Source organism: Podarcis gaigeae (genome assembly GCF_964106915.1).
Source record: "Podarcis gaigeae genome assembly, chromosome: 13".
NCBI lineage: Eukaryota > Metazoa > Chordata > Lepidosauria > Squamata > Lacertidae > Podarcis > Podarcis gaigeae.
The window spans coordinates 33,714,621-34,001,911 of NC_139689.1; the positions used below are offsets into that span (position 1 = coordinate 33,714,621).

Here is a 287,291-nt window from a genome sequence, read left to right on the forward strand (position 1 = left end):
CAAAATGAGAATGCAAAATACATAATAAAACAAAAACAAACCAATAGCACACACCCCCTCCCACAAGCACAGCTTGATTGTAATTTCATTTCAAGATCAAATCCATATTATTTTGGTTTGATCCATTGTCACAAGGACCCTAAAAGGCTAGTGCCTATTCTGCCTATGTATTAAGTAATCCGGTGCTGAACCCATTGTGATCTTGCACACCGAAGACGCCCAGCTTCAAGAAGGATAAGGCTCCTGGGCCTTTAATCGTTGTGTACAAGAGGGAGTTTCAGCAGGTGTAGCTTGCCATCCCTGGAGCCAGGCCAGGAAGGCAAGCTACATCTGCTGAAATTCCCCTGCTGGGAGGCCCTCTTTTCCACAACTACTAAATATACAGGAGGCCGGCCTTACTATTATTTTTATTTAATTTAAATATTCTCCCCCCCCCCCCCCATTCTTTGCTTGCAGAGACAAATAAAAACAACACCATCTCTTCCCTCAGGCTTACAGTCCAGAAGGTCAGGGCACAAAAGAAAAAAGGGATGGGGAGGGTAGAGGAAAAGAAGCAAACAGAAACCACATCCTTTACATTACAAGGTACATAATATGAGCAGCTTGGATGAAAACAGGCTGCTCACAGTTGAGAAACAGGCCTTGGTGAGCCCCTGAGAAATTGCCTGGCAATCCAGCTTTCGTAGCTCTGACTATAATGCAGCCAGAAGTTGTTGACCTTGGAGGTCGGGGGCCTCACCCTTCTGGAAACTGGAGTCTGCCAGCTTCAGATACCATCAAGCCCACATAAGATGGTCTTTGGTGGCTCTTCATCTCCAGGCTGTTGGTTCTAAATTCACTGGCAGACTTTGGTCTTTCAAATTGGTGCCTTGGGGAAGCTGCATCTGCCGAATGTCTGTTTTAGTAGGGAGAAGGGACCTAATCCAGCTGGTCAAGTGTTCAAAGTTCCTTCTTGTCTACTACTGCTTTCCTATCTTTAGCCTCTGTCCGCCCTCTTGTGCCTTCCCATTCATTTTGATGGGGCAGAATTTCCCAGCAGTTTGTGCTCCATGTCCGGCAAGCCCACACACTTCATTGAGGGTTGGCACTACCATTAGGCAGAGGGAGGTGGCTGTCTCAGCCAGCAGAGGATGGAGTACAGTGGCATGAGTTTTTGTGTTTGCCACATGGCTTGTCTGCTGTCATGAAGTGTGCCAGCCCGTCGCCAGTGTTGGAGTTTGGTCAACTTCCAGAATGGAAGGGGGATGCCACCTTGAGATGAACCTGACATTCAGAAGACATCTTAAGGGAAGTTTTTAATGTGTGACATCTTAGTGTATTTTTTGTTTTTGTGGAAGCCGCCCAGAGTGGCTGGGGAAACCCAGCCAGATGGGCGGGGTACAAATAATAACTTATTATTATTGTTGTTGTTGTTATGTGCATCAGACAGGAAAATATCTCGGTCCAAGCTCTGCCTCAGGCCCCTTCCAGTTTCTTGCTGTTTTTGGGTGGGATTCAATCACATACCAACAAATTTGGACCGCAGAACTAAAGTTGCTGGCTTTTTGTGATAAGAAGAGTGATGAACTGGAAAGTGTGTGGGATCACAATTGCTTGACACCATGTTGTATACACAACACAAGCAAATAAGACTGGACACTCAGTTAATAGTCAGCACCATCTAAGCTCCCCACAAACTTTGTGCAAAAAATCAGGATGAGTGCTGAATAAACAGGTCATTTTAGTTCATGACATGCTTCTCTAAACTCTTGAGGCTTGCTTCTCCTTTCTAACCTTGACCCTCCCAAATCTCCGCTGTTCCATCCCTAGGACTCTTCAACAGGGCAGCAACAAGACCTTTTGATGCTCAAGGTGCAAAATCCAAGGGTGCCTGTTTATTCCATGTTTATCCTGATTTGCTTGCACAGAGCTTATGCAGTGGTTAGACTAGGTCCAGTCCTTATTCAGCAATTGTTCTGGTTTGTTTACAGGGCAGTTCTACAACAAAGTGCATTCATCCTGATTTGCCTGTGTGGTATTTATGCACTTTTCCATTCATTTTTAATTCATCCCAAAATATTCAGTGGATTTCCTTGTGACTTTTCTAACCTGCCCCCCTCCCCCAAGTCTGTGGCTGTTATTTAATGTTTTGTTATGTTTTTTCAAAGCATTACAAAGAACAACAACAGAAATATGCCATCAGTAACAGCAACTCACAGATAGAGCAATTTTATCAAGCAGTCTTACCAGCTTTCATACAAAAGGGGATTACTGAGTAATTCTCAAATTAATACTACCATTAAAATCATTTTATAAAAGTCACACTAAAAGACTAAAAAAGTCAGTGACATTCTGCAATTACTTTTTAAAAAGCAGAATGTTGGGGGTGGGGTTATTTGAAAAATGGAGGTGTTTGGAAAGACTGGATATGTAGCATTTTAAAATCAATTAAAAAATTTGTGTGAAGCACTTTTTCATTTAAGTACTACTGCATAAATATTTTTTTTTTAAAAAATAGGCAAACGGGGCAATTAAAAGGCAGATTTTTAAAATGTTATTGTCAAGAAAGGCAGTAGTGAGGTTGTGCCAAACTGTACATGCGTGGCAATAGGCCAACCGACCCAAAACATCTTTGCACACCTGAAAACTATGCCTTTTTTAAAAGGATGGAAGAGAAGCACTACGGCAATCTACAATTGGGGAGACTGAACTACTGTTCTATTCTTTAAAAAGAATATGGATTTACTGTAGCCTTAAAGAAAAAAGTTGCAAGAAGCCCAGGTAAAACCCAGGAAGAAGATGATTTGACAGATGTCTTGTAAAAACCATTAAGAGTGCAAGTACTCAGGGATGATAACCAGGCCTTTGATTCCAAGGCCTACCTTGCTGCTGGGCATCTTAAGTCCCATGTTTACGCTTCACACACTCTCTGAGCACTGCCAGGTGGGTGCAAGTGATTCTCCCTTTTTGGGTACACACCCATTTCCCAATTGGCCTGTGACTGTGACACCCTCCTTTAGATCCGGCTCCAATTTTTGCACCCACTTAAATCAAGCCTGAGCAAGTTCTTTGGAGTAAGCGAAAGTGTCCACTTGACTTAAAAACAAACAATCAACAACAACAATAAAAAGAGGACAAGGGTGGAGAAAGTAAGATACAGATAACAAGATACACTCCCTTACAGAGTTGGAGTTGCTGGTCCGGTGGCCTCCTCCGATTTGTACCCCAGGCATTATTTATATAGATGTTACACCCTCTTGCGTCACCCATAGGTTTTCCTCCTCTGCAACCGGTTGGTTCAGGCTGGATCTCAATCCAGTCTGAGCTTTCTGAGCTATGCCCCAGAGACTCCACCTTCTTCAGCTCCAGGAGTTGGAACCTCACCCTTCAAGAAAGTTCTGCCCTTCATGTTGAATTCCAAAGTGATGTGTGATACTTTGGAAAGGCCTTTTTACATACCCTCCGACATTTCTCTGGTGAAAAGAGGGACGTCCTATTCCATAATGATCATTTGCTATTTATACCCTACACACCTGACTGGGTTGCCCCAGTTACTCTGGGCATCTTCCAGCATAGATAAAAACATAATAAAACATTAAACTTTAAAAAAACCCAACCCTTTCTTACACAGGGGGGGCAGATAACTCCATACCCTCCAACATTTCTCCAATGAAAATAGGGACATACTAAGGAAAAGTGGGACATTCTGGGATCAAATCAGAAACCGTGATGGGTTCTCTAAATCAGGGATGTCCCTGGAAAATAGGGATACTTGGAGGGTCTTCTTTTATATCTCTATCCAGATCTTGTATTAAGATTAAGAGGGATTTTCCCAGCAAAAGCAGTGGGACAAAAAATAAACACCTCTTGGGCACGTGACCGTGGCAGCTGTAGTTCGTTAAATGGTCCTGAGAATTGTTAAGAGACTCCTATTTCTCCCCCTACCCCAGCCACAGAGTTATAATTTTCAGAGTTGCATAGGAAGAGGGATTGACTGCAAACAGGTGTAGATGAGCCTTCATTTGGCATCATTTAGCTGAAATTTGTGGGGAATCGAGCTTGTAGATTTTATTAAGGGCCACTCTACCTTTCCCTCCATAATTTAAGAACGTATGGATCAATTATTTTATTTTAAAAAGCGCACATTTTTAATGCAATCAAGCTTTACATGCATTAAAGTTTGCAAAGTTTGCATCATTTATTCTGGAGGAGAACGGTTTGATTTGGGAGTGGGTGTTTCAAAGAATGTTGGGTGGGGATGGGAGATCCTTTTCATTTCATTTTTAGATACTTTTTTTTTTAACACTCTCTCCCTCCCCCGCCCTGTACCCCCTTTCCCACCATGGAGGTGACAGAAAACCTGAGATGAAAAATGCAGGTCGACCGTAGGTTCTGGATTGGTCGGAAGTGCTTTGGTCCTGTCCGACCGGCTGATCAAGGGAGTAACTCCCATCCCTCCCCACTTATGTTTTGAAATAATAAGCTGAGGTGAGGTGGGGGGGAGGGAGGGAGGGAGAAGAGAATATCTTCCACAAATATATTGGGTAATGGAGATTCTATCTCCAGGTGCTCTTCAAACAGTGTGTGTGACACATTGCTCGGAAAGGGACTGGGAGTGGATAATTCCCAAGGGAGGTTAGCAACAAGTCTCCCCATGTGGTAATGTTATGCCTGAAATGTGTTACAAAGCGGCTTTTAATGGGCAGATCCACACTAGACATTGAAAGGATATTCAGCACACATTTAAAGGCCATGACTTCCCCCAAAGGATCCTGGGGCCTTAACAGACTCCCCTCCCCCCCAAGTGCCGCTATTTTCCAGAGACAGTCCCAGATTTACAGAAGCTGTCCGTCCCAGTTTCTGATCTGACCCCAGAATGTCCTGCTATTCTACCCAATGTTTATCCCATCCTTCTTCCAAGGAGTTCAGGTCAGGCTTAGCTACCTCTTGTTTAATCCTCACCACAGCACTGAGAAGCACATTAGCCTGAGATCACCCAGTAAAACGAGTGGGGATGTGAACTCAAAAGTCTCTCCAAAGCCTAATTCCACTACCAATTAACCCATAAGAGGCTGCTGCCTGACAAATAACCAGTTCAAAATATCATGGGGGGGGGGGGGAGAACTAGAAGTTGAAACAGCATGGACCAAATCACACTGTTTTCAAATTTAGGGTTGTATTCAACTAAGTAGGTAAAAAGGTAAGGGACTCCAGGATGGTTAAGTCCAGCCAAAGGCGACTATGGGGTTGCAGCGCTCATCTCGCTTTCAGGCTGAGGGAGCCAGCGTTTGTCCACAGACAGCTATCTGGGTCATGTGGCCAGCAGAACTAAACGGCTTCTGGTGCAACGGGACACCGTGATGGAAACCAGAGCGCAAAGAAATGCCATTTATCTTCCTGCTGCAGCAGTACCTATTTATCTACAGTGGTACCTCAGGTTACATACGTTTCAGGTTACAGACTCCACTAACCCAGAAATAGTGCTTCAGGTTATGAACTTTGCTTCAGGATGAGAACAGAAATCATGCTCCGGCGGTGTGGTGGCAGCAGGAGGCCCCATTCAGTGGCGTAGCGTGGGTTGTCAGCACCCAGGGCAAGGCAAGTAATTTGCACCCCCTAACCCATGGATTTGCGCCCCCTAACCCTAACCCCCAGATGTTGCGCCCGGTGCAGCCGGCCCCGCCTGCACCCCCCACGCTACGCCACTGGCCCCATTAGCTAACGTGGTGCTTCAGGTTAAGAACAGTTTCAGGTTAAGAACGGATCTCTGGAACGAATTAAGTACTTAACCAGAGGTACCACTGTACTTGCACTGGCGTGCTTTCGAACTGCTAGGTTGGCAGGAGCTGGGACAGAGCAATGGGAGCTCACCCCGTCACAGGGATCCGAAACGCCGGCCTTCTCATTGGCAAGCCGAAGAGGCTTATAAGTAGACCCACTGAAATGAATGAAGCAAAGTTAGTCGCATTCATTGACTTCAGTGGGTCTATTCTGAGCGGGACGGAACATCACACTTAGTTTGGTCTTCAAGGCAGTCACTGGGGTCTGGGATCAGAACTAGGAGCATCATGGGCCGCAGGAGGGGAGAGGGCTGTTGAGGTTGAGGCCTGCTTGCGGGCTTCCCACAGAGGTCTGGCTGGCCCTTGTGAGAACAGGGCGCCAAATGATACGATCCATCGCCCTGATCTACTGGTGAAGCCCAACAAGGCTGGCAGTTCTGAGCTATAGCCAAGAAATCCTTGCAAGCGTGATCAAATTAATTTCTTTTGAGAAGATTGATTTTGGAAAACTGTTAAAATGATATACAATGAAATTCAACCAGGCGGATTTGAGGAAGTCACTTAACAATGATGTTGTTGTTGTTTAGTCATTTAGTCATGTCCGACTCTTCGTGACCCCATGGACCAGAGCACACCAGGCACTTCTGTCTTCCACTGCCTCCCGCAGTTTGGTCAAAAACCTGACCTTCATGGATCACTGCCTTGCTGTGGCGAAGGGGCTTGAATAACTCAGAGAAGCTATGAACTATGCTGAGCAGGGCACCCAAGATGAACAGGTCATAGTGGAGAGTTTAGACCAAACGTGATCCACCTGGAGGAGGAACCGGCAAGCCACTCCAGTATCCCTGCCAAGAAAACTCCATGGACAAAGACAACAATGATATTAAGATTGGTTTAATTGCAATTAGGATGTTTGGTTTTTTGTTTGTTCGTCTTAAAAATTTTGTGGAAAATTAATAGAAAAAATTGAAAAAGAAAGAAAAGAAATCCTTGCAAGTGACAGCAACGTCATGCAGGGTTATCTGTTTGTTTTTGTTCTTGTTTTTATTATGTATTTTTTGCTTTTATCTTGTATTTTTATGCTGTGAACCGCCCTGGCCTCTACAAATGAAGAGTGGTATACAAAGAAGAAGAAGAAGAAGAAGAAGAAGAAGAAGAAGAAGAAGAAGAAGAAGAAGAAGAAGAAGAAGAAGAAGAAGAAGAATTTATAAGCACTTCCCACCCCCCAAAAAAGACACCCACACAAACATTTCTAAAAAAAACTTCTGTGAAGGAAGTAGGATTCCTAGCGCCACCCCCCTTCCACACCATTTCAAGATTAATAGAGGGTCAGGGTCAATCCCATAACTTTTCTTGCTAGACCCCAAGCACCATCCACCATCAGTCTCCAGGGGCACGGGGTGGGGGTCTGAGCTAGATTCAGTTTTCCCAGCACTGATTCTCCTTCCAGCTATGAAAGAGTTTTCTTCTGTATCAATTAACTTAAAAAAAAAAGTTTTTGATTCAGAGCATCCCATACATCAGAAGCTCTGCCTTGTCATGCGCTGCCACGGTGGTATGAAACCAGACCAGTTCCACATGGCTGAGCGATTCCCTCCCTCCTGTCAACATGGATGATAAATCACGTAAAAGGTGGCCACGGGAAAATGGCCGGGAGCTGTTCTGCCATGTCTGCTCTTGCAAAGGGATGCGAGGCAGCAGATCTTGGAGTGGCCCGTAGCTCCCGAGATCCTCAAAGCAATAAGAAGGCAGGCAAACAAGCAGCTTTTGAGGGAGGCAGCCGAGTGACACAGAAACAACCCTTCCATTTCCCCCACTGGATCCAGATGAGAACATTTTTCTCATGTGCAGAATGCTCTCTGTTTACCCACCCACTGAATAACAGCTCCAAAGGCCCATGTAGTCCAGCACGCTCTGTCCAAAGGATAGCTCAGTTGGTAGAGCATGAGACTCTTAATCTCAGGGTTGTGGGTTTGAGCCCCACGTTGGGCAAAATATTCCTGAATTGCAGGGGGTTGGACTAGATGACCCTCGTGGTCCCTTCCGACTCTACAATTCTATGATGGGCAACCAGATGGCCGTGGGAAGCCCACAACGACAGCAATAAACGACAGCCGCCATTGTCTCCTAGTAACTGATATTCCAACGCATGGTGCCTCTAAAACCAGGAGATGGCTATAATATTCTATATGACAGCCTTCCCCGGCCTGATGCCTTCCTGACTACAACTCCCATCATCCTTTGACCATTGGCCAGGATGGCTGGGGCTCATGGGAGTTGGAGTCGAAGAACATCTGGAAGGCACCAGGTTGGAGGAGGCTGCTATAAATTTGACCAAACCCCACTTTAAAGCCGTATAAGCTAGAGGCCGCTATCGCCATTTGTGGCAGCACTTCCATAAATTAGTTATGCACTATATTAGGAGTAAACTGATACTGGTCACTAGACACCTGAGACTTAGTGTCATGGGACACGCGTTAGGGCCAAAGAATCTGTGGCCCTTCCAATGTGGTTGGACTCCAACTCCCAACAGCCCCAGCCAGCATGACAGATGATTGAGGGATGATGGGAATTGTCACCCAACAATATCTGGGCAACAATCAGTTCCTGGCATATGTCTTCTGCATCCTTATTAGGGATGGGCGAACCTGTTTCTCCGCCCCCCCCCCGCCCCAGTTTCTGATTTTTCCAATATTTTATTCACATCAATTTGCTTTTCTTTTTTATATACAGTGGTGCCTCAGGTTAAGATCTTAATTCGTTCTGGAGGTCCGTTCTTAACCTGAAACTGTTCTTTAGCTAATGGGGCCTCCCATTGCCACTGCGCGATTTCTGTTCTCAACCTGAAGCAAAGTTCTTAACCCGAGGTACTATTTCTGGGTTAGCGGAGTCTGTAACCTGAAGCGTCTGTAACCTGAGGTACCACTGTATACAAAAAAGTAGACATGGGGGGGGGGACTGCCAGCATTTTAGCGCAAATTTCTCCTAAGGCACACATTTTTGTATGCACATCTCCCAGATATAATGTATTTTGTATGCTATTTTTATGAATATATGCATTTCTCTGCACACTTTATCCTATAGTGTACATTTTTGTACACATTGCTCAGCTGAAGAATAGCACAGCAAAATTCGTAGTAGTGCAAATACAAAGGATGGCTGTGTTTCAGATTGTGTATTGTTTGTAAATTGAAAATTTGATAGATTTGTCTCCAAATCTGAACTAATTTTTATTCCTCCCCCTCCCCCCCGCTCCCTAATCCAGGCTTCCCTTTTTAATTCACAAAGCACTGCTTCCCTTCTCTCAAGTGCCTAATACCTTGTGGGTTGCCTTTTAATGCAGCGTGTTGTAAAACCACTGTATGTCTTCATTGTGGTTTCTTTAACAACGTTATTAGCAAATTAGGATAAAAATCAAGCAAGGTTTTGTAAGAACCAAAGTTTCCAAGCAGAGCTCCTTGCATGTACTCTACTCTTGTGCAAGTAAATTAACTTATGTTTGTTAATAATGTCAGCAAGCAGCAATGGTTTCAGCAGTTTACAACGCATGCACTGAGTTTCAAGGTTTCTACACCTTTTTGGTTTTATATGTTATATTTTAAAGGTAAAGCTAAAGGGACCCCCGACCATTAGGTCCAGTCATGGCCGACTCTGGGGTTGCAGCGCTCATCTCGCTTTATTGGCCGAGGGAGCAGGCATACAGCTTCCGGGTCATGAGGCCAGCATGACTAAGCCGCTTCTGGCAAACAAGAGCAGCGCACGGAAACGCCGTTTACCTTCCCGCCGGAGCGGTACCTATTTATCTACTTGAACTTTGATGTGCTTTTGAACTGCTAGGTTGGCAGGAGCAGGGACCGAGCAATGGGAGCTCACCCCATCACGGGGATTCGAACCACTGACCTTCTGATCAGCAAGCCCTAGGCTCTGTGGTTTAACCCACAGCACCACCTGTATCCCTATGTTATATTTTAGAGATATATTATTTTGGAGATGGTTTCAGGGTAGCAATAAGTGGTGTTGGTTTTAGGTATCAAAGTTTTAGGGACTTGGTGAGCTGTTATCCATCGTTGTTTGAGCCCTGTGATTTCCATCTAAAGGAATGATAAAAGGCAGGTGTGTTAGGTACTCTTTTCCACAGAGTAACCCTAGACAGACCATTCACACTGGGTATTAGGAAAGTAACACTACCAATTCAGAGGGCGTGATATTGAGCTTAGCTTGCTTGCCTCCCAGTACCTCTTTTTAGGCATGAAACATTTGCCTTGGAAAAGGCTAAATTCACCGCTGCCTGTTCCCCCTTTGCCCACATACTCTCAGTTTGCTGCCCTTCTGCTGAAGCAGACAGACAGAAGCAGGGTAGAAAACACACTCTTTTATTAGGGTACAAAATGCAGAACCCCACAAGTCTTCACCCCAATTTACTTCACAGCTAGGCAAATCCTAGTGCATACCCCCCAATGTGTAAGAAACCGTACTGGAAGAGGAATGAAGGAATGGGAGCGGGGTGTTGAAGGAGAAGAGAGAAATCAAACAGAGGGGCAGATCATGTGTTGCTTTTTGCCATTACCAGGAATAATAGTACACCCAGGTGAAAGTAAGCCAACATCTCACATCTTTCAACCCCAGCATCAGGCAACCATCGATACTGAAATTAGTCATTTTTCATTATTATTACTATTAAAGCTGCAGAACATTACTTTTGCTGTGCCAGATAACAAACCAACGAACTCCATCAAGACAGAGAGGTCCTTGCTTCCTGTAGCTATCTGGGGGTAATTCTCCCAAATAAATCCATCTCTGTATGTCGCAGTATTCATAGCAAAACACACATGCACACACACAGTAAGGATATTGCGAGTCCAAAGTTTTAAAAATGGGGTATTTGAGTTTCAAGGCTGCAATTCTATGCACCTACCCAAAAATAAGCCTCACTGAGCATAGTGGGACTTAGTGTGTGTCACTGTATGTGTGCGCGTACACACACACACACACACACACACGTGCCTGCCAGAAATCCCTTTTCTGCTTTCAGCTTTCCAAAAGCAAGCACGTTACCCCATTGCGCACACAGCAAGTTAGCAAGCCCCCTTCTCTCTCTGGTTCCTAAATTTCTGATTTCTCCCCCAGTTAGCTGCATGCTTAGCATGGTAAGTTACCTCTTGGGAAATTATCTGTATTTTCCAAGTGTCTAGTTGAAAGAGCCAATGCCCACTTTTTGGTGATTTGAACTTGTGGCCAAAACCTGAGAAAGATACGTTTTTTGAAACTATTTGGTTTCCCAAATAGCAAAATATTATAAGAAGAAGCTTTGCTAGTTTTCCCTTCATGGAAAATACAGATATGCTGATGATTGGGTGTGTGTGTGTGTGTGTGTGTGTGTGTGTGTGTGTGAGAGAGAGATTTATTAAGCAACGCTAGTAATGTATTCCATTATTTGCATAGGACGGGGCCAAAATGTCCATTCCAATGCTCAGATTTTGAACTTGCTGTATACAGAAACTTCCATCACCCAAACAGGAACCTGCATTTAGAAATATATGCGAAGTATTGAACTGGTGTGAAACTCCATTTAAATTCTACATGTATTTGCTACTGAGAGGAGGAAGATCAACTATCCCAAGTCATATTGGTGCCTGAGACAAAGCCACCACAATCCAGCATTCTGTACCCGTTAATGAATAGGAAGCACAATCTACCAGAAAGTTCTCCTGCAGAAACCTAATTGAAATGAATGAGATACACTACCAAAGGTCAGCTCTGTCTGTATTTTCTCTCTGCTACCCTTAATGGCATCCAGAATCTACCAACAGAATATTCTTTTTGCCCTGTTTAAATTAATACTCTATCAGCCTACATAATGTGAAAATAATTAAGGTTGTTAAGCTAAGGATGGATTAATGGAGGGGGGAGAGGTCCACTGCCCCTCTACTCTTCACCTCAGTTACAAGCTACAGAGATGTTTGGGAGGGACTAGGTGTCTAAAAAGGCCTTTAAAAGGATGGAATATTTCATGGATGGTCTCCAGCACTCCAAACTTATTCCTAAAAAAACAATGTACAGTAATTCACTTCCAACTTTTCCTCTCGGTCTTTAAGTAGCACATCCCACCCCACTCCCTGGGGAGCAGCTACGAACCCCTAGAAAGTAATAAGTCCCATTTTTTAAAGTACCCCTCCCAACCATGAATTCCAAGTCCATTATTAAACTCACAGGAACCAGCTGAAAGGCTCCTGATTTACTGGGGATATCCCATTAACGAGAAAAGCAGCAGTTCTATGCAGTTCTAACACGCATCCACACACACATTTGCCAAGATTTATTAATATTACATTTTTCTGCTGCACTCCTCTTCCTGGTTCAGTCAAGTCAAGACATACAAGAGGCCTGGGATGCCTGGGACAGGTGAGGGAGGATTTGGTGGTTGCTATAGCAACCGTCACAGAGCTGTACATCCTGAGATTTTACAGCTTTTGATATTATTTTTTTAAAGGCAATCGCTAGCCCTCATTAAAAAGACATCCTCTAATTATGACTTAATGGCACAGCTTGATTACCTGATGTTACATACCTCTCTCTCCTCTGCCTCCTCACGGGACACATGCCTTCTGCCTCCTGGCCAAGTCAAGAAAGAAACAAAAGCTGGGCTGGAACAGGTCAGGGAGGGGATCGTTGTTACCAAAGCAACGGCTGTAGTTTTCTGCTAACCCAGAGACTTTTAGACTTTTAAGCCATGTACACACCATTTAGTTAAAGCACACAACTCTCCATCCTGGGAACTGTAGCTTATCCCTCAAAAAGCTGCAATGCCCCCCCGCACCCTTAACAAACTGCATTTCCCAATGTTCTTTGCGGGGTGAGACAGGGCGCAGTCATGCGTTTTCAATGTTCGGTGTGTGCTCAGCCTTTATTTTTCATTTGAAACAGCAACTAACCCTCAATAATATTTCCAGACGTAAAAACAGAATATTCTGATGCCATAGCTGTTTTCTGCATCCCTAGGACTGCTCTACTTTAGCACACTTGGGGATGAGGGGAAGAGAACGAGGTCCTACAAAACAGTTTGCTCCACTACTGATCCCATAATGTAGCAGGTCGTATGGGTGCTGCTAAGCTGCTCAGCTCTCTAGTAACTTGCCCACTCGACCCAGAATGTGGCAAAAGGCATTAGAACAAATTTGGGGCATTCTGGTCTACCTAGGGCTCTCATCCAGACTTCCTTTTGTGTCGTGTTTGTTTGTTTCTTGTCCCTGCGTTTTCCCCATTGATAAATAATTGCCACACACATCTCAAACCAATCAACTGTAATATGTACCGTACTTAGCCCTACATTAACAGTCTAGGTCATGGGTAGGCAAACTAAGGCCTGGGGGCCAGATCCGGCCCAATCACCTTCTAAATCCAGTCCGCGGACGGTCCAGGAATCACCATGTTTTCACATGAGTAGAATGTGCCATTTTATTTAAAATGCATCTCCGGGTTATTTGTGGGGCCTGCCTGGTTTTTTTACATGAGTAGAATGTGTGCTTTTATTTAAAATGCATCTCTGGCTGATTTGTGGGGCATAATAATTTGTTCATTTCCTCCCTCCCCAAAAATATAGTCTGGCCCCCCACAAGGTCTGAGGGACAGTGGACCAGCCCACTGCTGAAAAAGTTTGCTGACCCCTGGTCTAGGTGAAAAGGGAGATTTCAGGATTTTTCTAACAAAGCCATTCGTTCTCCTCAGTCAATAGAGGGGTTTTCAGATCTCCCCCCGCAGCTTCCTTTTGCCCCTCAGCTACAATTTCTCACAGAGTCATGGTGGAAGGGGGAGACTGAAGGGTTCTGTGGCTACCTACAAAAGTTACTCAATAGCCTTTGGAAATGAGCCATTCTATATGTTCCCTTCTGGGATCATAAGGATAAGAAGCCACCAAGGAGTCTCGAATTGTCATGTAAACTTCTAACTGATGGGCAAATTTGAGACAGATAGCTCAATCATTGTAAGCACTGTATCATTGTAACAACTGTTATTTATTTCACTAGGAATGACTTCCTAGCAGGGATTGCCGTCTGAATTTGTTAATCTTTCTCTTTTCCCCACCTTTTAAATTGAAACAAGTTTCCAGTCCTCATGGCTGTGAAGAAAAATGTGAAAACTGCATGGGAATGTTTCTACTAAAGGAAATTGACCAGCAAAAAAGCAGAGTGAGATTTATTGCTTCCTTTAGTACCGCTCCTGGCAGGGGGTTCAAGGAAAAGGTACTAGGCCGGCTCCTGAAAAATATTTTATTGTAGAATTTCCAGACCTCTGCTCTTCCCACAAACTGTGGGAAATGATGTGAGAGGGTAAGCTTCCCAGAGTCACAAGATTTTCACATGGCTTGGCTGATTTTTGTTTGTTTGTCAAATAGAAAAAGCAAAGGAAACAGAACTTTGTAAATTTTAAAGTGTCAGGCTTTGAGTCTCTCTGCAAGCAAAAGCAGCTGACGGATTGTCTCCTTGTCTCACTGGCAAAATCCTGAATGAAAAAGCAGGAGGAGGTGGAAGGCAGAAAACCCTAATATAGCTGATGGGTTGGCCGGTGTGGAGTTCTTCTTGGGGAATAGAAAGGGCTTCACTTGTGTCAAGGCTGAGCCCTGGAATCTACTTTCAGCACCAGTACCCAAAATGAGGAATGCCAGTTATAAGAAAAACGCCTCTGAGCATGCACAAAGTACCTTTCCTTTCATCACCAAGTAACCACATACTGACCTTACACATTTAGGATTAAGAAACAGGATTTGTGAGGCAGACAAGGTGGATTTTCCTTTTAAAAAAGTCCTAGCATAAGAAACTGAAGCATGTGAGGAAATTTAACCCAGCTGTCTGTTTCTGTCCAATAAAGCCAGGGAGGGCACCTTGAATGCCCTTGGCTGTAACCACATACTATGCCAAGGCAATAGCAGCAGCTCAGTAATCTGGGCTAGAAGCAGGGGCGGATCTGCTATGAAACTAATGAAGTTTACACTTCAGGGTCCCTAATCCCGGAGGGACCCCAGAAGCGACTGAGGGTCTCGAGCAGTCAGCAAAAGTCAGCAAAAGTTGGCAACAAGACCACCAGTACCTCCAGCTATGAACAGAAACCTGAGTTTTGAGGTTTCAAGACTCCAGGCTGAGATATATAACCCTTTCACCCTGCTTGTTTCGTATTTACTTCCCTCCCTAAAAATCCCTTCCTTTTAATTTCATTACACTTCAGCTAGCGGGGAAATCCAGTTCTTGTTATTATTTGCTCAAGGGCTTCACCGATCTCGGGCTAGGGTGGGGTAGGAAAGTAATTGCAATAATCCTTAATACAAAACACAAGCCGTTTCATTTTTAAAATAGGGTTTTCGGATGGGGGAGGGTGGAGATAGCAAGAAAACAACCTGCTTCCTCGGCCACCAAACCCTTGGCTCCATACATTCAGATCTGCCTCCTCCACCAGAGGAGAGACAGCTGGGAAAGTTCAGTAAGTAGGGAATGAGACGCTTAATCTTAGGGTTGTGAATTTGAGCCCCATGTTGGGCAAAAGATTCCTGCATTGCAGGGGATTGGACTAGGTTGTGTTCCCTTCCAACTCTGATTAACACCCTAAAAATACCACGGGGAGAAATTGAGAGATTTTCCTGACAAGCGATGACAGTTCTGTATTTAAAAAAAAAATGTTACGATTTCAGTTAAAATCACAGGCAACAGCAGCCGGAATGCACAACACGAGAGAAGTGCAAATCCAATCAAATCGAAATGTATAAGGCCCGGGTTGCAAAGGAGACAGGTGTACAACACACCCTCTTCTCTGCCCCACACAATTGGGCCATCTCTTTGGAATCCTGGCTCGGCCTGCTTCTCTGGCTTCTGGGAACTGCTCCCGCCTCCCCCTGCCTGAGCTTTCCCCCGAGGCGAAGAGAGTGGCGGGCGAGAGAGAGAGAGAGAAGTGGGTGTGGGAAAGCAGCAGGTGTCTTCGGCATTTGGCAATCGCTCAATGGACAGCGTGTTGCACGAAACGCACACGGCAGATCCAGCCACGAGCCAGCTGCTTTGTGGCATCTCCTCCTTCGCGCCCAGAAGGGAAATGTCGGCCTACTAATTTGGGGCTGGCTAAGTTGCCTTCTCCCGCTCGGGTACGCCGACGCCACCCGCGTTCACATTTAATCCTCAGCTTTTCCGGAAGGTTTGGGCTACCAAGCTTATCCACATCGCTAAGTTTGTCGAGATTTACTTGCACACACACACACGTACCTCGTCTTGGACAATTTGGGTCAGGGCTGTTTTCAGGGGCCTGAGGCTATTTTGACACCGTACTTTTGGCCTTGTGCTGTTCTCCTACAGCGAAAGCAGTTCCTCAGCAAAGGTCACAACTAATAGGAAAAGGAGAGAAAGGGAGTCTGCACATGGGGACTGGCTACTGTTGTTAGCCAGCGGTGACTCTGGATGCTGCTGTTTCCATGTGGATTGCGAGTGTCCAGTGCACTAGTTCAGTTTCGAAGGCATGCTGAATACCCATGGGCAGGAGAGTGACTGCATGAGCATCGCCAAAAAAGAGGACAAGAAAGGGTGCAGATTTGCATTAAAATGACTCATGTTCCTTTATGTGTATACACACAAATTTAGAAATGACAACTATAATTTACCGTATTTTTCGCTCCATAAGACGCACCTAGTTTTAATTCTTTAAAGGGAGCGCTGAGCAGATCCTGTATGCATCCCAGGCTCTGCTCAGTGCTCCCTTTCACGAGCTGCGTGGAGCGTGTGGCTTTTCCCCAAGGAAGGAGAAGGGCAGCCTATCACTGAGGGGTTGCCCTTCTCCCTCCTCAGGGAAAAGCCCCCAAGAGCTGCACACACGCTCCACACGGCTCTTTAAAGGGAATGCGGCTTTTGCTGGCTTTTGTGGGAGGTGGGGGAAGGGGCAGAGTGTGGCTAAGCCAGAAGCTAGAACAGCAAGAGGGAGCGTTGCGCAGCGATCCCTCTCGCTGTTCTGGCTTCTGGGTTAGATGTGCAGCCTGCATTTGCTCCATAAGACGCACACACATTTTACTTTTTAGGAGGGAAAAGGTGTGTCTTATAGAGCGAAAAATACGGTGAATAGAAATACAATACTTCTCACCATAGTGGAGGATCCTGGGATTACATGCCATGTGTGTGCGCCTGGAAGGGACCACAAGGATAATCTAGTCCCACACCCTGCAGCGCGGGACTATTTTGCCCAACCTGGGGCTCAAACCCACAACCCTGAGATTAAGAGTCTCCTGCTCTACTGACTGAGCTATTCCTCTTTTCTTAGGGTTCTTTATCTTTAAACTGTACTTGGGATGGACAGCCCTTCAAAGAGAGGACTTTCCCCTATAAAACAGGGCATTCGGCCACCCTCACGGGCAGGAAAGCACCAAGAACTGGACTTAATAATATCTGGGTAAATTGTCCTGGAAATCATGCTGCGAACTCAAGTCATGGCTCAGCTCACCAGGGCTTCGCTTTCTTCAAATGCCTCAGAATGTAAAAGGTGATAGGAAAGATAACAACACTCATGGTGTTTTTCCCCCCTCTCACCATGACTAAGCATAACCTGCCTAAAAACATTTTTATCACCACTGAGTTACCACAGCCTGGTTACCAGCATTTAGAACAGGGAGCAACAGGGACTGTAAAGTCCTCAAACTTGTTTTCAGCCAACTCACTGATTCTCAAATCATGCATTCTTCTATGCTAGCTGAGGGATGCCTCTGAGCATGAGCCTTTTCCTCACTAGACAACCTCCACAAATAAACATGATCCGAGGGAAGGATTTCCAGGTGAAAGCATGGTAGGTTCCATATAGATTTTAACCCCTAGTTGTTCACCCTGTTTTCAGAATGAAAATAAAGCTTTGAATAAGTACAGAAACACTGTACTTCACTACAGCCCATCTCCTGCACCCAGCACCCTGAATTTGGGGATCTGTTGCCACCTCTGAGTTTCCCAAACTTGAGACGCCAGCAGTTTTTTTTTACTACAATTCCCATCATCCCTGACCACTGGTCCTGCTACCTAGGGAAGATGGGAGTTGCAATGTTAGAAAAATGTTGGAATGAAGTTATATGGCTCTAGCAGAAATGTTATAAGGAACTAAGTACAAATAGATTATTAATGTATTGAAGGGAAAAAATAAGGTTAGAACATGTTAAGATAAATTACAGGACAGAAAACAGAGGAAGATGGAAAGGAATTGCTGACACAGTTAATTGAAGTGGAACACAAAAAGGGAGGTGTGAGGAGGTCGTTGAAACAAGTGAATGAAAGATAAGATATTGAAATTATTGGATGTGTTTTAAATTGTTTTTGTTTTGTTTTGTTAATTCAATGTTTTAGTGTTAGTGTTATGTAGTGTTTTTGTTTTTGTATTGTATTGTATTGTTTTGTTTAATCCTTTTTCTTTCTTTTGTAGTCTTTAAACTGTTAATAAATATTATTTTTACAAAAAAAAATAATTTAAAAAAGGGATGATGGGAGTTGCAGTCCAAAAGCAGCTGAAGACCCAAGTTTGGGAAACCCAGGCCTAACTAATGAGAAGAATAAGGGTTTTCAGAAGAAGAACCCAATGCCAAAAATAAAAACAAAAAATCAGGATCCATAGCCTAGTCCATACCATGCCCAGATTTAGTTTAAAACTGAAGCCAATCCAAACTTGTAAAAAGACATAATCACTGGAAGGGCCTTTGTTGCTCTGCTAGGGGGCAGGGAGAGCACATTAAGAGAGCAGAGCCATTAGTTATTCCCTTCCCCTTAGTGTGTGTGTGTGTGTGTGTGTGTGTGTGTGTGTGTGTGTGTGTAAAAAGGATTCTTCCTTCGGGCAGAGTTATGTTTTTAACAAGCGTTTCCCAAGCAATTGTTGTTATATATTCTTTTCCTCTCTCCTTTTCTGGCCTGGACATGTCTGGACACCTTCTTGCTGTGAGGCTGCACGAGATCCCACACAATTTCTCTCTCTCCAAACATCCTCCCTCATGCCATTCTAGAGCAACGTTCATGCTGCGTGTTGGGGAAAAGGGCAGGTGGAGCCAAGGATATTGCCACAAGACAAAAAGAGCAAGGGAGAAACCCCTACTGGGCAGGAGGCAACATGGTTGAACTTTCCAGGTGGGGTCATTAATGAGGAAGAAAAATGCTAAGATTGTGGGGTGTGGGAAGAGGCTTTGAAGAGCTGGAACAAATTGGGGATTGGGTGGGAAAGAGTCTCCAGTCCATTCTCCTAAATCTGATTGGCCTGCAAAACTGAATTCTGCTATTTGGAATATAGTTAGCAGAATACTGTATTATTATACTGGGATCCTGTTGGACTTGTGGGGGGGGGGCATACAAAGGGTTGTAGCCAGATAAGTTGTACTCAAAGTAGACACAATGACATTAAACTGATTGACTTCAATGGGTCTACTCTATGACTAAGATTACATACAACCAAAAGACTGAATTTTGGCAACGCGATAGTTTACATGACTGTCTCCAAATATATATCAAGAAAACTCTATACGGAGCTTTGTGTGTGTGTGTTTTTAAAGACCACCCTTTCGAAATTGGGTTTTAAAAATCCCATCCATCAAATTTAATGTTTTTGCAAAACTGCATTTCATTGAAATCTGTGTGGTGCCTGAGAGATTAGTGTAGCAGGTGCCTCAGTGGGCTAAGGATGTAGACAAAGAACGCAATACATTTTGTGCTGCAGAAAAAAGAATCTTGGAACACCTCCCATTTGGTACAAATACAAATACAATTAATTGTGTATTTTGAATTTGAACCCTTTCCTTCAAATTCAGTTCCTTGTGAGTAGGAACCCTACATACTGCTATTTTAACAAACAAAGCGGAAATGCATACAATTGCTTCACTGTGCAACATTTTAGGTCTGGTGTGTGGTATTTTTTTTAACAGGGATTACAAATGCAGTAATATGATGAACTGATGAAATACAACTAAAAATGTGGTGTCTGAAACATCAACAGAGAGAGCTCACCTATAGTCAGATCCATTTGCTTCAGTACAGGGATAATTTTAAGACATGGGTTTTTATCACAGGTAAGTTCTGTGCATCAGTGATTGAGGCATAATTTCTTACCCCAAACTTCTGTTTTCAAACCACTTGAGAATTTTGAGCTGAGTGAAGGGAAAGATCCATGCCACTAATCCACCCAATGTGATCCATGTATGTACAGCAAGTACACAATATCAGTGTAGTAATATGCTCATTGGCCTGGTTTTCACATCACAGTAGGACAAACTATGGCTTAGCATGAATGAGCTTTTCTCCCCTCCTCTCCAAACAAATCACAAGCTGTAACCAACGTTTACTGTGTGTGGTTTGTTTAGGGAGACAAACCATGTACTTGTGTTCGCATGTAACAACTAGCCAAACCATGCCTTAACTCCCAGTGGCACAGCAGGAGCAGGGGAGGAGCACAACATTGTGATTTTCTAACTGTGCACCAGCACAACTGCTCATCTGTTCTTAGCCCTTGTTTAGCTTAGCATTACATGTAAACAAGGCCATTATGTGTGTTCTCCCTACACCTTCCCTCCCACCTAAGGACGACTCCTCCGCACAAACAACAATGTGGGTATAGTTTAGCTTTTCAGTACTCCCATAGTGCTTTTGGTATGCGCCACTGAGATGCTTTTAAGCTCTGCTTTACAACAATGAGGGCTAGAAACTTCCTTACTGTTGAACAGGACAGCAATGTAGCTCCATAGAATTAACTGTGTGACTGCCTAGCACTAATAAGTCCTTGCTCTTCCACTGTAAGCTACAAGCAGAATTGCAATAGATTTTCCATGGTCCTGAGGACATTTAACTTTTTCTGTATGCTAATCAGGGAAGCCACTTTTCTAAAATGGCAATGACCAGAAAGGTTTCCCCCCTCTTTTTAAAAATTTGCATTATAGTGTTATAGCACTGCAGTACAATAATTTAAGCAGTATTTCACTAATATTTTAATATTTTTAAAAAACTGGACAGAAATGTAGCTTGGAAGCATTTAATTAGGAGGGAGGATATGCACTTCTAAAATGGCAGTGACTTGAAACAGCTTTCTTCTTAGTATTTTTTTATTAGCATGAGAGTCTTATAGTGCTATGGCACTTTAATTTAAGCAGCATTTGGCTCATTTTTTAAAAGTTAAATAATATATATATATAGCCAGAAAAGTGTATTTTCACTAATTAACAGCTCAATTAAAAAGGGTTGTAAAACCCGGACTCATTCACCTGCTGGATACATCACTGTCCATGTTGACACAACACTTCTAAAAAAGATGGAAGGGTAATGCTAAGGGCATCTACAGTCTTCTGTCCTTCTAAGAAAATGATAGATTTTCTATGGTAAGAAAAGACAGAAGAAACACAGGGAAGATTATAAATGGATAACAATGCTGTATTGGACACACATACACACACACACCCCAAATGTGAATGAACAGGGCATTATTCCACACTAAACACCTAGTCTGGAAGCAGCTGATATGTCTGCGTTCAATTTGGATTTTGCAACTCCTTAAGAGTTGAAAATCATCAATGGTTTTTAAATATTTGTCACACTCCTGTGATGTTACAAACACGTTACGAAGATTCACATTACAGGAGCAGTCTCCTGCTCCTATCGTTTTAAGATCAGGAATGTCTATTGGGAGAGAGCCTGGAAGCTAGTTAAGGGTATAAACACAGTTTTGGAGATTGTATCCTTTCACAGGTGACTTAAAGAAAATGCTGAATATGTGTATAAACTCACATTTCAGCCTGGTCCTTAAGAAAAATTTAAAATAAATCTGTAGTGCATGATTTATTAGGTTACAAGGGCTATAAAGTACCACAAGGGGAACTAAAATGTACTTTCAGAGCCACTTGTGAAAACATCCATAGTTAAGGATAAGGTTGAGGGCCTTAGAGGCTTTGGGAACAGAGCAAGGTAGCAATCTAAGACACAAGCCAAGAATTCTGCCCATTATCCTTCCCAAAAAAAATTAAAAAAAATCCAATGGAGGTGTGGTAGCTATTTTGCCTACAAAACTAGGGTAGCCTCATTACCTACTAAATCAGAGACCTGGGGTGGGTGGGAGTTGAATAGCAGATCCAACCCCCTAAATCTCTACAAGCTTAAACTGAAGAATGTTGTTCCACCATAACTGTTAACACACTTGTGTGTTCTCTGTGTATATTAGCGACAAGAAACCCATCATTCAAGATGGAGACAGGTAAGGCCCATATCCCTCCATTTGTATCTGCCCAGAAGATTCCACTTAGCCCAACCCACCTCAAAGACCATCCTTCAAAAATATCCCTCCCATACTCCCCAAACACACACTCAACACACCCAGCCGAAAGCTGCTCAAGGGCGTGGCCCTTCCCAGTGTGTCCCAACAACATCGTCCTTTCCTCCTAGGGAATAAATAACTTCTCCTTCCAAGGACAGGATAAGGTTCAGGCTTAGAGGGTGTCGTGTCATCCCAGAGCCTTGAGCAAGGAGGACAAGTCAGTAGGCCAGGAGGCACCATGATGGAGAGATGGCGAGGAAGAAAGGCTCAGTTGGGTTGGGAAGCCGCACTCGAAGAGCTTCCGTCAGGTTCCCGTTTGACTTTTGCGGGAGGCTCTGTCCCAGCTTTGGCTTCTCCTTCTCCTTCCTCCTTAGCACCTTCATGTGTCTTCATGTGCTTGCTCAAGTGGTCACTTCTCATGAAGACCCGGTTGCAAACAGGGCAGGTGAACTTTTTGGTTCCTGTGTGGGTCTGAAGGTGCCTCTGCAGCTCATCAGAGCGGGTGAAGCGCTTCCCACAAAACAGCCAATTGCAGACAAAGGGGCGGTCGCCGCTATGCCACCTCAGGTGGGCCTTCAGGTGCGATGTCTTGGCATAGGCCTTGCCACAGCCCGGGATGTGGCAGTTGTGGAGGTGCTTCTTCTTGGAGTTGTCAGGGCACTGGCCCACCCTTTCGGCCTCCTGGCAATTAGGGCACCGGCAGGCGGTTTGGCCAGAACTCCGGGTCACGGAGCGCCTCGAGCTCTTTGGCCTACCACTACCATCCCCAGCCTGCTCCATTGGGTGGGGCTCCTGAGTAGAATCCAGGGACTTGATCACTTCCTGGCCCATGAGGTGTGGCCCTGAAGGCAATAGGTGGTGAGGCGGGCCACAGAGCTGATGTTCTGCAGCGCCATAGCCACCCAGCCCTGGCTGAAGTCCGCCTGTGTGGCCCGGCGGCTGGAGACCACTCTGAAGCTCCATCCAGCTGGATCCGGCATGGAGATCCCACCATGGATTGATGCCGCCATCGTCAGTGCCGCTGCTCGGATGGGTAGGCCTGAACCAAGGTTCATAGTGGTGAGCCATATCTGGTGCTGCCTGTAGGAGCTTAGAGTACGGGCCAGGGGCCAGCTGGCTTTCGCCGTCCAGGTCTAACCTTGAAGCCCCATGCAGCTCGTAACCAGCATTGCCCGAATACTCCGTGTCGGGCCCAGCCAAAGGCAGGTGCTGGAGCTCCGTGGGTTGCAGAGGGGACGGGAAATCTCCCCCGCTATCCGGGCTGGTGTGGGGCTGGAAGGTCTGCAGCGGCTGCAGCTCTACGTGGGTTGGAGAGGAACGGGGTGTCTCCGAACACTGGTTGCCAAGAGAACCACAGACGGCTGTGAGCATTGCAGAACTCCTCGGTGGGCAGGTTCTCAGACACACCTGGACGGGAAAGAAGGAGGAAGAGAGAGAAATGGTTGTGAGACAATAGCAAACAACAGCACAGAAAACGTAACCCTCCCTCTAAGGGACAGGCAATCTGTCAATTTTGGTTTCTTAGTTTCTCATTTTCCCCATCTTCAGTTCTCCACATTTCCACACTTTTTTCAAGTTCTCATGAGAATTCGCCAGCATTTTAGTGTGGATTTATCCCAATATACTCATTTTTTTTTTAAAGCTTTTATTTTCAATACAAAATCGTAACAAAAATTACAAACATTTAATCCAAAATAGTACTATACAGACAAAAATCCCCGGCACATAAAAAACAAAACAAAACAAACAAACAAACAAACAAAAGAAAAAAAAAACAGAAAAAGAAAAAAAAGGGGGGCAAAGGAAACAAGACTAAACAAAAATGAAAAAACACACATCTACAAAGCAAAACCATATCATAACATACATAAACATAAATTGACTTCCTTCCTTTGTTCTAAGACCTCCAAAGATATTTACTCTTACTGTATTGTTGTGTCTAATTAGATTACTTCCATCTTTATGCTTTTTTACATCATTTTTCTTGTTCTTTAACCCTGTAAAGCATCATTCATTACATACCAATATACTGACTCCAGAACAATGTTTTTTCATATACTCTTTAGCACAACCCCATTCTTTTAATAGTTTCTGGTCCGATTGTCCCCTTATGTAAGCTGTAAGTCTTGCCAGATTTATGTATTCACAAAATTTAATTTGCCAATCTTTCACTGATGGAATTTTTCTGCTTTTCCAGTTTTTAGCTATAAGCATCCTGGCAGCTGTTGTTGCATAAAGGAATATTTTCCTTTGATTTTCGGGGATATCATTTGTAATTAAACCTAAAAGGAATGCCTCCGGTTTTTTACTAAAAGATATTTTAAACATCCTTTTGAGTTCTTCATAGATTTCATTCCAGAATTGTTTAATGGGTCGGCATTCCCACCACATGTGGAACATTGTTCCTATTTCTTTTTTACATCTCCATTTTTCTATGCAGTTCTGTCTAACGTACTGTCGTGGACTGGCTGGATGCAGAAGAATGGTGGGAAGCACAAGCGGGAGAACCACCAAGGGAAGGAAGAAGGCTCAAAGCTCGGGGACGACAACGAGCGGTAAGAAGGAGAAGACTGGGAGGAGGAGGTGTCAGAAGTTGAAGAGGTAACAGGGTTTAGTGAGCAGAGAGAGTCTGTGGCAGAGAGAAGTCCAGAATTGGAGGCAGAAGCTGAAGCAGGAAAGTGGGATGAGGGAGGCCAAGAGGCAGAGATGAATCAGGCGGGGGAAGCTGCTGGCTGTGGCATGCTCCCCTCCCCCCACGTCTCCCAGGACCAGAAGAAGTATGAAGCAAGAGGAGCAAGTAAACGGATGCACCAGCATAGTCTCAGATTGCTTAGGAAGGACCCAGGGGAGAAGGAGACTTAGGGAGCTGTGGGAAGGCGTGAACCTTCAGACTCTGTAACTGCCTCATAGGGGCAAGACCTAGTGAAGAAGAGCTGCCCATTAGGCCTGGCACTCCTGAGCAGATCCTGTTTCATCTAACAAAAAATTAACTTCACTTACTCCATGTGATTTATTGCTGGCACATACACATTTTTGTGCAAACTAGTTTTCCCCAATACACTGCATTTTTTAGGTTATCTTCACTAATACAGTGGTACCTCAGGTTAAGTACTTTATTCGTTCCAGAGGTCGGAAACTGTTCTTAACCTGAAGCACCATTTTAGCTAATGGGGCCTCCTGCTGCCACCACGCCGCCGGAGCACGATTTCTGTTCTCATCCTGAAGCAAAGTTCTTAACCTGAAGCAGTATTTCTGGGTTAGCGGAGTGTGTAACCTGAAGCATATGTAACCTGAAGCGTATGTAACCCAAGGTACCACTGTATAGGTATCTTCACTTTACCCAAGTGTACTCTGTGTTTTGGTTTGCACATTGTTTTAAAAAAAAAGTCTGAGTTAGGAAGGTTCACACTTACATGCAAACTGAATCGAAATTCTCCCCAACGCCTACTCCTTCTGAGGACTTTATCCACACTTACGCTTCGACCTGCTCCTTCCAGGCAGAGGTCTGTGCTTTGACGCTCTGTGTCCAAGCGTGTCCCCACCCCCAAGTTTCCCTAGCAAAAACGTGCTCTTTAAAGCTGAATCAGAAGAAACATCAATTCAGGTTTTTTGTGGATTGACATTTGCTCCGACTGAGCATTCAAGAATGAGTTTTCACAGGGAAAGCTCTGGAGCAAAAGAAAATTGTGCAGGTGCTCGGATACAGAGCTTTAAATCACAGCCCGTGCCCGGAAAGAGTGTAGGAAAGTTAAGTGTAGATAAGCCCCAAGTCCCGCCCCCCATTTCATACTGGTTAGCTGGTGCTGGGTAAAACCAAGGAGGCGGGATGCAAACCAGTATTTATTGGGAAATCCCTCCCAAATCCCAGAGGAACAATTTTTTGACAACAAAGCTATGGTAAATTTTCTTGTGAAAGATGACTTCTCTAAAATGCTTTAGAACATTGTTCCCTGCAGGTGGGATCTCAAATGGATCGCATGATCCTTTCACTGAGAACCCCCTGACCCTTTTCTGAGAAACCACAGAGATCCCAGAAGCCTAGTTTGAAAGCCACTGTTTGCTAGTTCGTTTTGCAATGTGTCATTGACACAATAATAGTGCATTTGTGGTGGATTAATACTGCGCCTTCCACACACCATCCTGCTTTGTTAGTTGTTATGTGACGCTTCCCCACGTTCTTGCTGCCTGGAGGGGACACTTGCAACAAAAGTGGGACAACCTACCCCTCAATGCAACCTGGGAACATTTGTGGTTTGAAAAGTTATAGGATTTCAGCAGAAAGCTATGGGGCATGCATCAATCGGAAACAAAGCGTCATAGCTGCCCTGAAACATTTGCATGCGCAAACACTATTGAAAACTAGATAGTATATTACTGCTACCATCATGAGTGCAAATCATTATGAATGTACAATAAAAAGGACGTCTGGAGTGTAGACACGTTAGGTTCTTTTTTAAAAAACAACACTGTGGTAGAGGTTGTTGTGGTGAGGGTATGGGGTGGGGAAGAGATTTAAATATAGCTTATTCTCTTTTTCTTCAAAAGCCTTTCTTAGAGGCAGACCCTCTAATCGTCGGCTTCTGCAAGGCAGATAACAGTAATTATACCATCTGATCTTCAGCCGACTTAGCTGTGATGGCACAACTCTTGCCTTGTGCCATCGAAGGGAAGAGGGCTTGCTGAGTACTTTACAAAGCATAAAAACGCACCGTCTGTTTCCTCCCACTCTGATGGGGAAGAAAATAAAGATTTGAGGCCTGCCAAGCGAAGCTAAGAAAAACTAAGAGGTGCTTGAAGAGTCCACAAACCATTGTGATACTCAACACACTAAGGGTGAAACAGCTATAGACAAGCCAAGCTATCTTTTTATTTATGGGTCTTTATGGATGGGACGCAGGTGGCGCTGTGGGTTAAAGCCTCAGCGCCTAGGATTGCCGATCGAACGGTCGGCGGTTCGAATCCCTGCGGCGGGGTGCGCTCCCGCTGCTCGGTCCCAGTGCCTGCCAACCTAGCAGTTCGAAAGCACCTCCGGGTGCAAGTAGATAAATAGGGACCGCTTACCAGCGGGAAGGTAAATGGCGTTTCCGTGTGCGGCTCTGGCTCGCCAGAGCAGCGATGTCACGCTGGCCACGTGACCCGGAAGTGTCTCCGGACAGCGCTGGCCCCTGGCCTCTTGAGTGAGATGGGCGCACAACCCCAGAGTCTGTCAAGACTGGCCCGTACGGGCAGGGGTACCTTTACCTTTACCTTTATGGATGTCAGGAAATACATATTGTTTCTGGACATTGTTTTCTCCGTAGAAAAGAGCTGATTAGTTCTATAAAGAAACATGGAACATTTGTTTACCCCCTCCCCATTTTTTCCAGAGGCCCTCCACCCGTTCCCGTTTCGAGATCGGCAGCTCTCCATAAAACCGAACTTTATTTCATATTTATTGCCTGTTCCTCGGGTTTCCACAAGTGAAGGTTTTGCCATCACTGCATTGTCATGCTAGGAAAAACTTCAATTGCTGAATTTCTGTGTGGCATAAAGCAGCCCTGCCAGAAAATAATAATTCTAACAGTGCAATCATAGATCCAAGTTCACCTTCCCTTATAGCTAGACCACTTTATATTCCAGGAGTGAGGAACCTAATCTTTCTTAACTACAACTTCAGCAAGCAGTGTCTGGTCAGAAATCAGTGAAATATCTGGGGAAATCCAGCCGCATGGCAGCCCTTGTCAGCAGTGTCATTTTTGCTTATTTTCCTCACTTAAAAATAGCTCAACATCCAACTTCTTTCTATGCACAAGAGAAAGGTATCAGTTGGTGTAGGGAAAGCCCAAGGTTTGTGAAAAACAAACAAATCTTTAGGGAAAATAGCTTCCAAAACAGTCCAATGACTCAGCAGCCACAGAATGCTGTCCAACAGTTGGAAGGAATACCCAAAAAACCCAGGGCAGGGGATATTGAATAGAACATCCTGGAAGTGGTCATGGCTGGCTACAATCCTGGATGAAATGCTCCACGCTGCAACACTTAGTTGCAGGCCTCACTTGTTTATTATACAGCAACAAATCCATATTTGCCACCAAGTGTAATTTCAGCAGGGAAGCCCAGTCAGTTCCAGATCCCTACTAAGAATATCTGTTTTCCCAAGCAATGTTTGCCGTATTCACATTAGTGTTCCATTTTTTTAAAAAATGTAATGTAAAATGTGAACAAAAAGCACCTTCTGTCAGGGCCCTGTGACCAGTAGGGCTTCGCAGGACTGGGGCCTCCTTCCTAAGTTTGTTCTGGAGAGGCAAGGCGTGGCCGCACAGGTGAGGCCGCTTGGTAATTCACTGCACCTGGTGGCAAGAGCCGGGAAGGGATATAAGGTCAGCATTTCCCTTTGGCTCTTTGCCACAGCAACACATTTCCTGCCTCACTGTGTTTGGCTTCTTGCTTCCTGAACCTCAGACCTCGGCTTCTTGACTCCTTGCTTCACGACTCTTGGCTTTGGGCCTCCTTGCTTCTCGACCCTCAGACCCTTGACTTCACGACTCCCTGCTTCCTGACCCTCGGATCCCTGGCTTCTGGTCTCTCGTTCCTACTCCCACCCCACCATCTTGCCCCCGGTCCCAATGTCCTCAGCTGGGACTTTGATCGCCTGTAGACTGGACTGTGACACCTTCACTATGTAGGCTTGCTCAAATCACTATCTCAGTAGTGTCAAACTAGACAAGACTATTAAGCACATTTAGACTGACCATATACCTTGATCTGCAAAAAGCAGCTGGATTCTAGCACGGATTGGGACCGTAGGATGCTGGAGGGGGAGCTTTAATAATCCCTCTCTGCCATTTCCCACTGCAACTGCTCCTCTGAATGGGCTCAAGTAGGGGGAGGGGAATAGGGGCAAATAGGGGCAAATAGGAGGGGAATAGGGGCAAATAGCAAATTCTGGGGAGATTTTCAGTGGAAAAACAAAATGCAAAGGGTTAAAGCCCTTCCTGATACAGGCTAGGAGCTCAGGGCTGCTTTTTATAAAGAAAGAATGCTTCTAGTCTAAGTGCATTCTTAAATCATTTCTTAAAAGTCACTTCGAGGCTATGGACGCATTAGCAGCATAAATCACAAGGAGGTCATTCCACCACCCGCATGCTGTGTTTCAAGTCATATTTGCAACCCTATGTACACACCAGAGAGAAGGTGGAAATGTCTTCACCAGGTACTAATTGCCTGTTTGGTTTCCCTGTGCCTGCAGCCCCACTCAAACTCCTGTTCATGAAGCTGTCATCCGCCGATGGGCTGCCATTGGCGCATGCGCAACAGCTGCCTCAGATGCACACACCTCGGCTTAACCGCAAAGTGAGCACGGCTTACGTTTTCAAACAGGACAGAAGCTGCTTTGAGGGGAACTGCATCAAAGAGCAGCATTTCTCAAGAAACTGCAGGATAGATATGGATCGTAGGCCAAGGTTATTCTCCACACATGATTTCAAATACCAGCGGTGAGAGTGTACTTGAGCCAGAGTGAATTGTAATGCCATGTGAATAGTAACAAACCTAAATTAAAAAGATGAGTGACGGGGGAACTACAATTCAAAGTGGGGGAAGCTAGGAGATTTCCTGGGCTCTCTCACACGAGGACCATTTTGCTCTGCAGACACATCCGTTCAGGCCATTACTTGTGGTGAACAAGGAGAAGGCCACAGTCATTTCCATTTCCGGTAATTACCTGCCCTGGGAGAGCTTACGTTCCTTTTGAAGGACAGGTTCATGTTCTGGGAGTATACTCTGGTGGCTTATGTGTACTGTACAGTAAGTGCTTATGCCCAGCTTAGGCTGGTTCACTAGCAATGGCCACACTCCTATTGGGATAGCCTGGCTTCAGCTGCCCATGCTTTGGTGACCTCCCATCTGGACTACTGCAATGCACTGTATGTGGGGCTGCCCTTGTAGCTGCCAGTGCGGTCTGTCAGATTGGACCATGTGTCACTGGTCTTGAAAACACTCCACTGGCAGCCAGTGAGCTGTCAGGCCCAACTCAAGGTGTTGGTACTAGCATGTTGTTGTTTAGTCATGTCCTACTCTTTGTGACCCCAAGGTCCAGAGCATGCTATGAGCTATGCCATGCCATGCAGGGCCACCCAAGACGGACAGGTCATAGTGGAGAGTTTTGACCAAACGTGATCCACCTGGAGTAGGAACCAGCAAGCCACTCCAGTATCCCTGCCAAGAAAACTCCATGGACAAAGACAACAGTACTAGCATATTAACTCTAAATGACACCTAAAATAGCATCTTCCCCAGTAACAACCATCTTGGACCCTATGATAGGCAAGTGAAGTCTTGTTAATAGTCAGCCACTGGGGGCTGCCTGGTTGCTGGTTATATTTTCAGCGGCTTCTCCCCATTTGTGGTCTGCTGTCCCTAATGAGGTATATCTGTCTCCCTCATTGCTCATTTTCAGGAGAAATTAAAAAATATTCCTGTTTCCCCAGCCATTTGATGGCTGAAAGACACTGCTCCTGGCAACCCTGAAATCACGGGTTGAAAATGTTTTTAATTGTTTTACAGGTGGAATAAAACTTTTAAAACAACAACCTTTAAAAATGCTTTTAGTTGCTGTGTTTTTAATGTTTCATCATTGCTGTGTCTGATGCCTTGGGCTGCTTGGGGAGGAAGGACGAGGAAATACAACTCAAATAAATAACGCTTTATGACGTTTAGGAGTAACCAGTCAAGTAACATGAACGCCACCATACTAAAGGTGACTACCATATGCAGCTAAGTGGGTCGTGTTTGAGGAATTCCCTGTGCCAAATCTGCAATTGCACTTAACATAGAGCACCAACAACACATGCTAGCTAGAGGTCTAAGAGGCTAACCACATTTGTATCGCTTACCAACATAATACAGCTAACTTAGGCAGAAGATTTTAAGAGCCATTAATGGGAGGCGGGATGTATAGAAAGGGGGCCTGGTTCACTGGGCACCTTCCCCCAAGATGTCCCCTTCTGCAAAATTACCACTGAAATGTGCAAGATCTTGAGGGGATCCTACTACACATAAACCTGCCAAGTTCAGTCCTTTTGTATCCTGTGCACTTAAATGTACAGTGGTACCTCAGGGTAAGTACTTAATTCATTCCGGAGGTTCATACTTTACCTGAAACTGTTCTTAACCTGAAGCACCATTTTAGCTAATGGGGCCTCCTGCTGCTGCTGCTGCGGCACCACTGGAGCACGATTTCTGTTCTCAACCTGAAGCAAAGTTCTTAAGCTGAAGCACTATTTATGGGTTAGCAGAGTCTGTAACCTGAAGCGTATGTAACCTGAAGTGTATGTAACCTGAGGTACCACTGCATACAGAATGGGAAATGTGGTAGAGTCAAAAAATGAGAGACTGTCAATCTGCAAATATCAGTTAGAATTCCCCCTTCCCCAGTTTGGGTCGAAGCTTCTCTAGAGGAAGAAGTTTAAAGAGGGCAAGGATGCAGTCGGGGAAAATAAAAATAAAAGGAGGAGATGAGGAAAGTAGTGGGCTCACAGTTGTAGATTTTAATCACTCCATGGGAGGCCCCATTAGCTAAAATGGTGCTTCAGGTTAAGAACAGTTTCAGGTAAAGTATGAACCTCCGGAATGAATTAAGCATGGCTTCGAAGAGACAGATAGCATCAAAGTTGATGGAGTATCCCAGAATTCCATGTTGTGCTGTGTGGCGGTGTGACTCACTCCCCAGTTCTATGGAAATGGTGCAATGGGAGAAGGGAAAACCCCACCCTGGGCAGGGGCGGACTTTGGTCTTTCAAATTGCGGCAGCACCCTGCGCAAGGTCTAAATTTGGCACTCCCTGGCACTCAACTTCTGTTCTGCATGCACACAACATCAAAGTTGTGGTGCCCTGAGGTGCCCTCCGCAGCTTGGTGCCTAGTGCAGGGGAACTGGTCACACTGCCCTAAATGTGCTTCTGCCCTGGGCTGTGAAACTAACCTGTCTCAGCCCCCTGTATACCCAAAGGAGCATTTCCACCTCCATTGTTCAGCCTGATACTGAGGTCCAGCTCCGAGGGGCAGTTCTGGCGGTTTTCCTCACTGAAAGACATGAAGTTACAAGGAACCAGGCAGAGGGCCTTCTCGGTAGGGGCATCTGCCCTGTGGAATGCCCTCCCATCAGATGCCAAGGAGATATACAGCTACTGTATATACTGGAGTATAAGCCGACATTTCCAGCGCAATTTTTATGCTGAAAAAGCCTCCCTCGGCTTATACTTGAGTGAGGGTCCTTTCGGGCTGCTTCTTCCTCCTCCTCCACCTTTGCCGCTGTGGGTGGCAGTGGCGGAGGAACGAGCAGCCCGAAAGCAGCCCTTTTGGGCTGCTTGTTCTTCCTCCGCCGTGGCCGCCACCACCAGGTTTGTGGTGTGGTGAACTGGCTTATACTCAAGTCAATAAGTTTTCCCAGTTTTTTGTGCTGAAATTAGGTGACTCGTCTTATATTTGGGTCAGCTTATACTCGAGTATATACGGTATATGACATTTAGAAGATATCTGAATATAATAATAATAATAATAATAATAATAATAATAATAATTTATTTATACCCCACCCATCTGGCTGGGCTTCCCCAGCCACTCTGGGCGGCTTCCCAAAAAATATTAAAATACTGTAATACATCAAACATTAAAAGCTTCCCTAAACAGGGCTGCCTTCAGATGTCTTCTAAAAGTCTGGTAGTTGTTGTTCTCTTTAACATCTGGTGGGAGGGCGTTCCACAGGGAGGGCACCACTACCGAGAAGGCCCTCTGGCTGGTTCCCTGTAACTTGGCTTCTCGCAGTGAGGGAACTGCCAGAAGACCCTCGGTGCTGGACCTCAGCGTCTGGGCTTGAACGATGGGGGTGGAGACGCTCCTTCAGGTATACTGGACAGAGGTCGTTTAGGGCTTTAAAGGTCAGCACCTTTAAATGATGATGTTGACGATGACATGGCCTTAGCCACCCTTCCAAGGTCATATGGTGCCCTGCTCAGTCTATTGCGACAAATGCGGAGCGTGGCTCAAGCCTGTGAGACAGAAATAATGATCCATCCTAGATCTTTAAGCCCCAGCCAATTACTCATGTATACAACTGGATGCATCAAGTTCCCAGTCAAACAAAAGGAGAAATCATTTTAGTCCCTCTTCACTCTCTCTCACTATGAGGCACTGCAGATGTTATCACAGTTGGCTCAGGTAACACCCTGCCTCCCACTAAATAACGGCTTGTGCAAGTTCTGCAAGCGGTGTAACATCTGAACTGTGGAGATGCAGGGAAGATTGCCGAAACAAATTCCTAGTCGTGATGAAAGCAGCCGTTTGGTTAGCCTTAGGCCACAATCCAAAACACACTTACACAGGAGTAAGACCTACTGAACATATAGCCACATAACCTCCCTGAAAAAGGTTTGCGCAAATCAGTCATTAAGAATGATTTGTTTGCACAAGGTTTGGAAAAAGATCATCTGGAAGCAACACTGGTATTTGGCTTTGTTCGCTCGGAGAACCTCATGGGTCACATGCAGATCACACAATCCTTTTAAAAGGCTCCTTTGGTCTAGGATCTGCCGTTTTAATGCTTTAAAAAATAAATAAATAATGCAACATATCATTTCTCTCTCTTATTTACTTAATAAACTACTTATATTGGGTTTCTGTAGTGATCTGGTGCATGCTCTGAATTGCCTCACTTACCCCTCTAAACAGCTTTTGATTGGTGTGTTGAGGTGCATGGAAATCGCAGGATTAAGCCCAGCTGGTGGCAATTAGTGGATTTGTGGAATGTACTTCCCATTCGTAAGAAAGTACACTTGGCATCAAAACTTATGTGACTGATATTACAGTGGCACAACTTCCCTAAGAATGCACACTGTTTCTCGCATATACAGAATGGAAGTTTTTTTAAAAAACAAAACAAAACTTGAAAGCGTATCCACTGTTTAATCTTCCTACTGCAGACATGACTATGGTACTGAAGTTTGGAAGCCACACAGTAGCAATTATCTGGCTCAGTACCTCTTGCTAGCAAGAGACATACAGGATCTATGCATAATACCCAAATTCAAAAGCCTACTCTAGAAGCATAACCACAACAGAGGCTGACAGAAGGTAGATCGGGATCCAATGGCAGATCTCTGGGGGATAATCAGTAGTACCATAGAGCTGGCAGGAGCCCGGTAGGTAGGAATGGATGGATCTACCAATTTAGCTTCTCCCAGACTTTCATTTTTCCAATCTAAAATTACCGTAAGTTCTCCCTTTTTGACAGCAACTTGCCAAAACACACACACACCTCTACAAAATCCTCATAAATTCACAGCATTTTAGTGCATTTTTTTCATACTGCCTCTGACAGCATAACCATCGAAACCTTGACACCTCCCTCTCCCTCCCTCCCCATTCCTCACATACAAGGCCTGCTTTCAACTGCTATCACCTTAGGACACCTAGCAATGAAGAAAGATGATGGGCAAATGCTAAACCTATTAAGCAGGTATGGCTGTGCAGTATTAAAATCATGTGAACCATCTGTGATTGCCATCTCCTTTAGATTCAGATACACACGCCCTTTGGCTGATGGCCCCTGTTCCTCTAGGGCTCTCTTGCCCTGTTTTCACGGGACTCAGAGCTCCTGAAAATATGCTGCACTGTGTCTAAGGTTATGTACACATTAGCAGCTTGAAATACAGGAAGGTTGTGTGTCCCCCCCCCCCCCTTTGCTGCGTTTCAAGTCAATGCACACACCAGAGAGGGAGTGGGGATGTCGAGTAAACCCATTACCCGATTTGTTTCCAAACTCTGCTTTGCTGACATGGTCATCTGTGCATCCAGAATGGCTACCTGAAATGTACACACCTCAACTTTACCCTAAGCTCCCGTTTTCTAATGGGATGCAAGCTGGTTTGAGGAATCAAACAGGAGTATTTCTCAATAAGCTACAGCCTACAGGACACCTACGAATTGTGGCTGATGTCATGCGTACTTGGCTTCAAACACCAGCAGTGGGAGCATGCTGGAGCCAGATTACATGGCAATGTATACACAGCCTGAGACGGTGGTAGTGGTGGCATTTTGGTGGTAGCGCCTGTGCTGGTAGAGTATGGCTTGAGGCACTGGAACAGGGACTAATACCAAAATGGGGAGTGTGGGCCAGAAAGCCAGGATCAACAGGAGAGGTTAGGTTGTTCTAGTAACTACATGGAGTTCTCAGTCCGATTTGTGACTCTGTGGGTCCATTCTCATTTATAGTACAGCTGTGGTCTAAACCAGTGAGCCTCTTGGGCTTGCTGATCAGAAGGTTGGCGGTTCGAATCCACACAACGGGGTGAGCTCCTGTTGCTCTGCCCCAGCTCCTGCCAACCTAGCAGTTCGAAAGCACGCCAGTGCAAGTAGATAAATAGGTACCGCTGTGGGGGAAAAGTTAACGGCGTTTCTGTGCGCTCTGGTTTCCGTCACGGTGCTCTGTTGCGCCAGAAGCGGTTTAGTCCTGCTGGCCACATGACCCGGAAAGCTGTCTGTGGACAAGCGCCAGCTCCCTTGGCCTGAAAGCGAGATGAGCGCCGCAACCCCATAGTCGCCTTTGACTGGACCTAACCATCCAGGAGTCCTTTACCTTTACGGTTTTTACCTAAAGAACGGTTTTTACCTTTAAAAGAATATATTAAACAACATAAAATAAATACATAAAAATAACCTCCCTGTCCTTATGCTCAGAGCCAGATCAACTATAGAAACCATCCAAGTTCTTGGACAGAAATACTTTTAGGGGCATGGGCAAAAAGCCTCTTAAAACAAAAGGGGGTTCTATTTAAAACCAGGTCATCCAACATTTTGACAAAGGAGAAGTAGTAGCTTGTATTTCTGCATAAACTAAATGAGTAGGCCACAGTAGGCATTTTGAACCCCACTTATTCAATGGTTTATCCTGAAACAATGGCTCATTCCCTCTACCACATGTATACCCATGTCCATACAAATATTACACATTATGGGTACTTCCAGATGAGAATTTACTCTGGGATTTTTGCTGCTCAAAGCCATAGGGTTTTGTTTCGTTGGATTGTGGTTTTTTTTTGCAGCATCCACACCACGTGGCATAATCAAAATGCCAGCCTTACCATGGAAAATCTGATAAATAAAAACTCATTGGTCAAGTGAGAAACTGTGAAAAACTGAAATGAACCAATTTGCACATCCCTAGCATGCACAATAAATCACAGAGTAGCAATTAATATTATGACTGAAAAATGAGAATGGGTAGAAGTTAACTTGCTAGATGTGCAAATGGAACCATTTGCAGTACATGTTTCGCATCTAGAAGCAATAAAGACTGCTCCCTGCCTGCCCTTTTCATCTGTCGTGCAACAGCTTGCCTTCCCGTTCTTGATTTTTGAAGATGTGAATTCGTAAGTGGACCTTATCAGTGCTCTGTGATAAGAAATAAGGAATGTTTAAGTAAATGCTTAATTCCATAATGGATCTGGTTCTACTAGCTGCGGTTGAAACGTGTTCAGTAACATCTACTATCAGCATTTATTTGATCAGGGGATGTTATTTGATCAAGAGATTGTTCCTAGTGGAACAGCTGGACAGCTAGAATATATGCATGATGTTGTCCAATCACATGTAATGGCAAAATGCTTTTGTGGGGTTAGACCTGTTTATGCTATAATCTGACCAGAGGATTCAAATAATCTTAGTAATAGTCTGAAGCTCATATTAGGGCTGCCATATTTCAAGAGGTAAAAGTCTGGACACAAAAAATTGTTGAGCTTTTGCCACTGCCGAGCCTAAACTGCCCATGCCAGAGCCCAAGCCTGAACCAAAACTACCCGCGCACACACAATTTTTTAAAACCCCAAATCCAGGAGATGTGCTTTAAAATGTAAAATTCCCCCTGGATGTGCATGTGCCACTGCCGAGCCTAAACTGCCCATGCCAGAGCCCAAGCCTGAACCAAAACTACCCGCGCACACACAATTTTTTAAAACCCCAAATCCAGGAGATGTGCTTTAAAATGTAAAATTCCCCCTGGATGTGCATGTGGGACTGCCAAAAGAGGACATGTCTGGGAATTCCCGGAAATGTGGCAACCCTAGATATGCCAATAATTATTAGGGGATTCTTTGCCTCAGATTCTAAGAAGCGACTTTCTCATTTGGCTTGTTCCAAAAGAAGCGTACACCCTCCTTCATCAGATATAGGGTGGTTTATATTTAGAGAAACACCTTCTTTGTTTTAAGGTATCTCCCCCCCCCCCCCAATATCTTTAACTACCAGGATTTATAGTTTTTAGTCATTTGTGAGATCACCCTCAACTTAGACTATGATCTTTTCTTTTAATTGTTGTGCAGAAGAATGTTCGGTGCAACCACAAAGAGCCTTCATCTCTCATCTTGTAGGCAATTCCCTTTGATTCACACGCACAAGCCAGTGAAGGGAAAGCATAACTCATCTTTGATCTTCCAATAGCACTATAAAGAGTGCTTAGCCATTCTTCTCAGCTTCCACAAGTGAGTCAACTGGGAATTGCTATTAGGCAATATGCAAGGGTGTTTCATAGCTGAGGTTTACACTGCCTCTGATCACCTTTCATGCTGTTTCTGCAAATGTCTGATTGATGTCGAAGCGGGAGAGAAAGTATGAGGAAGGTATTGGAGATGCAGACGAGAACTCTGACCAATGGAGATGTTGCTAGGCTTTAAGTCTTGTGTGAAAAGGCTATGAATGTGAATTGGTACACATCCCAGATGTGGGACAGTTGTGATCTCAGCCATTATATATGACAGATACACCAGGAGTGAGTGCTCTAGACCAGAAGGATTGCAGTCTGCAAGTTCTCCACCTCTTTCTACTGTGACAGTTGAATTTGCAGCTGCAAACTTCCGAAAGTCGAAGCTTTGATTTTTATGTTGGGCTGGTTCTTGGTTGCTTTTATTAATTTTTTCAGTTTTACAGCTGCCTTGATTCTGTTTGATGTGGGCTTTTCTTATAAAGTTTTTTTTTTTGGCGTGTATTTTTGTTTCTAAGCTCTTTTATTCACAGATAGGCACTTTGGGCACCTTCATTTGAAGGAGAAAAGGGGGGTGTAAAAGACTGCTTTAAAACAAGTACAAAGCGGACTGATCACCACCAGCAGATAAATGTACACATGACGGATTGCCATTTGCAAAACTGTGGTGCCCGGCTGGTGGGAAAATGCAATCCACTGATGTATAAACACCAATGCAGTAATAACTGAGTTTCACTCAAGATGTATATGAGTCTTACCCCGCTGTGATCATTAAATAAATTTTAAATTGCTGTAGCCACATCATATAGTTAAAATATATTACCCATCAAAACCCTAAAGTTTAGCATGGGTTATAATGTACTTTATTTTTCTTTCCTTTTTGTTTAAGATCAAAGAGATTCTACATAAGACATGATTAGGGCTGGCTTGTTGGGCTATTTAAATCTTGTATTTTGTAGGCTTTTATTGCCGTGTTTCATGTGTTCTATTTTGGGAGTTTATGTTTGTTTCGAATCTATGTTGCAACCTGCCCAGAGCCTCCAAGCCAGGGTGCGATAAAATTCCCCAAATCCTCGTCTATATCCCATTGCGACCTTAAGGTGAGTCTAAAATGATGAAGACCTCTGGAGAGGTTTTCTTGGTGGCTGCTCCATTAGCATAAAATTCCTACCATCAGCAACATAGGACCATCAAGGTATTCCAGGCAGCATGCAAGATTTAGGCTGCAATCCCATTCACATTTACCTGTGAGTAAGCCCCACTTAACTCAACGGGACTTACTCTTCAAGATTGCACCATTAAACTATTACCCAGATAAGAGTAATATTTTTAAAACAAACAAACCACCCAACATTTTTAGTCAATTAAAAATGTGACTCAATTAACCAGGGTAGTAGCTTTAAAAAAAGAAATATATGTATAAAAAGTGCAGATGGCAAGCATCATCAGAAGGCAGGTATCCAGATTTTTTTATTCACACTAGAATGTTTCCCTTTCAAAGCTGAATCTTGATTTGAAATATCTACACGCCCTCTAAAAATTATGGGGAATCCATGGCCCTCCAGATTTTATTGGACTACAACTCCCATCATCCCTGTCCATAGCCCATGCTGGTGGTTCCTGCTGGAAACTGGAGTCCAGCAATATCTGAAGGGCCACAGGCTTCCCAGCCTCTGCTCAAAAAACAAAAGATTGTTTACTCCTCGCAAAATTACAATTCCCAATATCCCTTACCAAACTACTGTGCCCAGAATTATTTGAGGAAAATAATGCTATTCAAATGTGCTGTGTTAAAGGTTTAGCATATACAAGCGCTGGATTTTGGAGGTTTCGGCCGTTCCCCCCCACAGGACGCCAAACTTGGGGGCAGGGAGCAAACAACAACAACAACACCTATGTTTATAAGGTACCTACTAAGAAAATTCATTTTAAAAAGCATCAGTACCAGAAGGAATTTTTGTGAAAATAAGAAATATTTAAGGGGGGCAACAAATATTGTCCTTGCTCAGGGGGCCATATTACCAAAGTCTGCCCCCATGTGTAACACAGTCTGTGTGCCTGTTTAGTCTGCTGTTTGAGTTCTAACTGTTGGCAAGCGACTTCAAAAGCCTGCAGGTCTCGGAACTTGGGGTTCTTTGTTCTTAAATTGGATTTGGACATCTATTCAAATGCCTTCACGCAGAGATGTGATGGCTGTCCTCTGTAAAGCAGACTTTCTGACCATTCTCCAGCAAAGGGAAGCCAAGTTTCTCCAGGTCTCTGACACACTCCATAAGAGATTCCAGGGACATATCCACACCATTCATTTGAAGCACCTGGCTTCCACCAGAGAATCCTGGGAACTGTAGTTTGTTAAGGGTACCGGGAATTGTAGCACAGCTCCCAGAATTCTTTAGTGGAAGCTGTGCACTTTAAATGTATGGGTGTGGATGTTACCTAGGTTCAACATTCCCTGCTTGAAATCTTACCAAAGAGGTACTGGTCAGTATAGACAATATTGAGTTAGATGGACCAATGTTCTAGGGTGTTTCTTATGCTCCTAAAACACTGGAAAGGTAAAAACGCAAGTATTATTTAATTGTCTTGCATAGTAATTGGTTGCACTTAAACAGTGTGATTACTTGCTCTGAGCATTCAGGATGAAGAGATGATAAAAATCTAAAAAGCACATTCATCCTAAATGTAGTTAAACCTCATGTGCAGGCCACAAAACACTCAGTTCAATTTGAGCTCCACAGCAGAGATTAAAGTGTAGTCGTGATGGTATCTTTAATTGGATTAAATTATTTTGTGGTGAAGTGTACATGCTTTGGATTCACGGCTTCCACTTGAAGATTTATACATTTTGAAAGTCCAAAGGGAGAGGAAGGGACGTCATTTGCCTCCTTTCATATTACAAGGCAATGGGTGCCCGTAACTCTTGCACAACCGCATAGCACTCTAATCCAGCAATGTTCTCAGAACTGAAGCACCGCCTTTCTCCAGAGGGACCCACATGCACCCAAAGAAGCAAATAACACTTATGACACTTATTAATACATTTGTGCATTTCTTAAAGAATAAAATGTGTGGCAGCAAAAAAAACAACAACTCCTTTTCAAATGGCCACTTTACGTTGCCAGAAGTGTGAAGTAGCAGAAATTGAGATGTCTCATTAAGGCATATGGATAGCACAGACTGGAACGGGATTAACAATTATCCTTCTCCCCAATGAACTCTGGAGACTGCTGTTTTGCAATGGAGGCTAGGGGTCACTTAACACAGAATTTTAATCATCTTCACCAAACTACAATTCCCAGAATTCTTGGGTGGAAGTCATGATAATTAAATTGGTATAGAAGCACAAAATTTGTTGCATCTGATAGACAGGGATGGTGATGATATGGATTTAAACTAGAATTAAAGATCAACAAATGTCATGAATCATTTTGCATCTTTGGTTGTTTATGCTTTTATTAAGTGCAAAAAAAGAGAGTGCAGGTGAGGTTTCTCAGCATCTTAAAAGGGTTCTTGAACTGTAATAACAATTTTAAATGATTATTGTGGCTCAGCTCTATTAAATTTTAAAATGGGTTGCTCAGGGTACACCTGAAGGACACAAGTGTTTAACCTCTGAAATATAAAGTGAGGTTCATACAGGAACACATATTTGCAAAGAAAGACTATTTGTTCTAAATAGCCACATAGCTAATGTGACTAACAGGTTTTATGTTTTGGTTATTTGGATCATTGCGTTTTACAAGCACAGTCCACTGTAAAAGTTTATGGCTTGAATCTACACATTTTTTGTCACATTTGTACTCCACTTTCTTGGTATTCTTCTTTTACTTTCGTTAAATAGGTACATGCTTGAGTATAACAGGGCAAGCCAGTGATACGGAACCTGTGGCCCTCTAGATGTTAATGGACTTCTACTTCCATCATCCGTGATCCTTGACTGTGCTGCCTGGGGCTGATGGGAATTGTAGTCCAACAACATCTGAGGGGCCAACGGTTGGACACTTATGTCCTAAGCCATACATGGACTACAGCTCCCAGCATCCCTAACCATTCGTCATCTGGCTGGGGCTACTGGGAGTTGAAGTTGACCATATCTGGAGAGCATCAGCCCAGGAAAGGCTGTACTAGGTTTGCAATACCATTTATAGTCTAACAGAGCCAAAGTATATTTAATGGTAAACATGTGATTTACTTATGTGTCTGTTACTAAAAAAGTAAATAACAACTAGGGGTGACCGGATCAGGCTGAGGATGGAGGGGATTTCACTTTACCCGCACCACAGTTCTGACACACCGAAACCATCAAAGTTGCTATTTCCCTTGGGAGAGAAGCTTCCATTGGTACCAATAGGTTCAATGCAAATAACAGCTCTCTCTCTCTCTCTCTCTCTCTCTCTCTCTCTCTGTGTGTGTGTGTGTGTGTGTGTTTCATTGGAAACACAGTATGGAAGGAAAGGGTTAACACCCTTCTTGTACACCATGGTTCTGATCCCAGATCTCACCCCTTGCAGCTGCTGCTTCAGCTATGTCTGTCTACCCAGGTGTAACTTCCTCCCTCTCTCCCCTCCATCTTCCTTTCTGATATTTTATCCTTGATGTCTTATCATAGGAAAACACGAAGCTGCCTTAGACCAAGACAGACTGTTGGCCCATCTAGGTCAGTACTCAGTACGGTCTTTTCTCACTGACAATGATTTCAGACACGGTTCTCTCCCAACCCCAACCCAGAGATGCCAAGGACTGAACATGGGATCTTCTGCATGTGAATCAGATAGTCTACCGCTGAGCTACGGGCCTTCCCCACAACCTCAGGCTCAAATTAAACATGTTTACAGCTAAAATATTCACCTGTGTAAGCATTTCACGCCACTCCCATCTCCTTAGCATGCATCTCTCACTTGCGCTAGTCCATATGCATTCAGTGTTGGCATGCCAGACATTCGTGGCCTGGGTGGATGTGCATCTGGTGTGCTTGCTGACACTGTGCACATGGCAGGCATGAAAGCACATTTAAACAAGGAGTGGCATGAAACACATTCATATGTAAGTAGTTTAGGCATGGTCCTTAACGAATTGCAATGATCCAGACTTAGGGTGCTTCCAGATTAAGGCTGAATATCATAAATGGGTTATTGAGATAGTGCAAATGGGCACCTGGCCATAGGTGTTTTGTTTTGTTTTAACTTAGTGGATTTCCTCCAGATGAGATAAATCTGAATTAAATTGGGGGCAGAGATAGGGGCCGGCATTTCGATGACAATGACTTATGTGGACTCTTAGGGGTGGGAAACTTGCATGTGTTAGGAGACCAACCCTACAAGAAACACTCATTGGGAAGGACCCTACACTAGCTGCATTCATTTCCACTAAAATCAATGGGAGCAATTTGTCTTGACAAACTTTACAAATCCCATGGATTTTGATGGAAACGAAATACAGCCAACTTAGCCTGGGTCCAACCCAATATGAAGTTCTCATCTTTCTTCCCAAGCCTTCCACTTCTCTTTATTTTTCTACTGACAGAATATCACTATCTACCTCTTCCTTTATATTAATGCAAGCACAGGGCCTCTTATAGGCACCTCCTCAATGCCCATCTTGGTTACTACAATTTCCTTCTTCCTGGCTGCTTCTTGCAATTCTTCAGTTTTTGCCTCAGCCTAGAATTCTCCTGGCCCAACAATTCACCCCTCTCTCTGTCTATAACAGAGATGGGGAAGCTCTGGCCTACCAGGTGTTGTTGGACTACAGTTCCCATCAGCTGGGCCATTGTCCATGCTATCTGGGGCTAGTGTGAGATGATGGTCCAACAACGTCTCTTCCTTCACCTGCATGATGGCCTCTTCAAAACCCTGCTATGGGCTTCCCACCCCCTCTTGCCTTTAGCACAAATCCATATCCTTACCTCTAAAGGTGTTTATGGCCTGCCCTGTCTTTCTAACCTTATTCCCAATATATCCCTGCTCATGACCTCCATTTCTCCAGATCTACCACCCTCAGCTGTCATGTGCTCTCTTTAGTAGCTCTGCCCATTCACTATTCCTGCCCTTCAGTCCAAGAATTTTCTCCCAGAACACTTATATCAGGGCTTGGGAACTGTGGACCTCAAGTATTTGCTCAACTACAACTCCCATCATCCCTGAACAGTGGCCATGCTGGCTGGGGCTGACGGCAGTTAGAGTCCAATGACCTCTGGAGCGCTCTCTGTCCCTGAGTAGAATGGTGACACCTCTCTCCTTCTTTCACATTACCCCTCAAAGTCAATCTCTTAAGCAAAACCTTTACTTAAGCTTGCTTCCTCTCCCATCTTCATACCCAACAACAACAGAATTTAAGTTCTTTTAACTTATTTTGCTCCCATTCATCATTATTTGTTACCTAGCCTCTCTGAAACCTCACCACTGTCAAACTTCTATGGGACTAATATATATTATTAAACAAAACAGGCTTTGTTTTATTTTTTCAGTCAGGGCTAGGCTAGAATCAAACTGATCAGTGCGACTGTCTGAAAGCTTTAATGGCAGGTTAAATTTTGCACTCTCAATTAATTAGTAGGGATGACAATAAGTAAATAGTGGTAGGTTTTGCTCATTAAGTTGTTACAGTAGCATATTTAAAAGAGAAAGTGTCCCATCATCAGGATCCTTTAAGACTGCACCTGTGGTTTTGCAACTTTCATGTATATTTCATCAATTAATTAAGTACATGAAAGTCTTGTTCTAGTAGTCTGTTAAAACAAACCTCAGACTAAATCTGTTCACAACGCTAATTGAAAAAATGTGCTTGAATTTTGAAACTGAGCCACAGTCTCTAACTGAAAGATAAATTGTCCGTAGACACTTGCAGAAGCACATCTAACATGCACCTACCGTATCATTTGACAATGGTGACCAAGGGTGCTTCCGGACGACTTGTTTACTAAGCACTCATTGAGAGGTTTGATGATGTTGCATCAAAGCAAGCGTTATCCTACACTTTCTAGTGCATTTCCCTGTCACTTCCCTAACTACAAACGTTCTGATCTTTTGAGGAAGTGCATTTGCAAGACTAACCCAATTAGCTATAATTGTGCAACATGAAATTGCTGGCATATGATTTCATCCCACCCAAAATTAATGACTAGCCAGAGAAAACATGGCAACCATAAAAAAAAATAAAAATCAGGGTTTGGGTACTAATGGGAATAGAATCTGTGCCCTGTGTTAGAGAAAGGTTGATGCCATTTGGATTTTGTAGCTCTGGCACCAAAGCACTGCCAGATTTACGTATAAGCCTAAGCTAAACAAGCTATAGCTTAGCCCCCCAAAAAAATTTAAAGGGAAAAACCTGGATGTACATTTCCAAAATATAAGATAATAAACAAAGAAATAAAACCTATATACAGCAACAGTGTTTTGTGTTGTGTATGGATCTATTAGGTCCATTAATTACTGTATAGCATATATTCAACACAAAAAACAGCAACAATTTGTTGTTGACAAAGGACAGCTGGACATATAAAGAAAGGGCCCCATTACCTTCAGTAGCTTAGGGCCTCATCAAACCTAAACCCGGCCCTGCACCAAAGTGTCTTAGACCAGTCTTGGGAACTAGATTAGGTTTCTAGTAGAGAAAGTATAGCTATGTAGAGTCTGTTCTTATGATCATCCAACACAGATCATTAGATTGCTCAACTATTTTTAATTGGGGAAATATGGGTTGAGTGATAATGCTTTTATGTCCTTCCCACACACTCCTACTCTGGCCGCGTGGCAAACTATATATGTGATTGCTTCAGCATATACCTAGTTCCTTTCCGCTCATTGGATGGCCACATTTAATTCTGCCTGGCAAAGAAACACCAAGTCCCTTCACCATGTGCCCACAGGAGGGGTAGTTATGGTCTTCCATTAACTTCCCCATGTCTCACCACAACCAGCATCGCCATAATAATAATGGATTGGATCTAGAAAAAGCTTCTTGATGTTGAAATCAAGGTAGGCACTGCCTTCACTTAGGTCACTTCCAGATGACCTGCTTGCTAAACATTCATCCATGTTGGTTTGCAGAGCGGTTAGACAACATCGGCCATTTATTGACAAGTCTGTGGAGAGGACAGATGATGTTATGTCAAGGCAAGTGTTATCTCACTCTTTCCGATGCATTTCCCGTCTCTCTCTTTATCTCAAAAAGTCAAATCTTTTGTGGAAGCCGGATTGTCGGGCAATATTTTGCAATCACCTGCAATGGCATAACCTGAATTTGTTGAATCCCACCCAAAATTAGCAGCAACCAGGAAGAGTCTTTAGCTTCAGTGGGAATGTAATCTGGTTTCAAACTGTAATATCTTCAACTGAAGCAAAGCCTGTGTGTGCTCAGCTGTGTTTTGCTTATTTTTGTGAGCCATGGCATTGTGGGAGGAAAAGGTATATTAGAGGAAGGGGGATAAAAATGGCTAAACTTAATGAAAGTATCTGTTTGAGGAAGTGGCTCAACAAGTGAGGCAGAGCCACAATGGTAGCTTCCCAGCAGTTACGTCAGTGTGCTGCAAATGCACAAGCTTTTGTAAAGTTATTTTGTAAAGTTAGGTTATTGTATTTTAGTGTTTTGTTGGAAGCCGCCCAGAGTGGCTGGGGGGACCCAGCCAGATGGGTGGGGTATAAATAATAAATTATTATTATTATTATTATTATTATTATTATTATTATTATTAAGTGCCAATCACCCCACAATCTAGAATCATAGAATTGTGGAGTTGGAAGGGACCCCAAGGCTCATCAAGTCCAGCCCCCTCCAATGCAGGAATCTCTCCCAGCAAGCAACACTGCCCCACCTCCTGGGAAGCTAGCATAGTGGTCCTGCGCCATCCAGCTTCTACTTGTTTACTCTTGCCTCTACCTCCATGTTTCTCCTGCTGTTGTCACCCTGCACCAGACTGTAAGCTTTTCGGGGGCAGGAACCATTTCCTGCTACTTTTTCTACAACAGCTACTATGTTTTACCTCCCCTGTTAAAGGCAGCATGCCTCCGAATGTCAGTTTCTGGGAATCGCAGGTGTTGCGCTCATGTCCTGCTTGTGGGCTTTCCACAGGCATCTGACTGATCACTGTGAGAACAGGATGCTGGACTAGACGGGCTATTGGCATGGTTCAGCAGGCTCATCTTATGTTCTCACGTTGCTTAAAACACCACCTGCACTGATGGTTTGTATGGGCATCCAAGGAACCAGTTACATTATCACCGTAGCACGTTGAGGATACGCCCTGAAAGGACCTGTGCAGAACTCAACATACAACTCTGCACACTGAGTCTTTCACTCAACCAGCATACTAAAGTGGTACCTCGGGTTAAGAACTTAATTCGTTCTGGAGGTCCGTTCTTAACCTGAAACTGTTCTTAACCTGAGGTACCACTTTAGCTAATGGGGCTTCCCGCTGCCGCCACGCCGCTGCCGCACAATTTCTGTTCTCATCCTGAGGTAAAGTTCTTAACCCAAGGTACTACAGTGGTACCTCGGGTTACATACACTTCAGGTTACACACGCTTCAGGTTACAGACTCCGCTAACCCAGAAATATTACCTCAGGTTAAGAACTTTGCTTCACGATGAGAACAGAAATCGTGCAGCGGCGGCGCAGTGGCAGCGGGAGGCCCCACTAGCTAAAGTGGTGCTTCAGGTTAAAGAACAGTTTCATGTTAAGAACAGACCTCCAGAACGAATTAAGTTCTTAACCCGAGGTACCACTGTACTTCTGGGTTAGCAGAATCTGTAACTTGAAGCATCTGTAACCTGAAGCGTCTGTAACCTGAGGTACCACTGTACTGAAATATGGTAGTGATGTGCCCTACTTTCCAGTCCTGTATTTGAAGGGTTTGCCCAGCTGAAACTAAATTCCCCTAAGAAGGGAGAGTAGCTGCCTCGATAGTTGCTTATCATTGGTTAGTACCAACCAGGGCAGCAGACTGAGCAGGCAGGCACACAGGTCACCAGGCTACAGTCTCCTCATTATGATGAGAAATATAAATATTGCTAAACGTGTGGAAATATATTGTGGAAATCTGTGCTGCCCACTTTTAGGATGATTTGTAGCTTGTTTTCTCCTGCTCCAGAGGGTAGGACCCGAAGCAATGGCTTCAAGTTATAAGAAAGGAGATTCTGACTCAACCTCAGGAAAAACTTTCTGGCAGCAAGAGCTCTTTGACGGCGAATTGTGGAAGGTGGTGGCTCTCCTTTCTTGGAGGTTTATAAGCAGAGGTTGGACAGCCATCTGTCATAGATGCTTTAGCTAAGGTCGCTGCATTGCAGATGGTTGGATTAGATGACTGCCAAGGTCCCTTCCAACTTTACAAATCTATGATTCTCTGTCCTTATAGAATCATGGGGAACAACCTAAACTGAACCAACATCCATTACATCAGTGCTCAAGCAGTTTTAGGCTTAGTTCTGCGTACAGCAAAGCAGTTGCATGGTAGATCACACACACTGTATGGGCCAAGCTTTCCATGTCCTGTTTTCCTAGTATGTTTGTTTGGCTGTGAACTGGTCCTGAATGAATCCTATTGCACCCACCCATGGGCCTCTTTATCCAGCTCTCGGCTCAGGACTGTCTCCCCAGGCTCACTGCTCACTGGCCTACCTAAGTGAAGGCCTTCAGTGTTTTTGCCTTGCTGGAATATGTCCTTTCAACTGTGATACTGCCTCTTGTTTGCCTGTATGGAGACATACGTGTGTGGAAATGTATGGGTGTTATGTCAAAGAAATCTTTTTACTTCTGCTTGGCACAAAGGTAGCCCATTGCACAAAGACCACATTTTGTTAGGACCCGAGACGGAAGCTTGGCAGATGACAAACCTACAGATATTTAGTCCCTCTGTATTATATTGCTTCCTATAGTACTTCTTCTGGAAAATGCAGGTCTTTTCTGTTACACAGGGGGGCAACATGGGCGTGCTTTTTGCATTCAGTGCAGTGGGCAGTCTGAGTAGCTACCACACTCAGCACCTCTAAACTTATTATAAGTATACGTTTCAAGAAACACATTCATACATTTTGGAGTTGGTGTGGTCCAACAATCTAGTTCAGATGGGACTTAGGCGGCCTTTCACAAGTCACTGTTCCCTCAGCCTCTTGCAAGGGATAGAGGAATCTGGCCATTTTTGTTTCTCGCAGTTTCTAATTTTTCCAGTCCAGAATTCAGGTTGCCATATTTCTGCATCAATTTGAGGTGGGGGTTTTTAAGTCCCCACGAAAATTTGTCAGCACTTTAGTGCCCACTTCTCCTAATGAATTATTTATGTATGCTATTTTGCAAAATAGACACATTCTTGCAAGCAATTTACCATAACATAAATTGCATTCATGTTATTTTCATTAAGTTTGCTTAGGGGAAAGTATGCAAAAAATATATGCTTTTTTTGCATACTTTCCCTTAATGCACACTATTCTGTACAAATGTTTTTGGTTGATGTGGTGCACTACAAAATCCCGAGAAGCGCAAATGTCTGAGAAAAACTGTGTTTTAGATTGCATATTATTTCAGAAAGCACAAATAAGGTAGGTTCGCATTGAAAGGCAAACCAAACTGAATTTCTCCCACATCACATTTGTGAAGACACACACACCCCAACTGCAATAGTGGTGAACACTTCTGGCCTCCTTTACAGGTTATGTTATACAGTCTATTGGGGTTGATGTGAACAATGAACCTTGAACCCTACTGTAATTTATTAATTCTTATTAAAGCTTATTGCAAATGGTAGCCTTTCGTATGCATGGAGATTTACCTCTGTGTAAGTAGGACAAAACTAGCACATGTATTGGTTCTGTATGTGAGAACTGGAGTAAATTAAAAAGAGAGGGAGAGGGAGAGGGAGAGGGAGAGGGAGAGGAGAAAAACGAAAAGGGGTAGGCCATCATCCAAAATACATCCGACAAATCTTCCCCATCACATGGGAGCAATTCTGTGCTTGTGGCTACCAGTCAGGTATCCAGGAATTAGATAGCCATAGCCAGTCTCACCTCCCCAGAAATAGCTGACTAGAGAATTGCAGATGCGCATTGGTCATGTTCATGAAGCACAAAACCTATTTTACAGGCATTCTTTCGTAACCTAAAAATTGAAACAACTCTCTGGTTACAACACAGCAGTCCTGGTTCCCTTGTTCACACAGGCGGCCCTAACACGAGTCAGAGTGATGTGAGTGCTTCAGGCGGCAGATGATGTTCTCTATTAAGGGCAGCAGGGTGGAACACAGACAGATCTGATATTAGCTATGGGATAAAGTTCACTGGAAAAAGGTTCTCCAGTGCCAGCATCACTGAGATAAATGAGAGCAGCGTATGAGCACAGGAGTAAGAACGAGCAAAAGTTAACTGTGCCTAATTTGGTTTGTGGGCAACGTGAAGGCATTCAATCAACAGACAGCTGGCACCACCTTGATCCAGCCATCGCTGAGAACACAAGATCTATGACTGAGTTGGGCTGGCCCCTGAGACCGAACCCTCAATGGTAGGATACACCTTTGTGTTTCTCATCTTTCTCCCAATTCTCACCTGCATGTCTTCTTCTCTACAGTGACGGGGTCCCACGAGAAAAGCATGGAGCTGCCACAAGTTACGTTGGGAATTGTGGGATCAGGAGAACTCTGTGCATACACTGCCGTGCTTAAGACAAGGCATTTGGTGCCCATGCTTGAGGAGCTTTTCACAGAGGACACAATAGGCAACCCAGGTTTGCCACTGTGTGCATACTCAACAGAGCACTGCAGCCAATCCCCACACTCTGAATGTACCTGTATGAGACATGTGTTTTCAGAAATATGTCACGTTCACATTTTCTGGTATACCCTTTAATACATATACCTAAAAATGTAGCGTGTAAAGAGGCCTTGAGATTCTTGTAAGATATACCAGCCTTTACTGACCAGGTGCCCTTCAGATCTTTTGGATTACCACTCTCATCAGCACCAGCCACCACACTTGCTGGACCTCAAGGCTGAAGTCTAGGGCCCTGAAGCCCAGCCCACAAACAGCCCACATGACTACTCAGAGAATGGTAGATGAAGGCGATAGTGGCAAACCATTCCAGAGGCAGCACCCTTTCACCTTCTTCCTTTTAAATTATAGCCGGGGGACAGATGGCTGTGGATGTACATGGTTACCGATGCCCATTTTTTTGTTTTTACTTTAAAATTTTATTAACCCATTGGTGCAACAAACTGGTGCTTGTTCCCAAACAAATGTGTTTATGATCAGGGCAGCAGCAGAAAACTCCATACAAGTTGTAGGCGACAATATATGGGTGGCTCAAGGCTGGGGTAAACCATGACATTACTATCTATCTATCTATCTATCTATCTATCTATCTATCTATCTATTACTTAATTCCATTTATAGGTTGCTTCCTATGAAACATCTTGAAATGATTTAACCATGCCATGGACTTAAATCAAGACTTCAGTAAAACCCCAAATTCCTATCTGATTTTAAATGTTGACTCCTGATTGCAAGGAAAGAAGCCACTCTCAATAGGACTGCATTCAGTCCTTTCATTTATAATATTTTTGCAAAGTATTTAAAATGCACTTCTGGGCGGCGGGGGTGCGGGGGGGAGAGGCTGTGCTCATCTTGGACTGACTTCCTAATGTCTTTGCAGATATACATTCCACTACCCCACAATATAATGAGAAAATTAATTTTGAAATGTGATCATTCTCTTTCAAGGCTATGGTTTTTGTTTTGTTTCTCCAGGAGACACCCAGTTGGGTTGATCCTGTTTTTCCACATTAAAGATACTTCTTAAAATGGGATTAATTTCAAAATACGAGAGCTGCATCTTTTGATATCCAGATCAAACCAACACAAATGAGACATACCACCCAGGCCTTTTCTGGGTTTGAAGTGTGAGAAATCTTAACTTTTTATAAAATGTTGATTTTTTAAACATAAAAACCAGCTTCCTATATCATTTATATATCCTTCTTTTCATCTGCATTGGTTCTATTCATATAGATACACACACATACCCCCCATATAATTTCTTTAAACTGGCATTCTTTTTTTTAAAAAAAAAATCTCATTTTGAAATGTGTCAAAAATGTGATTGTATTCTATTCATTTCCTAAACTTGTGTAATTGCACTAAACCAGCTTTTCATCAGTCTTTCGGTCCATTATTTTAAAAAGGTATTTCTGCAACTTTATATTTTGCATGCTTACTTGGAAATATGTTCTCCCTGAGTTCAACTTTTCCCTAAGTGCGCACAGGGTCGCAAGCTCAGCTACATTGCTTTGAATGCCTCACTAAACAAAAAGTACAGCTAACTAAATTATAAACTGCTTTAAAAAATGGTTTCAAGGGTCTGCATAATTCAGAGCGGTGCTAGCAGGAGGGCTTCCTTAGTGCAGAATTAAATGACAGGATATGGACCACCAAGTTGGACGTTTAAGTATGTGGCAGATCTTATTACAATGCTTCAATGAATTATGTCTCCCAGCCTTTGACTGGACTTAACCATCCAGGGGTCCTTTACCTTTACCTTTTTTATGGGGTGGATGGCGGTGGTTAGAGAATATTTCTTTACAATTTTATCCACCTGTCATTATCGGCAGAAGGTGACCCAAGTTTTGGGTCACTTTATGGCACCCTTGGTCCACCTGTGACTTTAGCATCTGCCTGGGAAGAGCTGTCTTCCAAAACAAAACACAGAAAGAGAGAGAGAAAGAAGAGACAGAGAGAAAATTTAAAAAAGTTTAGTTACATACTTGTTTAGAGTGACTGGTAGGAGCAGCGATCCTCCAGCAGGTCTTTCCACATTGGCTTGTCAGGCAAATTGTGTTGCTGTCTGCAAAGCAAAATCCAGAATCCAATGCAGTGAGGCAGTCCCGGTAGAGCACTGAGAGAGAATGTGTCAGAGGCAAGTTAGGCAGGTATATGCAAGTGCCACTCCAGGAGTGACTGGTTCAAGCACTCACAGCAGGGAAGGAGCCAGGATAGAGCCAAAACCCCACCTCTCAGCCCCACCCACTACCTGCTGACTTTAACCCTTTCAGTCACGGACAAGTGCCTTGGCAGTGGGTCTCCTTTGTAAAAGACAGGATGTGCACACATAAAGAGATATGTATTACATATGTAAGATGGGAATATACACATCAACATGTTACCTGTTGCAACTTGAGTGGGTTAGAGCCCACTTTTTTCAGATGCACAAACAGGATAATTAGAGGCAGAAAGCTGTGCTCTCTTTCCTCTGCTTCCTTCGAAACTTCGGTTCATTAACTGCAGTGACATGTTTGGTTGCTGTTGTTTTCGTTCTGCGGTACAGAATGAGAAGTTCACACTGGAGTGCTTGGATTGGCTCCACTTTCTTTAAAACAGTGGTTAAAAAACCAGAGATACTGAGAATAATAATGCGCACCTAGAAGCCAACCGCTTTCAGCAGCTCTGCTCCCAAAACTCAGGTGTGTATGGACTGGGTGCAGACCCAGTTATCTAGAGCTTGCACTCTGCACGTGATTAATGGCTCTCTCTTACAGAATCAAAGAATTGTAAAGTTGGGACCCTGAGGCTCATCTAGCCCAATCCCTTGCAATACTGGAATCTCAGCTAAAATACATGACAGATGGCCACCCAACCTCTTATTAAAAATCCCCAAGGAAGGAGAGTCTACTGCTTCTTGTGGAAGTGTGTTCCACTGTTGAACAGCTCTTACGGCCAGAAAGTTCTTCCTGATCTTTAGTCGAAATCTCTTTTCATGTGGCTTGAATCAATTGGTTCAAGTCCTTGCCTCCAAAGCAGGTGCTGAAACACAATAGCTAACAGATTAGGACTGGATATAAAGAAACCCAGTTTTGAGCCCTGATTCCAAATAGGAGACCGTTTCAGTGTATCAGCAGCACACTGCTACTGATTTACTGTGGCTATATTTGCACAAACATAAAAGGAAGGCTCTTAACAGGAAAGTAAGGTAAAGGTAAAGGGACCCCTGACCATTAGGTCCAGTCGCGGACGACTCTGGGGTTGTGACGCTCATCTCACTTTACTGGCCAAAGGAGCCGGTGTTTGTCCGCAGACAGCTTCCAGGTCATGTGACCAGCATGACTAAGCCGCTTCTGGCGAACCAGAGCAGCACATGGAAGCGAAATTTACCTTCCTGCCGGAGCCGTACCTATTTATCTACTTGCACTCTGACGTGCTAAGTGGGCAGGAGCAGGGACCGAGCAACGGGAGCTCACCCCGATGTGGGGATTCGAACCGCCGACCTTCTGATTGGCAAGCCCTAGGCTCTGTGGTTTAGACCACAGCGCCAGAATTTCAATTCATCAAAAAAGTTCAGTTTTAATCATTTAGGGCTGAATAAATACAATGGCTTCCTGACTGCTCCAGCCCACTGAGAGGGGAAGCTATTAAGCTCCCCTCCTGACACCACGTCTCAACTCACTACAACCTTGCCCTAACCAAGCATCATGCCACTTCTGCTCCCCACAATATGGGCTGCTACTGTTTCCTGTACCATTACAGATCTTCATTAACTCATGTTGCTAAGCTGATAGATTTATCACCTGTCACTGCTCTTATAGAAGGCACTGTACTTATGTTGCATACATCTCATTGTAACTGAATTGTAACTGACTCTTATTTCTTGCATTTCATTTCCCTCTGATGTCTGCGCTAACAAATTCCCCCTTCCCGTGTGCATGTACCTGCAATTGAGGATTTTACTTTGTGCTTCCACAAAAGCTTATGCCGTAATAAATACGTTCGTCTTCCAGGCACAAGACTCTTCAATGTTTTCCCCGCAACACACAAACTTAACCCAGCAACCTTTCTGGTACTGTATGTCATGCACTGATGGGAATTAGATAAATGATAAATAGTAATAATAGCAACAATACCAAATTATACATGGATTTTTGTTCTTTATTTCAGGAGTTGGGGACTGAACAAAATAAGTCTTGGAAATGCTGAAGCTGAAGTAGAAAGAAATGGCGACATTAATTCAGGCAGTTTCTATTGAAGACAGGTTGGCTGGTTACATTAAAAGGATTAGAGAGCAATCAGCATTCCACAATGACCAAAGAGGAAAAAAAACCCCGAAGCAAAATAAACATTTAAAAAGCCACCCAACCAACTGACCCTCTCCTGAAGGTCACAAAAAGGTTACATGGGAATCAACTCATGGTGAAGGAATGTTTTCCCCCTTCTCCTCTCAACCCAGAGCTTTGCTTATTCATGTGCATTAAATGGCATTGTCGGCTGTGCTGAGCAAGAAATGGATGCTACTTTATTGGGCCATAGATTACAACGGAGAATGCTGGGGGTGTAAGCTTTTAGGTTACACAGAGTTCATCTTCGGGTGTAGGCATTCAGTTTTATTTATTTTTTAAGGATAGTTTTGCACGCCCAGCTGGAAGTTAGCCCAATAAATCATTTTGCTACTCCTGGTTTGGATCCAGATGGGAGTTAGTTTGACTAATCTTTTCACATAGATTTAAAAGGGCCCCGAGTCTGGATTAGGGATCAAACGGGATCCAGACCATCCATTTGGTCTGGATTAGGGATCAAACGATCTATCAGCGTTGGTTCTCTGTTTCTCATTTTTCAATCTTAAATTTAGTTTACAGCAATTTGCAATTAAAAACAAAATCACCAGCATGTTAGTGTGATTTTCTCCTAATAAAACGTATTTTGCACGCAGCTGTGACTGGTGTACAACTTAATCTAAGGCATTTTGTATGCTATTCTCACTAATAAATGCATCATTTTATGCTCACTTTCTCATAATATATGCATTTTTGTAAACATTTTTGTTGGCTGCAGAACTACACCACAAACTTTGCATGATTGCAAAATTCAAAGCCTGGCTGTGTTTCAATTCTCATATTGTTTCAGAAAGCGTGTGTTTGACAGATTTGCCTGTAAAAGCAAACTGAATGAAATTCTTCCCCCATCCCTAGGCTGGATAACCCATTTTTCTTATTTTTTTTCTAATGCACTCCTGAAGTTTATCTCAACTGATGGGGTGATTTTATTCTATTGTCATTTGCCAATATTATATTATTTCATAATGTTATATGTGAAATTCATTATTTAATTGTGTCACATATTATTAGTTATATTCTGGATTTTGCTTGTATTTTGAATTTGAATATTGCTCAAGTTGTTCGAGGATGACCATGTTACTTTGCTGCATATTTTGCCCTAAGAATGGTAAAGTGGAAAGGTGGTATGCAAATTAAAAATGAAATAAAATGTGAGCAGCAAGGAGGTGTGAATGAGGAGAGCATTTTTGAGGTCAAGCATTTGATTTGCTCCTTTGTTCTGCCAATGTCACGCTGTAATCTGAATTTTGCGATTTAATCTGTGGGGGAATTTGGTGGTAGGTGGTCTGGTTTTGCTCTGGTGCCCTTCCTGTCCCTTCAGTTGCATATTTATGCATTTGTTTATTCCAATTCATACCCAGTCTCCTAATTTGGGGCAGATTACTATTTTGAAATGACATGTCAATATATTATACACCAGGGAATCTTTGGAGCGGCAGGCGTTGCTGAATGTATAACTTTCACCACCTTGACTTTTGGCCATGCTGATTTGTATCACAGTACCCCAACCACGTTATAGACCAATAAACTTAGATTTAAACACACACAAACACAAACATACAACCCAGCAGAATATACACCGAGGCTGCAATCCCATGTACACTTACATGGAAGTAAGTCTCGCAGAACCAAGCAGGATTTCCTCCTGAATAAGCATGCAAAGGATAGGGCTGCAAATTTCAGACCCTCGCCCAAAGCTTACATTATCCCATATTATATATTTAATTTAAATGATGGGTGTTTTTCATCAGCGAGTTGAAAAATCATTCTAATTACCACCTGTGAAGCTTTGATGCTGCCACTGCCGCGCCACCTGGGTCACGTGATCTCTGTTTGCAAGGTATTTCCTGTAGCAAATAAATGATAGCCACAAACCCCTTTGTCTGGAATATATAGGGACATGTGGTTAACAGTGGAAACTGGAAGACCAGTTGGGAACTTAATGCTCACAGGTGACATAAAAAGTGAATGGTGGTTCAGATATTAATGTACAGTGGCACCTCTGGTTACGTACTTAATTTGTTCTGGAGGTCCATTCTTAACCTGAAACTGTTGTTAACCTGAGGTACCACTTTAGCTAATGGGGCCTCCTGTTGCCGCCGCGCCGCTGCCACACGATTTCTGTTCTCATCCTGAGGTAAAGTTCTTAACCTGAGGTACTACTTCCGGGTTAGCAGAGTCTGTAACCTGAAGCGTCTGTAACCTGAGGTACCACTGTAAATCTCTCTTACTGCATGAACTTCAGTATATATATATATATATATATATATATATATAGCCTTCAGCACTATATTCACCCATGCACACAGATAGCTGAAGAGTGAAGGAAAAGTGCCTTTAGTCAGGGATGTGGATTCCACGTACACATGCTGCACCAAGAAAACAGAATCCTAACAGAATCCTATAGACAAATTAACTACATTTGCATCCACATCCACTGTGTGTCTGTTATCCTGCTTCAGTTTATTATAGCTAAAGAGTTATGCAACTTGTGGTCAGCCCTTTCCCACTTCAAAGGCGTTGCCCCCATGATTACATTCACTAGAAACCTTTTTCACAATGGAAGCTGAAAATATTGGATTTGACCTAATTCCAAATGTGTAGCATTTGACCTAATTCCCTTGTGTAGCTAGATTGCCTGAATTTGCACAGCGCTGTTTTGGCCTTTTGCGTAACTTGTGAAACTGCTCTTCGTTGCATTGGCAAGAGCGCCACCTGGTGACCACCAACACCACTTGCTGCAAAGACGGTGAGGTTGAGGAGATTTGAGGTTGGCTTTGTGTGTTCTCCATGCTGAAATCTCTGGGCTTTGGCATCCATACAAGAAAGAACACTTTTGGTTTCTTGAAACACATTCTAAAGCAGTCTGCCTCTTAACAGTAGCCAGAGGGAACATCACACATACCAAAACTATGGACATTTGATGCACACCCAAAGGTCTTCTCGGAGTACAACCGGTTTTTCCTTTAATTGGGGAAGTTGGACTGTCAGCACAAGAGCTACACACACACATCCAACTGGTCTTTGGTTGCCTGAAGGGCCCAACTTTCAATGGATTAAACAGGAACAGAGAAAGTTGCCTGATATTGAGTCAGCTCAGCATTGTCTACACCAGGGATAGAGGAGGAGGAGGAGGAGGAGGAGGAGGAGGAGAAGAAGAAGAAGAAGAAGAAGAAGAAGAAGAAGAAGAAGAAGAAGAAGAGTAGTAGTAGTAGTAGTAGTAGTAGTAGTAGTAGTAGTTTGGATTTGATATCCCGCTTTATCACTACCCGAAGGAGTCTCAAAGCGGCTAACATTCTCCTTTCCCTTCCTCCCCCACAACAAACACTCTGTGAGGTGAGTGGGGCTGAGAGACTTCAAAGAAGTGTGACTGGCCCAAGGTCACCCAGTAGCTGCATGTGGAAGAGCGGGGAAGCAAACCTGGTTCACCAGATTACGAGTCCACCGCTCTTAACCACTACACCACACTGGCTCTCTAGTGAACCTGCATCCTCCAGATGTTGTTGGAATCCAGCTCCAGCCAGTATGTCCAGTGGCCAAGGATGATGGGAACTGTAGTCCAGCAATTTCTGGAGGGCCATGGATTCTCCACCCCAGGTCTGCACTGACTGGCAGCAGTATTCTGATGTTTTTCAGGCAGGACAACTCTTCCCTGCACACAACAGGGAGTGAATCTGGGACCCTCTGCAGGCAAAGCCACATAATCTGCTGCCAAAGCTGTGTCCCTGTTCCACTGAGTCCGCTCTGCTGAGATTAAGCTTGCTGAAGGTGTTGCAAGGATAGTCTCCAGACTCCTTCAGAAAAGCGAATTCCATCAGTATTCCACCAGCCAAATATCCAGCTTTCCACAATCTACCCTCTAGAGAGCATGATGCAAAATCAGCTTCTATCCCATCTTCAAAGATGCAGTATTGAGCAGAGATTGTCCTCAACTGCTCCTCACATCCAAAGCGTTGGGACTCAGACATCAGAAACTCTAACTTAAAAGTCATGCCTTGGCTAGGAGTAATAGAATTGTAGAGTTGGAAGTGATTGAGGTCCTGTCTGGGTGGCCTTGGGTAAGTCACTCACTTCAGCTGACCATCAACGAAATGGGACTAATAGTGACCTATTCCAGAGGGTGATTATGAAGATCAGGTTGAAAATAGTAATACAAGGACTGCAAAACAGTACAGTGGTACCTTGGATTACAGACATTTCAGGTTACAGACGCTTCAGGTTACAGACTCCGCTAACCCAGAAATAGTACCTCGGGTTAAGAACTTTGCTTCAGGATGAGAACAGAAATCGTGCTCCTGCGGTGCGGTGGCAGCAGGAGGCCCCACTAGCTAAAGTGGTGCTTCAGGTTAAGAACAGTTCAGGTTAAGAACGGACCTCCGGAACAAATTAAGTACTTAACTCAAGGTACCACTGTATTCTGAATGCAGCTTGCTGAAATTCCAGAGTTCCTGGTTCCCCCTGCAGTGGAATTTAAGCAGATGTGCATGAGCTGCACAGATTTTTTAATAAACCTCTGCATAGCAGCACCCTAGCTGGATACAAAACTGCACCAAAACCCCACCATGGCTAGGTTTGTCCTTCGCATTGGAGAACCACTCACAAAGAGTGCATTCTGTCCTTTCAGGCTGCAACATTCCAGTGCTTCTAAGTGCACACAAGAAATTATTATTATTTATATGCATTGCATTTTTACCACACCTTTCGTCCAAATACTTTAAAGTTGCATACATGGTTCTTACACATACAGACAACATTTTATCCTCACAATCATCTTGTGCTGCAGGTTTGTGTTCAGAATGGTCAGACAGTAAGCTTCATAACTCATCTGGGTCTCCCTGGGTCTTGAAGCACAACTGCACCACACTGAGATTGAGGTCATGTTCATACCATACATGGAAGCACTTTATGACATCCCCCAAAGGATCATGGGGCAGTTCCCAGGATTCACTACAACTGTTGAAGACTGTTTTGAAGATATGGTGTGGATACAACCTGATGAACTCTTTAGGCTGCAGATTTACATTTTTTAAGCTGAGTACAGCCAGATATTTTAAGAACTGGTGCTGAAAAAACAGCTGCACTTGATGGGAGTCTGTGGCTGTGTACGCAGGCTGTGTAAGCAGGCTGTGTACGCATAACAGGCTGTTCTTTTCTCAGTTTGGTTCAAAGCCCATTTGAGGAAAAACACATCAAAATACAGTATTTCATAATAAGTGACAGGACATATATGGACTGAGGTTTACAACATGAGTACAGGGGTACCTCAGGTTACAGACACTTCAGGTTACAGACTCCACTAATCCAGAAATAGTACCTCGGGTTAAGAACTTTGCTTCAAGATGAGAACAGAAATCGTGCGGTGGCGGTGCGGCGGCAGGAGGCCCCATTAGTGAAAGTGGTACCTCAGGTTAAGAACAGTTTCAGGTTAAGAACGGACCTCCAGAACGAATTATGTTCTTAACCCGAGGTACCACTGTACACCACTTCCCAAACCAGCCATGGGAGAACACTGGATGCAGAGTAAACAGGAGTGTGTACCCAGTCTCTCTCTCTCTCTCTCTTGCTTTGCACAGTGAATGTGAGGATACTCTCCATTTGATTGAGGGCCATTAGTGCTTCCACAGATGGCGGCTGTTATGTTAATGGACTGCCTTGTTGTTGCAAATATATATTGCTCTTGCTTTCATTTGAAGTTTGAATTACATATGTGCAGTTGAAACAAAATATTGCACCCATTCAAAATCGGTCAAAACTTCAGAATTCAGAGCTAGAATTATAAACTTATGCACCATTTTTAAACTTTTGGAATTAAACTTCCCCTGGCCGCCCAATTAATTTCAATGCCATTATTATCCGCGAGACATCTGTTATGCTACCATGGTCTTGATTCAATAAAAGTCACTTGAAAACTTCTATACTTCCTAAATCCAATGGACTAGTCACCAGCTGCTGGGGTTCTGCCCAATTTTGTTGAGCTTCTTCGGGAAAAAAATCGCAAAAAATGCCGTTTTGGAGCTATTTTTAAGGGAAATCGCCAAAAACTGCACTGCCAACATGAGTGGGCTACCATACGTCTGGATTTTCCCAGACATTTCCTAAAACTGATTTTCGCCCGGACACTGCTGCCGACTGCTGTATTCCAGATCTGTCCGGGAATTCCCCGACGTATAGCAACCCTGTATTAGCCCCAGCCAGCATGTCCAATGGCCAGGGATATAGCGAGTATACAGGATCAATCCCTGAGAGTATGATCAATATTAAATAGCTACAGATTGAAAAATAGGTTCCACAGGAAGCATCGTTCAGAGGTGGTGGGAAGTGAGGACGACGCTTTATCCCGTAAATCTACAGATCCCATCCCAAATATTATTTTTTTACCCTGAGGCCCTACTGTGAAACTCATGGAACTTTTTTTAACAGGAGCATGTGCCTGCAATGCCCCCCCCCCTTTCCCAAGGCCATGGTTCCCTGGGGACAGGTAGGGGCTTGCCCCCAGCTCAGGATCATCTCCCGGAAGAGAACGGGTATCGTATCTTTGCTCACAGGCCTAGCTAGTGCCGAGACCACACAGGTGGAGTAAATAAAGTTAATGCCGTAGAATTACCGTTGGGGCATTTCCTCGCTGAGGAGCGTCTGAAGCACCGAGCTGTGCCTTGAAATTACTGCTAATTATAGAGGCCATTTGCATAAATTACAAGGAGAGAGGCAGTTGCCGCCAATCCTTTCCATACACTTAGGAAGAGAGTTCCGCTTGTTGGATGGCGACAAAGAGGGAAAGGGCGGTGGGGTGGAAAGGAAGATAGCCTGATGAGGAGGATGGATTCGGGAGGAAGAGGGGAGAGTGGGGGGGGGTAGGGGGAGAGAGAGATGTTAGAGAGATGAAAGATCCTAGATTTGCACTAGAGGCTAAATAGATGTTGGAAAGAGGCCTGACATTTTGCAGAATTAGCTGGGGAAACCCCACTTTGTGCATCCAAAAGTTGGATTTTCATAATCTGAAATACGAGTTTTAAATTAAGAGCCAGCTTTTCAAGGAGCTGCATGGGGGTGGGGGGAATTTCTGTTGCTGTGTGTTCAGTTTTGCCTGTGAATACTCAAATGACAGTGGCCTACCTTACGGAAATGTTGAAAGCATTCCTAAGAGAATGCACACAGGAGGCTGTGAGCAGTTGCGACTACTAGAAATTCTTATGCTCAGAGACAGCTCCCTCTTTTATGCTCCTTTTCGCCATGGGACCTGCACTGCCCAAGAGCAGGTTAAAATTGGTGGTGGCTCTTGAATTGGCTGTAATTCCATGTTCTCACTGCTCAAATAGACTGCCCCTGCTCAGAAGCTACCGTGCCACAATTCTTCTGGCTGCTGCAGTCTAGATTCCCTTCTCCAGTTCTGTTCTCCGTCAGCAATATTCAGATATTGTATGTGTTTTCCTGAGTGAGGCTCTGGCGAGGAAACAATGATGCCACTCTGCCTGGCCTGCTGCCCTCACTAAGCTTCTGAGTGAGCTGAGATCTCACTTTACATTTGCTTATGTACATAATAAAACTAAAACAAGTGCCTCTGAGAGAATTAATAAAAATGGTGGCTAGCTGGGGTTTCACCAGCACTGCGCTTTGTAGTATGACCATTCACCCTATAGGCAAAGTTGTTGTTGTTGTTCAGTTGTTTAAAAGCGGGGAAAGGGCAGATCTGGGGCCTGGTCCAAAAGCTTATAGGAACAGGCCCCTGGCCCCTGGGACATACCTCACAACACCCCAGGGGGATATCCTCTAACTACAGCTAAAGAAATGTTATCATTGCCAATATGTTAAGGTGATTTCCTTTTTCTTCACCTGGCTTCGGGAGTTTTATCAGTTGCTATTTTTGTTGATTCTGGATTATTATTTATGAGGCTGGTATTTTTGGTAGCTGTTTAATGTATTTAGTGGGTTTGGTTTTATTGTATGTATGTTTTTATTGTTCCAAGTAGTATGTAAGGTTTTATAAATAAATAAGCAAGCAAGTAAGTAAATGTTGGCCCAATTATTCTTTGTCTCAAAAATGCTACATGAGGAAAACTGCCATGGGGTTATTTGTAACAGGACAGTTGCATGTGGGAAAAGGAGTAAGGGCATCCACTCACCCCAATTACTTCTGCATTCTCTGTTGTTTATTAAAAAGCAAATTTACAATCTGAAAAAGACCTACTGGGTCTATAGTTATATAATCTGTACCGTTCGGCCCCTAAGCAAGGCTGGTCCAAGTTATTTTGACACCCAAAGTAGAAAATCCTCACAACAGCTTTCACTTCCCTCTTATTAACATGGGAATTCTGTTCAGAAAGGGTACCTCACATAAGACTTTATCTCTAGGCTATAGGAGGGAATGCCATCGTTAGAAATAGTATTCATGGTGGCATGCACTTGGAAACAGCCCATAGCAAATATTCTTTTAGGATAACCTGGTGCAATTTGTACCTCAGAGTTTGCGTGATGCCTAAATTTGGGAGGGAATTTCCTCCTCATCCGATTAGTCAGGCAAATGGGACTACAGCCGAGTGACATGGCGCGAACTATGAATAACCAAAGTCGTCTCCAGTTTTGTTCCTGGCATACCCAGTTTAAAGGCGTAGATCTTGAAGAGACTCAACTGCTACCCGGCAAGAGTAGACAGTTTTGGACTGGGAAAACCAGTGGTACGATGCAGTATAATATCACTTCATAACACTTGAATGTTTCCTACCTGACTCATGAAGTGCGTGATTTGGTTCACTCACTTTCCTGAGTCACCTGGAGCTATTCTGTTCTGCAGGCACTTTTCTTACAGAGCACCTGCTCTCTCTGCTTGTGGCGCAGAGTGGCCTGGATTGCATGGGCAAATCTGGGCAGAGCAGTTCTTAATTTATTAAGGAAGAGTGATGCCAGGGCTCACATCTGCAGAGAAACCCCTCATAAGCCAACTGACTGTCCTTGAAGCCCTTTCCCCTAATGCGCTATCTGTGAGGGCTCTCTGTAGTTACTTATGGGTGGGGGGTGGGGAATCTACACACGAAAGATTTAATTATTTCATTTGTCCCTGGAACGCATGCTTGGAGGTGACTCCAGGTGATTTGGCTGGTAGATGGGTGCTGGTGGTCAGATGGTTTCAAATTGTTGTAAGCTGCCATGGGATCTTGGGGTGAAGGGCAGGCAATACAGTGGTAAAGGTAAAGGTACCCCTGCCCGTACGGGCCAGTCGTGTCCGACTCTAGGGTTGCGTGCTCATCTCGCTTTAGAGGTCGTGAGCCGGCGCCGTCCGAGGACACTTCCGGGTCACGTGGCCAGCGTGAAGAAGCTGCAGCTGGCGAGCCAGCACCAGCGCAGCACACGGAAACACCGTTTACCTTCCCGCTATAAAATGGTACCTATTTATCTACTTGCACTTAAGAGTGCTTTCGAACTGCTAGGTGGGCAGGAGCTGGGACCGAACGACGGGAGCTCACCCCGCCGCGGGGATTCGAACCACCAACCATACGATCGGCAAGTCCTAGGCACTGAGGTTTTACCCACAGCGCCACCCGCGTCCCTCAATACAGTGGTACCTCGGGTTAAGTACTTAATTCGTTCCGGAGGTCCGTACTTAACCTGAAACTGTTCTTAACCTGAAGCACCACTTTAGCTAATGGGGCCTCCTGCTGCTGTACCACTGTAAACTGAAATTAAACAACAACAACATCAGTTTATTCTCTTCTCTCACATGAATCTGCTGGGACACTAAAATGATTCTCACAAGTCCTTCTTTGGGGTCCCCACCACCACTGCCTTTAAAACAGGGCTTTTCCAGTTGTGGTACCCCAATTCTGAAATGTCTTCCATGGAGACAGGGGATTATGGAGGGCTCCACTGGCTGAGGGAACCCTAGGCATAAATGTCCTTTAGCAGTCCCCTTCTTAAGTGGGTGGGTTTACTTGGCAGTGATGGTGAGAGCAGCCGTTGGCCACTTGAGTTTCACACAATGCCCTGTTATCAGCAGTATTGTGGGGAATTAAAATGGCGGCCTACAGACCCAGATACCAGGGCAGGTGTTAGTACCACTGGGTCCTACCCAAGGGTGCTGGAGTCTTTTTCATGCCAAGGTAAGGCCTTATTACAGTGGTACCTCGGGTTACATACGCTTCAGGTTACATACGCTTCAGGTTACAGACTCCGCTAACCCAGAAATAGTACCTCAGGTTAAGAACTTTGCTTCAGGATGAGAACAGAAATCGCGTGGCAGCAGCGGGAGGCCCCATTAGCTAAAGTGGTACCTCAGGTTAAGAACAGTTTCAGGTTAAGTACAGACCTCCGGAATGAATTAAGTACGTAATCTGAGGTACCACTGTACATGCCAAAGCTTTTTAAATGTTGACTTTTTATACAGTTTTAAACCTGGCATTGTCTTCTCCTGCTGCTTCTGTTTTACGTGGGGTTTGTGTCCAGTTATTTATTTTTACCTGTTAGCCGCTCTGCAGTATTTTAACCTGGGTGTGTATGAGTAAACAGAGGCTGTGTGCAAGTGGGTTTTACAGGCCCAATTTTCCTGTACATCTTTTGTCCACACTTAGAATCATAAAATTGTAGAGTTGGAAGGGACCCAGAGAATCATGTAGTCCAACCCCCTTCAATGAAGGAATATGCAGCTGAACCATACGGGGATTAAACCTGCAACCTTGGCATTATCAGCCTCATGCTTTAACCAACTGAAAGTGCTTTCAGTTTAAAACTATCTCAATGTTTCCTGTCTATGCCAGCAAGCAGTGCTTGATGGAATGTAGTTGCACTATGTGGCGTTGTCTCCTCCATTAATACTTCCCCATCTGTCTGACATTCCAGACACCTGAGATCCACTGTGGGCTTGTGCCCAGGTGTCTACCTATCCACATACACCTTTAAAAAAATATCAATGCATTAGTGCAATAATGAAACTTTACCAAAGCCCAAGCTTCAGGCATGTTTCACAGTGGGCAAAATGGCCAGTTTTTACTTTTTGCAATAGATTTTTTTTTTTACCAAATTCGCGCAAAACAGCAGTTTCAAAACCGAAAACATATTTGTGCATTGTGCTTGGCCCCATCAGCTAAACAGCTAGCAGCCCACAAAGGAGTGCCTTGCCAGAGCAAAGAACAGCTGGGCAGGTGGAGACACAGGCTCCTCTGATCTCCATGCATCCGCCCAACACAGAAAGCCACAGTGATTTTGGAGAAGGACCTAAACAGTACATTTCAAATGCACACACACAAGCACACATGGCCAAGGCAGGATGGGGCAAGCAATCTGGAGGAGAGGGGTGTGGAGACAGTTTGTCTTCTTTTGGTTCCCCCCACTACCCCCATACCTGCTTTGGCCTATTTAATATTTATTTTTGATACAGCCATTGTGTGCAACAGAAGTTCCGCACCAAACAGCTATTTTAAAAAATTACAAAAACCATACAAATGTGCCTTCAGCAACCACTGGTGGAAATAGGCAATCTGTATCTTTACCTATGGGTAACAAAATTGTTAGTTTGCATTCAGGTGATGAGCAAATGGAAGTAGGGTGTGTTGCGATGGACAGCACACAGCAAAGCACCACCTTTGGGGGGAAATAGCCCCCCTACCCAATGCGCTCTAGTGCATCCATACCTAGGTAATGTGCGATTTTAGGTCACATTCCTCCCCATACTGTGTTATCTGTGGATTGCGCAAATCAGAATTAAATGGGAATAAAGTGTGCGCTGCCACTTGGACGATGTTGTGCGGACACAGTGAAAAAACATGCTCACATGAAGACGCATCAAATCCACCTTAAACTGGTGTTGTGTACACCCCCAGAAGTCACTTAAATAAATACATCCATGTTATGAGTCTATAAAGAAACAAAAAATAACTTTTCGGTAGGTCAGAACAGGCCAGAAAAAAGCGCAGAGGTCTTTCCTCTCTCCGTTTTTTTTTGGGGGTGGGTGGGTGTCAGGGTATCTGCTATCAGGGACAGTTCACTTTTCTTACAACAAAAATTGTTCCTCAGCTAGGAAAGTCACCATCACTCGCTTGAAACAAATCCTCCACTTTGATTCTGACTCCATCTAATTTTCGTAGCATGTTTAAAGAAATGCCGTGTGAGGCCTGGACTTTCTGGTCCACTCACTTCCTTACTTTCCTTGATCTCTGCAGGCCTTGTTTCAAAATAAAATAAAATAAAATATCCAAACTCCCTCCCCCTGCAAGCTTTTCTGCCTGACAGCAGGAAAGACCTACACTCAGCACCCGGCTAAGGCTTTCGGTCCCGGAGACAGTGCGTCCGTCGGTGGGTTTTTGATGTCTGCAGTTCAGAATCCGCCCTTCCAGGTGGCTCAAAAGCATCTCTGTGGCTCAGACACATAGACTCGCGTCTGCATCTCCCACCCCTACCTCAAATCCCTTCTTCCTCCTCCTCCTCCGCTGCCTTAAGACTTTGCTTCCTTCCTCCCAGGGATCTGTAATTTGTTCTCTCTTCCCTCTCCCCCCGCCCTCTTTTTTCCCTTCACTAGGTAACAGTGCTGCAAAAGGCAAATCTGCCAAATCGTTAAATCACCAGTTTATAAATCCAGATCTACTTCTCTGTCACCCTTGGTTCCTACTTTCTATCATCTAGCTTCCTTCTGCTCCACTCTACTTTTTTAAAAAAACTGAAATGGTTGCTGTGTTAACTGAGGTTTCCTAAACACAGCACCGGCTCTGCCATTAAGGAAGGTGAGGCAGCTGCCCAGTAAGCAGGGTGCACCATGCAGCCGGCCCTGTGTCCCCAGTCTAGCTTGCAGGAGACACAGTTTCATTGCTAGTATTCAGTTGCCTGACTGGTCGTCTTTAGGTGTGGAATGGGAGAGGCACCATCTTGTCCTTTGCCTCAGGCAGCAAAATGTCTTGGGACAGCCCTGCCAAAACACTGCTACTGATGATTCATAAGAACATAAGAACCAGGCCAACGGCCCACCTAGTCAAGCCTCCTGTTCTCGCTGAGGCCAACCAGATGAATCTGGCAAGCAGGATCTGAGCACAAAAGCAGTTTCCAGCAATTGGCATTCTGAAGGATACTGCCTCTGACCTTGGAGGCAGACATTCAGATAGCCTTTGCAACAGCTGAGCTACAAAGCAGAGTGCTTCTTGCAATGCTGTGGCTCAGGAACGGGGAACCTGTGGGCCTTTGAATGTTGCTGAACTACAGCTCCCACAATTCCTGTCCATTGATCATGCTGAATGGGGTTGATGGGAGCTGGAGTCCTATGGAGGGCCATAGGCTCCCGGCCACTGCTGTGGCATGATTGCAAATTCCTTGAGATATGCATTGTGGGAACTGAGCTGCTAGATCTCAGCACAGGTCTCTGAGCTTTTCTTAGTACAAGCTAGGCAAGGTCCGGAGCTTCTGGCAATACTTCAACTCTTCTCCTAGCTAATTAACATTAGCTGAAGGATGGTGTCAGGAATCGCAGGTGCTCTTTCAAAAACATTTCCCGCAACTCCACACATCTGAGGAGGGAAATAGCAGGGCTTCGTGAATCACGGGAAATTGTGAAACAATCACTGTAGATTAATATCTGGATTTTAAAAGTGTTTAAACCTGCATGTGGTTTTGATTAAAAAAATAATAAGCCCTGCCTCCATCTCTCTTCAGTTTCCAGCCCAGCGAACAGTGGTCCATTAAACCTGGCCAGTAAGGAGCTAGAAAGCCCAGGCACACACTCTCACACAGGTGTCTGTCTGGCCAGAGGCAGGAAGGTCCAGAGGGTTCCCTTTTATAGATTGATTGGGAGGGTGCAAGAATCTTTTCCACATTATATCCCCCATGCAGACTTGGCTGGTCTCTTTATTGTGAGTGGACCCAGGGCCAAAACTGAGCTGGCAAATTAGACATGAAGTGATTCACACAATTTGTAATTGCCTGAATGTTTCTTAAAAGTGAACAGCAGCTGCATTGGCTCCTGACAGCATGGAGAGTTTAAACCAGGAAAGGGGAACTCTGCCCAGATGCTGAGGTCCAGTGCCAAGGGCCTTCTGGTGGTTCTCTCACTGAGAGAAGCAAAGCTACAGGGAACCAGGCAGAGGGCCTTCTCGGTAGTGGTGCCCGCCCTGTGGAACGCCCTCCCATCAGATGCCAAAGAGATAAACAACTAGAAAACATCTGAAGGCAGCCCTGTTCAGGGTAGTTTTTAATGTGTGACATTTTGATGTATTTTTAATCTTTGTTGGAAGCAGCCCAGAGTGGCTGGGGAAACCCATCCAGATGGGCGGGGTATAAATAATAAGTTATTATTATTATTATTATTATTTGGGCCAGGGGGTGAATGTGGCTCTGTTTGGTCCTTGGGACTCTCCTGAGATCACACATCCTGCCCAGGCCTCACACCCTTTTCTTAGGCCACACCCCTCACTAGCCCTGCTCCACACCCTGTTCAAGAGCTTGTGCCAGACTGGAAAGTATTATTGAACTGTGATAATGCCTCTTACATGCCTGGAAGGAGGGCAGACTTCACAGTAGGCTGGAATGCAGCTTTCCAAACAAAGGGAACAGTCAGATCTGCTGCTCCGCTTGTGGCATATGTTGTGGTTAGTCTGTGGCAGGGGTGGGTAACCTGTGACCCTCCAGATGTTCTTGACCACATCTCCCATCATCCCTAATCTCTGCTGCCTGGGGCTGATGGGAATCCAGCTCTGTCTGTAAGACCACAGATTACCTTTCCCTGGTCTGTGAGGAGCTGATGGGTGGATCATAGCTTTCCCTTTGGTGGTACAGATAGGTGGATTAATCAGAGCTCTGTGTATGTCACAATTCTGAAGGTGTACAGGCGAACTTGTGGCACTGAGTGCAGAATTCTGCTTTCTAGCCGTCTCCATTTTGATTTGAAAACAATTAAAAGCAAGTTTCTAGGCCTTATGGCTGCAAAGAAATGATTGAAAGTGAGCTCGGAGGTGTGGTTGGGGGTGGAGCTTCAGTGTCCTACATAGCTCTTTGATCCTTGCCGCCATGACTATTAAATGGAGAATTACTTACGCAAAATAGTTTTAAGTTGTTGAATAAAGTATGTAGACGGCCAACAGCATGTGAAGGTTCTGCCAAAACTTCAGCACCAGCTGCCTATAAGTTACCTGACCAGTTTCAAAGTTCTTGTATTAATATGCAAAGCTCTGAACAACTTTGGCTTACCCATATCAGTGTTTAGGTTATCCAGACGAGTGCTGTTAGTTGTCAACTGTGTGACAGAGGTCTGGCAGGCCTTAACTAGAAGTAGACTTAATGTTGCTGGTCAGATCCTGTGGAATTCTCTTCCAGCAGAGATTTGGCATATATCGTAGCGGCCAGTGCTTTTTTTCCTTAAAAAATGTTTAGGGGTACTCTCATTTTCCTACTCATATTGAAATACTGCCTCTCAATAAGCCAAACTGAGATTCACAAAATGTTTAAGGGTATGTGTCGCCCTGCGTACCCCCAGAAAAAAGCACTTCTCGCAGCTAACTTTCATTTGTCTCTTGAAGAGATTTTTATGCCATGCCATAGGCCTATTCACTTGTGTAATCCCCTTGCCCCTGCAAGAAAAGCTGGCCATTTTAATGATTATTTCGATGACATTTTCACGTCTCATTCTATTTGTATACATTGCTGCACACTGATATTTTCTTTGAGTCGGCGGTTTGTAAATATCTGCTATAAGTTAGTAAATAAAATACAATAAATTATGCCCATCTCAGAAAGATAGCCGAACTTAGCTTTCCTTGGTACTGGACTTAGATCACAGGGATTCAGAATTTTAATTATTTTAGTGTGGAAAATGCACAGCTTGCTGACTGAAATTCAATGGTGAGGCCACCACTACTAGCTCGAATATGGGTGTCTAGCTGTTAGATACCAAACAGGGCTCAATTCATTGCTTTTTTGCTTGTATGTGTGTATATTTTAGTTAAGCCAAGCCCATCTATAAATCACTCATTTATGGAGTTCCTCACCCACAGAACAGGGTGGAGCGGTGTAAAAGAGATGGCTGCGGAGACGAGCTGGTTTGCTCATGCCTTGTTCCTTTTGGAGCCGGGCACGCTTGTGTGACAGAGCAAAAATGGCAATGAGTTCAGGTCAAGGTCAAAGGGATTCCAGAATGAGATGGTTCTGCAAAGGGTTTTGTTGCCATAGCAATTTCTCTCTCCAAACAAAGGACCCATTTCAGTGATCCTACACAGCCCTGTATGCTTCACCCAGCAAGGCAGAAAGGCTACGTCACAAAATACAGTGTAGAAACCGGGAGATGCTTCCATTTGACCCTTCTGCACTGCCACACAGTGTGCAAAGTTAAAGTAGAGCCATTAACCCTTGACAAAAGGCATTAATAAACTGAATACACTTTATTAATAATCTTAATCAGCAAATAAATTAGCCAATGCTTTAATTGATGGTTAAAGTATCACTATCTGGACAGGGATAGCCTAACTTCTGTTGTCTGTGCTCTGGTAACCTGTAGGTTAGATTACTGCACGTCCTCTCACCCCTTTTGGTGCCACTGTACTGCAAGATGGCAAAGGCTTCACCGGGGCCCTGACAAGGGACTGACCCAGTGGTTTTGCCTACATCATAGCAATTGTCACAACTGGTTAGGCATTGGGGCAATCCTCGTTTTTTGGATGGAGGCAAGGTTGTAGTCTCTGCCTGCCCCTCCAAATGCTGGGGTATCCCGTTAAATGTATCCAGGGGGGAGTGGCCATGTCCGTGTGCCCAGGGGGGGGGTGTCCCCAAATGGTGGTCCCTGCGGAGTCACCCTATTTTATATAAGTCTTGGGAACCCCCATCTGGGTTGACCATGCGTCACTTCCAGAGGACTGGCTGGAAGTATTTTGATTGCCCCATGCCCAAGCTAAACCTCTTTCATCTGTATTCAATACCGTTGTGGCATGTTTGACCCAAAAACCAGCCTCATTGGTCTCTTATTTGCATGGGGTGGGGTAGAGGAACCCAATGCCTGGTCTTGCAATGCTTTAGAAAAACAACTGCCTCTGAAGATGGTTCGGAAGTTGGTGCAGAATTCAGCAGCCAGGTTGCTCACCAGGGCAAGACAGTTTGAACTTATAACACCAATTCTAGCCTGTTTGCACTGGCTGCCAGTTAGTTTTCTAGCCCAATTCAAATTCCTGGTTTTCACCTAAAAAGCCTTAAACAGCTCAGGACCACAATACCTCAAGGTTTCACCAGATGTACCAACCCGGACTCTGTGATCATCATCTGAGACCCTTGTTTGTGTGCCGCCTCCACAAGAGGTCTGGAGGGTGGCAACACAAGAATGGGACTTTTCTGCAGTGGCTCCCCACTTGTTCTCCCCAGGGAGGCTCACCTGGCACCTTCATTACGTATCTTGAGACATCAGGCAAAAACATTTCTCCCAGACCTTTGGCTTATTAAACAATCTACAGTATAGCCTTTTAAACTGTGTGTGTGCTGGTGGAGTTATTGTTTTTGTTTTTTATCATGCTATATATTCTTGTGTTTTTATATTGTAAACTGCCCTGTGAACTTCAGATGGAAGACAGTATAGAAATGTGAAGAAGAAGAAGAAGAAGAAGAAGAAGAAGAAGAAGAAGAAGAAGAAGAAGAAGAAGAAGAAGGGTAGAGTGAAGGGCACAACGCCAAGCAGGTTACACAGATGTGGCATCCATTCCTCTCTGTGTTGCATTTTCTGGGGACGAAATGGGGAAATGGCTTCTGTGTCTACTACTTTGCATCCAAAGTGGCAGACTTTTTGCATTTTACTGCAAATTTATCCTAATAAACAAATTTCTTTATGAAGTTTTGACTGACGTGTGAATTTTTGCAAGCAATTTCTCCTAATATAGTGCATTTTTGTACACTATTTTAACTGCCCTTTGAACCACCCTAAGACCTTCAGGTATAGGGCAGTATATAAATGCAACCAACCAACCAACCAACCAACCAACCAACCAACCAATCAATCAATCAATCAGGCTATCTAGATTTTTATCTAGATAGTAAACTCTCCCGTAATATATGCATTTTTTGTAAACAGTGGTTGAAGAACTGCATTGCAATATTCTAATATGTGCGAATTTCAAAGGATAGCTGTGCTTGGTTTACAATATTGTTTTGGAAAGCATGAATTCCATAGATTCAGCTACTTTATAGCAAAAAAAAATGCTTACTAATGGTCACATACAGTTTTCCATGACATTTACGGCTTTTTCAAAGTGTAGCTGTGGAGACTGTAATATAGACAGGAAAACTGGATGAGGGAGGGGCTTCTCAGTGCTTCCCGTTCCAGTATTTCTCTGTTAAAAATCTCTCAGTTTCTCTCCCGCACCCCTTTTACATGTACCCTGAAAGGGATACAACTCTTAGCAGAAAATGATCTGTACTTTTGCTGCTACTGGTGGTGGTGAAGTGGTACAGTTAGATCATTTTACATTCTGGACTTAATGGTCTGAAAACCTCCCTCCTCTTTAAATGGCTATGTACTTACTTCAAAATACAGCTAGACAACCCTGCTGCATTTTTAGGATCCTCCAGCTCATTCTGATAAGTGGCACCCTGGACATCTGTCCCCCAAACTATGTACCAAAAGTCCTACTGCTTCTTCAAAAGGAAGGAGAGGTTGTTTTTCCTCTGAAAGGAAATGAGTGTGTGCCAGCAGAAGAGTACAGTAACGCATTGATTCCTTTTTTTTTTAAACTACTTTGTGGATGGTCTCTAAGTCCTCCCTCCGACTTAAACAGCTCTCCCACACCACACCAGCATCATATCCTCTTCAGCATCACCCTGTTCTCACCTGTCCCCTGCTACTACCATTGATGATGCATCAAAGAGAAACTGACCAAGCAGGAGAAAATCTGCAGAACAGAAGCAGCAGGCTGGCAAACCATTAGGCATCCCATCTCATGGGCTTGCGGCTGCTCCCTTGCAAACATCTTCTTTATGTTAGAAGCCGTGCTATAGTGGAGCAGGAAGACTAGGAGAGCAAAGCTCTGGGGCTTTTTTCATAGCAAGGAGCGATTACAACATCTGCTGAAGCCGGTTTATGGCAGCATTGTAAGCTTGGGGTGGGGGTAGAGGACAGGTCTGGTCTGGCTCATGATCCCTTTGACAGATAGGTTAGGTTCGGGAAGTGACTGGCCTGAAGTCACCCTGTGAATTGCATGGCTGATCAGGAGATCTGTACCCAGGTTTCCCCAACCAGAGTCCAGCATGCTTGCTGTTCTATGACCGTCAGCTGATCCGAATAAAACAGGTATTCTGCTGTGTACTGTAGATGTGTATATCTGAATCTCCTTGGGGGCATGGCTATTGTGACTGTCATTATGATCTCCTGCACTTCAAATCTGACAGCAGCACCTCTGGTTACAAGGAGAACACATGGCTGGGAACACCATGTTTCTTGTGTAACATGTAATTCCACCCTGAGATATAGGTCACAAGTAAATGTATTCAATCTAGTTCCTAATACCACCTACTGCAGAAGCAAGATTATCCAACCACAAGACACAGACACACAGATTTCAGCCTCTGCTATCCAGCTCATGCCAATACACTGCAGAAATATACTTTCACAGTAAGTTGCACCAGCAGAGCATAGAGGCTCTGTATATACTCCTATTTACACTCTGCATCCAATGTGCTCCCACTGCTAGTTTGGGAAGCAACATTAGCCACAATCCAGCCTGTTGTTTCTTATGAAATACTGGGTTTAGATGCATTTCTCCTCAAACCAGCTTTGATCTGAATTGAGAAGAATAATACCCTGTGTTTTAAAGCTGGTAATACAGTATGTATACAGCCAAGGACTAGTGGGCTTGAAAAGATTAAATTCTAGGGGTCCTGGATTGGCCACTTTGTTAATGGGATGAAATATAACATATGTGTTGGTTTATTTAGATCTACCCTTTGCCCTGTTTCGTTGGAATTCAAAGTCTAGATATCCTTCTTTCCCTCATGTTTATCCTCCCCAAAATGCTATGAGTTAGACTTGGTTGAGCAGTACGGTGGGTTTTATGACTCAGTAGGGATTTAAACCAGGGTAAAGGTAAAGGTAAAGGTACCCCTGCCCGTACGGGCCAGTCTTGACAGACTCTGGGGTTGTGCGCCCATCTCACTTAAGAGGCCAGGGGCCAGCGCTGTCCGGAGACACTTCCGGGTCACATGGCCAGCGTGACAAAGCTGCATCTGGTGAGCCAGAGCTGCACACGGAAACACCGTTTACTTTCCCGCTGGTAAGCGGTCCCTATTTATCTACTTGCACCCAGAGGTGCTTTCGAACTGCTAGGTTGGCAGGCGCTGGGACCGAGCAGCGGGAGCGCACCCCGCCGCAGGGATTTGAACCGCCGACCTTTCAATCGGCAAGTCCTAGGCGCTGAGGCTTTAACCCACAGCGCCACCTGCGTCCCTTAAACCAGGGTACCATATATTTAAACCTGATACCTTTTCTATAGCACCACTCTGGCCAAAGCGGTTTGAGCAAAGAGTCACTGAGCTAAGAGCAGTGGAAGACAATGGATTCCAGTGCCTAGAACAAAAGGCAATGTACCTTAACCACCCATCTATTCAAAATAAATTTAAAACAGCCCGGAATGCATGTCACTGTTGAGGCCTCCCATCCTATCATTGGCTGCAGTGGCTGTTTTGGAATGATCCTGAACAGTCAAACTACCCAGCGGGAAATGGTTAGCTGTATTAACGGAACACTGACAAACATTGCAGTTTCATCTAGGTGACTGGAAGGCTTTAAGGTGGGTGCAGAGCAGGGGCAGGGGCCTAGAGACAAAAGCAGCTCTATGCTGTAGGGAAAAAGAGGACAGTAAAAACAGTGGCGTAGCGTGGGGGGTGAGGGGCGGCCGGCCGCACCGGGCGCAACATCTGGGGGTTAGGGTTAGGGGGCGCAATCCACGGGTTAGGGGGCGCAAATTACTTGCCTTGCCCCGGGTGCTGACAACCCACGCTACGCCACTGAGTAAAAGTAGTTCTAAGCAAGCAAGATGAATGTAAAGTGGGTGGGTGGAAGGCTTCCTGTCATGACATCACAGGCGAAGGAAGAAACCGTGTTGGGTAATCAGCTGAAAAGCAGGTGCATGAGAAACAGGGTAAAGGAATCAAGAATCTGAGGTGAAGAGGCTTGGGGAAAACCTCCAACGGGACCCAGGAACAGGAGAGGCCATATGTTATGACTTGGGAGGACTTTGGACCAACGAGGCACAGCAACAAACCAAAGAAGACAAGATGTATGCCCAAATGCACATAATAATTTGAACTTATCATCTCAGCTTGAGCATTTTAACTGCCAAATTGCCAGCATTTCCCCCACTTAAGAGTTCAGATGGCAATGCTGACAGCAGGATATTCCCTGGCAGTGTTTTTTGCGAACACTGACAAGAAAGGCCATCCACAAAACTGGTAAGCTTAAAAACCAGTAGCAGCCAAAACAATGAGGAAGCAGATCATCTCTAAAGAGAACAGATCTGCCACACAAAGCAGTTGATGGAGTCAGGCTTGTTCTTGAAATCTAATTCTTCCTAAACACACGCATATGCACACACACACACTTCCAGTCAGAGCCACCACAACTGTTTTTACTGCCTGCTTGGAAATAGTTTAAGGTCTGTAAGTGAAACTTCTCAGCAAACATGGGTGCCAGTCTGGCTTGCTTTCCCTTCTTCAGCCACCGCTGCTCCTCCTCTCCCAGAACTGCTTCCATGCAGCTGCTTCTCAAACAGTAATTAGAAAAAAAGGGGGGCAGAGAAGAAGGAAAGGGAGGGAAAGAGAGAGGGAGAGGGAGAGGGAGATCTCCTATTCCCGCAGGGCAGAGCACATCAAACAAACTCGAGCTGGCTCTTGTGAAACTGACGGCAATTTCCTCTTCTGTCATAAAACAAATTGTTGTTTGTCAGGAAAGCAGGTCAGCCATGGAGCGCCATGTGTGTGTGTTTGCCCTGCAGCCTGGATGTACTGTGAAGGGGCTCCATGCAGGAGGGAGACATGGAGGTTGACCAGCAAAGGCTCGACAGAAGCTAAAAGGGTCTGACTCTCACCGTTTGGTTCAATTGTCCATTATGAGCACTTTTGGGTATGCTAAAACAGCCAGGTTGGTTTGGGGGCCTAGAGAACCCTGCTGAGGCTGTGTATACGCTACATAATTAAGGTACATTTGAAGCACATTATTTTTCTCAAATAATTCTGGGCACTGTAGTTTATCCTTCACAGAGTTACAATTCTCAGCAATCCTTAATAAACTACAGTGCCCAGAATTCTTTGAAGGAGCAGATGTGCCTTAAAGGTAGTCTAAGACTTAAAGCAGTTTTGGTGCCTGAGGAGGAAAATATATTTCTAGCACATGAACATGTGGTTACACACACACACACCCCTTCTGCACAAGCTTCTTTTAAATAAACAGAAGCTGTGCAAGAGCATCACCACAGGAAGACAAACCATTGGGCAGGTGAACATTCTCTTTAGTTATATTCCATTTGTCTGTGCCCAACTCTCCCAGCCTTATCTTCATTCTCAAAAAAGCCACAACACCCAGCCAGACTGCTGTGAAGACAAAGTGAGGCAACAGGTAAATGCAAGCTAAGCTTCAATAATAACACCAGGTATTTATCTAACATTCATATCACTTCACACTTATTGTCTCAGTAATCCTTACAACTCTGTAAGTTATTATTATTTTTAGACCCATGTTGCAGATTGGATTGGGGAGGGTGGTGTCTTGCCTAAGGTCACACAGTGAATTTGTGACACGGGTGGCATTTCAATCATCAAGGACATTAAAAATAAAAAAGGTCTTGCCAATGTAGCAAACATGCCTCCTCATTTGCCCTTGTTGTTACGCTGCCATGGTCTTTAACTGAAGCCTACATATGATTTTGTATCCTATTCTTTAATAACTTCAGAGTTGGTTTGTGTGCTTTCCCACTCCATCCTGCCCTGTTTTATTATGGCTTTTGCCAGTTCATCTCTGCCAAAATTGTATAGCATTTATAATCGCTGAGGCTCCAAAAAGGCTCTGGGATCTGACCTTTAAGAAAAAACCCAGCCTCTCCTAACATTTTTTAAAGTAGTTGACAGCCCTGAATAATTCATGTCTGATTTTTAATTATACCCGCTTCCTTTCCCTCCCTATCTTAATCAGAAAGCATGTATTGTCATCTAGGGAGGGGAGAACCTGTTTGACCAAATTTAGAACCTATTGAGGGGAAATTTCCATGATTTTGAAGACAAATAAAAAAAATTGTGATAGTTTAACAGAAACGTGAGTTTCTAGCTAGCACATGCCCCAAGTTTCATCTTTTGTGGGACATTATTTCAGTGCACTAACGTGAAACAGTCACACAATATTTTGCAAACAAAGCCTTCATGTCCAAAAATGCGTCATGTAAGGCCACTCCTGAACTTGACTTTTGAGAGGGGCATGTTTAGTATGCCCAAACCCTGCACTCTGTTCTGGTCTGTCACTTATATAGCTGGCAAATGCGGAAGAAAGTGGGATCAACAAGGACTGCTCTGTGCACACATGACTCAAGGTGCAAATGTTGCATCAGAAAAGGTTAAGAGATATTTGGAAACCATTGAAGGTAGCAGAGAGATCTGACCTTTGAGACACAAGTCACCTGCAACTTCTATAGAAGCCCCACCAAAATCAACGGATGCCACACAATTGTACAGTCATACCTTCGTGTCGCTCTCTTTTATTTTAATGAGGCTTGTGCAGGAGAATTTCACAACGGATTATCGCACGGATTAACTGGTGAGAGAGGGTGCCGTTTGTATTTTCCAAAAGGTCTTGGGCCAGGCTGGCAGATTTGGCACAGGTGACTGACTCTCCAGTGTAAATTTGTACTTTTCCCCCAGGTGATTCCTCCTAGTGTCCTCCATTGCTATTTGATAACTGTCGTCTGTTGTGCCAGTAGCAGTGTACGCAACCAGACCCATAGTCTCTTCCATTAAACTCGCTAACACACACACAGGAAGTGAGAAAGAGAGGGAACGAGTATGGGGATGGCAGAAAGAGAGCAGGGAGAAGGGGGTGGCAAGAGAGAGAGAGAGAGAGAGAGAGAGAGAGAGAGATTGAAGATGTAAGGGGGGGAAGGCAGATAGAGAATGTTCCCACCCATTGTTGGCATGCAGCCCTCCCACCACTGCCATTACTCCTTAAGGATCGTGCCCCTTGACAGAAAAAGTTCCCTTCCTGTATTAAAGCAACAGCTCTTTAACTGAGCTAGCCATTGGCCACAGGGATGTGGCTGGCTTTTTTTTCCCTGTCTGAACACACACACACACACAAATATGTCGTTCACTGAACACAAAAATTAATGTACCAGTGTTCTCCCATCTTAAGTGTTTGGAGGGTATGATACAGACATATTTAAAACAAATCTTCTGCACATCCATCCTGGTTTGCCTGGGTGCATTGGCCTCTTACATATTTATATATGTAAGATGCAAAGGGAAACATGGGGCCTTGCCCTCCTAAAAATAAATGGCAAAACAGGTTTGTTTCATGGGCAGGATCAAAGGGAGCAGAATTTGTGAATGAGCCAACTGAAGCAACGTCACAACCACCTGGGGGGAGAATGACACCACCAGAGTAGGATTAGTTCTGCGAAAATTACACCTCCAGTAGGTTATGAGGCCTTAAAAATGAGGCTTGGAAGCCACTTTCTAATTCTTCGAAGAAACCATTAGCAGTGCCTGATGTGGTTGTTTTTTTTACAACTCAGATAAGGAGATCAGCTTTCCCCTTAGAATGGCAGTGTAATGAGACCCATTAAAAGTGGGCTTTGAGCATGTTTATTTGCTCCTCCCACAGTTATATTTTTTTCAGCTGTGCAGAGTTAATGTAAGGATGGCTAGCTCATTTCCACTTAGAAGCTCACCCCTGTGCCATATGATAGGCAGAAATTTAGCCAGGATGTGGCGGTTTTTTTACATCAGCTGCAGTAATGCTCACTGTTAGGTCCAATTTTTGGCTCTGGGTAGCTGTGCCAACCTAGCAGTTCGAAAGCACATCAAAGTGCAAGTAGATAAATAGGTACCACTCCAGCGGGAAGGTAAACGGCGTTTCCGTGCACTGCTCTAGTTCGCCAGAAGTGGCTGAGTCATGTTGGCCACATGACCCGGAAGCTGTACGCCGGCTCCCTCGGCCAATAAAGCGAGATGAGCGCCGCAACCCCAGAGTCAGCCACGACTGGACCTAATGGTCAGGGGTCCCTTTACCTTTACTAGCTGTGCCTGAATCTAAGCTGAGTGAATGAGTTGTCCAGCCCAAGGTCCTTGAAACTTGCTGAGAGCTAAAGTGACGCACAAAGTGTAGCCACTGATCCTACTTTACAGAAGAGGGTCCTGGGGGGCAGGCGCAATATTCACATGGCCACACTAAACACAGGTCCAGATTCCCAGTGTTTATACCAGAAATAGCTCACCAATCACAAGGGCTAATATTGCACAGACCTATTCCTAAGGAGGCTTAAAGGCTTGAGCGCAGACACCTCACTAGGCTAAGTCCCAATCTAATTCCACAAGGTTCTTAATTAAAGTCCTAGAGTCCCTGACACTCTCTCTTATCAATATCACACCTATTCCATGGCCAGTTCCTAGCTTCGAGTGCTAAGCCTTTATAAGCTAAAATAGTATTCCACTCTGCAGGTATGTGGTTGTAGCCTCTTGGTGGCCAGGCAAACACACACTGCACATGATCAAAGGGCTGTTGTTGCGGGCCCTGGAGGTCTAAGCTGGCTGAGGGGGTGGTCTGTCAGGGGGCTGCCGGACTTACATTGTCATGCCAAGTACACTATGCGGCTCCCAACTGACTGGGGACTCCCGCCCTGGGCCTCAGACAAGCTTTGTATGGGCCTGCCTTGGACTCTCTGGCCAGGGCTAGGTCAATGAATCATTCTGATGACATACAGTGCTTGTAGTCTACCACCCCCCTCCACATTTCCCCTCCCAGTGGAGTCAGACAGTGAGAAACACACACATACTCAGATCAGATTCACTCTACACAGTCTGTTCTATTCCCAACTCTCCTTTCTCCCCAAACCTGTCAGGCCTGCTGTCCTTCCTCCAGAACTTGCCAGGCCACCTAACAGCTGCAACACTTGAAGTCATCATTTACTCAGAGTGGAAGGAAGAGCTCTATAAACGAGACAGGAAGGTGTCCCCTTTGCTACTATGATGCTGATGGTGATTTTAAGTTGCTTTACTCACAAAAGTGACACAAAGACTTACAACGCTGTAGAAACACTAAAACCAACAAAAAAAACCATAAAACCTTAGACCCGGGGACCGGATACAATCCAATCGCCTTCTAAATCCGGCCCGCGGACGGTCCGGGAATCAGCGTGTTTTTACATGAGTAGAATGTGTCCTTTTATTTAAAATGCATCTCTGGATTATTTATGGGGCATGGGAATTCGTTCCTTTCCCCCCAAAAAATATAGTCTGGCCCACCACATGATCTGAGGGACAGTGGACCGGCCCACAGCTGAAAAACTTGCTGACCCCTGATTTATACAATGAGAGCCAATAAACTGAAGTTTAGTTCAGACAAAGCTAGCATCAATTCCTGATGCAAGACACAGCCACATCTGACAATGTAAAGTTGGTTCCATGCTTTTGGAAACAGATAGCAGGAGACCTCGAGCATGCTATTCCAAAGGATCTAAAAAGGCATACTTTGCCATTTTGCCTCCTGTCACATGCAGCACCATTTCCATTCTGCTACAATTCAGGTGCTCCAAAAGCAATGTTATTTGGATTGCTGTTTGCTGTGGCCTAATTTAACAATGTAATTAATTACATTATTGTTGAGTGATTCCACACCATTCATTTCAATAGAGGGAGGCGGTCATCAATCATGTAATGAGAAAAAATAATGACAATGAATTGAGGCTTGGGATGCGGGGGAATGGCACCAGCGAATACTGATCATACTTGCCTGCCTGATTTCCGATGATGCTTGTGAATGAACACATAAACTGATGCAGTTTCTGGAACTGTTTCTCATTTCAACAGAATTCTCTGCTATCGCTTGCATAGGGCAGCCAGCCACTTGGCTCACTCAATCCATCTAGGGATTAATTTGCATCTGGACACCGTAAAGGAGGAAGGGGAGGCATGTGCGGGGGGACTGAAGCAGAGAAGTGATGGGCAAGGAGAGGGTTAAGTACCAGCCTGTAGCCATTTTTCTGTTGAACATCATTCCCTCCATAAATGACTTTTCATCTTTTCTCACATGTAATTACATGCAATATGTACTTTGTCAAGAACTGGACAGTAAAATAGGCTGTAAAATAAGATGAGCAGAGAGCAAAGGCAAACTTCACTGAAAGGCATATCACTAAAATCCCCACCAATTACGTATTTTTGTTTGTTCTTTTGCCATTTTGCACTCACCTTCTCCAGTGCTTGAATGTATGTGTCACCCACCAAAAAAAGAGAGAAGAAAATGAAATAAAACTCAAAGCCAGCCATCCCCTTCATTTTCAAAGCAAAGCTAACCCCCAGCAAGATGGCTGTTGCACTGCCTTCCGTTTCACAGGAGCTGAGACGTTCCTCCATTCTAATGAAGAGACAACTGATATTTAACAGAGACAAAGAGAGTGATCCCACAAACCAAAGTCATATAAAAATTGAATTGCACTGTGTCCCAGGTGGGAGCCTTTGTTTGCGCCAGAGTGGAGCCCCCAAATCTATTGTCTGTGCCAGGGTTCCTCCTTGGAACAAATGAAGGAACAAAAAGTAAAATAAAATAAAATATGCAAACATTTAGTCAACATTTAAGAATCTCAGTTCCTCTTTTTTTTTTAAGAATAAGCTTCTAGCTCTCTTGGTGACCGCAGTAACCAGGGAATGTTATGGGAGGGTGAAAAAGAATGCTGGAAGCAAAGAAGAAAATGAAAGGAACCCCAAATTCACAAAAGGGTTAGGGAGGACCAAAGACAAGCATGGAAACCATGTGATGTCCATTCATCCTTTAGGAATCCTACTTATCACACTCATTTATTATTACATTTATACTCCACTTTTCCCCCAAGGAACGGCATACATAGTTCTCTCAGTCCCCACCTTATCCTCACAACAAGGGTGTTTGGTAGATTAGGTGGAGTGACTGGCCGAAGGTGGGGTTGCCATATGTCTGGAATTTGCCAGAACCACATGGAATACCGCGGTCGGAAGCAGCGGAAATTGGCAATATGTCCAGCAAAACCCGGACATATGGCAACCCATGTAGGCAGTGCCGTTTTTGACGATTTTACTTTGGTTCAACAGCTATTTCGTCCAGATTTTCACTTTTTGCAATATGGCATCCCTAGGTCACCCAGCGAACTTAATGTTAGAGTGGGGACTGAACCCTGGTTGCTAGTCCCACACGAACTACTAGATGTATCTTGCCACTCCTCCAATGAGCTTAGGGGAGCATACATGAGACTTGTCTCTTTTAGATTTCCATCAGTGCTGTAGTAGGGTTTAGGCACCAGTGGGAGCTTTTCTCTTTTTTTGCCAGTAATTGCAGCAAGGAGGGGTACAAATTTTGTTACTCTTATGGCAGGGGAGGAACATTTACTGAGAAATACTGTTGCTTCCATCTGATTTGAAAACTTAAGCCACAGGAAAGCTGAGGTGTGTACATGCAAGATAACTGTTACACATGCATAGATTTCATCTTTTCCACCGTGCTAGTAAAGATAGGCAAGTTCAGCCTTTTGTTTATTTTTCTTTTGATCCCTTAGATTTGCAAAAACTGCAGAAGCTGTTTTGCACACTTTTGGGGAGGGTTTTTTTTTTTTAAGGGTGCATGGGCAGCTATCTGCAAACATGCCCTGTCAGTACTGCTATTGGCAGAATAGTAGGCGAGCATAAATGCAAAAGGGAACGTGGGAAAGACCAAAGTTGCTTCTCAGATACAAATTCGAATTCGTGAGGGTGTGAACTCCTCCAATCTAATTCAAATTGTGGGTGGGGAAAATATGGATTAATTGCTAAATAATGCTCAAATGTGGACAAGTCCCTTGTTCAAGCCCTTCTGAGATTCTCTCAAGTCATTTTTGCCACATGTGGGTATTGTTTATTAAGAGTACGTATAAAGTTATATTTTAGGGTGAGTATGCAGTCTAAGATAGGATTTCTATTAAGCTGTAGACCCATTTATGCAAAGATTGATAGAGATGAGGGCACCACTACCCATCACTTTGGGGTAGCTGTTCAGGGTCCCACACAGCAGAATGAGCAGGAGGGCTCCCAAATGCAACAGGGGTTTTACCACTTTTTGAAGTTGTTGTTGTTGTTGTTTAGTCATTTAGTCGTGTCCAACTCTTTGTGACCCCATGGACCAGAGCACGCCAGGCACTCCTGTCTTCTACTGCCTCCCGCAGTTTGGTCAAACTCATGCTGGTAGCTTTGAGAACACTGTCCAACCATCTCATCCTCTGTCGTCCCCTTCTCCTTGTGCCCTCCATCTTTCCCAACATCAGGGTCTTTTCCAGGGAGTCTTCTCTTCTCATGAAGGTAGCCAAAGTATTGGAGCCTGAGCTTCAGGATCTGCTTTTTGAAGTAGGTGAGGTAAATAGCATTACCATCTGAAGAGGCTCCTGTTTGCATCCGTGGGAGACTTTACACTCTCAAATTTCAGTGGCACCCTGTGCAATGCTAACATCCATCACCCCTTTGCCTCCTGAACTCCGATCTACAACAACACTGTTGTGGTGCTCCCTGCAGTGTGGCACCCAGTGTGACCGAACCAGTCGCACAACCCTAAAACCACCTCATACTGTAAGACCACTCAATCCAGAGTCTAATTTTAGGATGCTTACAGATAGATGCTATGCCAGCTTGCTAAGTTGGATACACACCCGAGATCAACTGTCAGGTAGACTTCTGGTACTATAGTACAACTCACACACAGGAACTGACTTTCACACGCAAACACACCATGAGAAATGGTTCTCAAGCAGCTGCCTGTGTTTGTAGGACCAGTTGATACTGAAGAGAGCTTTCTTCACTTGTATTCTGTTTAGCTCCAAGGAAATGGGGCTTTAGGTGCCCAGCAGTGAAATTCCAGACAGCAGAATCAATGCCATACCTGCCAATGTTAAAAATTCTAAGAGAGGTAAGGCTGGAGCTACTTTTGCTAACCCAGGAGATTCTAACCTATGAACCATGTTGTAAATCATGGGTAGGCAAACTAAGGCCCGGGGGCCAGATCCGGCCCAATCGCCTTCTCAATCCAGCCCGCAGATGGTCCGAGAACCAGCGTTTTTTTTACATGAGTAGAATGTGTCCTTTTATTTAAAATTAATCTCTGGATTATTTGCAGGGCATAGGAATTCATTCTTTCTTTCTTTTTCAAAATATAGTCTGCCCCCCCACAAGGTCTAAGGGACAGTGGACCGGCCCCCTACTGAAAAAGTTTGCTGACCCCAGTATTTGCATTTACTCAGATTTAATCCCTGAATCATGGGACGCGGGTGGCGCTGTGGGTAAAAGCCTCAGCGCCTAGGGCTTGCCTATCGAAAGGTCGGCGGTTCGAATCCCCGCGGCGGGGTGCGCTCCCGTTGCTCGGTCCCAGCGCCTGCCAACCTAGCAGTTCGAAAGCACCCTCGGGTGCAAGTAGATAAATAGGGACCGCTTTCTAGCAGGAAGGTAAACGGCGTTTCCGTGTGCAGCTCTGGCGCGCCAGAGCAGCGATGTCACACTGGCCACGTGACCCGGAAGTGTCTTCGGACAGCGCTGGCCCCTGGCCTCTTGAGTGAGATGGGCGCACAACCCCAGAGTCTGGCAAGACTGGCCCGTACGGGCAGGGGTACCTTTACCTTTACCTTTAATCCCTGAATCATGTAAAGGCAAAGTAAAAAAGACTTCCTTCATTATCACATTTTAAGGCTGAAAAATAGTTTGAGATGTATTTATGTCTGCTCAGTTTGTCAGTTCTAACATTTGCTGCTTACTTCCTGAGTGGTGGAAATATAAAAGTAGCAGAATGAACTGCGATTAAATGCTGATCAGCAATAAAAGCAGCTAATTTCCCCCAATAGGTTCTCAACAATTTTGAGCTTTTTTAAAGGAAACCACTGAAATTATTAAGCTGCTTTTTTAAAAAACAAAAATGCTAAAAAAAACGTGATTTTTCAATTGATATTTGCCTATGATCCAGGACAAAGTGCTGCCTTTCAGAAATTTCCCCTCAACGTGAATTCCGCCTTTGAAATCCCGATAATGTCTCTAAAAATTCGGATGTATGGCAGCCCTAACTTAGTAAAGAGTTTGATCTAGCAGCTCAGCTCTTGAAAACTTCCTGGTTACCTTTGATACTTAGCTTTTGCAAAACTTATGTTGGATTTAAGAGGAGTCAAGAGACGCTGCCATTTCCATTTTTAAAAGACAAAACATAAACCATCTTACAGTTTTTTGCATTATTCCATCTGTAAAACTCTCTTACAAAGAACCCTACAATACCAGTGTCACTGTTAGAACAATTCTTGCAAGCATATCTTGCGCATCGTAATTGTTAGGAGCATCCTTTAGAAAACCTTAGCAAGGGAATAAATAATTTGTAGTCCATTAGATGAAACCAGTGAAAAGAAATGTAAATTACAGACGGAGGAGGTGGTGGTGAATGGAATTCAAAAGCTTCAGGGAGCAACCTCAGCTCTAATCTACAGTAGTTTACTGCCTGAAGGGATGAAAGATGGTAGGTAATGCAATGAAGACAAAGATTATTCATAAAGCATCAGAAGAAAAAACTCATGTGTATCACATTGCCGCAGCAGCAGGTGGCTGAAAATGGCTTCTGTATATGGCTGAAATGCAACAGTGGTTCAAGGGAATTGGTAATGCTTCATATTGACATCACTGGACCCTTAACAGCAGTGCTTTAAAATATCCTTGGAGAAAAGGAAAAAACATTTGAGACTGGAGTGCAGGGATTTCCTGGGCCTGATGCACTGTCTGGATTGGACCCCCTGCATCCACTTGCCCCTGCAATCTGTTGACAAGAACTGCAACGTGAATACATATATTAACTCAGCCAAATCAACCTCACAGGACTGTTGTACATATAAAAGGGGGGAGGTGGGTAAATGTACACAGATTTGGTGGAAAGGCAACATACAAATATATGCCACTCAGAACACTGTTAAACTATTAAATACACTCCCACAGGAAGTAGGCAGAAACAGAAATACTGAGCTGGGAAGCTGGACACCAGGTTTCCATTCCCACATCTGGGAGATTAAGTCTGACAGTGGCTGCATATCTACATGCGTATCTACTCAGAAGTTAGCTCTATGGGTAACGATGTTTAGGATTCCAGTTTAATTGTTGCAGCGGGGAAGACGAGGAGTCTTGAGACACAAAGATGGCTCTTTAGGCAACTCACTTACTGCCTCCCCCCCCATAACACAGTTTCCTCATCTGTAAAGGCCCATTGTACTAAATTAAAATAGCTTGAGAGTCCTTTGAACTCCTCCCATACCAGGTGGCATTTATACTAAAAGCATTAATAGAAAGCACCGTCTTTAGTTCTTAGTATAAGCACAGAGTAAGCAGAAGACCCTCGTCTTTCCTGTTTCGTGTGCATATAAAAATACATTTGGCTTCAATATATCTCATAGTTAGCTCTCAATTGTGAAGAATGTTATGGAAGGCAGAAGAATCCGCAGCATGCCAAATGATAAACATTGCTTGCTGCCAGCATAGGGCTTGAGATGGTACTCTGCGCAGACCAGTGTCATCACTGGGCAGCAGGAGTAGTAGGGTGCCTAAATGTCTCAACTTGGATACCAATGCCAAAAAACACCCTCTAAAGCATGGGTAGGCAACCTGAGGCCCAGGGGCTGGATGCGGCCCAATCGCCTTCTAAATCCAGCCTGCAGACGGTCCGGGAATCAGCGTGTTTTTACATGAGTAGAATGTGTGCTTTTATTTAAAATGCATCTCTGGGTTATTTGTGGGGCATAGGAATTCGTTCTTTCCCCCCAAAAAATATAGTTCGGCCCACCACATGGTGAAAAAAGTTGCTGACCCCTGCTCAAAAGTATGCTGAATGAAATCCACAAATCCTCGGTGTGATTTAGCAACTTGACTTCTGTGCTATCTAGCATGCACTTTTGGAAAAAGATGAGGAACAGAGAGAGCACTAACTTACGTTTTGCCCAGAGGTCAAAATTACGGAATGAGTGTTCTTAAAGTTGCCTTAAAAGGTAAAGGTAAAGGATCCCTGACAGTTAAGTCCATTTGCAGACGACTCTAGGGTTGTGCCGCTCATCTCGCTTTACAGGCCAAGGGAGCAGGCGTTTGTCCCCAGACAGTTTTTGTGGGTCATGTGGCCAGCATGACTAAGCTGCCTCTGGCGCAACGGAACACCGAAACCAGAGAAGCATACGGAAATGCTGTTTAACATTCCGCAGGAGCGGTACCTATTTATCTACTTGCACTTTTTGACGTGCGTTCGAACTGATAGGCTGGCAGGAGCTGGGACTGAGCTACAGGAGCTCACCCCATTGTGGGGATTCAAACCACCAATCTTCTGATCGGCAAGCCCAAGAGGCTCAGTAGTTTAGACCACAGTGCCACCCGCATCCCTTAAAGTTGCCTAGCAATCACCAAAAATGGGTTGGGGGATGGGGATGGACCAGACTACCACTACAGTATGGCCTGCTGCACACATGCATGATTTCCTTACATTAGATAACTGTGCCAGCTGACTCCACTGAAAAACCGTGCAGCAGGTGAAAAGGTTGTTCTTGACAGCACATTTGCACATGAAAGTTATCACCAAATGTGGCAGTTATCAAGTCCTGAACATGCATACCATTGTGTGAACTAGGCCTGTGGCTTCTGTATTACTTACCAGAAAAGGCACTAAATGAGAGAGAACTCCAATACTGTGTTGCAACCACAAGTAAACATGGCACAGCATGCACATCAGAGCACCACTGTGGCCCAGTAATCACCACTGAGCACAAGTACTGGTGCAGAGAGCTTCTATGACTGCTTCCAGACTTCTACTGTTTTGTGGATATGCTTCAATACTATACCAGCACATTCGGACAGCATGATTAAAGCGGATTTAATGCTCTTGGCTGCCTCCCCAAAAGACAAGCCATAGAATGACTACAAGTGATAACATCAAATAACCTCCATGCAGATAAATCAGAACAAATGTTCAGTACATGGTAATTTTCTCACTCTGCACACAATGTTTTTCAATGGAGTCAGCTGGCAGGTATAACCTGCGCCCAAATTGTGTGCTAACAAATGAGGATGAATGCTCAGTAAACAGGTCATTCAGAATCACCCTCTGTTGTCTGGCAAGCCTGCACTGACAATGAGAACTGCAAGACACTGTCACAAAGCATATTAGAAGCCTGTCCGCTGCAGTGGGGAGTGTAGGGAGAAGACAGAATACTCAAATCATTTGTGTTGCCTACATTGGAAAGAGGGATTGGGTGCCACAAAATCTTGGTGTGGATTGGCAGCCACCACTGGAAATCATATGATAGTCCTCATCTGTGCTTTAAAATGACACTAGATCTAATATCAGATCACTGAACAAGCAAACAAACTTAAATTTTGTGAATCATTCAAATCCTCAGTTATTATATGTTCTGTCCCTAGCTCTCTGTATCCCAAGAAAGTATCTGCTTAGATCCCATGAGTAACTTTGGAGTTGCGGTTTTAGATTTTTCATTCACACTTTTGAAGTCAAACTTAATGCATCTTCCAATATTTTTATTGGCATTTCCGGTACCTGTTTGTGGGTTTTAATAACAGATCTCATAAGGGCTTTACCATCTCCCTGATGGAAGGGTATAATCTTTTAGCTGTTGGTCAAAGGCTAGGTGAAGCTGGAAATGGAATTTTGCCAAAGCAATGCAAGAGCGTTTGGGAATCATTCATGGAACTCAGTGCAAGTTTTAGAAGCAATAAGAATTATCTGAGCTAGAAAAGGATTAAAGGAATTAGGCAAATTTGTCTCAGCAATCACTAACAGAGGCTGGGAACCGAAGTCTGTTGACCAAGTATTTTAGATCCAATCTTCCCTGGCTCAGCCATTCTGGACCCTGACAATCCTAGTGGGAATATAACCAAAACCTAATTCATTTAATGAGGATAGCTGCTGAAAAACACCCTTTAACTAGTCCTTTTGTGTACATACATACACTTTTTTAAAAATGTCCATCCGTCCCCACCCCCCAGCTCTTCAAGTGCACGTATATTAATATTTATGTATGTGTTAGCAAATCCAGAATATAAAGGATTGGAATCGCTCCATAATGCAATAAATAAAACTTTAAAAGAAAAGAAATCAGCCTTCATGTGGCATTTCTTTTTCCATCTAGTCCCAGTTCCTAAATCAGGAAGCAAAGGTCATAACAACCATGTCCCTTTGGTCTTGTGGTGGCGGCGGCCCAAAGGGCCACAATAAATGTGGTAATGTGTACCCCTGTAAATCCTTGAGTGTGCTTCTAATACGGAAGTTATGGTAACCTGTTCCTTTATGAAACTGGTGTTTTTGCAAGTTGCCGCCCCCATTGGGTCAGAAATACAGCTAATGTGTGAATCACAAAGATACAGCTCAAAGCTAGAACATAAGTTGCTACATGGTGCAAATGGCTACACGTAACACAGGTTCCCAACACGCACACTAACACAATGTAACAGAACATGGTGGGAATCAAAACTTAATCAGCAGAAATTGCCAGTGCTTATTGCGCATGTGTATTAAAATGAAATGAGGTAATGATGTATATGTTTGGTGAAAATTGAAATGCTTTGTTTGAAACTTTATAAATACCACTGCCTGGACCACTGGGCGGGGTGGCAGTTTTGCAGAATGATCTGACTGTAACATATTGCTTTGCAACAAACAACTTGGACTCACGTTTCCGAGTTTTTATTGGCTTAAACTCAGGAGATAAGCTATTTTTGACTTACAACTTTCTCACTGGGGTTCTATCTTAGATCTGGCAAGTCAAACCCAAGGGTGGGGCAACTGTACACACAAGATTGTACCCTTGTATTCGGTGTTAATTTTTTCTAAAACATTTCAGCGCTCCTTGTTGCACATGAACCATAACTAACACAAATTGTGTTCAAATTCATGTACATGCACATTCTGAAAAGCCACTGTTGTACTACCCTGATAGTGATTGTAAGAGGTTTGGTGAAAAAAAAGTTAAGAAGGTAACTCATATTTTATAACCTTGAACGTCTGTCCTATGATTTCAGAGGCCCCTCCCCCATTCCCGTCTTAACCACTAGGCACTACCACTTTAAACTGTTCATAAAGGATATGGATTCAGGGGATGAGCACTGAGGTAGCCAAGTTTGAAGGTGGTATCAAATTTAAAAATCTGAAACATTTCTGCAGATTTATGTTTCTTCCAATTCAAAAGAAAAACCTATCAGACCTGTGCCTAGAAATCATAGGACAGATTAAATTGCAGTAGAAATGGAAGTTTGGATGAGCTCCCAAGGTGCATTTTTATGTTGCTGTACACACCACAGAAAGGGTGGGGATGTCTTCACCTGATGCACATTATCTGATTTGTTTGCCTACACTTGCTTGCAAACTCCTATTCAATGTGCTGTCAACTGTTGTTTGCTTTGTTTATATGCCACTGTGATTGCTATTATAGAGTTTGCAATGTTTCTTGTTTTTTTTTTAAAAAAAATGCTATTGTGATTTTTATGAGCCGCTTTGAGCTCAACATTTGTTGCTGGAAAAGCGGAATATAAATATTAATCAAATCAAATTAATGTGAAAGACACAGAAAAGAGCAACCAGAATAATCAAGGGGTCGCAATACCTCCCCTTTAAAGCTTAAGAAGAAACAGAAGGGGGAAAGTATATAAAGATATAGAAAGGCCGCCGGGACCACATAACACCGGTTCTGAGAGATCTGCATTGGCTCCCAGTACATTTCCGAGCACAATTCAAAGTGTTGGTGCTGACCTTTAAAGCCCTAAATGGCCTCGGCCCTGTATACCTGAAGAAGCATCTCCACCCCCATCGTTCAGCCCGGACACTGAGGTCCAGCGCCGAGGGCCTTCTGGCGGTTCCCTCATTGCGAGAAGTGAGGTTAAAGGGAACCAGACAGAGGGTGCCCGCCCTGTGGAACACCCTCCCTTCAGATGTGAAGGAAATAAGCAGCTATCCTATCTTTAAAAGACATCTGAAGTTCAGGGAAGTTTTTAATATTTAACGCTGTACTGTTTTTAACACTTGATTGGGACCCGCCCAGAGTGGCTGGAGAAATTCAGCCAGATGGGCGGGGTATAAATAAATTATTATTATTATTATTAATAATAATAATAATAACAGGCACTTTATGGAATTTGAGATCCCCTCTCTTCTTGTAATGCTAAAACTTGGGCTCATGCAATGAAATTGAGACACAGTAGGGATGCCGTCAGTCTGTCACTATTTTTCAGGAGGGATTCAAGCACATACCATCACTTTAGGTTTTTATAATTGAAGTGGATTAAAGGGTTCTGTTGCTCTAGCACCACAAATCTAGTTTTTAAAAGAATACGAGGTTTTTTTGCAGTTTGGAAAATGCATTGAAAAAAAGTGGGGTGAAGTACTAACAGGAATTTATATAAAGAACCTACAAGTAAATAGGGGTGACTGCAGGACAAGTGCTTTTCAAGCAAATCAATATGTATGCTCAATAAACAAGTTGCTTGGAGTGGCCCTAAGTTCAGAACAGAGAAAAAGAATTTCTATGTTACACATAATAGATAGAAATTAGTGGCCATCACCACATTCTCTAATAGTGAATTCTATCACTTTTTAAAGAGAGAGACGCATGAAATATAGGTCTATCAGCAGCTATTAGTCATAGTAGGGACGCGGGTGGCGCTGTGAATTAAACCACAGACTAGGTACCGCTCCGGCGGGAAGGTAAACGGTGCTGCTCTGGTTCGCCAGAAGCAGCTTAGTCATGCTGGCCGCATGACCCGGAAGCCGTACGCCAGCTCCCTTGGCTAATAAAGCGAGATAAGCGCCGCAACCCCAGAGTCGGCCACGACTAGACCTAATGGTCAGGGGTCCCTTTACCTTTACCTATTAGTCATAGTAGCAAAATGGAGCCTTCATGTTCAAAGCTCATGTACCACTAAATAACAAAGGGCTCAAGAGATACAACAGTAATGGCTGTTGCCCTTTTCATAGGATTCCTTGAGGTTGGTCTCTGTTGATAACAGGATGCTGAACTGTCTCATCCCTGTTCTAATCCAGCAGAGCTCTGCTTATGTTGTTGCAAAGCCACAATTGAAACCTACTCGGAGGATGTAACTGCAAGGTTCTCGCACGCCACTTCTGTTAAGTGCTTTGATACAAAATCCTTGTGGCTGCTGTGGGGTGGATAGAGGGAGAGTATGCAGGGAAGGGAGGAGGGACAGCTGCCAAGGCCCAATTTAAAGGACCAACGTTTTTGGAGAGTCGCGCCCGGCTGCCGGGGAGTGAGTAAGCCAAGGGAGCGGGTGCATGAGCAGGAGGAGAAGGTAATTAAAGAGGGAGGCACTAGCCACAGCAAGTTCCCACAAATGAAGGCCCCGGGGCTGTAGACACCAAACAACAAAGGACCAAGCAATTATTTGGCTCCAGTGGAAGGTGCTGGTCCCAGCGAGGAGCTGGTTTTAGCTGGTCACCCTGGGGCAATCCTGAGGTTTGGCGGTGTGTGTGCGTGTGTGCGTGCTTGGCTACGCAGCAGGGCCGTACACAGGTACCCTGTCTACTGTGGGTCCCTCTGCAGCAGCAACCCAATTAGAGTAAGGAGGTGCCCCAAACTCCACACCATACGAAGGGCATTCTGAAGGCCTCCAGGGTGTTTGCAAATCCACTGCAAGCTCCCAGTCAAATAGATTTGGTGTTTTTAATTGTACAAACTTGCGTGCGGCAGCGGTACCTCGGGGGGGGGGGGGATGGGGACGGGACAGCAACTTTAGCACCTGTTTTATACACGTTCTGTTTTTACCTTAGATCTCACCCTATATTTTAAATTATCTGCATCACCATATACTTAAAACCCTTCTGCCAAATGCATGTAGCTTGGCCTAAGTGGCCTAATGGGCAAGATGGGGAGACCTGGCAGGACTAATTAGCCCCCCACCTGCTGTAAATATACGCAAGGAGACCTTCTCCAATACCAGCCATTTTGATGGGGGGGGGAATCTGCCCATAGTACTGGCGAGGAATCCTGATGAGGGGATATATAGAAGATTATTCTCTTCATAGGGCCCTGACTTTGGAATGATCTCCATCTGGAGTTACATCTCCCTCACGTGTTACTAGTTTTCAGATGTCAATTTAGGATGTTTTTTATTTACCTAGGCTTCTGCGGTTTGATGATGAAGAATTGTATTCATTTTCATATTGAGACGTTTAATCCTTAGCAGCAAAACGGGGGCCTGGGTTTTAATGGTTTCGTTCTTTAATGTTTAGCCTGCATGTGTTTTTATTGAGGTTTGGTGTAATTTGGTTTTGTTCTTCTTGTACATTACTCTGGTTTCCTTTTTGAGGAAGGGCGATTTATGACTATCCTAAATGAGTAAAAAAAAAATGTACATGAACCGCCTCCCCCTCTGCAATTGCTTTGGATGATACATTCCAAAAATTAATTCTTAGAACCAAGTCTCATTTTTCTGCAGGTTTTTTTGGCCTCACACACACACTCACATATTTATATAGGCCTGGAAAAATATAACATGGAAGCAGCGATGTATGATAATACAAATGGGCAGGTGCATAAAATGAGAAATCTCAGTACAAGTTGGAAAACCCTGTGTCATCCCCCACCCTTAATTGCTGGTGTGTGGGTAAACTCTAATAGCTACTGGCACAGAGGTTATGTAACGCCACAACTGCAACACTGCCTCAATTCCCCACATGTACATAGCAAACTGTTTTTACCCCAAAAGCCTTCAGGCAGAGCAACCATTCCTAGGATCCATCTACACTATACATTTAAAGCAGAATGGTTTGACGAGCAATCCCTTTCCCCAGGAAACTCTGAGAATTGCAGCTCTGTGAGGGGAATAGGCGTCTCCTCTAACAACCCTTAACAAACTACAGTTCCCAGGATTCCTTGGGCAAAGAAATGACTGACTGAAATGTTTCAAACGTATAGTACAAATGAAGCCCTAAACACAGCTAGGCCATGATAGCAGCATGCCTGTGATATTGTTATTCATAAAATTATTGTAGCTTTTCATATGCGATAGATTTGAACCTGACTTAATTATAATGGCTTACTTAATGCTGGTCATTGACCATAATAATAAAGATTTGATTTGATAATGGCTTCCTCCAAGGAACTCGTGGGTATCTGGTGGCGGGAGATTCAGGATGGATGGAAGGAAATGTTTCTTTATGCAGCTCATCGTTGAACTGTGGAACTCCCTCACACAAGAGACAGCGATGGCCACCAACTTGGACAGCTTTCAAAGAGGACTGGACAGATTCATGGAGGAAGAGAGGGCTATTGATGGCTGCTAGTCAGTTGCTGGAAACTGCAGGAGGAGATCACGTGCTTGTGGTCAAATCCCTCTTGGGCAGGCTGGTCTTCCTGTTATATACCTGATTACTGGGAACAAACAAGATTGTACAAAAAACAATCCTGGCCAGGACATAGGCATCCTGTGACAAAAGTGACCTGTGCGCTTGCTTGCTTGCTTGCTTGCTTGCTTGCTTGCTTGATTAACAGCTGTTGGGAACTTCAAGGTCCCTGCTCTCCCTTCTTATGGTCTTTATATTGGACCTGGAGACTCTAATAGAGAGCATTCCATGTCAAGAAGGAGGGCAAGTGGGCATCCTATCAAATGACAGGACAGGAGCTACACGGAGCAGGGCCTTTTCGCTGGTGGTGCCCATTGTATGGCTCGCTCTTCCCAAACCTGCTCTCTTTTGGTCTGTATTTCAGAGTTTTATAATTTAGGAAGACTTTGGAAGAACTTATCAGCCGCTGACATATGAGCAGATTTTATTTGCTGCTATTCTGGGCTCCTGGTGCACCAGGGTTTACACCGGCATAATAGAGTTGGCCAGGACACCAGAAGGGATACAATTTACAAGCTTTCTCCATTATCTGCACAGCAGGGGGTGTTCAGTCAACAGTGCAAAGGCTGAGCTGAAGCATTTCCTGCTGGTTACCTGCTTTCAGCAATAGGGGTCACTATTTCAGCAATATTGGGGTAGTACCCGATTGGTTAGCTGTCAGATTCTAGAGCTCCCTGTTGGTGGCTCTTAGGTAATTCCAAAAATACAAAGTCCATTAATAAAATACAGTGTTCATTCATAAAGCAGTAACATAAATCTTCATTGCTACATATTGGATCTGTATTTCAGCTGTTGAACATACAGGTTTATGGCCATGCTGTAGTGTAGTGCTTATGCAACTGTGAATAAAAGGTGGCTGGGCTCATCGTCCCAGGGTTTGGGGGGGGAGGTGACAAAACTGATTCCTAATAACTGCCCCTCCTTTATTTCCATAACAAGTCCTTGAGTCTGTAGTCTGAATAGTGACACCAGGGACCTAGAAGGTGCAGGGCTTGTCAGTCCAACCCCTGCACAGTCTCATCAGGGCTGACCTTAAGGCAACTGGAGCAATTGGGCCAAATTGGGCCCCGTGGGCTGCTCCTAAGGGACCCTCTGCACCAGGGCAATCTAGATGGATTCTATTTATATCTCTAAGATTTTGCAGACTTTGACTGTGAACTGGGGCCTTACAAAAAAAAAAAAAACTAAAGTTGGGCCCCACTTATTCAAATTGGGCCCCACTGGCTAGCCCTGAGTCTCATAGTTGCTGGGCCTGAGTTGCCCTGCCCTTGCATGAAGTCTTGGGTTTGCAATTTTGGGAGAGGGGAGACTGCGGCACTGGAGAGATGGCAGGCTGGCGAGCCCCCCTAGATTTAGAGGCCCTAGGCTTCAGCCTACTTAGCCTATACATAAATCCGGCACTGGACACCCTTTCCCCATTCCATGTACGGAAGCTGACTGGCCCGACAGTCAAATTTTACTTCCAACACTGGCAATGAGATAGTGTCCTACTGTGCATCAGAGGGATGCAGCCGAGTTTATAGGGTGCCAGAGATGTGTGGCACACACAGCTTTGCTCCCCCAAAGTGAGGAATGCTCCCCAAAAGTGAGGGAGCTCAGAAAAAACAACTGCGGGTGGGGGGGACGGGGTTGCTGCCACCACTAGCCTCTGGCATCTGTCACCTGAGATGATTGCTTCATTTTGCCTAATGGTAGGGGTGGCCCTGTACTGTAGATATAACCCTAGATACCCTCACCACAGCTGAGCAACCTGGCTGAGGCCAATGCTTGACTGCAAGAGAACCTATTGAGGTTTTTACAAAAATATGAAACAAAGCATTAAAAAAAAACAGGTGTTTTTTTTAAAACATTCAAAAATTATTCAAATTAACAGTAGCTAAAATGAGATAAAATGTCTGGACAGGCTTGCCTAAAAAAAAGTGGTTTTAAGTAGGTCAACAGGCTGCGAGTTCCAAAGTGTAGACGATGCCACATAAAAAATATTAATTTATTACAAATGTGGAATAAGTATCACAGGCCACCTGCACTAGTTCCGCAAATCAAAGCGGTCAAGTGAGTGTCTGTGTGTGTCTATGTGTGTGTGTATATACAGTGGTACCTCAGGTTACATACGCTTCAGGTTACAGACTCCACTAACCCAGAAATAGTGCTTCAGGTTAAGAACTTTGCTTCAGGATGAGAACAGAAATCGTGCTCTGGCGGCATGGCGGCAGCAAGAGGCCCCATTAGCGAAAGTGGGGCTTCAGGTTAAGAACAGTTTCAGGTTAAGAACGGACCTCCGGAACAAAACCTATTGCAAATAAATTTCCCAATCTTTCCAATATCTGTCATGGCAAACATGCTATAGAAATTATCCCTATAGCCACCATAAAGTTCAGCTGCCCTCACAACAGCCTCAAGTGCTAATGGCCTAACCAAGATAGGCTACACTTGTTGCCATAGCAACTTGGCCTAGTCTTACCTCTGCTCCTTAAAAAGCTTGCCTTCATTACTCCCATCAGCAGCCTTAAGCTCCTTCCATTGTTTGTTATAGCAAACCATAGGAAATGGTACCGTGTTATAGTTTATACTGTCCTCCCCTCAACCCCCACCCCACTTGGCTACTCCTTATTTCTCTCTGTTTGCCCCCCTGGTTCCCGCCCCCCCCCCCCCGCGCCCTGCACAAGTCTGCTCAAGCAATTGAATATATTCCCTTTCCTCCCTCCATACCCCCTCCTTCTCCCTCCCGGCTGAATGGAAGCCGAGACACAGACAGATAAACACAGGTGCAGGACAGAGTGAGCACTGGTTTATTTATGGTATGGAATCCACCCATGGCGACGGGATTCCTACATTACAGTCCCTAATCTGTCCAGTCGGAAGCCAAGTATCCCTTCATTCCATCTTAACTTTTGAGCCAAACAGGACAAAGAGGAGGGACAGCAGCATCCGCTGCCACCCCCAACGCAACTGATGGGTTTCTTCCTCTTCTAAATCTCTCCCCAGCAAATCTCTTCTTGTCTGTGCGGACTATTTATGTATAAGACATTTGGAAACATGGAACTCTGTTTGGAAAGAACTCTGTTTTGAAAGGCAGAATTGAAATTCCTAAATAGGTAAATGTGTCAAATGTTTATTAATGTCATTGACAACAAGGGCACTTGCAATAGGACACCATGAGGACATCCCCACACCCTCTTGTGTGGCTTTGTAGAAGTTAAGAATATAAAAAGCTACTTTGAACCGAGGCAGACCACTAGTCTGGCAGCCGCTCTTCAGTGTTTCAGACAAAGGCGGGGACTGAACCTAGGAACTTCTGTATTAAAAGCAGTTGCTCTATCACTTTGCTATAACCCTTCCTCCAATGTTATTCTGCTGAGTTGGAAAGAATGGGTTAAAAGGCATCTAAACAAATCCTCTGCCCAAAGGTGCTCATATGATTAAAAAACTATGTGTGGAAACAGTGCACAGAAACACAGTGCTTTCACCCGAGGAGGCTGAGGCCAAGCCAATAACTCTCTCTCATTCACAGATAGGTAGCCGTGTTGGTCTGCCATAGTCAAAACAAAAAAAATTCCTTCCAGTAGCACCTTAAAGACCAACTAAGTCAGTTCTTGGTATGAGGGATATTACTCAGAAGGCACCCATTCCCACCAGCCTTCTGAGTAATACCCCTCCCCACCGTCTCACTATATAGAAGGGTCTGGAAACTTCTGTTTCAGTGTATCTGAAGAAGTGTGCATGCACACGAAAGCTCATACCAAGAACTGACTTAGTTGGTCTTTAACGTGCTACTGGAAGGATTATTTTTGTTCTCTCTCATTCATTGGTTAATTTCTATACAGTGGTACCTCGGTTTTTGAATATCTCGGAAGTCAAACGTTTTGGTTTTTGAACGCCCCAAACCCGGAAGTAAATGCTTCCGTTTTCGAACGCGCCTCGGAAGTTGAACGGCTTTTGCTGAGTTTTTTTTCCAATTTTCTCTACTGAATTTGCAGACCGCCCTTTGCGCCTCAGTTTTCGAACGTTTCAGGTCAAACGATCTTCTGGAACGGATTACATTCGAAAACCAAGGTACCACTGTACTGCTTTTGGGACTTCACTCCAGAAGTGGATAACATCAGACCCTGGGAGCCAAATGTGGCCCTTCAAGCCTCTCTGTCTGCTTCTCTGCTCTCTCCCAAGCCATACTCCTCGCCCACCCAACTCCCTATTTTAATCAGAGAAACGATGGAGGGTGTGTATGCCCCACCACCTTGAGCACTTTGGACAGGCTGGAATGTGTCCCAGAGATGGGACAATGCCTCTTGCTTACATGAATGGATGACAGAGAGATGTGTGGGTGTGATGAAGCCTCTGATGTTTTTGCACCTGACTGTACAGGTGCATCATTCCTTGGCCCTGTCCACTCTAGCCTCTGGCTCTGCCCACTAATGGTATGCATCCCTTGGAAAGTTGCCCACAAGGGAAGGTGGTCCACAGGCTTTAAAGGTTTCCCCACCTGTACTTCACACCTTGCTTGTCCTCCTACAGGCAAGCAACTCATGAAGGTATAGAACAGGTTGTACCTGAGGGGGAAAGGTGAAGCTCAGGTAGCCTTCCCATCAGCATGAAGGAGCAGCATCCTTTCTGCATTACACACTGAAGAACTGTTGCCTTCAGCAGCCCCCCCCCCCATTCTGTCTCTACAGTGGCCTTTTGGCAAATAGGAGGCCCTACCTTGTTTCCAATTGAGCACTTTATTCCCCGCTTTATTCCTGAGATAGATCTTCACCCACCCCTTCTTCTATGGCAGAAACGTGGGCTGTTATGTGGTTTGCTTCAGGCACCAAATGTCTTGGGCCAATCCTGCCTAAAACTCAAATGTGGGTGCATAACGGAGCTTATGACAGTTAGTACGTAATAAGGCTTAATACTTGGCATCTGCACAAAGTCACTCGCATGTGCCTGGCTGGTTACTTGCAGGTTCTGAGGCTGAGCTCTTGCAGTGAAGCTGAGCTCAAATACTTGGTTAGAAGACTTTTAGGCATGCTTAAATCGTTCCCAGTTTGAGAAATAAAAGTGTGTTGGCCATGGAAGAAGTCACAGGAGCTACGTGTGCAACCTCTTCCCCTACCCATCCATGATCTACTGTCAGAGGACCAACCATTGCCCCCTGCTGGTAATTTTCAACCTTGAGTTACTTTTTCTAATCAAGGTAAACAGGAGGTACAGATTCTTAATTATAAATTTGCCACTGGCTTTTCATTATGGGGCATTATGGGGCTACTCTAGTCCTTTGCAAAACCAAGCCAGACTTAAGGCATGCCTGGAGGAAGACACAGCAATATCCTTTGAAAGGACTCACGCCTAGCTTGATCTTATGGGTCAACTCCCCAACATGCAAGGTCAGAATTAGGGGGTAGTTGCTACTTTTCTTCTGACAGGGCCTCTGCATCTTTAAAAACTGCATGAAATGCTAGTTTAGAGTGCTGCAACCAAAGTAATGACTAGTGCTGGGTACAGGGAGAATGTGAGGAACCCCCCCCCCCAAAAAAAAACCAGTGCAATTCTAACCATGCATACTCAGACAAAAGCCCAACTGAATTCAGTGGGACTCACTCTCAGGGGTTAGCCAACTGCTTCACTAGCTACCAGTCTATTTCCAGGCTGGTTATGTTTTCACAGTTCAAAGTGCTGCTCATGTCCTACAACACCCTACAGGTGAGAATTGGTTTTAGCTAGCTACTTTTATTGTTTTATCTGTGTTGATTTTTGTTTGTTTTATTTTATTGCTTTATAGCATTTAATTAAATTGATTTGTATTATTGTTGTCATCTGCCTTGAACACCATGTGGTTAAAAAGTAGGATACAAGATTCCCAAATCAATTAAAACAAAAACAAAAACCAGAAGGTGTGTGGGGTTTGGCACACATATACAGGAAAGAGGGGCAGAGAAAGGGTGTCCGATTTAGAATTTATTGCCTGAAGCATAAAACAGAATAAATTCTGTTATCACCTGGCTCCACTGGTCTATGGATTCTATGTGTTCTAGAAATGGTTGCAGCTGTGGTGGAGCCATTCGTGGCAAAACCTGGCCTACATCACTGAATCCTAGAAGCCAGGGCTGTGTACACACTATACCTTCAAAGGGCATTCAAAGCACATTCTTTCCCTCAAAGAATTCTGGGCTCTGTAGTTTATCCCTCACAGAGTTACTATTCCCAACAACCCTTAAGAAACTACAGTGCCCAGAATTCTTTGAGGGAAACAATGTGTTTTGAATGTGGTTTAAAGGTATGTCTCTATTTGATCAGCCTTAGCACTCCAGGGCCCCATCCACAGGTAGGTTATAATATTATAGATCAACCTAACAGGACTGTTGTAAGGTTCACTGAGATAACTGGTGTGAAATGCTTTGAAAATGCCAGTCCTGCAACCACCTTGGCTTTGTCCAATCTCCTCCGTGTCTTCTGGCCTCTGCTTGCTTTGTCTCTTTCCAATGGTTACTGGGCTCGAGCATGACAGAGTGCCTATGCAAGAAGAGATGACTCAATCGTTTTGTTTTACATGACAAAGGGAAGTGGAGACAAGGCAGCGGAATACTAAAGGGAACTCGGGGTGTCTTAAAATTTAGACAAACACCAATAGACAACGCTTACTGCTTATGCGTATGATTTACTGTTTCAATAAACACCGAGAGACAACACTTGTTGCTTATGCATATGATTAGTTGCTTTAATAAAAGTATAATCTTACTTGCTCTGTAAGATAAACACAGCTGCTAAGAACTAAGGCTCCGATCTCCATGGAACCTAGTCAGGAGAAGTCTGAGAATTCCTTCCTGCTTTTCATTCTCTGATCCTCTCTTTTCCTGAACAAGTTTCTAGCCCTTAGGGTGGGAGAGGAAACCCCAAAACCATGTGAGCAATTTGAACAGAAAGCCGAGAAACCACAAGCGTCCCCTGCCGGCAGTTGCTTGGTCTGGAAGGTTTAATCCACTGCCAAATCATCATTTCCCTGGAATATTAAGTGAATTATTCCAAGATTGCTCCTTACCCAATCCTTTTATTTTAGTGGTTAGCAAGGGAGCTAGCTCTAGGCCTTGGAAGATCCCGGTGAAGTTCCACATTCTGCCTCCCATTTCCAAATGCAGCTGTGTATGCGCTGTCTTTAGTTGTTTTCCCCCAGAACAACCACCACCCTAGTTTCAAGGGTTAAACGCAACAGATGCCATCTCTTGAATATGAAAATAGCAACCGGGATCTGCTGCATGAGGGTGGAGTGGGATTTAAGCTAGGGGTGGGAAGACTTCATACTTGCAAGAAATAATTCCCCCACTCCCTAGAACTCCAATTCCAACTAGCTGGAGCCAATGCGAAATTGTTGCTTTGAAGGGCAGATATTGAAGGAGCAGGGCACTTCTGAGAATATAGCAGCCTAGGAATTTTTTGTTAGTGCCAGACCTGAGTTCACAGTCCCATCAGCCAAGAATACACTCCTGATTTTCCTTCTAGCTTTCTTTTGTTGGTGCTATTGTTAAACAACCGAGTCCTGCATGCAGTATTTTTCCTAGGATGGCCAGATGCAAGAAAGGACAGAGCTACTGCATCTTTTAACATGTGAGAAGAAGACGAAGGATCCTTCCAGTTGTCCTTTTTATTGTGCATTCATGATGTGTTGTGCTTATCAAAGTATCAGGATGGCCACATGGTTTGTGCCTGCAAAGTTTTCGAGGTGGTTGCACTGCTTAATTTCTAACCAGTGCATACCTTGTAGACTCTTGTTGAAATCCTGTAACTTTTTACACCACAAATGTGCAGAGGAGGCCAACCAAGATGATCAAGGGTCTGGAAACAAAGACTTATGAGGAACAGTTGAAGGAGCTGGGTACATTTAGCCAGGAAATGAGGAGACTGAGAGGAGATACAATACCATCTTCAAATATCTCAAGGGCTGTCCCGTGGAGATTGGAGCAAGCTTGTTTCCTCTTGCTCTGGAGGGTAGGACTCAAGCCAGTGGCTTCAAGTCACAAGAAATGAGATTCCGACTAAACATTGGGAATAACTTTCTGACAGTAAGAGCTGTTCGACAGTGGAACGGACTCTCTTGGTAGGTTGTGGACTCTCCTTCTTTGAAGGTTTTTAAGCAGAGGTTGGATGGCCATCTGCCACAGATGTTTTAGTTGAGATTCCTGCATTGCAGTGGCTTCAACTCGATGACCCTCGTGATCCCTTCCAATTCTATGATTCTGTCTTCTGGTTTGTTTTTGTTCTGCGATTTGTTGTGCCACAGCTCCTCTGGACAGCAAGAATGAGGTAGCATTGGGGGAGTACCACAGAGCAAACTAAAGCAGAACAAGTCTGCCACTAATGCACTGTTATCGTGTCAAGAAGATGTTACGGAATACACACAACAGTACAATGCCAGTCTGAAGGTGCCCAGAATTCCAGTTGGTTCAGCAAGCTACACCTGCTGAAATTCTCTTTTCTACACAACAATAAAAGGTTCAGGAGCCCCACCCTCTCTTGCATCTGACCACCTTAATTACATCCATTTATTCAAATTAAACAGCTGCCACCTTCCTATGCTATGATGGATGAGTGTGAAGGCACTGCAATAACTGACAAGCACTTGGGAAAGAAAGACAAGTACATTTTCATTCATTAAAATAACTTGGGATAAGTTAACAACCCGGCCCTATACATAGCCACCTGGAAGTAAGTGCCCTTGTGTTATCTGAAGCCTTCTCTCATGTAACAGGATGGGAATCTTAGGCTATAATAGGTGATGCCAATTGAGACTGGAATTCTGGAAGCCTACTACCATTTTGCATGACCACCACATATGATAAAATGTACCCATTTTATCTTTACGCTTCCAGCACACATTAGATAAATTCTTACACATTTTTGCTAGCTTTACTAGAGATAAATACTATCGGCTTCTGGGAAATGATTTAGAATGAATTGAAGAAAATGTTTTAAAATGTTATAAAAACCGGAGGCCTTTTTATTAGGAGTAACAGGTGAAGACTATTTATGCATGCAACTACTGTACAGCAGCAAGGATGCTACTTGCCCAGAAATGAAAAGAAGAAAAAGTTCCAACGAAGGAGGAATGGATAACTAAGACGATAAACTATGCCGAAATGGCAAAGATGACCAGGAAGATCCAGGATCAAGATGAAAAAAAGTTTATACAAGACTGGACAAAATTTATAGAGTACCTTAAGGTTCACTGTAAATATTTAAAAACATTAGCAGGATTGATATAACATTTATGAAGTAATGTGAATGAAGGTTATAAATGAATTTGAATTTGAATGGAAAAGTTAAGATGTGTAAGGAAACAAAGGAGAGAAATTGGAATCCAGGGGTGGGGAGAGTCCAGAAGGGATAAATAACTAATTAGCTCTTAATTTGTGTTATGTTGAAAACTTAAAAAAAAAAAAGAGAGAGAGAGAGAGACTGGAATCCTGGAGTAGCTACAGCCAAAACCAAAGACAGTTGGAGCTAATTTCTATTTTCGTCCCATCCTCCTGTCTGGTGAGTTCTCTAAAGGCAAAACTGAGGCTAAGAAGCCAGAAGGAGCCAGAAGGACCTGACAGCCAGAACGACCTGTAGGATAAGGTTACCAGACTTTTTTTCAAAGAATCCGAGGACAGAGGAAAAAAAAGTTATTTTAAAAAGTTGGGTGTGTGTGTTTTTTTAAAAAAGAAGTAATATATTCTCTTCTGTGGTTTCCTCTGCCACATGGCCTTCCTCTTGGAGCACTAGCTGCTGTGGAGTAGGCTCGGGTTGGGCCTGGGCTCGGCTATGTGTCCTTGCCCTCCCGGTGCTCTTCTACTTCTCTTCCTCAGTGGCGGCAGCGGCAGCAGTGCAGCAAGATCAGAGCCCCCCTCTTTTTTCTCCTTCCTCTTTCTTTCCCTTCCTTCTCCTCTCCTCCTTCTCTCTGCGTCAGCTCTGGGGTTTTCCTGGCCCCAGAGCACTGCTGGGCAGTTGGCCAGGCATTCTTGCTCCCAGCTCGATTTGGGTTGGGGGGGTCAGCGGTTCCCCCAGTTGATGCGCCAGGCGTCCCTGGTTCCCCCTTGGCGGTTCCCCCTTGGCAGTGGCTGCAGCAGCGGCAGTCTCAGCACCCCAAGGCCAGCCTGGTATCGCAGTTGATCCTGGCTGGCTTCAGGAGCTGCTCACTGCCTTGGTGCCATTTTGCCATGCCGAAAGTCCCCATATGATGTGTCTTGTGCTGTTAAACCAATCACACAACATTCATTCCCTACTAATAAATCTACAACACTTAAAATATAAATCTGGGGACATTAAATGAAATCCGGGGACATTCCGGGGACGGATTTTGTCTGGGGACAGATTTGTAAATCCAGGGACTGTCCCCGGGAAATGGGGACATCTGGCAACCATACTGTAGGAAGGCAGGTGGGGTCTGGCTGAGGGCAGACTGAGGTTGATGGAGCAGTGTTCCATTTGCTCTAATAGACCAGCTTCCGCTAGTTAGCAGCACTTACAATTTTCACATTTTGCACTGGCGATACAATTCTCTCCCTGCAGTGAACACTGGGCTTCTCCCTCGCAACATTTCTGCCTGGGGTACACCTTGGATAGAGCAAAAAGATCACCATTTCAGGTGTGTACGCAGCCACACAGTAGGCTGCGTGTCCCACTCCCCGACAATTATTTCAGAGATGCAATGACTCTCGTCTGGCCTGAGAGCCAGCTGAGTCTCCCATGTAATTTGATAATTTACTGCAATTAAATATTTATAGCCAGCCCGAGATTTGCAGGGCCAGCCCTGTTCAGCCAAGCACACACCGCACTGCCCGGTAAGGAGAGAGCTTAATAATAAGAGACGCCATGTACAAAATGCAAATGGGCAGGGTGCATGAGGTTGCCTGGCTTTTTATGGGTGAGCCCATGGAAAGCAGGGTGGGGAGAGATGACAGAACAGCAGCAGTTTGGTTCCAAAGATACTCATCTGATGGTATGGGACTGTGTTCATTATGGACTCAATGGGACAGCTTGAGTATAGTGAATCTCTCAAGCTTAGTTTCAATAACGCAAAGTAGGCCTGCATGCACATCGTACGTTCAAAGCACACCCACCCAAATCCTGGGAACTGCAGTTTGCACCTCACTGAACTACAATTCTCAGCACCCTTAATAAATTATTTGGGGGTGGGGAACGTGCTTTAAATGAGTGTGTGAAAAGCCTTAGTTTCAATGAAGCAAAGTAAGGCTTTAAAATTGTTCTCATTGAGGCGGGAAAACTAATCTCTCAATAGTTTTCAGTGCAAAGAAAAGTGGGGGTGGGAATCCCAGGCTGGCCCTATTGGCTCTAAAGGGGTGAGATTTCAATTTCCTGTGACGGCTCAGTGGCTAATCTGTGCTTAATCATGGGAAGAATGAGCTGGCAAGAGGGTTTGATCATGCCACACTGAAATTCCTCTTAAACCATATGTACAACTGGTGACCATCTAAGAGACCACCAGTACCCAGAAGGGCTAACAGCGGCCTCTGCTGGCTGTTCTTTGTTCTCTTTTGCAGGCAAAATTTGTTGTTGTTGTTTAGTCGTTTAGTCGTGTCCGACTCTTCGTGACCCCATGGACCAGAGAACGCCAGGCACCTCTGTCCTCCACTGCCTCCCGCAGTTTGGTCAAACTCATGCTGGTAACCTCGAAAACACTATCCAACCATCTCGTCCTCTGTCGCCCCCTTCTCCTTGTGCCCTCCATCTTTCCCAACATCAGGGTCTTCTCCAGGGAGTCTTCTCTTCTCATGAGGTGGCCAAAGTACTGGAGCCTCAGCTTCACAATCTGTCCTTCCAGTGAGCACTCAGGGTTGATTTCCTTCAGTATGGAGAGGTTTGATCTTCTTGCAGTCCATGGGACTCTCAAGAGTCTCCTCCAGCACCATAATTCAAAAGCATCAATTCTTCGGCGATCAGCCTTCTTTATGGTCCAGCTCTCACTTCCATACATCACTACTGGGAAAACCATAGCTTTAACTATACGAACCTTTGTTGGCAAGGTGATGTCTCAAGATGCTGTCTAGGCCTGTCATTGCCCTTCTCCCAAGAAGCAGGCGTCTTTTAATTTCGTGGCTGCTGTCACCATCAGCAGTGATCATTGAGCCCAAGAAAGTAAAATCTCTCTCTACCTCCATTTCTTCCCCTTCTATTTGCCAGGAGGTGATGGGACCGGTGGCCATGATCTTCGTTTTTTTGATGTTGAGCTTCAGACCATATTTTGCGCTCTCCTCTTTCACCCTCATTAAAAGGTTCTTTAATTCCTCCTCACTTTCTGCCATCAAGGTTGTGTCATCTGCATATCTGAGGTTGTTGATATTTCTTCTGGCAATCTTAATTCCGGCTAGGGATTCATCCAGCCCAGCCTTTCGCATGAATTCTGAGAGCCAGTGTGGTGTAGTGGTTAAGAGCGGTAGTCTCGTAATCCTGGGTAACCGGGTTCGCGTCTCCGCTCCTCCACATGCAGCTGCTGGGTGACCTTGGGCCAGTCACACTTCCTTGAAGTCTCTCAGCCCCACTCACCTCACAGAGTGTTTGTTGTGGGGGAGGAAGGGAAAGGAGAATGTTAGCCGCTTTGAGACTCCTTAAAGGGAGTGAAAGGCGGGATATCAAATCCAAAGTCTTCTTCTTCTTCTTCTGCATATAAGTTAAATAAGCAGGGAGACAAAATACAGCCTTGTCGTACTCCTTTCCCAATTTTGAACCAATCAGTTGTTCCATATCCAGTTCTAACTGTAGCTTCTTGTCCCACATAGAGATTTCTCAGGAGACAGATGAGGTGATCTGGCACTCCCATTTCTTTAAGAACTTGCCATAGTTTGCCGTGGTCGACACAGTCAAAGGCTTTTGCATAGTCAATGAAGCAGAAGTAGATGTCTTTCTGGAACTCTCTAGCTTTCTCCATAATCCAGCGCATGTTTGCAAGTTGGTCTCTGGTTCCTCTGCCTCTTCTAAATCCAGCTTGCAGGCAAAATTAAGAGCCCCCAAATGGCCAGGGATCTGTTCTCTCCAAGACTTTGTACGCAATCCTAGTTCTTCTTCAAATTTTCTCGTTCTGTTGTTTGAAGGAATACCCAGCTTTTAACAACAGCACTGTACTGAACGGTGTATTTTGTGTGTTGATTTCCCTCCCCCTGCCCCCTTCAGAATTACATGTACTGTATCCGAAATGATGGCTATCTCTGGCTATTTGCTTGGGCAACTTGCGCCTTTGAGAGGAGAGGGACACCTTTAACCCTAGATGCTGTGGCCAGTTACTCAATGGTAAAAGAAATGCAGTCTGTGCAGGGATGGTGACAGGATTTCCTGGGCTATGTACAATGTGTGAGGATTGACACCCGCTGCCCTGCAATCTATTGGCAAGAACTTCTGCATATATTAATTTAGCCGAGCCTACCTTACAGGGCTGTTGCAAATATAAAAAGGGGGAGGGTAACATACACAGCCTTGATCTCTCTGGAGGAAAAACAGAATGCAAATCTATAATGCCACCCATCTAAAGAATGCCAGATAATCAGCTCCTCTTGGTTTAACTGCAACATTTTTTAGCCCCGATTCTTACAGCAAAATACCCCCCCCCAAAAAAAAGGGTTTGACAACCCTGATAAATGAAAACAAACAACAACAAAATATGTGCAGTTTTACAGTATTTGCTCTATCATCTCTCAGCCGAGCACACTTCACTGGGCTGTCGTTGGGAGAAGGGAAACCCATTTGCACAGCCTTCAGGTCCTGGTGGGAGAGGCAAGATACAAATATATACTGCAGTGCCACTCATGTAAAGAAAAGTAAAAGTGCACAAGCTAGAAATGTAGCTCCCTCTATTCTGATAATTTACAGCAAAATAGCAAAAGAAAACGAAAAGCTATCTAACACTCTGTATAGTAATTCATTATCAAAACCAGTTGGTTAGTGCAGAACTATTTTTAAAAAAATAAATATTAGTTTCCTTCCAAATAACAGCAGTAACATCTAAGTAAGCCCTACCTAATTGTTTTTAAAATCAGGATTGGGGGGAGAGAGGGAGAGGGAATTAACAATATAATCATATATCTACTTAAAACAGCATAATCCTAACCATGTTTACTAAGAAGTAAGTCCCATTGAATTCAATGAGGTTCACTCCAAGGTATATGGGATTAGGACTGCAGCCCTTCTGCCAGAAAAGCACTGGATGCTGGGAAGGCCAGATTCAATATTTAATATGAATCCCTGTTCAGCAATCCAGGACAAATTAAACTTGCATAACTCTTTATGTTTAGAAAATGACCATCAACACTCCAGTCTGAAATCCTGGATACAATACTGAGCTAATATCTGTATGTCGGGAACTGTAGTTTGCTCCTCACAGAGCTAAAATTCCATTCACCCAAACCAAACTACAGTTCCCAGGGTTCTTGTGTGGGGATGGGAAATATGCTTTAAATGTAGATTGACCAAATGAGCTGATGGTATAAGCAGGCTTTGCTAATTACTTAAGGTCTTGAGACAAATTTGCACACAATTTGCAAATGCTTTTTCATATGTATTAGCCTCTTGGCTAATTAAATGATGGGTAGCTGGGGTTTCGCCAGCACTGCGTTTTGCAGTTCACCCATCTGTCCTGTAAGCGAACTAATTAAAAAATTAATTATTATTTTTTAGGAGAGGGAAAGGGGCAGGAGAGCCAGGGCCCGTTCCCAAAGATCTGAGGCTTGGGTCCCCTGGGCAAGCCTTTAATAATGCCCACAGATATAAGACAGTTTCACATGTATATAAAACATGTACAGCACTGTATATAAAACAAGTTCTGGAGCTAAGCTCTGGTGAGCCTCCTGGCTCAGATCAAGGCAATGTGCGCATCATATATTTAGAGTACATTTAAAGTGCATGGCTTCTCCCCCCACCCCAAAAGAACCCTGGGAACTCTAGTTTATCCATCACAGTTACCATTTCCAGCAAACTACAGTTCCCACGATTCTTTAGGTGGAAGCCTTGTTTTAATGTGTTTTGTTGTTTCTGTTTTAAGTATTTATTTGTGCTTTTTTATATTGTGTTTTTAATCTCGTGATGAAGGATGGTATATAAATTTTAATAAACAATAAATTTAAGGTGCAATACCTGAATTTAGGTCTACACACTTTCTATGCTGCTCATCTCAAGGCATATAATATATACACCACAAACTTATTGGGAATTGTATATTGTGAAAGTTCTGAACCTCGTTTCGGATATCTGTTGGGCCCCCCCTTGAAGGATATACAGCCCCTGAATTCCCCAGAAAGAAGGGGAGACAGTTAAACTGGCTTCAGCCTGTAGCATATTCTCTGCTCTGCGATTCCAACGAACCTCTGCTTTGCCTTCCAGAAGAGCTTCAGGGCATTGGAGAAGATTTATTGCCCATGCAACTTCCTCCCCCTCGGGAAGGAGAAAGGGAGAGGCAAAGGGTTGGCAGCTCTGTGGGTGGGGTCAAATTTATAGCCCCTTGTGCAACAAGCAGAGGATGAGGAATGTATCCCTCCTGGACTTCTCCGAAAGTATTCGGGGGCCAAAAGGGTCTTTAGGAGATATTTCACTTTTGGCGCATGTCCAATCCCACCCTACAACAAACCATCAGCAGTGGAACTCCCCTCTGTTTTCTAGGCCCATATATAATAGCCCTCCCATGTCGTTCTTAAATGCAGAAGAGGAAGGATGTGGGCAGGTGGTGGTGGGAGATGTAACTATTTCAAAGGCCCCTTTTGCTTAACCCTCCTCCAGGTGCTGTGGCTCAGGAGCCTTTGAATCCAGGTATTTTCCCAGCTTGGAGAGGGGGAGAAACCTTAATCTGCCCCTGTTCCGCCCACAATACGGTGCCACATTTGAACTGTTTTCCTATTCAAGCACCTGTGGTGTTTTTTTAAAAAAGCGCAAGTTCACCAGTGTGGCATGAATGTTAGTATTTCCACTGTGACACGTTTTCCTGACTCCTGTACACCTTGCAAAACAGACAACGCTCTTCTCAAGTGATGTTCCTTTACTCAGGTGGCATCCACAGTATACAATTTAAAGCACTTTTACATCTCTTTAGCAGTCATTGCTGCTCCCAAGGAACTCTGGGGGCCAATGTGGTTTGTGAAGGGCTCTGAGAGTTGTGAGGGGAGACACCTCACTGAGCTACAAGGCCCAGCGCCCTTAACAAACTACAGCTCCATGAGGCAAGGTGGCCGCCTCTGGTTTCCTCCTACCCTCCCCCCTCCAGATGTTAATTTTTATTACCCCCTTGTTCCTGATGCAGAACCTCACTCACCCCTTCTTCCCTGGCAGGGGGTGGAATTTTGTGATTTACCTCAGGCACCAAAATGTCTTGGTCCGGCCCTGGCTCCCAGGATTTTGTGGGGGGAGCCATGATAATGAAAGTGGGAGAAGAGTGATTAAAGGTATAGGATGGATGCAACCTTATTTCTATGAAGAACATCCCCATGTAGTGTGAAGTGGTCTTGATGCTCTTGCACCCAGTAATTTCACGGGGACTTTGCAGAACTCTGCTGAGCAGAGGGGGGAATTTTTGTCAATGCAAGGGCCACATTCCCTTATGCCAGTGGTGGGTGGGGCCGGGGCAGCAATGAGTGTAAATTTTGCCTTTGTACAGTAGGCTAGTTTCTACACGTACTCACACACCCCTCTTCTACCCAAGCAAGCTAGAGCCATTGTCAGAGTTCAAGAATACATTCCAGCTGTGCTTTTTCCTCCAGGAAAAATAGGTGCTGGAACTCACCATGACGTTGTTAGAGTAAGCCACCCTCTTCAAATATCTCAAGGGCTGTCACATGGAAGAGGGAACAAGCTTGTTTTCTCCTGCTCTGGAGGGTAGGACTCGAATTAATGGCTTCAAGTGACAAGAAAGGAAATTCCGACTAAACACCAGGAAAAACTTTCTGAAAGTAATCGCTGTTTAACAGTGGAATGGACTCCCTCAGGGAGTTTGTGGGCTCTCCCTCCTTGGAGGTTATTAAGCAGAGGTTGGATGGCCATCTGTCATGGATGCTTTAGCTGAGATTCCTGCATTGCAGGGGGGTTAGACTAGATTGCCCTTGGGGTCCCTTCCAACTCGACAATTCTATGATTCTATGACTCGGGGCAACCCTGAACAGATGCCGGTTTGATAGCAGCCATGTTCACTGCCTGCGGAGGTACTAAACACTATGGCAAGCTGTCTGCCTAGCTGGTTTGTGGGTCACCTCTGGTTCTGGTGCAGGTCAAATCAATGTTCCCTCCTCCCTTGTTCTCTGACATTCAGGCAGATGGCATGGGCAGCCTGGAAGGGCCCTTGTGCGAATGTGCATGTGTGCAACGGTAGAGGCCTGGTAGGAAAGCTTAAATCCTGCCACCACTACACGGGAGATGGATGGAAGAAAAGGAAATATGAATTAGCTTAGCTTAGCTTAACCAATCGTGGCTAGGAGCAAAGTAGATTCATTGTTATGTACTGAGTTGAATAGGATCCAAAATGCAGCAGTCTGATTGGTCCTAGAACAATACAGCAGTATGATTGCTCTGCAGGAGCCACCCAATCCAGCTCCAGGTGGAAGTGAATCCACAACCTGATTGGCCTACAGGAGAATCCCGAAATTAGCCAATCACATGCAGCCCATTGTGTAAATAATGTATATAAAGCAGATATTGTGGGGGAACTTCCATTCCTCCTCACCACTATGAGCTGAATAAAGAGCATGAAATCCACTCTCGACTCAGAGTATATTTCAGTCATAGATCTTAAAAAAGTGTAGACACACAAACGCTGGCCAGCTTCCATTTTGACTTGAAATGTTCGTTTTAGGCTACTCAGAAGTACGCAAAGGCAAGAAACGGGTATGAGGAGTGTCAGCCGGCCCATGTGAGAGGTGCCGGAACTGAGCTCCAGCTGAAAAAAACAACACTGCAAGGGACAGATACAGAAACTGGGAGGGCACTCAACCTCAGCTCCCATTATCTATTGCAAGGGTGTAAATTGCCATAGACCCTCATGGAAGAGCTGAAATTCAGTGGCAGGTCACATGGTTTGCACACAAAAGGTAAAGACGCCTGTCTGAAAATGTTTGGGTAGAAGGAACATGTGGCAACAGGACATCGTCATTCCCCCACCTCCTGCAAACTGTAGCTAATAAAGGGAAGCTGGGCTGGTGAAACAGGGGAGGCGATGATGCTACCACATCTCCTCTTTCTTTCGCCAAATATTTCCAGGGAGAGAAATGCGGGAGTCAATGCATTCTGCCAACCCATACCCCATACCTGAAGCCTCCGCTTTATTTTGCCTTGTCTCTTTGCAGTAGGCTGAGTACCTGAAAAGTACATTCGAATCATACATACATACACTCCCCACCAGCAAATTCTGGGCACTGTGGTTTGTCAAGCGTTGCTGGAAACTGTAACTCCGTGAAGTGTAAATGACAGTGCTCAGAATACTTTGAGGGAAAGAATGTGCTTTGAATATGCTTTAAAGGTGAAATGTACATGCAGCCTTATTAGTATATTTTCCAAATCTAGCGATTTCAGGTAAGTGCATGGAGAGTATTCTTTTGAAAACTCTTGAGCTTTCCAAAGAATACGTGTCTACCCTGACACAAAATATGTAAACAACTTCAGGGATGGGAAGAAATTCAGTCCTAAATTGCACAGCACGCAACAAGATATGAACTGAAATCTAGGTATCCTTTGAAATGCACACTTAGAATTTTGCATGCAATGCAGGTTTTAAAAAAGGGTACAGAAGTGCATTAATTAAAGGAAATTGCTTGCAGAAATGTGTTCATTAGGCTGCAAAACTGCATATAAGGAGAAATATTAGGATGGATTTTAATGATGACTTTTAAAAAAATTTTAAAAATTTAAGCCACCATGAAATGATGGTATATATAAAGGCAACATGTAAATAAATGTGGTGAACTGAATTTAAGATTGGAGAAATGAGGGACTGAGGGAAATGGAAACTGACAAACCTTTCCACCTGTACTTTAAACCCTTGTACCTGGCTGGCCCCACAACAGGGTCTTTGTCATCTCCGCAATGCAACCTATCTCTCAACCTCATAGCTTCAGAGCAAGCCAGAACTCGCTTAGTGTTCTCTAATACAGATTGTGAAGCGGGGAGGAGAGGGAGAGCGGTAGGTCTGTAAAAAAAGAAAAGGCACCCAACCATAGACTCCTCTTTTTGTTTAAAGGCAGATCAAAGATTCTTAGTAAACTCTCAGCAACGCTCTGTGGTCTACATGAAAGAGCAACTGAAGCATCTCAGAGACTATAAAAGGGACAAAGATTCTCAGTGAAGCCACGCTTGTCAGTGCCCTTTCCGGGTTTGATGATGCCCTGGTTTTACATACACACCCCTAATGTAAAGGGGAAGCAAACGAGAGGAGGAAAATTCTCACCAATATTTGCACATAGACTCTCAAAATCCCAATGGTTCAAAGATTACATTTGGGTTTTGATGTTCAAATGAATTTACAGTCTCCCTTCAAATGTATAATCTACCTGTGTGAGAACGCACAATTGCTTTTCTGAATCACAACTGTGACCTGCAACAAAATGCTGCAGTGAATCCTCACCTCACCTGCCACACATGTCTAGATTCTGGACTCACCCCCCCCCCAAAAAAAACCCAAATCCATTATTTTTCAACGGACACTCAACATTTTGTGGCTTGCTTATATCTCCCTCTAATTTCCCATTCATTCCATTTGGTACTTGTGCTATTGGCACTCATCATCTGAGTCTGGTATTAGAGGGAGTGATATCAAGGCCCATCTAATCTAGCCCTCTGTTTCCAACAGTCGCCAGCCAGGGGGCTCTGGAAGCTGGGCATAGAGATTATGGTGTGCTTTTGCAGTCTGTCTCCAGATAGTCAGAGGTACACCTATAACTGCTGATAACTTTTAATCATTACAGTAGTACCTTGGTACCCGAACGGCTTAGTTGTCAAACAAACTGGCTCCTAAATGCCGCAAACCTGGAAGTAAGTGTTCCGGATTGTGAACGTTTTTCAGAAATCGAACATCCGATGCTGCTTCCGCTTGAGTACAGGAAACTCCTGCAGCCAATCGGAAGCCGTGCCTTGGTTTTCGAATGGTTTCGGGAGTCTTTCAGAATCCCAGAACAGATTAAGTTTGAGAACCAAGGTACCACTGTATTTCAAAAGCCATTTAAGGCCCTTCTACTCATACAACAGACTAAAGAGGGGTTTAAGAATGAAACGTACCAACAGAAAACCAATTTGCCCAGTCTTCTTTGCGACAGGCAGCCCATCACATATTTGAAGATGACTATCGTATTGCTTCAAGAGTCTCCTTTAAAGACCAAACTGAATGCATAGGCTTAATACTCAGAGACCATAACTGCTGCTGTTCACGATGCATTGCAAGAGCCTCGATTTTCAAACCCTCTTGAGAACTAGCTGTGTACATACCATGCATTTAAAACACATGGCTTCCTGCAAAGAAGCCTGGGAACTGAAGGCTGCTGGGAATCATAGCTCTGTGAGGGGTAAAGAATAGTTCTCAGGCTTCTTTGAGTGAAGTCATGTGCTTTAAATGAGGCATGAACACCCACGAGGCACAGGGCTGGCTGTTGTCTACAAATGCTAAGTCATTTGTAGAGTATTTTCCACAGGTTGAACTCCCTCTGGTTTACTCTAGCAGTATTTCCCAAACTTGGATCTCCAGCTGTTTTTGGACTACAAATCCCATCATCCCTAGCTAGCAAGACCAGCGGTCAGGGATGATGGGAATTGTAGTCTGGGGGGAGAAAATTGAAGACTCAGCACTACAGCCTTCTTTGACTTTCCAGATTTTGCTTTTTGAGCTGTCCAGTGTTGATAAGCATTCCCTCCGTTTCTGATGCCAGGTGTTTATTGTCGTCGCTTATGTTGCCAAAACAGCACCACCCACACATAAGAGGGAAATGTCAGCAGACTGAGTGCCAGCATGGAGCAATGGTTAGAGTGTTAAGGCTACAACCTGGAAGACCAGTGTTTGAATCCTCACTCAGCCATGAAGCTCATTGGGTGCTCCCAGTCACTGCCTCTCAGCCTAACCTACCTCACAGGGTTATTGTGAGGATAAAATGGAGAGGGGAGAACCATGTACACCATCTTGAGCTCCTTGGAGGAAAAGGTAGTATATTTGGAGCCAGGGACCCAACCCACAACAGACCAGCAAAGACTGGCCACAGTGCTAAGTGGCTACTGAGGAGGGAGCAGAAAGCTGGAGGATGGGTGGAATGGAGAAGCTGGAAGCCTGAACCATGCTACGATAGGTCCTGGTTGCAATCGCTACCAAATGCTACCAAATGCTAAATCTAGAATATGTTGCAGGACATCTGAGCAGATGCTGGCCTGCATTGTAATCAAAAGCATTTGCTGCCCCCTAGAGTTGTAAAGCATATTGAAGCCTAGAGGTTTCTGAATGCCTGAAGTGGCAAGGCAAATTGGTGCGAAATAAATGCTTGCCTTTGCTGTGCCCAGGTTGTGTTTTTGATGTGGGGATATCAGGTGAGGCATACTCACTGTTGGATAAAACCATTCTGTAGATCTATTTCAAGTGGGCTTCAGGCCTGGCTTTGGAAACGAAACAGCCTTGCTGGTCCTGTATAATAATAATAATAAAATTTATTTATACCCCGCCCTCCCCGGCCAGAGCCGGGCTCAGGGTGGCTAACACCAGTAAAATTACAGTAAAAACATAATGGGGGGACCAATTTAAAATACAGGTTAAAATGCAATTTAAAATGCAGCCTCATTTTAACAGTAGCCCATAGATCAAAACCATAAGGGGAGGGAAACATGATGATCCTTTGGTTTTCCTTGATCTCTCAGTAGCTTTCAGGTGGGGTAAGGGTGGAGCTTCAAAGGAACAAATAAGAGTTTAAAGTGGGCTTCGGAGGAAGGTTGGGATATAAACTGAATGAATGAATGAATGTCGCCACCTAAAAATACTGAGTAGAGTGGCCTAGTAGATTGAAATGCCCTCATGCAGGCAGTACAGGGTGATCCATTACGGCAGTGGTGGCCAAACTCAGACCTCCAGACGTTTTGGGACTACAATTCCCATCATCCCTGACCACTGGTTCTGTTAGCCAGGGATGGTGGGAGTTGTAGTCCCAAAAACATTTGGAGGGCCGAGTTTGGCCACCACTGTATTAGGGCAAGTGGGGGCACTGCCCCACCAACTTCAGGCTGCCTCTACCTGCCTGCCTTACATCCAGTCCAGGGTTGGTGTGGGGGGGAGACCCTGTCTGTCAGGTTCTTCCTCCTCAACTCCGTGTTGTCCTCGGAAAACTTAGCAGAATCAAAAGAATCTGTATTTGCATCAGCCACTAGCCATACCAATAAAATAAAATGTGCTGAAGAGGTAAAAACTTAACTATAGAAAATACATTTGGGGGGTTTACAACAATAACCAAATAAGAGATCTTATTCTAATTGCCCCCGCTAAAAACCTTGTTGTTTTGGCTGTCACCTGATCACCTTGATCTTCTAAAACAAAGAAGATAGTTGCAGGAATGATTGAGCGACCCACATGGACAATAGTAGAGGGGTGATAACCTCACTGCTCAAACCTTTTTTTATAAAGAGTGCAAGCCAGAAGCACATGAGCCACTGACTCAATACAGTGGTACCTCGGGTTAAGTACTTAATTCGTTCCAGAGGTCTGTTCTTAACCTGAAACTGTTCTTAACCTGAAGCACCACTTTAGTTAATGGGGCCTCCTGTTGCCACCGCGCCACCGGAGCACGATTTCTGTTCTCATCCTGAGGTAAAGTTCTTAACCAGAGGTACTATTTCTGGGTTAGCGGTGTCTGTAACCTGAAGCGTATGTAACTTGAAGCGTATGTAAGCCGAGGTACCACTGTACTGCCATCTCCACAGGGACATAACGGTTTTTCCAGTGGAAATTTTTGAATTCGACCCTCAACTTAGCAGGCAGGAGGGATGGGGGACAAAACTGCTATTTCTACCTGCCTTTGGTTCTGGCTCCACCTGCTGTCGGGCTCTCTGCCTGCCTGCCTGCCTGCCTAATCCATAAATGCTGATGCCATTTACATGATTTGGAAGACAAGCCGCTGCTGTTGTGTTGGACGCTGTGCGCTACCAAAGGCCGAGGAGTCCCCCGGCCTCCCATTTTCATGAATCCAAACATAGATCAAAATGTCTCCAGCTTCCAAGATGGCAAAGATGAGCTTGGAAACCGTTTTGTTTGCAACTGCTTTAAGTAACAGAAAAAACTGGGTCTTGGTCTTCAGTCGCCGCCTCTCTTCTAGGGCCGCCGCAGCTTCTGCAGGTGCCCCGAATGCAGCCGCCTCTGGTGATGAGCCAGTTCAGGTATAGTACCCAAACGCTCGAGTTTGACCAAACTGCGGGAGGCAGTGGAGGACAGAGGTGCCTGGCGTTCTCTGGTCCATGGGGTCACGAAGAGTCGGACACGACTAAACGACTAAACAACACCCAAACGCTCGTAAAAAGATGTAGCGGAGGAATCACCCCAGTTTTCCTATTGGCCTCCTGTGAAGCCACTCTTCCATCCCTTGGCCAATCAGACTTCCCAAAAAATAAAGCCCACCCCTCCTTGATTAAGGCCTCTGTGTGGATGTGTTTCTCTTCTCTCTTCTTCCTCGCGGGTCCTTTGCCTGTCAATCAATCAAGGATAAGCGCAACACTGCCCTCAGCCCCAATTGGCGACTGGGCTAGTCAATTCGTGATTTCACGCCTGCGATTGGGCTCTGAAATGACGTCCGTCCTTGTCAAAGCCGCTCTTTCCCATTGGGTGAGCCCGACGCAGCAGGGGAAGGACGGCGATTGGCCAAACGCCGTGCCGATCGGGACGGAGGCAGCTACACAGGCGGACCACCCGCGCTCTGATTGGTCAAACGGCGTAGGGACCGCGCAGGGATTGGTCGCGCGACAGCGGAGTGGGCGGGCCTCATAGGGCGGTGCCCGGGTTGCTGAGGAGGAGGAAGATGGCGCCGTGAGGGGGGTCCCAGCCGCTGCCGCCTCTTTTTTCTATCCGGTGAGTGAGCCCAGCGGGGCGGGCCCGGGGTCGTGAAGAAGTGGGAGGAGAAACCAAGGGATGGGAACGCGGGGGCGAGCGGAGGAAGAGGAGGGGTCTGTGCAGTGGGAGGGGGGCCTTCGAGGGAGGGGGCCGAGCGCGCGAGCGGGACTGAAGCAACTGGGACCGGAAGGGGGCGGGGCTAAGACGAGAGCCCGCCTCCTCGGGGGACCCATAAGAGAGAGGGGGGAATGCAAGGAGTGGGAGAGAGAGATGGGGCTTGGGGTCGTCGACTGGTTCCTGGGGTCAAAGGGCATGTGGGGAGTGGGAGTAGAGGGGGTTTGTTTGCTTTCCCCCTGGGCTCGGACTTTTAATAGCAACCTGATATCAAGCAGGTGAAGCTGTCTGCAGGTCCTCTGCTTTCATGTTAGCAAAAAAGGTGCCTGTCTCTTGATAAGCTTCTGTATGTTAGGCTGCTCTTGAAGGTACATGAGTGGTAGTGGTGGTAGGTTTAGTAGCCTTAACAATGGACAGAAAAGGGGGCCACAGCCAAGGGTATTTAGAAGGTGTGCAGGAGATGGGCAGGGACTGAGCAGGGGGCAGAAGAAGATAAGCACTGGATGCAAAGGTAGCTAGCAAGGGAAAGAGGAGCAGGGCAGGGATAAGTGGTTCAAAGGCAGGCATTGAACTGGGGGGACAAAGTGTATAGGGAGACACGGGGTTATTGGGTGTAAGTGATGGGGGGTCCCTCATACCAAGGGAAAAATAGGTGGGTGAATTGAGTTGGGAGGCATTAGATAGTCATGTAGTAGAAAACAGAATTTGAATGTGACGAGATTGTGCATTCGAAAGAAGGAGGTTGATGGCTGTTAAGTCAAGTAGCACAAGTAAAAGGTAGGTATGAGAGGGTGCTTGAGGGTTGATGTGTTGGTGGTTGACTACTGGGTGCACGTATGGGCATGTGGTTATAGCATACAGGGGTATAGTGTACAGGAGTATAGCATACAGGGGTATAGTGCACAGGAGAAAGTGTGGGTGGCCCAAGAGCAAGAGAGAACATGTGGTCATGGATCCAGGAAGGTATGGAGAGAGGTGGGAATGACATACACGTGGGACAGTCAGTGGTTATAAGAGGGTGGGCACATACTTAAATAATAGTGGGGAAGCAACAGGCATAAACCAGCATAGATTAAAAAGTCCATTGATGTTTTTGAATAAAAGATTGTATTTTTAATTTGTTGTGAGAATTATAATGTGTCTTTTTCAAAACAACAGTGCAGCTTTAAATGAAATTAATTCTAACATAAGCAACCATTTTAAAGTCTACACTAACTTCTAATGCCATACATTACTTAGGACCCAGGTATCTGCTGGACCATCTTCTCCCATAGCAACCCACAAGTCCATTATGATTGTCACTGGAGACCTTTATTCTGGTGCTCCTCTCTATCTAAAGTGTGGTGGGTGATGACTGATGATTCCATGGTGTTTCCTGACTTCTGGAGCATTCTCCCAAAGGAGGGTCCTCCTGCCCTGGAGACTTGATTAGGCACCAGGCAAAGGTGTTTGTTTCCCCAGACTTTTAAGAACTGCTGATTTAAGCATTTTTAATTTAGAACCGTTAGATTTTGCTGTTTATTTGAATGAGCAATTGCTGCTATGTGATTTATTTATTTATTTATTACTAGATGTGGTGTTTCTTACTGTTGGTCACCAGTCATCGCCATAAATGCAAGATGTACATTATATAGATAAAGTAATACATTATAAAAGAGAATCCATGGATTGTATCCAGTGCTAGTCAGACTAAGGGACCATTCGGTCCAGTCGTGGCCAACTCTGGGGTTGCGGCGCTCATCTCGCTCTATTGGCCAAGAGAGCCGGTGTACAGCTTCCAGGTCATGTGGCCAGCACGACTAAGCCGCTTCTGGCGAACCAGAGTAGCACACGAAACTGTTTACCTTCCCGCCGGAGCGGTGCCTATTTATCTACTTGCACTTTGACGTGCTTTCGAACTGCTAAGTTGGCAGGAGCAGGGACCGAGCAACGGGAGCTCACCCCATCGCGGGGATTCGAACAGCCGACCTTCTGATCGGCAAGTCCTAGGCTCTGTGGTTTAACTAGAGCCACTGAAATGAATGGACATGACTAATTATTATTTTCAATGGGTTTACTCGAAGTAGAATTTAATTGGATACAATCCCATGATATACTCAGACATGCTAAATTATAGAGGCCCCTAGGTATACTGAAGGTATGCCTTCTCCCTCCCCCGCCCCCCGGTCCCATATATAGTATCTATCCTCACTGTTCATTTTTTATTTAGTCAGTTGAGACACATAAAAAGTACACTGTAATAAATTGGTTAGTCTCTATGATGCTATAGGACTTGTGTTTGATACAGAAGTACCCATTTGGAATTTGTCCCTATTGAATTCACTGGGACTTGCTTCTGTGCCACCACAGTTAGGATCCCCCTCCCCAACCACTTTAGACTAAGCATTCCCAGATCCTCAATCCTTTCCTTGTGCCTTTTTAGAGTCCCTTTCCCACTCTTGTGTCTGCTGGCACAACATTCTCTAAAATTGTACTCCTTGCTGTGTGATGTGGGATGGTGCAAGGAAAATCTTGAGGATCCTACCAATTGAAATAAGTGGTTTTGTGGGTCTCTGGTAACTGGGTGTTGTTTTTTTTAAAGAGTCTGAGCACTAGCTACTATGAACAAATACTGATTTCACACACTTGTTAGTTATTCTAATGGAATGAGGGAAACCATCTCAAAGAACTCATTTCCCACCCACCCCCAATATGAGTGCTTTATGCAGTATACACACTAGACTTTCCGGGGGATGCCAGTCTTTCCTCTGGAGGAGCTGAAAATTAGCTATTGAATATTTGGGGGTATCTCCCATAAGCATGGACCCCTTTGCACTTAGGAAGTGGATTCAGTGGTGACTTGGCTAGTTCAAATTTTTTATTGCTTTTTCTGTCTGAAAGTGGGAGGGGGGCATCCAGATCTTTGTGGCACTCAAAGAGGAGCTTTTTACATCTGCTGACCCGTGCTATTTCCATAGCCTAGTCAGAACAAAGAGTAAAAGAGGACTGTTGCCGTGATCTTGCATTGAAATATAATGTTGTGTGCCCTATTTCAGTCCATCAAACACTTTTTGTGTTTGTTCTCCACTAACTTCAGTGATTTCTTAGGCTCTGACTTGGGCTTGGTAGCTTTTGCTCATAGGTAAGTAGCAGACATGTTAATCCTGGCCATGTATCATTTAAATCAGAATTCAGGTTGAAATCCTAACCTCACTTGCCTGGAAGTAAGCCCCATTGAATTCAGTAGGACTTCTGCATAGGCATGGTTAAGATTACACTTTCATCACCACCGTCATGCTTTCCTATATCAAAATCTGTTCACTTTCACTCAGTATGATGCAAACAAAATCCCACCTCCCCACCAGCAAGACTCGCAATATACTTTCCTAAGCAGCTGCTAGCTACTCATAGCCCCACATGGTGCAAACTAAACAGCAGAAGTTTAAAGCAGGCAAGAGAGCAACCACCTCCTGCAGAAAAAAGAAGGGGATGTGGTTATGTTAACCATGCACTGGGAGTCTAGTCCATGTCAGCTTGCTCTGCTCTTGTTTATTTGTGTTTGAGACTAGGGTAGATGCTACTTTATCCATGGCTACCATGCCAGTTGGCAGAGGTGCCAACTTGAATAAAATATTGTGGGGGGCCCAGGTAAGCCCCATCCCACATAATTGATCACATGACACAGTGCACACACCCCATTTGAATGGAAATGTCCATCAACTTTGTGGGGGCCTGGCCCCCTCAAATATATTATTGTGGGGGCCAAAGCCCCCATGGAGCTAGGAGTTGGCTCCTATGCCAATTGGAAACCATATCAAGACTTCCACCAAGACTTTTGATTCAGTATACCCTGTAAGAGATGTCTGGTCTCTTGGGCATTGGTCACTTTTTGAAATGCTAAACATGCATTTAGAGCAGGGGTCAGCAAACTTTTTCAGCAGGGGGCCGGTCCACTGTCCCTCAGACCTTGGGGGGGCGGACTATATTTTGGAAAAACATAAAAATGAACGAATTCCTATGCCCCACAAATAACCCAGAGATACATTTTAAATAAAAGGACACATTCTACTCATATAAAAACACGCTGATTCCTCAACTGTCCGCGAGCCGGATTGAGAAGGCAATTGGGCCGGATCCGTCCCCTGGGCCTTAGTTTGCCTATCCATGATTTAGAGGAAGTCATTACACCAAGGGTAGGGAACCTAAGTCCCTAGAGACGTTGCTGGGCTACAACTCCCATCATCCTTCACTATCAAATCATGCTGCTTGAGGCAGGCAGGACTTGGAATCCCAACAATATATGGAGGAGCACCAATTGCCCACCTATGCTTTGCATGGACTCTTTGATGTGGGATCTAGTCCTAGAGACAGCTGCAAAGACACAAGGTAGGGTACATGTAAAGGGACCTTAGTTAGTACTCTCCATTGAGCAAGCATTGGCCAATATGGTTGAACTTTTTCTTTACCAGGAGAGACTTGCTTAGCTATCTGGGAAGTGAATTGCTGCCCATTTTTTCTCCCTGCATGCATTTGAATGTGAGAAAACTATTAGCTTTCCACAGGTCTTGGGCAAATTGGTGTTTCTCAGCCTAACCTACATGACAAGATTGTTGTGAGTGTACATGAGATAAGAAATATGAAGCACCTAGTTCAGACTGCCTCTAGTCGCCTGTGGTGATTAGTATGTTCTATTAGATGAGGATAAGAGTGGCAAACTTCATTTGTACTGCCAAGCCTCATTTTCCTGGTTCTCAGCAGCAGGCAGCCCTGGGATGATGGATATGCCTTGAGAGTAGAATGGGCTGGATGGGCAGGATACAAATTTGTTAAATAAATCAAGAACATGGTTCTCCAGATTTAGGCTATGGATAACATTTTTTTCTTGGGACTTCTTTCGCACATTTTATTCCATCATGGAACCCAACACTGCATATGGGTTGGTTCCCAGGAGGTCTCCCACCCAGAGGCAGACCCTGCTTAGCTTCTGCAAGGTAGCGCATTTGTGTGCCTTCAGACCATAACTTAGACCTGTGATCAAGAGATTTAAATATGCTTTAAAAAATGAAAATAATCCTAAGGCTCTCTGATTTTTGTGGATATTGCCATTGTGGATGCAGGCCTCAGTAAACAGTTAGACATCTTTCCTTCTTTGCAGATACAGAGGACAGCATGGCTGCCACTGCTGCTGTCAGTCCCAGCGAATACTTGCAACCTGCTGCTTCTACAGCTCAGGTAGGTCTTTAAAATGTTTGTGGCTTAGTATTGTCACTGCATGAGGAGACAATGAATGCTGGTTCCAGTTACAGGATAGCAATGCTTGTGTGGTAGGGTCCTGGGCTGTAAGTAAAGAAAGCATTGACTGATCAGCTTTTGTAGAACTGAAGCTCAAAGGCAGATGATTCACTCTGCAAAGAAAGCCTAGCTGACAGTCAAGTCCTCCCAGGTTTCCTTGATCTTGCATGTCCAAAAAAGCATGTGGGATATTACTGCTTCAGAATTCTGGTGGCAAATGCTATGTTTTAATGCTCTCCCATGTGAAAGTGGTTTCTGTGTAGAAAACATGTCAGAGAAAAGGCTATGTCAGAATGCTCTCCTCTTTGTAGAAGCAGCAATTTCCCCCACCTCCTGCCATTCTGAAGTGGTACAGTCCCAATTTGGCTATTCCATGTTTTCCTTTCTAAATGTGTAATTGGTCCCAATACATGTTTAATGCATACCCACCCTTCAGGTTGGGTCAGATGCCCTATATAAATATTCCTTGGGTCAAGTAGGCACCATTCCTGAACATTTGGTTGATGAGCTATTAACTAACGGAGGCACTTTCCCCAAAGCCTTTGCTCCTGACAACCCTTTCTTTCCCCATCTGCTTTAGCAAAAAAATGAGGCAGAGAAAGGTATTTGCATTCTATACGTCTCCTGGCCCTGATCAAAGAAACGAGAGGGCATGTACACCACAGGGATTCAGAATCCTATGTGAAAGAGCCCAGAACCACCCACTCAAAACACACAAAGGAGGTGGCCTGAAAAAAGCGTGTGCTGCTGTGATTTGCTGTAGAAGTTAGAAAGGCCTTTTAAACTTGGAACTATTTTTTTAGTGTTTTTGGTTTTTGGTTTTTTTACAAACCCAAGTTTAAGAAGTCTTTCTAGCAGCTGTGGCAATGGCACAGGCATGGCTCTGAGAGAGACGGCAAGCTTCTGGCAGCTGCCGTGATTACTCCTTGTGGGGTGCTACCGATCATACAGATCCATCATTGCCATGTGGCTTTTCTCCACTGTTAGCAGTGGCCTGGAGGAGACCTCATGCCACTTTCTAACCCATGTGGCAAACAGGAGTACCAACTTGAATAAAATATTGAGGGGGCAAGTAAGGCCCGCCCCAAATAATTAATCACAAGACACAACACACACACACACACACACCATTGCATGGTAATGCCCATCAACTGGGGGGGGCAGCCACATCAAATATTTTATGGGGGGGCACTGAAGGGACCTTGACCCTTAGGAGTTGGCTCCTATGGTGGCAAGCTACTGTATGGGGGGGGCATCTGCCATGTAATTTCAGTTTCGGGTGACTTCTTTCTTGCTTGACGTTTGTGTAAAGTTGGCCTGAGAGAAGCATTTTAGGTGCAGAATGAACAGGAGCATAGATACTCTCTTTGAAGCACAGTTAATGTTCTGATTCCAGCCCTCTTCCTTTGTGTGAATGTTTCAGGAATCTCTTTTGTTTCCTCGCTGTCATCAAAGAGCATCTCTGTTTGCACTATAGGAAACAGAGGTCTCTGAAAACTCCAGAATGAATATCCCCTGACCTGTTTTCATGTGCTCTCTTGGCGATGGAGAGAAATCAGCATTTATATGCTCTTGTTCTTCAAACGTGTGTGAGAGCAGTATTGAGGCCAATGCTCCTCAAAAACCCCACAAAAGCTTCTGGTGTTATTCATATACAGCAGGAAATGAAAACTTTGTTCTTTTTTTGGAAACATTATAATGAGGAGCAAGGCATGGCTATATCTTAGCTTCCATTTGGGCCTCATGGAGCCTTAATGGAAAGCAGAAGACAGGAAAATGCCTGCAATCAAGAGACAGGGGAAGTCTGCCTGCAATGTGGAGATGACACTGACTTAACTTTATAGGACTGTTGGATTTTGAGACTATGTAGATGGAGCACCTTAGGCACTCAAGAGTGCAATATATTGTTATTCTTAGAAACTACACTAGTTTGTTGAAGTCAAATTCAGTGGTGAGATCTTCTTATTTGAGAATGTGGTACTGTGCACCCTTAGAACAAAGCCCCATATCTTAGTTGTGGAAATTAAGATACTGCCCACACATTGGGCTTCCTTCCTTTCCAGCTACGCTGTGCTGAATCTGAAACAACCTCTTTGTTGCCAGCCTACCTGTAACACAACTCTTCTGTTCCTGTAGGATTCTCAGCCATCTCCACTAGCCCTGCTTGCAGCCACATGTAGCAAAATCGGTCCTCCAGCTGTAGAAGCAGCAGTTGCCTCTCCTGCCCCTCCTCAGCCTGCTCCTCGGAAACTGGTGCCCATCAAGCCTGCTCCCCTCCCGCTGAGCTCCAGCAAGAACAGCATTGGGATTTTGTCATCCAAAGGGAACCTCTTCCAAATCCAGGGGTCTCAGCTCGGGACCTCCTATCCTGGTGGGCAATTGGTGTTCACTATCCAGAACCCTACTGTGATCAACAAAGGGGCCCGCTCACCTGCCAACATCCAGTACCAGGCAGTTCCGCAGATCCAGACGACATCAGGGCAGACCATTCAAGTACAGCAGAACTTGGGCAACCAGATACAGATTATTCCCAGTACCATCACCCCTTCTTCCTCTTCCTCGTCAGCATCCTCTTCCTCCTCCTCAACTCATAAGCCTGTGCCAATCAAACCTGCGCCCGCTCATAAGACCCCACCAACAGCTGTCCATAACGCAAGCAACGTGGTCAAGTTAACTGGCACCGGTGGCAACGTCACTCTTACCCTGCCAGTGAGCAACCTGGTGAGTGCCGGGGACACCAGTGCTCAAACTCAGATCGTCCCAGACAGCCCCTCCAAACTGAGCAAAAAGGCCCGGAAGAAGGTGGTGTCCTCACCCCAGGCAGCTGCGATGGCTGTGACAGAGCAAGTGGAGACGGTCTTGATAGAAACGACGGCCGACAACATCATCCAAGCAGGGAACAACCTGTTGATTGTGCAGAGCCCGGGATCTGGGCAGCCAGCGATGGTCCAACAGGTGCAAGTGGTCCAACCCAAACAGGAGCAGCAGGTGGTTCAGATTCCACAGCAGGCTCTGCGCGTGGTCCAGGCAGCCTCGGCCACTCTTCCAACCGTTCCTCAGAAATCCCCACAGAACTTCCAGATCCAGACAACTGAGCCAATTCCCACTCAGGTATTTGGGGGTTTCAGTTGCAGGTCAAGAATGCCTGGAATTATGGGGTGGAATTGGGGCTGGGGTGGGAGGAATTCCAATCTTCTAAGCGTAGTAAAGTACATACCCAATGGATTGTTTGTTCATTTGAGTGTGTCTGTATGCATGTGCACACACACATAATACATGCATATAAAATTTAGGGAGTCCATTTTCTCAACCAAAATATAAAAAATGCTAAGGTTATGTGCAAATTATTTAGCAAGCAGTCTGATCCAGTAATTTTCAGTCGGCGTGAAAAAACATATTTCTGTAGTGGGGCCTGCAGTGCTTGGAGGTGATTGCTGTCCCCCGCCCCCCAACATCCCCAGACATGGGTACTAAGCTCTGGTTCCCCCACCTCACCCCAATAGCTTTATTTGGATTTAGTTCTGTTGGTTATTTTTTCACTTCTAAACTGCCCCATTTCTAGAGTTCCTGACAACATGAAAATAAGATGTCTACTTTCACCAAACCTCTTAAAATACATTTAATATTTTTTGATTTATTTTATTTTACTTATTTATAGAATTTCTTTTTGCACCCAGTGTGGCTTACAAATAATTAATATATATATTTTTATAAAGCATCCCAAACATTTTTTTACTGCAGTCAGGGGGCCAAGAAAATTAGTGAGGGTTGCATTTCTGTCGTGCCATATACCATGTTAAACCTTTTAGTAGTAGTAGTGGTAGTTTTGGAGCCAGACTTATTGTTCAGGATTAAAAAACAATTAAGTTATCTGGTGATATTAATGTCTATATTGCAATAAAGTGAAATAACTACATTTTTTTTTTGAAATTGCCAAAAGTGGAATGGTGACAAGTGTATAAGAGAGTACGCTTGCCATAAGGAATTATCACAGTGATAGGGATAAGGTATAATATAGGGAGGTGGGGAGCCCATGTTCATTATGATGAAGGTATCTACACTAATGCAGGGATAGAAAATGTGTCTGTATTAAGAAAGTGTTATATAATCTACAATAAAGCTATAAAAGGGTAATGGGAGACCACCAAAATGGGAAGCTGCAGACTGCACGCTTTTTCCTTTTTGTGTCATTTGTTTAGGTCTATTTCAAGACGCCTTCCGGTGAGCTGCAGACAGTGCTTCTGCAGGAAGCCCCAGGTGTAACTGTGGCACCTTCTTCCACTGCCTCCTCTGCCACTTCCTGCAGCAGTCCTGCACCCCGTAGCTCCCAGACAGGAGGAAGTACCAAAAAGACAGGGGCTCGCAAAGAACGCGCCCTGCCAAAGATCGCCCCTGCCGGAGGCATCATCAGTCTCAATGCTGCTCAGCTTGCTGCTGCTGCTCAGGCAATGCAGACCATCAGCATCAATGGGGTGCAAGTTCAAGGTGTTCCTGTCACCATCACCAACACAGGAGGTAGTGTATGTGATATGTAATGATCCTGCGATGAGCAGCATATCCAGATGGATATATCTTTCCTGGAGGGATATGTGTTGTGTGTGGGTTTTTTAAAGGTTTGGGACAACACCAGGGAAACATGGAGAGAAACGGCATAGAGACAAGGGAGACTAGGACAGCCATAGAACAAAACTGAATTTAAGTGGAATTAATTTCTGAGTACACTTGCTTTAGGGTTGGGCTGCCTAAAGGATGTCTCTCTTGTGCCCTGCAAATTTTGTTGCACATAGCTTATGGCACATATAAAAGTTGATATGGTAGGCAATGAAACCCTTACTGCTTGAGGTCCCTGTTTCAAGCTGCTTTTCATAATTATCTTCCTGGGTAGGAGGTGCAAGCTTGGGAATGTATTGACCTACTTACCTGGAATGAGGACAAGTTGCCAAATGGATGCTGGAGAATGGCTACTTCTGATGGCCAAAGCAGCCCCCAAATATAGTGGCAGTGCTGTTATGCTCAAGAGTGCCGGAGGATCTTCTGGCTTTTGTAAGGCATCCTTATGCTATCTCAACTGCATGCGTGGTGTGTCCTTGCACATACAGCTATAATAGCACCACAGCACCCTTTCTGCTTTTGTACACTTGCTGACTGGGGAAATAAGGAGTCAGGCAACACTTATTACTTCTGCTTCTCTGAGACAGGTTATGAGAAGCTTGGTGTTCATAATACAGCAAGATGTCAGAGGAAGCAGTGGGATGTGGGAAGCAGGTAGGGCTGTGAAGGAGAACTCCAGCGAGAACTAAAACCAGGGTCGATAGAGCTGATAAGGCTGGGGAGAACCTTGGTGCCTGGTCCCAGGCAGGAACGAAATCCTGGCATTCAGTACCCTGGATAGTTCTTCAAGCCCAGTGCAGTACTGACATGTAGAAAGGCAAGGGAGAAAAGTTTCAATGAGGGGTCTGTAATATCTTGGCCTAACTTTCTATGGAGCTTTAGTGGAGTAACTGTACCTCCCCCACTGAATCTGGGCATATCTAAGTTTCATCCATCCCTTTTCCTGCAGGCCAGCAACAGCTGACGGTGCAAAATGTCTCTGGCAACAACCTAACCATCAGTGGACTGAGCCCCACCCAGATTCAGCTGCAGATGGAGCAAGCACTCCTGGGGGACCTACAGCCCGGGGAGAAGAGACGGCGGATGGCTTGCACTTGCCCCAATTGCAAGGATGGGGAAAAGAGGTAAGGGAAGAAGCCCCATGCCTCTCAACAAATTGCTGCTCTGGCAACAAATGCTTCTGTTCCTGCATTAGGATTTGGGTGGCAGCAGCAGGGTGGAGATTATTTCCAGAGGAGCAGCTGGGTTACTACTTGGTACCAGTTAACAGTGTTGCTGCTACTTAAGTCATCCTTGGAGAGCTAGTAATCTGATCTGTGAGGTTTCACCAGGGCACTCTGCTTTGAAGTCAAGTGTTCCCAGGTCTTTGCACAAAAGTTAGACCATGCACGGTTTCTCACCCCTTTTATTTCCCTCCAGGCTGGGGGATCAGGGGAAGAAGAGGCACATCTGCCACGTGCCTGAATGTGGCAAGACCTTCCGCAAGACCTCCCTGCTCCGGGCCCATGTGCGCCTGCACACAGGGGAGCGCCCTTTCGTCTGCAACTGGGTCTTTTGCGGGAAGCGATTCACGCGAAGTGATGAGCTACAGCGGCATGCCCGGACGCATACAGGTGGGTCGTCTCCTCTCTGCTTCTCTCTCCCACCTGCACCCCTGCTCTTTGAGTCGTATAACACTAATGGATAGGAAAAGCATTTTATAAATCCTAATTACTCTGGCATCTTCTCTGAGTCATCTGTATGACAACCATGTAAGGCAGGCATGGCCAAACTTGGCTCTCCAGATGCTTTGGGACTACAATTCCCATCACCCCTGACCACTGGTCCTGTTAGCTAGGGATGATGGGAGTTGTAGTCCCGAAACATCTGGAGGGCCAAGTTTGGCCATGCCTGATGTAAGGCAAGCCTATGAGGCTGCTGTCTTTTCACAGATGGAGAGCTAAGGCTTGAGAGGCGGTGGCCTAGCTCCTGCTTTGAAGGTGAGCCTGTCTTTGGCCTGTACTATTTCAGGTTGGGGGGTTCCTCACCTGATTAAATGCTTCCTCATACAGAAATTAATTCCTCCGTATAGAAAATTAGATCTAAGGGAGAAGTGTTCTAGTCCAGCTTTCCCCAAACCCACCTGTTTTCTGTGTGCTGGAACTTTATATGGAAAAGTGTTGAGTTATATGTGTCCCCACCCGCAGGCTGGAGTGGTGTAGCTCAGAGATGAGAGTTTACTACCTTGGAAAGGACCAAGCTAGATTCTTGCTTGAGGCCGCCCAATGAGAGACTCCTGGGCTCACAGGTCATAGTTATAACTACCCTATGCCAATTCTTCTCTAAAGCAACTGCCTCTGCGCTCACCCAAGCCTTAAACATGTTGCTGTTCAAGCATAGCTGCTGGCACCATAACTATTGCTCAGCTACAGTGGCCGTATGATGGCTGCTACAAGTGTGGTGGAGATCCCTGTTAGCCATGCTGGTTGGAGCTGAGGGGAGATGGAGTCCCGCAAGGAGAACCACAGGCTCCCCAGAACCCTAATGTAAATATCTGTTATACGCTTTGCTTAAAGAAGGCACCCCAAACAGCAGGCTGAGACTCCTGTATGCTCCCTGTAGCATGCAGGACATGCGGAAGGTGATAAGCCATTCTTGTTATGAATGTATATGTGGTTTTCATTTACTTATAAAAGCTAAGGCTTCATTCATTTTTCTGGAACCTTTTAAAAAATCAGTCCATCCAAGCCTAGTGCCTCTCACCACATCTCGTGTCAGTAAATCCCACCAGTTAATTTACACTTTTGTGTGAACTTGTATCGCGCATGCCGACGTCGCTCTTGTTTCCTTCCTTTCGGCAGGCGACAAGCGTTTTGAGTGTGCCCAGTGCCAAAAGCGCTTCATAAGAAGCGACCACCTGACAAAGCACTATAAAACTCACCTGGTCACCAAGAACTTGTAGGGCTGGGTGCAATCGGAAAAGGAAAGGGAGCAGTGTGGGTGCCGGCGACCCTTTGCCATGAAGGATGGTCTCTGCGAAAGGACAGCGACATGCCCAAGGAACCCTCCTGACTGGGACAACATCTGCACAAAGAAGGGAGTAACAGCCACTGTTCTTTCCATCGGATGACCTCCGCCTCCTTGCACACTCTGTCAGAACCTCTTGGAAGGTGCATCAGACGCTGTGGTTTCAGTCTGGGATGAAGGAGAAACAATGTCGCTTCCAAGCAAATTGGCTAAAAATCAGCACAAAGCCCAGTAGCGGGCAGGGAAAAGGTGGGGGTGGGGGAGGAGTTAGCAAAGCAAAGCGCATCCACCCAGTGGCCTGAGGAGCCCACCAAGCGAATGCCCTGCTCCGCCGCACCAAAGGGCCTCCTTGTGTGTTTGATAGTAGCACCAGCGAAACTATACCCCACTTGTAATCTTGATTCCCTCTTCCCGCCCACCTCTATGTGCTTGTGAAGCTTTTGAATGGTGGGCAGGGAAGCCGCCCAAAATGGGACTCTCTCTGCACCCCCAGCACATTCCTACTTTATATTTAAAATTATAAATATCTATAAATATATATCTATATATTAAAAAAAAAAACCTCCTTAGGAAGCCCCCTGTTTTTTCTACGGAGAAGGTTGCCTTATATTTTCCTCCAAATTATGTATTGTGAGTTGTTGTTTTTTTAATTTAATGATTCCTCCTTTTTTAAAAGAAAGTCTCACTCCAAGGAAAGATGCAGGCACAGTCCCAAGCCCCTGTGCTAAGGCAAGAGCTCTGCACCCGGGCCTGTGAACTAGGGGAGTGGGGTGCTCTTGTGTGTACACACGGAGCTTTCTATGGTGTGCAAGCAGCAGCACTTTGCTCAGGAGAGTGGAGAAAATCTTATGTGTGAATGGGATCCCTTGTTTGTTTGTAGTAGAACTGGTGGATCAGAGCCATGTGCCCTGATCCAGAGAGCCACGAGGGCAGCAAAAATCTGCTCTTAACACATGCGAGGCATTTGGCAAACCTTGTGGTGTATAGTATGCAGTTCAGCACTGAACGACTGATGCAGCTCCATGTGTGGAAACAGATTGTTTTTAATGCATTGGAGTGATGGGCTGCAACCCAGTGGGAGGTTGCAGACTGCCGAGCCCTATTGAAGTGAGCTAATTATTTGTGTGCCGAAATGCAAGCAGTTTTTCCAGAACTGAAGGGTGTTCGCTCTCCTCTCTCCCTCCCACTCACCTTATGTTCCATCATATTTCTTTCCAGAAAACTAGTGTTTCCTCCCGCTTTTTTTTTCTAAAACAGAAGTCCGATACAGCCCCTTTTGTGTATTATAGTGTATATTGTATCATAGACTATATATTGCGTTATGTGTTTCCTACATGTTTCAGAAGCATACGGCTTGTTATTTTTGAGCTTTTAAATTAAAAAAAAAATCCACTTTATTTTTTAGTTGTAACGGCTTGAAGTATGTTTTTCTTTAAGTGGCAATTCCTTGCTGTTGTTTTTAATCAATGCTATGAAATTCGGCTGGCCAGTGTGACGCCAGCCCAGAAGGGGAGGGGGGGGGGGAGAAAAATCACATTTCTTGATAAATCCAATCGTTGGAAGCAAATCCAGCCACAGCTTGGGAACAAAGGATCGTTTTGCTTTGCTGCATTTTAAAGAATGAAAGAGCAAGCACATTTAGGTGGCTTGTTGAGGTATAAAGAGGTTCTAGAAAGGTGTTTTGAGACTATATGCAGGTGATCGCAAGCGCAGCTCCAGACTTTGTTGTCAGTTTAGTTTACAATGCAAAAGCAAAGCTTAGTTGGCCAGGGTGTACATTTTGAATTTAAGTTTTCTCTCTTTCCTACCATCCCTTTGTGTACAGCATTAACAACATTCACAGGTACGCTTTATTAATTTCATGTATTGATATGGCCTGTGGCTGGTGTATACGTTCCACAGGAACAGACAGTGCTGATGTATTCAAAATGTTGAGCATGTTGTTGTTGGACTTTGCACACAGTAGCGGCAGGGTAAGTCGTCATGGGACTCCCATTTCAGGCTATCCTATAAAACAAGCCTTAGACTGCAGGGCAGGCAAGGCAAACTTGCTTATACTTTGTGGATTCCTTCAGAGGCTCAAGCCAGCAGGAAGTTCTACGGCATACGTCTCACTGAAATGAACAGAAGGTATATTTCAGTGGGGCTTGTACAGAACTTCCCAATGGGATTGTATGCTCTGGTTAGCTGACAGGAAGCCACTCAGTCTTCCAGTGTGTGGGCTCAGAATATACCGTATTTTTTGCTCTATAAGACTCACTTTTCCCCTCCTAAAACATAAGGGGAAATGTGTGTGCGTCTTATGGAGTGAATGCAGGCTGCACAGCTATCCCAGAAGCCAGAACAGCAAGAGGGACCACTGCTTTCACTGCGCAGCGATCCCTCTTGCTGTTCTGGCTTCTGAGATTCAGAATATTTTTTTCCTTGTTTTCCTCCTCCAAAAACTAGGTGCGTCTTGTGGTCTGGTGCGTCTTATAGAGTGAAAAATACGGTAAATAATTCTTCCCACCAACCTGAATCTCCGTCCTGTTGCCCTCAAAGTCTTGCACATCAAGGCCTTTCCACCAACTTGGGAAAACAACCGTTTTGAGAGGTAGGCAGGAAAGAGAAATAAATGAACCCATGCTGTTACACTCCAGTTTGAAACTTGTCTTATTTACAAGAAATATAACATTTATTAGAAGCTAGTGTCTTGCCATGTTTTTGCTTCAGTAACAAGTGGCTTCCACGGTTGACTGTCTAGACCAGTTTGCAGGAGATGAGGGTTGCAGAGGAAATGGGTGAGGGCTCAACTTCCCCCAGCGGGTGACTTTTAAATGGATATCTGACTTACCTTCCCACCTTCATAAAATAATGGTGATTGAGAGGACCGTGTTACAAAGCTAGTAGCACCAAACTGAGTGTGAGCTAGTAAACTTAAAAAACAAGTAGGAGTGAGGCGGTCCCATTTTGGGAGATGCTAGTGGATAAGAAATTAAAATTATGGTTCTCAGGTAACAGAATAGGGAAATCTGTTTTCAGACTGCTTTACTGTTCTAGGCAAACACGTAGCTCAGAAAATACTTGGGAGTCAAGTTCTCATCACGTCCATTCAAGGCTTCCTTAAATGAAGAGTTCTGGGGTCATCCCACTTGCTGAGATTTCCAAGAGAGACATTACAAATTCCATCCTCTCTTCCCTGTCCCCTGCGCTGGCAAGTTAAGACTCAATCCATAGGAACCTGGTCTCCATCTGCCACTATTGCTGCACAAGAAGGAACCCAAATCTGTGTCATCCTGGTCTCAAAATGGGTTACTGTGCTACCCTTTGAGGGGTTCTTGGAAAATAGTGGTTGTAACGCCATTCAGTCCACTTTGACAGTCCGGGTCAATCATTTTCTTAACTGCCCTTCGGGAGGTCCCACATTTACTGTTGATCACCGCATTGAAATTGCAGCCTCTGCCGCATGTTTTGGTGACGTACTCTGTAGGTGGGGGTGCAAGCACAGTGAGAGAAGAGAAGCAGAGGCTTAGTTCAGTGTTATTCCTGGTGACATACACTGGAAACATCAGTTCAGCTTGTATGTTTCCAAACCAGTCCAAATTCTTTTCCAAGAAGAATGAATGCAAGTGAAGCACACAGATCTTAATATGTTTTCATGATCAAAATTTTCAAAGAATTTGGAATTTTCTGCAAAAGCCAACAGTAAGGAAGGCTATACAGAGGGTCTTGTTTGTTTCAGTGCAGCCAGTTTATTTGTAAAGCTTTTTTTCTGTGACCTTTTTAAAAAAAGCATGTATATTTAAAGAAAAACTCGAGAGAGGTCATAGAAAGGAAGCATTGCACCAAATATTACGACACAAGCTTACGACCTGTTTGTCACCCTATGAAAGCCTATAAACTCCTGATGATGATTCAATAATAATATAAGCCAAGTTCACAAACATCCCAACGGTTTCCGTGGCTGCACATTATCTTGGACCGAAACATGTCAAAAGTATCTTTTCTCAACAAACCTATTTTCTTGTCTTCCCTCATCCTAATAATAATTGCAGTTTCACAAAGCCCTTGATCATACAGCGTAAGCTCAAAGCACAGTGTGTGCAGCAGACTCCAGCTTTGTAGGAAACATTATTTTAAAATATAAACTAAACTACAAGTTGTATTCCATGCAAGTCATAAAGTAAGCCCGCTGAAATTAAAGGACACAGCTTAGTTTGAGTCAGGCCTTTTCTGCAGCGGCTCCCCGTTTGTGGAATGCTCACCCCAGGGAGGTTCGTTCATTATACATCTTTAGGTGCCAGGTGAAAACGTATCTCTTCAACCAAGCCTTGGTCTATGGCCTTCTAAATGTGTTTATGGGGGGTGGGGGTGGACCTCCCTGAGATCTTCAGATGAAGGGTGGCATATAAATTTAATAAAAATATAAAAAATAACAGTTGTATACAGCCAAAAGGCCTTTTAAAAGCATACTGACTTTGCTTAGGGGATAATAATAATAATAATAATAATAATAATAATAATTCTTATTCTTTATACCCCACCCTCCCCAGCCAAGGCCAGGGTCAGGGCGGCTAACAAGCAATAATAAAAACAAGATTAAAATACATTTAAATATTGAAACATTTAAATATTATAATGCAGGCTCATCACAGGAGGAGAAAGGAAAAAGAAAGAGGGGGAGGGAATCAAATTGGCTCCAAGCCAAAGGCCAGGCGGAACAACTCTGTCTTACAGGCCCTGCGGAAAGAAATCAGATCCTGCAGGGCCCTGGTCTCATGAGGCAGATCGTTCCACCAGGCCGGAGCCAGTGTTGAAAAGGCCCTGGCTCCGGTTGAAGCTAATCTAACTTCCTTAGGGCCCGGGACCACTAGGGTGTTGCTATTTATGGACCTTGAGGCTCTCCATGGGGCATACCAGGAGAGGTGGTCCCGTAGGTACGAGGGTCCTGGGCCGATACACAGTGGTTTTAGATATTCATTGAGGTTGAGAATGAGGAGGAAGTTTATTACAGAATTTCTAATCTGAGAGTAAAGCAAATTAGGTTTAACAGCTAGGATAAAAAGGCACTGCCCCAGTCTTTACCAAAGAGGAAATACTGTAAATCTGCTCACACTTTGCTTTTCCTATCAGCACTATTTAAGATCTCGCCACATCTCCTACCTTTGATAGCATTTACAACAGCAACCGGCAATGGCGTGGGCTTCTCCATGGTTATGTTGTTGTGTGCGATGCGCTGTCCAGTGGCCGAAGACCGGGCAAGAATTTCACGAGAGAAGAAGTAATCCAACAGGCGCCTGGTCATCAGCTCAGGCTTGTCGGTGGAGACTTGGGATAGGTCCTCCAGCTGCTGGTGGGAAACGTAGACTTGCGAGTTGGGGACCAGTTCCAGCTTCATCCTCCCATTCTCCTGTCCAATGGTAGAAGGTTATGTTACTCTATAAAGCTGCGCTATGATGTTGAAGCCCTGCCCCCTTTCTCCCACTCTTGCATCTAAGGAGGCTAGACTGTGATGCAGCAGATCCATTCCGAACCAAGCTGAGGAGTATTTAACCAGCTCAAACATTCACTGACATGCAACAGCAGCAAAGCTACGCTCTACAAAACGTTAGCTGTATTCAGTCCAGTTCACACAAACAAAGCCACACTTGGGTTTACCTTTTTGGTATTCTGTGTGGATTTGATTGTGTTGAAACCTACCTGGCAGGAAATTGTAATGCTTAGTAGTTGTATAATCAGGGCTGAGAATACTAGGCACTCAAATCTGCACCGATCTAACTGAAATTCAATAACAGCTCATGCTCGTTTTTAGAAGAAGAACAGGGAGAGGAAAATGCAAAATCTAGCACACCGCCAGTATCTCTCTTGATAACAGAGATGTAGGCTGGTGCGCATGTTCAGGACAACATTCTCTGTTTTAAGGACAAATCCTGGCTTAACTCCTGCATTCATTTAAGAAAGACATGGGTCACACTTTGAGAGACTGAAGTGAAGCATGTTGTGCACATATCTTGATATATTTCTCTCTTCGGAGAGCAAACATGCTTGACACTACAGGTCCATTTTCAAAAGTGGTGGGGCAGTTAGAGGAAAATTTCAGATTATATGGTGTCTACCTTGGCGATTGAGATATTTGAATGTTAGCTGGTATACACTACTTTCACAACAATTTTAAATTCTGTATTTAAAAGCTCAATTTGTACACCTGTTTCCCAAAGGTCCAGGAGGAAAGCTTCTCAAAACATAGGTGCTTTATTGTTTGATTCTGTTTACCAGAGTCATGAGGAGGTGAAAGGAGATGCAACTCAGCGGGCAGCATCAACCATGGCCTGTGCATGTCTCTCCTGATGTGGAAAGAAAGGCAAGCAACTGCCACTACTTGACTCAGACTCAGTAAAGTCCAAGTGTTTGAACGGAATCATTGACTCCTACCCTCTTGAAAACAGGTGCTGAATATGGTTTTGAACTTGACAACCAGAATGACACCCTGAACATGTACACCCATTTTCTTTCCGATACCTTCAGGGCTGATGCAACATTGCATTGCTTTGTATACAGTGTTTCCTGCCCGCTTTTTGAAAATGGGCAGGAGCATCAAGCTAAATTCTACATTTCAGGGAAGGTATCCAGGGCCTAGTTAAATGGTGGAATTCAGTGTCACAAGATATAGTGACAGTCGCTAATTTAGATGGCTTTACAATGAGATTAATTTGTGGGTTGATAGGGTAGGCTACCAAGAATCTTGATGTCCCCAGGATCAGAGGGAGAATGTCGCTGAATATCTCTTGCTGTGGAGCAACAGTGGGAGAGCGCTACTGCCCTCACATCCTCATGGTGTGCTTCCCATTGGCGTCTGTTTCACCATTGTGGGAAATGGGATACTGGACTATATATGCTTTAGGTCTCAATCTGCAGGGCTCTTCTGCTTTCCTTATGAATAAGCACAGCGACTCTCATTCCACGTAATCTTCAAGGCTGGAACAACATTGCATTGTATTTTGCACTTCCCACCTTCAGTTTGAAAATGGGTTGAAGCTGCTATTAAAACATGGAATATAAAATGGTGCCCTGCATGGCTGTTTTATTCTGTTATTTTAATGTCCCAAGGAGTTGTTCCCAGACAGGCACTGAGAATGTGGCATACCGATCAGCCAAGTTAAATGAAAGGCCTCATTTAACGACCAGACATGGGAAGCTAATTCATAAGGCATCAGGTCACTGGCTTTGTGGGAGCCTTATCTGGAAATGCAAGTAACTGGTTGCACTCTGCCACAAAGCAACAGCTCAGTGGCACAGTTCTGCCTGCGCTGTGATGCAGATGTGTGAACCGTTTTCCTCCTGAATCAAACAGAGACAGGTCTTGCTTTATGCCACCCAATGTTCCCTCTGAATGAATGCCTTACAATATGTTTAACATCACTGCAGCATCCAGTCAGAGAGAGACTTCTTCCCCTATCACCTACCTCCACTGGCAATGCCCATACAGGTGACTCATCAGACAGTGTCTCTCGTACACGGTTGTCCCATGTGCTGGTGGCATCACTGAGCCCAATGGGACTTCCTGAACCATCTCCTGCATTTATCCAGGGTGACAAGCCACCTGGTTCTGTGTTTAGTGTCCTCCAACCTGGTGAGATATGTGGCACAGTGGCTGGTGCGTGCCTCTGATCTTCCAGAGAATGTGGTGGCTGCAGACCACTGACCTGAAAGAGATACAGATACCTGGGAGTAAAGAAGAAGAGAAAGAGTGTGGTATATAGACTTACATCGGAAGCTGCCTCGTAACAAATCGGATCATTTGTCTACCAAGCCTGACATTATCTTTTTTAAAAAATAATGTTTTATTGATTTTATGTACAATCTTTACAACAGAAGACTTTACAACCAAAATAAACCAAGGTAGAAGCAATAACATGACTCTCATGTTTTCATTTGTACTAAATTCTTCTCAGATTTCCTTATTTTACTATTCTTTAACTTAAATCTTCTTCTTTTAATTCCTTGTTCTTAACCTCCTAAATCGGATATTTATCTTCTACAATTTTCCAATTACTGTCTTAAACCTCTCTCCCCCTTTACCTATTACTTCCCTTCATCCATGAGCGATCTTCTCTTCATACTGTTATTTCTTGTTGTGTTGACAGCTATTAAATTTGTTTTTCCATTTGTATTGTAATATTCTCTTGTATCCTTGCGCACTTCCAAGCCTGACATTATCTACTCTAACCAGCAAGGGCTCTCCAGGGTCCTTCACACTACTTTCTACCCGATCCTTTTAAAATAAAAACTAGAGAAGATGGAAATTGAACCTGTATTCACACAATCAATGTCAGCTGTTGACCTGGAAAGAAAACTTTCTATTCTTGGGTACTTTCTATTCTTGGGTATAGAGGCAGTAATTTTGTCAACTACCTACAGGCTGGTCCTGAACTACAAGCCTGAGACTCTTGGCTTTATACCAGAGAATTGTCATAAAGATTACAATTGTAGTGGAATACTAAACCATAACAGCTCTCATTCACAATTCCACTTTACTCTTCAAAGAAAACAACAACCAAGTGATTGTTTTTTATCCCCTTTACACGGCACCTTTACCTGTGAAGGTGTGACGTTCTCCAGCACTGCCACCAGGCTTTTGAGGAACTGAATATTGTTTTCATTGACATCTGGGGAAAGAAAAGCACATACAGACAAGAACTGTACATCAGACAGGATTTCTGGAAAATCTCTCAGAAAAGGAGTGTGTAGTTATCTCCCCATGATGTGCCACCTGGGTTTGAGAGCAGACACCTGGGGCTGCTGTTTTTAAAAGCATGGTAAACCCACAACTTATGTGGGAGTTACATTCCAGGGATCGTGTCTAAAGCCAAAATTGTGTATAGTCAAAACATTGGGTTCAATGATAAGTGAGATTGCCAAAGCCCTTTTTCCTGAACATCCAACCTCTTTCTTCTCCTCCTCCTCCTCCTCCTTCTTCTTTGCCAAGCTTATAAAACAGAATGTGTGCAAATTAAATGTACATAAGTTGCAGGCTTACTGTACTTCCTATTTGGAAGGGATCACATGGATTTTTTTCCCTACCCTTCCCTTCCTTTTTCTTGGCAGCACTGTCTGCTTCACCTTTAGCTTCAACATATATTTTGTGTTTTGAGAAACTGGTGCGCCGTCACATTATTTCCTGTCTTCCATCAACTTTTGACAACTACCAGTTTGCATACAGGGCAAATAGATCCACGGAAGACGCTATCACTACCACTCTCCATGCTGCTCTGTTCCATCTGGAGCAGCCGGGGAGTTATGTGAGGCTGCTGTTTGTGGATTTTAGCTCTGCTTTTAACACTATCCTCCCCCATAGACTGGTGTCCAAGCTAGAGGCGATTGGACTCTCCAACTCCACCTGTCTCTGGGTTTTGGACTTTTTGTCAGAACGTTCTCAGAGGGTTAGAGTAGGGTCACATATGTCCACAGCCCTTAGCCTTAACACCGGCTCACCACAGGGTTGTGTGTTGAGTCCCCTGCTCTATACTCTCTATACGTATGATTGTACAGCCATTTATTCCAGCAACAAAATCATCAAGTTTGCTGATGACACTACGGTGGTGGGGCTCATTTCAGGAGGGGATGAGTCCGCCTATCGGGACGAGGTGGAGCGGCTTTGTGCTTGGTGTGGAGAGAACAATCTGGCTCTTAATACGACTAAGACCAAGGAATTGGTGGTGGATTACAGGAAAAAAAAGGCGGACATTCAGCCCTTGTATATCAACGGGGAACGGGTGGAGAGGGTGGCGGAATTCAGGTTTTTGGGAGTGACTATCGATCAGGGCATGACTTGGAGCGCAAATACCACTGCTCTGGTGAAGAAGGCCCAGCAGAGAATTTATTTCCTCAGACTTTTAAAGAAGAACAATCTGAGTGAGAGACTGCTGGTGTCCTTCTACCGAGGCTCCATACAGAGCATTCTCACATACTGTATTTGTGCCTGGTTCTCCAGCTGTACAGCTAGGAAGAGGAAGGTGCTCCAGAAGGTCATAACCACAGCCCAAAGGATTATTGGTCATCCCCTCCCATCTTTGGAAGAACTGTACGGTTCCCGTTGTCTTAGGAAAGCAAACAATATCCTGCAGGATGCATCTCACCCGGGACACAGTCTGTTTGTACTACTGCCTTCTGGCAGGAGATACAGAAACATCAAGTCAAGGACAAATAGACTGAAAAATAGTTTCTATCCAAGAGCTGTGGCCTTCTTAAATGCAGTAACTCGATAGTGTGACCTGGGAGTTTGATGGGTGTGGGTGTGGGTGTGGCTGGAATGTGGTTTGTTTGGTTGTTGTTGTTGTGTTGCTTTTGTTGTTTTTAAGGGATGGCATCCAATTTCGTTGCACTTGTGCAATGTTGCACTTGTGTAATGACAATAAAGAATCTATCTATCTATCTATATGAAGAGACAACCAGCAGTGCTATAGGGCACCTATAGTTCAGCAAAGAAGAAAAACGCAACATGCCCAATGCTTGCAGTCATTAGATCTAAGCATAGCTATGACAGACCTCTCTTGTCTGCATGCACTTAATAGACACAACAAGCAAGTGATTGGAAGCAGCGGAATTTTCAAGCGTGTGGATTACATTGTAAATAATCAGGAAGTCATGTGGAAAACAATAAACGACTTCATTTTGCCCAGTGGGGAAGACAACAAAGGTATGGTACTTCTTTGTTTCCCGCTGCAAGGCACATGGCAACTCAGAGCAGGAGGTGGCTATATGAAGTGACAAAAAGGCCTAGGAGGAAGAGTTAAATTCCCCAGTGCTGCGTGCTTGACACCACCTCCTGGGTTGCAGTTTACACTTTATATAACTTGTGGAGGCCCTGTCCCCATAGCCATATTGGTAAGGTAAAGGTAAAGGGATCCCTGACCATTAGGTCCAGTCGTGGCCGACTCTGAGGTTGTGGAGCTCATCTCGCTTTATGGGCCGAGGGAGCCGGCATACAGCTTCCGGGTCATGTGGCCAGCATGACTAAGCCGCTTCTGGCGAACCAGAGCAGCGCACGAAAACACTGTTTACCTTCCCGCCGGAGCGGTACCTATTTATCTACTTGCACTTTGACGTGCTTTCGAACTGCTAGGTTGGCAGGAGCAGGGACCGAGCAGTAGGAACTCACCCCATCGCAGGGATTCGAACCGCCGACCTTCTGGTCGGCAAGTCCTAGGCTCAGTGGTTTAACCCACAGTGCCATATTGGACACTACCCCTAGTATGCAAGATCATCCTTTCCTCTGTTCCTCTCACACCACATCCCTTGTTGAGACGTCCTCATGGACTGCCTCCTTTTGAAACTTCCAGTACAGACTGGACAGACTACAAGCAGCATTTAGGTGTTACTGGGGTTTTTTTTTACCAAAGAGAGGGTGTCCCGTTCCCAGCACCACCTTGGCTGGTGCTCCTCCACCTGCACCGTTCCTGATGGACAGGAAGTCGTTCTGCTCCTCTAAGTTCTGGGTGAGAGCTTTCAGCTCACGGTTCTCCAGCTCCAGCTCCTGGATCCTCTTCTCCTGCCGCACAGCAGCCTCCTCCTGAGACGCCAGCGCTCTCCTCAACTCTGCCACCTGCCACTCCAGTTCTCTGATCAGTTCAGCGTACAGACTCGTCACTCTGCTGTTGTCCGTGACAGGCGTGCATTCATGAGTGTTTTGATGACAGCAACCCATCAGCTGGTGACTCAGTGACGGGGGTTGTGACAAATCCACTCCTGGTCTGGCAGGGGCAGAGATGGACATGTAAGGGGCTGCATGGGCAGCCTCAGGATTTTCTGGAGTCCTCCTGCACTGTGGCATACTGAAAGGACACTGGTTATGGAGATCCAAATTCTGGAAGACTTGTCCGTAAGACATCCCCTGTAGTTCCAGCACTGGAGGGACTGGAGGGGCAAGGCTTGGACTCATGTGTCTTTTACCAGCAAGCTTGGCTTTTTTCCGGTTTTTGCCTTCTTCAAATGAGCATGTTAGGGGAGAGCAGGCTTTTCCAGCACTCCTTAGTGGTTGGGTGCTGGAAGCAGACAAAAAGAAGAAGGAAGTTTCAAGAGATAAGGATCTTGCAAAGCCTAGAAGCAACTACCACAGAATGACTCTTATGAATCGGCTGTGCCGCTTTTAGGTTCCCCGGAATCTTCCCTGTCCGTTCTTGCAGGAAGAAAAAAAAAAAGAACTTTATTTTCATTAAAAACAGTAACATGAAAATGACTAGCACTCATTGCAAAGGAAATCTTGACACAGGGGAAAATAGTGTCCTTTCTAGAACAAAGACTTGAGTCTGAGTATTCCTTAATTGCAGACAGCCCATTTGAACTCATTAGTAGCCTGCATGGTCCCAATTTACTTCCTAAAGTGTAAATGCTGGCATTAAAAAAACAACAACACAACACTTACTAGTGAGGACACTATCCCCCCAAACTGCTCAAAGTCTGGTTATCTTGCCTAAATTGTACCTCACCTTCTATGCTGCATGGCTCTCCTACAACTCCCCCCCCCCCATCCTGTCATTTTTGTAATAAGAATTGCTACTGCAATTCAACATTACCACTGTAATGTCATTTTTCAATCTTCAGATGGCTCTTTACATGCACATCTCACTAGAAAATACCTGGTGACAGTATTGTGCTTTCTCCATACCTGACACATTCTTCAGCCACTCGTTGCTGAGAGGTCAGCTTGTGGGGTTGATGAAAAGTGGAACTCTCCAGAGTGTTGCCTTTCATTCCTGCTTCCTCCTGAAGATTATCATCCATACGTTGCTGCACAGCCTAGGATTAGGAGCTTGTTGGGTCTGTGACACCTTCAGCTATTGGTCCCCATCTTTGAAGAGGCCAGCACCTGCATCAGAAACTGTCCAAGACCAACCCTTAGTTTGAGCCAGAGTTTGATAGAATTTGTTGTCAGCGAAGACATGGGAGCATGTAAATAAATCCAGAATGAAGTGTTTCAAAGCTTCTGCAAGGGTGCCCGCCCTGGTCACCAAAAGCCTTCTCTCACGAGTCTAAGGCTACATATATACCATCCATTTTAAACATATTATTTCAACCAAAGATTCCTGGGAACTGTAGTTTACCCCCTCACAGAGCTACAGTTTCCAGCACCCATAACACACCAAAGTTTCCACATTTTTTTAAAAAAATTATTAACATAATTTTAATAATACAAAACAATCCTCTCCTCATCTTGTAGAGGAGACAAGGAGAATCTAAAGTATAATAATGATAATAATAATAACAATAATAATAATAATAATATCTGTCAATATAGTCCATCAGGTTTTATATTTCATTTATGCAAACAAAGACAAAGATGAAATACAAAGATGTCTTGCAGTAACTTGAAATTCTTTTGGGCTGCTATCAACACTGTGGACCTGAATTTTGATACTTCCCATAATTCTTTGGTGGAAGTCATGCACTTCAAGTGTATGGTGTGGAAGAAAAAGGGTTTGCAGTACAGAACTTCCCTATCCTTCCCCATTATTCATATATTTTCCCCCATATCTTGCTTCAATCTCTCTCTGTCTTTTTTGCCTTCTTGTCCCCCCCCCCCCCATTGCTGTTTAAATGTATCCTTCAGCTAGACCTTAGGGCTTTGAGGTCTGGGACACACTCAGCTCTCCGCGCCGCCTCTTGCCCTTTTTGATGCCACACTAAGATGCCATCAAGCATCTTCACAACTGGGTAACCAAAATCAATCTGAACAACCTGGCATTAGGATCAATGTCTTCTCAGTCAAGAGGACATAACTTAGAAGTAAGCTGGATCTCTAAGACATACCATTTTACAAAACTTAAATGCTGTTAATGTTGCAGAGTTTATTTCTTTATTACATTTACCTTCCACCTTTCCTCCAAGGTGGTCATGTGCTTCCCCCCCCTCCCCATTTCTATCCTCCTAACAACCCTGTGAGGTAGGTTAGTTTGAGAGCTACTGACTGATCCAAATGAACTTCATGACTGAGTGGGGCTTTGAACTCTGGTTTCCCTGGTTCTTGCCCATCACTAATCCCGTGGTTCCCAATGTGGGGCACACGCCCCACAGGAGGGCAATTCGAGAATGAGTTATTAACAGTTAATTACCTTCTAGGCTTCCTCCACATGAATAGGAGTTCACTTTTTGAATAATAAGAATTATATGTCACCAGGTATCGGGATTTTAGAGATGCTTAGGTGAGGCATGGACAAAAAAAGGTTGGGAACCACTGCTCTAACCACTAGAGTTGTTTTCCCCCCTGCATTTTGTATGCATTTATATATAATATACATGTCTAAAATTGTACCCAAGGTGGTGCATACACACACAAATAATTGTAGAATCAATCAATCTCAAGAACTGAATTATTATTATTATTATTTATTATTATTATTATTATTATTGACTTTATATGCCGCCCTATACCCGAAGGTACTATTCCGTTTCTTTCAAAATCACAGCGCTGGGACCTGTTTTCAAACGCAGGGTTGACACCTGGGACATATTGAGTAGACCGTGCAAAAAAAAAAAAAAAAAAAGTGCCACTGGGCATGTGCAGACTACACCTCTCATTTCTAGAAGCAGCACTGCGTCGAGGCCCCACGAGCTTCCCTGAGCAGCCCCTTCTCACCCCAACTGCCGGGTTCTGCCTTCCCACCCCAAAGAGAGAAGGGACCCTGTACCTTTAAGAGCACCTCCATAGGGTCTGTTTACAAGTTTGGCGCAGCATCCCCCGGACGTCACGCTCAGCTCTCCGCGCCTCCTCCTGCCCTTCTCCTACTGGCCGCGGAGCTCTTTCCTTCTGCCTCCTCATTGGGCCGCCTTCCGCCGCCTTCCCATTGGCTGCCGAGGGGAGGCGCCTTCTCGCCTTCCCTATAGACTTTTCAGCAGGTAGACTAGTGACGCGCCGCCCAGCTTCCGGGCCGAGTTGGAAAGTTCGTTACCTGCGGGGCGCGAGACATCGTCAGTGGAGCACGAGGCTTCTGCCGGCAGCTGGTCGTAGGCGGCGACGGAGGTGGACGAGAATCCTGTGGTTGTTTGAAGGAAAGGCAGCTTTCCCAGTCATATAATAAATGAATCATAAACTGGAAATTAAAATAGCATCAGAACCAGATTATTTGGGGGGGGGGTGGCTTGGGCAAGACATCCATAATAGGCCCCACTCTTCGCCTGGTATTATTGGCAACTATTGCTGCTTCATCCTAGCTCCTGCTTGCTAACAAGGCAGAGCCAATGACTAACAAGGCAGAGCCAATGAGCAAGCAGGCAGTGGCTGCTGTTGCTGCTGCTCCTTGCCATCATTCAGCGGTTCTCTTTTTTTAAAAAAAAATATTTATTAAAGATTTTCTTAGTACAATAGAGAGAAAAAACAAAAAAGAAAAAAAGAAGAAAAAGCACTTACATCTTATACAAATCTATTAGACAATAAACATGTTTTCTTCGCTTTTTGGACTTCCTCACATCTCTCGTTCCTGCGTTCCTGGTTTATAAAACTTTAACCAGCAAATTATCACCTTATTTCAATTCTTATTTTATAATTTTCCAATATTGTGTCCCTAGCTTTAGATACTTTTATCCGAACCTTAGATACTTAATTTAGACATATTTATCCAAAACTTATCTTTTCTTAAATTTCACTTATGTTCATAATCTTTTCAACTAGCTTAGTGGTGCCATGTTATTTACAATCTTGCATCTTTCTTAACACTCATACAATTTGCAATGTTTTTGTAAATAGTCCTTAAATTTCTTCCAGTCCTCTTCCACTGCTTCCTCTCCCAGGTCTCGGATTCTGCCAGTCATTTCTGCAAGTTCCATGTAGTCTATCAGTTGCATCTGCCATTCTTCCAGTGTGGGCAAGTCTTGGGTTTTGCAATGTTTGGCTACAAGTATCCTTGCTGCTGTTGTTGCATACATAAAGAATGTTCGGTCCTTCTTTAACCCCCTCTGGCCAACAATGCCTAAAAGGAAGGCCTCTGGTTTCTTAGGAAAGGTATACTTAAATACCTTTTTCAGCTCATTATATATCATTTCCCAGAAAGCCTTAACTCTAGGGCAAGTAAACCAGAGGTGAAAGAATGTTCCTTCAGTTTCTTTACATTTCCAACATTTATTGTCAGACAGATGATATATTTTTGCAAGCTTGACTGGAGTCATGTACCACCTATATATAATTTTCATAATATTTTCTTTCAAAGCATTACATGCCATGAACTTCATACCGGTGGTCCATAACCTTTCCCAGTCAGCAAACATGATATACCCAATGTCCTGTGCCCATTTTATCATAGCTGATTTAACCGTTTCATCTTGTGTGTTCCATTTTAACAGCAAGTTGTACATTCTTGAAAGTACCTTAGTCTTAGGTTCTAACAATTCTGTTTCTAACTTCGATTTTTCCACCTGGAATCCTAACTTTTTATCTTCATTCAGCGGTTCTCAACCTGTGGGTCCCCAGATGTTGTCGGACTACAACTCCCATCATCCCTGAGGGTCATCTAGTCCAATGCAGGAATCCTGCCCACAGCCATCACTGGGTGGGACCCAACTTTTGGTCAACAGCCAGACACACTGACCCACTGCAGCCGTAGCTCAGGGGTAGAGCATGTGCTCTGCATGCAGAAGGTCACAGGTTCAATCTCCAGTGCAGGCATAGGCAAACTCCGGCCCTCCAGATGTTTGGGACTACAATTCCCATCATCTCTAGCTAACAGGACCAGTGGTCAGGGATGATGGGCATTGTAGTCCCAAACATCTGGAGGGCTGGAGTTTGCCTATGCCTGCTCCAGTGGCTTCTCCAGATAGGGAGAGAGCTCCCCTGCCTGAAATCCTAAACAGCCGCTGTCTGTTACTGTGCGCAGACAATATTGAGCTCGATGGACCTATGGTCCGACTCGCTATAAGGCAGCTTCCTATGCTCCTCAGTGAACAAGTAGGATGCCTGGCGAAGTAGAGAAGCACATTCAGGGAGATCAGGTCAGTCAGCCCCTGCTAGGGTGGGGGTCCTCCACAGATGCCCACCAATGGGGACAAGCCTTGAATTAAAACAAGGTTACCGTCCTAAATGTTTTCCTTTACCTGTGTGGTTTGAAGTCATGTGGGCAAACCCATAACAGGGTGGTGTTTTGCTTATTATTATTACCAACGATCAGGGTGGATTTGATTTAAATCAAATTGATATAAATCACGATTTAAATCACTAGTCAGTACTTGATTTAAATCACTAGTCAGTAAGACTTGATTTAAATCACTTTTTTACAGAAAGACTCATTCTTGATGGTATAATCTTAATATTTACAACCAGATGAAGGTTTCATTTTTGGAATAATAAATTTTCAGAGTAGTTTTCACAGTTATATCAAAAATTACTGATTTGGTTATACTATTAGAAATACATAGACAGATAATTTTGAAATTATTGTGAGGTTTCATAAGTTAACTGTATTTGGACAACTTTTCTGCAGTACTTTACTGGAAGGAGAAAAATAATAATTTCCTTAATAACAATTTAAACAATTTATTTAACTAAAACAATAACATTATAGCATATCTATCCATGTTTGTTAACTGATGTGATTAAACAATTTAAAAGAAAACAATTTAGACTGAGTTTTAGCACACATGAAAAACTTAAAACAAATCCTTATTTCCTGTTGAATAGCCTTTGGACTATAATGTAACTTCAATAGAAAACTATCTTTAGAATTTTTTTCCCTCCAAAAGCATTTTATTTAAAAAATCCAATTTAATTTTTTTAAAAATCTGATTTAAATTTTAAAAAATCTGATTTATTTTATTTTTAAAAAAATCTGATTTATTTTATTTTTTAAAAATCATTGATTTTTATCCATCCTGCCAATGATAGTCCATAATGGTCAATTTTTTTATTATGATCAAGTATCCATTTTGAAAAATAATTGTAAAGGTTGTTTAACACAAAGTGTTAAAACATAACCAGAAAACACAGATATGTCTTAATTAGCCATGTCTTGATTAGCAGATTAAACAACTTACTGATTCCCAAATAAATATTTTTTATTGGATGGGGGAAGGATGTCGATTTGCAAATCTACAAAACCAATAAAATCAGGAGGGGAAAAAAATATTAATCCTGTTCATCGTCATATTCCAGACCCTCTAGATGGCAAGTTCTGTGGTGGATCCATGCATTCCTCATTTTCAAAACGATCTGCTCCAAGCGGGAAAGGCGCTGCTCAAAGTCTCTCACTGCAATGAAACAGCATGATTTTTGACTCGGGCAGAACAACTATTGCTTCAACACACACTCTGTGACAACTGGTTTCAAATACAGGTAACTCACATCTTATGCGAAGGTTAGGTTATGGGGGTCCATGTGTATACACAAATATGTGTAAAAGCCACAAACTCCTGAATCTACACCCCTGGGTTTCCTTCACTCTCCATCCATTTATCTCCTCCACAAATTGCAAATCTGCTGTTGTAAACAAAATGTGCCCTTATTCCCTTATGGGGTATCCAAGAGCCCATATAGAGTCCTTACGTAGGTTCCCTATTGGTAGGAGAAAATGAGGCCAACCAGAGAATATTGAGAAGCAAAGCAGCGAGTAAGCCTGATCTTTATTAAACTGTTGCAACAGGGTGCTTCCCTCACATGTAGGAGAAAGGAAGAGGACCCAGAACAAAGGTGTGCCTGCCCTCATATAGACATTTTAAATTGCCTTCTCTGGGGCTCAAGACCACCCCGCCATACATCATACATATATCAAAGAAGGGGTGTAACCCAAGACCACCCCCCACAAACATCATACCTACATCACAGAAAAGGCAGTCTACAGCAGAAATTTGAATGTTGTTGTTTTTCCTGTCTGCCTTATCTGATTGCCTTTCCTGGCAGTCTGGCCATTCCTTTGAGATGGTGATTACCCAATTCCTGAGACAATGGGAAGGTTCCCTCACCCCCTCCCTCCTTGCAGAGAAAACATTTGGTCAGTTTGGGAGTCAGAATGGTTTCAGGTCGGTCTTCCTGTGCTGATCTATGTATGTGCTTGGTTGGTACATTTATGAACATTTTTTATATATACAGTGGTACCTCGAGATAAGTGCCGTATTTTTCGCTCTATAAGACGCACCAGACCATAAGACGCACCTAGTTTTTGGAGGAGGGAAACAAGAAAAAATAATATTCTGAATCTCAGAAGCCAGAACAGCAAGAGGGATCGCTGCTGTTATGGCTTCTAGGATGGCTGTGCAGCCTGTATTTGCTCCATAAGACGCACACACATTTCCCTTTACTTTTGGGGAGGGGAAAAAGTGAGTCTTATAGAGCAAAAAATACAGTACTTAATTCGTTCCGGAGGTTCGTTCTTAACCTGAAACTGTTCTTAACCTGAAGCACCACTTTAGCTAATGGGGCCGCCTGCTGCCGCCATGCCGCCAGAGCACAATTTCTGTTCTCATCCTGAAGCAAAGTTCTTAACCTGAGGTACTATTTCTGGGTTAGCGGAGTCTGTAACCTGAAGCGTATGTAACCTGAAGCATATGTAACCTGAAGCGTACGTAACCCGAGGTACCACTGTATAAGACCTTAAATTTTTTATTACATGCAATCATGTAAGTAAAATAAGTGTCAAATGCGAGTCACCTGTAATAATAATAATAATAATAATAATAATAATAAATTTTATTTATATTCTGCCCTCCCCAGCCGAAGCTGGGCTCAAGGCCGCTAACAACAATAAAACAGTACAAAAGTACAGCACAAACAACACTCTAAAATCATTCATTATAAAATTAATTAATTCAAGCCACTGGCAATCATTGGGCCAGAGCTCCGCAAAGATTGCCGAGGGAGGGAGTCAGGCTGTGCCCTGGCCAAAGGCCTGGTGGAACAGCTCTGTCTTGCAGGCCCTGCGGAAATATGTCAAGTCCTGCAGGGCCCTGGTCTCTTGTGACAGAGTGTTCCACCAGATCGGAGCCACGGCCGAAAAAGCCCTGGCTCTAGTTGAGGCCAGCCTAACTTCTCTGTGGCCTGGGACCTTCATGAAAAGCCCTATAAGACCTTCATAAAAGCCCTATAAGATGTTCTTGAGGCTCCGTCATGGGCACCCCGCCATACTCTCTCTAGCTGTCTGAGGTCCCGCTTCATTTTCTGGAACTCCTCGGTAAACCAGGGCGCTTAGGTGCGATCTCATCAATGGCTGCCAGGAGCTGGATATTCCAGCCCTCAACAAGCTCAGTCAGTGAGTCGCCAGGGGGAGCAAGGTCCCACAAGGCTTGACGGAATCTATCAGGGTCCATCAGCCTCTGCGGGCGAACCCAAATCGGCTCGCCACCTAAGCAGGGTGGGGGTGGAAAGTCAATCCTGGCTTTCAGAGCGTAGTGATCAGACCATGGCACCTTCATCGAAGGCGACATGATCACATCTATACCTACACCAAAGATCAAATCCAGCGTGTGGCCTGCTTGATGTGTGGGGCCCGAAACAAACTGGGAGAGCCCTAGTGTCGCCATGGAAGACACCAGGTCCAGATCCTGTGAGGAGGGAGTGGCATCAGCATGGATGTTGAAGTCCCCCAATACCAATAGGTTAGGGAACTCCAAGGCCCAGCCGGCCACCGCCTCCAATAGGCCTGACAGGGTGGCTGCTGGTGCGCTAGGTGGCCGGTACACCAGCCAGACAGCCAAGCTCTCCTCGGAGCCCCACACTAGGCCAACACATTCAATGCTGGGGATCGATGGTGATGGCCCTGAAAGGACAATCTTCCCGGATTAATAATGCCACCCCTCCCCCCCGGCCCACAGTCCACAACTGGTGGAGGATGGAGAAACCCGGAGGCGCCATCTCTCGTAAGGTAACTGTTGCCCCTTCGCGCACCCAGGTCTCTGTCACACAAGCCAGGTCGACCCCCTGCGAGATAAAGAAATCTCGCAGGGTGGCGGTTTTGTTGCCTATAGTGGCAAGAATGATACAGAAGTAAAAAAACAGGAAGTATAGCAGGGTGCAAAGAAGCGAGGAAGCTTTTCTTCTGTTGAGCGTTGCATTCCCTTGGGGGTAACCTTGGGGGCACACCAGCAGTGGGGAAGGGCAGAGACAGCACTGGGTGTAGCCAAAGCCCACCCCAATCTCCCTTTGCAACTTCAATATCAATATACTCTTGACAGTCACACATCTTCTACTGCTTGATCAAATACCATTATTACTCAATCCATAAAAATGAGAGGTCCTCCTGACTTACTTGTGTTACTGATGGTGTACTCGATCTTCTGCATTCCAAGCAGGATCTCATCCAATGTGATCTTTTTTGGTGATTTCGGGAAATAGCGTGGATTGGTTTGTGTCTCTGCCTCTGTCCCATCAGATGCATCTTTGGAGGTGCAGGGCCTTTCAATATCATCATCTTCCAGGGGTGGGGTGGGGGAAGGAAAGAGGGGTGTTAGCAGCATGATAGTCTCCTTGCTTTGTTGAAATCTCTTGATATGTATCAACAGAGAGCTTGGAATCTATCCGATCATTGTGGATAATATTTAAGTGGGGTACAAGGCTAGCTGAGTAGCAGTTGTTTATTGCAAGAGGAGGTGTGTGCTGTAGCCCAAAGAAAAGCTCTAATGCGTAAAGGACACACAGATTGGAACATATTCACTGACTCACTGTGGACAATACTGTATGTTCTGGGAGAGAGACAAGACTAGCTGGGTTGCCCTTTTTGTTGCAAGCTGGGAGTGGCATACTATATACAGTGTACCTGTATAGTTCTAAGGGAATCTTTAATGTACATATTGACACAAGACACTGTGCATTCTATACTTGGAACAAGTATTGGGCAGACAGAAGTTGGAAGGTTATAATATACTTTTCTTAAACTGATAAATATTTTCTTGGTTTTATGCACCAACCTTGACCTTTTGATGGCCGCCGAGTTTTGTCTTGTTCTTGTACTTGTATTTTTTGTGGTTCTTGTACTTTTTTTGCTTCTTGTTCTTGTACCTTTTTTGCTTCTTGTTCTTGTACTCTTTTTGCTTCTAGTTCTTGTACCCTTCGTTGTTCTTGTTCTTGTTCTTGTACTTTTCTTTGTTCTTGTTCTCGCTCTTTTTCTGATTCTTTCTTTTGCTTTTGCTTTTGCTCTTCCTCTTCATCGTCATCATCCTCCTCGTGCTCCAGTATATAAGCAACTACCAAAACAGCAAACATGCTTGAATAAATTGCCCACCTGACAAGGTACGACTGTAAGAAGCTGCCCTTGGTTAAACCACCCCACGTGCATAGAAGGGTTTGGAGGAAAATTGCTTCTCCATTACTCAACCCAATGCATCACCACAGAGCCATGGGTGGCAAAGGGAGGGCAGCTGTATTATCAAAGAAGTTTGCAATGTGCAAAAGTGCTATGCTGGCTAAGCAGCTATCTAAGGCAAGAGATTTATTTTGCATCTTGTTCCACATGACACATCTGATCCAGCCAACTGGGCTTCTCAGCCACTTCCCACAAGTAAATCATGTGGACACAGTAAGATGGCTACTCCCAGACATAGTCTGGATGCACACTATATATTTCAAGTACCCTTCAAGTGCATTCTTCCTCCTTCAAAGAATTATGGGGACTGTAGTTTGTAAATTATGGTGCTCATAATTATCTGATTGCTCTTTAAAGGTATAGCGTGTGCACAGAGAGAGAGAGGAACCCTGCTACTACTGTTCCACAATATCCAAAAATATCAGCCTTGATTCTTCCAAATTTAGAGCAAGCTTCAGTTGCCACCAGCCTGAAGCCTGCCTGCTACAGACAGGCCTCTTCGCGCACCTACGAAAACAGATGATGAGGAGAGAAGGTTGTTCCACATTACTGTCTCCACCATGTTCTATTACATTCTATTACGTTTTTATATGTGCTGGAAGCTGCCCAGAGTGGCTGGGGAAACCCAGCCAGATAGGCGGAGTATCATCATCATCATCCCAAGAACAAACTCCTGCACAGATTGCTAGGACCTGCAGGGGGGAAATAGGACCACGGTCAGCTCACAGTGAAGCTGGATTGAGTCAGGCTGTATGCAAGACGCCAAGTGGTAGTAAACTGAGGCTGTGGACACATTTCCAGTTTACAATGCAAATGGTTCTTTTTCTAAATTTGGAGAAAAGCTGGTTTGAGGGAGAAATGCTTCAAAAAACCATATTTCATAAGAAACGATAGGAGAGATTGCGGCTAATGTGATGTGTGCACAGTGGATGCACGGTAAATGGGCTGGAGGCTTTAAAGCAGCGGTTCTCAACCTGTGGGTCACCAGATGTTGTTGGACTACAACTCCCATCATCCCTGAGCTCTGGCCTTGCTAGCTAGGGATGATGGGAGTTGTAGTCCAACAACATCTGGGGACCTACAGGTTGAGAAAGGCTGATAAAGACTTGGATGCGCCCAACTCCACGGGAAACTGTCGATGCTTAAGGGAGCCATGCTTTGTTCCTCAGGTCCTGGCCCTGACAGAGCTGAGGAACTTTCTGCTTTCTCTAGGCCAAAGAGAAGTGTCTTTCTGTACTGCTGAGGGTTCTGAGGACATATCCTGAGGTTTGGAGGACAGGTCAGGGCTATCTCGTCAGGTTGTGGAGGTGAAGGCTTCATTAACTCCTGGGGAACCCCTCTGCTGAAAATCTCCAGTGGGGCAGTGGCTTCTGAAGGTCTTTCAGAGGATGGGCCCTGTGTCCAAGTCTTCCCCAGCCCCAGGGTTCTGATGTCTGAGCCATTTCGATGTCTGAGCCTGGACAGTCCTGTGTTGCATATGCTCCACAAGGAGCCATGGCAGCTTACTGGGAGGGAGAGAGGTGACTTGCTGGGAGGGAGAGAGCACAACATAAGCACATTGGTGGAGCCAATCCAGTGCTCCCGCCAGTATGTTTGCAGCTCACTGACCTCACAACCCCTTTCCCCTCTCGGTAAGCTGCGGTGATATCAGTGATGGGAGGTCAGGTAAATGCTGTCACCCCACTAACCGCTACTGCCAGAGACCCGTGGGGCAAACAACTGACATGTGAATTGTGCTGGGCTATCAGAGCGTTCTGGGTTGAATGTGCTGGCAACACAGGGGTTTCACTTCTACAGCAGTGAGAAAGGAGATAGTTGTTTGTACTTAGGACTTCTCGGTTCTTGTTTCTGGGGACTGCCGTTGGTACTTCCAGCCGCATAGGCGTGGAGGTAGGTTTGGGGGCCGGGACATTATCTTTGCAGCAGCTCCAGGCCATTTTTAGCTCTTCCCCATCCTCCGTAGAAACATCCTCCTTTTTTTCTTGGCAGAAAGGAAACCTCCCAGGCCCTCTGGTTCAGAGGCTATTGCCTGGTATCCCTCTTCTGCTGCGTCAATGTTGGCATTCCTCTTTCGAATGGGGATCCGCAGCTTTTCCAGCCTAGAAAACAGAGTGGGAGAAGAAAGTGAGAAATGAGGGTTTGCAGTCTTCCTTCCTTCTCTATCTGCCCACATGGAGCCTTTGTAGTATGTCGTGTTTCTAGATATTTACTTCTCTATTTATTTAGGTCTGTCTCCAGCCCTAGTCCTAATCATCTTAGACCCACTGAAGTTCATGAAGGTGACTAATGTTGGTTCGTGTCAGTGGGTCTAGTCTAGTCTAGTCTAATCTAGTCTGAGTACAGCTTAGTTGAATCCAACCCTTAAGAGTTTTTCTATGCTGCTTTGCATCAAGGCCATGAGCTCAAAGCAGTTTACGTAAAGCAAACATAATAAGATTTACAGAAACTCTTTTTAAAGAAAACCCACAGTAAAACAAAGATAATTGGTGAAAAATACTAAAAAAAGACTAGAGGATGAAAAATAAATCTCAACATAGCTTCCAAAGGCTTGGGAAAACAGTTTCTTAACCATTTTTGCTGCCAAGGGAGGGAAGATCATAACTGCAGAGCCACCACAGAGAAGGCCCATCCCTGGATGCCCATTTGATAGGCCACATCCTTTGGTGGGACCACAAACAGGGCCTCCCTGTTGATCTCAGGGCTTGGGGTGATTAATGTATTAGGGCACCATCCTAACTCCTGCTGGGCAGCATCAGAGCATGACAAATCAACAGGATTCCAATCATTCCACTCCACTCCATTCCCCTTCCCCATAGTTTTTCCTACCCATCCATTTCTAGTCAGCATTTCATGGCCTCTGGGCATGATCAGTCCTCATTAACCCCCCCCCCGCAACACACACACCCAAGTTTTCCTACACAATGGGGTTTTCCTAAATATTTTTTTATATTTTGGCAAACCTTGGAGTTGTCCCAAGCCTGCTGATACCTGCTGATACATTTCTCTTGTGCGCAGATGGTGCCATTTTGGTTACATGAGGAACTGCACTCACAGCCTGAACATCGGAAATAGAGGGGATTATATTTCTTTCTTTTCCTTTGGAATTATATTTCTAAGCACAGGTGGGAGCAATTTATGGAATTGTATAATATGCAATCAAAATCATTTTTCCTCAATATCGCCTGCTGGAGTTTTGAAGGTCCCCACAAAGGAAAAGGCAAGCCATTTTAGCTGAAGCATTTAAACTGGTTCCAGTGATAATCTTTTGAAATTAATCCTTTCAGTGTTGAGGAGGGCCCCCCCTAGAATAGCTTTGAACAAGCCTTAAAGAGCAATAGAACCAGAAATCACTAACAAATCCTCAAGTGTTTGTGTGTGTGTGTGTGTGTTTTCTGTCTGTCTCCAGGAAGAGTTTACAGAATGCTTCATTGTCACAAAAGCAACGTCTAGAAAAGAGAAGTATTTTAAGATTTAACAAATTTACTGTCCAGCACCTTACCAAATTGGGAGCACACATGACCTAACATTGATATGTTAGGTATTCATGTACATCGCTTCTTACTGAACTGTGCAGATGATTCTAAGCACCCCCAAATAACCTATCATTTCACATTGCCTGCAATTTCTAGAGGATTCTGTGTTTTCTATATTTCACCGTCCCTCTCCCAGCAGTTCCACTCATGTCCGGCACTTAGTTAAGAACAGAAATAGGAGTTCCAATCTTTGGAGAGTTTAGTAACAGCAGTTGGTGGCAAGTCCCTCTATGCAATTAGGAAGTCTCGTCTCATCTAGGTCTCATACACCAAAAGCAGGTTTCCAGTCCTATTGGTTTATAATCAAGTCAGACTAAAAATATAACAATTATGGAAATGTTAACAAAATGAAAGAGAAAAGCATCAAACACTTACTCTCATAGAGGACCTCCGGTCATCTAATAGGTGGGCCAGCAGAGGGAGGTGTCACAATGAAGGTCATGTCACTGTTACCTTAGCAACCTGGGTCAGCCAGGGGCATTGTTACTCTTAATATGAACACAGGTGCTACGGTTTCTAATTCATTCAGTTCGTTATGCATATTTTCGCTTTTCATTCAGGCAAAGTTTGCCCATGTGCCTGCTACACATAGCAGAGTTTGTTTGTGTATATGGGGCTTATGCAGGATGTCACCACCACACATCCTGCAAATGCCATTTTAAGTGTAACTTCTGGCAATGCACATAGGGATTTAGAACAGTCCAAAAGCAGCTGCTGTGCTGTGTTGGCTGGCATCTGTCTGTCTCAGGAGAAAATGGAAGAGTGCACCTTCAGGACTGAAGTCAAACTTGCAGAGTTACAGTGCCTGCTATGTCTGTAGAGAGACATGTTTTGTTGCAGTTGGGGCAGATAAAGGTGTCTGGTTATGCTATTGCAGAAGCACCATGGCATTTCTTCTCTCTGTGCTCCTCCCAGCTGTCATTCCTCCTCTGGCCAATGTGGATACAGGACCTGACTGTCTGTCTCCAGGCACTGCGATTGCCTGCAAGTGATTCCCACACGGCAGAGTTAATGTTGCCAGCATTCATATCACATCTGCAGACTGAAGCCAGCTCCCCATGCAACACACCCATGGAGATCCTGCAATCTTCCATTCTGTGCACATGACCAAGCATAGACCTTGCTGAGACACAAATGCCATCATACAGGGAATGGGGCTTGGGATTCTGCCCTGCCATGTGATGCCCAAAATCTTCCTGCTGCATCGCATGTGGAAGGCATTGAGGCATTGCTCCTGGCAGCTGTTAGTTGCCCACAAATCTATATGTGTTATTGAAAAATATAGGAAATGATCTTTCAGTTATACAACTTGGGGTGAGCTCACCACACTCTTTGTGCAAAAACCCATGTATTTGTGGATTGTGGGTGCATTTATGAATCTACTACCCTTGATGTGACATTTCTGCTGTCATTGGACTTTACTGGCATCCAAGTTTTTTGATGATCAATCAAAATGGGCCATGAAGCCCATTGTCTCTTAGCCTAGCCTAAGAGGTTAATTAAGGTGCTAAAAGTGGAGGTGAGGGATCTATGGCAGAGCTGCTTGAGGAAAATTTGGGAAATAAATAAGATCTCAGGAAGAGCAAGAAGCCCTTGTCTTTGTTGCCACCATTTGTGAATAGTCGGGGGAGAACACACTGCTCAGTAGGGGCTTGAAACTGCGTACACTATGCCTTTTAAGCACATTCGAAGCAGATTTCCCCCCTCAAAGAATTATGGGAACTGTAGTTTAAGGGTTGCTGGGAACTATAATTCTGTGAAGTGTAAATACTTTGAGAGACAAAATGCATTTGGAATGTCCTTTCAAAGCATAGGCCAGTCACTTATTTCTCAGCCGAAACAACTTCATAAGCAGAAGGTGGGAGCAAAGAACTGTGTACACTCGCGGGCTTACGAGCGCGTTTCCCTGTACACAGACCCTTCGCGATGCTAGAGGCAAGTCACTTTCCATTGGTTTACGAGGGACCGCCTTCTACCTTCTGATTGGTGATGCCTTTTGTTGTTTCGCGCTCTTGATTTGCTGTGGTCGAAGAAGGGCGGGGGTAGAGGAAAAGGTGGGCTGTTGCTTCGTTTCTGATTGGGCGCTTGAGACCTCGTTTCTTCCCGGCCTCTGAGGTTAGCGGAGAAGACACGAGCTGCTTCCGCCCGCGTCGCTCTTTTCCGCGCGTGCGCACTGCAAGGGGGCAAAAGGGATCCTTTGATGTTGAGCCGCGCGGTTCGCCTGGGGTCGCGTCCTTTGGGGTTTCGTGGTTCAAGCCAAGTGGGGAAATCGTCTCGTGCCATGGATCTGACGCACCTTCGGAAAGACTACAGGGGGGACGATGAGGTGAGGGAGCAGCATTAAACCCCATTATATGTTTTTGCACTGCAGCGTTTCGGGGCCGGGGAATGCTGAAGGACAGAGTGCCTCTGAGCTTGTGCAGAGTGCGCGCCGTTTCTCGGGCCAGCGCTTACCCTCGCAGTTTGACTTTCGATCCGAAAAGAATCGTAACGTAGTAATAAAGGTGTTGTTTCTGAGCATATACAGAGTGGCTGAGCATATATAGAGACGCTCACTTGTCTTAACACAAACAGATACTGAAGGTATAAGAGAGTTGTGGAAAAATAAATGCCCACTGTCTATTACATAATGGTCTGAGGGCCTCACTACCCAGTTTGTGTTTGATCTAACCTATTTCACATAGGTCTAACATATTTCATATAGGCATCAATTTCAGGTGGATGTCTATGTGGACATCTAAAGGGCTTATTTAAAATTTGTTTACTGGTGGTTACTGTACTTACCTGCATTGTAGTCTATCATTATTGGCATATTATTATTTGCCGTTTCTATTTCTTTCCTCTTCTCACTCTTTATTTTTCCAATTTTCTTTCATCTTTCCTTTTCCTTCTCACTAAATTTGCAAGTAAACTAATAATAGAATCTCCTTGATGTTTGAAGCTGTGAACAAGGGATTAGATCAAATTGAAATTGCATTTAGAATCCCTTTGAAATCACCGGGGCTTACATTAGTCATGGCTTCACATCTAATTTAGGCTGGAACCCACCCAAGGCATCCAAAACAAATATTAAGAGACAAGGTAGAGAGCTTTTGCTTCAAATTAAGCACTATGAGGCTGTGTCCAAAAGGTTGGGTGGGTGTGTCAATTGATAGATGCAGGTAGGTTTGGAGGAAAGGGTCAGGTGATGATTATGGAACCATGGGAGGATGATGGAACAATTGGGGAATATCAAAAGAAGGGAAGGAGAAATGGAAAGGGTTGGTGACTTTCCAAGAACACAGTAGGTGATGGAGAAGCAGTAGGATATGACACACTGACCACATTTTGGAAATGAGAAGTGATAGATGTGTGACTGAAAGGGGAGAAGAACTGGCGTCAAACGGTGTAGCCACCTGCTAAAAATGTGTGTGTTTTTTGTTCCCATCCCAGGCCTTTGAGGAGAAACATCTGACCTCCCTTAACCCTATTAAGCAGTTCTCTGTATGGTTTGAAGAAGCTATGAAGTGCCCATCTATTGGGGAAGTCAATGCTATGTGCTTAGCCACCTGTACTAGGTAGGAATCGTTGCCTGATGGCTTGTATTCTTGTGTGCTTTATGGGTTTGGGGAACCCAGGGCCAAAGTAAAGAGGAAGTAATTGCCTATCTACAAGCTGTGTTTATCCCTTCCCAGAGATGGACGGCCTTCTGCTCGGATGCTGCTTTTGAAGGGGTTTAGCCAGGAAGGCTTTCGCTTCTTCACTAACCATGAGAGCCGGAAAGGAAGAGAGCTGGTGAGTGCTACTTGTACAGAAAGATTATCGGAGAAAAGTTGAACCTTTGTAAACTGGCACCTCAGATTTACTTCTATGGAGCTGACACTTTGAATCCAGGCTTCCTTTTTAAGTGAAACAGCAACAATTCTTTAGGATATCTACATTTTGTGACCAATATCAATTATGCAAAGTAAGGAAAGTAGCAAATATTTGCCTATTCTGCTTCCACTTTGCTGTGGGAACATACATAAGCACCTATGCAAGCTACTGAGGGGGAACTGGAAGTCTCATAGAAGCTATCTATGGCGTCTCAGTTTTTGCTGGCTCAGCAACAGGTGACCCTGAGCTAAACTGGGCCAGCCAAAGGGTTATGAGTACAAATTCCTCTTCCTTCTGCAAATAGACAATTCAAGCAGCAAGGAGCAGAGAGAGAGGCTGACTGAAAAAAAAGTACGACAAAAAACTCTTCAGTCCAAGAACCTCCTTCCAGATCATCCTTGCAGGGAACACTACCTCTCACACAGCTACAATTCCCCACAAACTACAATTCCCATGATTCTTTGTGGGAAGTCACATGCTCTGAATATATTATATGTACACAGCCTTAGTCAGTGGACACGGCAACTTTCTTTTCACTGTTGCTTTTCTCACCATTTGCAGGATTCAAACCCATTTGCTTCTATGGTCTTCTACTGGGAGCCCCTCAATCGCCAGGTAAACTGTCTTCTCTGCATCTACTGAAAATAAGTCCTGTAGTCAAACTGGAAACCTCTGTAATACATGGGGTGGGTGACATGGTAAGAGGAGCTTTGGTGAACTTTTGTCCTGGCTGCTCCTTTTCATTTTCCCAGTTGCTGCTTATATGCGCTGAGTCTTACTGTATGTAGCCAGGGCTTGAGCAGATGGACCTTGCTTGATCTTGCTGTAGCTGGAGGCTCTTCCTCTCTGGCCTGTTCTGTGGAAGATGCTGAACTCTGATCTCAAGTATGGAAGGGATTGAAGTGTCGGTACTTGAGTTTGCTTCAGCTCTTCTTGTATCTACTGAAAATGAAATAATCCCTTTGGAACAGCTCGGAGGGAGTACTGTAGTTATCCTCTCTGGTTTGTAGCAAGTCTGCATTTTGGAACCAGAAACTGCTATTCATTGCAGTGTGTCTTGTTCTTTCAGCCACCTCCTCCTTACTGTCTTTCAGCTCCCATTCCCAGCTCAGAGAGCCACCAACACGATCAGGGCACCTTAAAATGTGGCCATTGGAAAGACTCCCATAGAGACTAGAAGTTGTGTGCTTTCCCTCTCTGTGGCCATCTCTCTGTGCCATAGAGAGGCCATAGAGTCTGTGGGGTGTGAGTTTGCTATTCCTCCTCCCTCAAGATCTAATGATAGACAGCTGTTCCCGCCACTGCAAGGCAAGAAGCAACATGCCAGATGGAACAAGGCCATGGGCCACATCTGGACCATGGGCATCCGGAGGTGTAGGGGGGGGAGAAAAGAACTTTTAATTCATCATATTTGGTTTCATGGACAATAGACAAAAAAATGACGTGGAACAGGAAAGTTTGGAATGAGCCTGTTTTTAACTTGGCAGTTTGATGGGTTTGAGAAGTAAGAGGGAATGTTTGCCTATGCAAGATTAAGTAGGTGGAAGGAGAAGAGACTTTTTTTGAGCAGTGCTTCACAGAAAACACACAAATCAGAAGAGTTGGAATTGTCCAATTAAGTTTTAAAAATTAAGTTTTCCATCTCCACCCCCCTTCTCTTTTCTCATATTGGAGAGGAGCTTGGGGTAACTATGATTTGAACTACACAGCAAAGCCCCCTTACTAGCACAACCTCACTCTGGTCTTGTGCTTCACATGCTTTGAATTGCTTGCAGGTACGGATTGAGGGCCCTGTAGAGAAGCTTTCTGAGGAGGAATCAGAGAAGTACTTCTACACGCGTCCAAAGAGCAGCCAGATCGGGGCTGTAGTGAGTCATCAAAGCACGGTGATTGCGGACAGAGAGGTGAGGAGCTGCAGTGTTGGGGCTGCCCTTTCTTGAACCTGCGTTGGGGGTGGGGGAACAGTGTTGAAATATGCTTTTTCATGATACGCTGGACAGACTACATGGTCAAACATGGTAACAAAAATAATAAACGGGTATCAAAACTTCCTTAACACAGAAGGTTCTCAAGGTGGACTGCTCGTCATCAGGGATATTGAAGAACAATTTCAAACATGGTTGTGCACAAAAGTTGAAAGCTCCTCCAAAACATAGGCATCCTGTAGTACAGGGGTGGGGAATGTCTGGCCCCTGGGCTTCATCATTTGACTTGCCAGGCCATTTCAGCTAATATGATTGCATATGATGTTGGATAATGGTAGGGCTTGGCCAGAAGGCTCTCTGATGGCAGTGCCTCTATACCCCCTGTTCAAAGCGCTGTGCAAGCCGTGCTTTAAGAGCAGCTTCCAAAGACCCCTGCAGTCAAAAAAGCTCAGGCAATTGACAAACGGGCAGCTCAAATTTGGTGCGGGAGATGGGCTAGAAAGGTTCCCCAACTCTGCTACAGTAGATATCCAGTGTGTTAAGACTTATTGTAGTTGAGCTTGAGTTCTTAACAGCCATTTTTAAAACAAATAACTTTTAGATTTGTCTGTAATAGGTATAGGGGCATAGGTGTTTGAGTTTCTTTTGCGGGGGAAGTGTCTGAGCATCACCAGCCTTTCTTCTGTGAAATGGGTTGGGTTTTTTTTTTGGGTGGCCATGGCAGTTCCTTAGATTTCCATCTGTGTCCCTGGGCCCCAGAATGTTGTGGATTCCTGGCATATATCATTACAGTTTACCTTGCAGATCATTTGGCAGGAAGGTGGGATATAAAACTTTTAAATAAATTTGTAATAAATACATCTTTATTGGTTTAAAATACAATCTTACAATAAAGTTAAGCACAACAAAGTTAAGCACAGAAAAGAAAAATAGGAAAAGAAAAAAAGAATTCTCCACATCAAAAAGTACAAAAAGTTTAAAAGTAACAAGAAAAGAAAAAGAAAATAACAATTAAAAGTATCAGATATTTATGCAACATCATTTCTTACCCAATAATGTCTTCTGTGAAAAGCTTCCAATCGTTCTCATTATACTTTTTCTATTAAAACCTTAAAATAAATTAATAGTCTAGTCCTAACACCACCCATTATCAACTGAGCTTGTCCTTTGGCATCCCCTCCCTCCAGTTCTCAGCAAACAACATGACATGCTCATTAGCCATTCTTACAGAGTGCAGATTATCCGCAAGCCTCTCTATATCCCCAAATCGGCTAGCAGATTGGAGTTGTTACCAAGCTCCCAGGTAGTGTCCTTTTGACGAAAAGCTTCACAGCCCTTTTCCTCTTTTTGTTAGTATTTAAGGAAGAAAAATGCAGAGCTGGAAGAAGTGTACCGAGAGGCTAAGGTGCCTAAACCAGCATATTGGTGAGTCAGGCCTCAGTGTGCATTCTGGCCGTTTGGTTTTCTGAATGTTGTCCCCCCTCTCTCAATTGTGACCAGCCATAGATCCAGGACGTTGGTTTCAGAAACTTATGATCTTTTTTACAGTGGTGGATTGGGCTGGTTGGGATAAACTCAAGCCAAAGGAAATTGAGGAATGTGGTGTTGTGGCAAACACCACAGCAGGGATTAGTAAAGGTAAAGGGACCCCTGACCATTAGGTCCAGTCGTGGCTGACTCTGGGGTTGCGACGTTCATCTCATTTATTGGTCAAGGGAGCCAGCATACAGCTTCCGGGTCATGCGGCCGGCATGACTAAGCCGCTTCTGGCGAACCAGAGCAGCGCACGGAAACACTGTTTACCTTCCCACCGGAGGGGTACCTATTTATCTACTTGCACTTCGACGTGCTTTCGAACTGCTAGGTTGGCAGGAGCAGGGACCGAGGAGCAGGGACCGAGCAACGGGAGCTCACCCCGTCGCGGGGATTCGAACCACCGACCTTCTGATCAGCAAGTCCTAGGCTCTGTGGTTTAACCCACAGCGCCACCCGCGTCCCTCTGTAGCAGGGATTAGAGAGTAGCTAAACCTCTTGATTTATTTCCATACCCCCTGAGGTTTGTTTATATAGCTCACACAGCCCTATTACCAATTGGTGAATTGGTGCTTTGTTGTTTTAGGTTCTTTCTTTCAGTCTCTTTATCTCTCTCTCTCTTTTATCCCCTCCAGGGGAGGCTACATCTTGAAACCGAAAGTCATAGAGTTCTGGCAGGGCCAGACAAACCGTTTGCATGACCGCATTGTTTTCCGGTACCTCCAAGACAGCAGTGCACCCTTGAAACCTATGACCCACAAAGGAGAGGACAACTGGATCTACGAGAGGCTGTCTCCTTGAGAAGCTTGTAGAGTTCGCCCTCTTTTTTTTTTTTTAAGTGCCAAATGCTTTGTTCCCCCACTTGCCTCTCAGACAGAGCACCCAAAGAACCGCTGGACAAAGTCATAGACTGGGGAGACCTGGAACTGAAATCCTTGCAGTGCTGTTCAATCAGCTGCTAACTCTCAGCCTAGCCTACCTTACAAGGTACTGGTGAGGATAAAGTGGTGGTAATCTCTGTAAACCATTGGAAGAAAGGCAGGTTGAAGCAGCCTAAACATTCTTGCGGAGAAGAGCAGTGCAAACTTGTAGCACGGGCTTCCTCCTACACAGAAAGCACAATCCCAACCATTCTGTTTTAATTTTGAAATTGTTCTTTTTTATTTTTGGGCCCGCTAGCAGCACTGGTTCCTACAATCCCTGAGATCAGTGTCCTTGATTATTTTGTGTGTTTGTCCATTCCACCAGCAATCTTGCTCTTGCATATGCACTAAGCATGGTCATTTTTGAGATTATGTCACATTAAGGAAGCACAAATCTCTCCGTCTCTCAAACTGCATGTTCTACTTGAACTGTGCAAGCATTCATTCTGATCTAGAGAAGGACCTGAGCCAGCAAGCCACTGTTTCAGGATGTTGCTTGGATGTTGCTTGTTTGACTAGCAGTCTCACGAGATCTTGACAACAGATGCATAGGAAACAGGGAAATAAGTTGGCATACATATATCCTCAAGCATGGTCTGCACTTTATTTAGCTTCAGTAATTTTCCTTGTAATTGGGTTGCAACCTGGGCGAGGCCCTCATGGATCTCTGAGCCCTGTTAAAAGGTACCTGCCAAATAATAATAATAATAATAATAATAATAATAATAATAATAATAATTTTATTATTTACACACCACCCATCTGGCTGGGTTGCCACAACCATTCTGGGCTACTTCCAACACATATAAAAATATAATAAAGCATCAAACATTCAAAACTTCCCAGTACAGGGCTGCCTTCAGGTGTCTTCTAAAAGTTTAATCTCCTTTTGCTTATCTCATGTATTTGGGCCCTGGAGGTAACAATATTTATGTTCAGGGTATGACTGCGCTACATATTTTTAAACTATTCACACATTTAGCTAACATTTCTCCCAAAGCATAAAACCTTGGGGATTTTCAATCCCCTAAAGCTATACTTTCCAGAGTTAGAGTTGCCAGTGGGAGATTATTAATTACCTGCCCTTCAGCCTAAGGTCGCAGGGCAAGTTACAACATTAGAACACAATATTAAAAGCAGTTTAAAACAACTTTTTCAGACTGGCTTAATGCTGTGGCTAGCAGATATATCTGTGTGGTTCTGCATTAGAATGGAGCAGATAGGCTTAGTTCAGTTTCTATAAACTCACAATATCAGGCATGATTAGAAGAGGCTTGTGCTCTGTGTTGAAGAGGACCCGGTTTCTGAAACCAACAAAAATGAAAATTGGGAGGTCTCTTAAATGGGCAACCAAGATGGAGTTGGAAGAGGTCATCCAGTCCAGTGTGCCCAGTGCAGAAAATACAGTAAAACAACATTGGCACACATATGTGGATTCTGGTGCAAGGACTGGGAGTGGTGGAAGGGGGACAGAGCAGCACTTATTAGGTGCTTGTAAAATTACAACCAAGGGTGTACAAGGACTATAAGTTCAGGAGCTCCATGGGCTGTGGCTGTAGTAGCACATATACTTTGCATGCAGATTCTAGATTCAGTCCGGCTGAAATTGCAGAGAGCTGCTGTCAGCCAGCGTGGACAGTACTGAGCAAGATGGGCTAATGATCTGACATAGGCAGTTTCCTATGTCCCCATCAACTAGAAAGGCTTAGTGGGGGGAAGACAGGTGGATGTTCTGCTCTTTCTTCTCTTCTCTTTTTGCTTCTGATTTCACTGCCCCCCCCCCACATTTTCTGACCTTCAATCTATAAAAGGTAGGAACTCTTTAAAACAAAAAAGGCCTGAGATACTTGGGATGTGGAAATCTGACCTGGGTATCAGATTCCATGCTTACCTGACAGTCCCTAGGACAATCAAAGAGTTTGAGTCCAAAGTTGATCTTCCATTTAAAGAGGGAAGTGATTTCCAGCAAGCTTTTGCAACTGCAGCCCTTCCACATCCCTTTGCCAGGCCTCCCTAATCCATAGCAGATGGGTGTATGGTAGGAAAGAGGCAGGAAATCCCCATTTCAGTAACATTCATTTTAAGGAACTCCTGTTCCTGCCTTGAGGTGTTATCTCCCAGTGTGACAACTTACATGTGCTTTGTGGTTCTTCCGTAGACAAAACTGGAAGTGCAACAGTAAATACATTAGTCACTGATCCTAATGGGTCAGAGATGTGCTTTGGTGTGTGTGTGTGTGTGTGTGTGTGTGTTGCTCTGTTAATGTTCTTTGTGAAGGTCTTAAAAGTACTGGATATTGTCCTGATAATTCCTGTTGTTGCTCTGTCTGGGCAGTCTGGCGTCTATAAGTGCTGCTGTGTGCCAACTTTTGAGTCTGTGCCTATGTACATTTGGACAGTAAAAGTTCAGCCTAGAGAATGATAGTTGAAGGTGAATGTGGATTAATATTAACTTCTGTCCTGTTTTCCCTCCCACAAAAAGTGTGTGTGTCTTCTTTCCTGCCTCCAGACGTGCTCTGGTGGGGGACATGTCATGCTCCTTCTGGGGTAGCTTCCCCATTTTTGGTCTCCACCCTGCCCTCATCTCACCTGTGGCTCCTAGAACTGTCAGCGTGCAGCAGTGGCCACACCCTGGGAAATTGTGTTGACTGGCTGGCTGGCTAAACCAGGTGAGGTTAGCCATTGGGTCTCAAGCCCTTGCTGAGTTAGTGAGGGGCAGAAGTGGCTCATCAACCTGGAAAATTAGCCCATCTACTGTAGGAGAAGGAAAACTGATCCTAAACCGATACTTATTCATGAGAAAGACTTCAGGTGTAAACGCAGAGGGAAAATCTGTACCCGTTGTCTTGCAGTACATCTTTAGGAGAAGAAAAAGCGCTAAGGAGTAAATGCTTCACAACTCTGAAGTGATGACTGCCTACAGTTGGTGAAAATCATATGCTGAAACTAACCCCAGGCTAAAAGCAAGCAATTTAATCTTGGCAACTTTAAAAACTTCTCCAAAGAAACTCTTAAGAGCACTGGTAAAGGAGGTTTGGATTCAGCTGACGTATGCCTGAAAGGAGGGAATTCCAGAGGGAAACCCCTGTGAGTGTTTGTGGCCTTATTACATAAGGCACAACCGGTAAAAAGTGGAAATACTGGATTTCTCTTCTGGTTTTACCTTGTCATCTACACCGCCCCCCCCCCCCGGCATGCTGTTCTTCTACATTCCACCAGGGGGAGTTAGCCTGGGCTTTTTCTCTGGTGTGCAGCCCAAGTCAGGTATCGGTTTGCTCTCTGTTCATTCTTGGGTTGCCTCCCAGTGAAACTGCATCCCTGATAACCTTTTGCCCTCTCTCAGCTCCCGGCACATATTTGCCTTTTCAGTCATTGCTCCTTGTAATCAAGGGCTAAGATCTGCCAGAGCAGTTCACGTTTGATGATGGGATTCCCTAAAGCCTGGGAGAGCCCCCTTCTGCCTTGCCTCTGGAAACACCCCTTTCTGGAATGCTCCTGAACTTTCGCTTTCCTTGTTTTAGCCTGTGGCTTCACGTTGTCACTGCGGTGAACCATGCAAAGCAATAAACAAGAGAACAGCGTCCCTGATCATGTGTGAAACCATGTGCACACACACACACACAGATCGCTTGTGCATTTGTGAATTAGGGAAGAGGTCCCAAGTTGGAAGGTGTGAGTTCCAGTAAATCTGAACCTTAGTGCATCAAGTTTTAGAAATGGGGAATTTTATTACTAAAAAGTGATGTGACATCTTAAAAAGAATTGATGTACAGTGGTACCTCAGGTTACATACGCTTCAGGTTACATACGTGTCAGGTTACAGATTCCGCTAACCTAGAAATAGTGCTTCAGGTTAAGAACTTTGCTTCAGGATGAGAACAGAAATCGTGCTCCGGCGGTAGCAGGAGGCCCCATTAGCTAAAGTGGTGCTTCAGGTTAAGAACAGTTGCAGGTTAAGAACAGACCTCCGGAACGAATTAAGTACTTAACCCAAGGTACCACTGTACTGTTGTGCTTAACATTGTCAACTATGGCCTGGAGAACTAGGCTTCAAATCCCCACCCAGCCTTGACGCTCACTGGATGGCCTTCAGCCAGTCACCATTTTTCGGGCTAGCCTACCTCACAAGGTTGCTATAAAGATAAAATTGGGAGAGAGGAGAACCACTGAGATCTTTGCAGGAAAGGTGGGATATAAATGTAATAACTGGTCTCTTAAGAGACCAATCAGGCCATTCTGCATATTTCTGACAGTGTTGCCCCTATTGGCACATTTATTTAGGTGTAAATCCCATTGAACTACATGAGGTTTGCTCTTGAGTAAACCTACAAGGGACACTGATATGTATGTCTTGCTTTCTCCTTCCTGAAAAAATGTAGTGCCTGCCCCCCCCCAGTTAAATATATTATAAATATGTGCCCACTTTGTGAACAGAGATGTAGCCAAAGTCAGTGGTCTCTGAAGTACATTGCTAATACTTGAGCTCTATAGAATCCAATTAAATCGTAAAGGGGTAGTGATGTGATGCTCAAATCTGTGCTGGGTTTGATTGTAGGAGACTCCACATCACATTACTGCTGAGCCAGACAACCTTGGGCCTAACCTCTACCTCCCAGGGTTGAACTGAGGCGAACACTGTAAAAGTTCCTGGTACACTGTAAAAATGTGCCACAAAGATGATTATCCTTTGCCCGTGGGCCTTCGAGGAGGCCTCTTAATTTTGCTTCCTGCTTAGCTGGGACCCTGGAGCAGAACTGCAGGACTCTTGGCCTCTCCTTCAACCTACACAATGAGATATTTGCAAAGAGGAAATGCTGGGCCTCTTAATATCAGAGGAGAGGGTATTTTAATTCTCCACCAGGATTTGCATCTCATGCCTGCATTCAAAAAAGAGCTGTTAAGCTTTGTGACTATACCTTGGTTTTGGTTTGGGAATATCTGCTAGTGGTTCAGAGCCAGGAAGAAAGCTTTCTCTGCTGCTTCTGGAAGACAAGCAGTAGCAAGGGGCCCTGTCTCTCCCCAGACACCAAATACAAACTGCATAAGAAACAAATGGAGTAACAAACGTATTGGTTCTGTACTGAGTGAGCACCCAAGTACAGTGGTACCTCAGGTTAAGTACTTACCGTAATTCGTTCCGGAGGTCTGTACTTAACCTGAAACTGTTCTTAACCTGAAGCACCACTTTAGCTAATGGGGCCTGCTGCTGCTGCCGCACCACCAGAGCACAATTTCTGTTCTCATCCTGAAGCAAAGTTCTTAACCTGAAGCAGTATTTCTGGGTTAGCGGAGGCTGTAACCTGAAGCGTATGTAACACGAGGTACCACTAGACCCATTTGCTAGGCAAGACAGTGTCATGCTGAGGGCACAGGCTAACACTCACTTTCAATGTTTCCCTGATCCTCATATTCTTGTGTACAATAGCATGATGTATACCACAACACACTCAAATGCCTGATTATTAAGCCCTAGTCTGTACATGCAAACAGTGGTGCAGAAGAGAGAGAATGGTCTGAAAACACTTTGGATTGCAGGTAGGTGATCGTCCCTCTGTTAAAACTTCCTTCAAACAGAAATCCACCACAGCAGGCAAAGGGCTGGATCTGTCTTCCTGCTCTGCTGACTTTCTGTTTGCAGGGTTGTATTTTTAATGTTTTTGAGGGCTTCAGGATGCTTCTGAGGTCTAAAAAGTTTAAAGAAATCCTTCTGTAAAGAATTTTCAGTTTGCACCAATGTGTAGGTACAGTCCTGCCTTGCCCAAACTGGTAACCTCTAGATAGTTTGGCCTACAACTCCCATCAGCCCCAGCCAACATGGCCAATGTGAAGGGATGATGGGAGTTTTTAGCTGCATACATTCTTTTATAGCACATTCCCACCTCGAAAGAGTCCTGGGAATGGGAGTTTACCCCTCACAGGGCTATGATCCCCAGCATCTTTAATTACAGTTCCCAGGATCCTTTGGGAGGAAAATGTATGGTGTATACACAGTTGCAGTCCTAAAGGTCCAGGCAGGAGGCCATGCCAGGTTACGGAAGACTGGCCTAGGAGTTGTTTCTTATTTTGTAGTTGTTACCAGGTGCTCAGCTATGAAGCATTATGTAACATTCCAGTGAAGATCTGCACTCCAAGCTAAACTGACTGAAGTACAGTATTCATTTGAATCCAAGACCTTGTCCTGGCACTTATTTTCACTTGTTAGGATTTCTCCCTGAGATATGTACAGTTCTAAAAAAGATGGATGTGTGTGTCTCAGCACAAGGTGAGTACCTTTCACTTCCAGATGGCCACTTAAAGAGATATGGGGCTAGAAGAGTTTATCAGTCAGAGTTGTGCCTTCTATCCGTGATGCTGCCATTCCTGTTGTTGGGAGAACAGTACCCATGCACACATCTTGTTTGAAGTGCATCAGGGATCATTCATTTAGTAACCGAATGGTTAATTCTGTTTACAGTTAGCCAGCCAACCAAGAGGGTGTTGGTTGGGGTGGTGTTGCCTAGCAACCAGTCTGAATAGCATGATATTTGCTGAGGTAACTCCTGTGGCTGTGGAGGTCTGAGGGAGTTTTCCTTATACGTTAGTTGAATATCTTTCTGCTATAAACAAAGGCTGTAAATAAGACAAAACCTCTCTGTTCATTTCTCCTCATATTTTTTGTGCCCCTAACACAAAGAGGAAATAAAGGTAGATGGAGGGGGTTGAAGATGCATCTGGACGCAACTGAATAGACCTTTTTGTAGCCTCCAAAGCAGAAATAGCTTCATAAAGAACCTGTTTGAAGCACACACAGCTGGGTGGGGTCATATTTGAAACTAAACAGAAATAAAACAGGGACATTTCAGTGTAAAGAAAGGCTATATTGTATGGACGTGCTCTGTATTGAATTCTTGGATGTACAACCCTGCCCCAATCTGCCCAAAGGGGGTTGTATTTCCTGCAGCTGACACTGTCCTTAGAATCTATTATCAAAACAGAACACAGTAAGTTCTTTTGTCCCAGGATGAACTGACCTACTACACTCTTTTGATAGCATTGGGAGATCAAGGTCTAAGGATGAGATGACCATAGAAACAACTCATCTCTTACTCCTGCCATTGGGTGTGCTCCTGTGATGTCACACAATAACCACAAATTAATTAACGAGAAGGCTATATCAGAATGGTGGAAAACAGTCCGGCCACTTTAAATAATATGAAAGATCAGTGGGAGAAAGAAGACACAGAGGAACTGGGGGGCAGCGGGGATTCCTAAGGATCGATAGATCTGGGGGCTGATAATATGAAAGGTGGTCGGGGAGAGAAGGCAGCTAACATATTGGCTCAAAACAGGTAGTCAAAACCTAGCTGTAGATCTTAATCATGTAAAATCAGCCCTTCCCTTAAATCACATAACATTGTTTCACAACCCCGTCTTGGCCTGTGTTTGCATGCAACTACTTACTAGGGAGACACTCTGTGTATGCTTAGAGACAATCTCATCACTATAATTAATTACAATTCCCAGTGTGGTTTAACAGCCAATCCCTCTTCACAGGGAACTCTGGGAATTGTAGATCTGGAAGGGAATTAAGGGTTTCCTAACAACTCTCAAAACCTTTAACGAATGATAGCCCCCAGAATTCTTTTGGGGGAAGCCATGACTATTTAAAGTGGTTTCAGAGTGCTTTAAATGTATGCTGCAAATGTGGCCTAATGCTTTCTATTGAGATGGGTGAGGGTGGGGGAAGTTTGTCCTTTTGAAACCCAATATATATGGGGCAACGGTGGGGACAAGTTTTTTGCAGCAAGTAATTCTTGCCCGTTAGGAAGACAAACTGTGATGAAGTTCAATGAAACTGGTGTGCAAAGTTCAGCAGAACAGTAGGTTTTTATGAGTATAAACTGAGGTTGATAGGTGAGTTATTAATACAGTTCTTCACAGCAAGTGTTCACCTGACTTACCAGACAGCCTTGGCAGGGACTGACTGGAGGCAACTGAACTGAATGTGGGAAAAGGACAACCTTGAATTCAATGTATGTTGCCATTATTTTCAGAAGTCCTGTAATGGATCTGAGTTAATATGGTTTGGACTGAATTGGATGTTTGCTGGCATTTAGGTGACACTTTGAGCAAGGACCCTTGAACTTGGATATCAGGCTATGGAGTAAATATGAACCAAACAGTCTCTCCCTGTGTATCCCCCAAACAAGTCCTGCACATACATGCACAGAGAAGTGGCTGGTACCAGAGGCAGGATCTTTTTGTCATAGGCTTTGCTCTTCTGGAACTCTCTCCCTTAGAACCCCATCTTTGGAAACTTTTAAGAAACAAACCCATTTTTATTCCAATCTACTTTTTATTAATCACTTCATTTTTTTATTGATCGCTGTTGACATTTTGACCTCCTATTGTTCAATTTTAAGGAGTGTGTCGTTATAATTGGACATTTCTTTAAAAATTTTTTATCATGAATGCACTTTTTGAAATTTTGTACCCTGCCTTGAAGGAGCAGTTGCGCCCCAAAAAGTGGTATATAAAGCAGGTGGACAAATAAGAAAATAAGAAAAACAGCTTCTGACAACTCAAGCTAGTGAGACATTCCACACTGTTAGAAGGAAGGTCTCTAGGGCAGGGATAAGGAATTTACTTCGCTCTGAGGGACACATTCCCTCTTACAGCCTTTCTCAACCTGTGGGTCCCCAGATGTTGTTGAACTACAACTCCCATCACCCCTAGCTAGCAAAGCCAGAGCTCAGGGATGATGAGAGTTATAGTCCATCAACATCTGGGGACCCACAGGTTGAGAACCGCTGCTAGGAGAACCTTGTGGGTGGGGCCTTAGGCAAAAGTGGGTGGGCCACTTTGTACCCTAGGTTACATTCCAGCAACACAAAGATCAGAGGTTTCCACTCACATATACACAAACATTTCCTCTTCCTTCATCAAGGCAAGAAGGGGTGTTATTACAGTTCGGAGATATGTTCCAGTTAGGCAAAGGCACTCAGAGAGTGTGTGGAGCAGGAGGGCTGGTGTGCTGGGTGTCACCAGGGCAGAGAGGGGTGTGACTTGGGGAGAGTTCAAAATGTGAGATAAAGAGGCCCGGAGGGTGACATTTTGCACCCAAGCCTGAGGGATCCTCACCCCTGCCATGAGGTTTACTCTTCAGTTTGAGCTGGAGAGAAATGACCTTTTGATCCCCGCATAGATCAGTCATAAAACAAAATGCATGTTACTAGGGTTGCAATTCCATGCTAAAGCACACTTTTCTCTATAAACATCCCTAATGCTGTACAGTGGAGGGAGGAAAAACATAAAGTCACAGATGATGGTGAGAGAAATGCCCATTTTGCAGTCCGAGTAGATGGAAAAGGGAAAGGTTTCATGTAGGGCTTATGTGATGCATTGTAGCTGGATATTTCATCCCTTGGAGGAAAGTTAAGGCTTCTGAGCAAGGGCATGTTCACAGTTTCTATTATTATTATTATTATTATTATTATTATTATTATTATTATTATTATTACCATCATCATCATTGATTGCTGACTCCAGAATATCCATTGGATCAAACCTGCACAAATTGTGGCCCACCATTGAATACACAGCCCTCCAGCCTTATCTGGTGGTCCTCGATAAACCTGTTTTTGCAGCATTCCCCTGACTGCAAAATAGGCGTAGTGGGATGTTCATCACATGCCTGACACGCCAGAATGCATTCCCATGGGTCTGCTGAGCTTGGTGGGTCACAATTGTGGAGGCTGGCACCATACAAGGACAGATTAGAATCTCCAGCTTTAGCAGGGCACACTGGCCTCAAGAGGTGACAACAAGGCTAGTTTCATTGCTGAGCAGCCCCTGAGCAAGGTACCTCCCCACCCCTCAGCAATGAAATTACATTGTACCAGTAGCTTAACCTAGGAACCCACCTACCATTTAAATTTCCCACAATGCCTGGAGGTTCTAGTGTGGCCACCAATACTTTCTATGGTGCCCGTGAAAGGTCTTAGTAATTTTTGAGCCCACCCCCCATATCCACAATGCAAAAAAGACTACCCTTGCAACTCAGTTCCTGTTTGCACTTGCTTGTTCTCTGCATAAATTGCACATTCCCTTTCCCTCTTTGATTTGGGAGGGGGAGTTGATGTGGTGGCACACCGACACTATTTTGTGTTCCTGTCCTGTCTCTTTCGTTTAGATGTGGTAGCCATTTTGTTATGCCATGCCCCCGCAGCAGCCATTTTGTGTTATGCCAGGCCAGGCCCTCCAAGTGTCCCTAGTTTCCAGGAACGTCCCTGATTTAGAGAAGCCGTCCTGGTTTCTGATTTGATTCTGGAATGTCCCACTTTTCCTTAGAATGTCCCTATTTTCATTGGAGAAATGTTGGAGGGTATGGAGTTATCTAGTGCTTTTTTCCTTAAAAAAATGTTTAGGGGTACTCTCATTTTCCTACTCATATTGAAATACAGTACTGCCCTTAAATGAGGCAAAACTTAGATTTACAAAATGTTTAGGGGTATGCCTACCCCCAGAAAAAAAGCAGTGGTTATCCGACCCCTGAGCTGTCCAAAGGCAATCCTGTAAAGGGAAGTTTTTTAATGTTTTATTATGCTTTTTATATATAGTGGTACTTCAGTTTAAGAACAGTCCTGTTTACGAACTATTCGGTTTACGAACTCTGCAAAACCGGAACTAGTGTTCCGGTTTGTGAACTTTACCTCAGTCTATAAACAGAAGCTGAAGAGTGGAAGGGCACTGGCTGCGGGAGGCCTCATTTGGGAAAGCGCGCCTCGGTTTAAGAACAGATTTGGTTTCAGAACGGACTTCAGGAATGGATTAAGTTTGTAAACCGAGGTACCACTGTATGTTGGAAGCTGCCCATAGTGGTTGGGGCAACCCAGTAAGATGTGTGGGGGTATATTTGCTGATTAAATCCTGCCGTCCAGTCAGCGCTTCCCTGCGTAGGGAATTTTTTTTAGGCCTCACAGTATAAATAGCAAAATTATCATTATGGAATGGGACATCCGTATTTTCATCGGAGAAATGTTGGAGGGCATGCCATGCTCTCATAGCTCATAGCACCAGTTTTGTGACTTGTGTCCATGATACTTCCTCAAAATTCCAAATGTGTCTGCTGGCCAAAAAAGATTGGTGATCCCCCCAAAAAAGTTCTACTACACTGAGTGTTCTGGGGCATTGTGGGAAATTTTCAGTGGTGGGCAGCTTCTCAGACTGAGCCACTGCAACCAGATAAACCTACCTCCAAGGAAACCGTGGCTGAGGCAGCCATCAGCGCTGATTGGCACAGCTGGAGTGCTGGAGTCCCGGCTGTTGCCTGAGGATGCCATGTGCTGATGCTAATCTTGGGTGGCAAACATGTTGGCTCGACTTGCACCCCAATTATGAGGGTCACATGGTGGTACACTATGGTAATTTTTGAAACTAGACTTTATGGTTTAATGGTACTTCTCCTCCATAGGTAGTAAATATGTATTCTCTTAACTTCAAAATATGGTAAGCTAGCCCTACTGAATGTGTGTGTGTGTAATTTTGCTGACTGGAGCCCTGAACCTTAGCCCTAGTCTTGCCCTGATAGCACCACTGGGATGATAGGGTTCCTAATGGTATCCAGGGGTAACTGGTTAAGCAATTCTGAATATGATACTTGCACCACACATTCTCTGCTGTGCCTCTGGCTTCTGCTGTCTTGCATTTTAAATACTATTAGCTTTATTCCTTAAATTAAAAAAACGACTAGTAACATTAATAAAGTTCATCTTCTTCTGAAACTTTTCTTTTCAATTGAAAATCAGGACCCAGTCTCGAAAGCCCAGGTGGTCCCTCGTTAAACTTCATTTGCAAATGAGTTGAAATGCATGTGTCGTATGCTTCTCTCAGACCAGAGAAACATCCTCAAATGAGGGCATGTGAAGAGAACATTTCTCTTTCATCCACCTCCTTATTTCTCGTCCCGTTCGCTGTCAGCAAAAAAATTGGGGTTTTCTGACAGCGTGGCCCTTACTTTCTTCTTTTCCTTGAAGCGCCCTGAATGAGAGACTTTGACGTGTTTCCCTTTGGTGCTCTTGTCCACAATCTTCTCTAGCCGGGCATTGAATTCGCGCTCGCTGCTCCCGCTGTTTCCCCCATCAGCAAGCATACCCTCCTGTTGGTTCTCATTGTTGGTGACATCGTAGATATCTGGGCTTTCATACAATACTTTGGGGGTGGATTTTTTTTTCCGGAGAAAAGTCAGCTTCCACCAGCTATAATTGTTTTCCGCCATGGTGGCCAGGAATCGACACCCTTGAATGTGGGGGGAAAGCAGAGCTATTATTATCAGGAGGTGCCTCTAGACTGCTAGCCATTTTGCCTGCAAGATACAAGCGTGTACTGAAAAAAAATGTAGGTTTGCACAACTGAAGGGGATTAAAGTACTCTGTTGCACTAGTGCAACAAACCCACATAAAAAAAAGAAACACACTTCTAGGAAAGTGACAGAGAAATGCAAGGAAAAACTTGTTAATGAATGAGCAATTGACAGGAATATGTATAAACACCCCGCAGGCAAATAGGATGAATGTGAATTGTTCTTTGTTTTATAACTACCCCATAAACAAATCAGAACAAATGCTCAGTGAAGGCTGGATGTAGCCTAACCTCCAGGCAAGCTTTATGCAGAGAAATCAGGATGAATGTTCAAAAAACAGGTCATCTGCAGGAGCCTCAGGTTTTTGTGGCTTGGGCTGGTTCTTTCCCCTGAGGCTGGCCAGGGATTAATTCCTTAGAATTCCAAATCTTGTTTTGTTCCCTGCACCCCAGAAAAAAATCCCAATTTCTAGTAACAGATTACACAAGGCAAATAGTTATCCTGAAGCCTCGAGGCCTTAGGCACCAACAGCAAGAGCCTTGGCCTGTGAGTTCAGCAGAATGGGCACTTAAGGGTAAAGGTACCCCTGACCGTTAGGTCCAGTCGCAGACGACTGGGGTTGCACGCTCATCTTGCTCTATAGGCCGAAGGAGCAGGCGTTTGTCCGCAGACAGCTTCCGGGTCATGTGGCCAGCATGACTAAGCCGCTTCTGGCAAAACCAGAGCAGCGCACAGAAACACCGTTTACCTTCCCGCCAGAGCGGTACCTATTTATCTACTTGCACTTTGATGTGCTTTCGAACTGCTAGGTGGCCAGCAGCAGGGACCGAACAACGGGAGCTCGCCCCGTCGCGGGGATTCGAACCGCTGACCTTCTGATTGGCAAGCCTTAGGCTCTGTGGTTTAACCCACAGCGCCACCCGCGTCTCAGCAGAATGGGCACTTACATATTGCTGAAAAGGAAGAAACCCATTACTTTAATAAAAAAAAAAAAGGCACAGAGCTGCATGCAATTTACATTGTGCTAATTTATATCCATAGGTGCAAATTTAGAAAGAATAACTGTAGTTTGACTGGAAATACAGTACATCTTGCCATGGTGAAGACTAAGGGACACCTGTGTTCCTGCTCAGTCTCATACCCTCCAAGTATCCTGATTTTCCAGGGACAGTCCCAGAATAATGAAAGCCATCCTGGCTTCTGAATTGATCCCAGAATGTCCTTATTTCCTCCGCCAGTTTTGCCGTTGCCAAACTAGGGGACAGGGATGAACTGGCGCTTATTCCGAGCAATGGTGGGTGTGGCTTCAGCAGCTGCGAGGGGAGTGGCCTATCCTTGGCCTATCCATGGCTGCCACAGCCAGCCTCCTCCATTGGGCAGCTCATAGCGGCTGCTGGAGAGCGGGCAAAGAGGAGGAAAGGCTGCAGCCGCTGAGGCCCAGCCCCGGGTGACACACTGGCTCTGAGGGGCAGGGCCTCCCTGGGCAGGAACAAAGGATGAGCAGTGCCAGGGGTGGGGAACATGTAGCTCTCCAGATGTTGTTGGCGGGGTCTGATGAGTTGAAGTTCAGCAACATCTGGAAGACTGCAGGTCCCACACTCTTGTGCTAGGACTGCAACTACTATGTGACTTAAGCTTCATTGCCATAGGTAGATAGGAAGCTATCTTTTACCAGGTTTGTCCATCTATCCCAATATTAGCTACAGTCACAAGCTTGCCTGGGCCTCGGGTAGAGGTTTTCCTCATCACCTGTTAACCTGTTCCTTTAAAAAAAAGAGAAAGAGATGTTGTGCATTGGACCTAGGACACAAGGTATGTGCTCTAACTCATCTTCTGCCTGTTCAAATCGAGGTTTGACCTTTACTTTAATATCTTAATCCTTGTGACCCACTTCCCCATCTTCTCTCACTCTGTTTTTCTCTTGCTATCTATTTCCTTATAAAGAAAGAAGAAATAACATGGTTTGACACAGTGGTAACCCACTCTAGACTCTTATGGTCCAGTTGTGAGTTATGAACTACAAACACTATACTACACAGCTGCCTGGGTTGCCCCAAGAAGATACAGTACATGGTCATATCCACACAATGTATATAAAATGTTTAAAGTATATGGCTTCCCACAAAGTATTCTGGGAACTGTACTTTACTCCTCACAGAGTTGCAGTTCCTAGCACGCTTAACAAATTACAGCTCCCAGGATCCTTTCAGGGAAGCCATGTGCTTTAAATATATGGTGTGTGGATGTGACCTCTGTTGTCTGACGCAGAGTTACCAAAGGTGCCTCTGCTTCTCTCCCCAGCTACATAAACGTCTTGGTGACTAGATCAGGCAGAAAATTTCACAGGTGCCTTTCCCCCTTACTGGCAGTATAATAATAAATGAAATAGCTAACATTTTCCTGCCTTTTCAGTACATCTAAAACCAGCTGCCTGAGATAGCCACCTCACTTTGCCTAACAATAGGCCCAGCCTTGAGTCAGCCCCCGAACCTAACCTTGTTGCTATGAGAACAAAATGAGCTCAAGGGTAGAATGTAACCTGTTCTGAGCACTTCAGAGAGGGTTGGGTAATATATGAGGGCTTAGACACACACACACACACACACACACACACACACACACACAATGTCTCTGTGTGTAGGGACGGGGGAGAAATTCTATTTGGCTCACATTTAAAGGCAATTTTACCTAATTTGCACCTTCCAAACCAATACATAAATCAAAACATAGCCATCTTTCAAAAATCGTACCTCTCAGAATTTTGCAGTGCAGTTCTCTAGACAGGTTACATATACAAAAATGTACACACTAGAGTAAAGTGTGCATATAAATGCACATATTCGTGAAAATAATACACAAAATGCTTTTCACAAATGGGTATACTGTAATAGACAAAAATGCAAATAAAAATGTGTGTACAGTGTATTAAGAGATATTTGCATTGAAGTACTGATGAATTATTATTATTAAGTTTGCAAACTGATGTAAAAATTGGAATACTGATCTGATCAGTACCTGAAATACAGCTTTCCCTCCATTGTTACATTTCCCCAGCAAAGCATAGGTAACTGGGAGTATGGAGTTATTCTAACGCAGTGGTTCACAAATCTCCCCAATGCTCCGGGCCTTGAGAAAATGGTTGAGGGTGTTGGAGAACCATTTAATGATTTTTCTGTCTGTTGTTTAGTAATTATAAGGTGCTGTGCTAGATGCTGTAGAATTATGGTGGACTGTGAGCTACACTTTGGGAACCCTCTATTCTAGGGTGCAATCTCAATTCATGTGAAACAATGGTGGGACCCAGGAACCCTGACAAGCACTCTCCCTGAACTGAGGGCACTTCCAGATGATCTGTTTGCTGAGCATTCATCCTGATTTGTTTGCAGAGAGATTCGACAGCAGTGGCTACTTGATGAGCATTCATTCTGATTTGTTTGTGATGAGTTTAGATGACATTGCGCCAACGCAAGGAGGTTTGTTGCGCAAAACCTCCAAATCAACTATAACTGCACAACCTGAGTTTACCAGTACGTAACTGAATCCCATTCAAAAAACAGTGACAATCTGGAAACATCCTTAGACATAGAAAACCTAGCAGAATTCTCTGTGGCACATAATGTTTCCATGCAGCTCTTTCTCAGTAGACATATTCGTACAGAAGTGGTTCTAGAACGTTTCTGAATCTAGAAAGTTGAAAGACAGTGATGCACACTCCTCAACTCTCCCAAGACACCTTGGAAATTACAGAAGCCATCCTTGCTTCTGATTGGCTCCTAGTATACCCCATTTTGGCTTGTGCAAGAACACAGCTCTGAAAGACATGTGCTTTTGGATGCCATGCTCTCATGCAAGTCATGGGACTCGCCCGGGAGCACAGCCCCAAAAGACTTGCATCCTGGTTTCCCTCCAGGCATGTCAGAGGGTGTGAGTCCAAACACCCAGTATTTAAAGGGTCTGCAGGAGTGAGTGACCGACCATCGTTGGCTTGAAATCATTAATGTTAGTATTTATTTGTTTGTTGGTCACTTGATCTTGCCCAAGGCAATCCAAGGAGGTACCCAAGGAGGTACCAGGGCGGGCCGGGGAGGCAGCCGTGATGGCACCCCACCGGATTTGCCCTGCCGGTGGTGGTGCGCTCCCCCCGCATTCCTCTTCCTCCGCCAGTGCTCCTGAACAATCCCTATAGGAGTACCCAATGCTTTCTAATATGGTTGCTACTACCTCACTCTACCTTGAAAGCAGACCGGACTCTTGAAGGGGGACAGTATATTGGATGTGCCATTTTTGTGGCATCTCTGACCTCTGTTACCACTGCAGGCACTCTCGTCAGCCCATGATGCTCTTCACCCATGTAAACGCACACTGATCCACCACGCTGGAAAAGTTATGCTCTTCCTACTTTCTCAAAGTAAGCCCCAACAATGTCCGCATGTTCCACTACGTCACGTTGGCATAAGGTCTTCTGCAGCTATATCTGAGGTAATCTGGGAAATGCTTCCCTGTTGAAACACCAACCATAGACTTTCCCATGCCTGAAGAGCTTATGGTTTGTCCACCTTGGAAAATGGCCTCCTCTCCATCGAAGAGCTGTCCCTAACCTTTCCGCCTGTAAATGCGGGGGTTTTCGATCCTGGCCTTTTCGGACTTTCTAAGGATTGAAAAACCCCACATTTAAAGGGAGCAAGGTGCTGGGCAATGCAGGAATGGGGAGGACATAATGTGAATACCTCTAAATTAATGGGGAGGTTGCAGGTTGGTGCACATCCACATTTTGCTCTGATGAGCAACTATGTTTACTGGCAGATCCCTCTGAAGAGGAGAAAGGGGCTAGCGCAGGTTTTTTCAACCAGGTGCCCTCCAGAAGTTGCTGGACTAACACTCCCATCATCCTTGGCCATTGGCCATGCTGAATGGGGCTCCTGGGATTTGGAGTCAAACAACATCAGGCTGGAGAAGGCTGGGCTGGAGGGTCAAGCATCCCCTCCACCACCACCCCAGCTCTCCCAGAAATGGCTTGCTGCGTAGGAGTGAGTGGGAGGGGTCCATCTTTTGCACACACCACCTGTCTTTGGGCAGATTTACATTACAAATTTCAAAGTGGCTCGAAACTTGTTTGAAATGGGTTTAGCGGCATAGCTGCCTTCGCCTTCCCTGTAGTATGCAAATTGTAGTTTTTTGCATGCCATATGGCATGAATTTGCTGTTTATAAGCCCTAGTATTTCTTGCAAAAATACAGTTCCTACGATTCTTTGGTAAGGAGAGGTTTGACAGTTAGACAGCCTTGGAACTGCCCTTTGGGTAGTTCCACGTGTCGGTTTATTGTGGGATTGGTGCTGCACAGACAAGTACGTCTTTCACTGTGTCACCTGCATCAAAATGCCAACCTCATAAATGAGAGACAACATGGTGCACTGGTTAGAGTACTTGGACTAGGACCTGGAGAGACCAGGCTTCAAATTCTCATTCAGCCATGAAGCTCACTGGATGATCTTAGGCCTGTCACAATATCTCTGCCTAACCTACTTTGCAGGGTTGTTGTGAAGATAAAATGACAGGAGGGGAGAGAGAACCTTATGATTTCTGTGGAAAACCCATTACATAAAAAAATCTCATGGAAACAGTAACAAGGGAGGGGTGTTTTGACGTGGACAATATTGTAATAAAATAAAATAAAAACTTGCAGGCGTAAGAAATGCCAGCTTTCCTTTTGCTTGTATACTACTGTGCCAAGGGTTTATAAGAGAAGAGCGTATTCAACTTTAAAACATTGCATACATTAAAAAAAACAAACAACCCCATATGAAACAGTAGACTCAGCTTCATTGGCAAAGAAAAAGTGCTTTATACGTGTTGTTAAGCATTCTAACACTGTGACACCAGATTGTGCTGTGGAGTCCCGTTTTTGCTAACCCAATTTATCATACAAGGTTTGCAACACGTTTAACTGCAACCCTTCTTTCATGTGTCTAGATCCAGCCAGTGTTTTTCTAAAAACATTCACAACTTAGTACAGGCATTTGGGACAGCAGAGAAGCAGCTGAAGTGCTCATTGCCATTTATGTCACAGGTAACAACGTCCTATTGGACCCTGCAGGACTCACACAATTGTTGCAGTAGCAAGGGATGCATGAGCTGTAGGGGAAATTGCATTTCCCCCAGTAAAGAGGGGACTTTGAATGGTGAAGAAATGTGCTATTTCTATCACAAATCATATGGGCAGCAACTGTGCTTTTAATGTGCAACCCTTCCCCCCCCCAAAAAAAAACACACACTGCATGGGAAGGATCTTAGGGCCATTTACCTCTTCACATTTTAAAGGTGTATACCTAAGATAACTATACTGCAAAGCATAGAGTGAGTACAAGTGGGGAGGGAAATTGTGTATGCCAGCACATCTGATATACATATTAAGGAGTCAGGACTGGCTGTACAGAACCTTCTTATCAAGTGTACCTTCAGGGGTTAATCCGGGTTTGCTGATGTGGAATATATTCAAAAGGCCATTATGTAGTTGATTTTTGTTTTCCCATTTTATCTCAAACGCACCTTAAAGGTCCCACCCTCACAACAACCTTGCATGGTAGATTATTAAATTGTCAGTTCCTCTTCTGAAAGCTATTTTGAGTGATTTTTTATTTTCCCCCCAAGAGTTTAAAGGAACAGGGATAAACATTGTGTCATTGTGAAATTAGTATATAAAAGCAACATGGGGAAAGGAGTCAATGGCCAGTGTGCAGATGAACTTTTAGAAAGATGGAAATGCTAAGAGGTGTTTCTAGATGTGAAATTAATTAAATCATAGACGATTCACTGTTATGTTTAAATTATATACACGGTGATGAGTAGTGTTTAATGTTGCATGTTTGTGTGTGTACATTTTTGACATATATTTTGTTTCCTCATCTTATCTCAAAGGCAAGATACAGGTGTTATGTTGTTCTTATCTCAGGCTTTCTTTACAACAACCCTGCATAGTAGATTAGGCTGCAAAAAACTGTATCATCCAATACCACCTAGCAAAGTTGAGGAGCTAGCAATGATGAGAAACCTGTGTCTCCCAGATCAAGACTCGGCACTCTGTCCACTGCAGTCCACTGGTTTTCCATCTGTTGCGGCAATCAATTAAACATTTGTGGAGGCGCAATGTCCCAGCGAGCCGTTCAAGTTTCCCTCTGCCTTCACCCCCCATTCCCCAGTGCCATTACAAACATACCTGCTCTCTTGGACTTCTGAACTTCGTCTCTCACCGAGTAGCAAGTTCAGCCGTTATGGGAAAAGACCAACATGAAGAAGGGATGAGACGAGGTCCTGACAGTGAGGCAGGTCTCCGTGGCAAAACAAGCAGCCTTGGCTCTGGCAGCCAGTAGCAAAGTGGCTCTCACATCTCAGGTGTGCTGAGGTGCAACATACCTGTTCGTGCTGCGCCCCTTTCTCTCTCTCTCCCTCTCTCTCTATGTCAAGGTTAACCGGAGACTCAGCCACTCCTGTCTAAAGTAAACAGGAACTAACAGAGAGGCCGAGCTGAGAGAGTTCTGAATATTCATGATGAGAGAAATCTAAGCTAAGACATTTTGCTGCCGCTTTGTTGATGTCACCTGAGGAGACCAGGGGAGCACCAGGGCCTTTCGATTCCAGAATGGCAATTATGATAGCCTGTTGCAGAGAAGAAGAGGAGAGAGAGAGAGAGAGAGAGAGAGAGAGAGAGAGAGAGAGAGAGAAGGACGAGGCCTGTGGCACTTTAGAGATTAGTTTATTGGGGCAAGACTTTCATAGGTAAACACCTTACTTCCTCAGGTGTATGCTGTTGACTGAAAAAGCCAGAGGCAATATAGATAATATACATACACATACAGGGGCTGAGATGCAGTGGAATGTAAGGCACTGGGTTTGCAAAGATCACACCCTGATAACTGGGGTGTAAAATGGAGACGTTGGCTGGAACATCAAGGTGTGCCTAACAATTATATTTTGCAGCAAGGGAACCACCTGTGAGTATCTTCATTCACAGGGATGAGGAACCAATGTTATTCCAAGTGTTGTCAGACGTATAGCTCCCATTATCCCTGACTTTGGCCGTACTAGCTGGAGTTCAGCAACATTTTGAGAGTTACAGGTTCTCCATCCCTACTTATTCATGACACAGTGCCCAGGTTATTAGGATTGTTTCACCTGTGCATATAATGGCACATCTGAGGGATAGTTCAGTCGGTAGAGCATGATAATTTCAGGATCGTGGATTCGAGTATCACGTTGGGTGCAAATATTCCTGCATTGCAGGGGGTTGAAATAGATTCTCCCCCCCCCCCCCGTGGTCTCTTCCAACTCTTCAAATCTGTGATTCTGTGAATTTCATATACTGACACTTGATTGCTGGCAATCAAATGTGTGAACCAACATCACTGAAAAAAACTGCACCCAAGAGATACTGATAACATTTATTTATTTATTTATTTATTTATTTATTTTACCCCGCCCATCTGGGTGGCTTCCAACTGAATATTAAAAACACAGTACAGCATCAAACACTAAAACCTTCCCTAAACAGGGCCACCTTCAGATGTCTTTTAAAAGTAAGATAGTTGCTTATTGCCTTGACATCTGCTTGGAGGGCGTGCCACAGGACAGGCGCCACTAGCGAGAAGGCCCTCTGCCTGGTTCCCTGTAACCTCACCTCTCGCAGTGAGGGAACCGCCAGAAGGCCCTTGGCGTTGGACCTCAGTGTCCAAGCTGAAGGATGGGGATGTGTGAACATCATGAATTTGGGAGTCTATTTGTGAACCTATTAGTGTGGAATTTGGCCAGAGTAAATGTAGAATGTCTAGGAAGTTTGGAATCCTCTGCCACAGGTATTTCTGCCCTTTCCATTTTCATTGTCAGGTTTGTTTGTGTCTATACCTTTCCTTCAATAGAAACCAACTTGATTTGCCTATGTAAAAGGCCGCAGGGCATTGCAGCAGGCGACAGCATTTGTAAGACTGGAGGGGTAATATCACCATGTTACTACATAGCTTTCAAGACCACATCTCTTGGCCTCCAGACGACGTCACCAACCAGAGGCACCCTGGAATGGCAAAGAACCACATTCCCCAATTCATCCCTTTGCCTCTGTGACATAAGATAATGAAAGCTGAAGGGTTTTTTTGTTTTTAGGACAACAAACCTGCTTACCCATACCAGCAATGATGACATGTTTCCAAAACTTGAAGCCTCCTTAACTATTATTTATATAATGTCTTCAATGCATATAATATATATTTATATTAGATAAATACAGATATCAGTTGTACTGTTAGGGCACGACTTCATTATTTTTAAATTTATTATATGTATCTAACAAAATGTAAAGATCATGTAATCATAATAATAATCTCTTTTATCAGTTTACATAAAATAGCACAATATAATTTTTATAATAAAAAAAAATCAATAAACTTCAAAAACAAGTAGGCATAAGGAAGGCACTTCCAGACTCACTGTTTTCAGGTGAAATTCAAGAGCACACTGGGAAATTCAGGTTGTGCAATTGGAAATGATTGGGAGCTCCTGTGCAACAAATCCATTTCCCTCCCTGCTCCCCCACCCCAAAAGATCAGGCTTTTTGCGACAAGGAAAGTGACTGGAAAATGCACTGGAAAGTGTGAGATTAACATTTCATTTGACACAATGTCATCTAACCTCCCTGCAATTAAATCAGAGCGAATGCTCATTAAACAGCCAGCATTGTCTAATCTCCCTGGCAAATAGATTGTGATGAATGCTCAATAAAACAAGTCATCTGGAAGCACCCTAAGATGATAAAAAATATAAGATAAAAAATCAACAGAATTTAAACACAGATATGTGTCAGAAAATTACAGATCTGTGTAAAAAAGTAAAGGTAAAGGGACCCCTGACCATTAGGTCCAGTCGTGGTCGACTCTGGGGTTGCGGTGCTCATCTCGCTTTATTGGCCGAGGGAGCCGGTGTATAGCTTCTGGGTCATGTGGCCAGCATGACTAAGCCGCTTCTGGCGAACCTGGGCAGCGCATGGAAACGCCGTTTAACTTCCCGCCGGAGTGGTACCTATTGATCTACTTGCACTTTGAGGTGCTTTCGAACTGCTAGGTTGGCAGAAGCAGGGACTGAGCAACGGGAGCTCGCCCCGTCGTGGGGATTCAAACCGCCAACCTTCTGATCGGCAAGTCCTAGGCTCTGGTTTAACCCACGGCGCCACCCGCGTCCATTCAGATCTGTGTAGCCTTGCCCAAAGAAAACATATCTTCCAGGGCCCCACTCCTGATGATGATGAGAAGGAGGACCCACAAATGAAGCAGGGCTGGCTTAATACATTTCAAAGTAAGCAAAACAATATACTTCAGTTTGAAAAGAATTGTATGGAGTGTGGGGGAGAGAAAGAGATCACTTGGTCCAGAGCCTAAAATCACCTAACTACACCAAACGCATATCATAAGGGGATTAAAAGAATCAGATCCACTAAGTCTCTAAAAATTGCACCATCAACTTTTGATTGTAGGGAAGACAATGACCCTCCCCAGTGGTCTCCCCAACACAGAGAGAACATCTGCCAGGCCCAGGGCTCATCTTGATGTACGTTTCAAAAAATATTCATGGGATTGCTAGTGGATGGGTGGGTGCACCCCCCCCCACATGCTCTCAGCAACCTCTCCCCATGACTTCCAGCACCAGAATAAATTATGTGCACACACATACACACTCGCATAATACACCCTGTCTAATTCACCATTTCTGGTTGCAAATTGGCATAGAATTCCAGCATCTTCTTGGCAGCACAGAATATTGACAGCAGTCTATGACTCTCACCTCATTCATTTCTCATGGCAAATACAGTTCTTTAGGGTCACAAGGGCTTCAGGCAAAGTTAATGTTCTTTCCACCACCACACAGACACACATGGCCAGTGCTTTTCCCCCTAAAAAAATTGTTTACTCTCATTTTCTGACTTATATTGAAATACTGCCCCTCAATGAGGCCAAACTTAATATCCACAAAATATTTAGGGGTATGGGTACCCCTGTGTCCCATCCCCCCGAAAAAAGCACTGCATGTGGCCTTGGAATAATTTGAGCCAGGGCTCCCCAGAATGCCAAGGACTGATTTTGGCAATCAGATTGTGTTTGGGACATTTGTGGTCAATTTTGTATTGTTTTGTCTCCATCCTGTAAACCTGAGACTCTGTGACTTTATGGTGTACCACGGAAGACCCACCAGCCAGCCCAAAAGGGAGAGAGATCAGATGCAGACTGGAGGGTATTACTTCCAAACAGGCTCAAGTCCTTTCCTATCACCAGTTAGAAATAAAACAAAGGTAGTGGAGGTAGTTAGGTAGTTAGCAGGACGCGGTAGTTAGCGGGACACGGTAGTTAACGGGACGCGGGTGGCGCTGTGGGTAAAACCTCAGCGCCTAGGACTTGCCAATCGCATGGTCGGCAGTTCGAATCCCCGCGGCGGGGTGCGCTCCCGTCGTTCGGTCCCAGCGCCTGCCAACCTAGCAGTTCGAAAGCACCCCCAGGTGCAAGTAGATAAATAGGGACCACTTACCAGCGGGAAGGTAAACGGCGTTCCGTGTGCTGCGCTGGCTCGCCAGATGCAGCTTGTCACGCTGGCCACGTGACCCGGAAGTGTCTGCGGACAGCGCTGGCTCCCGGCCTATAGAGTGAAATGAGCGGACAACCCTAGAGTCTGGCAAGACTGGCCCGAACGGGCAGGGGTACCTTTACCTTTACCTTAGTGGAGGATAGAAAGAGCCAAGGAAGTGTAGTGGTTAGGAGTGTCAGACTAGGACGTGCAGAGCAGGGTTGAAGGAAAGGCAGGCTATAAATGCAATAGATAAATAAAATAGCTCTTAAAAAACTCTCTTTACATGGGTTTGGTCCTCCTGACTGGTAGATATTCTTGGGCTAAGTTGCTGCTACCGGAGTGGACATTTCTCTTTACATCCATTTTTCTGCTCTTCTTTGCCAGTAAAGAGTTAAGGCCTCCAGCTCTTGCTTGCCTGCTTGGACTATTGTCCTTTTGAATCTATTATTTCCTTCTGAAGGATTAGTGAAACTAGGCTTTGGCTCAGCCACTTGCCAGACCGGTTCTTCACCTTTCTTTCTTTCTTTCTTTCTTTCTTTCTTTCTTTCTTTCTTTCTTCTGTATTTCTGTAACCTAGTCTATGTTTTGAGGGTACTAATTTCCTCTCCAGCTTAGCAGGAATCTTCATTTCAGTATTGGAATAAATAATTATTCTCTCTCCAAGACTGTCACTATTTTTAGGGTGGGATTTAGTGATAAGACAGGCAAATTCAAACTGCAAAGTTGATTGGGAGGTCATGCACAACTAATCTGCTTCCCCAAAGGATTGGGCTTTTTGCAACAAGGAAAGTGACTGGAAGATGCACTAGAACAGGCGAGACAACACTTGCTTTGACCTCTTGACTTCCCTGCAAAGTGCAAACAATCAGAATGAATGCCCATTAAAAAGCCAGTGTAGTCAAATCTTCCTGCAAACAAATCAAGGTGAATTCCCAGTAAACAGGTCATCTGGAAACACCCTCACTGACATAGGGTGTCTTCCAACAAATGGAAGACACCCTATGTAGAGCAGAAACAAACTGGGATGTGTGTGTGTATATGTGTGTGTGTGTGCGTCTGCATGTGCATGTGCATGCGTGCTAGCAATGGTAGTTGTTGTTTAGTCGTTTAGTCGTGTCCGACTCTTCGTGACCCCATGGACCAGAGCACGCCAGGCACTTCTGTCTTCCACTGCCTCCCGCAGTTTAGTCAAACTCATGCTGGTAGCTTTGAGAACACTATATAACCATCTCGTCCTCTGTCGTCCCCTTCTCCTTGTGTCCTCCATCTTTCCCAACATCAGGGTCTTTTCCAGGGAGTCTTCTCTTCTCATGAGGTGGCCAAAGTACTGGAGTCTCAGCTTCAGGATCTGTCCTTCCAGTGAGCACTCAGGGCTGATTTCCTTAAGAATGGATACGTTTGATCTTCTTGCAGTCCATGGGACTCTCAAGAGTCTCCTCCAGCACCATAATTCAAAAGCATCAATTCTTCGGCGATCAGCCTTCTTTATGGTCCAGCTCTCACTTCCGTACATCACTACTGGGAAAACCATAGCTTTAACTATACGCACCTTTGTCGGCAAGGTGCTGTCTCTGCTTTTTAAGATGCTGTCTAGGTTTGTCATTGCTTTTCTCCCAAGCAATGGTAGATGCTCATGCAAATTCTTCTAAATTGAATCTGCTTGCAAATAATCAAATTTATATCAGTGCTCAAATTATGTGGTGGGAGGAAATGTGGGGTGCCTAATGAAATCTACAAGTTCCCTTGATCTCCTTCCCAATTTTATCAAAATCATGCCCCCCTGTAGCCTTCACAAATAGTATCTAAGAGGGCTGTCAAAACCGGTAAGGTGCCTAAGGTTAGGAATAGGTTGGGATTCCTAACTAGCGGTGCAGCCTGAATCTTACAAAGCCTCCTTTATTCCAAAGAAATGTAGTCGCAATTAAGCGCCATTGATATGTGGGGCTTAATCAAAAGCATGACTAATGTTCTCTGGGTTTAAGCCAATAAGCATATGTAATGGATTTGGCAAGTTCTAATAGGCACACTGTAATGCCCTGCTTTGAAAAAGTCTGCTACCTTCTTTTTAGACTACAGATTCCTTCTGATTCTGATCATGTTGTGAGTGATGCTGTGTGTGTAGTCCAGGCATAGGCAAACTCGGCCCTCCAGATGTTTTGGGACTACAACTCCCATGATCCCTAGCTAACAGGACTAGTGGTCAGGGATGATGGGAATTGTAGTTCCAAAACATCTGGACGGCCGAGTTTGCCTATGCCTGGTGTAGTCAAATGCCACCACCCTCCAAAAGAGAGAGATATCAGCAGGCTTGGGGGAAGCTAGGGGTAAACCGGCCCAAAGAGAACTGAATATGCCTGCTGGTCCAGGAATGCTGACTGACTGTTGAAGGCAGGGAGGCAGGGGACATGATGGACTGAGTGGGATTTTGAACAGGGTGTACTACACGCTGCAACATTTTGTTGCAGGACTCACTTATAGGACAATGTTATTTGCAGTAGCCTTTCAGAACTTAAGGCTTAAATATATTCAGACAACTGCCATGTTTTTCAGGGTGATCACCTGATTTGGAAAAAATGATGAGAATGTGATATTTGGATTGGTACTTGGTACTTTTCGATTATTTTAACTCTCCTATGTGCTATCAACTGTTTGTAAAGAATACTTTTATATGGCACGCAGTACATGTGATCCAGGGAGCCCTTTGTGTTTTGCACACGTTTAAACACATGGTTTAACTTTAAACAAATAAACGAAACAACTGGAACGTTATTGTTTAACATTAATGCCATCACAAAAGCTGTACATTTCAATATTGCTGCAAAAAGAGACAGTGTCCCTCAGTCAAATTTGAAAACATTGAAGGTCTTTCAAAAGGAATTTGAAATAAATAATGTGTTTTGAGTGTCTTTTAAAGTGTATTGATTTGTATAGAGGGGGGTTATGGAAGAGACAGGTAAAAGTGAATTAAAAAAAAGAAAGATCTGGGAGTGAACTCTGTCTAGAAATTATGCCTAATTCCGTCTGTCTGGAAGCCTGCTTCCTAGTCCCAGGTTTGTGGGAGTCCGCTGCAGGTATTCAATAGTGAGGCTCACGTGCTCTGAGCACAGTATTTTCCCCATACTTTGTACTAACATGTTCACAGCTATCAGTGTTAATCGGTAGCAGACAGCCATTCTGGTTTGATGTCACAACGGAACTGGGCAGCCTTGGTGGGCTTTAGCGCATAAGAAAAAGGAAAATGCAACCATCTTTTCCTATCACTGCATTTTTAGGCAAAGGGGCGGAGAGAACGAGAAGCTGTGGCTTCTGAATTCCTGCTAAGCCTCAAGGGCCGATGCTAGAATAAAAGTATTATTAATTGGATTAATTGTGGTTTGGCTTAAATCTTCACCCCATATCCAGCCGTTTCAAGGCTGATCTTGCTCTCCGCTGAAGGGATCTGGTTGATCTTAATTCACCTCTATATGCCACGCGGATGAACACGTCAGTACTAATTTAGCACGCATGCAGAAACCGACACACGATGCTCAGCCTGCGGCTTTCGAGCGCCACCTGCTGGCAAGCCGCTGCCACTGACCCTTTTCTCTCCCGGACTTCCCCTTCTTCCTTATTAGTAAATTCCCGCCAGCCAATCAGAAAGACGGGTGCGTGGCCTTGTTACAGCTCCCTCATTTGGCTTCGCAAAACGGGTGGTCGTTGATTGGCTGCGGCGGGGCAGCCCTAATCCTGCGTCCGTGCCGATTGGCTGCGGGTGGCGCGGAAGGCCGGCGTTACGAAGAGGGGGGCCGGTAGCTCTTTCACATCGGACGCAGTAGAGACCATGCAGGTGGGAAAGACCATTTCATAAATAAAGCGGGGGAGAGGGGAGGGGGAGGCGTTGCTAAGCGACCAACGGCTTCGCGTGGTTGCCAGGATCCTCCCGTGGTTCCTTCCCGCGCGAGATTATCCCCGACTCCTTGATCCTTAGAAAATTCCCTTTTCCCAGACCCAGCCACCACACCCCTGTGCTTGTCTCCAGTATGAAAGGCACAGTCTCTTTCCCCTGGCAGCCCTTTCTCCTCATCCCAGGCGTGCAAGGAGTCTTGGGTGCAATTTCTTAGCATTTGGAGGAAATAAGAGTGCCTCTGGGTGCGTGCAGACTGCTGGACTCTGCACATGTTTAGAGGCATTCTCTTCTTTAAAAACAACAACTCCAGAGTTGAGCTCTACCTCAAATTATGCCACTGCCACTGACTTAAAAGACCTCACTAATTTGTAAACTAAGAAAATCTTTAATAAAGATACATATATTTTTTAAAAAAAGACCTCACTAGTTAGGGAGACACTCCTACCACCACCCCAACAAGTTCTGAAAAGCTTTCTTAGTTTTGTCCTACTAATCCTATTTATCTTGTACGTTATTCCAATCTGCACCCCAGTTTAATTATCCCCTCTACCCCAATATGATAACATTCCCTGTGCATATCGCAGAATGTGATGCTAATGACCCCATACCAAGATGAAGGTCCATGCTGCTTTGTGGAACTGAGTTGTGGGTAACTTACACCTGCCAGGAGCTATGCCTCAACGGCTTCCACATGCCAGGAAGATTTTGGACATCACATGGCAGGACAGAGTCTCAAGATGTGTTCTCCCAGTGGACACACATGTCCCATGTGTGTTTAAGAGAGTATTTTTCTAAATGCTAAGAATTCTCCATGTGAAAACACTATGAATGCATCGGCTGTATAAAATCTGAAGCATCTCTGCTTGTCTGAAAGTTAGGAGAGGATCCGATTCAAACTGCTGGTTTTGACCGGCCATGCCCTAAACTATTAGTACACGACACATCCATTCCTGTGTTCCACTGTCATCTCTTAGTCTACTAAAAGCAGTTTGGAATTATTGCAGTCTTCCTATGCATAACCATTCCAACCATTGTCTTTTTAAAGTTCTTTCATAACTGGAGCCAGGGTTAAGCAGGTATATGCTTATTTTAGATCAATATAATGTTTTAGTAAGTTAATATATAATTGCATACTGGTGCTTTTGGACTCTGGTTTTTATATTGTTACCTTCAACCGGGTCTCTAGATGGTGTGTGTGTTTATGTAGAAATTCAGCAAGTCAATAAAGTAGATGACTTCATCGGTCTTTTGTTTTCCTTGGGACTTCTCACTCTCTCTTTGTATTTCAACAGGACTATCAGAACTTGCCAATTGACATACAGACTAGCAAGCTGCTTGGTATGTCTCTTCTCAGTCATATCAAAAAGAAAAGAGGAGGGGAAATAGAGGGCGGCTCTGTCTTAATATTGCTGGGCGGTCACTTTTTAAAAGGCCGGATATTTATTTTAAAACCCTGCCCGTTACAGTGAAGTAGATTCCTTGGGATAGGAAGTGGCCCTCTCATGTGTTTAATGTGGCTGCTTCCCTTCTGTAGATTGGCTAGTGGACAGAAGACACTGTAGCCTAAAATGGCAAGGCCAGGTCCGCACCGTCCGAGAGAAGATTGTCTTGGCGATGCAAGACATGCCTGAAAATGAAGAGATCAAGCAGCTTCTCTCTGGTTCCTGTGAGTATTTGTGATAGCTAGCCATGGGGAAAAATTCGGAACATAGGAAAAAACCATATGCTCGGTAAGAGTTTCAGACAGGGAACATTCCAAGCCCTATCTGGATATGTGGTTCTTCTTCATTCAGATTTCTCAGCCCTGAGCACATCAAGTGCCTGGGATTTTCCTGGCCTTTTTAGGGGAAAGAAGATGAGACTCGCAAAAGAGTCATCAGAATCTCACAGTCCTCTTCTCTCTCTCTCTCTCTCTCTCTCTGATTGCAGATATTCACTATTTTCACTGCCAGCAGATTGTGGAAATCCTTAAGCGGACAGAAGCCTCCACGAAAAACATCTTTGGCCGTTATTCTTCTCAGCGTATGAAGGTGAGTGAGCATGGAGGGAAAGAGTTACATCTCTAGCCCCTCTTCCAAGGACCGTTCCTATGGGGTCTATGCAAGCTCTGCAGTGTGGATATCTGTGGAGACGGGGGGCGGGGAAAGAAAGCCTAGACCCAGGGGTAGTGCTACCCTACAGATGTTGGTGGACTACAGTTCCTGTCATCTCTACCATGCTGAACAATACAACACAACATGATGGCCAATAACAATGGCACTAAACACTATTTATAGACTAATACAAATGATCAGAAATTAGAACCAAAGTCTTGAAAACTTCTTCACCAGTCACGGTAGAAAAATTCAAAAGTTTGGTATATACAACCTGTCACCAAATTGCCGGAACAGAGTTTCCGGATAACCAATGTGTTTCGTTCTTACAAGTCTGGCTGATGAAGAATTGATCAAGATTGGCTGATGAAGCATTGAATGAAACACATTGGTTATCCGGAAACTCTGTTTTAGCAGTTTGGTGACAGATTGTATATATCAAACTTTTGAATTATTCTACTGCGACTGGTGAAGAAGATTTAGAGACTTTGGTTGTAATTTCTGATCATTTGTATTAGTCTATAAATAGTGTTTAGTGCCATTGTTATTGGCCATCGTGTTGTGTTATATTGTTCAGCTTGTCTATACTGCAACACAGGGGTCTGTTTACGGATCTTTACCATGCTGGCTGGGGCTGATGAGAGTTGACAGGTAAAGTGTGCGTATAAATGCATGTATTAATGGAAGCAACACACAAAATGCATTGAATTAGGAGAAGCTGCATTGTAAAAATGGGCATATTAGATAAGTCTGCTTACAAAAATGTGCATATTAGAAGAAATTGACACTAAAATGCTGATGAATTTTCATGGGGACCTCTTTTTTGGGGGGTGGGAATCACAAACTGATGTGGAAATGTAGAAAACTGAATTTACGATTAAAAAAAGAGAGAATGGAGAATTAACATATTCCCTAGTTCCTACTCATCCCCCCTCTCTTATTCTGTCTCATTTTCCCAGGACTGGCAAGAAATAATATCGCTGTATGAAAAGGATAACACCTACTTGGGTAAGACAACCTCCATGTGTGGTACAGAGACACACACACCATCTGGACATAGTGTGTGTCCATAGTGTGAGAAATAGCAATAACTCATTTCTGTGAGCAGTTTTCATTTTGGGTCCTTGTCAGTTTTGTACTTGAACTCTTCATACCACTAAATATCCTCAAAGTAGAACCATAACATTATATAGTTGTCCTCTAATCCAACTTCCTGCAATCCAGGAATCTCAGCATGTGGTTCCCCGTCCAGCTTGAAACCATATTGGACCCTGCTTAGCTTTACAAATATGCTAGCAGTTTTATTGCTGCACCACTAAGAGGTGCTACTATTTTAGTCTTCCTGCCAGGAAAGTAGCAAGTACCAGTAGCCACTTCTCTTTATAACAAGTGCGGGGAACCTGCAACTTCCAGGTGTTACTGGACTCCAACTCCCATCAGCCTCAGCCAACATGGCCAATGGTTAGCAATGATGGGAGTTGTAGTCCAGGAACTTCAGAAGGGCTGCAGGTACCCCCTCTTTGACTTCCTGGATCAGACCAAGGATCCGTTTAGCCTAGCACTCTGCCTTCCACAGTGTCGCAGCCAGATGGCCGTAGAAGGCTCACAAGCCAAGTACAATGCAGAGAGTCATTCCTTCTTTGTCACAGCACAGAAATGAAAAAGATTCGGAAGACTTGGAAAACAGCAAACTCAGGCTCTAGTTCTAATAATGACCAGCTGGAATGGAAAGGCAGCACAATGACCACATGCATACGCAATAGACAATCTTTACAGAATTCCTTCAAACCATAATAAGTACAAAATGAAATCTTCAGTCTCTTTAAATGAAGCAAGGAACCAGATTTTGTACAATGAAAGGCAAGCTGTCTTTCATCGTGCAAAGTCTGGTACCTCGCTTCATTTAAAGATTGTTTGTTGCGTATGTACATTGTCATCATGTTGCAACACAGGGGTTTGGAATGGAAAAGCATTCAAGGAGAGGAGAAGCCAAAACTTGCTGATCTCTTAGATCAGTGACCCTGATTCCCTTCTCTTCCTCCTCCTGCTACAGCCTGCTGTAATGATTGCAGTGAGGTGGCATTTGATGGCAGGAGAAGCCTGACGGAGCTGACATCTCAGCAGAAATGAAAGTGGCTCTGCTTCTCTGCTGAAGCCTGATGTACTGGATAAAGCTTGTCCGTTACAAATGGGGTGCAGGATTTTACAGGGTGCGAGTTAAGCTGCGGTGAGCTACCCTAGATCCGCTAAAATGTACACGTAACACTCAACCTGTGGTGTCTTTTCTTCTTCTGCAGTAGAACTGGCCAGCCTCCTGGTGCGGAATGTCAGCTACGAGATCCCATCGCTCAAGAAGCAGATCAGCAAGTGCCAACAACTGCAGCAGGAATATAGCCGCAAGGAGGAGGAGTGCCAGCTGGCGGCCGCCGAGACGAGGGAGCGCTTCTACAGCTCCTGCAAGCAGTATGGCATTACGGTACAGAGCGCGCCTCTCCCTCAAGTCTCACCACTCTTAATCGCTTTTGCGATTAATGGCAGAATGCCAGTCCTGGCCAGAGCTATGGAAGTGTCCCTCAAACCTTTTTTGCTGCCTGAACGATCAGGAGCAGCCTCTGGAGTCAGCATGGATGAGTATCTTGCAAAGGTGCACAGCTCAACATGTGGACATGTGGCCCCAAGCCATTTCCTGGCTGGCAAATCTGAATGGTTTGTGGTTAAACCCAGCCCGGTTTTGCAGCCAGCGCTGTCCAGGCGTTCTGTCAAAATAACCCGTTCTGTGCCTTGAAGCTTCAAATACTGCATTGAAAATGAACAATACTAAACAAAATCAGTGCAGGTGTGATTGTTCTGTGATACTTTCCTCAATTTGCCTCATTCATTCAGACTCAGTAGTGCCTAAACTATTTTAACTGGAGATGTTAGAAGAGATATGATGGCAAGAGGGAGGCTGGGCTTACTCTGAAACAGGCCTTAGGCCTGAAACTCATTCTCAGCCCTAGCAGAGAATGGAAGGATGTAAAGAAGGCTATGTTTCTGAGTGCCTTTTTTCTCATCACTTGGTGGCCATTGCAAGACCCTGCAGATCTGGGTTTAAGGAGAACGACTTCCAGGTTACGGAGCGTTACTTCCAGGAACCTTTGAGTATCTCTGCTCCTATCGAGAAGGAATAGAGGGGATTCATAGGTAATAAATAGGAATATAAATTCTAGCCCTCAAATGCTGAAGCATCAGGTAGACATTGCCTGTTTTCAGATATATTTTGCCAACATAACGGCTAGGAAATTGCTTTTCAACAATCCAGACCAAGCAGAATTATGCTGTGCACAGAATCTCAAATGATTAACAGCACCGTCTTTCAATTTCTCCCAGCACTTCCATGCTCAGCCATCTAGCATATATTTTCCTCTCTGCATTGTACTGCTTTATTGGTCTGTTGTTTTGCTTCATATTATTGAGATTTTGGACTTCCGGTTCTTTTTTTTTAAGCAAGTTTCTATACTTTTTGGATAAAAATATGGAAATGTGTGGGCAGATTCAGAAGAAAGCTCTGAAACCTTCCGGGGGCTTGGACAGACTTTCTCTTCTGTAACAAAAAGATTTGTAGCACCATAGAGACTAAGAAATGTATTATGGTATAAGCTCTTGTGAACCAGAGCCCACTACATCTAATACAAGCCTTTTGGGCTTGCCAATCAGAAGGTTGGCGGTTTGAATCCCTGTAACGGAGTGAGCTCCCATTGTTCTGTCCCAGCTCCTGCCAACCTAGCGGTTCGAAAGCATCCCAGTGCAAGTAGATAAATAGGTTCCAATGTGGCAGGAAGTTAAAGGCGTTTCCATGCGCTCTGGTTTCCGTCACAGTGTCCCATTGTGCCAGAAGCAGTTTATTCATGCTGGCCACATGACCCGGAAAGCTGTCTGTGGACAAATGCTGGCTCCCTCGGCCTGAAAGTGAGATGGGCGCCACACTCCATAATCACCTTTGACTGAACTTAACCATCCAGGGGTCCTTTCCCTTTTTAAAAAATTTACATCTGATGAATGGAGTGTGATCCTCAGTTGTCAGTTATAGATACACATTGATTTAAAGTGGGGCAGGGAAAAGGGTGAATGTAAAGATTGCAGTTTAAGTGGCAGTGGGATGCAGAAATATAGTCTGTGTCAATTCAGCTAGAGCTTAAAAAGGTAAAGGGACCCCTGACCATTAGGTCCAGTCGTGACCAACTCTGGGGTTGCGGCGCTCATCTCGTTTTATTGGCTGAGGGAGCCGGCGTACAGCTTCCGGGTCATGTGGCCAGCATGACTAAGCCACTTCTGGCGAACCAGAGCAGCGCATGGAAATGCCGTTTACCTTCCCGCCGGAGCGGTTCCTATTTATCTACTTGCACTTTGACGTGCTTTCAAACTGCTAGGTTGGCAGGAGCAGGGACTGAGCAACGGGAGCTCATCCTGTTGCGGGGATTCAAACCGCCGACCTTCTGATTGGCAAGTCCTAGGCTCTGTGGTTTAACCCACAGCGCCACCCTCATCCCCAATTAGAGCTTAAATGTATGCAAAATGATCCTTCACAGCAGCAGTAATTTGTGAGAACACTATCATATTGAACAGTGTCTGACTGGTTTTTTCCAGGGGGACGATGTACGCCAGGAGCTTCTGGCTTTGGTGAAAGACCTGCCATCAGAGCTTGATGAGACTGGGGCTGGTGCCAAGGGGCTTTTGGAAGCCATCAACCTATACCAGGCCTGTGTGCAGTTTGTGTGCGACAGGTAGGGGCTAGTAAGCTGAGAGGGTTCTAGAATTCCCTCTTTTTTTTGCTTTGCTTTGCTGTCCTGTGGGTGTGACAGGTGTGCAGTCCCCAGAATCTTTGGTTTAGAAGGATCTGAGAATGCAGGATTGTGAAGGAGTGCTGCCTGAACCCTTGAATTGCAGCTGCTGGTTGGAGTAGACAGCACTGGGCTCAGTGGACCAATTGGGGTGACTCACTAGGGCAACATCAAAGCATCCAGGACATGTAACAGGCAGGGGTGGGGGAGAACTTTTCTCCTGGCTGCATTCCCTCAGGGGTCATGGGCCACATGGCTGTGGTGGGTGGGGTCAAAGCCCAAAGTGGGCGGAGCCCAGAGCCAAAGGTGGGTGGGATCTGCAACCTTGCAGGATTCCATAGCAATTGATCTCTGCCACCATCTTCTATGCAGGGCTGCTTTCAGTTTGCAAGCATAGGCAGCCACCGATTTAGGCGTTAACCAAATGACTCACGATTGTGCACACGGCACCAAACCTGGAAGTAGCCCTCAAATGCCACAAAGACATGACAAAAAAGGTTGTGTGTATTTGAAACTGTGGGCAGTGTTAAGATAAATTCAACAGTGTGAATAAGTTTTGATGGGTGTAATAATGGAATAGTGAATGGTTTAGTTTATATAAAATATGTAGGGATTTATGTTTTGCAAAATGAACTGTGGAAAGAGAAGAAGGGAAGTCATTGATATTTTAAGGTTGCTTGAATGAATCTTCTAAAACGTAAAACAGAAAATATAATAAAAATTATGGAAGAAATAATAATAAAGACGTCACAAACAAGAGGTGGAGCAGGCTTACGAGTGCTCCGCCGATGGACACAGGGGTCTGGAACATAACCCCCGTGCAAAACGAGGATTACCTGTATTCCCAAGAGTCAAGAGATATTCTCTAATTTGCTAACAGCAGCAAGTTGCAGTCACTATAAGGCAGTGTTGAGCCCAGGGACAGACATCTTGACTGCCTGCATTTGCTTGCTGATCTCTTGCCTTCCAGTTCCGCAGAGCAGGTTGTCCCCTTACTGAGGCACGTGCAGGCTTTGGGCAACACCACTGTGTATGAGTGGAGGCGAGGGGTGAAGCCAACCGCAGTGGAGCGGCCAAAGGCTGTGGAAGTGAAGGAAGCCGTCGAGGAGGATGCGGTATGTCCATTTGGGGAAGGGGGTCAAAGTGGGTGCGGTGGGATGTAAACAATTTGTATCCCTCTGCCAGCGGGTAAAGGTAATTAACAGAGGGCTTGTCCAACCCACTGCTTGCTTTGGACGGCAAAAATACAGTGCTAGTGTGCCTAGGTAGGGAGCATTCTGACTACAGAATAGTGTCAGCCTGACCCCACACATTTGGGAGTAAGCATAAAAAGGTAAAGGGACCCCTGACCATTAGGTCCAGTCGTGACCGACTCTGGGGTTGCGGCGCTCATCTCGCTTTATTGGCCGAGGGAGCCGGCGTACAGCTTCCGGGTCATGTGGCCAGCATGACTAAGCCGCTTCTGGCGAACCAGAGCAGCGCACGGAAACGCCGTTTACTTTCCCGCCGGAGTGATACCTATTTATCTACTTGCACTTTGACGTGCTTTCGAACTGCTATGTTGGCAGGAGCAGGGACCAAGCAATGGGAGCTCACCCCGTCGCAGGGATTCGAACCACCAACCTTCTGATCGGCAAGTCCTAGGCTCTGTGGTTTAACCCACAGCGCCACCCACGTCCCTGGGGGCTAAGCATAGGAATGAACAAATTGCTTTATTGGATCAGGCAAAATGCCGCCTAGTCAGGATTGTGTTTTCTGTCAGCAGATTGACTGGGGCGACTTTGGAGACGGAGCAGAGTCGGCGCCTGTCCCTGAAGTGGTTGATTATGGGATCTCCGTTGGAGAAGGAAGTGAGGAGATAGACTGGGGTATTTCTCTGGAGTCAGATGCCCAAGTGAGTGTCTACCATATCTGCCTGCCTCTATATGCAGACAGCGCTTGCATGCAGTTTGATTGTACATGTACCGGGCACTGTGGAGACGAGCAGCTACAGTGCTATGATATTGTTATGTGTCACCCCAATCTCTTATCGGTGAGAGGCTTCAGGGGTGCCTGCACTTTACTCAGGGCTCAGTTTCCTTGGAATGAAGGTCAGTGGAGACTGTGGTGTCTTTAGGATATATGGTTTAATTGACACATTTCTACTACCTGAGCATAGGATGGAGGGGCTCACAGCATTATCACTCCCATAGAACGTAGGTTTCAAAGGTGGGAGTCCCAAAGTCCAGCACAGAGCACGGCATATATCCATCTCTGCAACTTTCTAACATCCAGTTTCGACTCATGCACACTATTGTTTTGTATAATTTTGTTAAATTCCTTGTACACAGCTTGTACAATGACAATAAAGGTATTATTATTATTATATGGCAACTAGGTGAGGGATGTTGGGGAAGTCTCACCCATTTGTCCTATGGCACAAAGCAACTTCTTTGGATCTGCTAAATTGTGGTACTTAACTAACCAGCTGAAGCCATCTGCTTGACAGAGGAACTGGTTTGGCAATCTTCCTCTTATGCATTCTACCCTCACAGATACAGGGTCCCCCAAACTGGAAGGGACTCGGGGTATCGTCCAGACTGACCCCTCACAACAATAGTTTATAACCATTACAGTGGAACCTCTACTTACGGACGTAATCAGTTCCAGAAGTCCGTCTGTAAGTCGATCCAGGTCGCTGGTAGAAGCACCGTTGTGTGCAGTGGCATAGCGTGGGGGGTGCAGGGGGGGCCGGCCGCACCAGGCGCAACATCTGGGGTTAGGGTTAGGGGGCGCAAATCCTCAGGTTAGGGGTCGCAAATTACTTGCTTTGCCCCGGGTGCTGACAACCCACGCTACGCCACTCGTTGTGTGCAGGTGCATTCGGCGACGGCATGCGTTTGCGCATGTGCAGACGGCGGCAGCCACTTCTGCGCATACACAAACGGCAGAAGCCGCTTCTGTGTGTGCGTGAATCACAGCAAACCCGGTATTTACTTCCGGGTTTGCCGTGGTCGCAACTTGGATCGGGACCAAGTAGAGGCGGTCGTAAGTAGAGGTTCTACTGTATAAGTCAATAACATATTTTTAAGACGCTCCTTTGCAAATGTATGGACCAGAAACCTCACACACACACAGACACACACACACACACACACACACACACACACACACACACACAGAAATAGAAAGAGAGAGAGAGAGAGAAAGAGAAGAAGACTTTGGCCTGCCTGTTTGACATACTGTCATATATCATGATCACAACTGTCCTGACTTCAGGCATCCATGCAGATACTAGTCACTGAACTATTCCCCTTCTACAGGAGAGCAGCACTGCAGCCATAGACTGGGGAGATGGGAGTGATGATGCAGCTCAGATCGTGGTGTTGGAGGCTGGCAGTGAGGGTAAGCACCTCTAGCGCCCCCTTTCTGGAAGGAGGTGAATATGCACACATGCTAAAAAGGGCTGGGGTGAAATTTGTCAGGAAACAAGGCTAAAAGTCTGATAATGAGCTGCTTGAGGCAACTGGAAAAGCGGACTCCATCTCAGGACTCCTGCAGGACGTGGCAAGTAAAACTTGTTGATTTGTAAAAAGAGAGTTTCTGGGGATCAGGTCTGTCTGGAAGCCACACCTCTTGGCACAGAGTCCCTGCTCGTTGACCCACTGATTCTCCTCTAGAAATACCCTCTAGTCCTGGCTTCCTCAAACTTGGCACTCCAGAGGTTTTTGGCCTACAACTCCCATGATCCCTAGCTAGCAGCACCAGTGGTCAGGGATGATGGGAATTGTAGTCTCAAAACATCTGGAGGGCCGAGGTTGCGGAAGCCTGATCTAGTCCATATTAAGTGTTTCTACCTCCATCTCCAAACTGCTCTCTAAAGTGGAAGCAAGTGTGAGCAAGGGGGAAAACAGCAAACCATGAGGGCAGCTGTGGGAGGGGTTAAGTTTCTCTCCCTTCAGCAGTTCCTCCTTGGCAAATAAATATAACAGGTTGTTTTGTCCTGAGTCAGAGGGAGTGGGGGAAAAGGGGAACAAAGCATACACAAGAGGGCGCTGTTGGATATGTGTTTTCTGCTCCTGCAATGGGATTCTTGCACGCAAGCCAGCCTGTGTTCACCCCAATATACTCTTCCCTCGTTGTATTTGTTTGATTTCTTTTTTTTCCAGTTGTCCTTTGTTGTCTTAGTAGTTCCCCTCCCTGTGCATTAGCGGTCCTGACACCTACCAGTTGGTACCAGTTATACTCTCAGGCAGGCCATTGTCCTAGCTCCAAACAGTGGACTGCAGCATCATCCCTGTTTGCAACTAGGTTTTCTTTTGCAAGCATATTGAAGCTGACCATCTAAAGAGAATGGCAGATGAAATTATTTGAATATGTGGAATTGGCGAAGATGACAGCGGAAATTAGGTATCAGCCAAACCAAAAGTTTAACAAGGAATGGGATGTTTGCAGAATGTATTTGAAAGGACATTGTTCCCACATGAAATCTTTAACATGCTTCGATTAACTATCGCAATATAATAGCTTATGTTAGAAATATACAATTAAAAAAATAGTTCATTCTAAGTCAAACATTATATAATAGGCAGTTACTAAGGAATCAGAGGACCCATGTTGAGGTTGATGGAAGTCACAACATAAAGAAGAAACTGATCTTATGTTTATGTAACAATTTTTTTTTTTGTATTGGATGTTTTGTTTATTTTTTGTTTTTGTTTGTTTTGTATAGTGTTGTTTGGATGTTATAAATAAAACTAATAAAGAGTAATTGAAAAAATAAAACGTTGACATTTTAAAACGAGAAAACTGAAAGGATTGGAGGCTGCTGGAGGCTGGATTCTGGATTCTGATTTATATTATTCTGATTCTGTTTTAAATGAGGCAATTCCTCATAGCAAGGGAGGAAGAATCTGTGCAGAGGCCCACTTGCAAGTGCATCTGTTGTTGTATAGTTTGCCTCTTGAAATGGCAGCCTGGCTTGGCTTGGGATTTGGCACTCCTGCCTGCCTGTTGTAGGTGGGGAAATCAAAGGCAAGATTGGCGAGTCAGTTCACCTTCTGAGTTGGTGCATCAGTCCCAAAGGACTTTGCCAGGAAGTTAATACTTTTCAAATTTGGCACTGACTTTCTCAGGATAAAGTCTGGAAGTTGAGTCTGAGTTAATGGTACTACCCAGGATCAGGTAAAGACTGCAGCAGCTCTTTCTAGTAGGTCCTGGGACATGCAGGGGCGGGGAATAAGGGAGATAGCTGACAAAAGTCTCCACATCCCATGCTTCCAGGCCCAGAATTTTCAGATGCACCCCTGACTTGTGGAACATAGGTGCAAGGATGGTTCAAGGCAGTTGTTGCAAGTAAGAACCGAAAGCAACTCGCTGGTGTGCTGCCTTGCCCTGATACATGGATAAATCCTTGCTGCTGTATAAAATGCTGCCCCGTTGTTACTTAAGAATTGGACCCTTAGGAGAGCATCTTCCCTATGACAACCTGGGATTGCCTGTTACAAAAGAACTAACAAAATCAAAGTTCTGCATTTTAAACCTAGTTCTTGTGCCAAGGAAAGCTAGATTCTGCAACCTATACAAATGGTGCAGAATTAAGCATATTTGCATGTATTATTTGCTTAATCTTGCATCATTTCCTCTTGGTTTTTTTCCCCTGGCTGTTGAGAGTGGAAAGAACTCTGTGGTCTACTGAAGTCTAGCTCATCTCACTGGCCTTGTGGTTTCTGAGATATACCAGGTGTTTCGCAAAATTTCCAGTTGGGTTTTGTAGCTATAAGGGCTGGCTGGCTGGTTGTGTTTTTGTTTTGAGATGAAGGCTGCAATTCTCAGGATGGAGGATTCTGCGTCCATCACCAAGTCCCCTCCTTGTGCTGCATTTCCCATTTGCAAATCCTGCTGACGGTGTGGAACAGTATTAAATTGTAACATCATCTGATTTTTAGCCTTGTTTCCCAACAAGTTTGGCCCCGACTTTCAGAATGGGGTCTTTCCATTCTATCTCTATAGGGTAGGAGTAGAAAAGTAAAGGAGAAGCTGAATTGTTGCTTTAGAACTTGATACTCATATGTAAATGAAGTCTATGAAATTTATTTATAAATGAAATCTACTTTTCTTCCCCCTCTGTTCTCTGCATCCAGCCCCAGAGGGAATTGCACGAGGACCTGATGCTCTCACCGTCCTCGAGACCCCAGAGACCAGGAATCAGTTCATTGATGAGCTCATGGAGGTAACCAGAGCTTATGCAGTGCTAATTTTAAAACCAGGGAGTCTCTGTCACTTAAAATGTTGTTTGACTCCAGCTTCCAGAGGTGCTGAACCCCAGTGCTGAGCCAAAGGCCTGTCAGCTGGGAGATGCCCCCTAAGCCAGGAGGCCAAGAGACAGATTCCTCTGAAGAAGTGGCCCTCTTTACACCAGGGACCTTGCTGTCTCCGGCACAGGCAATGCATGGCAGGACTGGCTGAGAGAGGATGCAGAGCTAGGTTGCAGGCCATGGGACTCCCCCTTTAAGGCTCTCCATTCCGCAGGAAAGATGAAAAGCTTAGGAAGGATAGTTTGGCCAAGTACGGTAATTCGCCTGTGTGGAGTTATCCATGGTCCTGAAATTTAAGCCTGTCTCTATCTGCCAAGTGACTCTCAGGCATCAGTTGTGCCCCATGTTCAGGGCAGGACAGCTGCATCCGATCTCATGTGATTTTGAATACAGTCGTACTTTGGAAGCCGAATGCCTTGCAAGTCAAAACGTTTTGGCTCCCGAGCGCCACAAACCCGGAAGTGAGTGTTTCGGTTTGTGAATGTTCTTTGGAAGCCGAACATCCGACCACAGCTTCCGCGGCTTACGATTGTGTGCAGGAAGCTCCTGCAGCCAGTCAGAAGCCACACCTTAGTTATCGAGCATTTTGGAAGTCGGACAGACTTCCTGGAAGGATTCCATTTGGCTTCCAAGGTACGACTGTGCATCTCAGTCCTCTGGCACATCACTTCTAAGACTTGTCTGGCACGGTGGGAGCAGGGTAGAGATAACAAGACCCATGAAACACAAGTGGTTAATTTCTAAAATGAGATGTCCTGGAGCTCAAGCTTGGGTGGTGCCATCTGAGCTGGAAACTGGGAAATGAATGGGAGCTAGCTGGCCTTCAAAGACAAAGGTAGTTTTCTGCACATAGGATCGTAGAATTTTAGATATGGAAGAGACCCCGAGGGTCATCTAGTCCAACCCCCTGCAATACAGGAACCTCAATTAAAGCATCCATGACAGGAAGCCATCCAATCTCTGCTTAAAAATCTCCAGTGAGGAGGAGTCCACCACCTTCTGAGGGAGTTTGTTCCACTGTCCAACAGCTCTTATTCCCTGATGTTTCTTCCTGATGTTTAGTCGGAATCTCCTTTCTTGTAACTTGAATCCATTGGTCATGTAGATGTATAAAGGTGTTCTTCTTTATTGCTATACATATTCCAGAATCGAGTCTTGGCTCTGTAAAGAGCCTTGATACCTAGTAGGATTTGGTTCAGATGAATCCCTGAGAACTGTCGGCCGTTGTGACCTCCCCACTGCCTTCGTCTTTGTTTTGAAATTGAAGGCTTTTTGGCAGGCAAGTGTTTGTGCCCTGCTTTCTCACTGCCCTATGTCTCCTCCTGTCCCTCCCTCACCCACCAAAAGCTGGAGATATTCCTTTCCCAGCGCATTGCTGAGACAAGCGAAGAGGCGGACATCCTAGCTGTGAGCCAGTTCCAACTAGCGCCAGCCATTCTGCAAGACCAGACCAAAGAGAAGTTGGAGGCCATGGTTGCAGTCATCCACAATCTTCTTGGCCGGTTGACCAGCTTGAGAATGCAGCATCTTTTCATGATCCTTGCCTCCCCGAGGTTGGTGAACGTCTCCTTCCTACATAACTCCTCCCCTTGGGTCAGACCCTCCCTTTCGTAGCACACACAAGAAACCCTTTCTTACTCTTGACGGGCTGTAAAGCAGACAGATTTCTTTTTGTCTCCGGTCCTGACCGTAACTGTGCCAGTTATTTGTATAACGTCATTCTTGTTTATAAGACCCAATAAATAAAAAATTAAAAAAGGAAAAACCAGTTCAGGGCCCAAGATTAATCCCCCTTGGGTTGAAATGGAGGAGCGACAAGGAGAAGATAGGTTGGAAGACATGGAACGGGGATTTCAGTGGTATGGGGCTTGTCTTAGGGAAAACACAATTTTGTAGTGCGGTTGAAAGTTGGAATTGGACATTGTTGGGAAAAACCATTCAGGGCTCTGGTGTTTTATTACTGGAGTTTCTGTGACCTGCATGGTCTCGTGGGTCTTTTTAAAAGTCCTTCATGGGGAAGGTTTCATTCTACGTTTTTGGTGGGAGAGGGGAGGTTTCATTGTTTTGATTTGGTGCATCTAAAATGCATAACAGCCTGTCTTGATCCACTCCTATCTGTGTGCGTTTGCCACACATTAGACAACAGAAGACGCTATATTTGTGTGAGAATCTTTGCACTGCGGCACACCCTCTTCCCTTTGAATCGGCTTCTTACACTTCTGCTCATCTGCTAAAGCACAGTCTGGAGGCAGTACTTTGCCGAGAGTCCTTTTTAAAGAGGAAAACATGCTAGAAGGGAAATAAGTTCCATTTGGTCAAGTGGGGCTGAGTGTTCATGTAAACGTACTTGCTTGGTGTTGGAGGTTGAGCCAGATGTTCTTTTCAGTCCGATGCCAATCCTGTGACACCAGAATCTCTGAGTAGGATCAACATGTGCAACATGTACAACATGTCCTAATTGCTAAAAACTGGAAAAAAGAAACTGTGCCAGCAAAAAGGGAATGGCAAGACAAACTGTTAGATTATATTGAACTGGCTAGATTAACAGAGGCAATTAGAGATCACACTGGACAAGAGTTTCAAAAAGCATGGGGGGAAATGCAGAGAATACTTCACAAAACAGTGCCCAAAAATACATACCTGGACTTGTTTCGATTAATGTCTGCAGGGGACATTGTGGATACTTAAGTTATAATTAGAAAAATCTTAATAATAATGCATAAAGGAAACAGTTTATAAGAAGTAAAAAAGGAGGCAGGTACATGATAAAGGAAGTCTTTTATTTGGTTGTTTGTATTATTGTATGTTATGCTCACTGCATGTTATGTTCACGTTTAATGAGGGTGGATTTCTGTATTGGGGGGGTGGCAGGGTTTATGTTTTGTTGTAAATAAAATTCCAATGAAAAACAAAACAAAAATATGTTCAGTGCTTGAGGACTGCAGTGGACAAGAGTTTGCTTGAAGGCTTTTCATGGGATTCTCTTGGGCTTCAGATATGTGGACCGCGTGACCGAGCTCCTCCGCCAGAAGTTGAAGCAGGCGGACCTCCTCCTCCTGAAGAAGGATCTGATGGTTCAGAAGCGGCAGGAGGCACTGGAAGAGCAGGCCAGCCTGGAGCCAAAACTTGACATTCTTGTGGAGAAAACCAGAGAGTTGCAGAAGCTGGTGAGTGCAATGGAGGGCACAAAGAGTGGGGGGGGGGGTTCCCACCTCCAAGTCCAGCTGCGCTAAGTCCTGTAGGCCACTTCCATTTCAGAGGCACCAGAACACACGGTGCCTGCTGACTGAGTGCGATCCAATGCTGTTGTAAATTGCCTTGGATCAAACCCACAGTGGACTGCATGTGGAGGGTGGGGTAAATATGAGCAAATATCACCCAGAGTTTGCAGGGAAGAACTGCAGGTAGGATTTTGCGTGGTCTGGGAGTTGGGCTTAAGTGGTCTACAAGGCTCTTCTCCATCCATGCCATTCTCCATGTGTAACCTGCCAGGTTCATTTATTTTTCTTAAGAAAACATGGTTTCAGTTTGAATCAAAAGACGGGGGGTGGAGGGAGCAAGGCTTCTGCTATATATATATTATTTTATTGAAGTTCACAATAAATCTGCAATAACCAATAGGTTTACAATGCTGTAAGAAAATAGCCAACTTAAACAAAGTACACTAAACGGATATCAACATACAACTGTACATTTCCATTGTATTTACTATACTGTTAGATCTGAGAAAAAATACAAATTTCTCCATAAATTTATTTGGTTGATTTGCTCATATTCTCCTATAATGGGTTGGTATTATTATTATTATCATCATCATCATCATCATCACTACTACCACTACTATTATATTTAAATTTGTATACTGCCCTATACTCGCAGGTCTCAGGGTGGTTCATTTGCACCAAAGTCTAAATCTTTTCATGCTCCCCCCCCCGCCCCCAGTTCTTGGCTACTATTATTTTTGCTGCACAAATCAAACTGGTTACCGCATCTTGATCACTGTCTGTGATAACATCTTGTAAGCTCTCGTGCTGTTTTTTAAATCTGAAAATGTATTTATTTTGCACAAATTATCCCTTCGGGACACAGCTATAGTACAACCAAAGCTGGGAGCCACGTTCAGCTGAAGGACAACCCACTTAACGGCTTGCTTTTAAAGACTTGCGGTTCCTGAACATTCACCTGGCAACAAGCATGTGGTCTAATGTGGGAAATGGACCACTATAGATGTAAATCAGTAACTCCCAGCCTGGGTACCTGCGTACCCTCTATAGATCAAAGCAGGAAGGGTTGGTGGGTTTGAAGATCTGTGCAAACTACAACTTCACTTTTCTCAGGTGTGAAGGTGCCCAAGGAATAGCTTCCACGTTCCCTCTAGGGCTGTGTGCAACTGCAGTACTGGCATGGAATTACAGCATTCAGTGCACAGTTCTTAAAAACCTCTCTCGCTCTTTCTTTTTTGATAAAAAAATAAAACGAGTTTCTAGAACTTGCGGCTACGCTATAAACTTGAAACTAATAAGGGTGATATCTGGGGTTATCCCAGAAGAGGAGAAGTAGTAGTTTGGATTTGATATCCCACTTGATCACTACCCTGAGGAGTCTTAAAGCAGCTAACAATCTCTTTTTCCCTTTCTCCCCCACAACAAACACTCTGTGAGGCGAGTGAGGCTGAGAGACTTCAGAGAAGTGTGACTAGCCCAAGGTCACCCAACAGCTGCATGTGGAGGAGCAGGGAAGCGAACCCGGTTCACCAGATTACGAGTCTACCGCTCTTAACCACTACACCACACTGATTCCCACCACCAGCAATTTATTAATATTTTCCAATAACGGGACAGTCACACAAAAGCTGTGTTTCCTTTTGGTATATTTTTCTGCAGTTTGGCTTTGGGGGGGCCACTGACAATGGGTATTCTGTCTTTCAGATTGAAGCAGACATCTCTAAACGGTACAACGAGCGACCTGTGAACCTGATGGGTGCCTTGGTCTGACTCCTTCTCCCCACACGCAAAATACACCTTGGACGTCCCTTGTGTGGTTGCAGCAGATGGCGTCAACCACACACCCACAACCAAAGGGAAGGGAAGCCAGTTGGTCTTCAGATTCCAGGAGCAAGGGGCGGCTGGTTGGGACGGCTTCCTGGACTTGTCCTGCATAGAGCTTTTCATGCTTATTAGCAGATCCCTGATGGATAAATAAAGCTGCTGTCTCTGTTCCAATTCCGGTGGTAATTCCGGTGGCCAAGGAAGGTACAAGATTCCCCAGAGACACACCCCATCTTAAACCTTTCCGTACACCCCAAGGAAACCAACTGCACCCACTAATCTGGTAACAGTAACCCCGGGCATGGCACTGCGGTCGTGGATCTTTGCTTGGCCTTGGGATAGACACTGCAGCTGTAGGAGAAACCTCAACACTGGCGAGTTGCACACACTGTCCCTTTCACAGGATTCATCAAACTGTAGAGGGACTACGAGTGTCATCTATTCCAACTTCCTGCAATGCAGGAATCTTTCGCTCGAACCCACAACTCTCAGATTAAGAATCTCATGATCTACTGACAAAAGCTGAGGAACCTTTTTTTTTTCAGTTTGAGGGCCTGATTCCCTTCTGGGCAACGTTCCAGGGGCCACATGACAGTGGTGAGGCAGTGCATCAGCAAGAGTAGGTGGAGCAAGGGATGTAAGTTTTGTGGAAATGTTCAGGGTGGCAGGAGAGGATATATGGTTTATTAATATCCCTCCTAACTTGCGCTAGCAAGGTCCTTTACTTACCAGAGTTTACATTCTCCTTCTCACGCACAGCAGATAACTGGTTGCAGGCTCGTGTGAGCCTCTCACTATTATACAATTCAATCTGTCTCAGACTGAATTGTATGTTCCTGGTAAGTTCCCTTGAATCCCCCTTAAAAAGAATAAAGACGCCACAATCTTACTTAAAGATGATAAAAGAAGTTTACTCACATCAGTTCACAGTTGGATTCCTGAAGGCAGACTTAGTTGCAGATATGTACATGTGGATCTACCCCATATGGGGGAATTAATCCCAGTGCTCCTGCTAGCTGAGAGCTAGCAGAGAAGTCCTAGCTAAAACCTGGTCAAACGAAGAAGGAAGTGAAAAAAGAGAGGTGTGCTGCGTGACTCGTTCTTTTGTTACCTGGACAGGTAAGGTCGTGCCCACCTTCTATCACATGCAAAAGGAAGGATGATTCAGCCAGGAGGAACAGGAAGTTTCGACTGGCTGGACCAAACATTTTCCCGCATGTCTTCTCCAGCAGTACAAGGAATGTTGTACTTGACTGCCTCTCACGGATCACATCCCACAAGTTTTACCTGCACATTTCAGGCCAGTTCCCCACTTGCATAGGCCTCTCTCCTCTCCGTCCAGCAAAACAAGAGGCATGATCAAAGGGCAGATTCTAGCCAGGCAAAAACACTCGAGGATTCAGAGTAGGTCCAGTAGGGGGTGTGGCCTGGAGGGCCAGCCAGAGAGGCTTGGAGGGCCGTGTTTCCCCCCAGGGTCTGCTTTATTAGGATACTTCTCTCCAAACTTTCTTTGGGGAAGAAACCTGCTATGATACAGACCTATTTGTCTCCAGACAGACACTGATTTCACTTTGTATTGTAGCTCCAACCTCGGCTGCAAGAAAGTTGTTCCCTCTTATCTGCCACTCAGCTGGCTCTACCCCTTAGATCACTCTGTGGGGCTGCTGAGTTTGTTGCATTAGCACACGTTTACAAAGTTTGCACGCCTAAACATGTAATGTGTGAATGGCTGCTGTATGTGATGGCCTGGGATTCGGACTTGGATTCTGAACCTGAGGGATCCCAGCCTGCACAGGATTCCCCGCCTCCAGAACCAGCTGAGCTGGGGCTGGGGCTTGAGCCTGAAGAGTCCTCACCTGTGCTGGATTCTCAGGAGCAGGCATCAGCTGAGTCTGCTCTGGCTCTGGAGGTGATCGAGGACCCATTGCCTGCAGGTGCTCCACTCTCAGCCCCGTCAGAGGAAGCTGAGGTTGCCTCTGGGTCTCGTAATCCTCCAGCCTCTCCTGAGCTGTAGAGGCTCAGGGCAGAGAGGTGGAGGGAACTAAGTTCCCTCAGGAGGAGTGCTCACCTCCAGGCCAGGAGAGGTGAGTCACCTGAGAATCGGGGCCGCCCTATGCTTCGGGGCAGATAAAAGCTGGCCAGCCCCAGTCCCAAGTTGTGGGAGCAACATTGTTGGTTGCTAGTTCCTGCCCGAACCCTGTCCTGCTTTCCTGCCTGAGCTCCTGACCCGCCCTGGCTCCCTGCTTGCATGCCTGTTCCTGACTTCACCCGACTCCCTGCCCTGCACTCAGCTTCAGCCACCACGGACTGCCTCCACGTTGCACCTTGACCACGGACCGGACTTGGACCTCGCCTCTCGGGTAACCCATAGGACCAGCATACTGTATGTTTTTGGAAGTCAGAGCCTGCCCACAACCTTGGGGCAAGAGGTTTGTGTTGAGATGCCTCCTGTCCTTGCATGCTTTCCTGACATATCCTCCAGACAAGGAGTAGGACAAAACTTGTTTTGTAAGCATCCCTTTTCTATTTGGTCCCACCAGCAACCCAGCTTTGAACAACAAGAGCATAGTAACATATATGTAATATAAACCAGTCCCTCCCACTTACCCACCCACCCACAGCTGGCATCCAGGAAGTGGCTGGATCAAGTCATCCCTAAGGTAAGGATGAAAGACGAAGTGAGCAGTTGTGCCAATGGATAGTTTCTCGTCTAGCCTTGGATCTGCCCCCATTGTCTTTTAGCCTGGCAGAGGATACCACCCCTTCTATCCCTCTTATTTGGGGGAGGGGGGAGGCAAAGAGTGGGTGATCGGTTTGGGATTGGGGGGGGGAGGTGATTCGATTTTAATTTCATAGGAGAGCAGTTGATTCATTGCTCTTTGTCGGTGGTGTTGACTCTCGTAATGACTTTCCATCAAAATGAAAAGTGGAATGACAGCGTTCATTATTCCTGCTGCTTGTTATCTCAGCGGCGGGGGGAGGGCCACCCCCTCCCCCCCACGCCGCCTTTCAGCCATCCTGGACAGTGAGTGATGGGCCCTATTAATCACCGACCCCGCGGACTCTGGCGGACACACGCTACCCGGCAGAGAAGGGGAGAGAGATAAGGCACCAACAGGCGCTCCAATCAATTAACGTCAAGCGGGACTCTCCTGCCCCTCCTTCCTTCCCTGCTTTCACCCTCTTGTGGCTACAGAGGTGGACATCTCTGGGGTGGGTGTGGAGAGAGAGAGCAAATGGGGGCTCTTCTCCCATGGACCATTAGTTGGAATCTTCACAATGTCTGGCTTCTTCCATCCAAACCCAAGTGCCTTCTGGGCTGGGAGAGATTTTGAGCCAAAGCTTATGATGGGATTCTCTTACTCTCTTTTGATACCTCCTCTCTCTAAATCCATGGACCACTTGCTGACATATTCCATCCCTTAATGATTCATGGTTCACCTCCCGGTTGGTTTATTTATTGCCTTAGTTATTTTTGTATTCCCACCCATGCCCCATAATCTCTTTGGGGATTCTGCCCACCCTCCACATAATCCTGTGGATTTTATTTGGTGACTATGACCTCTTAAGAGATTCCCTAGCTCCACTGTCACAGAACAACAGTTCTTGGGGTTCTCTGAGGGCATGGCTCAGAAAGCAAATTACAGTGGTGCCTTGGGTTACATACGCTTCAGGTTACATACGCTTCAGCTTACAGACTCCGCTAACCCATAAATATTACCTCGGGTTAAGAACTTTGCTTCAGGATGAGAACAAAAATCGTGCCGCAGTAGCGCGGCAGCAGCAGGAGGCCCCATTAGCTAAAGTGGTGCTTCAGGTTAAGAACAGTTTCAGGTTAAGAACGGACCTCTGGAACGAATTAAGTACGTAACCATGGGTACCACTGTATGGTACAGATTTGAGGTTAGAGCCTATGCGAGATTCACAGTTTTGGAAAAGGGAAAACAACAGCCAGGAGCAAGCAGGTTTTTTTGGACCATGTGTACAGAGCCAGGTGCACATCCAGTTTCCCCAACAACAAGAAGCTGCCTAGCTACTCTCTATACCCTTTGAGTGTAACTGAATGCCTCTATAACTCTTTATTTATTATGACAGTCAAATGAGAAATGATCTATAACAGGGGGAAAGTGAAGGGAAAGTATTAAGTAACAATGTGATAAATGAGTGCAGGAGAAGCAGGTGCATATAATGATTATTATTATGTAGGGTCTGCAACAAAATGTTGCAGGGTGGAGTACTGTTCAGGAACCATGCAGTTCTCCTCCCATCCAGTTTTCTGTTTTGCTCCCAATAATCAGCATTCTGCACCCACTGAGCATGCTCCATCCTGTTTAAGTGTTCCACTTCCCTGCCCCATAGGTTCCCCCACCCGCAAAACCTGTTAGTACTTTTGCAAAACTTGGGATATCATCAGGCCTGCTACTGCCTCCCTCTGGAGCGTGAAAGGTACTGTTTTGGCTGCATATGGACTGGTGCATAGTTGAGTTCACTGATTAGTATATATGGCAATAATAAATTGTGTTAAATTGTGGGTGAACATATCAGATGACACAGTAATTCTTCAAACAGCTCTTGTTTATTCACAGACCCAGAACAGAACTGAACTGAAGGGTTCAGCCAGCCTGCTTATATAGAGCTCCACTACAACGCAACAGTACCAATTTTCTGTAACTATCCAATCAATGAACGTCACTTTCAATTCCTTATTTGCATATGTGGACCTGAGTGAAAACTATCTACAGTATCCCCCTGCTGGTCCAGGGTGAGAACTTCAGTACATAACAACTTGCATGGTGTTTTTAGAGTGTTCATAGTGCTTCATGTACATTGTCTTGGAATTCTTACAATAGGCAAGTAACCATTATCATCTCTTACAGCGGCATCATTCTGCAGAGGGGGTGGAGCAAATAAGGTGGTAAGACCCACAGAAACTGATGGATTCCTAAGGGTCAACTTTCCTGCCCGTATAGCAGGAGTTCCTGTTGAAGCCCCTGTTCCCTTTATGGCATTCAGAAACTGCTTTCCAGGTTGTAAACAGAATTGCTCCTAAGCGGCCTCTCCAACTGAATAGAACCCGTGGGGGTCACTGCTATATCCAGAAAGTGGAGGTGATTAAGTGGCTAAAATTTTAGTAGAGGAAGTCTTGAACCAGATATAGTCACCGTAAAATACCTAACAGTTTTCTGAGTTCTGCACAAAGATTAAGGAAGCAGCACAGCCTCTGCCTGCAGGTTTATATACAGTACACCCAGACATACCTTCAAAAGTGGCCTACAAATGCATACAATTTTGTGGGAAGAAGAAATGAATGATGCGCTGAGACTTTTGAGTAAAAAGAAATATGGTTTAACAGAAAGCAGAGGAGATAGATACTAACATGGACTGAGTGCCATAAAAAGTCATTTTCTGTTGCATCCTACAGACGGAGAATCGGAAGTTTTTTTATTCTTCTTTATCTTTATATCTTTGTTCTCTCCCCTTTCTCCCTTTTTCGTTCTTTCTTTCCTTGTTATCTCTTTCTTGCCTTTTCAATTCTATTTGTTCTAGAGATTATTGTATTTTGATAGGTATACTTGAGGCATGTATGGCAGACTCTTCTGAATTGTGGAGTACAGAAGGACTCATGGTGATGACAGTTAAAATGTCAGTCTCTGGGAGCAGCTCATTCAATTATCTACAGAACCTTCTTATCCCAAGCTATTTTGGGTGGTCATTCGATAAATTTCCTCAGGTTGCTCTCAATTGTGATACTACAAAACTCTAAAGCCTACTGTGACCTAACCTATTTACAAAGTGTATATTTTAGTCACTATGCTAAGTCTGAAATAGCGAGAGTTTAGCTCTCATTTTAAGCGATACGGCGATTGCAAGACCGCCTCTGGACCGGCCACCTTTCTGGGAGGGGATAGCTGGAAGTGATATCAGTTCAAAGCCATTTATATACTATGCTAAGCCAACCCTCAAAAGTGTGGCATCACGTTTCAGATGCTATTTATTTGATTGACTTCATATAGAGTTACCAATGAACAAGATGTTTCGACAGTGTTTCATAAGGGGGGAAAGACAGGCTGCTGTTCCCTAGGAGCTGACAGTCTCAGTGTAATGAGTGGGAGCTGCTAAAGAGAAATGGAATCAAACATCCCCTTCTGTGTCACAAATTATCACAATTTCGCTACTTAGGGAAGCTTTTAATGTTTAACAGACTATTGTCTTTTAATATTTTGTTGGAAGCCGCCCAGAGTGGCTGGGGAAACCCAGCCAGATGGAGATGGGGTATAAATAATAATAATAATAATAATAATAATAATAATAATAATAATATGTTGTTGTTGTTGTTGTTGTTGTTTTCCCTCCCATTGGTTGGGTTTCACACACATTGTGGATGACAACATAACAGAACTTCTGATCCTCTGGCTCAAATTACACCTGCATATCACCAGACACCCAAAACTAGCATACATTTTTCCTGGCTCCACTGTTTTTACGTTGTGGTTTGTTTGTTTTTCTTCTCCCTGATTTATTTTGCCATTATCTTGTTTGTAGCTGGAGATTGTCATTGGGACTGTTGGGAGTTAGCCTGCACAGCGACTTGTGACTACTTTGGTACCTTGGGTTAAGTACTTAATTCGTTCCGGAGGTCCATTCTTAACCTGAAACTATTCTTAACCTGAAGTACCACTTCAGCTAATGGGGCCTCCCGCTGCTGCTGCGCCACTGGAGCACGATTTCTATTCTCATCCTGAAGCAAAGTTCTTAACCTGAAGCACTATTTCTGGGTTATCGGAGTCTGTAACCTGAAGCGTATGTAACCTGAAGTGTATGTAATCCGAGGTACCACTGTACTGTAAGTAAACAAATAAAGGCAAGACCGTCCTTTTTGAAAGATTATTCAATTTAGGATTTGGAGAAACTACCTTTGAAAGGCAGCTTCACAAAGAAGGCAGTGGGCATGCTTGTGTATATACTGCTGTCAATTGCACTTGCTCTAACTGCATTGCTTAGAGGGGAAAAATTAGGGAATGAGTGGAAGTTGTGGTGCCTTTTGAGTATCCAAGCATCCCCACACTGCATTCTCACATCTATATGTTCAGCAAATGGGGGATATTTATTTATCTGGTGTATTTATAAACTGTTTATTGTTTCACAACAAAGGTATAAAAGGTTAAACATAAATATAATAAAGATTTTTAAAAAAATATATATCAGGGAACAGAAAACAGCACTATGATCGATTGGAATCACACCTGCTTGAACAAAAAAGTATTGAGCAAGTGTCAGGAACCTAGTATTATTGTCAGAGCACCTCTGATGTCAAAAGGGGAAGAGTTCCAGAGGGCTAATGTTGCAACACTAAAAGCCCAGCTCTTAATGACCATGGAATCTCATGGAAGAGCATGTGGTATTGCTAGGAGGGACTCCTGGTTAGCACAGAGATGGGGCAGCTACACAAGGAGTTACGTGATCCCTCACACAACCCGGTCCCAATATGTTTAGGACTATATATGCTCACAGTAAACTTGACCCGGTAGCATTCTGGCAGCCAGTGCAGTTCCTTCAGCATAGAAGTGACACATGCTGTTGGTAAACTACATCATTCAGCAGCTTAGCCACTGTGCCCTACATTCTATTAATAATTGCACTCTTTTTCTTGAACTAATTAATCTAGAGTAATTAGTACCCCTGGTCTAGTACTCAGAATCACTACTGTAATATGAATTAGAACCCCCAGTCTGCTTATAAACATGTACCCAGTGAGTAGACATCTGCCGTACAACTTTTATTTAACTCCTTGACTTTTAGTACAATCAAATAGTTTGCGTACATTAAAAGGAGACTCATTTGTATTAACTAATCTTCCCTATGTGCCTTGGGACAGCCTTCTGCTAGGACTCAAAGATACCCCCAACCCATCAATCTGGTCTAACAGCACTACCTAAAGCCTTATATTTTTGTTCTAAAGCAGAACAAAAAAGCTGGTCTTTGATTTACTGTCCAATTTCTGAGTCTTCAGATTTATACATATTTTGTTGAAAGGGCTACTTTGCAGGTTAGCCACTACAGATAAAACATTTGATGTCACATCACACAAGACTTGGAGAACCAAAAGGTGGCAGTTTTGGGGTGGAGAGCTTAACTCACACAGGCACAGAGATCTTAATCATGAGTCTAGAGACTTCAGGATAAGGTTTAAATTTTGTTCCTATCCCTATTTTCTGTGGGTCTCATAAGGCAAGTTGTTCTCACACTCCATACTTCTGGGAAGTTAAGATCTTTAAATCTTTAGGGTGAGTGTATGAACGTATCAGTAATTATTTGTTGCCCAGCACACATATAACAGCTCTGTTACTTAAGCAGCAGATACACACTTTACTTTTTCCTTGTAATAAACCAATCTTCCTGACACATTTTCTGTCTCCATATAAAAGGTTCCATTTCTCATAGAATGGTATGTTGAGGTTCTTATGTTGGGTAGACACACATGTGGGTTCAGAGATACATGTATAACAAACCTTGGAAGAGAATCCTCACCATTTGTAAATGATGGCATTGGACCTTGTCAAGCTTTTCCCAAACTTTCCCCTGACCTCCACAAAAGTTTTGCTCCATATCCAGGCTGAGGAAGACCTCCAGAGGTGTCAAAAGCTTGCTCGTGACTGTGATGTTTTGGCTGGTCCCAATAAAAGGGGACTACCACACACAAGGGGACACGGGTGGCGCTGTGGGTTAAACCACAGAGCCTAGGACTTGCTGATCAGAAAGTCGGCGGTTCAAATCCCCGCAACAGGGTGAGCTCCCGTTGCTTGGTCCCTGCTCCTGCCAACCTAGCAGTTCGAAAGCAAACCAGTGCAAGTAGATAAATAGGTACCGCTCCAGCAGGAAGGTAAACGGCGTTTCTGTGTGCTGCTCTGGTTTCGCCAGAAGCGGCTTAGTCATGCTGGTCACATGACCCGGAAGCTGTACGCCGGCTCCCTCGGCCAATAAAGTGAGATGAGCGCCGCAACCCCAGAGTCAGTCACTACTAGACCTAATGGTCAGGGGTCCCTTTACCTTTTACCACACACAGGAGCGGAGGAAGTGGGGTGTGGTGGGGGCAGGCCGCCCTGGGTGTCACCAGGCGGCACTCACCGTGGGGCCTGCAGCGTGCCCAAGCCACATGTCTCTCCTGCGAGTGACGTGGTGGCTTGGGCGCCCGCAGGCTCCACACTGCCCCAAATTGTCTGACCAACACCTTCCCCTCAGCTGTAGGGCGGCTGAAAGGGAGGAGGCAGGCAGACTCCTCGGAGGTCCCACAGAACGTCCTGCCCTGGCTCACCCCGCCCCGCGGGTGGCTGGCCCCGCCCCTGGACACACACGCCGCCCCAGACCTCCAATCAGCTTGCTCTGCCACACTGAACACAGTAACTTTGGAACATATTTTTTTATATCTATTCAATACCTTTTAAGTACATACTCCAAAATGTGGCATGTAAAGGTGGGGAACCTCAGCATAATGTGTGAAATGGTCCTGACCTGCAACTCAGACCATAACCTATGTCATGTTCAACAATATATCAAGTTCTCCATGTCTGCAATCACCTCCTCCCATTACAGGGTCCACCGTTGAACCCTGGAGCTCCCAGGCCCTGCTGCTGCTGCTGCTCCACCTCCTCATTGCCTGTTCCCCTATCCTCTCTGAGCATGTGTGCAGTGACAAGCGCAAGGAGGAACATCTCCTCCTCTACTTGCCCCATTCTCCCTCTTACTGTTTGGGTGGTTTAGTCCCAAAGGGAGAGGGCAAACGAATGGGAGTGAAGATGCAGTGCTGAGAAGATGCTGAGCACATTCAAGGACAGCTGTCCATTCAGGGGCCCTCAGAACCCAGAGCCAATACAGACTGCGTTGCTGCCATGGGGTAATGGCGAGAGAGTCAGCAACAAACCAGGAATTCCCTGGTTCAAATCTCACCTTTGCCGTCAGCAATATTAGGCAAGCCACGCACCCTCAGCCTCAATCTTCTCCATCTGCAATATGGGGAACAACAATGTTGATGCGCCTTGCAGGATTGTTGTAAGGCTTGCAGCTGGATAATGTATGTAAAGCACTTTGAACCCGTAAAAGTCCAGTCCTAATGCAAAGTATTATTGTCATCACTCCTGCTGTCTCATAGTTCCTGAGCCAAACTCTAGCTGTGCATACGTGTCATTTATGCATTAATGTTGTTAAACAAGGGAGTGGTTGGCGGGCTCTGTTTCCTATGCTATTTATATTGTAATGGGAGATGAAGCACTAATTTGTTTGAATACAGAATAACTTAGCCGTGTCATGGGTGGGGGGAGAGCTTCTGCAATTTACCAACCTCGGCTATCCATTAAAATGTCTCCGAAACGTCCCATTTCTCCCAAGTACACTGCCCACACCTCTGCATCCTCCCCCCACTTCCCGGAGAAGAAAAAAACACACACTCCAGCACTGCAAAGCCATTTGTCAAACATTCCCATGAGCTCTGCTTGGCTGTGTCTGAAAGGACACAGTGCCACTGCAGGGGAAGGTGAACATGAATAAAGGCGCTATGTAAATTGGTGTTTAATCTGCGGAGAAACACCCAGGCTCCAGAGAGCTACTCATCACTCCTCTTAACTGTGATTAACGGATGAATTAAGCACCACCTTTAACGCTTTCTTCACAAGCCGCAAATGCCACACCACACAGAACACCTTGCAGCCATTGGCGAGAGCCTGTGTTCACACAACCGTCTGGTGTGAGGGGATCACAGGCAGAGCCTGCCTCTTCTGGCTCCCAAATGTGGAAAGTCAGCTGTATGGGTCCGCTGGTTGGTGGAGAATTTGGTCTTTCACCAAGGGTCAATGTGGTGAAGGAGCTATGGGCTCGTTGGTTCATGCATGTTCCTCTCTTGAGGGTGTTAAGTTGTGGGTGAACATATCAGACGACACAGCGATTCTTCAAACAGCTCTTGTTTATTCACAGGCCAGAACAGAACTGAACTGAAGGGTTCAGTCAGCCTGCTTATATAGAGCTCCAGTACAACGTAACTGTAACGATTTTCTAAAACTATCCAATCACTGAACGTCACTTTCGATCCCTTATTTGCATAACTATCTGCAGTATCCCCCTGCTGGCTCTGTACATAACAGAGGGCTTCGTCCTCAAGTGGCAACTTGAATGTGTGAAAGGGCTTCACAAGCTTTCACATAGCTTCAAGGGCAATGTTCTCTTGTGACCTAATGTGAGAACTGACTCCCCTGAAAAACAGGGTCCTTAAGGAGATGCGTGAGGCCCTTCTGATGTGCATCCCTGCATTCAAGTTGCCGCTTGATACTGAAGTCCTCAAGACTTCATGTTTCGAACCTCAAGATTTGTAGAAGTGCAAAAGGAATCTGACAACAACAACAGCACCAAGGGAGCAACAGCCTAAAGAGGACTGAGCACGCTCAGTAAGGACAGATTGTTGATTGCCAGTTGGAAAAAGGAAATGTGGGCAATGGAGAGAAGATTGGGATGTCCTGCTTGAGCACTCTGTCCTGTGAGGGAACATAACTGAATGGCAGGAACCCTGAACAGGAACACTCCTGCCAGAAGGATATACAGATCAGTCTACAGGCCTATCCAGACATCCTTTTTATTGCACATTCATGATGATTTGTGCTCCTGACGGTATTGTGGAGCTTATATGCAATCCGACTTTCAATAATGTGAACACCTGCAAAAGTTTTGGTGTGGACATGAAGATTTGTTTACGATCAGTGTACAGTGGTACCTCGGGTTAAGTACTGAATTCGTTCCGGAGGTCCGTACTTAACCTGAAACTGTTCTTAACCTGAAGCACCACTTTAGCTAATGGGGCCTCCTGCTGCTGCCGCACCGCCGGAGCACAATTTCTGTTCTCATCCTGAAGCAAAGTTCTTAACCTGAAGCACCATTTCTAGATTAGCGGAGTCTGTAACCTGAAGCATATGTAGCCTGAGGTACCACTGTATGTCCCATTGCTTCCTGCTGATATTTTGTAACATTTTATACCAAAAATAGATTTTTTTGTTCTCACTGATGTCACCCTACACTGCAAGGGTGCCACTCCAGACGACAATAATGCAATAACATTTGGGGAACTGTCAGAAAAAATTAATAAAGACGAATGATGTGTGGACGGTCCAGTATAAAACCGCTACTAATGCAGTGCTTTTGCATCAATTACATGCTGCCAAAACCACCCATCCTTCTGGAGGGACTCTATATCTGATCTTTGTCAGTTTCACATGCATTCATTTATAAATCCTTTCCATTTCCCACATTATTATTATTATTATTATTATTATTATTATTATTATTATTAAAATCTGCAGGAATATTTGTAGTTAAATACTATGTGTGCACCTGTATGCACTGTCATTCAAAATATGAATTTCTAAACATATTTTATCTTAAAATACATTTTTAACACACATTTGGCATCTTCCTTTTAAGTTTAAAACTGAAACACAAAATCTAGAGAGCTTCAGCATCTGAAAGGTAACTTGAGTTCCTGTCTGCATTATAGTCTGGGATGTGTGGAGCTGGCTGAACTGGTTCAGAATTCCCAAATAAATTCCTAAAGCATCTGTAGCTGCAGATCTCACTTATTGCTTCTAATAAGGAGCCTGGATGAGTTAGTGCCTGCCTGGAAGCAGAACAGGCTGCTTAAAAATAAGGTTGTCATTTTACTACACTGGTGGTGGTGGTGGTGGGGTGTCCCTAACTATTCAGAAGTATGTTTATTAATTTAAACATGCACATCCGCCCTGACAAGGACCTGTGAACATCCAGCATGCAGAGTTGTCAGTGGAAGGCAAATCCAGTGGCATAGCGTGGGTTGCCAGTGCCCAGTGCTGCACAGAGGGTAATTCTGATGATATTTTAGGGGAAAGCAAGTTTATTTCAACTCTAGCAAATTTGAGAACTGAGGCTAGGTGAGCTCTGGCTTACATTAAGCTCTCAGCCAAAAACTTTGAACATGGGTTCACACAAACCACACTAATTCTCCCAGTAGTGTGGACAGTCAATTGCAATTCCACTTGTAGCTTGCAACAGCAGAGCAAAGACTGGCTAGTACGTACTAGGAGCCACTTGTCAAAAAACAGCCTGGGTTTCAGAACTCCATCAGCAATAGGGAGATAATGGTAGTGACCTACCTTACAGGGTTAAAGCTAAGACTTACCGTACCCAAAGTGTGTTGAAGCACTAATAAGTACACTGCTGTTATTAACATGGGGGGGGGGGAATAGCTTTGTTAATTTTCTTTATTTGTTGATTTTTGCTTCATTTAAATTTTGAGTAGGGAGTCTCCATTTGTCGTACAAAGTGGTACAGCCTTGTCACAGGCCTTACCAGTTTTATTATCATAATTAAGCCTTGGGGACTCTGGCTACATTCACACCATGCAAACTGAAAGTACTATGATACTGCTCATAGGCGTGACTCCATGGGGCCTGAGGGGGCCCGAGCCCCCTCAAAAATTCGTTTGGGGGGGCTCTGCCCCCCCAATAATTTAAGAAAATTATTACCGTAAATTTCGCTCTATAACACGCAGATTTTTTCTCCTAAAAAGTAAAGGGAAATGTCTGTGCGTGTTATTGAGCGAATGTGTGGTCCCTGGAGCTGACTCGCCGGAGCGCAGGGGCAAAAATAGGCAAAAATCAGGCAAAAATAAGATCGGGCGGGTGGGCGGAGGGAAGGCAGAAGCTGCTGCTTTCCTGCATTCTGCCTCAGGGTCTTACTGCCCACCCGCTTCTGTTGCTGCGTTTGCTCAGACTCAACAAAGAGCAGGGAATCCCCTGCCCTCCTGGCAAGCAGAGGGTTAAGGAAAGGATCGAGTCCTTCCTTCTAATTCTTTCCTAGTCACACTGCGTGCAGGCTCCAGCCCACCACCTCCTCCTCTCCGTGCTCTAGGGACTCGCAGGTGGGAGAGAGAGAGAGAGGGCTGGCTTGGGGGGGGGACTTTTGCCTTCCTTTCCTCCCCCCCACCCCGCTAAACTCCTCCCCTGCATTCTTAGCCAGCTGCTTCTCCGCACACCCCTCTTGTGCTTCTTGTCCCTTCTGTGTTTTTCCTTCCCTCCCCATTTAAAACGTGGTGACAAAGCACGGATCCACATGGATCCTCAGGATTTTGGGTCACTCCAAATTCACCATCAGATCACATTACATGTCCATGGCTACAGTCTGTACCAAAAAAATTACGCACCCACTGTTGCCTGGGGCTGCAATGGTGCAAAAACATGGTTACAAAGCATGGATCCACAGGATCTTTGCACTGGGTCACCCCAAATTCACCATCAGATAACATAGCATGTCCATGGCTACAGCCTGCACCAAAAAAATCACGCACCCACTGTGGCCTGGGGCCACAATCGTGCAAAAACGTGGTTACAAAGCACGGATCCACATGGATCCTCAGGATTTTTGCATTGGGTCACCCCAAATTCACCATCAGATCACATAGCATGTTCATGGCTACATCTTGCACCAAAAAAATCACGCACCCACTGTTGCCTAGGGTCACAGTGGTGCTAAAACGTGGTTACAAAGCACGGATCCACATGGATCCTCAGGATTTTTGCATTGGGTCACCCCAAATTCACCATCAGATCACATAGCATGTCCATGGCTACATCTTGCACCAAAAAAATCACGCACCCACTGTTGCCTAGGGTCACAGTGGTGCAAAAACGTGGTTACAAAGCACGGATCCACATGGATCCTCAGGATTTTTGCATTGGGCTACTCCAAACTCACTGTCAGATATTAAAAATCTTTATAAAATAGAGAATTAAATACATACAGAATGTTAAATTTTCAGTTTCGAAATATTAGTACTAGTTTAGTACTGTATTTCTATATTACTATAGTACTGTATTAGTTATTTTCAAATACTTAAATATTTTTAGGGTGTAAGACCCAATTAAAGCCCGTTATTTACATACAGTATTACAGTATTTACATACAGTATTAGGCATACTGTATTAACTTTATTAACTGTATTAAAGCATTAACTTTGAGATATTATTTTTATTTAATGAACCCTCAGCCTTATTCAAAGTAAGCTTAAATTAGCTATTTCACTTATTAATCAAAGTGCTATTACTGTGCGACAGCAATATTTTATGTTTTATTCTTTTAATGATAGTTTAGGATTTATTTAAATATCATTTCAGTCTTTTCAGAGTTATATATTCACTGCTCTGTAATAGTCTATAAGCATAATTGTTACTGTAAATTAAATTAGCTTTTTACGAAAATACCGTGCGTGTTTATGTTTTGTTTCTTTTTTCAAAGCCAAAAAGTGTTTCAGGCTTGTCGAGTTTCCCGGAGTGTGGAGTTATAGATAGTCGAGTTTTCGGGGTTCTAATGTTCATCATATGACTCTAAAATACTTTTAAAAAACTTTAAAACTCACTAATTTTCATCTAAAATTTAGAAAACTTCCTGGGGCCCCCCCAATATTTTTTATAAGTCGGCGCCCCTGATACTGCTTTAAACAGTCGTGACTTCTCCCAAAGAATCCTGGGAGCTGTAGTTTGTGAAAGGGTGCTGTGAGTTCTTAGGAGGCCCCCTGTTCCCATCTCAAAACTACAAGGCCCAGAGCTCTGGGAATCGTAGCTCTGGGAAGGGAGCAGAACAACTCTCAAACCAATCATAAACCACAGCTCCCAGAATTCATTGGGGGAAGCCATGACTGTTTAAAGTGGCATCATAAATGTTTCGATGTATGCTGTGAGCCACCCAGAGTGGCTGTGGAAACCCAGCCAAATGGGCAGGGTATAAATAATAAAAGAATAACAATAACAATAATGATGATGATGTAGCTGTGGCCTTTGAGGGCAAACCAAACATTTTCTTGCATAAATGCCTCAAACCTGTGTTTATTTGTTTTTAGTGCTCCCATCAGTTTCAAAGGGGCTTGCACAGAAGGTCTTCCGAGTGGATTTTGCCCTTCTTCCATAAGTGCCGCCAGACTATCGACACGAGTTAGATGTCCGGAGTTATGCTGTGCAATGGTGCATAGCACGGTTATGTCACTCCGTAACTGTTGGCAGCGCTTTCAAAACCTGCCAACGTTTCTGACACCAAGGGGAGTGAAAAGCGAGTGGGGAATCTATGACAGCTTTGGCACGAGGCAGAAACGAACTGTTCCACTGAGGGCACTTTTGACACTGCATTATGTAAAACACATGAAAGGTACAGATATAAATATTAATCCCCAATGTCCCATTCGTCAACTGTACACGCCGGCCCTCCGTAATAGGATTTTCAGCTGTGGTTAGGGGAAAAAAACCCATGCGCAGGAAACACATTGGGGATCCCTCATTGGCCCAAAGGAGGTGTGTAACGGTGAGGTGGCAGGGAGAGATGATGGACAGTGCATCAAAGTGAAGAGGAAAAGAAAGGATCGTGTCCCATCTTTTATATTGTGTCATATTGTCGATTGGGGGAACTGTAAGAGAAAGCCGGCTGTGACAGTTCAGCTTCTCCCTCTTCTCCACCTCTCCAATCTATTAAAACAACCAAGCCTGTCAGGGATATTAAAAGGCCTTGTCACTCCTCCTTAAAACACCCATAAATACCTATTGGATACCGAGTGATTTCGGCAGGGGGCAGGGGAGTGAGGCTGCAGGTGCCGCTGCCAGTCTTGACCTGCTGCCAGGGATATATCTTGTCGCCAAATGGGCAAGTGCCAAATCTGGATGATGGCCTAGTGCCTCCTTCGGTTTCTCTTGCTGGGGCTAAGGTTTCCTTGCATAAAAGGTGCCACTAGCGATGCGCTTTGGACCTTGAAAATAACATTTGAGCAGTGCATAATCTCTTTCCTGTTTTAACTTGCGAATTTAGGTAAGGCGGAAGCAAATGAGACCACAGGAGCTGTTTTCAGGGTCAGGTTCACTTGCTGGAACATGGAAAGTTGTGTGTATGCGTGTTAATGGTTTCTGCCTATGTAAGGAGCGTGTGTTAAGGGCGTGGTGTGGTGTGATTACGTTTCTGTATTAAGCGTGTGTTAAGGGTCTGACCCCACCCACTTTGGGGTTTGCTCGCACCCATTGCTGAAATGCAGCCCCAGGCAGCTTTCCACCAACACGATCTATTTCAAAGACTTTATACACATCGACTTTTTTTACAAATAAAAATTCATTATAATGAGAACCTCAGCCTGAAAAAGGCTTCCCAATACAGTGGTACCTCGGGTTACATATGCTTCAGGTTACATACGCTTCACGTTACAGACTCCGCTAACCCAGAAATAGTGCTTCAGGTTAAGAACTTTGCTTCAGGATGAGAACAGAAATCGTGCTCCGGCGGCGCGACAGCAGCAGGAGGCCCCATTAGCTAAAGTGGTGCTTCAGGTTAAGAACAGTTTCAGGTTAAGAACGGACCTCCGGAATGAATTAAGTACTTAACCCAAGGTACCACTGTAGTGTGTGTTTTCCTTCGCACTATGTGGTTACAAAACAATTGGGGTTAGAGAACATGGAAAACGAGCATTCAAGGGAGAAGTGTTCTAGCATGGCAGTTTCCACACTACTTTATATGCACTGAATTATTACGTTGTTGGTGTTGTTTGAATGTGATTATGTAAGCCTTCAGATGCCCAGGCACAAGTTCACTTCCTTAATAAGAATGAGCCTGCAGGGAAAATATTTTTTATTTTATAATATTCAGATACGCAGCCCCTCACCTGCAGGCTGAAATGATACATTCCACATTCCGTACTCTGAAAGACAGCATGCATATGTTCAGCTGCATATGTGAGGTCTTTTTCTGTGATCCTGCGAGAGCACAGACAAGCCACAGAATGTTGTATTGTATACAATATTCAGCGACCTAATAATTTTTATTTTATCTTATTTAACCGAGCAACTTTCTAGGCCTTGTGGCTGTCGTGATAAGCTTTGGGTGTGGCTGGGCAATGCCTGGTGAAATTAAATCCCATAAACCAGTGGAGTTGATGAATAATATTTCCAGTGTCTTGCATAGCATCTAGTCTTCCTGAAATTCACAAAAATGGAATCAATTGTGATGAATACTAAGCCTGCAAAATAAACAGATTTGCTTAATTTGCATAATCGACACAGTTAATAAAATCCAGCTTTTCCTGTTTCAGAATCAGGGTTACCTTGGTGTAGAATGTTGAGATACACACACACACGACACAAACAGATATCAAGATAGTTTAAGAAGACTGTTCTCCTGGTATGTAATGTATTTAATCCCTAGTTTGCCTTACAGAAAGAGGTTGCTTGTTGTGTTTCTGCCATTTTTACCTGAACTTGGAGTTTCCTATAAATTGATGCTATTTTCGCTGGCTAAAGATGGCCTGAAATGTTAGTACTGGGTGTGTGAGATAAAAATGGATAGATGGCCAATGTTGGGGCACTGGCGGAGGAAGGGGGATGCAGTGGGTGTGCCCTGGGTGTCATCCTTGAGGAAGGGTGACATCACCGCCCCGCCCCCCTGGGACGCTTGCCCCGCCCCTACAGGGCAACTAACCCCACACCTAGGTGTACAGCATGTGCACCACTCCGGGTGCCAGAGCAGCTAGCTCCACTTCTGCGTCTGTGGTGCATTCACAGCAACCTTTTTAAACTGAAGCATTCATGTCCCTTACAAAGTTTAGTGACATAGCGGTCCATGTCTGAAATTTTCATATTTTTCCTTTATCAGGGAGTAAACTACCATAGTTCCTTTCTCCTTTACCACCACCACAACCTGTTAAAAGTAAGGATATAGAGTGGTACCTCGGGTTACATACGCTTCAGGTTACAGACTTCGCCAACTCAGAAATAGTACCTCTGGTTAAGAACTTTGCTTCAGGATGGTTGCTCAGGTTAAGAACAGTTTCAGGTTAAGAACAGACCTCCAGAACAAATTAAGTTCTTAACCTGAGGTACCACTGTACGGGGAAAGAAAAGTACCACATTTGAAAGGCCCCCCCAAAAAACTATTTGAGAACCACTATAGTGCAGTGCTTAGTGTGCAGGGCTAGAACTGGGGAGGCCTGGGTTCAAATCCCCCCTTAGCCATGATGGTCTCAGGGTGTCCTTGAGAAAGCTGTTATAGTGGTATCTCGGGTTACATACGCTTCAGGTTACAGACTCCGCTAACCCAGAAATAGTGCTTCAGGTTAAGAACTTTGCTTCAGGATGAGAACAGAAATTGTGCTCCAGCGGCGCGGCAGCAGCGGGAGGCCCCATTAGCTAAAGTAGTGATTGAGGTTAAGAACAGTTTCAGGTTAAGGACGAACCTCTGGCACGAATTAAGTACTTAACCTGAGGTACCATTGTATATCTCAGCTAGGGATGGGTGGATGGATGTGTCCATTTCTCATTTTTCCAGTTTTAAGTTCAGCTCTCCACATCACTTTCTACATCAGTTTGTAATTATTATTATTTTTACTGAAAATTCATGAGCATCTTTGTGTGACTTTCTCCTACTACAGTGGTATCTCTGGTTACGTAATTAATTCGTTCCAGAGGTCCGTTCTTAACCTGAAACTGTTCTCAACCTGAAGCACCACTTTAGCTAATGGGGCCTCCCACCGCCGCCCCGCCGTTTTGTGTTCTCATCCTGAAGCAAAGTTCTTAACCTGAGGTATTATTTCTGGGTTAGCGGAGTCTGTAACCTGAAGCGTATGTAACCCGAGGTACCACTGTATATACATTTTTATATGCATTTTTGCCTAGCATACAGATTTCTGCAAAGGAACATTCCCTAACGGGGTGTATTCTTGTATGTTATTTTCACTAACATATGCATTTATATGCACACTTTACCGTAGTATGTGCATTTTTGCAACCCATCGCTTGGCTGGAGAACTGCACTGGAAAATTTAGGTAAGTGCAGCTTTCAAATGATAGCTGTGTGACGGGTTACATATTGCTTTGGGAAATATTAATTCGATCAGTTCACCTTTAAATGTGACCTGAAACAAATTTATTCCCCAACCCTAATCTCATCTTAACTTACCTCACAAAGACATTAGTGAGGATCAGTTTGGAATGAGGTAACCATGCCCACTGCCTTGAGTTCTTCGGAAGAAGGGGGAAATAGCAAGTTAAATGATAATAACTATTTCTGCCCTGAAAGACAGATGTGGCGATATAGCTGCTTTACTCCCCAAGCCACCCAAACGTTCTCTCTCAATCCCTCCCTCAGGGGAAAAACCTATAAACAGTTAGAGATGTAACACCAAATGACTACCACCAATGTAAAATCCCAGGGTAAGTCAATGGTCAGTTGCAAATTCAGGGCACTATAGTGTAGTTAGGGATCGATGATGGTCCATGCTGCTGGACCACATGGAAGTATCTCGCTCAGCCACATGGCAAGTTTTGTCAAATATCAGAAGACAGGATACAAATCCTGGGAATTTTGCTGCTTCTAGCAGATAGTAAAAGCTGACCAATGCGTCTAGCCTGGATTGTGCATTGGAAGGTGCTGGAAAGGGCAAAGAACAGAGCGGCCTTCATTGTTAGTTTCTCATCCCCCTTCCCGATCCCTTTCGCGGAGCCCGGAGAGAGCCTCCTGGTCTCCATGGCAACCCCAAGGGGGCATGAATCTAGAAGACTATTTCATCCCTATCTATAATAGGCCCTTTCTCCTCACATGCAGTGGAACTAATGCAGCCCCAGCTGCTGGGCTCGCGAAAGGGACAGGGAAGAGGAAATTTCACACAGCCCCGCGTGCCACCCCCAGTGACCCTGCGCCGCCACTGCCAGCCCCCGAGGTGCTGCAGCTGCTCCACCTGGGCCTCTTCCTTGAGTCCTGAGGTCAGGCGGCGACCTCTGAGGAGAGGGGGGGGCAAAGGGTCAGGGCTTTTCCCGACAAGGGTCAGCCAGCCCTGCGACTGACAGGGAGAAAAATGACAATCAGAAAAGGAACGGGGGTGGGGGTGGAGTTGTGTGTGTTGTGTGGTAATAGGGAATTAAAAGGCTCTTTGTACATTGGTGTAGGTTGAGAAGATCGCTGGGTGACAGCTCAGGGCCTCTGCCTGACGTCCAATCTTAGCTAACTTTCCATTTGTATCTCATTCTCTATCTATCTGCCTATCTGTTCCTCTCCTCATGTTTTCTGAAAAGGTTCCTTCCTTCCTTCTTTCCTCATTTCCTATCCTTCCTTGCCATTCATAGCCTGCCTCTTTTCCTTTTGTCGTGTGTACATCAAAATACGCATGAAATCTGCTATTTCCCCCTCCCCTTATCTACCCACTTAATTACTTAGTATATACTTTTATCCTGCCCTTCATCTTACAGTCTCACGGTGGGCAACCCATCATCTTTGTCCATTCATTCTTCATTTCCCTTTATGTATAAAAGGAATCTGTGTGTGACTAATCCTGATTTGTGGTCCCTCCTTCTCCTTCTCTCTTCTTAATTCCTGTTATTCCTATGCTTCTATCTATTCCATCTCACAGCCGCTTTATCGCTCCCTCTTATCTATCTGCCTATTTCTTCTTTTCCTTATGTTACTGCTATCTATATGCTCATCATTCTGCCTTCGTATCTCTCGATCCTTCATTTATCCTTATCTACATCTGTCCATTTGTCATGCTCGTCATTCATCCATCCTTATTTCTCTTTCTGTTCTTTCTTTTCCTTCTTTCTAACCATCCTTCCGCCCATTCTCATATATGTCTATTCTCACACTGTGTGTGAGTGTATCTGTGTGTTTGTCCATCCATCCATCCATCTATAATGATGGCAGTTTTGTTCTCTCTCTCTCTCTCTCTCTCTCTCTCTCTCTCTCTCTCTCTCCCTTCCCCCACCTCACCTAATTAATGCTAATTATTATCTACTTGCATAATATACTCTACAGGCACAAACCTGACTATATATATCCTCTATTCATCAAAATTGTAACTGGGGACTTGGAGGCGAGGAGAGAAGTATTTTATTAGAATGCTGTTTGGTTCTGTTATTAATATAACTGTCTGAGCTGCATCCATGAGATCTGATAGCTCATGAAATATCAACCTCTAATGCCAATAGATGTTAGCATCATTTCAGATGTTACAGGGTCATAATGACAGAACAATAAAATAAGCACCTCCCCCAGCTTGCTCTAATCAGACATCCGTTCTGGGCTCAGGGACAAGGCTCTGGGAAAGAGAAATGGCTGTTTGCATAGAAGACTTGCCCACTCAGTAAACAACATGGCCATTGTAAACAAGTTGCGGCCATTGTCATAGATGGATTCCCCCCCCCCCCTTTAAGCATTAGGTAATTTCATAAGAGACTGGCTGCTAGTCCAGATAACTAAGAACAGAACCTCCATGTTCAGAGACAGACTACCTTTGATTAACAGTTCTTGGGGCAGACAATGGATGTTTATCTCCATCATGCTCACTTACTTGTGAGTTTCTCAAGGGTATCCTGCAGGGTAAAACAGAGGGTAGGGTTGCTAAGAACTGTAAGAGTAATTAAGTCCAATTACATATATATATTCATATATATATATGAATGAGAACCAGTGTGGTGTAGTGGTTTGAGTGTTGGACTAGGACCAGTTCAAATCCACACTCGGTCACAAAGCTCACTTTGGGCCTGTCACTGTCTCTCAGCCTAACCTACCTCATAGGGTTGTTGTGGGGATTAGAAGTGGAGGCCCACTGTACACTACCTTGAGCTCCTTGGAGAAAATGATGGGGGTAGCAACGCAATAAAGAATAAATCATTTATAAATTGCAATTGCATTGTAAAGAAAAGTTGAGTGTAAATAATCTACCTCCCTATCTGTTGCTCTGTCACCATTGCTACCCAATACCATACTTTTTAACTGCTTTTCAGTGCAAGGAAGAAGCCCAGAATTTGGCAATGCAAAAAAAGGCTCTCAAGACAAATCTGAAAAGGTATGGCCAACAGGGGAGAGGGTTTTGTAGACTCTTTGGGGCTGAGCCTGCTGGTTTTGCTTCCATAGGCACTCAGCCTTCTTTTTGCAGGCCTCACGACGAGGAAACTCGTCTTGCTCTTCCGCTTCTCCACAGCTGGGTCTGATGCTCTCTTGGTGCTCTTCATTTGCATTCGGCTAAGCACCCAGCATTTCATCCTCATTTCTCAGCTTCTCTCTCCCCCCCCCCCGTGTGCCCCCCCCGGTTCTTTTCCCAAATGAACCGCACAGCCGCATGCCGGCAATGCATTATCTTCGCAAGATTGAGGAGCTAATGGAGAAGATCGCCGCCCAGCAAAGCAAAAACTCCCCCTCGGACGAGCTGGGAGAGGTTGAGCTGTCTGCACCCCCTCTTGGGAATGGGTATCCCCCCTCCCTTCCCTTACAAGGAGTAGGTTTTTGGCCCCTTAGCTGGATGATGAACAGTCCAAACCCTCAATGTGTCTTGGGGTCTTCTTCAGCGGGAATAGCCTAGGAAGCGGAGGCAACATTTCTCACCAGTTGGCACTGGCCCCCTCCCAAAGGGATCAATCTCCTCTTTTGCCACTCTGTTTACACGAGGCTCCATTGGAACAATATAGGAAGCTAACATAGGTGAGTCAGATCATTGCACTGTCTGGCAGCAGCTCCCCAGACAGAGGACATTCCCCAACATACCTTGAGATGCGGGGGATTAAATCTGGAACCTTCTGCATGCAAAGTACATGTTGTGCCACTGAGCTACAGATACTGTGATATAGCTGGTGTCCTTTCTAGGATGGCCATGTTCCTTGCTTTACTCAGGGCCCAAATATCTGATAGACTTTCTCCTTCCCTACAGGCCCTCTATGCAGAGGCGAGGGGAGGCAGTTGCCTTCAGGCAGCAGATGTGGCTTTTTCTGCCCCCGTTTGCCTCCTCCTCACCCACCTCCTCCTCCATGATTGGATGCTCCCTTTGCCATTGCCCCTGCCATGTCCATCTCTTTCGCAGTTGCCCGCCTCCTCCTCTGCGTTTGCTCTTGGAAGCTTATATGGGGGGCTTTTGGGGGTATGTGGTATGAAAACATTAAATGCTTTATATGGTTTTTTTTCTTATCCCCTATGATGTACAGTCGTACCTTGGATCCCGAACGCCTTGGGAATCGAACATTTTGGCTCCTGAATGCCGCAAACCCAGAAGTGAGTGTTCCGGTTTGCAAAAGTTCTTTGGAACCCGAACATCAGATGCGGCTTCCGATTGGCTGCAGGAGCTTCTAAACTAAAGCCAGGCTTTAGTTTCCGAACGTTTTGGAAGTCGAACGGACTTCCGGAACGGATTTCATTCGACTTCTGAGGTACCACTGTAATGCATTTTTGCTTTTAAATGTAAGTCCCTAGGAGACATTTTAGGTAACAAGTGACTATGAAGTTTCATAAATAATAATATCACCTCACATGACTTAACTGAGTCGTCCAGATGTGAGCAAACACTCTTGCGCCCAAAAGGTGGCAGTGAGAGAATGGCTTGCTGACACCCAGTGGCGTCATCTCTGACTGAGATTAGAACCATGGATTCCTAGCTCTTAGCTTATGTCTATAAGCATCACATCACATTATGGTTGATACACAGACCACTGTCTGAAGAATAATGTAGACATTTGCAATCCCCGCCTTAAAGAGGCTGCTTCTCTCTTCTCCTCTGGCCCATCACAAACTCTGTACTCTGCCAAAACCGTGGTTATTATTCAGTTGTTCCTATCATAAAGAGGTGCCCTCTCATGAGGCACCGTTAGGGGCAGCAGAGTGGGAGGCAGCTCTCAGCCTAATCCCCTAGAAAGGTCTCCTCCTGCACCAAAACATCATTGAATGGACAGGGTCCTGTGCAATGAAAGGGAGCTGCTTCTCTGGCTCTCTCCCTACCCTAAGACACCCTGCCGTTCCTCTCTGTAACCCTCCCTTTGCTTTTTTTGTCCTGGAGGAGCTGAATTGTGTAGTTGTATGCTCAACAACAGCCTGTTATCAGCCAGCCGCTGCTGTGGCTTCCTGATAAACCAAAATATCTGACCCTCGTGAACAGAGATCTCGTTAAAGGGCAGCAGGGACGGATGGCTGATCGATCTCGGGACATCCGACTCGCAGTGACAGTTGATGGATGGGAAGAATGCCCTGCATTGGATTGGGGTGGAGGGAATGAAAGAAGCTAGGCAGCTGATAGTGGTAGGGAGTTTGTTTCTGCCCAGACAGTGTCTTACTTGGTGTCCTGCTGTGCCAACCAGTCTTTTAAAACTAGAATATGCCTGGTAATCAAGAATGTCTGGAAATTGTGCCCTCTGCCCTGGAAGTCCTTCTTTACAATCCTAGAAGTCTGAACAGTGATGGTGGTTATTAAATAGTGGGGGGAAGGTACTCTTCACATGTAAAGAAGCACTCTTTAAATCCTTTTAGGATTTTTCAGGGTTGTATACTGTCAAGTGAAGCAGCTTCCAAGCCTGAATCCTAGCAAGTCCCTCTGGTTTAGATCAAGGCCTCTCCAAAGCTGGTTGTTGAGTATAGCTCAGCAGGGAACAGTAATTTCTCAGGATCCAAAGGTTTGCTCTTGGCAATATTGGTTGAAGGGGTGTAGATGCCAGCAGTACTTAATTTATTTAACAGCAAGAATGGAGTGTGGGTATATGTCAGGAGGACCTCAATGGATACTCTTCTTCCAAATCTGTGAGAGCTTCTTGTGATCATCTGGTGATGAACAAGCATGTTACCAGATTGCAAAAGTGCAGGGAATTCAACAGTAAATATAGGGTCTGTCACTCTCACTAGACATGGTCAAAGCACAGTCCAGATATTATTGTCTCTCAGATCAGATCTTGTCTGTCTCTCTTGACCTTAATTAAACCACTATCTCTCAACCCCTTTTGGTGACTGATTTACTTTACAGTGTTTTTGTAAAGTTTACAATGTTTGCTCTGATAGTAGATCTGAAGCTTCTTACAACTGTTTTCAAACAATCTTAAGGAACTGGAAAAATTGTGTGCGCACATAGTTCAAAGTTGATTTGATGCATCCCATGTGTGCAAGTTTTTCACACTGTCCATCCTAATGCAAGTGGCAGCCCACACTCCCCCCCCCATTTAATTTTGACTTTCCTGATCTGCAGATGATGCTGTAAGCGGGAAACATCCAATATAGAATCACACGTTAACCAAGTGTGGAGACAGTGAAACCCTTACTTCCACCTGCTCATTGCCAGAACACAATCTAGCCATCAGCTCCAAGGAAAGGATACAGTCTGCCCGTCTCTACCAGTTGCTGCTGAATGCATTTCCGTAGTAACTGCTTTTGCACAAAACAGCAGTATTAAAAACCAAAATCAGATTGGCCCTTGCAGGTACAGGATAAAAGGAAAAAGGAAAAGGAAAATGCTGTGTCCAAATAATTCCCCCCAAATCCTTAAATCAAATCTGTGCACCCCATGTGCATATTAACATCCTGATGTGTACACAGTGTAAAAGGAAAATACAATTAAGCACTTTCTCTTCCTTTCAGTGCTAACAAGAATGGGCTCTGCTTTGATTATTTAGAGGGGTTGCTATACACAATGCCAGCCCCAGAGGAGAGGAAAACTTCACCTGCTAGGAAGCAATTAAATTACCAATTAAGGCCTTCCATTTGGTTGAGGCCTGCCAAGGAACATGCACTGCCCTCTAATTGCATTCCCGACAACAATTTCACACAATTAGCTGCCTAAACAGAGCAGAGCACAATGGGCTTAGGGTCCACCTTCAATCTAGCCATCTGGGTGTTCAATTCAGTAGTCCACAAGAGTAGTATCCACTTTTGTCCCTCCCTCTGACATGGTATGGGTGACTGAAAGGTGTATATTGCTTCTCCATCTTTGTCTAAGGACTTGTGTTCTACGCAAGTATATTTTGTCTTGGATTATTTAGTTCTTAATAATGGGTATTGCTTGGTTGTGACCTTTCATAATTACTACCTGGTTTTTTTAAGGCCACTGAATGTTTAGCTTTGCATTTAACGCATGAACAGATGAGCTATTAAATGATCATGGCCAAACCTTATAGACTGTTATGTTGCTGCCAAGTTGGAAACTTGATTCTGCTTCCAATAAAAAAGTGATATATCAGACCCTCCAAGTGTCCCTATTTTCCAGGGACATCCCTGATTTAGAGAAGCCATCATAGTTTCTGATTTGATCCCATAATGTTTTACTTTTCCTTAGGATGTCCCTATTTTCACTGGAGAAATGTTGGAGGGTATGGAGTTATCCAACCCCTGAGCCATCTGAATCCTGTATAGGGATTTTAAAAAATATTTAATGTTTTATTATATTTTTATATATGTTGGAAGCTGCCCGGAGTGGCTGGGGCAAACCCAATAAGATGTGTGGGGTATAAATAGTAAAGTTATTATGGAATAGGACGTCCCTATTTTCATTGGAGAGCTGTTGGAGGGTATGATATATGGCACCTCAATGACTTTTCATATGATCTTTTAAAAATGCATTCAATGCTGGCTTGCTGCAACAAATCCCGATGTTTTCTTACAAGGTTTCACTGATATTGCATAAACTATGGGACGTGATTGTGTCAGGGTCATGGGACCCTATTGCACAGTACTAGTAACTAAAGGGATGCGGGTGGCGCTATTGGTTAAGCCACAGAGCCTAGGACTTGCCGATCAGAAGGTCGGCAGTTCGAATCCCCACAACAGGGTGAGTTCCTGTTGCTCGGTCCCCTGCTCCTGCCAACCTAGCAGTTCGAAAGCACGTCAAAGTGCAAATAGATAAATAGGTACCGCTCCAGTGGGAAGGTAAACGGCGTTTCCGTGTGCTGCTCTGGTTCGCCAGAAGCGGCTTAGTCATGCTGGCCACACGATCAAGAAGCTGTACGCCAGCTCCCTTGGCCAATAAAGCGAGATGAGCACCGCAACCCCAGAGTTGGTCACGACTGGACCTAATGGTCAGGGGTCCCTTTACCTTTACCTTTAGTAACGTTATTAGCAATGATGGCACATTTCCACCCACCCTATGTTTACACCATTCTGTACGCTTCTGTATTCAGAATGCTACACTGCTGCATCATTCAGGTCTGAGCCACAGGTCTGGCACATCACCAGAATGTTATGCACTACACATGCTTGAAATGCTTGGGGATATTGTATAGTTGTTGTTGTTGTTGTTGTTTAGTCGTTTAGTCGTGTCCGACTCTTCGTGACCCCATGGACCAGAGAACGCCAGGCACCTCTGTCCTCCACTGCCTCCCGCAGTTTGGTCAAACTCATGCTGGTAACCTCGAAAACACTATCCAACCATCTCGTCCTCTGCCGTCCCCTTCTCCTTGTGCCCTCCATCTTTCCCAACATCAGGGTCTTCTCCAGGGAGTCTTCTCTTCTCATGAGGTGGCCAAAGTACTGGAGCCTCAGCTTCACAATCTGTCCTTCCAGTGAGCACTCAGGGTTGATTTCCTTCAGTATGGAGAGGTTTGATCTTCTTGCAGTCCATGGGACTCTCAAGAGTCTCCTCCAGCACCATAATTCAAAAGCATCAATTCTTCGGCGATCAGCCTTCTGATCACCCTGCTTGGGTGCCGAGCAGGGCACCCAAGATATTGTATAGATCCATGTATGAAAATCTGTTCAAGGTGGGCCACCAAACCTTCCTTCTTTAGGGAAGTGGCCATAACTGTGTGGTAATACTATGCTCTACATCACTGGTCTTCAGGTCTGATCTAAAACAGATCGCAACAGCAGCACTACCACCATACAAATAGATAGTTAAATTTAATAAATGGGTCCACAAAATGCCTAATTGGGTTAAAGGTGGGTGTGCTGAAATGGTTGAAGACTACTGCTCCACATGTTTAATCATAGGCACATGTGTAGCCAGGGGGCAACCGGGGGGGGGCAGCTGTAAATAAATAAAAATACTTGACTAATGGGTGTTGTCCTCCCCCCCTCAACATAATCCCTGGCTACACCTATGCATTTCCTTCCACCTCCCACTTAAAGATCTTACATATGGCAGTTTGGAAAGACCTCTGCCAGATACTGGTGAGCCATAAAGAGTTCTGAAGTAGGTAAAACAAGCAATCTATTACATAGACACACACAGCAAGAGTGCAATAACAGTAATAATTTTGCATAAATGTCCACAACTGGGGGGGGGGGGGGAGGTAGAGAAGGGCAATGCTTCCTTCTTAGTCCTGCAGTTGTGGGAAATATGTTGATGGAAGACACAGGGGGGAGACAAGAATACAGCAGTGTCCAACTAGAGCCAGGGGTCCGCAAAACTTTTTCAGCAGGGGGCCGGTCCACTGTCCCTCAGACCTTGGGGGGGGCAGACTATATCTTTTTTTGGGGGGGAATGAACAAATTCCTATGCCCCACAAATAACCCAGAGATGCATTTTAAATAAAAGCACACATTCTACTCATGTAAAAATACCAGGCAGGCCCCACAAGTAACCCAGAGATGCATTTAAAATAAAAGGACACATTCTACTCATGTGAAAACATGCTAATTCCCAGACTGTCTGCAGGCCAGATTCAGAAGGCAAATGGGCCAGATTTGTCCCCTGGGTCTTAGTTTGCCTACCCATGAATTAGACCAACTACACTGGAGACTGGTCTATTAATGATTCCATGATTATAGAACAAAATAGTAACCACAAGCTTGCTTACTGTTGAGGTGGGGGTAGTGGAAATGGTTGTAAACAATAAATATAAAGTTTAAAAAATAATGTGGCTGTTATTTTAATACTTAAAACTATCAGAATGGAGAGATTTCACAAATAGTTTCCATCTATTATATTATTCATTTTCCAAGTATTATTTTATTGCTTTGAAACAAGTTGCCAGTATCTAGCTGCTGAAGAGCAGGCACAACGATTCCTCCGCGTCTCTATTTATGGGGAGGAAACTTGCTTTCTCCCACCCCGTTTCTATGGTTTATTCCAATTGCCTCTCATCTTGCCCCCTTGATAACATTTATTTTGCCTTTGCTTTCTTAAGCATATACAGTGCAGCTGCTTAAAGGTCTCTAAATATCTCTGTTAAACCATCTTAACTGCATGACAGATGCCCCTGTGCACCTTGGGACAAATGTATTACAAGATGTATACAAACAATGGAAGTCAAATACTTTAGAGAGCATCTTCTGGTGCAAATTTAGCTATTCCCTCTTCCCAATTACTTATTTAAGTAGATAGGGAGTGAGAAGAGGCAGGTTGTCCCACCAATATGTAAACTTAAGACTCATGTTCACACAAACAGATTATTAAATGTAACAAGACATTAACACACCTCAGCTCCTGTATTTTTGTCACTGAAAGAGAAGTTAGTTAGCAGGAGCACAAATGCCTCTGTTGGTGAAAGATAGGGACGGCCCGCCCACCTCAGCCAGCAGGAGCCACAGGAGTGGCAGATCCTATTGTAGATCTTTATTCCCCCTTGTTCCTGGTGTTGAGCTTCATTCACTCCTTCTTCCTTGGTGGAGGAAGGCATTTTGTGGTTTGCCTCACATGCGAAAATATCTCAGACCAGCCCTGATGAAGGATGAGAACCTTTACTCATAAGCAGATTGTTCACACATTACAGAAGCAGGGCTATTTCACTGTATGTCTCCTTCCTCACAATCTTCATTGAGATTGTTTTCAGAAACTGAGTACTCAGCATACATAAAAGCACATTTGAAGTACATCCCCTGCAAAAAAAGAATACTGGGAACTGCCGTTTGTTAAGTGTGCTGGGAATTGAAGCCCAATGACAGATAAACTACATCTCCCAGGATTCTTTGGGAGGTGGGAAGGATAGGCTTTAAATGTATGGTGCACAGACAGCCATACTTCAGAATGGTTGCCAGTTCCTACAAAAGTCCTACATTTGCTAGTGACTTCAGCCTTGCTAAACTAAACTAAACTAAACTAAACTAAAAACTAAACTAAACTAAACTAAACTAAACACTAACATTTCCTCTTCTAAGTATGAGAAACTGCTTTGCAGAGAATTGTGGGTAATTTTAGTACCATTTTGCAGAAAGGGGAACTGGCAGCTCTGAGTGGTGAGGCTTATAGTATATTTCCTTAAGCATCTATAAAAATCACAAGATTCATACTCTGGGCATCACTCTCTTCTAGTGTAAAAAGTGACACTTCTAGTGTAAAAAGGAAGAAACATAGAGTTGTCATATTTTAAAAAGTAAAATTCCTGACACTTGCAAAGTTGTTGAGCTTTGGGGGGGGGACCTCCCCCCCCATAGTAATTTTAAGCTTTTGCAGCTGGTTTCACTGCTTTTTGGCAAAATTCCTCCCTGACACCATGTTTACACCCCAAACCCAGGACATGTCACATGTTTAGAGTGACTGGGAAGTCATCCTCTCTCTCTCTCTCTCTCTCTCTCTCTCTCTCTCTCTCTCTCTCTCTCATACTAGAACCCAGGGTTATCCAATGAAGCTGAAAAATGAAAAATTCAGGAGAGAGAAAAGTAAGTACTTCTTCATGTCACACAGGGGTGTGGGACTTCCAGCCAGGCCATTTTCTCCAAATCATGCCCACCTGCCTCACATCCAACATCATCTGTAACATCAGGTGTGGGGGCTATAGAAGTGTGGCAGAAAGCAGGATTTAATTTGTGGGAAGTTCAATCCTCCTTGGTTTGGGTGTGCAAAGTTCCCTGCAGGGAGCTCTCTTGTGCACCCAAACTCTGAAGAAAGCAGGATTGAACTCCCCAGACATCAGCTGATGCATGAGTTCAATCCTGCTTGGTCTCTCTCTCTCTCTTTCTCTCTCTCTCTCCCCCCCCCCCCCATGCAGGCCAACTTTTACAGGTAAGTAGAACCACTGTCCTGTCAATCATCTGATGAAGGAAATAAAGATCTGGCCCACTTGACCAAAAATGCCCCCATCCCTGGTATAGCACATAGTTAAATTATGCCACAGGAAGTAGTGTTGGACATAAACTTGGATGGCTTTAAAGGGGAGGGGTAGATAAGAATCAACGGCTGTTAGTCTTGATAGCTGCATACATTTACCAATAGCATTTGAGGAGAATACTATTGTGCTTATGTCCTGCTTGCAGGCTTTCCCTTGGCATGTGGCTGACCACTATGATTCTTCTTCTTCATCTTCTGGGGTTATGCTGTGACTATGAATATAAATTCAGACCCTGAACTCTTGCCCTTAATTAAACTCCAGTAACCATCAATCCTTTTTTTCCAGAGATTTCAGACCAGCCGTCCCCTGTACAGATTTCACACAAGGCCTCTCAAAATATGTGTTTTGGAATCCTGCAGAGGGGAAGTGGCAGGGAGTCAATTTGGAGAAAATACATGGTGGGTAGAAAAGAATTAAGCACCTATTTTCACCACTCCTTCTCCCCATGTTTGTTCATGCTGAATTTGCTTTTCCCGGGGGGGGGGGGGGTCAATTTGAGCCTTGCTGAAATTACATATCTACACGGCACTGAGGGCTAGAAACTTTATTTTTAAAAAAAAGATGAGCTTCTTAGTTATTCCATCTGTGTGGAAGCATTGTTTGTTAAATACCGTTAATGGCTGTGGGGTGGGAGGGATGGGATAGCATATTCCAAATTACTCTATATATCAAGAGGGGTGGTGGTGTAGTTTCCCCCACTCTGTCACCTTGACCCTGATCTCTCACAAGCAAAGACCAGAGACTGACTCTTCCTAGGACAGCAAGTGCGTTTTCCCCACAACTCCCTCCCTTCCCATCAAAGCTGCTCAGGTAAGCAGCAGGTAGACACGGCACCACTGCACAATAATTGTTCTTTAATTGCTTCTCCTCCCTGCTCAGCCGCCGTGCTCCATAATAATTTCTTTTACTCTCTCCTGTCTGAGTGCGTTGAGGGCTGGCTGAAGATGCTCCGGATAAGGCAACCGGTCTCTTGCGCCGTCCAATTGTTGTCTAAACTATCAATCAAGTGTGGCAGCTCGAGGAAATGTGGAGGGGTGGGAAGAAGCGTTCTGCTTGCATAAACAGACCCAGTGCTTTGCTACGCTTTCTCTTTCCTCTCTCTCTCCCCCCCCAACCCCAACCCTCCACCAGACAAAAAACAAAAACTGGGGGGAGGGGGAATCTGACAACATGGAGTCCGGCCCATCAATCAAAGCAGCTGGTGGAACAACCTCTCCCTAGTGTTAATAAATACATTTCCCTTCCTTTTATTGGATGCTTGTCCTAATTTGTTTCTCCTCTGGATTTCCTCTCTCCCTCCCCCTTTCCGAAAGTGAAATGCTTGCCCGTTTTCCCCCTCGCTGCCACCCCCGCCAACTCCCAGCAGCCCTTGAGAAAGCAGATGTTAGGCTGCAGAAACAGAGCCAGGCTGAGGCTGGAGTGGCCCAGTAGGCCTCGGTTGCCATAGCGACTACTGAGACCGCCTGTTGTCAGCGTTGTGCCTCGTCTCGCTGGCTCCGTGATTATCTCCATCTCAGCAGCCCTCGCCATACGGTCTGGGCTATAATCAAATCCCCCCTGTTCATCCCCTCCGGAGAGCCGCACACCAACATCTCTGCCTCCCTCATGCCCCCATGATCAGAATGCATATACGTAGAGCAAGCATTCATTAGGAGACATTGCTAAGGGCCTCTCTTGAGTTTCCATTTGCAGTTGAAAGGGGCGGGAAGCAAACTGTAGAAGATAAAGCCCATGCATTTAGCCCCGCTTTAACTTCTCGTTTTGTCCAGTTTTGATCCAACAGAATCAAAGTACATGAAAATTGTTTTGCTAGGTCTGTCAGGATCTCTAATTCTGCCTTCTGTTTCCACCACGAGATAGCTGGGTGCCTCTGGATGCTCATAGCCATGGTAGAAAAATGATGGTCTGTTCATGTTGTTTGCCCTTAGCATCTGGTATACAAAGGTAAACTACCTCTTTAAACAGAGGTTTTGTTTCCTAGCTTTAAAATCAATACTTCATAGAATGTCCATCACTCAGTTTACTGCTGGTATGGCCTTTAGGGGTGGTCACTTAATGGATCAACACTCCCCTCCCCTCCTTTAAAAAATAGGGCAAAAGCAGCACTTATTCGCATATGCTAATTCACATGTATTGATGCAAATTTAGAAATAATTGCTGTAATTATACTCTACTGATTGGCAACTTTGAGGCCCCTGCTCTCCATTCCTAGTTCTTAGATCAGATAGACCTTCAACCAGAGGACTCATGGAAATGGGGAAGAGTTCTCTGATATCCCTTGAATTAGAGGACTGTGCTGTGTTAAATACGGTACATGGCCACCCCCTACCATGGAGTTTCAGCATAAATGTAATTTGATTCTGAAGGCACAAGATTAGACCATGATGAACGCATCCTCACAGATCAGCTGCTTATATAAACAAACAGCTGGCTCTTTTTCTGGTGCCTTGTTTTGTTTTTCTATGTAGCCATGTTTTCTTTTTTATCATGGCTAGGGGCTCTAAAGTGGCCTAGTCCGCTCTGGACCTTTGATACGGCCTGCCTCAGATAAATGGAGACAAACACTGCAGAATTACTACAAGCGGTGCCTGAGTTCTAGACAACTTGGAACCATCTTCCATCCTGGTGTTGCTTAATAACTGCTGCTGGAAATTACAGACCCTCCATGTATCCCTATTTTCCAGGGATAGTCCCGGATTTACAGAAGCTGTCCCAGTTTCTGATTTGATCCCTTAATGTCCCGCCTTTCCTTAGGACGTACCTATTTTCATTGGAGAAATGCTGGAGTTATGCAACCCTTGAGCCAAGGAGACAAGTACCTAAACAACCTTTAGAAGACATCTGAAGGCAGCCCTTTATAGGGAAGTTGTTTAATGTTTAATGCTTTCTTATGTTTTTACATATGTTGGAAGTTGCCCAGAGTGGCTGGGGTAACCCAGTCAGGTGGGGGGGGGTATTATTAATAATAATAATAATAATGGATTTTTTTCAGCTGGAACTCACCAGAACTTCGTTCCGGCATCTCTCAGGTGGGTGCCATTGCCATTATAAGAGAACAAGGGAGGCATTCATGGTGAGTTCTGACACCTCCTTTTCTCGAAAAATAGGCCTAATAAGAATGATTGAATAGGATGTCCCTATTTTCATTGGAGAAATGTTTGAGGGTATGAAATTAATCAGATTCCTGAATACAGTAAGAGGCTTTTCCTTCATTGTTATTCTCAGGTCCTAAGATACCCTTCTCTGAGAACACATTCTGTTACCTCAAGGTGGCATATAGAATGAAGCCAGGCCGGGCACAGGAAGCTGCTATATTATGTTTTAAGGGGCCTGTCAAAGTGATGTCCCCATCCATGACCGAAAGAGTAGCCGCACCAAGGCCCCCTTTGGTCTCCCACGGACCTGATGGGCCTTTTGTACAGCCTTTTCCAGAGTCCATTGACTGTAGCTCTGTCTTTGTCAGCTTGTCAGATGGAGGTCGAGGAAAGAGTGAGGGACTTGCTCTCAGGGCACAACAGGATAAGATGCAAGGATGAGGCACACATATTGGGTTACAGTGCTGGCAGCAGAAAGGTTCAGCAATGCAGAGATTGCCCTCGGGTTTCTGGCCCCTGCTCCTCTACTGGCTTTGTTCTTTGCATGCTTTTTATATGGGAAGTCTCTTAAGCATTGCTGACAGATGCCTCATTTGAAGTCCCTGCTTAGAGAAGGCCTTTGTGTATCCCACATAAGGAACTTCCAGATAGCAATGACAGAAGCTTTTCCCCATACTCTTGTTAGTTAAGCATATTTTTTCACTCTAGTTTCTAGAGGGGTACAAGACCCAGTACAGCCCTAGAAATATACAGTGGTGCAGAAAAATTGGTTGCTGCAAGACGAGTTGACCTAGCATGCCTCAAAGTTCTACAATTTACCATTTATTGCTTTTTAATATTTGCACAGCTTTTGCATGTGCAGGTATTCTAGTCTCGTGTGGGGACACCTGTACTGTTCAAGCAGCAACAGTTGGCTAAACTCACAAGTCTTCCATTTTTCTCCTCTCCTACCATCATAATTCAGTACTTGAATGTTCTCTACTATATCCTAATATATTCATATATATATTCATATATATATATATAATATATTCATGAGAACCAAGGTAGTGAAAACCTGAAACAAGTCAATCCACCCGACTTGCTGCTGCTCTTAATAAACCCCTGAGCAAACTGATAAGTGTTTGTTTGGTTTTTTAAAAAAGGTTGAATCCTTACAGATGTAAAAGAAAGCACTCAGCTAATTTTAAAATTGTCTGTAGAATCAGAATTGGATCCTAAGGGTCATCTAGTAATCTCCTACAGTGCAGGAGTCACAGCTAAACAATCTCTGACAGATGGTCATTTAAGCTTTGTTTTAAAACTTCCAATAAAGGAGAGTCCACCACCTTCTGAGGTAGTTTGTTCCACCATCAAACAGCTCTTACCACTAGAAAGTTCTTCCTGATGGTGTATCTTGCATTATTCTTGATTACCATTTTCCACCCAGGTTAAGTCTCTCCCCCCCCCACCCCAAGTTACACTACTGGCCTAGTTCTGCAAATTTACTATTTATTTGCTGTATACCACTTTTCTGTTCAGAGAGCATCTGACGGCACCTGCCATCCAAATCAGTAGCCAGTCAAGACTGTGGGTCCCAAAACAGCACAACACCTCCAGTAAGTACAGTGGTACCTCAGGTTAAGTACTTAATTCGTTCCGGAGGTCCGTACTTAACCTGAAACTGTTCTTAACCTGAAGCACCACTTTAGCTAATGGGGCCTCCTGCAGCTGCTGTGCCGCCAGAGCACGATTTCAGTTCTCATCCTGAAGCAAAGTTCTTAACCTGAAGCACTATTTCTGGGTTAGTAGAGTCTGTAACCTGAAGCGTATGTAACCTGAAGCGTATGTAACCTGAGGTACCACTGTAATGGACTTAATAGCATATGCATTGGGAATCTCATGTGAGCGAACAGGCAGAAAGTGTAGCATATTTCATTTCTATCTACAAACTTGAAAACATAAGAAAAGCCCTACTGGATCTGACAAAGGGTGTATCTTGTCCAGAATCATGTTTCTATTGTGTTTGACCAGCCATTTTCAGAAGACCCTTCAGGGTATGAAGCCAACAGCCTTCCCATGTTGTTTGTGTGGTCAAGGCTGGGTTGCTGCAATGCACTCTAAAAACAAAACCATGCTGATAAATGGTGCCAACCCAAAAGGTGACAGTGGACATGTCCTGAAATAGCTGTGAGTGTCTTCACCCACCTAATGCAAACCAACCTCATCAAACCAACCTCATCAAAAAAGCTGAAGACTAGTGCTAAGGCAAACTACACTTGCAGAGCTTTTGCTACTGTTTAGGGTTACCATATTTAAAGAAGTAAAAAGCCAAACAAAAAAGATTGTGGAGCTTTTGGGAGCCATACACTTCCTGGTTCCGTTTGCAAAAACCCAGACATTTTGCTGAGTTTTAAACCCCCCCCCCCGATGCTAATTTCGCTGTTGTAGTTCTGGAAATGTCTGGGAAAGACTACTACTGATAGATTTTTAAAACATGATTCTATTACAGTTGAGATATTATGCAGTTTGAAAAGAGACAGAAGAACTATGGGAGAACCAAGATTAGATGACAGCATCAGATAGGTTCCCCTATCATTGACACACAATTGGTTGGGGTTTCTTTGCATAACAGCTTCTAAGCTGAATCATTGCAGAAAAGGAACAGTTTGCCTGAGCAATAAGAACTTGGCATTTCAACAGTGGCACCTGCTGAGATCCTCCACCATTCTTAACTTGCCCCAGTTTTTAACAAAGAGATGGTAATTTTTAAAAACTACAGCCACAGCCACAACCCCCTACAATCATATAGTTTACTAGATGACATTTTTTATATTTGAACCTGCGTGGGTCTTGGGAATATCTATATATATTTGGTATCACTGTACAACACAGTTGCCAACTTATTTTAGGCAGCCCCTTCTCTGGTCTCTTTAGCAACTGCCATTGCATGACACTGTTTATCTCTGTTCATTGAAAATGTTCACTGGCTGGTTTCTGGAGATCAAGTTGCTGTTAAAAGCACAAGTGCAAGACCAGACCTACCACCACCCACTGGCCAGTTCATCCTACTGCAAGATACCCAGCAATATGTGTTTATAATAAGACCCATTATTATTAATCGTCCTGCTGCAGTATGATTAATTTTTTTAAAAATTGTTGTTCTTGAGAATCCCTTTTTCTCCACCTTTTGTTTTGACAAAGCTGGCAGTAGGTATGGGCACATCTGTCAGTTTGGGTTCTCTCCGTTTCTCATTGTGCAAATCTTCAGTTCTCTACATTGTCTCAGCAATCTGCACTTTTAGAAAAATCCTTGTGAAAAATTCATCAGCATTTTAGTGCGAATTTCTCCTAATGTAAACATGTTTGTATGCAGTTTGGGCCAATACACAGAGTTTTGTAAGCGGTTCGGGTGGCGCTGTGGGTTAAACCACAGAGCCTAGGACTTGCTGATCGAAAGGTCGGCGGTTCGAATCCCCGTGACGGGGTGAGCTCCCGTTGCTCGGTACCAGCTCCTGCCAACCTAGTAGAATTATAGAATCATAGAGTTGGAAGAGACCACAAGGGCCATCGAGTCCAACTCCCTGCCAAGCAGGAAAGTAGTTCGAAAGCACACCAAAAGTGCAAGTAGATAAATAGGTACCACTCCAGCGGGAAGATAAACGGCGTTTCCATGCGCTGCTCTGGTTCGCCAGAAGCGGCTTAGTCATGCTGGCCACATGACCCGGAAGCTGTACGCCAGCTCCCTTGGCCAATAAAGCGAGATGAGCACCGCAACCCCAGAGTCGGTCATGACTGGAGCTAATGGTCAGGGGTCCCTTTACCTTTTTCCCTAATATAATGCATAATTGTCTGCTGCTTTCAGGAGTATATGTATTTTTAAGCTCACTGTCTTCTAAAATGTGGATTTTATACACATTGTATGGCTGGAGAACCCCATTGCAACATATGCAGAAGTCTGAGTTTCAAAGGAGAATTGTGTTTTGGACTGTGTCTTGGTTCAAGAAGTGAGAATTGGATAACTTATCATTAAACTGGAAACAGAATCAAATCCCCCACATTCACCATCCTTGCCTGCCAGGGCCTGTTACTTGGCTCTTTCACAGGTCCCATTCATTTCAATCAGAATTGCACAGGAGAACTTTCCAGCAGATGTCCAACTAGATGTGTCATAATTGTGCAAAGTGCTTCCCCGCCTTTTTCGTTTAAAGTAAATAGCAGCCACGAAGAGCCCCGTCCCACACTGGGTGTGGATTTAACCCTTTGCTCCTGTCATGATCTGAATCCAAATCCCCCACCCCCTTTGCAGATACTAAAGTTCCAAAGAGAATATTGGGAGAGAAGCTCCAATATTTCTATGCCCCCCTCCTTTTCATTGTGAGTGTTTTGGGGGTAGGGAAGCTCAGTCCAAAAGCAGCTGTCTTCGAGCTCCCTCTCCTGGTGAAAACCATCAAACTCCTGGAGTTGCGGCTGCAAATGTTTGGCAAAGTAAAGGGCATTTTATCCCCCAGCCCACCCGTTGGGGAAACACTAAACTTGGAATATAAACCAGGACTCAACTCTGGAATGTGTGGATTTAAATGGAAGAAGAAGGTGCTATTAAGTGGCTGTAGATGTGGCTGTCAATTTGTCCCTGGCCTGGCCCTCCTCCTAAACTTTAGCAGGCAGACCTATTTCCCACCTCTTACCTCCCATGCCAGTCAAAACTTCCCTTGTGTAATTTCTGTATGACAGTCTACTGTTAAGGGAAAGGCTAGGAACACAGCTGGGGGTCAGGGGGAATGGGGCAACCCTATATGCAGAATCCAGCTGAAAGCAGAGCACAGCTCTTTTGATGCAACTGGAAGTTGTTTGCGTTGTTGCCGATTTGGCACATGTGACTGCTGAGTCCCCTTGCTCTGCTGTAATTAGGTCTGAAAGAAGCATTCTATTGTAAGCAATATAATAGGTTGCTTTGCGTGTTTGGTTGTGTGGGGAAGTGTCAAGCCTGCAGACCCCAAAAAGCTAGCAACTCTCATCTCACTTTTCCATCTGCTGAGAAGGTTTTCGTATTGTTTCAAAAATGTGCTGAACCTGTTTGATCAGAGGTGACAATGGGAACGAAGAAATGTTTTTCTCACACTACAGGAAGTTAAAGAAATTATCTTAAGCTGAAGTTAGACAATAGTTTTAAAGGAAGTTGAAAGTGATTTGAGACACATTTCACTTACTGTTCCCTTTGATCAATCGGGTTTAGGTTTTTGAAATACAAAAACCTGCCAAACCTCTTTACCGGAGGCAGAAAGGGAGTGAATGTACACAGTACAAGCAGCACCTTTCAAGATTTCATTGATGCTCTAAAAACAAACCTCATCTTAATCAGCAATCACCATCTTTTATATAGATGTTGAAGTGCTCAAAGTCCTTCACGCAATGCAACTGGTGTCTACGTCTCAGTGATTAGGGTTAAAAGTTCTGAGCAGGCCCATCAGTACTTCTTACAGTGTTAAGCTGAGCTTCACTCTCATGTGGACTGCAGGAAATACCTTATCCCTTGCTTTGCGCACACCTAGAATAGCAGATCTGACTGCAGAAACCTGTTTCCGCAGAAGTTTTCTGGGTTTTCTGGACTGGAGTGTGCATTTTAACAATGGCTGGGAAACAAAAGAGATTTCAAGTGGTAGGGGGAAATAGGAAGAGATCACTGGGGATGAGAACTGGTGAAGGCTGTAATTTGCTTTGCGCAGATATAGGAGACAAGAAGGGGGCAAGAGGGCACTCCCCCCCACCCCGTATTCTTTGGAGAACTCACTCCACTGATATAATACCATTTATGTTTCCTTGTTTTGTGAACAAGCATTTGAAACTGGGGAAAGGGAGGAAGGGAAACCCGCTAATGAGGCTCTTGGTTTTCTCAAGGGACTGAACTGCTTAATTAATCATAAAGTCCTCCCTCAGCAGGAGCAGCCCAGCTGTGATGCTAGCCAATCCTTGAGAAGTCCATCCATCACTGTCAATACTAAGGACCAATCCGTGAGAAGGTGCCCTGTTGACTGTCAGCCAATGGCATAGGCTTGTGTTCAGGATAGAAACTATAAAAACAGAGGCTGATGAGAATTAATTCTCCGTTATTTGATTCTCCTGTTCCTGGAACTGCTAAAACGAACAAAGTTTATGTTCAAATTTTATTTATTGGTTTGTTTAAAAAACCACCAAGAAACACATACACTTTCTCATTCAGATTTTGAGATTTCATGCCTGCAAGTAGGTACTGGGAAATCAGAAGACTTCAAAATCTGCATTTTAAATTTTGTCAGATATGTGCCTAGCTGTTATTTATTTTTATGCCATGATGATGATGATTTGTCTTGAGAATCTTTTGATAAAAGGGCAGTATTTACATATAAACATATGTCTATATTCTCAAATGTTATGTATTTTAAAGAGAACTAAACTAGATACGATCTGCAATTCAAATTTTAATAGGAACAAATTTAATAGGAGGGAGTGGTGTTGTGTTGCATAGGGAAATCATTTGTGAGATTCCCCCCCCTAAAAATTGCTGCAGCCTAATATTTAGAGATTTATTTATTTTTTAAAGTTGATTAAAAATGAAGGATTTTCTGCTTCAAAATTCAAAACAACCTTGTAAAGGATAAAAGCAAAATTTAAAATATCTCCATTGATAAACAGTTTAATATAATCTCAGAAGCCAGGTGTTTGACTTGAAGTTTGAAAAATATGGTTTTTGGGGATTTCAGCTTATTAAATTTAGGTGGGGTATGGATTTCAAATATAATTCCAAGTTTTCGGATACAAGGTTCAACAGAGAGCGAAGGAACCCCTCCCCCAACACAGCTCAGTTCTATCTTACTACAAAAGAGGTTGCAGAGGAAATAAATGTGTGATGCTTTTCCTTATCTTCCGGGTGAGGAAGAGAGTTTAACTATTTAGTTCCAAAATGCACACTAAGGCAATACCTTTACTGGGCCATCCAAAATGTCACAAAATAGTGTGCAAGCGTTCAAGTTCTCCAGAACTCATAATTAGGTTAGATTGTAAATTGTGTGTGTGTAAGTTGGCTGATATTGAAGCCATACAGACAGCTTTTAGGTAGCCTTAACATGGCAGGATGTAGCAGAAATGCAAATGATGCTGTACTAGGAGCTATATAGATTGTAGGTTGTATCCAGAACTCCTGAAATGAAGAAACATGGCACTGATTGATCCTTCATTTTTTTTAAAAAAAAGATTAATCAATCTATCATCCAATATTTGGTAGTTGTGATGTGATGATTTAATTAGTGAGGGTGCTGTGCATTTTGAGTGGGGTGCATGCCTATTGTACAGATTTTTAAAAACTGGATTGAAGTTGTAGTAAGGAACCAGTAGTTTTTGTAAATCACAGTATAAATGTCAGAAATTGAAGCTTGTCAGCATTCCTCAGTGACTCCTGTCAATGCCTCTTCTAGTAATTGTCTAGCAATTTTTCCACTGAATTCTGACAGTCTCAACAATCTCACTTCTTTTTTTTTACATTCACACAGTTAAATATGTTTGACAGCAGTAACTTGTAATTGCCCAATCAGCCACTGTGGGTCGCTGTTCCAGTATCTGGCTGGGGGAGTAATTACTGTAAAACTGTTTATTTGATTAAGGTAGGAATGTTGGGTTGATGGAAATGTGCTTTATTCTTCTGGCCTCTTATGTGGGCATGAGTTTCCGAAAGAGTTTGTCCAGAACTGAAATATATTTTTGTGAGTTTTTCACTGCATATTATACACTATCTGCTGCAGAGTCCGGAATTAACTACCACATGCTCTTTTGAGACTCATGACTGCAACACACTATGGAGTCCTAAATTTGTGGAGTGGGAGAATTTTTTTAATTTTTTTTTTTATTGGGGCGGAAATACATGAACAAGACATACAGATGGCACAAATAATCTTATTGAGAAGTACACAGAAGGTACAGTCATACCTTGGTTTTCGAACAGCTTAGTTCTCAGATGTTTTGGTTCCCAAACACCACAAACCCAGAAGCGACTGTTCCAGTTTGCAAACTATTTTTGGAAGCCAAACGTCCGACGGAGCTTTCTGCAGGCAATCAGAAGCCGTGCCTTGGTTTCCGAACGTTTTGGAAGTCGAACAGACTTCCAGAACGGATTCCATTCGACTTCCAAAGTACGACTGTATTTCTTTTATCTCAGATTTGTAATAAATTGAGGTGGCCTTGCAGTGGGCAGGCAATCTGGGACTGTGGGTGACCCACTTAAATTAATGAGCTTATATCAGTTGTGCCCATTAACTTCAATGAGTAGGTCTAGCGTTGACTACCACCCTGTTTCTCTGCTAGTGGCAAGGGTCATTTTAATTGCAGGTACATATCGGCTGTCAGAGGTTCTTAGGGTGTTGCTAAACACTTAAAAGACTTGAGTCATAACATTTGCATGTGCTAATTTATATGTATAGATACAAATTTAGGCAGAGGGTGGTGTGTGTGTGTTTTTTGGGGGGGGAAGCAAATTCTGACTCTTGTCAGGGCATATTCTGATCCATGGAGTGCCAACAGGATTTTCTGGGCCCAATATGTGGTATAGTGTGCTTTGCAATGTGCCCAACTGCCCTGTAAGCAGGGGGCTTGAACTGTTGAAAAGGGAAGGGTCAGCACAAAAGACCCAGGACTCGGATAACCAATCTGGTTCTCTCTACAGCAGGCATAGGCAAACTTAGCCCTCCAGATGTTTTTGGCCTACAACTCCCATGATCCCTAGCTAGCAGGACCAGTGATTAGGGATGATGGGAATTGTAGTCCCAAAACATCTGGAAGGCTGAGTTTGCCTATGCCTGCTCTACAGCATTAGGATCCCCTTCCCAATGCTTAATGTCTAAAAGAAGAGGGTGGGAGTCAGGGCCGGATTTAGGTTTGACGAGGTCCTAAGCTACTGAAGGTAATTGGGCCCTTTATATGTCCAACTGTCCTTTGTCAACAACATTTTATGAGAGAGAGAGAGAGAGAAAGAGAGAGAGAGAGACTATATATATTTCTATATATAGGCACCCTATATATAGAAATGAGCAAACCAGTGATATTTTAGGGAGCAGGCTAGCAGACAGGGCCCATTACTTACATCATAGGAGCTTACACAAAACACTGTTGCTGTATGTAGCTTTTATTTTATTTGTTTCTTATCTTATATTTTGGAAATGTACACCCAGATTTTTTTTCTTTAATTTTTTTGGGGGCCCCCAAGAAAGTGGGGCCCTAAGCTATAGCTTATTTAGCTTATACATAAATCCAACACTGGTTGGTGTGAGTGTGTGTAGCCTAATGATGCACAATCATAGGATGTATTGTGTGGCAGCACCCAGGTATCTTTATTCCTAGATATGAGTGGTAGCTGTTTGTGGCTGCTACTGAATGATGCCGTGAATGCACTCTGCACATGCTTAAAGGCACTCATGATGACTACGTTGCACATTCTAAGGCCTAATCCTGGCACTGAAAGCAGCCCTAGCTCAAATCCAGCTTCACTCACATAGTTTACCCCACAACCTTCTCTAGCCATCGTTTCACACTCACTATCAAAGCATCAATAGTCCTCATGCGCCTAACATTCTGCATTCTTTCCCCCCATGAACATTGCTACTAATGAGCAAAATTAGAGGAATTCTCAGTGTACTCCTATACATTGCTAGTGAAAAGTAAGGCCCATTAAGTTCAGTGGGGCAAGGACTTACTCCCAGGTAAGCGAGTGTATAGGATTGCAATTTCAAAAGCTCCATACCAGGATGCTATCTGCTAGCCACAGGGGAAATGGTGAGTGTCAAATGACCTCAAGGCTGAATTGATTCTTATTCAAAACAGAGGTGCAAGGTCCTGTGCATGAAATGTAACAAGCAAAGGATAAATAATGAACTGACATTTGCACTTAGCCTTGGCCACCTGCCTCCACCTGGAGATTGTCTTCTATGAGATGCCCTAGCAACGTGTCCAGCACAAAGGTTCATTTTTCCAACATCAGGAACTGGTTTTGAGTGTTATGACATGCCATTCTGCACTAGCTGAATAATAAGAAGCAGTATGCGTGCAAGTGACCTGCAGGGGAAATATTCTGAGGTTTTAAAAATTATTATTTTAAAGTAGAACAGCTTTTCTTTTACGGTAGATTCAGATATTCAAAAAGAGAATTATAACATGTACAACGAAGCTAAGCTGCTCTCTGAGCATAGCTGTCAACTTTCACCCTTTTAAAAGGGAAAATCCTATTTGGAATAAGTGAATTTCCCTTTTTAAAAAAGGGAAACGTTGACAGCTATGTCTCTGAGTATGGTCAATGTGGCTGGATGAGAGACTGCCTGGAGAACCATAAATAGTGCCTTGAATGCCATGGAAGAAAGGCAGACTGTTGTGAGGAGTTTATATCAGATTTCTGTCGCAAGGTAGTCTAAGTGTGGGTTGTCCTGAGGCAATACCTGGGGAAACTTCTTAGGCTTGGTGGTTTTTGGTTTAAGCATGGTTTGTTAACCAGTAATGTTCAGGTGATGTGCCTCCATAGGAGCTAAGATGGTCCAAGAAGGCCAAGTGGTGGTTGACTCATCCTTATCTCACCCACAGCCAGAGAGAAGTGTAAACTAGGTTTGTATATTAAAGCAAAGCCACAACTGAGAAAGAGGCTGAGGAGGACAGAGCTGGGTTTGTGTTCTGTAAGTGTCTTAGGGTGCTGGCATGGGCATAGCCAGGGTGGGCAGGGGGCAGCTGCCCCCCTAAATCAATCAAAATCAATACAAATCTGCGGTTCTGACCCTGCCCCTAACAAAAGCCTGTCCCCACTAACAAAAATCCTGGCTACACCCATGGGTGCTGACCGTCTCCCTAGATATCTGATGGAAACCAGTGTGGTGTAGTGGTAAGAATGTTGGACTAAGAAAACCAGGGTTCAAATCCCCACTCAGACATGAAATTCACCGGGATAACATTGGGCCTATTTGCAACTCTCAGTGTGCCTATTGCCCAGACTTGGTGCACATGCCAAAGTGGTGCAATTATGTGTGTGTCAGTACGCTGGTGGATGTTGCCTGTCTTGTGCCAGCAGCGGATGTCTGCATACCCATCGCTGCTGATCCAAGGAGTGGGAAGTGTTAGGAAGCTGCCTTATTCTGTGTCAGACCGATATCTTGCTGAATATTGCCTGCATTGAACTGGAAGCAGCTCTTGGGGGTTTCAGGCAAGGGACGTTCCCAGCCCTACCTGGAGATTGTACCTGGGCCTTTCTGCATGCTCTGCCGCTGAGTTTCAGCCCATCCTAAAGTGTTGCTGCACGAGAGGCCAGCACAGTTATGAGCCAAGATGAGGCATGCAGCTTGGATGCTCTCTGCCCATGGAAGCAAAGAGATCTGATCCACAATGCACAATTCCATCAGGAAGCCCTGTTGAAATAGATGGGAGCTGTGCAAAAGACTTCTCTTCATTTCCATGAGGCTTCTACCAGAGGACATCTTGGTAATTGGTAATTGTACCCAAGGAAGAAGAGGGACCTTTTAGATTTCTTATGCCAGGCCCTAGCTGGGCCTGTTCTGTATACCTGCTACCTTGGCTGGATCAGAGCCCAAGTGTTTTCTCTGACGTTTTCTTACAAGCAAGCTATAGATTACTGCTGCAAATTTGACAAACTTCCAGCTCTGTTCCGGGCCTGATGAGCTAAACCTAATGGAATCTCCTCTTCAAGGTGAGGGAGCCCAGTCCTTGTCTGCATTTGGCCCCCCTAGTGATGAGGAGGGGGAGCCCACACAGCTACAGTCTGTGGAAAGTGAGCTTGGGCTTGCTGCCTGCTGCTCTCTGCTATTATGATTTTATTTTATTTATTTAGGGAGTTGTTTCCAGCTCTTCATGGCAAAAAAAGCCTTTACAAAGTGGCTGATAACATCTGCATTTCGTATCTGGTAATCATGGAATTGTAGAGTTGGAAAGGACCATGAGGGTTATCTAACCCAACCCCCTGCAATACAAGAATACAGGGCTCAAAGACCACAACCCTGAGATTAAGAGCCTCTGAGTATTGAACTATAAATTTCAGCTTTCTGGTCTTCTAGGGAATCACCCCGCTACCAATTATGTGGAAGAAAACAGGACAGGGCATAGAAAGCCTGACCAATATGTTTTTTCTAAGGGCAGTACCAAAGACAGGGAATCCCATCTCACTGCTCAGCAGTTTACCCAGTGTTTTCCTTCCTCATATAGCACCATGCATATTATAAGCAGCAGTGACAGGTGTCTTGGTGTTTAAAACCCTTTGGTTAATTCCCTGAAAGAGAAGGCCAAAACCTGCTTGGATGCCATTATCTCTGACATGGGAGCACTAAGCCCTTCATCCCAGATGTGCAGAAGCCAGTTAAGGTTTCTTGGAGGTGAGCTGAATGCACTCTGCACGTGCTCAGATACACTCTGCTATTGACATGCTCCATTAATACGTAAGCAACACACAACCTCCTAAGACAGCAGCATAAAAGCATCCCAGTTCAGAACAGGAAAGATAAAACACTAGGCAGTGAAAACCCAAATCCAGGGGCTTAACACAGCCTGAACCCATCAGTGGTGTAGTGTGGGGGGTGCAGGGGGGGCGGCCGCACCAGGCGCAACCTCTGGGGGTTAGGGTTAGGGGGGCACAAATCCACGGGTTAGTGGGTGCAAATTACTTGCTTTAGGGGGTGCTGACAACCCACGCTACACCACTGGAACCCATCTGAGGAGAAACTGTTGGGATTTTGTGTGGATCAAATGTGAAACGACATGACCAATGTTTGCCAGTAGGTGGCGATGCAGGACCATAAATCCGCTTCCTGATCCCAGGGACAAATTTGTGTTTCTGAAGAGGGAGAGGGTGATGGAAGAAGCAGGCCAGGAGAGGGTGCTAAGGACCTTTGCTTTCCATAGGATAAATTTCATACAGCTGAATCAGGCAACCTTGTCTGTCACACAGGATGCCATTGCACACCAAGGGCAATGGGGGAGGATCGTGATTGGACTCCAGCAAACTATTACTAATAGGGTTTGCACCACCATGGCTTCACAATCCACAGTTGCACCAGTTCATTCCTTTCCTGCCTTTTCTGATGCTGTTTACCCCAACTTTGTTTTTTCGCCCTCTCTTAATCCTAATATATCCTTCCCACCCTGTTTTCTTCCTTCTTAGCAGTGGTGCTGTTGCTGTAGTAGGACTTGGGAGCAGAAGCCCAGGGCCCCACCAAGCAGAATAAACAGGCCTGGCTGACCTTGTTTTCTAAGCAAGCAAAACAGTACACATTAAAAGAGCCTCTGCCCTGTAAGACCATTAAGTCCATTGTCTAAAATTACCGGCGAAGGCAACTCCGCTTTCTAGCATGATGCACAAGTCCTCTTGAAAGCAGCTGTAATCAAATTCACCTCTTTTTTTTAATGCTTCAAAAGTTTAATTTAGTTGTAGAAGAGCATATAAATCAGAGCAGCGATTCTCAAACTTTCTGCCCTCAGGATCCACTTGAGAGGACTGGAATTTGCTGGGGCCTGTCAGTAACAAAATAGTGTTAGATGGAGGTAGATGGCTTTTACCGACTTCTCTTTCTACCGATATCTAATTCATCCTTGGAAATTGCTTTGTTCTTTTGCCAGGACAATTTCCCTTGTGGCAAGGAGTTCCACAGCTCTGCTTTCCTCAAGTTTCCTCAAACAGGCATTTGCTCTTGAGGTGTTGTGACTCAGCCTCTCCATTTTAAGAAATGATTTGCTTTAAGTGGAAAAGCCTTTTTGTTTTATATTTTTTCCCTTCCCATCCCCACGTCTCTTAAAAATATTTTACCTGTCTTCTGTGATTTCTTCTCCCACTCTTGTCACATGCAAATTGTACTCTATCCCCCCTGCACCGCAAAAAACCCACTGGTTTATTTCATCTTTCCACTCCTGTCCTTTTGCATTCAGTTACTTTTCCTAGAATACCTTTTATTTCTTACCCGTTCCTTTCTATTTCTTGTCTGTTTACTATCAATAATAAATATATTTCTAATATCTAACATCAATCACTTTGTGATTTCCTTCAACACCTCCTCTGGCCCTTTCCCATCACAGGAGGGATGATCTCCTGTCCACCTGCCACCCCAGCCTGCAATTGCTGTCTTCCGGCAAACTTTACTCAGCATTTAAGTAGTTGTAGGTGCAAAGCTTGGTTGGGCCCAAAGGCCACAGCACAGGTAGAAGGTTGGGACAGGCAAGGCAGGATGAACTGGCAGGCCATAATACTGAAGCCCACCTGAAAATGAGCCCACATCCTGGGCTGCTGTTTGAGAAACACCGATTCAGAGCATATTGCTTCGCCATCATTTTTGCACACCTGGGCTGAGGGAACGTGCCTTCCAGAAAGGTTTTTGTCCTAGCACCTGATTTTGTTACAATCTCCAGATGTTAGAAATGCAGATTCAGAATTTTACATCCTTTCCTCCCTCCATGTCTTTTTAATGGACGTGTTTCAGTTCCCTGTGATTTTCAAAATCAAAACAGTTCTCTGGCGCCTGTTGACCCACGCGCCCCCGCCCCTTTTCTGGTGTATTTACATACATTGGCCATGTAGTCATGCAGAAGGAAGTTGCCTCATCTGCTAGGCTGCGAGCGCTCGCTTTGGTCCTAATGTGAAACAAATGCTATGTCCTCCCATTCCCCCACCCCATCCTCGCCCCCCCCCATGCTATAAATAAAGGAGCAAGGCCAAATCTTGCTGCAAAAACAACAAACTTTGGCTCCACGCAGCAAGCTGCACGCAAGGCGGCCCCTGAAAGAAAAATATTTAAGTACAATAAAATGCATCATATGGCCTGTAGCTGGGAGTCATTTATGGATGACTTATTAACCTTTCCCAAACCAGGCTCTGTGGTGGCAGGGCGAGAGATTTCACTTACAATTCCCTGCTGTTTGGGGAGAATGAAGACTACTGCTCTGTTCAACCTCAGAACCCAATCCAATGGTCTGATGTGCAAGGCAATGGGAAGACCAGGTTAGGGCTGTCACCTGGCCCTGATCCAGTGCCCTGACACACATAGGAATTGAGCAAAGGAGGAATCACCTCCACCCTTATTTTATTCATTTACTGATTGCATTTACATCCCACTTTTTTCCTCCAAAGCGGCATACATTTGGTTCCCCCTGCTCCTCATTAAATCCTCAAAACCCTGTCCGTTAGGCAGCGATTGGCCCAAGGTCGCCTAGAGAGCTTCATGGCTGAGTGGGGATTCGAACCCAGGCCCTAGGCCGAGAGACAGTTAACCACACTGGCTCTCAGTGCTGCATCAACCTGTGTGTGCAATAAATATTTGGAGACTGATGTGTTATGCCTGGCTGTGAGAAAGAGGGCCTTCTCAGGTGTATTCCAGCGGTGCTGAGAAAGACCCCCTAATTGAGACCCTGGAGAGCTGTTGACAGTCATTGTTAGTGAAGCTACAATTGTCTCATTCAGCATAAGGCAGCATTCCACGTTCCCTTGTGAATGGCGTTTTTGGCACTTTGGTAGAGTGAAACACATGAAAATTGGAAGCAGACCATTTAACTCAATATTGTTACCATCTACACTGCAGTGGCTTTGCAGGATTTCAGACGGGATTCTTGCCCATCCCTACCTGTATATGCCTGAGATGAACGTGGAGGAAGCCTGTGTTCTTCCACTGAGCTGTGCAAAGCACACAGTGCACAGACCATTAAGGAGCATGCATAGGCTTGGGTGTGGAGAGCAGGCCTAGTTGGGTTCGTCGTACTAAGCGACAAGATCCAGAGCCGAGTCAAAGTGGAGTCGGCAGGATTTGAACACCGTTATGTCTTAATGGTTGGCAATTTGGGTGTCGGAGCTGGGAAAGGCAGAGGAGACTGAACAAGCACAATTCTGCAAACCCCACTGTAGTCTACAGGAGCAGTGCAAGAATATCGCTTTGCAGCAGACATGCAGGAAGGATGGAGCCTGTTTGTGTACTAGAGGCAGCCCAACTTTGATAGGCAAGGTGAGGCGGCCACCCCAAATGATTGTCGCTGAGTGAGAAGGGTTGGCAAGACAAGAGTCACTCCATGGGACTCAAGTCCTCCAGGAGGTTCTCCTAGAGCAGCTCCACAGAGGTGCCAACCTCCTGGGCAATTCATTTCAATGGGGTTTGCAAAGAACTTTCTGTGGGATTATGCCTGTGTGCACAGCATGTGTTTCTGTGTGGGGCGCCATTTGCATTGGACTCCTTGAGGATTTTAACTGGAAGTTTCTGAGCAGATCTGGGAGCTTGGGCTGGCTCTTGATGCACAGAAACAGGCTGATTATAAAACAACCACCACCACCAATACTGCAATGGCTGCACCTGGCAGGTAGGAAAGCAACCAGTTTTGTCAGTAAACCACTTTAGCAAGGTAGTAAATTGGAAGACCAAGGTCCCATGGCCAACCCTCTACCACAAAATAGGTTAGTGCCAGGACCCGTTGCCATGGCTTCTGCATCACACTTCTCTATTGAATGCAAGTTGGCAACTGTGCTTGGGGGGTCGAGGAGGAGGGACAGTTGCCATTGCCCAATTGTCCATTTTCTTCAGAACAATAAGCAAGTCTTTACTGCAAGCAAAGATTTTTACTTTACTGCAAGCAAGGATCACGTTAAGAAATGGGAGACACTGAGAAAGCATATGATTATCTCAGGACTGCAATGTCATTATATCCCAGAAGAGGTCAGGCAAGGGAAGTTTAGAGTGAAGGAATTGTGAAGGAACCAGGGCAAAAAAATTAAATTAAAACTGCACCTCTGAAATATTACTTAGATGGATCAGCCTGATTTGACTTTTCAGGCTTACCACGCCATTTCATTTATTCCAGTAATGCAGTTGTTAGGCAGAACTGCCGATTAGCAAGAATTATGGGAGTTGTAGTCCAAAAATGGGAAGGGCCGTAATAGATTATTCTATTACTTTGTTTACAACACTTTTAATATATACACACACTTTGCCCAGCCCTCCAAAGTTACACAGATGAGTCCCTGGGAAATTAGCATTGTCACCAACCAACTTGTACCCACTGAAAGGTTCCATCCTCATCCTTTGGGGCAAATGGGAAGGGCTCACAAGAACAGAGCAATGTGAGAAAATGTAAAAACAAAACTCTCCAACGTCGTGTCTTTTGCTGTGGGTGACTTTATTTTAATAAGGACCACTTAATTTGTTCTTTGGCAGACTGCAGAACCTATGAACAAGTTGGGGGGAAAGAGAGAGAGAAAATGAGAACAATTAATTGCTTCTGTCTCCAGTGTTTTGCAAACAGGCTAGGCCAAAGGGATAGGAAATCTGTAGGCCCTGCATTGGGGCAATACGCTTAGCTACTCTGAAGTTAAAACTAAAGGGATCTGTTGTTTGCATTTCTTTGCATCTTTACAAGCTTATCTTGGGAGATGGTTAACAAAGAGCAAGTCCAGAAATAAATTCACAGGAGCCAAAAGATCACCGGACCAAATGTGACCCTATGAGGCACGACCACCCAGCACTACCACCCTCAAAACACATCCCCTACCCAAATAAGCCAAAACACAGCATCTCTCAAACAGAAAGCAATGCATTGTGGAACATGTGTTCTAATAATCCCGGTCAACAAGATGCACAATGTAGATGCAAGTCAACCAGCAGATGCTGTGGTTCAAACCACCGTGTAAATCAGGAAAACATGTGGCCCTTCAGGTGTTGTTGGACTGCAACTTGCTTTGTGTTGGCCACACTGGCTGGGGCTGGTGGGAGTTGGAGTCCAATTCCCCATTCCTACTGGGAGTCATTTCTCTTGATGTGGAAGATCTTCCTCCAGTCCTGAATATGCAGCTGCCAATTGCAGTTATACAAAGCCATGGGAAAGGCACTCTGCACGTACTCAAGAGGCATGCTGATGTTTGTTAGTCTGGTGTCACATCTGCCGCTGCCATTTAACAAAAAAAAAAGCAGCTCTGGGAGCTAAATCCAGATGAACATTCTAAAGGAATCAAATCTTGGGGAGGGTCTCAACCTAACTAGCTGAACACCAGGGGGCAGGTGTGTCTTTTAGATGAAGAAGGGGTGATCAGTGAATGCAAAATCAGGCTCTAGGACAGACACAAAAGTTTGTGGTGGCCCGGGCAACTGGATGCTAAGGACTTCCCAACTCTATCTGAGTTCTCCCTCTGTTTAAAAAAGATGAACTATATCATGTCCACAGTAATCTGATCACAATGTTTAAGCAAACATTGGTGCATATAGAGATATGCCAAGCATTTATGTGTGATGCCCTTTAGTTTCCCCATTGTGGACAAAGGAGATATTGGGCCCCAGCATGTCCTCTGTCCCTCACTGTAATGTGTCCCTTGGTGCCAGCCCCTCTCCCTGACCCCCTCCTCGACTTTCTCCCCAGGTATGACGCTAGACCTATGAGAAGTGTGCTTGCAGTTGCTAGGCAGCACGTGGCCCCACGGAGCTAGTTATGCAAAATGGTGCAGCTGACTGCAAGTGTGCCCTATAGGCTAATACAGATTTAAACTGTCTTAATATTCATTCCCTCGTTCTAAGGAATCTTGGGGGATGTAGTCCTGTGCAGAAAGCTGCAAATCTCTAATGAAGAATTCTTAGCATTCGAATCAAACTACAACCCACAATTGTCAAACTAGATAAAGCCCATATAGATCTGTAGGGTACATGTATGTTGTCAGATGGTGGAGGCATATTTCACACAAAAAAGTTGTCGAGCTACAAATTGTATTCTCCCATTTCGACAACTTTTCAGGAGGGACTGCAAAACACAGCCAAAATGATCTCTCATTCGGAGTGAAGGCAGAAAGCATCGCCGTTCATTCTTGCTTAGTATCATCACTTAGCATAATCTGATGGCCTATACAGTATCATCAGGGAGCCTATTCAGAGTGAAAGCAGAACTCTCTGCCTTCATTCTGATTTGGCTTTGTGAAGCTGTCATGCAGCCATTCCTGCATGAAACCTGATGGCCTCACACTACCTATGCGATCCTTGGTTGGCTGGTGTCAAAAGCTACAGACAAGGAAAACAAGCAAGTTCAAACAGGCAATGAGCAGTGTGTGGAATAGTTAAGCAAGTGAAAATTCCCACCAAGACTCTTTCACCGTGAAAAAATTAAACTGACAAAATTGAGTATACCCCTAACATGCCACAGAGAATTGGGAGATGTAAAAAAAATGCTGAAGGAAATAGCCACATATCAGTTAGAATTGGCAAGAGCAGCCATGAGAAAGTAACATTCAAACAGTGAGTAGGCTCAAACATTATACCACGCTCTTCTATCTCTCCCTTCCCACCCCAGTTTTGAGGACCTGTCTCCTGGTCCCCAGAACTACGAACGTCAACTCATTGGGATATTCGAGCATTGATTACGCAGGTCGTTTTTTACGCAATGGTTCTCGTTCTATGGATTGGAGCAACTGGGTTAAAATGGGATATATTTTCACAGGCGAAAGCAGCAGCGCAGACTAGAGGGGTTTATGTTGCCAACTACTTACTCTAAGGCAGCAGACAAGAAGAGGCAGTTAGTACGGTGTTAGGAGACCTGCCAGGGACCCACCCCCTGTCCTCTTGGTCTATGCCATCAGGATTAACTTGGAGAAGACGGCCTGTAAGGAGATAGCTAGTGAGATGGGGGGGATAAGAAACCTTAGGGGAGGTGGAGCAGGATCGCGGCCAATATTACCAACATTTTTCAGCCTCTTGTTTGGCTGAACAGGGTCTGGTTTCAGGAAGCTGCTTTCCGGTTTGTGGGAAGAGAAAACAGCGCAGTCTCTCACTTTGTGCTCTGTATCCTGTACACACTCTCCCCCTCCCTCTCTCACATACACACCTCTATGGCCACATGCTGATGTCATGCACGCACTCTGTGCAAACACATGAGCTGGAGTCCCAATGCCAATTTTAAGAAAGAAAAGCTGCTTCCGGGCAGACCGGGTACTGAAGCTCTCTCAGCAGAAATTTCCCCAGCAGAGTTTTAATTGCATGTTTGCAAAGGCAAGTATATGCTTCGCTGGGGGAGACAGCATGCATGTCTGTGGGAAAATAATGTGTACCACACAGACAATATCCATAACTGTTAGTAGCATGTAAGATGGCACACATCTTACATGCTACTAACAAACTCATTATCTGAGTGCAAATCCTTATATAGTCAAAATACACTGCCTATGCACGAGAGGAAAGGTATAGCCAGGCTTGGGGATACCCAAATATTTTCAGAAACACAGAAAAACCTTGGGGGTTGGAACCAAAGAGGGGCCCCCACAAAACGATCTTAGAACAATTTCTAGACACTGAGCACACTTAAGGTTTTGTTGGGGGAGGAAGGGAAAACAAGGAGGAAGTTGGGATGGAGAAGGGAGTAGCTGGAATCCTGAAGCACTGCACTCCGCACATTCTGTTGCGGGTCGCACTTGTCTAACTAATCCACACGACGACACCGCCAGCTGAGAGCAGGGTACCTGCACGTAAGAGAAACTCTAGAGTAGACTCACCTGAGTGACACTGTGTTCAGATAAAGAGCTGTCATCCACCTAAAAACAGGCAGGGGAAAGGTGAGGAAATTTAAGGGGATCTGAAGAGCAAAATGCTGAAGACACAAACAATGACATTTCCTTTAAATATACCACAAGCGAGAAATTGAGCAGCTAAAGACCATTATGACTAAATTTATGAATAAGATGTTGGGAGAGATACACCCAGGCCAACCCAGGCAGCTTTTTTCAGGGAGATCTCTTGAAGAACTAATTCAGAAACCGAGATGGGGGAAAAACTCATCCGGTCTTGCACTGGCCAGGACAAAAGGTGGGTAGGTGATGGCTTGAGGGGGGAAAGTATGGTGTTTGTCACTTTACCTGCCCCCCCCTTGCTGTTACCTCTGACAGCAGAGCAACAAGGGCTGCAAAGTTTTTGCACCTGTAACTGGGAGGCTTGTGAGGGCAGATCTCCTTCTTTGCAGGCAGAAAGAGGGATTTGTTCTGTTCTATCCTACGGCCCCTAGGATGACTTTGCAGGGACCATGGGATTGTATCCTAACTAAATTTACGGACAAACTGGATGCAACACAATTCAGAGAATTATCAATGGTGTGCATGACTTTTTAAAAAGCCCACTCCCCCACAATCTGGATTAGGCTCCTGGCAGGGGGGTGGGGGGGTGTTAAGGTAGGCTTTAACCCTTTCCCCCCCTTCTGCAGTCCCAATCCAGATCAAATGCCCCATGTCTGCTCTTTGTAGTGAATGGGAAGGGAGCATGAATGGGAGCTTTTCTTCCATAACAACAGCAAGTGCAGCCCCCCTCCCAAATTCCCACACCAGATTCCTGATCTAGATCAGGCCTCATGAGCCTGCAGTTTGTTTTTTAAAAGCCATTCACACAGCTGATAATTCTGTGAATGGTTTCTTCATCTAGATTGGTCCTTAGTGGTCACCAGATAATAGGACAGGTCCTTTGACAGGTCAGTAGTGGATTAAAGAACAAGGAGAAGGTGGAAGTAATAAATGGCCACTTTTCACATTGGAGGGAATCTTCACATTGCATTGGGAATAGCGGTGTTTTAACATTCATAAATGATCTGGAGGTGGAAGGAAGCCGTGAGGTAGTGCAAAATTTGCAGAAAACTTCAAATTATTCAAGATGGGAAAATTCCAAGCAGACAGACCGTGAAGAATCCCAAAAGGTCTTTTCCAAATGGACAATACCGTATTGGCCTGAATATAAGCCACATTTTTTTCCAAATTCAAATTGTGAAACGTTAAAGTGTGGCTTATATTTGCAACCTTATGCCGCTGGCAAAGCGGCATGGCTCGCCGCCCCCCCCCCAAGGAAGCAGCCCGAGAGCACGGGCACCAATCCCGTCCGTGGCTCCCAATCCTCCCCCAAGCAGCCAAATTTTAAAGGTGTAGCTTATTTGCGGGTGTGGCTTATATTCGGGCCAATAGGGTAACATGGCAAATAAAATTCAATGTGCAGCTAAAGCAGTGTACATTGGACCTCATTGCTTCCTGCCTGATTATTCTCCCTCCATCAATGCCTCAGCCAGCAGGCAAGTGGTAGCAATGGTGGCACTGAGAGAGGGTAGGAAGAGGTTTATTTTAACTCTGTGAAAGACCCTATTCACTGTCCCAGCATCTCTAGGTAAAGAATCTGTCTGAAACCATGGGAGATCTGCAACCACGCACTGTGGACAATGCTGAACTAAATGGACCATTCCTCTGACTTGGCTCCTCCTGTGCCTAATTCCTTTAGCTGTTCTTGGGTCTGTTACCAGCCACAGTCACCAAGCTTTTCACCACCAGGCTCCTGTGTGAAGCAGGCCGTAAACAGAATCACCCCTATAGCTTCTGGAGGTGGGTACAACACATGCAGAGATAGTTCTGCAAGAGCCCTTAAAGGTTGGAAGCCAGGCTACTGATATTACATATCCTCTCCCGATCCTATTTCCCATCACAGGAGCAAAGTCAAACGAATAGCAGTGATATTTAACATTGAGAGCATTGTTACACTCAAAAGTTGTCCATGCTGCAGGCTCATGTCCTCCTTAAAAAAAAAAAAAACTTGGAAAGCAAACCCAAATATGGGGAGTGTTTGTGCATATTCTGATGAAGTGGGAACATAGTTTAATACTGCTATTGACACAGCATGCTTAGAAGCTCACACATACACCATATCATACCAGGCACACACATGCTGCATGTGTTTTGCGGCTGACTCATCCTATACAAATATAGGCTACCCCTCTGGCCACTTATTAAAAATCATTTATTTAGCTTTAATTATAGTATCCCTCCACCAGCATCCTCATGGGATGAAAGACAGAAGCAACCCCTTCGCAGCAGGACACTTACGTAAAATGCAATAAAATTGCACCATTTTCTCTTCCCTTAATTGCAGAAAGTTTGCCATGTCTGCAATGGAAGGCACCCACAATCCTATTGTCCTGCTGCCTGCTGGAGACATTTTTCTTTCCACAAGCCTCTTTAGAGAATTAATTTGATGCTGTGTTGGTCGTTTCTTAATTTACTTTGAAATTTTATAATGTTTTAATGATTTTACTGTATACTCTTTTTTTAATGAATTGGCAGTTCAGAAATCCTCTTGTAAAATAAATATAATAAAAAGTTGCATTCCTGGGAGGCAAGGAAGCAACCAACCACTGGTAATACAAAGGTTTTGTTTGTGCCCTATAACAGATTCAGTCTCTTTTGCATTCCCTTGGCTACCTTTGCTTCCTACTTCTTTACCCAGCCACCTCCTTTTTGCCAACAACATACAATCTCATAGAACCATTGTGTGTGTGTGTGTGTGTGTGTGTGTTTATAACAACAGCCACTCGATACAAGCTGGCCAGAGATGCGCGAGTGCTGGCTTCACACAGGTTCTGGCCTAAATGATACCATGAGATCAAAATGTATCTGGGCTTTTTTTGCTTTCTTGCAATTGTCCCCCCCCCCTCCATTCCTACATGGACACAAGCTAGTTTTAGCCACAGCCCCCAAAAGGGTCTAGAGGTGTGGGAAAAGCCAGACAGGTAGAAAGGAGAGAGAGAATCTCTGCGGACGATTTGCAATGGGGGATAAAGGAAGCGGGATGATTTTAACCCAGCCAGCTGCCATGCTGCATTAGAGCGACGTGCTTAGAAGGAAGTCAAGTCTTACTCCTGCATCCTGTTTGTGAGAACAGTTCGCTATTTGTAGAGCCTCTCGGGCAAAATTTCATTGTATTCGGAGTTACCCGTGATGTAATCAAAGAGAACAAAGCCATAAGCTGCAGGCTCCGGGATCGTCTGAGGTGGAAAGAGGTTCAGGGAGATGAGCAAGGGAATAGAGTGCAGAGATGAGAGAATATTTACAGGAAGGAAGGAAGGAAGGAAGGAAGGAAGGAAGGAAGGAAGGAAGGAAGGAAGGAAGGGACGGACCACTTACCCTAAAATTCAGCTTCTGGATGACTTGCTGGGCATCACTTTCCAAAATCACACTAAAATGGAGAAGAGAAATGAAACATCTTGGGAAGGGAGATTTTGATCTGTGTCTCTGGCAAGAACTATGCAGTTGTTATGCAGCTGTTGTGAGGAATCCAGAAGCATTTGGGGAAGCGATTCTAAAGCACTTCACACTAGTGATCCAAATGCAACATTTTGTTGCCACACACTGCATTTCTTTTAAGAAACAGTTTGTGCAATTGTGGCTGCGGCTTACTGGCTGTTGTCAGAGATGAACAGCACCATGGCATTCCTTGTGCCATTTGGCGACATTTATTTTATGCGCTGCTGTTTTTCTAAAGCCCTGTTCTCATTTTATATCTGATCTCTCCCTAGGCTGCACCATGGCAGTGTAAGAACATTTATGAGAGCCTTTAAAAACAAAAGTAGTAACTCCCACAAAGTTCCTCCCTTCCTCCTGGTATTTTGTGAAACCTTTTTCATTTCATTTCCCTCAAGCAAGGGAGCAATGCATCAACTGCAATTCTGCTTTTTGAAAAGGAGAAATTACCTTTAATTGCGAGTCTCTTACTAGTTCAAAAAGTAGGAGAAAACACATCTAATGGGTTGTTTGTAAAACATGAATTAATTGAGCTCACATTTTGCTACTTGTGTTTACATTTTAACTGGATTCCTTAATGTGATTTAGGTACTCAGCTAGTGTTTGAATCTCAGTGAGTTGGATGAGCTATGGCAGATCCTTTTAACTCCAGATTTAAAACAGGGTGACATGAGCCAGCTTGCTGAGATCTGCCAAATTAATTCATTTCCCTTTTCTCCCCTTCCACATGATCTCACCCGCCATCAACGATCTCATCCACCACAAGGAAAACCCCATCCATGTTTTCTACCAGGGTTCGCTTCTCCACGTTCTTTCTAGATACAAGACAAGGCAAGGCAACTATGAGCACCATATCTACACTACTAGATTTAAACTAGTTTAGGAGTCATTTCTGTGCTGGTGAAGCCACATCTGGGGAACTGTGTCCAGTTTTGGGTGCCATATTTTAAAGGAGGACCTTGACAAACGGGAGTGTGCCAGAAGGAGAACAACCAGGATGGTGAGAGTTCTGCAAAGGGGCAGAGCTTCTTGTTATATTTGGATAATAAAAAGGAGTGCTGCCCAAATGATTGCAAAATGGATGGTACGCAAGCCTCCTTAAGGTCGGTATTCCATGGGCAGGGTGCCACTACTGAAAAGGCTCTCTCCTTCATTGTCACCAGCTTCACATTTGATGACGGGGCAGCTAGAAAACAGTCACAGATGCAGATTCTTGCTACCAGTTTCTTGGTATTTGAGGAAACAGTCCATTAAAATACCCTATAAATCAAGGGAAACATTTTGGGAAGGAACGTATCTTGCCAATAAAAGCTTTTCTGGATAGCAGAAGATACTTTGGGCTTGAAGATACTGTTAATCTGCTATTGCAATAGACACAATCCACTGAGAAATTCTCAGTGTTTTGCCATTCCCTTAGCATGCAGCTTCACTTGCTTCTTTGAGCCATCTTATGTTCTTTGTTCTACAGCTACACTTCTCTGCAATATGCCCATCCTCTATTTTGTAACAAACTATGACATGGGTGGCGCTGTGGGTTAAACCACAGAGCCTAGGACTTGCCGATCAGAAGGTTGGCAGTTCGAATCCCCGCGACGGGGTGAGCTCCCGTTGCTCAGTCCCAGCTCCTGCCAACCTAGCAGTTCAAAAGCACGTCAAAGTGCAAGTAGATAAATAGGTACCGCTCCAGCGGGAAGGTAAACGGTGTTTCCGTGCGCTGCTCTGGTTCGCCAGAAGCGGCTTAGTCATGCTGGCCACATGACCCGGAAGCTGTACGCCAGCTCCCTCGGCCAGTAAAGCGAGATGAGCGCCGCAACCCCAGAGTCGGTCACTACTAGACCTAATGATCAGGGGTCCCTTTTATGATCTGGATTACGAGCACATGGGCACACATACTATCTTTGGGCAACAGGTCAGAGCAATTATTTCTTTTGTCCCTTCCACTTTGTGAGAATCTCATTGATTTCCACTGGGATTAATTATGATACTCACCGCAGCATATGGTTGAGAGATTCAAAGAGACAGGTGAGAACGGACATCAACATCAGCTATTAAAAAGTGGGGCCAAGAAAGGAAGACTCACGTCAACAAAAACAAAATCAAGTGATATTTTAAACATGTACTGTATTTCTCCCTGACCATCTACTAGGAAACATACAGAGCAGCCAGGACATGGGTTGTTTCCACATAGGGGCCCAAAGCTTTGAAGTAGCTTTGTTTTTCTGAAATTAGCTGAGAACAGAAGCAAACGGTGATTCTACACAACATGTAACATAGCACTATTACTTGGCAATGTGATGACTTTGTGCAATCTTTACTCAGAGTCCTGTCCATTTGTAAAGGCATGTGTAAGTTTAATTAGAACCTTTCTCCTCGTGGTTTCTACCTATAACTGTTTTCCGTTCAACATTTGGGGAGGGGGAGGAACAGAAATGAAAGGCAATGAAACCACAAAATAAGAAGTACAGGATATCACTTAAGGCTACATAAGTCACTATTTAGCTCATTTACCTGCTGGTTAAAAAAAAAAAGTATTTACCTCATTCTCATGGGGACTTCCCACTACATAAAAGAAAAGATCAATGCTGCTTTTATAGACAATGGTCAGACCTTCCAAAAAAGCAATCTCACCTGAGGAAAACAAGAAAGAGAAATAATGTTTAGAGAGAGAAGCGGGAAAGCTCTTAGAATCATAGAATTGTATTGTTGGAAGGGACCACGAGGGGCATCTAGTCTAACCCCCAATGTTAAAATGCAGGAATCTTTCACTCAGTGTGGGGCACAAACCCACAACCGTGAGATTAAGAGTCTAATGCTCTACCAACTGAGCTATCCCACCTTTGAGAACCTTACAACTCCATCAGGCCCTGCCTCATTTGCTTGTGGACTGGTGACCTTATTCTGATTTATTTTTTATGATTTCTAACAATTTAATTCTACCCATGCTGCAGTTGTAAATGGATGGAATCTGAGTCAGCCAAGTCTTTTCTGATGGGCTCCATCTGACTGAGATGGAGCTTGTTTACCTTTAAAAGGGTGTGCCAAGCTGTCCCAGAGCTGAAGGGGTTTTCTCTTGACTGCACCCAGAACAGTGTGGCATGGCAGAGTTAGGGACCAAAAGGAGGCCCACCAACGTCCGACTGCAGATAAGGCAAACACCTTGTCCAACACACAAAGGTTTCTAACAGTTAGAGCATACAAGATCTGCGCTTGGCATAACATCTTCTAAGTGGCAGGTTTTTATTTTATTTTTAAAAGACTGCTTATTCCTCTCCAGATAATGGCTAACATTTCTACAGGAGTACCTATGTGAAATGCAAACCAGTGGAGTGGATTTGTCTTGGGGTAAATATGTCTCCTAACCAGCAACTAAATTTGCTTTAGGTGTGCAGGCCAAATTCACCCATACATCTCCTCCTCCTCTGTGGTGCAGAAAAAACCTTCTGCAATGTGTCCTCCTCTTGATCTCTCTCCATCACTTAGGCCAGTTGCTGGACCACTCCACATTGCCATCACCTGTCCCTTTGTCACTCCAAGTGTCTCTTTTCACTCTTGGTTGACGGAAATATTTCTGGTCCCACCTGCACTATACATTTAAAGCAGTATCATACCACTTCAAACAGTCATGGCTTTTCTCAACATATCCTGGGAGCTGCAATATTTTAAAGGGTATGGAGAGTCCCCTATTCCCCTCACAGAGCTATAGTTCCCAGAGTTCCCTAATAAGAAAGACTGATTGTTAAACCACTTTGGGAACTGTAGCTCCATGAAGGGAATAGGAGTCTTCTAACAACTCTCAGGGACGCGGGTGGTGCTGTGGGTTAAACCACTGAGCCTAGGGCTTGCCGATTAGAAGGTCGGCGGTTCGAATCCCCGCAATGGGGTGAGCTCCCATTGCTCGGTCCCTGCTCCTGCCAACCTAGCAGTTCGAAAGCATGTCAAAGTGCAAGTAGATAAATAAGTACTGCTCCGGCGGGAAGGTAAATGGTGTTTCTGTGCGCTGCTCTGGTTCGCCAGAAGTGGCTTAGTCATGCTGGCCACATGACCCGGAAGCTGTATGCCGGCTCCCTCAGCCAATAAAGCGAGATGAGCGCCGCAACCCCAGAATCGGCCACGACTGGACCTAATGGTCAGGGGTCCCTTTTCCTTTATAAAAATTCTTAGCCCATTTAACAAACTACACTTCCCAAAATTCTTTTGGGGGGTGGTGTCTGTTTAAAGTGACATAATACTGTGTTAAATGTACAGTGCAGATATGGTCTCTGTTTCTCAAGGGAAGGAGAAGAGCCAAGGAGACTTATGGTTGAGTGCTTGGTGGTACTAGAAGCTGCTGGTTGTTTGTCTATACTTTAATGGCCACATACTCACTGTCAGTCTTGTGGGTCTTGTTGAAGACATTCCTTTCAAAACTCTTCTGTTCCTTCATAGATGGAAAGGTGTCATCATAATACTGTGGAGAGCCAGAACAAGAGGCTCAAAATAAGGATGAGGCAGCATAGGAGTAGGGAATGGCTAACAAATAAGAATCATCTCTATCCAGACTTTAGAGCAGGGATTGGGAACCTGTGGTCTTCCAGCTGTTACTGGAATACAAATTCCAACATCCACGATCACTGGATGTGCTGGCTGGGATTGATGGGAGCTGGAGTTCCCACAACATTCATGTTCACTGAAAATGAAAATCCCCTCAATGTGAAAATTGGTAAAAGCCTGTTAGAGAACAGTGCTCCTGAGCAATAGATATAGCAATAGCTATCAGGCATGATAGCTAAATGGAACTTCCATATTCAGAGACAATCTGTCTCCAAGCACCAAATGCTAGGAATAAACAAGGGGATGCTATTAATTTCTTGGCCCACCTGTGAGCGCTCAGAAACACTTGGTTGGCTGTTGGACTACATCAGAAGTGGGCCCTCAAATTTCTTGGAAGCTCCCACCTCTGGAATCTTCCGTTTATCTCTGGGTTGGAGGGAGAGGGAGTGAAGGTAAGAGAAAGAGAGAGAGAGACTGGCCATGGATCTCTTGTCACTCTAGCCTTTATACTCTGCTTTCTCTCTCAACAGTTTTAACAGTCTTTCACACTCTCGCTCCTGCAGTCTATGGTTTCTCTCTCAAGAATAAGAATCTTGAGGCAGATATCCGACCAAGGAGACTCCTCTGCCTTGCTTTCTCCCTGCACTATTGGAAACTCTGCTTCGCTTCTCACCTCAGGCTGCTGCAGCAAAAAGGGAACACGGATGCTGCTGGGGGGTTCATGAAAACTTAAGTATTGCAGACAGAGAATGAGTAACGTGTTCATTAGGCATGGGGAACATGTGGCCTTCAGTGTGGCCAATAGTCAGGGATGATAGGAGCTGTGTTCAGCGACATCTGGAGGTCCACAGGCCCTTCATCCCTCACATCAGTGATGAACAGAGAGTGAAAAACGATTACCTGTCAGAATGCATAAAGGTGGAGTCAGTGGCTGAAATTGATGGGGACACATTTACGAGAACAGGAAGTTATTCCCATGATACGAAGACTCAACTGATGGAACTCAATGAACACAAAGTGTTTGGTCCCAAGTAGCAAAAGTAGCTTTTCAAAGGGATTGGATAGCTACATGGGGCACCAGTACAGCTGGGGCAATTAGCCAAGGTAATAAGGATCTCTTGCTGACCTCATGCTAGGAAATAACAACAGAAGACAGGTGTTGCCCTCCTTTTGCACTGCCCCCCCCCACGAACTTGGTTGGTTGCTGTTAAGCAGTGATCCAGCATAGCAATTCTTAATTTCTGGGATGGAGTCAACAAGCCCACCCCAATGAATGGTCTGAGGACACATGCTACAGCTGCACTGTTCAAATTAAGCAGGTCTCAACTATCTGGATGTGAGATTGGCTGCAAATTTCAGATAAGCTGCTCTGGCCTTCTCAAAAGAGGATTCCTTCTTTCATATGTTTGACCTCCACTACTGAATGCACCCCAGCAGAGATCATCTATTTCCAACCTGAAAAATGGTGTTCATAATTCTACCTGATGTCTTACCAGAGTGGAACTGAGCCTTTTAAAAAATTGGTGGAGGTACCTGCCTTGGCCAAAAGTCGCTGCCCAAAGCTGTCCAAGATGAAAATTGCCTTGACAGTGTAAAGGGACGGTTCCTAGGATCAAAATGAATTAATTTTACTTAGATGAAGGGATAAGAATGTACTTTTAAAAAGCCAGAAAATATTAAGTGAGATCTATGAAATGTCCCATTTAGCTTGTACTACCACAAATACAAGTACCATATATCATGTAGCTAACATATCTAAATATCTAAATCAATGGGCATTTTTTGGTTGAAGAGCAGGGTAGTTGTTTTACAGAAATAAAAAATAAATATATGTATGGCACCACTAATATATATGGAACTTAGCACAAAAATATATACAAAAAGGGACCCTGCCCCCTATAAGCTTACAGTTCAAAATTGTTTTGATTTCCCCAACTGTACTCAATCTTTTCACTCTCTGGACTGGCACTGCACCTCTTTCATTCATATTTCTAGCTAACTAATTTCCGACCTCACTGGTGTTTCTGCAAAGTAGGTCTCCACCCACACAAAAACAACAAAGCCCACCACCAGCAGCCATATATTATGGCCTACCAAGCGCTTCACAACTCTTTCTGTACTCCCCAAACAGGAAATGGTACTTCCTGTCTCTCTGGGTTCCCTTGACAGAACTTGTTCAAGATAAATTGTTTCCATAGCTTGTTTACTAAGGACCACTTGCTACTACTATTTCATGGTATTGAGTTCTTGGGTCCCTCACATTCTCTATGGCAGACTCCCCTGAGGTGCCTCCCTCCGTGCCTTTGGGTCCCACTCTGCCTGAAACCTATCCTGTATGAGTCTCCCCATCTTCATTTAGTAAGGATTCTGTTATCTGTCCCTGGATGTGGAATGCTGAACCAGCTTCCCTCTCCCTGGGGTATGTCCCTTCCCCTTTCACAATACTGTTTCTTTGAGACCCCACAAATTCTGAGTGCCATCTCTTTTAACTTTGTATGGCTGATGACACTGTGTCAGTTCTTCCTGGGGACAGAACTGAACTTGGAGAGAAGGACTGTGTCCCACAACAAATGAAATGGAAGTCCATCAGTATCTGAAGAAGTGTGCATGCACACAAAAGCTTATACCAGAACAAACTTAGCTGGTCTATAAGGTGCTACTGGACAATTTTTTTAATTTTTATTTCCACAATAAATAGTATCTCTCCAGCTTTGTTGACCCCAGAAACCTAGAATTCTCCCCCATTTCCCCAGGGTTTCCTGATTTGCAATGTCTTTTCTGAGGTGCTCCTTGATGTGCTGTCCACTTAAGACTTTACAGTCGAAGAGTGGGATGAGGAACCAGAGGCACTCCTAATGTTGCTGGACTCTCGCTAGCTGCAGGCAGCACCACCCACAGTAATAGATGCTGGGAGTTGTAGTCCAACAACATCTGCAGAGCCTCAGCTTCCTCATCATTGATCTAAGACCTTCTGAAACACATACCTGGGCCAAACAAAAAATAAAGGTAAGCCATTTTGGCCTATAAGAAAAAATTCATATCTCATATTATGGCAATACATTTATTAGTCTCCCCCTTAGGTCAATTATTCTCTTCTCCTCTGTTTTGTTTACAATTCTAGCCTGATTAAGACTTCTGGAGAACTTGAAAGCTTAAACACTGCTTTGTTATATTTTGTTTAGTCTAATAAAGGCATTGCCCTAATATGGATTTTGGAAACTTTCCTTAAGTAACTGTCACACCCTGTCTGTGGCATAATCATTCACTCTGGATATTGCTTTTGGGTTAAAGGGTTTCCCCTGGAGAAAGCTCACTTTGAACATTACTTCAACACTGGTAGGGATAAACTGGTGTCCAGACTGGACTAATTTCGACTGCAAGTGGAAGCTGGTATGATGGAATGTGGGGACTCCCACAAGAAAAATAGATTCACCTACCCACACAGAAAAGGAGCCTATCAGGAAGAAAGACAGGCTAGGTTGTGTTCCAACCCTTAGCTCTAGTTTTCTATGCTCAGGGGAGTTTTGCTTCGCATAGGTAAACCCTTCAGTCATGTGCCCCCCCCCCTTGCAGTCCAACGTGGTGCAGCTGAGATACATGTTTACCACTTCAGCAAGAGCTAGGCCCCTGCGGAGGACGCTTTGTCCTGTGCCCCGTTTGTTCTTAACGCGCCTTGCAGACACGCGCGTCGCCTTCTCCTCGGGCGTGCACACGGCGCTTGGGAACCGAGGTGCGTAAAGTTCAGAAAATGAACTGTACAACGCAGTTTGGAGAGCCGTTTCTGATCGCGCAGGCATTTGCTTCGGTGGCGGATTTCCCCCCGCCCCTACCGCGGGCCCGCCCTAGACATTTTTGCAGCCTCAGGCGCCGACATCTAGCGGCGTCTCCCCCTCCGCCCCACTCAAATGAAGGTGCATTGCGCCTTTGGGCACCTGAGGCAGACAGTTCCACAGATGCTGGAGAGCAAACGCGTCAAAATGAATTGCACGACTGCCCTTTCGCGATGGCCGAAATCCTCTGCTTGAGGCGGCTGCCAGCCTAGCCCAAGGGCCGGCTTTCGCCCCTTTTCCCTCGTCGCTGCTTCCCCGCCCTCGTACCAGCATCAGCCCCGCGGGGATTTCCATGGGTCCGAGCGGCACTCCGGCGGCGCGCTCCCCGCCTCGTCCCCTTGCGGCGCCCCCGAAGTGGTCGTGCTGACGTGGCCGGGCCTCTGCCTTTTGCATCTCGGATGTCTCCACGGCAGAGATGAGCTTCGGCCGAGCTGGGCTGCTCCGCCCCGCTCAGGCACTGGGTGGGCTGCCGCATCCTCCCTCCCCAGACCGCTCCCAGTAAATATAATACATATAAAGATCTCTCCTCAAATGTGTGCGCCGCGCATGAGGGGGACGACGACGGCAACAAAGTTGTGACATTTTGTAACGAGGGCTTTATCTGGGAAAGAATTCTTGCCGGAGAATAGTAAAGCCAGCTTTCATTCGAAAGAAAAGAGAGATGTACCAATTTTGGAAAGCGTAAAAATGCTTCTCCCTCATTTTTAACCCACGCAGTGTCTTACAATACTTTAAAATTAAGTATTGCGCTGCTCTCTCCTGATTTTATGTGCAAACTTAATGCATGATCCTCCTGGAAGTTTTTGAGCAAAACGCTTTGAGAAGAGCAACTGCGCAGGGCTGTTGGCTCTGGATAAGTACAGGTCTGGCAGATTTATTATCATCAGACCACTCTCCTCCCCTTATTTGGTAGAGTGGATATTTATTATCAGGGCTAAAATTGAGCCCACTTAGGACTCGAGTTGTAAATCCTGGAAATAGATTTGAATGCAAAGGAGGCGGCTTTGGACATAGTCACCCTTTGTGTTTACATAACGCTTCCAGAACGTTCAAAGAGCTTTGCATGGGATATTTTAGTAATCTGTACAACACCCTTGTAAGGTAGGTCAGTTTGTTACCCCTGCATTGGAGGAGGCTGAGATAAAATGACTTGTTTGAAATCATGCTCTGAGTTCAAGGCAGAGATAACTTCTCTTATAAGCGTCACTTATGTCCAGCACAATCATTTTTAGGTTAGCTTGGAAGTTTCAATGTGCCAAGGCTTTTAAAATCTGAAATGTGTACAAATTTGGATGCCATATGGCAGTTGTTTTCTTGTGAAACTTGGAGGTGTGGTATTCCAAACCTTTGACTACACAATCATGATCCATAACTGATTGGGGCTTTCTGGCAAAATTCCCACTGCTTATTTAGAGACATATATCTTCCCTTCTACCATTTTATGATGCTCACACCGCAAATGCTGGAGCACATGTTGCAAACACAGGGAGAACAAGTGTTGATCTGCATTTACCAATTGTGTGGACGCAGCTTTATTGCATCCAGTTCTGGTACCTTTGTACACATAACACCAGATTGTAATTCTAGTTCCAGCATTTGGGTCAGCAGGTTAAAGCAGTGTTCTCAATCCATCTACAGTCCCTGCATCTTTGGAACAGTTCCAGTCAAGCAAGGAGCACACCACCCCCCTCCATCGTCTGGACGTCTTAATAACATGTTAATGATGCCTAGTTCATCTGAAGAGGGTCCAGATGTTTCACTACTAATTGCTTCTGTGGAGGGGAATACTAAACGCCCACCAGAAGTGTTCTAAATGTCGAGGATCTCCAGTCTTGAAAGGATAAGCAGACTGACGGAAAGGTTTTAATTAGTGTATGAGGGGAGGGGGCAGTTAATTAAGTTGGATTCTTTGCTGAATTTTGATTGTAGTTTGGCAAAAGAATAGTTATGAGAAAACAATGGCGGACTCACACAGGCCTTGCATACCTAAACAGCTGCATCTAGTGTCCCACTCTTGATTTCTAATGGCAGTAAGGTTGCCATCTTTGTGGGCTGAAAAACTCTGGCTCCCTGGTTACAGAACCAGCAAGTTAGAGCAGAGTTTGGAGCAATCCAGTGAGTCAGAGACAGAACCTTAAGAAATACAGGGCCCAAGGCAGAAGTTGCCATGTTTTAAGTACAGTCTTGACAGAACCTAGCAACACAGATCTGGGATTTACTGACAATCCTGAATATCTAACTACACACAGTTTTATTGGTAGGACTAGTAAAATACTACTTGGTTGAAGAGACAGCGTCAATTTAAGACTTAGTTTAAACCAAGTGTTAGGTGCACCCTGGTTTTGTGAGCAGTGAGAATTTTGGGGGGTGCGATGCTTTTAGAAGGCAAGAGGCATACCACATTTTGAAATATCTGTATTTATTTACAAAGTTACAGATTGAGCATACATGGAAATTCAGTTTAAACATTCCAACAGATAGTCCAAAAAACTATTGCTCCCACACTAAATCTCCATAGAGCCAGTCGGCACTCTCAAATGCTGTCAGTTTCCATGCCTAACTATAACAACAACAACAACAACAACAATTTTATTACTTATACCCCGCCCCATCTGGCTGGGTTTACATCATATCATACATCATATCTGGCTGGGTTTACATCAGCTGCGTATCTTGCCCTTTTAGTTATTTGTTAGTCATTCAGAAGGCCAGCTATTGAGAGCAGTCAGCCAACGATTTGGTTCCCATGGCAGCATATCATGTCTATTTTACCTAACAAAAATGAGATACTGTACTTGCCAGGTCTAGTCAGGCCTATTCAGATAATTTTCTGTCCAGATTTCACTCTTAGATTCATAGAACTACTGAGTTGGAAGGGATCCTGGAGAACATGCAGTCCACCCCCACTTAGATTAATAGAATCATAGAATTGTGGAGTTGGAAGGGATATCTTGAGGGTCATCTAGCCCAACCCCTTGCAATGCAGGAATCACAGCTAAAGCATCCATGGCAGATGGCCATCCAACCTCTGCTTTAAAACCTCCAATGAAGGAGAGTCCACCACCTTCCGAGGGAGTCCATTCCACTGTGGAACAGCTCTTGCTGTCGGCAAGTTCTTCCTGGTGTTTAGTCAGAATCTCCTTTCTTGTAACTTGAATCCATTGGTTCAGGTCCTACCCTCTGGAGCAGGAGAAAACAAGCTTGTTCCATCTTCTATGTGAAGAAAGATCTTACAACACAGTGCTCATTACAACTGGGGCCCGGTCCTGGCATAGATTAAACAGAGCACATCTTAAGTCTCTCTGTGCTCCCTTTCTTTCCTTATCAAGAAATGCGGCCGCATTTAGGAAAGTGCTCTGAAGAAACACCTTAAGGGCTTGGTGAACTGTTTCATCTGTACTTTCAGCATGTACCGTACTTTTAAGGGGAGGTGAGCAATACCTCTAGATAGAGGTTGCTGAGTTTGCCTGGGATGGCACACCCTACCCTGGCAGAGGAAGCAGAAAAGCACACCTAAAGTAATACCAGCATCTTTAACTTCCAAATGCCTCTAAGCAAAAACTTACCGGTAATCTCTTAGTTTGCACCCAGATTTAACCTGTTTCTGTTTTCAGGTCTTTTGGTGCACATTCTCATGCTAAGACTGGGCAAACCAGTTTCCCAGCCACTTTCTCATTCTGCAAATGAGTGTGCACTGCCTGGTCAAACAGGGAACATGACCTCATTCACCAGTTGTCTAGGAGTTAGCATGCATTGTTAGTGGTCAAGTCACATTGCACAGAGAGAGCCTTTGAATAATAGGATAGTTTGCTTTATAGCAACTGATAGATCTGTTGGATATTCAATTAATATTTGCTGGTGATCAATGTTTTTCAATATTTTCTTTCCCCTCCCAGAGCTACAATTCCCATAGTTCCCTGGGAAGAAAGGTTAATGGTTCAACTACTCTGGGAATTATAGCTCTGCTACAATTGGAGAGGGGTAGCTCTTCACCTCAACTACAGTTCCCATAATTCTTTGGGAGAAGCAATGACTGTTTAAAGTGGTATCATAGTGTTTTAAAGGTGTGGTGTGAATGTGGCCTAAATGTTGTAAGCCAGTGGTGTCCAAACTTTTTTCAAAGAGGGCCAGATTTGATGAAGTAAAGGGTTGTGAGGTTGTTGAGCTATTTTTAGGATTTTATCCCAGGAAATAGGCCCCCGAAATGGACTTTGGGCATTCCTGTTGTAAGCTCTACATGTGGGCAGAGCTTGTCATTAATGAATAGAAGTTGGAAAAGCATAGGACTGGCCTTAAGGCTAACTTGTGTTTCTTAACACATTTTTAAAACTAGAAGTAGCATAAGGAAACAGGCTGTGTTATACAGGTTAGATCTATGCGCTGCAATCTGTTAGGAGGTTCTACTGCACAAGCTCCTCTGAAAGGAAACAGGAACTACATAAGAGCTCACCTACATTTCAGTGGGCCTACGCTAAGACAAAATTCCTGGTGGACTATTCATCAGGTAGGATGAGGGAAATGCTCAGCCTTGAAATTCACTGGGTGACCTTGGGCCAGTCTACCTCACAGGGTTGTTGTGAAGGTAAGTGGGAGAAGAGAATTATCTGTGTTGCACTGAGCTCCTTGGAAGAAAGGGAGGCTATAAATGTAATGAAGTAAACATGTGCAAAAAAGGGGGGCGGCAGAGTAGAAGAGAGAACGATGTACGACGACAATCCATCAAGATGTTCTCCTGCACAAGCGCTGATGAAAATAATAGGAACTACGCAAGAACTACACTATGCATTTCAGTGGGCGTTCTGCAGGAGAAATTCCTCATAGATTGTGACCATGTTAAATAGTAGGTGGGGAATATGCCATTTGGATTTTTCACCTCAAGCACCAAAATATATTAACCTAGCCCTCTTTTTAAACTTTTGATCCACAGAAGACTTCTCTGGCCCTCTTGTAACACTCTGCTTTTGAATCAACAAAGCGATGGTTCTGCTAGTGTTTACAGAAGACCCAACAAATAAATTCTTTCATCATCCTATATATTTATTAATAGTAGAGAACATATTTTAGATCAATCCGGTTCTTGCCAAGCCACAGCCAGGATTGTAGGATGGAGCTTATTTTTATTTTTATTTTTATTTTTTTTATAATAATTTTTATTAAGGTTTTCCAAATTAAAACAAATCAAAACAAATTAAATCCAATCTATAAACTTTTTGCCAATAACTAGGACTTCCCCTCCCTACCCCCTCTTGTGTTCCAAATCTTCCAAATAAGCAATTAAATTCAACAAGTTCTTATCCCCAAATTACACTCATCATCAATAACCCAATTTATCCAAATTCCCATCCCCTAAGATCGATCTATACCCTTCCACGAGTTTCCCCCTTTCAAACATAGTACAGATGGAAATAAGATAAATATGAATAGTAATTTTACAACCTTTGGATTCCAATTTTCCCTCCCCTCTTTCCCCTTTGCGTTTCACCTATCCCTCCACTTCTAATATCTTCCTGGAGTTCCCACATTACACTATGACCCTCAGGTTCTTTGCCAGTCTTTAATTACGGATGTCCAATCATAGAAGGAGTCTATCAAATAAGGGCCCATTTCTTCTATCCAGGTTTTTATATCCAGGAGTAAAAACTCCAATTTTGTATCCATAAGCTTGTCAAACCTGAATATCCCAAATGTTCCCCCAGTTCTGTCCAGTTCTTGTTATTTCCTTGTTCTTGTCAATCATTCTCCTCCTTTTTATTTCTCTGTTCTCCCACAGAAATGTTCTTTTTCCAAAAATTTCTAGTGTCTCTGCAGAGGCTTGTTATTCATGGAGCAAGGCATTGCATCATGTTCCTTTCATTTTCCAACAAATAGTTCCATTGTTTCCTGTAGTGTGTAGACCTCTGTAGACAAAATAGTGTTCCATTCCTGCAGTTTCCCAGGAGATTAAAAGTTCCATTCAACTGTTCAAGTTTCCTGTGAAAAACACATGCAATATCCCTCGGCTCCTCTAGGTGGATTGCAGTAGCAAAGTTCCCTTCCAGAATCACATCCACCAGACCAAGTAGCTTGTTGACCGATATTTAAAACAGTTTATATTCAATTTATAACAAATATAACCGGCAAAGTCCTCATAACAAAATCTCTATTTTAATCTTCCTTTTTGACAGCTCTTTGACAGCTGTCAGAACCTCCATCGCTTTTCTCCAGGCAGTTTCACGAATCGCTCCAGGGATTCCGGGGGGGGGATTGCTTTTTTAAAACAATTCCACTTTTCTCCTCCAGCTCAATCTTATAATTTTCCCTCGTGAAGTTGCTGATTCGGCAAGATAAGGTTACACTCGATCTTAGTTGTCCAGTCCTTTGTTTTGGCTCTTCTACAATTTAGGGGTGGGCTGACTTCCTTTTTTCCGCTTCCCCCGTTCGCTCCGAATTTTAAAAATTTATCCCCTTTTTTTAAGTCCATATTCCAATTACTCACAGGTTCTTCTTTAGAGCCGAATTTTCAATAGAAGAAGTCAGCGCTCTCCGCCGGATGGCATGCGGCTGCGCTCGGCAGGGATAGTAGAGAACTCAAAGCACCACGCTTCTCCCCGGCACCCGATCCGTAGCCTTTAAAAAGGCTCCTTCACGAGTCGGGAGAGCGCTAACGGTGCCAGCCGAGTCTCCATGTCCACGGCCTCCTCTGGCCGTGGTTTTTAAGGGTCCCCGCATCGCCGGTGCGGTAGGACCCAGCCCCTGCCAAGCCGGCTCCCTCCGGAGCTCGGAGGGAGTCCGCCATTCAGCGATGGCGCCGACCCGGAAGTCCCGGATGGAGCTTATTTTTAGATTTCGTTCTGGACTTACCGGATGCCCTCCCCGCACTGCAATTAGGCTAGGAAAAAGGCTCCTAGCTGTTTCCAAGCGTAATTACCATATTGCGGGTGTAAGACTGTTACGTGGGTGACGGTGGATAAGAGGAGGAGGAGGAAGGGTTAACTTTCTCTATGTGCTGTGGCCATTTATTTGAATAAAGTCTCCCATTGGCTCCCAGAGAAGTCTGTTCTCAAGTCTTATACAGGCTACAGGCGGGGATATGTATTATTAAAGGTTTGTCATTGGGCCCAACTAAATGGCCTACATGCTTCCTCAGTTACCCACAACTGTATTTGATTTTAATCTGATTTGAGAGAGCCAAGAAGCTTCCAAGGTATCAGTTCTTCATGATCTAACAACTGCTGCAATTTGAGCTCTTCAGGAGCTCTTCTCCCCCTTCTACTCAACGGCCACTTCAAGCTTGAAGATCAAATTCCAAATTCAGGTTTTGCAAGTATTAAGGGCTATTCTTACGGCTATGTGCACCTTTACAAAACTTGAGAATGCGAGTGGAAGCTTTCGTTTTTGTTTTGATCCCAAAGTCATTTAAACTAAGTCAGTTTGAATCTGAGTACAGAAACAGTTCCAGACAGTCTGGACCTTGGCACCATTTGGCTTAGAAACTGGCAATAAATAAAAACAATAACGAAAGTTATAGCAGGTAGAACCAAGGGGATGTTTCCTGGTCTAGGGCTCAGGCCTTGTGTGATAATACAGTACTCTTGCAGCTGCTGGCTGACTTTTCTTTTGTTAGGAAGATAGCTCGTTAATTACCCGGAATGGTTGGTTATTCTTTCATCAGTTGGTGTTAATGGTTATGAAATGCCTCCTCCTGATAGTGTATGTGGTTTTACATGACACACGACCTGATATGTGGCATGGGAGTGCTAGAG

The 287,291-nt window shown here is 44.6% G+C and overlaps 8 protein-coding genes and 3 long non-coding RNA genes across 28 annotated transcripts; 5 read left to right on the forward strand and 6 right to left on the reverse strand.

The window, feature by feature from the left end:
* Positions 1–19,313: 19,313 nt before the first annotated feature.
* Positions 19,314–118,477, reverse strand: SP6 (Sp6 transcription factor). Of its 3 annotated transcripts, none has more exons than XM_083708856.1 (5): positions 118,136–118,477; positions 116,681–116,759; positions 52,684–52,833; positions 52,285–52,415; positions 19,314–23,441 (listed from the first exon to the last, which is right to left on the reverse strand). In XM_083708856.1, exon 5 carries the CDS (start codon positions 23,403–23,405, stop codon positions 22,302–22,304), a length of 1,104 nt encoding a protein of 367 aa, XP_083564982.1. In that variant the 5' UTR covers positions 23,406–23,441; positions 52,285–52,415; positions 52,684–52,833; positions 116,681–116,759; positions 118,136–118,477; the 3' UTR covers positions 19,314–22,301. The 3 variants fall into 3 exon arrangements, with proteins under 3 accessions (XP_083564982.1, XP_083564983.1, XP_083564981.1); XM_083708857.1 differs by having other exon boundaries at positions 118,132–118,477; XM_083708855.1 differs by lacking the exons at positions 52,684–52,833; positions 116,681–116,759; positions 118,136–118,477 and having other exon boundaries at positions 52,285–52,474.
* LOC310829872 lies at positions 75,494–177,722 on the forward strand. The gene is made up of 3 exons (XR_014557390.1): positions 75,494–75,568; positions 175,004–177,070; positions 177,144–177,722. It is a non-coding gene; the product is annotated as an uncharacterized lncRNA (long non-coding RNA).
* SP2 (Sp2 transcription factor) lies at positions 119,055–134,797 on the forward strand. Of its 2 annotated transcripts, none has more exons than XM_083708763.1 (7): positions 119,055–119,180; positions 124,411–124,487; positions 126,684–127,658; positions 128,747–129,062; positions 130,108–130,282; positions 130,578–130,771; positions 131,999–134,797. In XM_083708763.1, exons 2-7 carry the CDS (start codon positions 124,425–124,427, stop codon positions 132,097–132,099), a joined length of 1,824 nt encoding a protein of 607 aa, XP_083564889.1. In that variant the 5' UTR covers positions 119,055–119,180; positions 124,411–124,424; the 3' UTR covers positions 132,100–134,797. The 2 variants fall into 2 exon arrangements, with proteins under 2 accessions (XP_083564889.1, XP_083564890.1); XM_083708764.1 differs by lacking the exon at positions 119,055–119,180 and adding an exon at positions 119,981–120,053.
* LOC310829814 (uncharacterized protein) lies at positions 134,799–147,048 on the reverse strand. Of its 2 annotated transcripts, none has more exons than XM_083708789.1 (7): positions 146,828–147,048; positions 144,808–145,020; positions 143,538–144,184; positions 140,739–140,809; positions 139,607–139,846; positions 137,307–137,553; positions 134,799–135,627 (listed from the first exon to the last, which is right to left on the reverse strand). In XM_083708789.1, the coding sequence occupies exons 2-7, from the start codon at positions 144,921–144,923 to the stop codon at positions 135,464–135,466; spliced, it is 1,485 nt and encodes a 494-aa protein (XP_083564915.1). In that variant the 5' UTR covers positions 144,924–145,020; positions 146,828–147,048; the 3' UTR covers positions 134,799–135,463. The 2 variants fall into 2 exon arrangements, with proteins under 2 accessions (XP_083564915.1, XP_083564916.1); XM_083708790.1 differs by lacking the exon at positions 146,828–147,048 and adding an exon at positions 146,711–146,796.
* On the reverse strand, positions 150,159–158,404 carry LOC310829855 (uncharacterized protein). Of its 2 annotated transcripts, none has more exons than XM_083708881.1 (5): positions 158,323–158,404; positions 156,240–156,513; positions 154,020–154,295; positions 153,362–153,523; positions 150,159–150,371 (listed from the first exon to the last, which is right to left on the reverse strand). In XM_083708881.1, exons 2-5 carry the CDS (start codon positions 156,349–156,351, stop codon positions 150,250–150,252), a joined length of 672 nt encoding a protein of 223 aa, XP_083565007.1. In that variant the 5' UTR covers positions 156,352–156,513; positions 158,323–158,404; the 3' UTR covers positions 150,159–150,249. The 2 variants fall into 2 exon arrangements, with proteins under 2 accessions (XP_083565007.1, XP_083565008.1); XM_083708882.1 differs by lacking the exon at positions 158,323–158,404 and adding an exon at positions 157,375–157,393.
* PNPO (pyridoxamine 5'-phosphate oxidase) lies at positions 160,089–168,606 on the forward strand. The gene is made up of 7 exons (XM_083708874.1): positions 160,089–160,273; positions 161,380–161,504; positions 161,622–161,721; positions 162,364–162,417; positions 163,578–163,706; positions 165,082–165,152; positions 165,896–168,606. Exons 1-7 carry the CDS (start codon positions 160,148–160,150, stop codon positions 166,059–166,061), a joined length of 771 nt encoding a protein of 256 aa, XP_083565000.1. The 5' UTR covers positions 160,089–160,147; the 3' UTR covers positions 166,062–168,606.
* A 140-nt stretch (positions 177,723–177,862) lies between the features above and the next one.
* PRR15L (proline rich 15 like) lies at positions 177,863–186,677 on the reverse strand. The gene is made up of 2 exons (XM_083708897.1): positions 185,737–186,677; positions 177,863–178,458 (listed from the first exon to the last, which is right to left on the reverse strand). Exon 2 carries the CDS (start codon positions 178,436–178,438, stop codon positions 178,115–178,117), a length of 324 nt encoding a protein of 107 aa, XP_083565023.1. The 5' UTR covers positions 178,439–178,458; positions 185,737–186,677; the 3' UTR covers positions 177,863–178,114.
* Positions 186,678–190,632: 3,955 nt separating this feature from the next.
* On the reverse strand, positions 190,633–193,679 carry LOC310829888. Its single transcript, XR_014557410.1, has 2 exons — positions 193,580–193,679; positions 190,633–190,969 (listed from the first exon to the last, which is right to left on the reverse strand). It is a non-coding gene; the product is annotated as an uncharacterized lncRNA (long non-coding RNA).
* Positions 193,680–193,812: 133 nt separating this feature from the next.
* On the forward strand, positions 193,813–212,438 carry CDK5RAP3 (CDK5 regulatory subunit associated protein 3). 2 transcript variants are annotated; one of them, XM_083708787.1, is made up of 14 exons: positions 193,813–193,947; positions 195,300–195,345; positions 195,542–195,673; positions 195,937–196,037; positions 197,060–197,108; positions 198,398–198,576; positions 200,727–200,863; positions 201,891–202,035; positions 202,683–202,814; positions 204,223–204,304; positions 207,043–207,131; positions 208,564–208,769; positions 210,212–210,383; positions 212,145–212,438. In XM_083708787.1, the coding sequence occupies exons 1-14, from the start codon at positions 193,942–193,944 to the stop codon at positions 212,208–212,210; spliced, it is 1,542 nt and encodes a 513-aa protein (XP_083564913.1). In that variant the 5' UTR covers positions 193,813–193,941; the 3' UTR covers positions 212,211–212,438. The 2 variants fall into 2 exon arrangements, with proteins under 2 accessions (XP_083564913.1, XP_083564914.1); XM_083708788.1 differs by having other exon boundaries at positions 202,686–202,814.
* A 31,519-nt stretch (positions 212,439–243,957) lies between these two features.
* Positions 243,958–263,487, forward strand: LOC310829878. 3 transcript variants are annotated; one of them, XR_014557396.1, is made up of 6 exons: positions 243,958–244,046; positions 244,355–244,467; positions 247,062–247,142; positions 248,688–248,762; positions 260,632–260,694; positions 261,223–263,487. It is a non-coding gene; the product is annotated as an uncharacterized lncRNA (long non-coding RNA). The 3 variants fall into 3 exon arrangements; XR_014557397.1 differs by lacking the exons at positions 243,958–244,046; positions 244,355–244,467 and adding an exon at positions 245,416–246,013; XR_014557398.1 differs by lacking the exons at positions 243,958–244,046; positions 244,355–244,467 and adding an exon at positions 245,416–245,602.
* Positions 263,488–264,280: 793 nt separating this feature from the next.
* Positions 264,281–280,056, reverse strand: COPZ2 (COPI coat complex subunit zeta 2). 10 transcript variants are annotated; one of them, XR_014557375.1, is made up of 11 exons: positions 279,817–280,055; positions 277,213–277,325; positions 275,555–275,636; positions 273,726–273,817; positions 273,179–273,234; positions 271,927–272,004; positions 271,073–271,124; positions 270,882–270,933; positions 267,644–267,682; positions 266,645–266,755; positions 264,281–264,345 (listed from the first exon to the last, which is right to left on the reverse strand). XR_014557375.1 is itself a non-coding variant. In XM_083708864.1 (10 exons), the coding sequence occupies exons 1-9, from the start codon at positions 280,022–280,024 to the stop codon at positions 267,675–267,677; spliced, it is 741 nt and encodes a 246-aa protein (XP_083564990.1). In that variant the 5' UTR covers positions 280,025–280,055; the 3' UTR covers positions 264,281–264,345; positions 267,644–267,674. The 10 variants fall into 10 exon arrangements, 3 of the variants coding, with proteins under 3 accessions (XP_083564990.1, XP_083564989.1, XP_083564988.1); XR_014557376.1 differs by having other exon boundaries at positions 270,806–270,933; positions 279,817–280,053; XR_014557379.1 differs by having other exon boundaries at positions 270,806–270,933; positions 277,257–277,325; positions 279,817–280,036.
* Positions 280,057–287,291: the final 7,235 nt, after the last annotated feature.

Bases quoted from the DNA above. Each gene is read 5' to 3' on its own strand.
- SP6 (XM_083708856.1), bottom strand. From the start codon at position 23,405: ATGCTCACAGCCGTCTGTGGTTCTCTTGGCAACCAGTGTTCGGAGACA.
- SP2 (XM_083708763.1), top strand. From the start codon at position 124,425: ATGGCTGCCACTGCTGCTGTCAGTCCCAGCGAATACTTGCAACCTGCT. The intron at 127,659-128,746 runs GTATTTGGGGGT...TCATTTGTTTAG, and splicing joins CTGAGCCAATTCCCACTCAG to GTCTATTTCAAGACGCCTTC. The intron at 130,772-131,998 runs GTGGGTCGTCTC...TCCTTTCGGCAG, and splicing joins GCATGCCCGGACGCATACAG to GCGACAAGCGTTTTGAGTGT.
- LOC310829814 (XM_083708789.1), bottom strand. From the start codon at position 144,923: ATGGATGATAATCTTCAGGAGGAAGCAGGAATGAAAGGCAACACTCTG. The intron at 144,185-144,807 runs GTATGGAGAAAG...GTCTGCTTCCAG, and splicing joins GTGGCTGAAGAATGTGTCAG to CACCCAACCACTAAGGAGTG. The intron at 135,628-137,306 runs GTAGGAGATGTG...CCCCACCTACAG, and splicing joins TGTTGTAAATGCTATCAAAG to AGTACGTCACCAAAACATGC.
- LOC310829855 (XM_083708881.1), bottom strand. From the start codon at position 156,351: ATGGCCTGGAGCTGCTGCAAAGATAATGTCCCGGCCCCCAAACCTACC. The intron at 153,524-154,019 runs GTTGGTGCATAA...CACCCCTGGAAG, and splicing joins GCGGCCATCAAAAGGTCAAG to ATGATGATATTGAAAGGCCC. The intron at 150,372-153,361 runs GTAAGTCAGGAG...GTTTCATTGCAG, and splicing joins GTACACCATCAGTAACACAA to TGAGAGACTTTGAGCAGCGC.
- PNPO (XM_083708874.1), top strand. From the start codon at position 160,148: ATGTTGAGCCGCGCGGTTCGCCTGGGGTCGCGTCCTTTGGGGTTTCGT. The intron at 161,505-161,621 runs GTAGGAATCGTT...ATCCCTTCCCAG, and splicing joins TGCTTAGCCACCTGTACTAG to AGATGGACGGCCTTCTGCTC. The intron at 163,707-165,081 runs GTGAGGAGCTGC...TCTTTTTGTTAG, and splicing joins CGGTGATTGCGGACAGAGAG to TATTTAAGGAAGAAAAATGC.
- PRR15L (XM_083708897.1), bottom strand. From the start codon at position 178,438: ATGGCGGAAAACAATTATAGCTGGTGGAAGCTGACTTTTCTCCGGAAA.
- CDK5RAP3 (XM_083708787.1), top strand. The intron at 202,036-202,682 runs GTATGTCCATTT...GTTTTCTGTCAG, and splicing joins AAGCCGTCGAGGAGGATGCG to CAGATTGACTGGGGCGACTT. The intron at 207,132-208,563 runs GTAACCAGAGCT...ACCCACCAAAAG, and splicing joins TCATTGATGAGCTCATGGAG to CTGGAGATATTCCTTTCCCA.
- COPZ2 (XM_083708862.1), bottom strand. From the start codon at position 279,516: ATGCCTGCGCGATCAGAAACGGCTCTCCAAACTGCGTTGTACAGTTCA. The intron at 277,326-279,156 runs GTAGGTGAATCT...TTTTGATCCTAG, and splicing joins TAGGCTCCTTTTCTGTGTGG to GAACCGTCCCTTTACACTGT. The intron at 273,818-275,554 runs GTGAGTATGTGG...TGTTTTCCTCAG, and splicing joins CAAGACCCACAAGACTGACA to GTGAGATTGCTTTTTTGGAA.